The 288,358-nt window shown below is 38.3% G+C and overlaps 1 protein-coding gene across 3 annotated transcripts; it reads right to left on the bottom strand.

Annotated features, from left to right (window-relative positions):
- Nucleotides 1-19,348: 19,348 nt before the first annotated feature.
- Nucleotides 19,349-145,428, bottom strand: ATP11B (ATPase phospholipid transporting 11B (putative)). 3 transcript variants are annotated; one of them, XM_055409805.2, is made up of 30 exons: nt 145,251-145,428; nt 119,606-119,722; nt 107,946-108,035; nt 106,216-106,296; nt 103,545-103,652; nt 103,231-103,359; nt 102,521-102,624; nt 100,163-100,210; nt 97,688-97,752; nt 95,114-95,195; nt 88,405-88,555; nt 87,276-87,473; nt 84,699-84,941; nt 83,925-84,100; nt 82,653-82,721; nt 81,312-81,385; nt 81,123-81,226; nt 78,767-78,948; nt 77,073-77,276; nt 71,957-72,110; nt 66,692-66,794; nt 63,403-63,548; nt 62,142-62,201; nt 60,489-60,616; nt 58,681-58,819; nt 40,916-40,981; nt 40,301-40,404; nt 38,825-38,990; nt 24,961-25,094; nt 19,349-20,787 (listed from the first exon to the last, which is right to left on the bottom strand). In XM_055409805.2, exons 1-30 carry the CDS (start codon nt 145,275-145,277, stop codon nt 20,706-20,708), a joined length of 3,534 nt encoding a protein of 1,177 aa, XP_055265780.2. In that variant the 5' UTR covers nt 145,278-145,428; the 3' UTR covers nt 19,349-20,705. The 3 variants fall into 3 exon arrangements, with proteins under 3 accessions (XP_055265780.2, XP_055265808.2, XP_055265817.2); XM_055409833.2 differs by lacking the exon at nt 145,251-145,428 and adding an exon at nt 124,598-124,687; XM_055409842.2 differs by lacking the exons at nt 119,606-119,722; nt 145,251-145,428 and adding an exon at nt 106,538-106,680.
- Between the last annotated feature and the right edge of the window lie 142,930 nt (nt 145,429-288,358).

A 288,358-nucleotide genomic window follows, 5' to 3' on the forward strand; every position in this document is an offset into this window, starting at 1 on the left:
AGTGTAGCTAAAGACTTGTTAATTTTCTTTATATCTTTTCAGAAAAGCAGCCTCTAGTCTGGTTGATTCTGTTTTCTGGTCTCTCTTTCATTTACTTTCACTCTTTATATTATTTCCTTCTGCTTAATTTGGGCTTGATTTGTTCTTTTTCTAGTATCTTTAGGTTATTTGAGATATTTTTGATTTCTTAATATGTACTTAATGCTTGATATGTTGTATTTCCATTTTCATTGTTTTGATATAATTTTATTTGGCTGTGCCACATGGCTTTTGGATATTAATTTCCCAACCAGGGACTGAACCTGCACACTCATCTGTGAAAGCATAGAGTCCTAACCACTGGACCACCAAGGAATTTCCAAAGATAATTTTTAATTTCCCTTTTGATTTCTTCTTTGACCCATTGTGCTGTTTAGTGTCCACATATTTGTAGATCTTTTTGTTGATTTCTAGTTTCATACCATCTTGGTCAGAAGATAGCTGGTTTGATTTCAGTTTTCTTAAAGTTGGTAAAATCTGTGTTCTGTTTTATGATCTATCCTGGAGAGTGTTCCATGTGCACCTGAAAAGAATGTGTATTCTGCTGCTGTTGCATAGAGTGTTATGTATGTGACTGTCAAGTCCATTTATCCTAATTCCAACATTTTCTTATTGTTTTTCTATCTGGACAATTTATTCATTGCTGATGGTAGGATACTGATCTTCCCTACTATTATTCTACTGTTGTCTACTCCCTTAAGGTGTTAGTATTTGCTTAATACGTTTGGTTACTTGGGTGTTGGGAACATATGTATTAATAATTGCTCTAACTTCTTGATGTATGGGCTCTTTTTATCATTATAGACTAACCTTTGACTTTCATTACCACTTTTGGCTTGAAGTCTCTTGTTTGATACAAGTATGGCTTCACCATCTTTTGGTTTTCATTTGCTTGGAATATGATTTTCCATTCTTTTACCTTGAGCCCTATGTGTGTCTTTAGAGCTGAAATAAGTCTCCTGTAAGCAGCATGTAGTTGTCTTTTCTTTTTAACCCGTCCAGTCCATGCCTCTATTTGATAAGTTCCACCCATTTACATTGAGGGAGATTATTGATACGTAAAGATTTACCAATGCCATTTTTTTGGCCTTCTGGTTGTCTCTTCATTGTTTTCTTTTTCATTTTTAAGTTGGTGATTTTCCATGGTGATTTGTTCACTCTCTTTTATGTTTGTGTGTCTGCTGTAGCTTTTTGTAGTTACCGTGAGATTTACATAAAATATAGAAACAGTAGTCCTTTTTTTTGCTGATAGCAATTTATTTCCATTTGTCTAAATGTGTTCCATCCTTTACTCTTCCCCTTTTATATTTTTGATTTCTCAAATTATCTTTTTTTATGCTGTGACTTTGTTACTAAGTTTTAGTAGCTACAGTAATTTTTAATGTCCTCCTTTTGGTGGTGATGGACAGGGAGACCTGGCGTGCTGTGATTCATGGGGTTGCAAAGAGTCGGACACGACTGAGCGACTGAACTGAATTGTTTAATATACTAAACATTTTAGTTTTTCAATTCTGTCACCTTAATCACTTTTGTGTACTTCTTTGCTTTTTAATTTCATCTTGAATAGCTCTGATCAACATTTCTTTTAAGGCAGGTATAGTGGTGGTAAACTCCTTGAGGTTTTGTTTGTCTGGATAGGGTATTTTCTTTTTATTAGTTGGAGTATAGTTGATTTGCAGTGTTGTTAGGTTCTGCTCTACAGCAGAGGGAATCAAGTTATACATATATTTGACCTTTTTTAAAAAAAATATTAGACTGCGTTGGGTCTTGTTGCATCATGTGGAATCTTTTGTTATGGTGTGTGGATTCTAGTGGGCTCCAGAATTCAAGGGCTCAGTGGTTGTGGTGCACAGGCTTACTTGCTCTGCGGTCTGTGAGATCTTCCCATACTAGGGACTGAGCCCAAGTCCCATGCATCGCATGCCAGGTTCTTAACCACTAGACCACCACGGAAGTCTCATATCCACTCTCTTCTAGATGATTTTCCAAAAGAAGTCATTACAGAGAATTGAGTTCCCTGTGCTATACATTAGATCTTTATGATCTATATATAGCAGTGTATATATGTCATTCTGCATTGGGTTTTCTTGACTGAATTTTTGTCTTTCAGTACTTTGAATACGTCATCTCACTTTCTCCTGGTGTGTAGAATTTGTTGATAAATCTGCTGATTGCATTATATAGGGGTTTCTTTGTAGGTTATGGGTTTTGTTTATTTTTTTTCCAATGGCTGCTTTTAAAATTCTTTATAATTGATGTTTGAGTCTTAATGTATCTTGGAGGTCTTTTTTTCATTGAGAGAAGGTGTTCTATTAGCTTCATGACCAGTATATCCAGTTTCCCAGGTATAGGAAGTTCTCAGCTATATTTTTTTGAACATGTGCTCAGCTCTTTTCTCTCTTCTCCTTATGGTATACCCACTAATGCCATGTTGGCCCTTCTAATGGAGTCTGTAAATTCTCATGTGGTATCTTCATTTCAAAAAAGTATTACTTCTCTCTTCTTTTTCACCTGAAACACTTCTATATTGCTATCCTTGAGCTCATTCTTCCATCTGACCTGCCCTATATCCAATGCTTTCTAATTCATTCTTCATCTCTAAGTTCTTGAACCCTGGAGTTTATTTTTTTTTAGAATTTCAATCCCTTTGGTGTAGTACTCCTTCTACTCATTGACTTTATTCCTGAGATCAGATCACTGTATTACCTTTCTCAGTTTTCTTTTAGCTTGTTGAATTTCTTCGTAACTATTTTGAATTCTTTATCTTTTAGATCACAATATTCTGTGTCTTGGGTTCAGTTCCTGTAAAACTTTTGTGAAACTGTAATACCGTGATTCTTTTCAATAGTATATGATGAAAAGTGCCTTTGCTGCTGCATTTGAAGTAGAGAACACCTTTCTTATTTAGGTAAGACTTTGATTCAACAGGTTGGCAATTAGGAAACTTTTTCAAAATGTTGCACTATAGCACAAGTTTTTTATTTTTCAAAGCTTCACTCATAAGGGGTTGGGAGTGTGCACGTAAAGAAAGAAAAAGTTGGCAGAGAGAAATATAGGGGAGAAAAGGGTAGTGGCAGAGTTGGGTGAGGTATATCATTGGCACTTGGGGCTGCCTAAAGCCTGGTATGAAGTGAAGTTGCACAGTCATATCTGATTCTTTGTGAGCCCATGGACTATAGCCCACCACGCTCCTCCATCCATGGGATTTTCCAGGCAAGAATACTGGAGTGGGTTGCCATTTCGGATCCTTAAATATGTTTGTGGGTGGTCTTCTTGCCAGAATCCTGGGGCAGACAGCAAAAAATACATCCTTTCCGTTGTCTGCTTTCTTATTTTAATATTATTGGTAGTTGATTTACAATGTTTCAGCAGTGATTCAGTTATACATAAATATATGCTCATTCTTTTTCAGATTTTTCGCATATTGGTTATCACAGAATATTGAGTAGAATTCCCTGTGCTATACACGGTAGGTCCATGTTGATCATTTACAGTAGTGTGTGTTATGTTCATCCAAGCTCCTCATTTATCCCACTTCAACATTTCTCCTGTGGTAACCACAGGATTGTTTTTGATATCTGTGAGTCTGCTTCTGTTTTGTAAATGTTCATTTGTATCATTTTACAAAATTAGATTCCACATGTGAGTAATATATTTGTCTTTGTCTGACTTCACTTAGTACAGTAGGTCCATCCATGTTGCTGCAAATGGCATGATTTCATTCTTTTCTAAATGGCTAAATAATATTCCATTGTATGTATGTACCATATCTTCTTTATCTGTTCCTGTGTCAATGAACATTTAGGTTTTTACCTTCTTTTCCCTTTCTCTCCCCTCAGTCATGTAACCTCTACTCAGAGCAGTGGGTCCCTCCAGCACGTGTGACCAGGGAGACCCCCCCACTCACTATCTTTGCTCTCCATCTCCACTGGCAGAATGGCATGCTAGCCCACCATTGCCACTAATGTTCTGGGTCTTCTGCCTCCTTTGAGATCCCAATCCACCCACTTTTGGATGTAAGGTAGATGGATCTCTCTCTCGGGTCACCTGGTGTGCTGTGCAGAGATACTTTTTTCTGGGTTATGGATGTCCAATTAGTTGTAAATCAAAGGGGAGAGGAAATGTTGCTATGAGTCTGAAGCACCCCTCCTGATTTGCTAAAACTCTGATTTTACATCTATATTTACGAGAGATACTGTGGTTTAGTTGCCAAGTTGTGTCTGACTCTACATGACCCCATGGACTGTAGCCCACCAGGCTTCTCTGTTCATGGGGTTTTTCCATGCAAGAATATTGGAGTAGGTTGCCATTTCCTTCTCCAGGGGATCTTCTCCACCCATGAGAGATATTTGGTCTATAGGATTTTTCTATGATGGCTATAATGTCTTTATCTGATATCAGTATTAGGAGTAATGCTAGGCTCAAAGAATGAGTGTAAAATGTATTTCCTCTCCTGTCTTCTAAGAGAATTGGTATAATTACTTCCTTAAAATGTGTGGTAGAATTCATCAGTGAACCCATTTGGCCTTGCCGTTTTGCAAGGTTATTAATGATCCATTCACTTTCTTTAGTAGATAGAGGCCTTTTTAGATGGTTTTTCTCTTCTTGTTTGAGCATTGGACAATTGTGTTTTTAAAGGAATTGGTCAGTTTATTCTAGGCGGTCACATTTGTGGTCATTGAGTTGTTCATAATATTCCTTTATTATCCTTTTAATGTCCTTGGAATCTGTAGTGATGTCCTCTTTCATTTCTGGTATTAGTTATTTGTGTCTTCTTTTTTCCCCTCAGTTATCCTCCATTCCGTTCAGTCGTGTCCGACTCTTTGCGACCCTGTGTACTGTACCCTCCCAGGCTTCTCCGTCCATGGAATTCTCCAGGCAAGAATACTGGAGTGGGTTACCATTTCCTTCTCCAGGGGATCTTCCCTACCCAGGGATCGAACCCGGGTCTCCCGCATTGGAGGCAGATGCTTTAACCTCTGAGCCACCAAGGAAGCCCAGTTATCCTGGCTAGAGATTTATCAATTTTATTGCTCTTTGCAAAGAACCAGAGTTTGCTTTCATTCATTTTCTCTATTAATATCTGTTTTCAACTTCATTAATTTCTGCTCTAGTTCTCATTATCTCTTTTCTTCTGCTGACTTTGGTTTTAACTTGTTCTTCTCTTTCTGGTTTCCTGAGGTGGAAGTTATTCTAGGTTTTTCTGTTTTTTTTTCCCCTAATGTATACACTTAAATGTTATAAATTTCCTTCTAAGCACTACTGCTGCTGCATCCCACCAATTTTGCTAAGTTGTGTTTTCATTTAGTTCAAAATACTCAGTTTAGTTAAAATTTCTCTGGATTTCTTCTTTGACCCATGTGTTATTTAGAAGTGTTGCTTAATCTCCATGTATTTTAGGATTTTCCAGTTATCTTGTAACTTATTTCTAGTTTAATTTCTGTTCTTTTAAAGGGGTGTTTTTTTGTTCCACATATGGTCTATCTTGGTGAATATATATATGCTTGAGAAGATTTTGTATTCTGTTGTTGGATAAAACAGTCTACAGATGTCCATTTTATTCAGTTCATTTTTAATTCAACTATATCCTTAACTGATTTTTGTCTGCTGGATCTGTCCAATTCTGATGAAGGTTGTTAAAATCTCCAACTCTGACAGTGAATTTATCTATTTCCATTAGTTTTTGCCTCATATAGTTTGATGCTGTTTTTAGGCACTTACACATTAAACTAACCCCTTCTTGATGAACTAACTCCTTTATCATTATTTAATGCCCTTATTACTCTGCTGTTCTTGAAAATTATATAGCTGCTCTTTCTTTTGATTAGCCTTAGTGTGGTATATTTTCTTTCTGTCCATTTACTTTTAATCTATATGTCTTTATATTTAAAATGGGTTTCTTGTAGATAACACACTGTTTGTCAGAGTGGATCTAAAACCAAGACCAATTTATTTTTAAACTGGTACGTTCAAATGACATTCAAAGTGATTACTGATACAGTGGTATTATTAATACCTATCATATTCATTACTATTTTCTAATTGTTACCCTTGGTTCTTTTTCTGGCTTTTGTAGTTTTAATAGCATATTCTAAGATTCTGTTTCTCTCCTTAGCCTATTAGTTATACTTTTTCCCCCCAACCTTTTTTAGTGGGGGAATAGAATTTGTATATACTTTTGTAGCTAATCCAAGTCAACTATGAAATAACACATCACAGGCAGTGTACATTATGGTAACAAAATAATCCTAAGTCCTTCTTTGTACTACTGCTGTTATTCACTTCATTTATATATAAGCATATACATTAGCATACATAATCAAATACATTTTTGGTATTTGGAAGAAACTGTTATCCTGTTAGATCAATTAAAAATAAGAAAAAAGTTTTTATTTTACCATCACTTCTGTTCTTCCTTTATACAGATCTGAGTTTTTGACCTATATTACACTCATTCTCTCTAAATGTTTCTCGCATGGTGAATGAATTCCATCAATTTTTGTTTCAGAAAATCTTTATCCTTCACTTTTGAAAGAACAGTTTTGCAGAGTACAGAAATCTAAGTTGGTGATATTTTTTTCTTAATCTCTGGCTTTCTTGAGATTAGATTGGTGATCTCTGAATTTCTTGGATCTATGGTTTGGTCTCTGCCATTAATTTGGGGTAAAATCTGTCATTGTTTCAAATATCTCTTTTATTTCTTCTAGTGATATTACCATGTGTACATATGTTATACCTTTTGTAACTGTCCCAAATGTATTGTTTTTTTTTCAGTCTTTGCTTACCTCTCCAACATTGGGGTAGCAGTTTTCCCTCTATTCTCCAGTCTCTTATGAATCCAAGAAGAGCTATTGATTTTCAATCTGTTCAACTTCTTACTTGCTGTCAGGATGGAGTGGCGACATTCAGCTTTTAAATGTAGAACCAGAAACAAAGTCTTGGATGCGCACATGGAACATTCGCCAAGATATAGCCCATGCTAGCTTTTAATACAGTCCCAAGGTTTGAAATCATACAGAGTATGTTCTTTGACTATAACAGAATTATAAATGAAAAATAATATATACCCCAAGTACTTGGAAATTAAAAATTTCTTATAAATTTAATCACTAAAAGACATAGAAAGCTTAATTAGATTACATAAAGCTTAATTCCTATGTACATAAGTCACTTATAAAGCTAGCATACAGGTTAAAGACTAAAGTAGTAAAAAAGAAAAGTGATACGCAATATAAAAAGTAAAATGTGATATCAAAAACCTGAAATGTAGCTGGAGGAAAGTAAAAAATGTAGTTTTAGAATGTGTTCAAACTTAAGTTGTTATCAATGACAAAGACTTTGTTATAGGTAAACTTCATGGTAACCACACAGGAAAACATCTAATAGATATACAAAAGATAAATAAATCTAAGCACACCACAAAAGAAAACCATCAAATCACACAGGACGAGAAAGGGACAGAAGAACTGCAATAGAGCCTGAAAACAATGCACAAATGGCCAATGAGTATATACCTACCAATATGCAGAGTAGCTGAATGGATGAAAACCAACCCAAGACCAAGCTATATGCTGCCTACAAGTATATGCTGCACTTAAGCTATAACGCCACACACTGACTGGAAGTCAAAGTGAAGATTCCTTGTAAATAGAAATCAAATGGAAGTTGTTTTGGCTATATTTACATGAGACAAACAGGCTATAATAAATGACAAAGAAGGACGTTACATAATGATAAAGGGGTTAATCCCACAAAAGGATATAATATTTGTAAGCATTTATAAACCCAACATAGAAGCACTTAAATATATAAAGCACATATTAAGACTTACAGAAAGAGATAGCAATACAGTAAATATACATTGTTCTCAAGTGAACAGGAACATTCTCCAAGACAGATTTTTAGGCCACAAATCAAGTCTTAATAAATTTGAGAAGAATGAAATCATATCAAGGTTCTTTTTTTGAGTACATGGAATGAAACTAAAAATCAGTTACAGAACAAACCTGGAAAATTTGCAAATATGTAGATTAAACAACATGCCACTGGACAAAAGATCAAAGAAAAAATCAAGAGAAATAAAGGATAAAAAAAGGATACTTTGAGGCAAACAAAATGCAAATAAAACATACCAAAACTTATGGAATACAGTTATTAAAAGGAAGTTCATAGTGAGAAGTGCCTAGAAAGGAACTAGAAAAAGATGAATAAAGAACACTAATTAGCAGATGGAAGGAAATGGATTCAAAAGACAACAGAAAAGATCAAGAGGTGGATCTCTGAAAAGCAAACAAAATTGACAAACCTTTCGTAGACTCATCAAGAAAAAGAAAGGACTCAAAATGAGAAATGTTAGAGATGTTACAAGTGACACCACAAAAATACAAAGGATCATGAGATTATGAATGCTGCTGCTGCTGCCAAGTCGCTTCAGTCATGTCTGACTCTGCGACCCCATAGACGGCAGCCCACCAGGCTCCCCTGTCCCTGGGATTCTCCAGGCAAGAACACTGGAGTGGGTTGCCACATCCTTCTCCATTGCGTGAAAGTGAAGTTGCTCAGTTGTGTCTGACTGTTAGTGACCCCATAGACTGCAGCTTACCAGGCTCCTCTGTCCATGGGATTTTCCAGGCAAGAGTACTGGAGTGGGTTACCATTGCCTTCTCCAGAGATTATGAGTGACTGTATGCCAACAAACTGACTAGCCTAGAAGAAATGGATAAATTCCTAGAAACATAGAAAATCTTAGTAGATCAATGACTAGTAAAGAGATTAAATCAGCAATCCAGAACCTTCCAAAAAAACTCCAGAACCAGATGACTTCACTAGTGAATTCTACCAAAATTTAAAGAATACCAAATCTTACTCATCCAAAAAAATAGGAAAAGAGGAAGTGCTTCCAACTTTACAAGGTTAGCATCACCCTGGTACCAAAACCAGAAAAGGACACTGCAAGAAGAAAAATTACAGGCCAATATCCCTCATGAACGTAGATACAAAATCCCTCAACAAAATATCAGCAAACAATTCAAGAATACATTAAAAGGATCAGAAACCATGATCAAGTAGGATTTATTAAAGGGATCCAAAGATGGTTCAACATCTGCAAATCAGTGAATGTAATAAATTGACAAAATGAGGGATAAAAATCATACAACAGTCTCGATAGAAGGAGAAAAAGTTGTTGACAAAATTCATTTATGGTAAAATTTTCAACAAAGAGGTACAGAGAAAATTCACTGCAGCATAAAAAAGGCCATTTGACATGTCCACAGATAACATAACATGCTCAACACTGAAAAGCTAAAAGCTTTTCCTCTAAGATCAGGAACAAAACAAGAATGTCCCCTCTTACCAAGTTTATTCAACATAGTATTGGAAGTCCTAAGCAGAGCAATTAATTCAGCAAGAAAAAGAAAGAAAAGGCATCCAACTCAGAAATAAGTATACCTTTGCAGATGACATATATACAGAAAACCCTAAATGCCACCAAAGACTATTAAAACTAATAAATTCAGTAAAGTTGCAGGATATAAAATCAATATATAGAAATCTGTTGTTGTTTTTATACATGAATAACAACTGTGAAAAAGGAAAATGAAGAAAGTTCTTTCTGAAAGCGTCACAAAGAATAAAATATCTAGGAATACATTTTAACCAAGGAAGCAAAAGATCTGTATACTGAAAACTATGACTCTGAAGGATACTGAGGATGACACAAATAAATGGAAAGCTGCTTTGTACTCATGAATTAGAAGATTACTGGTAAAATGTCCATACTATCCAAAGCAAACTACAGATATATTGCAACCCTCATAAAAATTTCAACAGAATTTTTAACAGACATAGAAAACAAACAATCCTAAAATGTGTATAGAACCATCAAAACTTCAAATAGCCAAAGCCATCTTAAGACAAAAGAACAAGGCTGGAGGCATCATGCTTCCTAAATTTCAAATACATCACACAAAGCTCTAACAGAACAGTATGGTATTGGCATAAAAACATACATAGATCAATGGAACACAATAGAGAACCCAGAAATAAACCCATACACCTGTGGTCAATTAATTTAAAACAAAGGCATCTTTTAATAAATGGTACTGGGAAAATTGGACCAGAAACAAAAAATAACTCAAAATGATTTAAATGTAAGATTTAAAACCATAAAAGTCCTAGAAAAAAAATAGGTGGTAAACTCCTTGACATCAGTATTGTCATTGATGTTTTAGATTTAAGAAGTAAAAGCAACAAAATAAAAAAGTGTGACTACATCAAGCTAAAAAGTTTCACAGCAAAGGAAGTCATCAACACAATGAAAACACAACTAAATGGGAGAAAATACCTGCAAATCATATTTCTGACAAACGGTTAATTAATAGTGTAAAATTTATAAGGAACTCATATGACTCAATAGCAAGAAAATAAACTATCCAATTAAAAAAAATGGGCAGAGGCTCTGAACAGACATTTTCCCAAACAAGACATAAAAATGGTACATGAAAAGGTATTCAGCATCACTAATCATCGGGAAAATGCAAATCAAAACCAGTGTCCCCTCACACTGGTTGGAAAGGCTATTATCAAAAAAGTACAGGTGAGGATGTGGAGAAAAGGGAACCCTGGTACACTGTTGGTGGGAATGTATACTGGTGTAGCTTCTATGGAAGACAATATAGACATTCTACCTATGATCCAGCAGTTCTACTTCTGGGTATTTAGCCAGAGAAAACAAAAATATTAACTTGGTAAGTCTATAACCATGTTCACTGAAGCATTATTAACAACTTACAAGATGTGGAAACATGTTCAACAATAAATGAATAAAAAATATACATACATACATAAAGGTATATTCAGCCATTAAAAAAAAAAATCCTGCCATTTGAGACAACATGAATGGACTTGGCATTATGCTGCTGCTAAGTCACTTCAGTCGTGTCTGACTCTGTGCGACCCCACAGACGGCAGCCGACCAGGCTCCGCCGTCCCTGGGATTCTCCAGACAAGAACACTGGAGTGGGTTGCCATTATTATGCTAAGTGAAATAAATCTGACAGAGAAAGACAAATGTCATATGAGCCAACTTAAATATATGTAGAATCTTACCAAAAAATAAAAAAAATCCCAAGAAAACTGAACTCATGGAAGATTCAGGTTGGGGCTTAAGAGTTGGGTGAAATGAATGAAGGGGGTCAAAAGGTACAAACTTTCAGTTACAGAGTAAATCATGAGGATGTAATGACAGTATGGTGACTAAATACCATATTGCAAGTTTTAAAGTGCTAAGAGATCTTAAAAGTTCTCATCACAAGAAAAAATTTTGTAACTATCTTTGGTGAGAGATGTTAACTAGGCTTATAACCATTTCACAATGTATACAAATATAAAATGATGTTGTACACCTGAAACTAATGTTATCTGTCAATTATACCTCAGCTTAAAAAAAAAAAGAAACCAAAGAATGTATGGAAAATAACCCAGAAAGGAGAAATTATTTCAGACATATGGAGGTAAAGTCTTAATATTTAGGTAACTAAATTTAGTTAAGTAACTAAATTGAAATGTTTAAAAGGGATAAACTCCTAGAAATATATAAAATGTATAGGAATAATTTGAATAGACTCATCAACTGTAAAAAGTGTATTAGAAATAGCAAAGACCTGTCCTCTCAAAAAACCTCAGGTCTAAGTGTTTTTATTCTATCAAATTCTACCAAACTTTCAATAGCTGTTTTATGCAAGTTGTTTCAGAACCGAGAAAATGAGGAAGTGGGAAGCTTCCCATCTCATAAACAAAAAATCCATACCAAGAGAATAAAAATTATAGGCCCATTTTGTTTATGTACACAGATGGAAAATCCTAAATAAAGCAATAGTTAAATGAATCCAATACAGCACTAAAAATAACAGATGATGAACGTGCCAATAATACAAGGATTACTTAATATCAGAAAAATTCATCAATATACTTTGCTACATGAGTAAAACATTTCATGATAATTTTAACTGAACCAGAACAATCACTTCATGAAGTTCAACATCTGTCTATAATTGTTACGGGTTAACCTTAGATGCATTCCCTTTAAGGTAAGAAACAAGATTAAGATATCCTTATTACCACAAATGTTTTAATACAGAACTGGAAATCCTAACACTATTAAGAAAAAGTGTAGGGAATGGAAGGAAAAAAGTATATCCTCCAAATATTTAAAAATCAAAACATTTCTAAATAATCCAGGGGTCAAAAAAGAGATCGTAAAGGAAATAAAACATTCTGATTTTGAATAACAAAAACATAAAATCTGTGGGATGCATCTAAAGCAGTACATAGAGGGAAACGTATAGTTTTAATGTCTTTATTAAAATCAATTATCTAAACTTCCAAAAAGCCAAAACAGAAGAGCAAATTAAAACCAAAACAGAAAGGAATAATAAAAATGAGAGCATAAAACAATACAAATAAATGGATAAAATTTAAAAAGCCAAAAGTTGGTTCTTTGAAATAAATCAATAAACTTGATTAAATCCCTAGCAAGATTTGTCAGGTAAAAAAAATCAGGAAAGAAACTACCAATATAAAAAAGAAAAGCAGAAACATAATACAGATCCCATAGTCACTAAAAAGATATTAAAAATATTCTGAATTATGTCAGAAATATTGGAAATTACATAAAATGGACAAATTCCTTAAAAGATACAACTTATCAAATTTTTCACAAAGAAACAGAATGAATAATCTTGTATCTGTCATGATCCACAATATCCTCACTGGAATGCCCCCAAACCCCTCTTACTCTCGGTCCAGATGACTTCAGTGGTAAATTCTTCAAAATATTAAGAGTTAAAAATAACATCAACCTTATAAACTCTTCCAACAAAGGGGAGGAAGGGACACTTCCCAGACTGTTGTGAGGCCACTGTAATAACCCTAATACCAAAACCTAACAGGGATGTTTATAAGAAAATGAAATTACAGATCCATATCCTTTTGTAAGTATAGATACAAAAGCCCTTAACACAGTATTACCATATCAAACAGCAATATATAAAAGGGTAATTAATACATCATAACCAAGTGAAAGCAGGATAGTTCACCATATTACCAAACTAAAACATAAAGAATCACATGATCATCTTGAAAAATGGAGGAAAAAAATGGAGAATTTTTGAAATTCAACACCTATTCATGGTTCTCAGCATATCTATTAAACATTGTACAGGAAATTCTAGCCAGTGCAATAAGGTGGTAACAAGAGATAAAAAGACATGAAAATTGAAACAATTCTTAGATGACATAATTGTGTGTATCAAAATAAAAAAGGTTCTACACATAAGTTAGAAAAATTGAATGAATTTAGCGAGGTTGTTAAGTTACAAAGTCAAAGGCACAAAATTAACTGCATTTGTGTAGAACAGTAATGAGTAACTGGAAGATTAATTAAAAAATAGTTCTACTTACCACAGCACCAAAAATCTTAAAAATTTTAGGAGTTTAACAAAAGTTTGCCAGATTTCTACACTGAAGACTACAAAACCTTCCTAAAAGACCTAAGATAAATGGAGAGAGAGAACATGCTCAAGAGTCAATATTAAGGTGTCAGTGCTTTCAAAAATGATCTATAAATTCAGAGCAATCAAAATCATAACAGGATTTTTCTACAATTCATTAGCTGGTTCCAAAATTTATATAGAAATGCAAAGAACCTAGATAGGATAGCCAAACTTACTACCATTTCTCAAAGTCAGGCAGAAAGCTATGGCTATCAAGACTGTGCTACTGGTATGAGGATAAATGAACAGAATAGAGTTCAGAAGTAGACCCATATTTATACAGTTTTATATATTTTTCAGTTTTTTGGCCACAGTTTGCAGGATTTTAGTTCTTAGACCAGAGGTTGAACCCATGCCTCCTGCAGTGGAAGCGTGGAGCTCTAACCACTGGACTGGCAGGGAATTCCCCAGTCAGTTAATTTTAAAGAGGCACCAAATGAATTCAATGGAGATTGAGAACATTTTCAACCAATTCAGCGAAACCAAACATTTTTACGGGGTTAGGAGGAATGAAGATCTTCAATCCTTACATAAATGAATTTAAGATGGATTGTGAATTTAAATATGAGACTGCTTTCAGAAGAAAACATAATTACCTTTATGAACTTGGGGTTGATAAGAATATTTTGGACAAGACACAAAAAACATATAATCAAAAAGGAAAAAAAAAGAACTTCAAAATAAAACACTCCTGGCTCCTCAAATCACCAGTAAGAAAATCTATAGGCAGAGCACAAACTGGAGAAAAATGCAAGTAATACATACATCTGAAAAAGAACTTACATCCTTATGAAAAGGATTCCAACCATTCTGTAATGAGACAAGCAGCCTATTGAAAAAAATGGCCCAAGACGTCAAGAGATATTTCAGAAAAATATAAATTGTTAGTAAACATATAAAAAGCAGTGAAATGTCATTTGTTATGCAAATTAAAATCATGAGCTATAATAAAACTGAAACTCACATTATTGTACACAAATGCACATAAAATGGCACCCACAATCACTTGGGAAAACTTTTTGACAGTTTCTCATAAACAAAGACCTACCTATGGCCCAGCAATTCTACTTGTTATTTAATAGAAATAAAAACATGTACATGAAGAATGTTCATAATAACTTTATTTATGATCACCCCGAACTGGAAATAACTCAAATGTCCATAAACGAGAGAAAGGATAAATTGTGAGATGTTCACAAAAAGGAACACTGCTGAGTAGCCAAAAAAATACTCCAAACTATGGATATATGCAACAAGATGTATGAATATCACTGACATCGTAGACAAAGTAATTTACAAAAGTGAAAATGTACAATTCCACTTATATGAAATTCAAGAACAGGTACAGTTAGTCTATGTGAACAGAAAACAACAACAAAAAATGGTTGCCAAGGGCGGAAAGGGAGAGAAATTTCCTGCACATTTTGAGATGATGGAAAGGTTCTTTATCTGGGTTAGGATTACAGAGATATACACGTTTGTCAAAAGTGATAAAATGTAATCCTAAATTCAACGCACTTCACTGTCCACAGATTTTACTTGAATACAGACCATTCTACCTTAAAATCTACTTCCAAAAACAGCTGTTCACAGATATGTGAACTCACTTCAGTTTACTGAGTTGGCCAAAAAGTTTCCATTTTTCTACATAAAAATAAGACAGATTTTTCATTTTCACCAAGAACTTTATTGAACAACGTAGTCACCATTTCGTTCCATTACCTTCTGTCATTTTTCAGGCACCTTCAAAATTCCATCTTCCCAAAACTTATCTTTTTGAGCAAACAACTGTTCCAGGTGACTTTTACAGTCAGTCTTCCAGAGAGTTAAAATTTTTTCCATTAAGAGAATTTTGTAAAGACGGAAATAAATGGACATCACAGGTACAACATCTGGTGAATACAGCAGATGAATCAGAACTTCCCAGCCGAGCAGTAACAGCTTTTGTCCAGTCATCGAAGTCAGTCAGTCTTGTGTCATCCTGATGGAAGAGTATACATTTTCTGTTGACTGATTCTGGATGCTTTTTGTTGAGGGCTCCTTTCAGTTGGTCTAACTGGGAGCAGTATGTGTTGGAATTGTTCAGCTTTCTGGAAGAAGCTCACAACAGAGGACTTCATTCCAATCCTACCATCACTTTCTCTGGATGAAGACTGGCCTTTGGTGTGGCTGGTGGTGGTTCATCTTGCTTGCCCCACGATCTCTTCTGTTCCACATTATTGTAAAGTATCCACTTTTCACTGCCCATCATAATTTGTTTTAAAAATGAAAAATTTTTGTTATGTCTCAGTAGGGAATTACATGTAGAAATATGGTCAAGAAGGTTTTTATTTTTCACTTGACTTATGTTGAACCCAAACATCAAAGCAATGAACATAACCAAGCTGGTGCAAATGATTTTCAACTCTTGATTTGGATATTTTTAGTATGTTGGTTATCTTCTGCATGGTATATAACGCTGATCACAGTACCTTCTTCATACACCACACTTATCTGTTTTTTTTGCATTTCAGTTGCATTTTTGTCTTTCTTAAAATAATAAAGTATAATAAATAATGAAGCTGAAAATATTGCTTTTTTTTCCATCTTCAATATTAAAACGGTTACACAAAAATCCACCAATTTTGATTTTTTAAAATGCACACTTATATGACAGTTGTCACAGTACAATCTAACAAAATTGTTTCAAATGAAGTTAGACAACTTAGAAAAAAACTGAATGAACCTTTTGGCCAACCCAATATAACAGCTTTGTTTTTGAGTCAAAATACTCTTCAAAATAAAACTTCAATTGTTCTTGAATTCACTACATGTTCTGGTGAAATACTGCTCATAAAATTTTACCTTCTTGCCCTATGTCTTAATAATTAGGAACATGATTCATTATGTTGTACAGTAAACATTAAAGGCTGAATATCCTAAAGATAGTCTGAGTTCTCAACTCCTTTTAAAACCGATGCCTAGATAAATTGACTCATCCAGGATCATGTTCTGTCTCATTTCAGAAATAAAAATATATATACATTGTCTTCCCTTGCAAATACACATGCAAAAAACAATAGCTTACCTTTTTAATAAACACCAATGAAATAATGTGTTTACAATGAGCATCATTAGGACAATGGAATATTTCATATATATACAGTATATTTTAATAAACATTTTACTTTTTAATTTTTAAATTTTTTGGCTACACAATGCAGCACATGGGATATTACATCCCTGACCAGGCATCAAGCCTGTGCTCCCTGCACTGGAAACATTAGAGTGTTAACTGCTGACTGCCAAGGAAGTCCCAGAAAGCACATATTTTCTATTCATTGAAGGCATTTTCAAATTTACACTGGCTGGTTTTTCAATGATGCATTTATAGTTGAAGTGTGTTGGTCTTTACAGTCGGTACATTTCAATCAAGCTTTCAGAAACTGTACTGATAATCTATACAACTTGGGTAACAACTGGATTTCTGAAAACTGCAGTTAAGTGAAAGGCATATAATAACATTTCTTTACTGGAGAATAAATGCAGTAAAATTTAACTAAAAACACTTGGCAGTGCTGGTTTTGATGAGCAGAGAGAGGTTTAAATGCATTTAAATAATGGAAAAAGACTTACTTATATAGGAAAATTTTTATTTAATATAATTTCATAAACTTTAAAAAATTACTGAGAGCTGCACAACAGGTATGCTACATTTACTGACAATGAAGATAACAAGTTCTATTAGATAGCCACAGTGTCTGAGGTCCAGAATTTTAAACTGTTACGATAGTATTTCCAACTATTTATTATTCATAAAAATCTAACAATCACCACTATTACAAACATATCATTAGTTATGATCTTTTGCAGTAATATCATTCAGGTTATCTGACATAAACAGCACTTTAATAATCTTCTGTTTTTATGAAAACAGAAGACATTTTAGATAGAAATAAGAGTATGTCTAAAGGGGGGCCAAAAATAACAAAACATGTTTCATATAACTCTTTGGTGTATTAGTTTTATTAACACCTGCTTACTGGCGTGCTTTGATTCATGGGGTCGCAAAGAGTCGGACACGATTGAGCGACTGAACTGAACACCCTAAATTGATCTTTAAAGGAAAAACACAAACATGAGATGATTTTTCCTTTTTCTCCAGCCCCAATAACTTTTCAGAGTAGTGTATTTTAAAAACTTTTGGTATAAATTGTAAATATTTTAGTGGGTTTGACTCTTGACTATCAGATAGGAGTCTCAAGCTTATCACACAAGGCCAATTTCACAATCTTATGCAGTAGAAATGACCCTGGTTGGAGAAAGGTATTCCCTAACTAGCTGATTTGCCTCTGTTTAACCTCCTACTCAGGACAGTGCCAGAGTCTGGATCAGGTCTGGGAAGCTGCCGGACATCAGAGAGATTAAGACCCAAGGAGGAAGTTAGTTAAAAGAAATTCAAACTTAATTCTCCCCTTTTTCCTTCTCAACTCCACAGCAAGCCTGGGTAGCTACAGTTTCCCTGGCCCACACTCTATTCCTTCCAGTGTGAGCCTAATGCTTGTTGAGAGTCGAGGCAGGATTGCTGAGTCACCTAAAGCAGCTGATGGGCAATTTTGGAAACTGACTTGGTGATTGCTACTATCTTCAGGGCTACAGCCTTCAGGCTAGGCAAACACAAGCAAGCAGGGCAAATAGATTTGAGACCAGTAACTAGCAATAACACGTGTAGCATCGTACCTGGTTCTGGCAGATAAGAGTAAGTTAATTATCAACATCCTACTTTCCAAAGAATTTTAAAGAGATATGCAAGGAGGAAAATTTACAAATACTTATTATGCAGTAACAGTTTTACAAAATGACTATCAAGCACACAGAACTATTGGAAGTTTGCAGACAACACTGTTACTTTCTTAACAGAAAATCCTTTTCTTACAAGAATTCCTTTAAAGGGAGTAGGTTTTGAACAAAGTAGGATAAGCATGTCAGTGTATGCTATTTTTCAGATACAAAGTTCCTAAATAACTTCAAATAGGAATGCAGAAAATTGTATCAATCATACTTTGAGCACCAAATAGGCTGGCTGAGCTCATGCCTTGCTATAGTTGGTCAGAGACTGCCTGATGGCTTTGCAGTCCTTCCCTAGTATTAGTAGTCAGTTAAACTGATAGCAGATAAACACCAAGGTAGATGCAATGCCCGGCTACCAAATGTCACTGTGTTATATGAACATTTTACAAGACATTCTAAGAGCAAGTATGCCATTGTCATCCACTAATACTCTACTGAATATTTTCTGCAATATTTCCTCTTCTGAAACATGAACTGGTGAGGGTACACACTGTAAATTTTTATTATCCCTTTATAGTATTTCCAGATAACAGCATTTTCCTAAACCCAATCTAAGATAAAGATGGGCTCTTTGCAAAAATTAATATTTAGGCTGAAATTTATAACCTAATATATCCTTGCATTATTGAAGCAGACAAATGTTATACTGGCAAGAAAATAGCTTACCAGTGAACAAAGGTAAAGTCTTAATTGTGTGATTCTTTCCCTACCAGCCCAATTCTAGAAGTCTTACATTCATGAAATGGGAAAGGAGTGGAAGAGTTGTGCAAAAAATAAATGCACAGAAGGGAATTACCATATTCAGAAAATTTTGGCAACCATTCCCATACAATTTTAAATGTGTATGTACTCAATCATATGCTCAGGAACAATTCTTAAATAATCATTTCCAAATTATAAAACAACATTACTTTTTATCAAAATAAATGATAGCACTGGATCATGTTAAATTCATGTTAAATTCAGGATGGAAATCAAGTACTGAACTGCAGTGAATTAATGGCAGTCATACAAACCTGATTAATCATTTATAGCACTTAAATTTATTGCAGCCACTTCCCCATATAATTTAGCATTTTAGAATTTATTTCATTTACATTCTATAGCCATACCTTAATGGGACACTGGGCAGACTTGACTTTACTGTGGTAGGCTGCTAACTTAGATAACACACTAACCTAAAAATAACAGGATTCTCATCTGAAATTCTTTATTCTAAGAGCTAGCTTACTGAAAGGCAAGAGCAGTTCTAAGCTAGTCACAAAAAGAGGCTCTTCTCATTTTACTGATTTAATTATCCTAAAATTTTGATTCATATAATTAAAAGTATTTGCAATATTTAAATACTTTCCAAACTTTTTTATTGATATAGTTGGACTTCACAACAGCACTGTAAAATACTATAAACAAAGCCTTCAGATAGACAAGAAAAAGCAAATTGACAATATTAACCAAATTAAAGCATGCAAAAGATCCAATGATAAACACATTAAATAATATGCTAATGTGTCTAATTTACCCCTGATAGGTTCTTTACATTGTCATGAAAATAGTAAACATTAATTTGAAATTTGGTGAATGAACTTGATTTATGTATGATATGGTATACCTTTTGCATGTATATGGTTAACTGGTTTTGTTACAGTACACTGAGAGAAAGTTTGGGACTGATATATATTTATCAATACTACCCATAGTGCAAGTAAATAATAGTTGGAAATGCATTCTCCTAATTTGTTCTGTGAACTTAGAAAGCACTAAAGAATTAACAAACATGGGTCACCGAGGGACCAAAATTCCTTACTATTCACATTAACTTTTCCCATGAAAAGCTTCAAATATAACTCTAATAAAAAAATAGAGTTTTCAAGGCAAACTTTTCAGCATAATTTACAGAAGCAGATTTAAATAGAAGACTCAATAACCAAGCTAATACTAAAAAATACAATTAACTAGGAATTAGCTCCCTTTTCTACCTTGATATTAAAATATAGTGGCCTTAGCAAAAGGCTGAAATGCCATTAAGAGTCCCATAAGCACATGGGGACGACCCAGATAAAGATAAAATTCACAAATTTTAACATGTTTAAATCAAGAGGGTGGCTGACATGGGTGCATGGTAACGCTTTTTGTTTGTTTGCCATTATAACTCTGAGTGGGCATGAACTAGTATCAAAGATTTCAGAAAGTAATTCCACAGAGGTAGTGTGGCCATTACCAGGATGCTCACACTCAATTTTAGGAAAGGAGTTGAAATGGCTCCCACAAAGTACTACTGCCCCTTTAACAAGTAGATGAGTCCATTGTGGAGAGGGTCAAGATGCTCCTGTCGTTGGTATAGAAAGGATCCGATGCACTCCATGATCTAAAGTAACAATAAGAGAAAAATTTGGCTCACCAGGACCTATGTATCAATTGAAAAAAAAATTAACTCTAAAACTTAGGAGCATAATGCAGTTTGAGGATTAAACTAAGCACTGGTTGATTCATTTTTAAAAGCTAAAGAGAAGTTCTTTTTACTAGCACTGAATGATCAAAAATTCTATTTATATTATATAAAAACTTGGGAAAATAATGCTGTAGTCATCATATAAAAATATTAGCTAAAATTCACTAGTATTAAAACAATTTCTATAGGTAGTAAAGCATGAGACACTCTTAAAATCTTAACAATTCAGTAAGAAACAAGTATGTTATTAAGAGTTATGCACATTTGGTTTTACTGAAAAGCAACTAGGCTGTATTTGACATAACAAAAGCAAACAAACAAAAAGCCCAGTTACCAAAAGCTTCAGAATGAAGTAACAGTATGTTCATATTATATTATTATTTCTTTTTAGCTATAAATTCTATTCTAAACATTTTAGCATAATTAGCTTGAACAAAGTAATTATTTTAATTCAACAAGTATCAAAGACACCTGGAAATCACAGAGGATTTTCACTTAACTAAGAACAAATAATCCTCTACTGGTCTGTAAAAAGTTAACTACTGTCTGTCTGTCTGAATGAAAAGACCATAAGCAATTCATTATATAGTAGTTTATTTGAAGCTGTACCAATTTCAGCTAAAAAACAAGACTGAAAATAGCTTGCCAGGCTTAAAATAGCCTAACCTATTTCAGGGACAGTTTAGAATCACCAAGTTAAAGGTGGCTATTCTTGGAAGACTTAAAAGCATTTAACAATAAATACATTTTATGTAACTTTTTCCAGGATTCCCACTTTCCTTAAATAAAGATGTTAGAGGAAGAGAGTAGCATTTAAAATGGCCCAAATTCACTTTTCTCAAAAATCTGTTTCCTAGAGACTCTAAAGTTTGTATGTAGCTCCAGTTTAAATCTATTAAGTGAGCATAATCACAATGAAGTTTAGAATCTAGAAAACTTTACAAAGTTGGTGAAGAGGAAGACAAACAAGCAAAAACTATACCAGTGATTTACAGGTTCTCTAATTTTACTAGTTTCCAGAAAACTTAAACAGTATCTACCCTCCTTTAAGAAGGGCTTGTTCACTACTGTCTCTCTAGTACCCAGAAATATGCCTGGTACATAGTAGGTACTCAGTATTTGTAAAATGAATGAATGAAATGAGACTGTGAACATTTCTTAGTATTCAGGCAAGGAAAAATATGCTCAGACACAGATGACAAAACATAACCATAAACAACACTCCTAAACTGCCAATATTTTATACTAGTTTTTCCTGTTTTTCAACCACTGCTTAAATAGAAAATCCTCTTAGGTAAGCTGTCTTTCATCTTTTATCTTTTCAAAGCACATATGTGCATTTATATTGTTAAATATCATATTTGACAGAACATTAAACACTGAGTTATATATTAACACTGAGTTATATATTAACTATTAACTCCTTTCTACTTAAAAGATAGTTTTGATTAGGATAAGTAACTGTTGGTAAATTACATACAGAAAAGCATTTACTGCTGAAGCACAGCCCTTCAGAGTGCAACATGGTGTATCTTTTACACAGCACCATGCTGCCACCTTTGAAAAGCAGCCTGCAATATGGCATATTTGACAACGTAAATTAATAAAATGTAAGTACAATAAAGGATGGTAAACCTTTATTAGTTTTATTAGAAATCTGTTATATGAAAGCACTAGTTGTATTCCTCAAGTAATTACCATTATCTCTTATGTTTAATGTTAATGGAACAAATATCCAAGGGATTCTACATCTTGTATTAGACATAATCTTATTCTACCTTTTAAATTAGACATGAGAGAGAGATGTAGAATAGAAGCTGTTCCAAAATCAAAACAGAGTGCCAAATGTACTTCACTAAAACAATTACATGTAAAAGCAAAAACCAATGACTTTTCAAAGTTTAAATGCAATGTTAATGGATCTATGGTAATTTTCATATAGCCCTTAGAAAGGCACAAAGTGGTTCTGCATATTATATAATTTTATCCACTAAAAAAAAATAGGACAAATCTCAAAAGATTTTTTGGATTATTCATTTGAAGAAAACAGGGATTTAATGACAGTAGTAACCAATAACATAACTGGAGATGCTGAACAAAAGTGGAAAGCTATTTATAACCTGTCAAATAAGATATTCACTACTGTTCATTTTATTAGCAAAAAAAAACCCCAAAAAACTCTTACAAAAGAAAAAAGTGAGATACAACTTTAAGTGAAAAAAAGTACAGATGAGAACAGACACCTTCAATAGAACATGAAGAAAGAAACCCCATATAATACCTCCGGCAGGTTCAAAAGGGATAATGTAGCAAAAAATGGCTATGTTAAGAGTAATGGGGCACATTACCTTAATAGCTGATATCCAGAAAGTGGGAAAATATGTCAAGCAGAAAAATATTCTGGGCTTATTTAAAACTAATTCTAGTCTGTTTTAGTAGTTAGTGAAGATGTTTATTGTCATTAAACAAATTTCATGCTGAAAAGATATATAAAAAATTCTATACAAGTTCTATAGTAGTCTTTTAGTCTAATTCCCACCTTAGTTCTGTGCAGTAAACCTGTCTTAACAAGTAAAATAATATATATTAGGTCTCTCTGGAACTTCCTTTGGGAGACTCACTGGCCTGGGTACATGACAGAACTATTTCTTATAATGCATTTTATAATACAATTTTGTAAGTCATACAAGTCCCAATAAATTCAGCTGCTCATAGTAATTCTTATATATGGAATAAAATGACTATAAAATAATGTCACAGTGTTATGGAAATGTTCTTGATCACATTATAATCAACAAATGGGGGCTGAAACCATATACATATTAAAAGAATTCTATTTATAAATGCAACTGTACCATAAAGAAATGGCCATAACTAAAGGCAAAGTGAGAGTGAACAAGTTTGCCAGTAAAAGTTACCTGAATTCTAAGGTAAAAGAATAATGTACCTTATAATAATAATATATAATAATTAAGAATAATAATAATAAGAAGAATGTCATGCTCTTCACTTTTAAAACAAAAACCCAAATATTAAAAATTCTTTTATCAACAGATAAAAGCAGTGTTGCCTCCACCCTTGATTTCCTGCTCATGGGGTCTTTCCAAACTTTTCTCCAGCGTGGCACATACAGAAAGTGATACTATTTCATGCGGCACTCTGTGGACAATGGAAATCACTGTCCACAGTGCCACCTCTAATAAATCATGCACACGAGTGCACTGCTACTCTCACTTTGGAACCTTAATATCATTCACTTAAAGAACACCAAAGTGTTAAACAATTTTCTATTTCTTAATATTCCCTAAATAATAGTATGTCTCTTGGGGAAATGTAGAAAGAGCTGAATCAATTTCACTTTTAAATAAGTGGTAAAAATGGTAATTTTGTTATGATTCAAAAGCACAAGTCTAATTCAAGAAATACATTTGGGAAGGGGCAAAAAACAATAAAATTCTTCTAAACCATAGTTTAAAGACCCATTCTAACTTATAAACTTTTAATTAGACCATAAATAGCAGTAAAAACTTAAAACCACAACTTATTTTAAAACCTCATTACACAGATAAAAAGGTGTAGGAGAGCAGAAATACAGCCTTTTTTATGTTTATAAATATCCCAAAGTCTCAAATGACTTACTAGACAATATACATGAAGAATAAGAAAAGCAAAATCTCTTGACTTTCCTATTATGTGCAGATTATGTTATAAATACAAAAAGCAAACAAACAAAACAAATACAGGAAATAAAATAGTATAGGTATAACAAAAAAGAGAAAGTTATAAAAACAAGAGTACCATATACACACTCCTATTCACCACATTTGAGAAAGACTGTAAAGCAAACATCTTTTATTCATTAGATGAAAAGTCTCTTCAAAGGTGCTTTTCTCTTCGTTAGTGAAAGAACCCCCTATCCTAAAGCCACAAAGTGAAATAGCATCAAAGAGTGCTAATAAATAGCACACTTCCTGCTTCAACTGGTAAAAGCAGGGGCTGACTGATTAGGTATCTAGAGATGTAGGTTCAACCTGTTCCAGTTTATAGGATACTCATCTGCAGCAAAGGCTACTTAGAGAAATTTCACACCTGCTGACATGGGATGGACTACATCTTCCTATTACTCGCTCCAGCATTCTTCCAATAGATGCACACGCTGTTTCTCCTTCTGAGAAACAGCACATGGAGTCCAAGCACTTGATACTTGAATTTGTTTCAGTAAGCTGAAGGAGGTGAAGCAGAAAAATATTAGTTACTGAGTAGATTTGGACTTCCAAAAGCATTAAAACAACAACAACAAGCACTTTAAAACTGAAAGTAATGTATACATGTTTTATATAATATGGAAAGGTATGGAAGACTTTAAGAGTGATTAAAAGGCACCATGTCCCAAATTAGAAGTTGAGTAAAATAGTTTTATAAAACAAGTAGCTGAATCTTGTATAAATCAGGAAAGTTTGTGGATTAAAAAAAATTTTTTTTTAATTTATCTTTTGGACCCATCACATGGCATGTGGGATCTTAGCTCCTCAACCAGGGATGGAACCCACGTCCCCTGCACTGAAAGCACAGAGTCTTAACCACTGGACTGCCAGGGAAGTCCCAAGATTGTGGATTTCAGTATCTTAATATATTATGATCAATATGATTTACATCAGCCACTCAGAAACTTAATGAAGTTTAATTCCTCTTTGAACTTTTTAGGTGAAACTGCTCCTGAAACTTCAATTAAAAATGTCCAGTAACTGAGAAAAGCAGAGTTTAAATTATTTTGAAGACTGGGAAATAACCAGGCAGGACTGAATTCCAATCTTCAGCAATAACACCAACAGCAGCAAACACCTTACATAGTGTTTACTATGTGCTAAGTTGTAAACACCATATAGATATATATACATACACCATAAATAATTCTTGGAAAAAAGCATCATTTGCATTAAGTTGCTAAGCAACTATTAAGTGCTAACCATGTCCATAATAAGCTCATCTTGTTTAAAAATTAACTGATGATAAATTATTAAAGTCGATTAAATAAATAGTACTATTTAGATTTAAAACTGAATTAATTTCTGTAAGTATGCAAGCTTTATATTGAGGAGGAATAATCAACCTGGCAAGACTACTTAAAGCAACAATACTAATAATCTCAATCCTGTTAGAATAAGGGGAAAAAAATGGTATAACCACATAGCCCAATGACTCCCAACCTGGTTTGTACCCTAAATTTCTCAAGGGTTATAATTTTAAACAAACTTATTTTCATTTATTTTACATGTATAACATACTGCATAACAAATCTTTCAAACACAGAGGAAAGAAAACAACAAAAATAGATTCACTGGAGTGCTGCAATTCACAAAGGTTGGGAGTCACCAAGTGTCGAGTGCAAGCATGGCAACAGGGTACATTCATGGACAGCACAATGGACAGAAGACACAAGCATGATGGAACATAAATAACCTGGCATTCTGAACCTAAGCAGCTGGTGAAAGAAAGTAAATTAGTTGCTCAGTCGTGTCTGACTCTTTGCGATCCCATGAACTGTAGCCCAGCAGGCTCCTCTGTCCATGGAATTCTCCAGGCAAGAATACTGGAGTGGGTTGCCAATTCCTTCTCCAGGGGATCTTCCTGACCCAGAGATCGAACCTGGGTCTCCTGCATTGCAGGCGGATTCTTTTTTTTTTTTTTGTAGTTAATTTATTTTTTATTGGAGGCAAATTATTTTACAATATTATATTGGTTGGTTTTACCATTTGAACCAACAGGGAAACAACTGGTGAGGTCCAGCAAAAACCTGGCTCGTAATAATCCTGCCAAATACCAGGCAATGTGAGACAACTTGATTCCTTTTTGGCAATGAACTGACTGCATCAATGTCCTAGGATCTGCTGAACACTGACGAATAGCCAAATTTCAACTTGTTCTTTCATTATAATGCTCTTGATTTAGGACTGTTTTCAGTACTATTTCTTAACTGTGTTTTTTGAGATATTTACAGACATCACACGAAAAAAAGTTTCATGTTAAATCTGAGAAACTCTAGTTGAAGGAATGTCTAAACACTTTGTGCGTAAAGGACTGCCAGGAAGTCATGTTTGTATGGTCAGCCTCCAGTGGGAGAGTTAGACATAGTGCAAATTTGGTTTTTTTTTTTGGTGAACTTCCCTTCCTCCCCACCCCCCAGGGAACGTTAATTAATCAATATCAGGAGGAATATTAATATTCAGTGGAAGATTTTAGGAAATCTTGGTTTAGGTAACAGGATTTAACCAGTTTCCTAGTTTCCTTCTTGGGTCACTGGGCTCTAGCCTCCTCTGCCTCAAAACCAGCCTCTGTAGGAAGCAGAACTTTAGAACTCCCACATGCTCAGAGAGAAAATACTACACCTCAAACAGGCCCGTAAAGCCCTTTATAACCTGACCTCAGGCTGCCTTTCCTACTCTACCTTTAAATGCTCCTGTGTCCACACAGCCAACCAGGCAGTGTTCCTTGCCTGAGAACATGGGTCAGGGCCTGTCACCAATTAGGGGCAGCATGCTGACTCCTACCTAACACCGAGATCAGTTTAAATACTGTCATTTCTATAAAATCTTCCCACCTGTCCAACTATCAGTAACCTCTTTCTCTCTAGATTCTACTCCAATGGCTGTTTGTATCATTTAAATGGCAGAAGCACTTAAATTCACCTTGTATTTCACTGAGCAAGGCACTGCACTGGTTTCTACAGGGGACAATCTACTGAGTTAAAGATAAAGAAAAGGGTGGGCGGTAAGTCAGAAACAAGTAATAATGGCAGTTATATTAATAGAATGATTAATGTGTACCAGTTACTAGGTAAGAAGCTTCTCATGGAAGGCACCAGACTTAAACACATTTTACAAGTGAGGAAACAGAGAAGTTAAAAATATATTCAAGCTCACCCAGCTGGGGCTTGAATCTTGGGTTTCTTTGATTCCAGGGCCCAAACCTCTTTACCACACTGTTATACTGCCTTCTTATAACTATGGTGTAAGGCAGACTACAAATATCAAAAAAGGGGAGGAGAGGTGAGGTGAAGTCGCTCAGTCGTGTCCGACTCTTTGTGACCCCATGGACTGTAGCCTACCAGGCTCCTCCATCCATGGGATTTTCCAGGCAAGAGTACTGGAGTGGGTTACCATTTCCTTCTCCAGAGGATCTTCCCCACCCAGTGATCGAACCCGGGTCTCCTGCAGTGTAGGCAGACACTTTACCAGCTGCTGTTGTTGCTGTCAGTGGGAGAGTATTTTGATGAAAAAGATGGCACCTGAAATGCATACTGAAGACTGGAAGGGATTTCAGTAGTTGAAGATGGGAGAGAAAGAGCATTCCAGGCTAAGCAAAAAGAATGAGTAACTATGTGGGCAGAAAAGCATGATGTGCACTCAGCACATATTTAGCCTAAGTGTTGAAGAGCAGCTGCTAGCCGTGCCCCCTGGCAAAAAGACCAGTGTGCCTCAAAGCGTGATCTATGGATCATTGTTGGTCTGAAAACAGTTACTGGCCTATGAGAACACAAATGTAGCTGGTCTGTGAGATTAAGAGATTAGACAATTTTACTGTAATCTGACAAGAATATTTTTGTAACTTGTTCAATCTAATAATTTCAAAATTGGGGCTTATTTTATATATCTTTTGAATTTCATTTCCTAGTAATTCTTTTTTTTTTTTTTTTGTATTTTACAAAAGTATTGGTCTGTGATGAACTGGAAATGAACAACAAAACAAGACAACAATCTGGTCTTTCACCACATTTATCTGGAGAGCACTGAAGTGGACTAGAAACTCGAACAAGGAGTTCGTCTGGTTCTTCTTAACAGTATGTGCTTTACTAACTGCTGGGGCTCAACTAACTGACAGGGATTCACTAAAGATGACATCCATAAGGTCAACAGCATTTGGGTGTCCACATATTGATACATGCAGAACAGTGCTTAGGTCTGGATCTGACTTTAGGTAATTATCTTTCTTTGCACTCATCACCTTTTACTTTAAAACCTGAGGACAGGTATTAAACTATGAGCAACTCAACACAGAAAGTAAACATCTTAAAATGTCAAACATATATAAAGAAATAACTTCTCAGATCACCCTCTGATCACACTAAATAAAATACATTTCTTTTTCTTCCCTAAGGGGGAAAACTCCCACCTGCTTTGAAAATGCTGAATGCTGGTTCACTGCATTTCTGTAAAGATATCTACTGGAAACACTATACTGTTCTCTAGCTAACCTCCAAGCTCTACCACTTTCCCATATATACATCTTTGATCTCATATCATAGCTTCCAGTATAACTGAGAGTGCAGCATTTAGGTCTCATTTCATTCAAAGTAAGGAGAGGGGGTCATTACCTTTAAAAAAAAAAAAAGACTGTTAGTAAATACTAGAAAAGAAATAAAGCAAAGTAATGGGAGTGAGATCCTACTTAGTGGACTAAAAAGTTACCTTTTAACTTATCAGAAATTTTGATTTATTGGTAAGACTCACTCTCCATGACACTTCTCAGAAACACCACATAGCTCAGAGCTGAAAGGGCTGCCAAGCAAAACAGCTATGGAGAGCCAACATGGGTACGTAAAGCTAGTGGAACTTTTCATCTTTATAGAACTTCCCTTCTGAAATAAATTCTAGCTTACTGCTTTTATATCCAACATTTTCACATCAATGATGGCAAACATTTAGAATTTTCTCCTGTTGCTTCTACAGAAATCTTTCTTGAATCTTCTAAGTTTTGGAAAACTGTCATAACATTTCTAAATTTTTTAGTCACTCCCATGATATTTTACCTAGCAAATCAAATAAAGTTTTATCAAACAATTAACCACATTAGTTCTTTTGCTCTTAAAACTGTTTTATATACTTCATAATCAAAGTGAATACCTTGCTAGCCTTGTAGGAGGTATTTGGAAAGAAGCCTTAAACTATAGTGATGGTGAGAAAAAAAGGCTCTTGTTTAGGAAATATTTTTCTTTTAAATGTAAGATCAAGAAAGTCATCAAATATTCAGTTCAGTTCAGTCGCTCAGTCGTGCCCGACTCTCCGCGACCCCATGAATCACAGCACGCCAGGCCTCCCTGTCCATCACCAACTCCCGGAGTTCACTCAAACTCATGTCCACAGAGTCGGTGATATTACCAATTTCCAAATTTGGTTAAGAATAGTAAAACCCCTAAAACCAGTAATAGCTTCAAGTCCTTACTGAGAATTGGAAGAGGTAGCTGTTTAATGATGGTATTTAAATAACTGCTTCTCTTACGCAAGGCCTTTTTCTCCAAAACATGCTGCAAGTTCATATTTACTTCCCTAGACTCCCTTTTTTCCTTCTCCCCAAATAAAATAAATAATTTTGAAAGACAGTTATAGTAAAATACCTCTATACTGACTTTTAGGGATCCTTAGAAAGTAGATTTCCATATGTGTTGCCTAAGTTTAAGTATGAAAATAAACATAATTAGGCAAATTTATTGTAATAAATTTGGCTTATTCCTTGTTTCAAAAAGACTGAGACTCTTTTAATAATGTGATTACCAAAAAAAAAAAAAAAAAAAAACCACAATATCTGACTAGGAATTTGTAGTTTAGATGAATAAGAGTATGAAGTATCTGTGAAAAATGATAAAAATCTCCTATTTTAATGGAGATGGTGAATCTCAATAGCAATTATTAACTAATCAGCAGAGCTGATGTTAAGAAATCAGTTTTCTAAGTATCAATCATACACAGCATATCATTACTATTTGGTATAAATAATATCAGTACTAATATCTTTCTTCATTTTGACCTCCAGATGAAAAAGCTGTTCAGTAAGTCAGCACAGATTTCAAAATAACATTAGTTTTATAAAGTGTCACACTTATTAGATATGCCTTATTATCATTATTATCAGCCTTTTAAATGTTTGATTCTGTTTACAAAATTTTACTCATTCAGAAAAGTGTACCTTTTAGTGGCAAATAACTGAATATAGGCCATTTAGGTTTTCTGTTCTTCTGTAGTTAGCTGCTATGTTAAATGACGTAGTATTTCTATGTTATCTTTGTCACACAAGGAGAGGAAGGTGACCTGTAGTTGGTTGAAACTGCTTAAAATAAAATGGTGGTGGTGGTGGCGCCAGGTCTGGGACTTAAGTACCCTAATCCACAATAAGAAGGTTTGGTAACCCTAGCATCCTGTTGATATCTCTATGGTAGCTACTACGTGCAAGCTGGAAAAGGGCATCCAGAGTAGAGCCAGGAATCCAGAGAGAAAGAAATGACAGAACAATGAAGGCCTAAGAGGCAGGTGACATAGAGGGAGATAACTAGGAGAGTCTACGGCACCTGGTAACATTTAGGGCTCAGCGTAACTTTCTGTCTGATTTGGCAAGGCTAACCAAATTTTGATTAGAGAAACAAATGCCATTTTAAGAAAGAAAATATAGAAAAGAGGGATTATTTAATACTTATTTTTAAAAGTGATTTTTACCTCAAAATATATGCCAAAGACAGAAATACAGGAGAAGAGAAATACTCAACACACATTTTATTCAACCAATTTAAGTTTGGTGATAAGCAGAAAAAAACCTGCAGATTAGGGTAACACCTCCAGCACTTTTACTAAAATCATATCCATGGTCTAAGGGTTCTTCTGCTTTCTTATTTATAGGAAGAATGATGAACACCATATTTCACAGGGTGATAGAATTCACTTATCATTCCTTTGGAAAAGTAATCATAACAAGACCCCTATTATTTAATAGGGGCATTCCATGAACGCAATTCTCAACTATACTGTACATTTTAATGGACATATTAAAGCAAAGCAGCACCAGATACATGTCTTTTGAAATATCCACTTAAGCTTGAACCTTTGGGGAACTTTTATCACAGAAGACATAGTTTCACAGTATTAGCATAGTCAGGACCAAAAAGGATTATCTGCTCTAGGAAATAACCAGGACATAATCTAAATCCCAGCCAGCTTCCCCTCTTTAACCAGTGCGCCCTTCAGCTGAGTTTTCCTTTCAGCCAATGAGTGCATGTTCTAAAAAATTAAAAATCTTTCTATGTTTATCAAAATACAAGATAAATATGCTGTAAAGATAATGACATGAAATATCCCTGAACAAAATAAAAATTCTTAATTCTTTTGGATTTCTTTTCAACTAATAATGACTGACAGTTGACTCATCTTCAGCATTTTCCATTTTGGGCAATTCATTAAAAGAATCTAATTTTAAAAACATTTTTCAATATAATTCACATTTTTTTTTTCAAATTACTGTACCTGTTCCACTGTCTGATTTATAATCTTCAAGTAGCTTTGTTTTAAAGTTTCTCCATTTATGAGGGTTATCTCAGATGACATAATAGCGCCTTCTTGATCAGTAATTACAATATCCAAAGTGGCAAACAGCCCAAGTAAAAATATAATTACTAGTGGTAAGAATTTTTATCTTCCTTGGTTACTACCAATTAAAATATTTTGCATATCCCAATTAGATCTAGAAGTAGTTGGTAGGGTTTATTTCTCAAGAGGGGAGTGAATCAAGTCTTTATTAATTCACACTTTTCTATTACAAAGATGTAACTATGAAAGCTAATGAAAAGTAAGAACTGAGAGTTTGGTGAATATCAGTCAACAGAAAATTATTCAGTACCAGATCTAAGCACTCAGTCATTTGACCATTCAACTCAAGGGGGAGACTTAGATAAGTAATGTGGTGTCTAACTACATTAACAAGGATAAAATGACACACAACTACAAAGTGGGAAAAGTGATTTCAGAAATAAGAGAAACAGCATGACATATTTTCAAAAGAAGTGAAAAGGAATAAATTCTTGACTATAAGACAATAAGACAGAATCTGAAGTAAAGTAAGATTTAACTATAACTCCAAAGGAAGATTAATGAAATATTCGGGTACAGACATATAAAAAATGTAAAGATCACAAAAAAAGAAAAGCAGGTAAACGAAAACAACATATGAGAAACAGTGAAGGAATTAGTAAAGCAAAAACTGAAATGTGAGGCCAGTTCTCCCATAGCATGCCCCAAGCTTGAGAACGTAGCGGATATCCCCAGGAAGGTCCAGCGCAGTACTACCTAGTGCACGCAAGAACTGTCCTGCTGGCTGCAAGCCTCAGCTAGCAGGTGCCTACTGTCCTCCCCTCTGTGCTTGCTTTCAGCAAATTCATATGCTGAGCTGACTGAACCCTTATCTTCTTCCATCTGGAAGGACAGAAAAGCAACAAGTCTCATATTACAGAACAATACTCTCACTGTATATAAGTTTAGAATCAAAACAGCAAGTCAGGGTCCACAATCTGTGAGGCACAATTGAAAGTTCACACAACACCACATTCATTTACTGTCACAAAAGAGAGCTTATAGGAGCTTCTTAAGGAGCATACAACAGAGCACATAAAATAAAGCCATGGTTATCCAGGGCACAAAGTTAAATTAAAACCAGGTTTCCGTCAGTAAAATTCAATTTCTTCTATTAAACAAATTCCTTGCCACCAAGAATTAGGGTTCTTATTGCAAAGGTATGTCTCATTTCATATTTCTCATGCTCCTTATCAGAAGACTTCTCTAACTGGACTTGAGCAGAGTGGAAGGGTCAATCATATAGCCTTTCAAATATTAGACATATGGGAAAGGGGGAAGCTTGACTTGATTTAGTAAACAAAATTAATTTAATCCTTAATTTAAAATATCTTTAGTGAGTATTAACTAACTTAAATCAATTTTTATTCTTTGCTTTTTCTATTTCATAAGGGCCATGCCTCATGGCTTGTGGGATCTTAATTTCCCAACAAGGGATTGAACCCAGGCACTCAGTAGTGAAAGTGCGGAGCCCTAACCATTGCACTGCCAGGGATTCCCTCTACATTTTAAGTGTTAGAGACCTTCTAAGGAATATGTGCCCATAGTCAAGCTAATTTAAAAATTTTAACCTTTCTTAAATTACAACAAAAACAGTCCTCAATAAAACATTTTTCCTCATTTCTATGTGTTTTCTCAGTCTTAGGACTAATCAAGAATTATTTCTATAAAAAATGCTCTAGTAAATTTCTTATATACATAAATAATAAAGTAGAATTTCTTGGTTTCAAGAGTACAGTAAGTTTATTTAAAGATAGCTTATTATTATAGCTTTGCCTTTTATAAGGGAGTGAAAAATATTCAAAATGAGCTTTCTTTTATTTTAAAAAATTATTAACAGCTTTGTGTTAATGGTTCTTAAGAAGTATCAATACTAACCTTATAAAAGATTTGAAAACTCTTAAAGACATTCAATATATGCATAATTTTCCTGTCACAATAGTAAACAAGTTATCATGGACCACACCCAGGAATACTGTTCAACATGGTTCAAAAACAAGATGCATTTAACATTCACAGGGTGAACCAGCAGACAGATATTTGTGGGCACTTTTTCTTCATGAAGCTATGAGCAAATGCCCATCCAGTGGTCATTCACCACTCATGTAAGCAATTGTTATTTCTGCCTGACTTTTGGTCGATTATATTTCTGTTTTTTGCTGATGCTGATAGTAAGTAAATAAGACTATATAGTATGTAAAATGGTCATCTGATAGGTGAAGAACCTTGAAGCTCAGAGTTGAACTAATCTGATTAGAATATAGAGGGTGCAGTGCCAAGGGCATGCTGGGCTAGCACTCAGGCCTACCGACTACACAACAAGGTCCTCTCCCATTGTTACATCATCTGATTGGAGAGTGACTTGTAGGAAATACTACCTGACTAATGTACCCTGCGTCCATTGTATTCTTTCACAGATGAATGAACGTTGAGCTTACTACTTTATTACACTATTAAGGAGTGGGATATCTTTAATTTACAATCTCTGTGTTTCATTCTTTTTTGTCTATCACTGCTCAAAAACTGTTGCTTGATTTGAGTCACCATGATATGTGAAAATATGATTTAATAAAAATATTAATATTATTCACAATGCAAAAGTTAATTCTCACAAAACTGCTTACCAGAGTGTTCTTTTAAATAATGAGCTCTCCTATTGCCTTAAAGTTCATAATTAGATGTTAAAAAATGTGATAAGTACGTACTGTTTTCAGAAGGCACATATAGATAAAAATGATATACATATTTGGCTCAACCAAAGTTGGGAGGTAAATCTTCCAAGTTTGTTTTCATTTTAGTTCTCATTTTAAACATGAAATTTAGTTGACTACCACTTAAACTCCCATTTGTATATCATCTACAATCATACATCTTTGTAATTCCAAGTAGAATATTTCAAAAACCCTCATACTAATAGGAATAACAAAATCAAAAGGTTTGCTAAAATTTTGGAAGAGCTCAGAATTACAGGGTTACATAAGTTATTTAAGCAGGGCTTTGTCAAAGTCATTCATTTGATCAAGTGAACACAGGCAGATTAGAAATCTTCAGAATAAAAAAGAATTTAAAAAATACATATGATTAAAAATCCAGGGTGAGAAGCTGAAGGGTGTCAAAACTAAAAACAAACAAAAAAACTTTAGTTATATTACTTTTCCTCTTCAAACCAGACTGGAATTGAAGTTAATACTTTGGTATCTTAATATGAAAAGTTCTAGGATTTAAACTTTCATTCTGTTTCATCAAAAGCCATATTGGGATTACTAATTATTTTTTTGCAGGAACTGACAGAATGAATCTGTCAGTGGAGATAAAGATGTATATGAGATACAAAATCTATTATTCAATTTATAGATTCACTAAACAGTAGCAAGGATATGAAGTATTTCAGCAGCCATTACAGTGTAAAATGACAAATATGCATGTGTATTTACAACACATATTAAGGCAAGATAAAAAATAGGCAACTCTCACTTCTAAGTAACTGAAACTTAAAACTTTAAATTTTATGATGAATTTCTGTAGCTTAAATTACTCAACATGCAGGAGCATTCTTAAATACAAGTATGACAAGCAGAAGCATTGGAATTGTGTTAGGAAAGGTAGTTAAGGTATAAAACATATAACAAAGTACAGATCTCTGTCCTGTTATGCTGAATTTTCATCTCAAAGAAATGGATATTTTTTAGGTTTTAACATACATAATGGTAAAGGTCAAATTAGAGACAGAGCTGTGCTAACAAAAATGCCCCACTCTTAATTCATGCCTCTGCCCATCTTTTGAATATTTTAAAATTGACCTTTAGCATGCAGAAGAGTTAACGAGGTTCTACTCCTCCTACTCTACCTAAGTTTGCTCAGCTGATTCCTTGCCCTCGACAATGGCTGCAGTGCGATGAACTCGTCACTGAAAGCGACTGTGTTGGAGTACATCTATAAGTGGACAGAAAAGGGATGGGACATAGAACAAGTCAGTGAGCTGTATTTATCATCTAGGAGACAGACACAGGACAAGCTTTGTCAAGACAGTTGTTCCTACAAGAGCAGGAAGTATCATACATGGTACACATATATGACTGACATTTGTAGGGCTGTTGGCTTTGCTATCCCAAGAATTTACTCTTATTACCACATTGTTATTCTGCAGGAAAAACTCAAAATCAATGCTGCCAACTCTTCTTGTGATATAATTTTTCTTGCTACTATTTGGATGATAGAAAAATGAAGTAAGGAACTGACAGCTTTCTAACAATTTTGTCATTTGAAATTAAGAGGTGACAGTACAAGTCTGAAATAAAAATTACTGACTATAGCAAAAGAATAACATCACACATGGGATCTGAAGAGCCATATACTGTCTTAACAAAAACAGAAAAATTCCCATAAGCTAAATCCCTGAGTGAAAGTAGAGATTTCCTCTTTAGATTATTTTTATATATTCATTTTTTACAGAAGTACAATTGATTCACAATGTTGGGCCAATCTCTGCTGTATAGCAAAGGGACACAGTTTTACACATATATATATTGTTCTCTTTAGATCAGACCCCAGTTGAACATCCAGTCAAATCATTTAAAAGACATATAGTGGGGGTAGAAATGGAAGATTATACTGGCTTTCACACATAGAAAAATGATTGATTTCTTAACTCCATTTTTTAAATCAACTAACCCATGGTAAAAGAACCAAAATATAAAGCACTTTTAACTTTTTCTTGTTTAAGGGTCCATCTTAAGGTATCAAATACTTCCTGTTTAATCCTTTAAAAAGAGGCCTATAAAAATAATGACTAACATTATCATCTTGTATTGTCATTAAGAAATCTCTTTGAAAGATGTAAATATGTAAATACTCTGCCTAAAGAAAATTTCCAAGGATAAATGTAAATAATTCTAATTATTTACTTTTATTAAAATTTAAGTTTTTAAGTGATGTCATTAATCTATTTTGGCAAAATATAACTTTAGGCAAGCAAACAAAAGTGTTCTTCATAAAGGTCTAGAAAAAGTATAATAGTCAATGTATTAAAACTAGTATTCTATTATCAAGAATATCTCTGAAACTTAGAAAAAAGGCAAACCTTTCTGATATACATTTAAGTAATATCTTGCACAGTGGAAAAGTTTGTCCATATTCAGATATAGATAAATGCATAGGCAGTCACAGTAATCAGATTATATAAATTTTTTCAGCCCCAGCTGAAGATCAGTATTAGAGCAGCATCCTAATCATTCTTCTAATGATGTTCTTACTGAGGACTTACTACATACAGACCCAGGTGCTTCATATTAACTGTCTCTAACAATCATGTGAGGTAGTGATTATTATTCTGATTTTATATAGGAAGAAACTGAGGCTTAAGGAAGTGACTTGATTAAGAATATACATTCTATGGTTAAAACAGTATTTGATTAAATCTGTCAGGCATCAGATGTCTGCACTGTTTCAACGGTGTTCATACTGGCTAGAATTGAGTGACCAAAGCAAGTAAATGCTAAAGAAATGTTAATATGATCAATTGAAATTAAAATCATATACTATTTAAGAAGCCTAACAAATCACTAAATACTTAGGAAGCACTTATTCTATTTGCAGCATTAACACACAACTAAATTTCCAAAATTTAAACAAAATTTGCTTTGCATACAACAAACATTCAAAAACAACAACCCCCGCCCCCCACCCCCCATCTGCAACAAACGCTCAACCTAGGAAGAATTAAACAATTAATAAACCTGGTGTTTACGGGGGCACAGAAATTGATTAGCATGTGTTCCTGAGGATATATATTCAATGCCATGGTACAGTTAACAGAACAAACTAGTATTTCCAGGTTATGTACAAGTCAAATTACAAAGATAGTATATTCAACTAAATAGCTTTTATTTCTTGAGCATCCACTTTGTCTGAATGATTTCATTTAATCTTCATTACAAATGCAATGAAATAGACATTTCTGTCATAATTTTACCCATGAGGAAACTGAGACTTAAAAGTCAGAGCTACCCAGTGGTAGAATGAGGATTTTGAACCCACCACTATCAGGTCCTTAAGAACATATTCTTAAACACATATGTAAACACTGTTAATACCTATTGTAGTTTAAATACTTTAGTGAGTATTCAATGAGAGAAAATATTTTGTAAAAATCCATTCTGTAGAAGTTATTTAGGTTAAAGAACTATTTCTTTATTCTGTTGACAACAATATAACCTAAAGAAGTACTACTGAAATTCTAATGATTCTAAAGACATGGATATATATCCCAATTATATCTATTTGATAGAATGCCGTGATATTACTTAAGATATATTTATACTATTATTTGGATATAACTTGATAGTTTTATATTTCTAATCTACTTCTATAAAATTTTTAAAATTATAATTTTTCAGGAATCAAAAACTTAATACAACTTTAACAGTATCACATTTAACAACATTTATATTGCAAAACAGTTGATACACGAATAGTTAATCTACTGTTTTCTAAAGGAGCAAATTATAATGACAACTATTCATTAAAGACTCCTAATTAAAAAGGTACTTTATATAAAATGTGGTTACCTGTGCCTTTTCAATATTCGTAGGATGGAACTGTCGGTCATATACTTTTTTCATAATATCAAGAAATAAGCATGTAACCACCATGAGGATTATGGCAAACCAAGCATAACCACTTGATAGGAGCTGAATAAATACAAAGTACATGTTCTGGGAGCTCAAAAATGGCCTGCAAAGAAAGTGGGCTTAATAAAAGAAGAAACTGACAAGACAGATTCTTAAATCAAGACATTAAATAAACCTACTATATTTGAAGGTTACAATTTTAGGTATACAGAGTATTCAAAATTTCAAATCAATGTAATTTAATTAACTAATAAAATGTGATACACTTTCATTGTCAAAAATAAAATCCAATTTAATTCGCTTGAATGACAACCATAGTTTCTATAATTAGGAAAGTGACAAGTAGTTGACTTATTCTATCCCAGTGGTAGGAAATCCAGAGAATTATGTAGTAATACAGACTTAAGAGGTTAAAAAAGCAAGAAAAAGTATGTAAAAAAATGTTTTCTACTAAGCAACTATAAGCTTGATAACCAAAATTTTAGGTTGAAAAGCTCTAGTTAGAGGATCTTCTCTACACACTTATTTTAAAATAAATGTACTAAAAAATATTAGTTCTACATAGTAATAGGTTTTGTCAAGATACTATTTTTGGGGTTTTGTACATATCACTTCAAAGCAACATGGAGAAATACAGGAAAAAATGAAGAAGTAAAGAGGATTAAAAACAAATGATAGTCATGAGCATCCCTTTATAATCCTAATGAAAGTTAATGTTTAGCCAATTCAAGTTTTTTATCTACTTTTTGTAATATTTTGCAGACACAGTAGGCAATGTAATATGAATACTTTAATTCAGAGATTTCACCTGTCCATGACTTATCAAAGAATTTTACGATTCTTTAGGATAAGCACTCATTTTTGATCTATCAGAGAAGCTGAATATCTGATTTTAGCAATGAAGATACAGCACACTATTTACTTTTGAGAGATAAGTTAACTTATTCATGAAACTTGAATGCTTCTATGTGACTTATTTTACATTATTACTAATTTACATTAGTAATAATTTAGAAGTATCAATGTAATTTTACATTATTACTAATTTACATTAGTAATAATTTAGAAGTATCAATACTATGGTTAGCATAAAGAACAATAATTTTCAAGTAAATCCTATTTTTAACCTTTGTGAGCTTAAAGAGTTCAGTTTCCAAATAGAAAAAAAAGGGATAGTAAGATTATTGTGATGAATCAATGTAATATCTCAGTAAAACACTAGAATGCAGTAAATAAAGTAATTGTTAGTTTCTTTTTTCTTCCTTATTAGTAAGATCAAGTGAAAGAACTAAATTTCTTATCAGGATAGGGTCTTAAAACTATTCTGAGCAGAATTTGTTTATAATATAACCTTCATAATAAATATTTATTAGAGTTGAATCAATATAATTAAAATACAATATAGTAACTCACCAGAGAATCCCTCCATAAAATAAAGAAAACACAAAGTAGAATAAAATAGATCCCCATGTAACAAGATGATTGATCCAGGTCCAAAAATGAGTTTCCAAAGCCATCTAAAAAAATAAAAAATCGTTAATGTAAATTAATAAATCTTTAACTTCTCAGATAAAACCCAAGAATAAATGACTAAAAAGTTCCTATGGCAAAGTCCCTCAGAAGACCAATATTAATGAAAGGCTCCTAGTATGAAATTGAACAATTTCAAGTTTATACTGTTTTTCTTCTGTGAGGGAGCAGCATTAAAATTTCATGAGTAATTTATCAACTCCATGGGCTAAACCAGCTTGTATTATCTTGCATTACATAGACAGAAGCATAATTTCACAGGTGGGTATTGAAGAGTTAACCTTCCTTTGACTAGAAAAATCAGCAGAGGCTTTCCAAAATAATGAATTAAAAAATGAATTCATAATGAATTTGAAAAAAATCAAAATGAATTATCAAACTAGCCATCCATGAAATTATTCATGACTGTAAAAAGAAAAACTATATCACTAAAAAAAATGAACAAAAGTAGAACTATATAGACAAAACGTGTCCATGCTTCTAATTTCTGTATCATACCTTTGCTGTGACTGTAATAACCATGACTGTGAAAACCAAGGTGCCAAATGTCCAATTTCCAAACATCTAAAACATAAAGAATAAACATGTTAAAATGATGCTGAAACAGAAGTGATGCAAAGAATAACCACATTCTTTACTGAAAATCACTTGCATCGTTTACTTCAGGTACATTTGAAATCTGACTAGATTAGTAAAGTTAAAAGAGAATGAGAAGAAATACCATAAAGCATTATTACGTTTATTACGTAAATGATCTTTTGGATAACATTATCAGACTGGAAACTCAAAGACAGGTTTGAAGTTGTGTGGAACAGATAGGTTTTAGTGAGAATTATACAGTTGTTAGTAACTACTTTACTCCTGTCACACAGTAAACATGATAATAAACCCTGCTCAATTATAATTATTTTCTGAAACCATTCCAGCCAAAAGTCACAAGAGAATACCTGCCACTGTATTTCTGGACACAGCATAGAAAGATCAAGTAAAAAGAAATTTATACACAAAACCAACACTTGGAAGGAAAGGTAATGGCTAGTGGAATGACTCAAAGGATTCCATGTAAAAATGCAGTTAATGCCAGTCAGGTAGTATTGCCCTGGGCTTTTTAGCCAAAACTGACTAAGATTTATTAAAAATGCAGATTCCCCAAAGAATATCAAGATTTAATTTCCACAAATAAGAGCATAACCAGAACTTTATGTCAATTTAGGTCACCAATTAAGTCATAATCTTTACCATTGATTAGAAAAAAAAACGATTTAAAAGACCAGTCATTTAAGAACAAATGGGTTCCAATGGCAATAAAACTTATCTAAGTAATTCAAAATAAACGACAAACTCAGTGCTTAAGACCCTGAATAGCCAAAATAATCTTGAGAAAACAATAATGGAGCTGGAGGAATCATGCTCCCTGACTTCAGACTATACTACAAAGCTAATGTAATCAAGACAGTATGATACTGGCACAAAAACAGACATATAGATCAGTGGAACAGACACACAGATCAGTGGAACAGGACAGAAAGCCTGGAAATAAACCCACGCACCTATGATCTAATTAATCTATGACAGAGGAGGCAAAAATATACAATGGAGAAAAGACAACCTCTTCAATAAGTGGTGCTGGGAAATTGGACAGTTGCATGTAAAATAATGAAATTAGAACATTCCCTAACACCATAACACCATAAAAAAAAAAAATCTAAAGAAATTGAAGACCTAAACGTAAAATTCCTAGAAGAACATATAGGCAGAACACTCTGACATAAAATGCAGGAATGGATTTTTGGGTCTGTCTCCTAAAGTAATGGAAATAAAACCAAAAATAAACAAATGGGACCTAACTAAACTTAAAAGTTTTTGCCAGCAAAGGAAACCATCCACAAAATAAACAGACAACTAATGAACTGAGAGAAAATATTTGCAAAATGATGCTACAGATGAGGGATTAATTTCCAAAATATACAAACAGCTCATACAGCGTAATTATAAAAAAATAAATAAATGGGCAGAAGACCTAATAGACATTTCTCTAAAGAAAACACACAGATGGTCAACAGGCATATTAAAAATTGTTCAATATTACTAATTATAGGAGAAATGCAAATCAAAATTTCTTACAACAAGGAATCCCCTAAACATTGCCAGACTAGCCATTATTAAAAAGTCTACAAAAGGATTTTCTTAGCGGTCCACTGGTTAAAAACATGCCTTCCAAGGCAGGGGATGTGGGTTCAATCCCTGGTCCAGGAAATAAAATCCCGCATGCCTAGGGGCAACTATGGAGAAGGAAATGGCAACCCACTCCGATGTTCTTGCCTGGAGAATCCCAGGGATGGGGGAGCCTGGTGGGCTGTCATCTATGGGGTCACACAGAGTCAGACACGACTGAAGTGACTTAGCAGGGGCAACTAAGCCTGCATGCTGCAACCACTGAGCCTGGCGATCTAGAGCCCATGCTTTGCCACCAGAGAAAGCCCACACAGTGCAACAAAAAGCCAGCATGCCAGAACTCTCCTACACTGTTGGTGGGAATTTAATTAATGCTACCATTATGCAGAATAATGGTCCTTAAAAAGCTAAAAACAGTTACTATATGATTCTGCAATCCCAATCCAGGGCTTATAACCAGAGAAAACTACTTTGAAAAGACCCATGAACCCCAATGTCCACAGCAGCACTATTTACAATAGCTAAGAACACAGAAGCAACCTAAATGTCCATTGACAGATGAATGAATAAAGCTGTGGTGTATATACACAATGGAATATTACTCAGCCATAAAAAATAATCAAATAACACCATTTTTTGTAACATGGATTCCCCAGAGATAAGTCAGACAAATATCATATGATGTCACTTATACACAGAATATATATATAAAAAAAGATATAAATGAAATTGTTTATAAAACAGAAATGGAGTCACAGACACAGAAAACAAACTTATGTTACCAAAGGGGATAGCAGGGTTGGGTGGGGAGAGAAGATAAATTAGAAGTTTGGGATTAACAAAGATAAATTAGAAGTTTGGGATTAACATATACACCCTACTATATATAAAACAGGTAAACAGTAAGGACCTACTATATAGCACAGGGATCTTGTAATAACCTATAATAGCAATCTGAAAAAGTGTATACATATATATATGTATACACACAGCTGAATCACTATGCTATACATGTGAAACTAACAACACTGTAAGTTAACTGTACTTCAATTAAAAAACAAAATAGCTTAAAAGGTAAAAAAGTAACCAATAAATAATGGTTCTTACAATCAACAATGAAACATTAATATCCCTTTATTTGAGGGTATTCTGCCAACAAAGGTCTGTCTAGTCAAGGCTATGGTTTTTCCAGTGGTCATGTATGGATGTGAGAGTTGGACTGTGAAGAAAGCTGATCACTGAAGAATTGATGCTTTTGAACTGTGGTGTTGGAGAAGACTCTTGAGAGTCCCTTGGACTGCAAGGAGATCCAACCAGTCCATTCTAAAGGAGATCAGTCCTGGGTGTTCATTGGAAGGACTGATGCTAAAGCTGAAGCTCCAATACTTTGGCCAAGTATTTTCCAAGTCTGGAAAAGACTCTGATGCTGGGAGGGGTTGGGGGCAGGAGGAGAAGGGGACGACAGAGAATGAGATGGCTGGATGGCATCACCAACTCCCAGAGTAACTCTGGGAGTTGGTGATGGACAGGGAGGCCTGGCGTGCTGTGATTCATGGGGTCGCAAAGAGTCGGACATGACTGAGCGACTGAACTGAATTGAACTGGGGAGCTTATTTGTCAAGAGGAAAATAATGGAAAAGTCATATTGACTTTTCCTGCTTTTATCATCTCTAGAAATGACTTAGAATACTGAAAAACCATTGTATCTCACTCAATTTGGCTCTTAAGAATGCCAGCTCCTCTTTCAGTGATATGGAAACAGGTAATCAATGCAGTCAGGCCACCTGTGCCTGGAAATGGTAACAACCACACACATATCTACCTCTAAGTATCTGATTTTACTGGGCCCAGATTGGGGCTAATTATGTGTATCTTCCTTTGAAGCAGAGGATGATTTAAAATTCGAGCATTTAAGGACCTAGAGGGAGCTGTAGAAAACAGATTCACATTCTCTTTTTTGGGTAAATTAGCAAAGTAGTTTATTTCAACTGCAGCAATAACTTAAGACTATTTCGCTCTGATTTCCCCTTGAATTTAGTTTAATTGGGGATGAGGTGAGTGGTAGAGAGGATTTGGGGATCTAGTTATAGAGAAGTTGAGTTGGGCTTATTTGGCTTGCATTAAGTAGAACCTATTTATGTCACTCACAATCATTTTCACATATACTTATGTTTGTACTCATAGTTTTATGTTTTTTGAGGGCCTGCCAACATGAGTAAGGTTTAGACTATTCTATTAAACCTGGATCTTCTCCTGCTTGGAAGAGACAAATGCTCAAAACATTTTCTATCACAATGTTCTGGGTTTTTAAAATCACTTCCTTTAACTTAATTTGCTACCTAATTATTTAATAAAGCCAACCATATATTTAGAATTAAAGATGATGATTCATTACTCACTTGTAAAGCCAATAAAGAAACAGTAACAGAGAATCTATTCCATGCCAAGTACCATTCTAGGCCTTGGGGAATGAAGCAGTAATAATGTAACAGTCCTGACCTCATGGAGCTTGCATAGTAGGAAAGGCGGAAAATAAACTTAAAAATATATACTTTCAGGTAGAGGCAGGCACCATGAAGAAAAATAAAAGTAGAGTAAGGGGTCCGGAAGCGACGGAAAGTGAGAGGGACACGATATTACTGGAGTGGTCTAGAAAGTCTGAGTCAAGCCAGTGATAGTTCAGGAGACCTGAAGAAATTAAGGGATTCAGCCACATGACCACATGAGGGAAAAGAATCTAGGCAGAGAAAGAGCAAGTGCAGAAGTACTAATGCAGGAATAAATTAGTCTGAAGGAGCAAGAAAACCAGTGTGGCTGGCATAGAGTGACTAAAAGGGAAGGTGGTAGGAAATACAGTCCAAGAGGTAGTCCAAAATTTTTTTCATTTTTTATAAGATCTCTTGGGCTTCTGTGCGGAGAATGGATAGTAGGAAGGGAAAGAACAGAAGCAGGAAGAAGGAAGCTACTATGGTCCCTGAAAGACTGAAAAGGAATAGTTGGTAATGAAGCCAAAGTAACTTATAGAGACTTAGAGGAGATACTATGGCAGGCAGGAAGGCTTCATAAATTGTACCCAGTGGTTGAGTTCATAAGGGTTGAGGCATGCTCTTGGATTTAGCAATAAAGTGGGTGCTGCTGACCATAAAGAACATGGTTTGGATGGGAGTGCTTTGGAGGAAAGTCCCACAGGAGTACATTCAAGGGAGAAGAGAAGGCCAGGAAGTAGAAATAGTAAAAAATATAACTTCTTTCAATTTTGTAACAGATTTAACTATACATTGATCTATAAGACAATTACCTTCTATAGAGTTAATCAGTTGTTCACTTCTCCAGTACAAACTATCTCTTAATTATTCATTTTAAACATTGAAAAATTGTTGGATGATACCATATGAAGCAATGTATATTTTTGTGTTCTCTGTATACGAATAATTTCCTATTGATTGGAGTATTAGTAGTGCTTTAAATATTCTCATGAATAAGAGAATACGCAGGGAAATTATGCAATAACTAGATAATCAAAGACATTTCAACCATACAAGGTTAAATTAAAATAAATCTATATCTACTGTTAGGAATTAAACTGCATATGTGTCTTTAATGACCTGATTGGTAATTACAGTGGTTAAATAATTTGAATTTAAATAAAGATACTGACTTCTCTGTGGCATACAAATATAAAATAGTATATTTCTATCTTAAAACAGAGCTCTTATCATTTGATGATTAGGTTTCAACAGCCGATGCCATGTATAGTGTGAAAGAGCAATTAACATAATTAACATTAAAAAAAAGTTTTGTAGTAAAAAATACAAAAAGGTTTTTTCTTTCTCAAAATTACAACCTAGGCTCAATCCTGAAGAATAGATAGTCATAAGAGAAAGAGGCAACAGGATTCTAGAGAGGAAACATAGAAATGTCTAGAAATGAATGTTGCATGTTCTGAGAGAGTCAGTAAGGGCAGTTAACTTACATGGTTAAAGAGAGTTTGTGGGAGAAGTAGGCTAGATGGGACGGGTTAGGACAAGGTCTTCAGTAAAAAGACTTGATAGTAATAATAACAAGTAATACTCTGAAGATTGAGTACTTCTGTATGCTAGCCACTATGCCTAATGCACTACATATATCATTTATTCTTCACAGCATACCTATAAGGTAGTAATTAAGCTCCTAATTTTGATGGAGGAAACTGTCTCAGAGAGGTTAACTAACTCATCCCAAATCCCTCAAATGATAACTTCAGGTGCTAGGATGTAAATCCAATCTGACTGACTGTAGCCTCTTTCCCACTGTATCTACTAGTACTGGTGGCAGGGAGTGGTAGATTAATTTCTAGTGGTATATATCTGAGTGATTGAACTAGTAGGCTAAAAGGGGAAGGAAGTTAATGATATACAATTTGAGCCAAAAAAAATGGTAGTTAACAAGTAGTAAAAAGAAAAAAATACTTTTATACCAAAGGGCCAACAACAATTTACCTTTCATTAAGATTTTTTCTTTCATATAAAGCAAGCTCAAGATTTAATTTTAAAAGTCACTAAAAACTAGAAGCAAATCGAAACTGTAATATTCTTAAATAATTTACGCCATGTAATGGGCTCCAAAATCACCGCAGATGGTGACTGCAGCCATGAAAATGAAAGATGCTTACTCTTTGGAAGGAAAGTTATGACAAACCTAGACAGCATATTGAAAAGCAGAGACATTACTTTGTCAACAAAGGTCAATCCAGTCAAGGCTATGGTTTTTCCAGTGGTCATGTATGGATGTCAGAGTTGGACTATAAAGAAAGCTGAACGTCAAAGAATTGATGCCTTTGAACTGTGGTGTTGACGAAGACTCTCGAGAGTCCCTTGGACGGCAAGAAGATCCAACCAGTCCATCCTAAAGGAGACCAGTCCTGGGTGTTCATTGGTAGGACTGATGTTGAAGCTGAAACTCCAATACTTTGGCCACCTCATGTGAAGAGCTGACTCATTTGAAAAGATCCTGATGCTGGGAAAGATTGAGGGCAGGAGGAGAAGGGGACGACAGAGGATGAGATGGTTGGATGGCATCACCGACTCAATGGACATGGATGTGGGTGGACTTCGGGAGTTGGTGATGGACAGGAGGCCTGGCATGTTGCGGTTCATGGGGTCGCAAAGAGTCGGACATGACTGAACAACTGAACTGAACGAATTATTATGTAGCTATGAAAAAAATATTTTTGAAGCATTTTTAACAAGAAAAATCACTGAGGCAATATAAAGGGGAAAATGATGATAAGGTTATTGAGAAATAAGAGGATATAAATTCTGAGGTTAAAGAAAAAATAATAGAAATATGTAAAATGATAGGAATAATTTACACCTGGGTACAAGGAGAACAGGTGGTTTTATTTTTTATTTTTGTATATTTTTCTGACACAGTATTTCAAAATCAGAAGAAAAGTAACTAGCACAAAGGAAATCTCTTTAACTTCCTTTTTATCCAATGACATCTTCCTTTTTTCTTAACTTTTCCCCCTCTTTATTCTGTCCCATTTTTAGCCCAGTATTTTAGGTGAAAATGGGCATGCTCATCCATGTATCTATATATTTGATGACTGAACTTCCCTGGTGATTCATTGGTTAGGAATCTGCCTGCCAATGCAGGTTTGAATCAACACAGGTTTGATTCCCAGTCCAGGAAGATACCACATGCAAAGATGCAACTAAGCTCATGGGCCACAACTGCTAAGACCACACTCTAGAGCCCCTGGCTCCGCAACAAGAGACGCCACCACAATGAGAAGCCTGTGCACTGCAGCTAAAGAAAGCCTGTGAGCAGCAACCAAGACCAAGCACAGGCAAATACATAAAAAAATATATATATATATGTTTGATGGTCCTTGCACAGGTGGTAATACTGCACAGAAATGTACCAGGCCAATTGTTTCTGAACAGAATTTAGGATCATGGCAAAGCATACAGGTTTTGACATTATACAGATTTATACTATATAATATAGATTATTATAAATAGATTATATAATTATGTAGATTATACAACTATATATTTATTATATAATTATATTATAGATTATAGAATATAGAATATATCAATTGTATAATACTGAATTATACTCTTGCAATTTATTTACTATGTGACTTGAGGCAAGTTTCTTAACCTGAGATTACTTTTCTAATATGAAAAAAGTAACATATATTTTCCTCATATAGGATTGTTGTTACAATTTAGTAAGTTAATACATGGAATATAACCGGCACAGAGAAAAAAATTCAATAAAATTCAATTACTTGGGGGAAGTGCTGTAACATTCATGCTACACAAACTAGATTCATACATTTTTCCAAACCTGGCTAACTATATTCTCAAAAGTGTCAATAATATGTATGTTCCTATAAGAAGCACAAGCTGGAATCAAGATTGCTGGGAGAAATATCAATAACCTCAGATATGCAGATGACACCACCCTTATGGCAGAAAGTGAAGAGGAACTCAAAAGCCTCTTGATGAAAGTCAAAGAGGAGAGTGAAAGGTTGGCTTGAAGCTCAACATTCAGAAAACAAAGATCATGGCATCTGGTCCCATCACTTCATGGGAAATAGATGGAAAAACAGTGGAAACAGTGTCAGACTTTATTTTTTTGGGCTCCAAAATCACTGAGGATGCTGACTGCAGCCATGAAATTAAAAGACGCTTACTCCTTGGAAGGAAAGTTGTGACCAATCTAGATAGCATATTAAAAAGCAGAGACGTTACTTTGCCAACCAAGGTTCATCTAGTCAAGGTTATGGTTTTTCCCGTGGTCATGTATGGATGTGAGAGTTGGACTGTGAAGAAAGCTGATCACTGAAGAATTGATGCTTTTGAACTGTGGTGCTGGAGAAGACTCTTGAGAGTCCCTTGGACTGCAAGGAGATCCAACCAGTCCATTCTAAAGGAGATCAGTCCTGGGTGTTCATTGGAAGGACTGATGCTAAAGCTGAAACTGCAATACTTTGGCCACCTCATGCGATGAGTTGACTCACTGGAAAAGACTCTGATGCTGGGAAAGGTTGGGGGCAGGAGGAGAAGGGGACGACAGAGAATGAGATGGCTGTATGGCATCACCGACTCTGTGGACATGAGTTTGAGTGAACTCCGGGAGTTGGTGATAGACAGGGAGGCCTGGCGTGCTGTGATTCATGGGGTTGCAGAGGGTCGGACACAACTGAGCGACTGAACTGAACTGATTCTATATCCTAAAGGGATCTGCATGGTTAAAGCCTCTCTAAAATTGAAATCCATTTCCTTTATGCTCTTGAATGTTGTGTTATTTCAATTGCTCATTTCCAGTATCTCTCACAAGACTCTAAGCTCCATAACCGAGTGTGTTAGTTTCTCTCATAAATCCAGGCACCAGTATAGTACATGGGAATGGCTGGTCCTCAATAAATGTTTGTTGCACAGATAAAACTTCATATTTTTCCAACTGCATATATATTTTGGAGTTCTTAAGTACTGCCAACAGAAAATAGAAACTAAAGGTGGCAAGTACTTTCAGTCTATCACAGGACTGCAGTTGTCATTTCTTTTCTTCCTAACCTATTTAGTCTAGAGAGAGAGGCCTAGTCCTGCAAAGAATCGCTCAACATGAGCATTCCAGTCAGGACACCGAAGCAACATACTGTGTGGTACTCCTTTCCAATTTTACATTTCAGAAATATGGCCATTCTAAGATGGCAGAAAGTGAAGAGTAACTCAAAGGCCTTTTGATGAAAGTGAAAGAGGAGAGTGAAAAGGTTGGCTTGAAGCTCAACATTCAGAAAACGAAGATCATGGCATCTGGTCCCATCACTTCATGGGAAATAGATGGGGAATCAGTGGAAACAGTGTCAGACTTTATGTTTCTGGGCTCCAAAATCACTTCGGATGCTGATTGCAGCCATGAAATTAAAAGACGTTTGCTCCTTGGAAGGAAAGTTATGACCAGTCTAGATAGCATATTGAATAGCAGAGACATTACTTTGCCAACCAAGGTCCGTCTAGTCAAGGCTATGGTTTTTCCTGTGGTCATGTATGGATGTGAGAGTTGGAGTGTGAAGAAAGCTGAGTGCCGAAGAATTGATGCTTTTGAACTGTGGTGCTGGAGAAGACTCTTGAGAGTCCCTTGGACTGCAAGGAAATCCAACCAGTCCATTCTAAAAGAGATCAATCCTGGGTGTTCATTGGAAGGACTTATGCTGAAGCTGAAACTCCAATACTTTGGCCACCTCATGCGACGAGTTGACTCACTGGAAAAGAGTCTGATGCTGGGAGGGATTGGGGGTAGGAGGAGACGGGGACGGCAGAGAATGCGATGGCTGGATGGCATCACCGACTTGACAGACATGAGTTTGAGTGAACTCTGGGAGTTGGTGATGGACAGGGAGGCCTGGCGTGCTGTGGTTCATGGGGTTGCAAAGAGTCGGACACAACTAAGCAACTGAACTGAACTGAAGCTGTAACTCGACATCTTCAGGATTGCTGGTGTGCACTTAAGAGTACATCAGCAGGAAGGAACAAGATGGCGGAGGAATAGGACAGCAAGACCACTCTCTCCCCCACAATTTCATCAAAAGAACATTTGAACACGGAGTAAAGTCCACACAACAACTTCTGAATGCTGGGAGAGGACATCAGGCACCCAGAAAAGTAGCCCATTGTCTTCAAAAGGAGGTAGGAAAAAACATAAAAGATAAAAAGAGAGACAAAAGCAGTAAGGACGGAGCTCCGTCCTGGGAAGGGAGGCTTTAAAAAGAGAGAAGTTTCAAAACACCAGGAAACACTCTCACTGGCGAATCTGTGGCGAGCCTTGGAACCTCAGAGGACTACATAACCCTCTTTTTTTTTTTTAAGATTTTTTTAAAACTCACAGATTACCCACCAAACGGTAACTCCCAGCGGAGAAGCAGCGCAGACGCCTGCATAGGCCATTAGCAAGTGGGGGCTGGGCAGGGAGGAGCCAGCTGAACTGCTTAGAGAGAGGACTGGGTTTGAATGCCACCAGGGCAATCTGAGAGAACTGGGTATAGCAAAGCAGACTGGGATAGCTTCCCCACGAAAAGGGGGAAAGCTGTAACCTAAGACTCCGCAAGCCCCGCTCACAGAACAAAGGACTGAGCAGAGCGAGCAGGCTGCATTCGGCCCATCCCCCATCCCCCGCCGAGACAGGCAAGGGAGGGCAGCCAGAGCCGGAGGGGGCAATCGCGACCCCAGAAAGGCATCCGATACCAAACTGCAGGCAGGCTTCGTTGCTAATCAAGACTTCTTGTGCTCGGGCCGGTCTATATGTGCCTGAGAAGGTGCGCCGGTTGTATACCCAGAAAACCAAGTGGCAGGGACTGGGGAGGCGATAAGTCGCAGCGACCGCGCTTGCCAAACACCTGGTCACCTGAGCTGCTCGGACCAGGGAAGGCACAAAACGCAGGCCCAACCAAGTCTGAGCCTTTGTGGAGTACCCGAGAACCTGAACTTGAGCTGCTCAGACCTGGGAAGTGCATACAACCCAGCACCTGCCTCAGACAGTTCCCAGCAGAGCAACCTAGAGCCTGTGCAGTAGAGTGGGACAGCACACGCGCTGTGAGCGGGGGCAAGCCAGTGTGGCCGAGACACTGCGAGCACTCCCCACAGACGCCAGAGATATTTGTCTGCAGCGTTCCTCCCTTCCCAGAAGAGGACTGAACAACTGAGCCTTTAAAAAGTGTCCACCCACACCCTAGTGTCAGGGCAGAAATTAGACACTGAAGAGACCAGCAAACAGAAGCTAAAACAGAGGGAACCACCTTGGAAATGACAGATAGAGTGGTCTAGAGGCTACTCCAAGAATAAGGCCAAAAACCAGAGGCAAGAGGCTTAAGCCCGAATCCTGAGAACACCAGAGAACTCCTGACTCCAGGGAACATTAATTGATAGGAGCTCATTAAACGTCTCCATACCTACACTAAAACTAAGCACCACCCAAGGGTCAACAAGTTCCAGAGCAAGACATACCACGCAAATTCTCCAGCAACACAGGAAAATAGCCCTGAGCTTCAATATACAGGCTGCTTAAAGTCACTCCAAACCCACTGACATCTCATAACTCATTACTGGACACTACATTGCACTCCAGAGAGAAGAAATCCAGCTCCACCCACCAGAACACAGACACAAGCTTCCATAACCAGGGAACCTTGACAAGTCACCCGTCCAACCTCACACACAGCGAGGAAACCACATAATAAAGAGAACTTCTCAAACGGCCAAAAGAGGGAAAGGCCACCCCAAGCAAAGCAATATAAGCAAGATGAAGAGGCAGAGAAATATCCAGCAACTAAAGGAACAAGATAAATGCCCACCAACACAAACAAAAGAGGAAGATATAGGGAATCTAACTTATAAATAATTTCGAATTTTGGTGGTGAAAATGATTCAAAATCTTGAAAGCAAAATGGAGTTACAGATAAATAACCTGGAGAAAAGGATTGAGAAGATGGAAGAATGGTTTAATAAGGACTTAGAGGAAATAAAAAAGAGTCAATATACAATGAATAATGCAATAGATGAGATCAGAAACACTCTGGAGGGAACAAACAGTAGAATAACAGAGGCAGAAGACAGGATAAGCGAGCTAGAAGATAGAATTGTAGAAATAAATGAAACAAAGAGGAAAAAAGAAAAACAAATTAAAAGAAATGAGGACAATATTAGAGACCTCTGGGACAATGTTAAATGCTCCAACATTCAAATCATAGGAGTCCCAGAAGAAGAAGACAAAAAGAAAGACCATGAGAGAATACTTGAGGAGACAATAGTTGAAAACTTCCCTAAAATGGGGAAAGAAATAATCACCCAAGTCCAAGAAACCCAGAGAGTCCCCAACAGGATAAACCCAAGGCAAAATACTCCAAGACACATATTAATCAAATTAACAAAGATTAAACACAAAGAACAAATATTAAAAGCAGCAAATAACACACAAGGGGATTCCCATAAGGATAACAGCCGATCTTTCAACAGAAACTCTTCAGGCCAGGAGGAAATGGCAAGACATACTTAAAGTGATGAAAGAAAATAACCTACAGCCCAGATTACTGTACCCAGCAAGGATCTCATTCAAATATGAAGGAGAAATCAACAGCTTTACAGACAAGCAAAAGCTGAGAGAATTCAGCATCACCAAACCAGCTCTCCAACAAATGCTAAAGGATCTTCTCTAGACAGGAAATACAGAAAGGGTGTATAAACTCGAACCCAAAGCAATAAAGAAAATGGCAACAGGATCATACTTATCAATAATTACCTTAAACGTAAATGGGTTGAATGCCCCAACCAAAAGACAAAGGCTGGCTGAATGGATAAAAAAATGAGACCCCCATATATGTTGTCTGCAAGAGACCCACCTCAAAACGAGGGACACAAACAGACTGAAAGTGAAGGGCTGGAAAAAGATATTCCATGCAAATAGAGACCAAAAGAAAGCAGGAGTAGCAATACTCATATCAGATAAAATAGACTTTAAAACAAAGGCTGTGAAAAGAGACAAAGAAGGAAACTACATAATGATCAAAGGATCAATCTAAGAAGAAGATATAACAATTATAAATATTTATGCACCAAACATAGGAGCACCACAATATGTAAGACAATTACTAACAAGTATGAAAGGGGAAATGAACAATGCAATAATAGTAGGAGATTTTAATACCCCACTTACATCTATGGATAGATCAACTAAACAGAAAATTAACAAGGAAACACAAACTTTAAATGATACAATAGACCAGTTGGACCTAATAGGTATCTATAGGTCATTTCACCCCAAAACAATGAATTTCACCTTTTTCTCAAGCGCACACGGAACCTTTTCCAGGATAGAGCACATCCTGGGCCATAAATCTAGCCTTGGTAAATTCAAAAAAAATTGAAATCATTCCAAGCATCTTTTCTGACCACAATGCACTAAGATTAGATCTCAATTACGGGAGAAAAACTATTAAAAATGCCAACATATGGAGGCTGAACAACACGCTGCTGAATAATGAACAAATCATAGAAGAAATCAAAAGAGAAATCAAAATATGCATAGAGATGAATGAAAATGAAAACACAGCAACCCAAAACCTCTGGGACACTGTAAAAGCAGTGCTAAGGGGGAAGTTCATAGCAATACAGGCACACCTCAAGAAACAAGAAAAAAGTCAACTAAATAACCTAACTCTACATCTAAAGCAACTAGAAAAGGAAGAAATGAAGAACCCCAGGGTCAGCAGAAGGAAAGAAATCGTAAAAATTAGGGCAGAGATAAATGCAAAAGAAACAAAAGAGACCATAGAAAAAATCAACAAAGCCAAAAGTTGGTTCTTTGAGAAGGTAAATAAAATTGAGAAACCACTAGCCAGACTCATCAAGAAACAAAGGGAGAAGAACCAAATCAATAAAATTAGAAATGGAGAGATCACAACCGACAACACAGAAATACAAAGGATTATTAGAGAATACTATCAGCAATTATATGGCAATAAAATGAATAACCTGGAAGAAATGGACAAATTCCTAGAAAACTACAACTTTCCAAAACTGAACCAGGAAGAAAAAGAAAATCTGAACAGACCCATCACAAGTATGGAACTAGAGACTGTAATCAGAAATCTTCCAGCAAACAAAAGCCCAGGTCCAGATAGCTTCACAGCTGAATTCTACCAAAAATTTAGAGAAGAGCTAACACCTATTCTACTCAAACTCTTCCAGAAAATTGCTGAGGAAGGGAAACTTCCAAACTCGTTCTATGAGGCCACCATCACTCTAATCCCAAAACCTGGTAAATACCCCACAAAAAAAGAAAACTACAGGCCAATATCACTGATGAACACAGATGCAAAAATCCTTAACAAAATTCTAGCAATCAGAATCCAACAACACATTAAGATCATACATCATGACCAAGTGGGCTTTATCCCAGGAATGCAAGGATTCTTCAATATCCGCAAATCAATCAATGTAATACACCACATTAACAAACTGAAAAATAAAAATCATATGATTATCTCAATATATGCAGAGAAAGCCTTCGACAAAATTCAACATCCATTTATGAAAACCCCCCAGAAAGTGGGAATAGAAGGGACATACCTCAACATAATAAAAGCTATATATGACAAACCCACAGCAAACATTATCCTCAATGGTGAAAAACTAAAAGCATTTCTCCTAAAGTCAGGAACAAGACAAGGGTGTCCACTCTCACCACTACTATTCAACATAGTTCTGGAAGTTTTGGCTACAGCAATCAGAGCAGAAAAAGACATAAAAGGAATACAAATTGGAAAAGAATAAGCAAAACTTTCACTGTTTGCTGATGACATGATCCTCTACACAGAAAACCTAAAGACTCTGCCAGAAAACTACTAGAGCTAATCAATGATTACAGTAAAGTTGCAGGATATAAAATCAACACACAGAAATCCCTTGCATTCCTATACACTAATAATGAGAAAATAGAGAAATTAAGGAAACTATTCCACTCACTATTGCAACGGAAAGAATTAAATACTTAGGAATATATCCACCTAAGGAAACAAAAGACTTGTACATAGAAAACTATAAAACACTAGAGAAAGTAATCAAAGAGGACACTAATAGATGGAGAAATATACCGTGTTCGTGGATTGGAAGAATAAATATTGTAAAAATGAGTATACTACCCAAAGTAATTTATACATTCAATGCAATCCCTATCAAGCAGACTTAGCAACCCAAAGTAATTTATACATTCAATGCAATCCCTATCAAGCTACCAACAATATTTTTCACAGAACTAGATCATATAATCTCACAATTTGTATGGAAATACAAAAAACCTCGAATAGCCAAAGCAATCTTGAGGAAGAAGAATGGAACTGGGGGAATTAACCTGCCAGACTTCAGGCTCTACTACAAAGCCACAGTCATCAAGACAGTATGGTACTGGCATAAAGTCAGAAATATAGATCAATGGAACAAAATAGAAAGCTGAGAGATAAATCCACGCACCTATGGACACCTTATCTTTGACAAAGGAGGCAAGAATATAAAATGGAGAAAAGACAGTCTCTTTAACAAGTGGTGCTGGGAAAACTGGTCAGTCACTTGTAAAAGAATGAAACTAGAACACTTCCTAACACCATACACCAAAATAAACTCAAATGGATTAGAGAGCTAAATGTAAGGCCAGATTCTATAAAACTCCCAGAGGAGAATGTAGGCAAAACATTCTCCGACATAAATCACAGCAGAATCCTCCAAGACCCACCTCCCAGAATATTGGAAATAAAAGCAAAAATAAACAAATGGGACCTAATTAAAATCAAAAGCTTATGCACAGCAAAGGAAACTATAAGTAAGGTGAAAACAGCTTTCAGAATGGGAGAAAATAATAGCAAATGAAGCAACTGATAAAGGATTAATCTCCAAAATATACAAGCAGCTCCTGCAGCTCAATTCCAGAAAAATAAATGACCCAATCAAAAAATGGGCCAAAGAACTAAACAGACATTTCTCCAAAGAAGACATAAAGATGGCTAACAAACACATGAAAAAATGTTCAACATCCCTCATAATCAGAGAAATGCAAATCAAAACCACAATGAGATACCATTTCACACCAGTCAGAATGGCTGCTATCCAAAAGTCTACATGCAATAAATGCTGGAGAGGGTGTAGAGAGAAGGGAACCCTCTTACACTGTTGGTGGGAATGCAAACTAGTACAGCCACTATGGAGAACTGTGTGGAGATTCCTCAAAAAACTAGAAATAGAACTGCCATATGCGAATTCATGTCAATGTATGGCAAAACCAACCAATATAATATTGTAAAATAAATAAATAAATAAAAAGAAAATGGAAAAAAAAAAAAAAAGAAGAACTGCCATATGATCCAGCAATCGCACTCCTGGGCATACACACCGAGGAAACCAGAATTGAAAGAGACACGTGTACTCCAATGTTCATTGCAGCACTGTTTATAATAGCCAGGACATGGAAGCAACCTAGATGTCCATCTGAAGACAAATGGATAAGAAAGCTTTGGTACACATACACAATGGAGTATTACTCAGCCATTAAAAAGAATGCATTTGAATCTGTTCTAATGAGGTGGATGAAACTGCAGCCTATTATACAGAGTGAAGTAAACCAGAAAGAAAAACACCAATACAGTATACTAACGCATATATATGGAATTTAGAAAGATGCAAATGATAACCCTGTATACGAGACAGCAATAGAGACATAGATATATAGAACAGTCTTTGGGACTCTGTGGGAGAGGGTGAGGGTGGGATGATTTGGGAGAATGGCATTGAAACATGTATGTTGTCATATGTGAAACGAATCACCAGTTCAGCGTTGATGCATGTTACAGGATGCTCGGGGCTGGTGTGTGGGGATGACCCAGAGGGAGGATAAAGGGAGGAGGGAGGTGGGAGGGGGGTTCAGGACGGGGAACTCATGTACACCCGGGGCAGATTCATGTCAATGTAAGGCAAAACCAACCAATATAATATTGTAAAATAATTAGCCTCCAATTAAAAAAAATTAAAAAAAAAAAAAGAGTACATCAGCACTTTTTAAGCATACCCCAAAAAAATCCATCCATTTAAAAGCAAAACCCTAGACATTGTCTCTATTTCTCATTTGAAAAAGCCAAGTAATAGTATCGTTCCAACAGAATTACTGTGAGGATTAATGGAAATGCAGCATGTAAAGCACTGAGCACAATATTAAGTACTAAATAAACAGTAGCTATTATTAAAACACAATCCTGAAGTGAACAGCATGCAATGGCATGAATATATCCCCTTAAATGAATTAACTTTTGAACCAGCAAAACTAATTATGTAACTTGAGTTTCACATTAAAATTACACTGCATTGCCTTTCTGTTTTAATTTTCATTTGTATGAAATTTGATTAAAAAGTTAAAACCTTTTAATAATTGCATTTTAATTTAATATATACAACTTTATAACTTAAATGTAATTTTACTTTTTTATGACAGAAAGTTATCAAAAGCCAAACTACATTAAATATTAAAAACATTCCGTAAAAAACTGTATATTTTACCTGGCCATTTCCAAGCAGAGATGTATCTTTCCCTATGAGAAAATAGGATCCAAAAAAGAAAATAAAGGCATGACTGAATCCCAGGATGGTCCAATAAAGAAATGTTTTCATGCTTAATTGACGATTTTTACTTATGTCTCTGCAAATTTTAAAAAAAGGAAGAGAAAAAAAAAATACATCAGGACTTATTATTTACCTACTAAATAATTATTTGGAGAAGGAAATGGCAACCCACTCCTGTGTTCTTGCCTGGAGAATCCCAGGGACGGGGGAGCCTGGTGGGCTGCCTTCTATGGGGTCACACAGAGTCGGACACGACTGAAGTGACTCAGCAGCAGCAGCAAATAATTATTACAATTTTATAATTAAAAAAGAAAATGGCTTTTTAATTTAAAATTGTTTACAAATTTTAGCAGAAAGAACAAAACCTAATTTACAAACCACTGCTTGTAAATCATACAGCTGTGTAATAGCTTTTAATTCTTACAACATATTCAAATACAATTTCTCATTTGATAAGGAACTATATGATATAGGCATAATTCTTCATTTTAATTGTGTAAAGTTGCTATTTCTTTGCTATTACTTTTTTGGGGCCACAATGTGTGCCTATGGCATCTTAGTTTACTGACCAGGGTTTGAACCTGGCCCCCTAGTAGTGAAAGCCCAGAATCCTAACCACTGGACCGCCTGGGAATTCCCTCTTTGTCAAATTCTGTTATATTCTGTTATAACTCAGCCATGCTTATTTCTTTATTGTAGAGTCACGTGAGCTAGGTTCAGCACTGAGGTTCCTAACTGAGTTCACGTCTGTCAACAGCTATTATGAGAAGAAAAGTCTGTGCCAATCTTGGGTCAGGGCTTCGGTAGCTCAGCTGCTAAAGAACCTGCCTGCAATGAAGGAGACCCTGGTTCAACTGATGGGCCGGGAAGATATCCCTTGAAGAAGGGATAGGCTACCTACTCCAGTATTCTTGGGCTTCCCTTGTGGCTCAGATGATAAAGAATCCTCCTGCAATGTGGGAGATCTGGGTTCAACCCCTGGGTTGGGAAGATACCCTGGAGGGGGGCATGGCAACCCACTCCTGTATTCTGGCCTGGAGAATCCCCATGGACAGAGGAGCCTGGTGGGCTATAGTCCATGGGGTTGCAAAGAGTCAGACATGACTGAACAACTAAGCACAATCTTGGGTCAAGCCCAGCCCTAGATATCCTGGGAAATCAAGGTAAGTTACTGCCATTTCTGGATAGCTGAATATCTCTATAATTATAAAGGTAACGTTAATGTGGGAATCATAAGTTAGTCCTGAGTTGAGTTCATATGTCTATGATTACTTAGTTCTGAGAAAGGAAGAACCCAGGGGGCCTGGGATGGGATTTAATGGCCTCAACTCTGCATTTTGCATCAATTACTACCCATAAAATCAGCAGGGCTAGAACACTAACTATTTTTTAGGAACTCTAGAGACAACTAAGTAATGAATAACTTTTGTGTGTGCCCATGAAACAGAGTATTATTGGTTTAAAACAGTAAGTGCAAATCACGCAACTGCTCAATGCATTCCTAGGACGAAATTGTTCATTCCTAAAAACATTGGAAAAATCATTCAAATATTCCCTTCAATGTTCAACAACTATAAATCATACAAAAACTTAAGTACTTCTCTTAGTAAGACATTAATCACCAAGAAACTGCCTGATATGCTTGCTTATTTTTAAGATACTTTTAAAAATGGGTAACTATTGAAATATAATGTACTACTTGTTGCAAGAGGTGGTATGGACACTTAACATTGGAAAACACTTACCGATAGAGGGTGGGCTTGTTCTGTAATACATGAGGGTCTATATGCTGTTCCAACAGACTATATATCAGAATAGGCAGGGATGTAAAACAAATATTGTATAAAGTCAGGTACACGCTGTCATATAGTGTCTAGAAAGAGAAATTTGTAGGAATTTGTAGACTCTAGACTACATTACTATTATACTTATTCATATAATTACAAAGAAGCATCATAAAAATTACATATTTTCAGTTTACACTGAATCCATTTTAGTAAGTCTAATTTGTTTCTTATATAGACATAATGTTTCTACATTTATATTCTTTGTGGAAATTGGAATATTTTGTTATGTCAAGTGATTCTGCTATTACAGTGAGATGGATCTATATTTCAAGATATTCTAATTTCATCACTGTCATGTAATTTTACACAATTCTCTTACATGTGTCCTAGGCTTGTTATTATTCCTTTGATATGTGACATATATAGTTTTGCTTTCATAGCTTTGTCTTCCCACCTAAGTCCTACACTTTCTTTAATTCATAATCCATGAAACTTAAAACACTGGCTCAAATTCCTGATGATAGCTGCTTCTTCTGAACAGTTATATGTGATACTGTTGGTACTAAGTGCTTAGCACTTTGCCTATTCTTCACATATAGCTTTTATTAACACTGATACTGACTCTCAGATTATGCTATAAATTCCCTGAAAATCTAATCAAAATAGGTTAAGTCTTCTTGTCACATGCTCTCACAGCATTCTCTACTTCATCCAAGTAAAACATTTTTACTAGCAATCAATGTCCAAGCAGATGTCTCAAATTTAGAGTTCCAGGTTGTAAACAAAGGAGAAAATGGTGATTAAGGGTAGAAAAAACTCATAAAAAAAACCCCCAAAAAGCTAAGATAATTAGAAATTTCAATAAATTAGAACAAATGTCTTGATCAATTTGAGTATGGTATGTGAGAAGGGTGCTCAAGTAGTCAGAAGTGATAGGTCCAAGCATGGTTTAGTTATTAACTATGTAATCTTGGGCAAGTTACTTAATTCCTATGGATTTCAGTTTCCTTCTCTATGTGACATGTGTACAAAGAAAAGACCCATCAAGTGTTCATTATATAGTTATTGTTAACCTATTACAAAGTTTTCCCTCTGAGCATATAGCCATATAGCTTCAGAACCCTTTTCAATATAGCACTCCTGGAACCTCCATTTAATTATTTACCTTCTGAGATGAAAACTATATGTCATCCCTGGACTCAATCACTATGTTTCTTCCAAATCTAAAAAAAATTCTATGAGTCAATAAATAATGATGTAATCTTCCAACAATTATGTGGCCTGGCTTGATATGAATTTTATAGAAATACTATAAGTTGAAAATAGCAAAGTCCTCTCATAAGCTATTAAGAGTAATAATATCTATTTTTTAAAAAAAGCATCCACAGTTAAAATATTTTTTGGTATTCACGTTCACTTCAAACTGAAAATCAGAAAAAAGAAATATTGACACTAAGTTAATTAAATATACTATAAGAAAAGTTATGTCTAGCTAGTTATCTGTAGGACTAGGAAAACTGGAAAAAGTCCCTCCAAGTATTTAACAAAATCTGAAAATACATACTCTACTCTTTATCTAAAAGGATAAAACAAAAGACTCTATTTACTTACTTGTTGAGAAAACAAACAGTAGAACTGATATAAAAATTGGGGTGTGATAAAGCACACATTCTGAAAAACAAGATTAAATGGAAATAATTGAAATATTTAAGTCTAAATGAGAAATGATTTCTAAAAATGACTTTTATTAAAGAGTCCAGAAAATAATCTCAGTTGATATGGTAAGTATATCTGCCCATAAGAACTTTGTCCATACAAAATAGGAAAATAAGAATCCCATTTTATTAAAAAATGCCTAAAAGTAGTCTATGAAGCACTGCAAATGTCAGAATGAAAATACCTTTGACTCCTATCATTGCCAAACAATATGATAATTTTGAATTTATAACTATTATTCAATACTTTTCATACCTAATACATTTAGGAAGGTTTACTTAAACTTTAGGGCTATAATTACTTTAAAATGCAAAAATATTTAAAATACAATAAATAGAGTGATCAAAATCTCTTTCCATTACAAAAGCCTTAGGTCACAGCAAAAGTTGTTATAATAAGCTAAGAAAAAACTGCCAACATCGTTTATTAGCATTATGCAATCTACCTGTGTTCTTTCATTGGGCTGCAGCTACTAATTATAGAAATACATGCAACACAGAATACGCTGATGTAGTAAATGTCCTGGTATTCAGAGGTGCTTAACATTGGTTCCAAATAATCCTATCTTTGCCCAAAGGGTTAAGAAATAGAAGAATACTTCAACATACTTGGCTTCCTTGTAATTCTATGTATTTTATTTTATGCATCTAAAATACTGAGTAGTTTATACTACTAGACTACCAGTCATTCATGGCCCAAAAAAGATTAAGAAATTTTGCTTAAAATCATAATATTGGAGATAAAATTAAAACTTACTACTGGTTCAGGACAAAATAACAATAAAGAAATCAAACCAATCATGTTCTAATTTGCATAGAATAAAATAAGTGTGAATTTTGATGTGTCCTGACAAATTCATACATCCATGTAACTGCCACCACAATCAACTTAAAGAACTTTTCTGTCAGGCAGAGTTCTCTCATACTTTTCTAGTCAACTCTATCACCCATACTTTTGGCCTCAGGCAACCACTGATATGCTTTCTGTGAGTACACATTAGATTTATGATAAAATAACATTATATTCCACAGACTATTATTTTTACTTATAGAAAAAAATTTCAGACTAATTTGTATGGAAATATTAATAACATTCCTTAAACTGAAACCTCAAATACTGTTAGCAATTAACTCTAGAATATCTCCATGAAACTCACCTTATAAAAAAAATACTGTACAAGGGTAGCTATTCTAATGTAATAAAAATGACCATGAACAAAAAGCAATTTGGAGAGAAATTTAAATCTAGCTATTGCATAGTCACTGTTCCTTGCAGCTTGTCTTCCTTCTTTACCCATGATTCCTGTAATACAGGGGACAAAACGGTTAGTTCACTGATAATTGGTAAAGGTAAATTTTAAGATATGCCTGCAAATACCTTAATTATCTGTAGCAGCTGAACCTGGGGTTAGGGGATCACTATATCCTAAATTATAGTAGACAATAGATTCCCAAAAGCTTGCTCTATTTATATCAAATATGTAATTAATACAAAGCTATAACATATACTGGGCATGTAACATCAATTTTCAAAGAATTAGACTAAAATAAAATTGATATAAAATATTAAAAGTTCAGGATCTAAGAACATTTTTTTATTCTAATGAAGAGAATGCCATAAAACAGCTTTCATGTCTCTATTTCCAAGGAACATATAAAAAAAGCTGAGTCAAGTAAAAATAACCATGTTTAACAGTTTTAAAACTCTCACGCAAAACTCAGTGTGCTTTTTAAAAGAAAAATGTACAATATTACTTGAAATCAGTACATAATTGAGCACTTTTTTTCCAGGTTACTATAGTTCATTAGGTTTCAAAAGTTATTGCCAAGTTTGTTTATTCAATGTGAAACCAGCATTGAAAAAAGTATTTTTTCAAAATTAAAATTTTCTATTTTTGTCATAAAAAGATCAAAATGTTCCAAAATGTAAAGACAATCATCTGTATTGACAGTTCCTAGAGAAAACTACTATTTCTGGTCTATATACTCTTAGAAGTTTTTCTTTTGCATATTTCATATATGTTCACTTAACATATATATAAACAAATACATAAAGATGGGATTATTTGTTTTGTAATCTGCTTTCATCACTTTCTACATTATGGACATTGTTTACTTACTACATATCGACATATGTACTTGCTAACATAGTCATTTATTTTCTTCAAAGGAATTCCTGGATGCCTGGTCACTAGGTCAAAGGGCATACATTTTATTTTTGCTATGCACAGGCTTTCACTAGTTGTGGCAAGTGGGAGTTACTGTTTGCTGTGGTGCATAGGCTTCTCATTACAATGGCTTCTCTTGCTGCACAGCACAGGATCTAGGAGCATGGGCTTTAGTAGCTGGAGCATGTGGGCTCAATTAGTTGTGGCTCTCGGGCCCTAGAGCATGAGGGTTTCACTAGTTGTGGCACAAGAGCTCAGCAGTTTTGGTGCACAGGCTTAGTTGTTCTGTATCATGTGGAATCTTCCTGGACTATGGATTGAAACCACATCCCCTGCATTGACAGGCAGATTCTTATCCGCTGTACCACCAGGAAGTCCAAAGGGCACACATTTAAAATTGTTATATTTAATAATGCATGGTGTACCAATTTACATGCCCACTAACATCGTTTAAGGGCATTTGTTAATCTACATGCGTGTATGCTCAGTTGTGTCCAACTCTTTGCGACCCCATGGACTGTAGTCTACCAGGCTCATCTGTCCATGGAGTTTTCCAGGCAAGAAAACTGGAGTGGGTTGCCGTGTCCTACTCCAGGATATCTTCCTGATCCAGGATGAACCCCCATTTTTTGCATCTCCTGCATTGGCAGGGGAGTTCTTTAACCACAGTGCCACCTGGGAAGTCTATACCCTTGTCCATTTCAGGTTTTTTTTGCCAACCTGACAGGCAATTTTAACTTACTTTTTGATTATTAGGGAGATTTCTACTAGAGTATTTTTCTTATTCTCCTTAATTTAAGACCTCACATAATAGGAATACTATGACTATCATCTATTTTACAAATATTCTTTACTAGTTTGTCTTTAAAATTTTTTAATGTAAGTATTTACTTCTGTCACACATGTTGATCATTTTCCCTTTTCAGTTCCTTGCTTTCTTTGGTTTTTATTTAAAAGATCCTTCAATACCTCAAATAACAGAATCATTCACTAAAGTCTAGTATTTTTTATGGCCTTCAAAAATTATTTAAATCCTAATTCATCTGGAATTTGTTCTGCTATAAGCAATGGAAAGGGACTCACTTTTTTCCCCCAAATAACTAGTTATATCAGTGTTTTATTAAATCACATAATTTGTTTCCTTACTTATTTGAAACATCTCCTTCGTTACATACTAAATTTCCAGGTGTTCCAAATTGATTACGTTCACTGGTCTCGCTGTTATCATATTATTGATAAAATCAAACTGTTACAAGTATTGTAGTTTTTTATACTCTTAACATATGATACAGAAAGTTAGCAAACTATCATGAAGATTTCTGGGAAACAACAGTATAAACAATATAAAGAAAGTGAAGTTTTATAAATGAAGAGTTAACTATCCCAAAGAGGAAGGAGCTGATTTGAGGGATACACTGGAAATATGGGACCCAATCAGCACTCATCACACAGGCAACTCCAGAGCAAGGACTACCTTCTTCTCTAACTCTAAAATTTTATCCTTCAACAAAAACCCATACTCCTCTCTTTTGCTTCCTCAATAAAATTACTGAGGAAGACAGGTCAAAATATGGTTTAAGTGGGAAATGACTGGTAATATAAATATAATAAAATGATTTTAGTACTCTGAATTTAATAAAAATTCTAGGCAAAAATAGGAAAAAATTAGCATAAAGGTTATTAAATTAGAAAGTTACTTGAAATTTTATAGTTTGGTATAATTTCCTGTCTCTAAAATTATCTTTAAAATACATTCCAAAATCTTTAGACTAATGGATAAAGTAAATAATAATGATTATATATATAATGAATTTAGAATTTAAAAATGATAAAAATACTGTGTAAAAGTATTTAAAAAGGTACAAAATTGCATATAAAACTAACTTTACTGGGAAGAAAAACTGGTGAAGACAAAATTCACTAGTGGTATTTATTTCCTTAAAAATTTGCAATTAAAACATCCTGCGGCTCCCCTGGTGGTCCAGATGGCTAAGATGCCACATTGCCAAAACAAAGTGCCTGAGTTCAATCCCTGGTCAGGTAACTAGATCCCCCATGCTGCAACTATGACCCAGGGCTGCCAAATAAATATTTTTTAAAAATCCTAAATATTGGGCTTGATAATGACAGGTTTCTGACAGAAATATGATGTGATATATTACACCACGGCATTTAGTTTTCATTCGTATATGTGACATTGTACTTTATTCTACAAAAAGAAGATTCATCATCAAATAATTATAACAACTTTACAAGTTCAAAAAAAAATATCAATCACCTATGCCAACATGTGCTTCTTGTATCATGCTTACATCGTTAGCACCATCACCAATAGCCAATGTTATTGGCTTCTCGGGTGAGATTTTTATCAGTCTTATTACCTGAAAGACATAAAACTCATTAATTACAATAAAATTTCAATTTTATTGTCTTTATATAAAATTACTTATCTGAAATGATCTGTTGTAAGAACAGTAATAAAAAATTAGTTTTATATTGTACAGTAATATGCACTGGGGTTCATTGTTTGAGGGATGTCTCCTTTAAGACGTTAGGAATGTCTTTCAGAAATGACAACAAAACAGACTGCGGTCTTTAGATTTTATGATGAGATGTAAGAATCTGTTAAACACAGCTTAAATTTATAAAAAGCTTAATAATAACTGTGTAAAAAATTAACTACAATTAATTGAACTTTGTCAGACAACTTTTTTCTCTCAAGAAATTATTTTCATTTGATACAGAGGAAAGATAATTATTTTCTCTCATAATCAGGTTTCTTAAAAATTTAAAAAGCCATCAGAATTAAATTCAATGAAATCTAAAGAAAGGTTTCTTTGGAATACTTGAACGTACTTTTCTAAAGAATTTAGGCATTAGGTCTGTTTGGTCTCCAGGTTAATGTCCACAGACTAGGGTATATGGGTTATAATAATAAAATAGGCCCTGTGATAAAACCCCATGAAGTCAAACAAACTGGATATATAGTTTATTAGCTCTATATGTGAAACAATGTTTAGATGTATATTTCAAAGCATATACTTGTAACGGTTTCAGTTACAAAAAATATTTGTATAGGTTTTCACTTGAATCATAACTGAACATTAAACATTTCCTAACTACACACTTTTTCCCGTGGTCATGTATGGATGTGAGAGTTGGACTGTGAAGAAAGCTGATCGCCGAAGAATGGATGCTTTTGAACTGTGGTGCTGGAGAAGACTCTTGAGAGTCCCTTGGACTGCAAGGAGATCCTACCAGTCCATTCTAAAGGAGATCAGTCCTGGATGTTCATTGGAGGGACTGATGCTAAAGCTGAAACTGCAATACTTTGGCCACCTCATGCGACGAGTTGATTCACTGGAAAAGACTCTGATGCTGGGAAAGGTTGGGGGCGGGAGGAGAAGGGGACGATAGAGAATGAGATGGCTGGATGGCATCACCGACTTGATGGACATGAATTTGAGTGAACTCCGGGAGTTGGTGATGGACAGGGAGGCCTGGCGTGCTGTGATTCATGGGGTCGCGGAGAGTCGGACACGACTGAGCAACTGAACTGAACTACAGACCTCGCAGAAGCAAGCCAGAAGGGACGGACTGTGCAGAAGCGCGACGGAGGCATGGCCGAGAGGAGCTACCCCACATCCAAGGAGCAGCGGCTGCGCGGGCGCAAGAGGGCCAAGAGGAGCTACTCCATGTTCAAGGTCAGGAGGGGTGACCTCGTCCAAGGTAAGGAGCAGTGGCTGCGCTTTGCTGGGGGAGCTGTGAAGAGATACCCCACGTCCAAGGTAAGAGAAACCCAAGTAAGGCGGTAGGTGTGGCCAGAAGGCATCAGAGGGCAGACACACTGAAACCATAATCACAGAAAACTAGCCAATCAGATCACAGGGACCACAGCCTTGTCTAACTCAATGAAACTAAGCCATGCTGTGTAGGGCCACCCAATACGGAGAGGTGGTGGTGGAGAGGTCTGACAGAATGTGGTTCACTGGAGAAGGGAATGGCAAACCACTTCAGTATTCTTGCCTTGAAAACCCCATGAACAGTATGAAAAGGCAAAATGATAGGATACTGAAAGAGGAACTCCCCAGGTCAGTAGGTGCCCAATATGCTACAGGAGATCAGTGGAGAAATAACTCCAGAAAGAATGAAGGGATGGAGCCAAAGCAAAAACAATACCCAGTTGTGGATGGGACTGGTGATAGAAGCCAAGGTCCGATGCTGTAAAGAGCAATACTGCATAGGAAAGTGGAATGTCAGGTCCATGAATCAAGGCAAATTGGAAGTGGTCAAACAGGAGAAGGCAAGAGTGAATGTCGACATTCTAGGAATCAGCGAACTAAAATGGACTGGAATGGGTGAATGTAACTCAGATGACCATTATATCTACTACTGTGGGCAGGAATCCTTAGAAGAAATGGAGTAGCCATCATGGTCAACAAAGGGTCCAAAATGCAGTATCTGGATGCAGTCTCAAAAATGACAGAATTATCTCTGTTCGTTTCCAAGGCAAACCATTCAATATTACAGTAATCCAAGTCTATGCCCCAACCATAACGCTGAAGAAGCCGAAGTTGAACGGTTCTATGAAGACCTACAAGTCTTTTTAGAACTAGCATCCGAAAAAGATATCCTTTTCATTATAGGGGACTGGAATGCAAAAGTAGGAAGCCAAGAAACACCTGGAATAACAGGCAAATTTGGCCTTGGGGTACGGAATGAAGCAGGGCAAAGGCTAATAGAATTTTGCCAAGAGAAAGCACTAGTCATAGCAAACACCCTGTTCCAACAACACAAGAGAAGACTCTACACATGGACATCTACAGATGGTCAACACCGAAATCAGACTGATTATATTCTTTGCATCCAAAGATGGAGAAGCTCTATACAGTCAGCAAAAACAAGACCAGGAGCTGACTGTGGCTCAGATCATGAACTCCTTATTGAAAAATTCAGACTTAAATTGAAGAAAGTAGGGAAAACCACTAGACCATTCAGGTATGACCTAAATCAAATCCCTTATGATTATACAGTGGAAGTTACAAAGAGATTTAAGGGACTAGATCTGATAGAGCAACTGATGAACTATGGATGGAGGTTTGGGACATTGTACAGGAGACAGGAACCAAGACCATCCCCATGGAAAAGAAATGCAAAAGAGCAAAATGGCTGTCTCAGGAGGGCTTACAAATAGCTGTGAAAAGAAGAGAAGTGAAAAGCAATGGAGAAAAGGAAAGATATTCCCATTTGAATGCAGAGTTCCAAAGAACAGCAAGGAGAGATATGAAAGCTTTCCTCAGCGATCAATGAAAGGAAATAGAGGAAAACAACAGAATGGGGAAGACTAGAGATCTCTTCAAGAAAATTAGAGATACCAAGGGAATATTTCATGCAAAGATGGGCTCGATAAAGGACAGAAATGGTATGGACCTAACAGAAGCAGAAGATATTAAGAAGAGGTGGCAAGAATACACAGAAGAACTGTACAAAAAAGATCTTCACGACCAAGATAATCACGATGGTGTGATCACTCACCTAGAGCCAGACATCCTGGAATGTGAAGTCAAGTGGGCCTTAGAAAGCATCACTATGAACAAAGCTAGTGGAGATGATGGAATTCCAGTTGAGCTATTTCAAATCTTGAAAGATGATGCTGTGAAAGTGCTGCACTCAATATGCCAGCAACTTTGGAAAACTCAGCAGTGGCCACAAGACTGTAAAAGGTCAGTTTTCACTCCAATCCCAAAGAAAGGCAATGCCAAAGAGTGCTCAAACTACCGCACACTTGCACTCATCTCACATGCTGGTAAAGTAATGCTCAAAATTTTCCAAGCCAGGCTTCAGCAATACGTGAACCGTGAACTTCCAGATGTTCAAGCTGGTTTTTAGAAAAGGCAGAGGAACCAGAGATCAAACTGTCAGCATCCGCTGGATCATGGAAAAAGCAACAGAGTTCCAGGAAAACATCTATTTCTGCTTCATTGACTATGCCAAAGCCTTTGACTGTGTGGATCACAAATAAACTGTGGAAAATTCTGAAAGAGATGGGAATACCAGACCACCTGACCTGCCTCTTGGGAAACCTATATTCAAGTCAGGAAGCAACAGTTAGAACTGGACATGGAACAACAGACTGGTTCCAAATAGGAAAAGGAGTACATCAAGACTATATATTGTCACCCTGCTTATTTAATTTACATGCAGAGTACATCATGAGGAAGGCTGGGCTGGAAGAAGCACAAGCTGGAATCAAGATTGCCGGGAGAAATATCAATAACCTCAGATATGCAGATGACACCACCCTTATGGCAGAAAGTGAAGAGGAACTCAAAAGTCTCTTGATGAAAGTGAAAGAGGAGAGTGAAGAAGTTGGCTTGAAGCTCAACATTCAGAAAAAGAAGATCATGGCATCTGGTCCTATCACTTCATGGGAAATAGATGGGGAAACAGTGGAAACAGTGTCAGACTTTATTTTTTAGGGCTCCAAAATCACTGCAGATGCTGATTGCAGCCATGAAATTAAAAGACGCTTACTCCTTGGAAGGAAAGTTATGACCAACCTAGATAGCATATCAAAAAGCAGAGACATTACTTTGCCAACCAAGGTTCGTCTAGTCAAGGCTATGGTTTTTCCATTAGTCATGTATGGATGTAAGAGTTGGACTGTGAAGAAAGCTGATCGCCGAAGAATTGATGCTTTTGAACTGTGGTGTTGAAGAAGACTCTTGAGAGTCCCTTGGACTGCAAGGAGATCCAACCAGTCCATCCTAAAGGAGATCAGTCCTGGGGGTACATTGGAAGGACTGATGCTGAGGCTGAAACGCCAATACTTTGGCCATCTCATGCAAAGAGTTGACTCATTGGAAAAGACCCTGATGCTGGGAGGAATTGGGAGGAGGAGGAGAAGGGGATGACAGAGGATGAGATGGCTAGATGGCATCACCGGCTCGATGCACATGAGTCTGTGTGAACTCTGGGAGTTGGTGATGGACAGGGAGGGCTGGCGTGCTGCAATTCATGGGGTCGCAAAGAGTCGAACACGACTGAGCGACTGAACTGAACAATTAATTGGCTTTTTAACTCTTTATTAAAGTTCTATTTAGCACTTAAGAGTCATTTTTAACAAAGAGAATTACCAATTTATTGAATGCAAGAATAAGCAAAGATCAACAGAATGACCTAGAGGTGCAGACGAACTGAAGTCTTATAGTCTCCTTCACCAGTTAAGTAATGAACTCGTGAGACTTGTTATCGTAGTTCAAGTTTGTGTCTCAGGAATTTCACAAACTGCTCTCTATCACATGGTCATTTCTAGCTTACAATGATCTATTTCTATGTTATGAATAACTGAAACTTCAATATTTACTGTGAAATTTCCAAAGGCCTAATGTATATGGTTAAAATTCATATTATGGGAAGTGACTAACTCCTGGTTAAGATTCATACACTGTATATCACCAAATGGAATTATGTGAGGCATTAACGTTAAAGAACACTTTTAAATCAAAGTATCTCTATGGGACTTGTTATGAAATAAACATACCTTTGCTTTCTGTAGCGGTGCCATACGACAGCACATTACAGCTGAACAACTTCTACAAACGTCCATAAATAGCTTTTCATGCTCCCTGAGTGCAAGAGACAGACTGGTCCCATCTACCACCAGACCATGCTGAATCACATGATCCTCTCTAATCCTAAAAAAAAGAAAATGATGATATACTCTCTAAGACATGTATAAAGCCATATTACTTACATTCATTTAGTAAACAAAAGATTCTTACTGAAAAATGGATCATTCACCCATAGACTTCACCATTATAAAACTGACATGTACTTAAGATTAAGTAAAACTGAGAGTGGCTGATATGAAGGGCAAAATAGATGATATTCAATTTTACAGTGAACTGATATATATACACACACACAGAAACTATATTTTCTAAAATGTGAATTGTGACACATAATTTGAGAATATTCTCCCAAACTTTATAAAAAAATCTTAGAAAAATAAAAATATAACTAGTTATGTATTTAGCAAGTTCTAATTTTAAAAAGTTAAATGAAATAAAGAATGTTCGGGAAAATTTACAAGCTAGATTCACTGTATATTTAAGTAGCAAGGCAAGGAATGAAGAAACCATCAATTGTGTCTTGATATTTAACCCTACAATGGACTGTAATGCCAGGTATCACAATGGTGGAGTATGGATAACACCTCCCTGTGGGCATACACTACACTGAGGACTATTTCAAAACATGGTCTAAATATTGGCAGTTGAGAGAACTATCTTGTGACAAGAAAGAGAAAACAAGTATGTTATCATAATAAGTATGTTATTGCGTCAGTATGTAAATAAAGTATATTACTGAGCACACTATTTTGTTCAGCTGCTTCACCCCACTCCCCCTTTGGTAATAAGAATTTCTCAGTGAAAGATGCAGTGTATAGATTTACATTCTGGAGCAAGCTTCTTACTCAGTTGAACGTCAGCACTCAGAGTAGCACTGTGTTCAATTCAGCAAAAAGAAAATACTACAGTTCACTACTGGGTTCATAGTATAGCAGGACTGCTACTGAAAAACAGCCATACATTTTCATTTTATTTTTTTTCTCAGCTTTATTGAGATATTATTGATATATATGTAAGTTTAAGGTATACAACATGATCTGATACACATATATACTGCAAAAATGATTACTACAATAAGGTTAATTAACACCTCCATCCTTTCATGTAAAAACATTTTTCTGTCTGTGGTGGTAAGATTTGAGAGGTACTCTCTTTACAATTTTCAAATATATAATATAATACTGTTAATTATAGCCACCATACTGTACATTAGATCCCCAGAACTTATTCATCTTATATATAAAGCTGGAAGTTTGTACCCCAGACTATCACCTCCCCATCTCCCCACAGCCCAGCTCCTGGCAACCACCATTCTATCATTGGTTTTTTTAGATTTCACATGTAAGTATTTGTTTCTCTCTGTCTGACTTATTTTACTCAGCATAATGTTGTCAAGATCCATCCATGTTATCACAAAAAGCAAGATTTCCTTCTTTTTTATGGGTGAATAATATTCCTTCACGTGTGGAAGGAACATCCCATTTTCACTGTCCATACACACATTAATGGATATTTAGGTTGTTGCCATTCTTGGCTGTGGTGAATAACATTGCACTGAACACAAGAGTGTGGCTCTCTCTGAGACAGTGACTTCATTTCTTTTGTATAAATACCTAGGAGTGAAATTGTTGGATTACATGGTAGTTCTATTTAAAATTTTTTCCATACCATTTTCCATAGTGGCTATTCCCTCAATTTTTAAATGACAAGTGAGAAGACTTATTAAATGAGCAACAAGTTATGAAAACTAAACATACTGATGATTTTCAGTCTCCTAATACTTAATTCTGTAAGTTAAAATGATGTCTTCATAACATGCCTAGTAACTATAGTGTTGCACTGTATAATAAGTGGGAAGCAATTAACATTTACAATATAAACTTAAAAAAATGTATACTTTATCAATTCTCCAATACCTGAAATCTGCATCTAAATTGACTATTTTTCCTTTTTTTCCTCTCTGTTGGCTGAACTTACTTAGCAACCCCTGCTATCTATAGGCATTCAGTGTAAGCACTGCCTGAGCACATGGTCTCAGAAGCAGTAGCAGCCAAGAGTAGGACAGATCAGATCAGTTTTCCTTGGGAACATTCCCAAGGCACACTAAGTTAGGTTTTTCTCTGGACAGGGTTCATAAATCAGCATACACAATCCATGGTGTAACATTTATACAATATGGAAAAGCACCTCATAGTTCTGGCACATAGTAAGGTAGCATCTGCTTACTTCTGTGGCCTCATGTTTCAATATTTCCCATGTCCTCTCCCATCTACTCCATTCCCTGGCCATACTTAGCTACTATCAATTGCCTGAATGAGCCTCTCAGCTCTGGGAATTTGCATACATGGGCCACTTTGCTTCTTGATGTTATTTTCTGACAAGTTTACATCTCACAACAGGAGACAACACAGCCATGGGTTCCAATGCACAGCGTTCTAATGTACAGAGCTGTTTCTATGATAAACCTGGGCTAAGCTTCCCTCTTCGGTACACAGACAGCTCTCTGTTCTTGCCTCTGTTACAATTCAGTTGTGATGGTTGTGACAATATATTTACTTCTTTTTTCTGACACATTGTAAGTATTCTGGGAATAAATGACTTATATGACTGTCCCAAATGCCTACATAGGAGACAATCACTGTGTTTTTGAAGGACCAGATACATACACTAAAGCTTTTAAAGGTATGGAATTCTTTTGCTATATCCAAGATTTTTAGAACATATACTTCCTGAAAGCCTGTAAATCAAAATCCTATTGACTTATATGGTTAACTCAGAAAACATATTTCAGGAATTCCCTGGTGGCCCAATGGTTAGGACTCTGTGCTCTCACTGCCGAGATCTGGGTTCAATCTCTGGTTGGGGAACTAATATCCCACAAGCTTTGAGAGTCAGCAAAAGAAAAAAAAAAGGAAGAAAACAGATTCCACTAAGAAGATGGTATCTCTGAAACATACATTTCACATAGCAAGGCTAAAATTAATTTTAAGGTATAATATTCACTTTATAATACAGCTTTTGTACAAAAAGGGAAATGAACAATACCCATGATCTTAACAGACTCACCAAAAGCACATATATAGAAGACTTTAAAATATTTGAAAATACAAATAACAATTATCTTCAGATGGCTGTATTATCTTACTAATCATCATATTTTCAGTGCTTTTAAAATGAGTATTTATTACTTTTATAATCAGGAGTACTATTTAAGAAGTAAATGATTCTGAATAATTAGTCTGTATATTTTAGGGAGTTCTGGACATCATGCCCTTAAATGTTTAAGTAGCCATAAGAGTGTTGGCACTGCTTCAAAACCAGTGTCATTAACCTAGATCAATCACTTTTTTGAGCTCAAGCAAAGACCTTTCTGAAAGTTGTACTGTCTCTTTAAAACATTCCTTAAATAAGCTTTTCTCTGATAAAATCCAGAATTTAGTATCATATCAATCCCTGCATAACAAACATAAATAAAGCACTGAATGTACAGTGACAATTGTGGCACTGTCTTTTCATATTTGTTTTTCTGCATTAATATCACAAGACTGCAAAGACAGATACCAGTAGGACATCTCAGATACAAGCAACCCTCATGCTTACAATGAAGCACTCTTATTTAAGGTTAAAACAAACAAACTGGGGCTCCCCTGGTGGCTTAGTGGTGAGGAATCCGCCTGCCAACGGAGGAGACACGGGGTGTTCGATCAGTGATCTGGGACGATTTCACAGGCTGCAGGGCAACTAAGCCTGTACACCACAACTACTGAGCCTGTGCTCTAAAGTCCAGGAGCCACAACTACTGAAGCTCACACGCCCTTGAGCCCATGCTCCAAAGCAAAGAAGCCACCACAATGAGAAGCCTGCTCACTGCTACAGAAAAGCCTGCACAGCAATGAAGACACCCAGCATGGCCTAAATAAATAAAATTTAAAGAAATTGTGTTAAATGGGGGCTCCTAAAAAAAGCTGATCTACCTAAAGAAGCAGATTTAGAGAAAAACAGAACAAATTAAGAACATATATACTTATGAAAGTATCTCTGAACAGTAAAATGCAGGTGCATTTCCCAGTCTGGTCATGTGAACTATATCACTGGTTGGTAAATGTTTTCTATACAGCCCCAGAAGTATTTATTTCAATTTTAAGCTTTGCATGCCATAAGACTAAATTGAAGATATTATATAGGTTCTTACGTTACAAAAGAAGAAACAAATTTTGACAAAAATTTTTAAGTAAAAAATATAATAATAATAATTAAATATAATTAAAAAAATAATAGAATAGAAATCTTTTTCTTGGTAGGGGAAGAACATTTTAATTGGGGTTCAAAGTTCATGTCCTCTATCAAAGTCTGCTGGCACATGTCCATCTGTTAATGCTGATTTGTAATGAGATTTTAGATTTTATTACAAAAGAACCATCAGTAATGAGATTTTTATTTCATATTTGATTATATCTGAAACAGGCAGTATACTAAAGCATATTGTCACTGAATAATAAACACAATGTTTTGCCATCTAATTTGATAGTAAAATAATCAATACTCTACTGTGCTTTAAGAGTATGATATTAAAAATCCATTTTTCTTTTTATGTTGGACATGACAGTTAAATACTGACAATAAAAATATACCAAAATGCCATACAGCAGTGTGGCACAGAAAACAATGAGCTATAACTGTGTCACTGTGATTTGCAGTGTATCAAGCAGCAATGAGAAATGATAAAAGTGCTCTGTCCCAATTACTCAATTGTGCTGTTATAGCACAAAAGCCTTTGCTGATGTGCAAATGAACCAATGTGGCTCTGTTCCAATAAAATTTATGTACACTAAATTGTTGAGTTCATGTAATTTTCACACCACGAAACAGTTCTCTTCTTTGACTTCTTTTTCACCCATTAAAACATGAAGAAGTTACTGTGAGCACATGGGCTGTGAAAAGGGCAGTGGGCCGGCCGTATTTGGGTCCATCGGGCACCAGCTTCCTAACCCCTGAGCTCCACGATGCAGGCAACTATATTCTTACCTTCTGGCAAGCTGCCCCAATTTTTCAGCACATTCACTGTCTGATTTTTGGTTTAAAAGTTCAAGGATGTTCATGGTTCTGTGAAAATGTCCACATGACAAACTCACACTAACAGCTGTTTCATGTTTATCTCCAGTAAGTACCCATACTTTGATACCAGCCATTCTCAATGCTTCAATAGTTTCTCGAACTTTATCTTGTAGTCTGAAAACAAAAGAAACAAATTAGTAGTAGAGAATAATTTTTTGACCAAATTTTAAGTGTAAACCACAGAGTACAAGTAGGGTAATTCTGAACTCCTTAACCTAGGAATGCTACAGTATAGTAATACAACTGACTTTTCTTCCCACTAGGAAAACCAGAATAACCAGGGAAAGAAGAATAACCCAGATCAGTGATCACCTGGCTAATACAAAATCTACAACTGTGCGCTAGCACATTTGTCACAACTGGCTTTCCAGAGCTGTGGGGCATTTGAGGTGATAGATACCAATCACCTGGGTCAACACTGCCTTGATGAGAACATGTGTGCATTCTCACAATTGTTAAGTTTCCTTCCTTTTCATTTTGGTGACAGATAATACTACTGTAAATGTATTTGTTTTTTTTAAGCTCACAGGGTATTAATACGCTGGAGCACTATGTAAACTTAAATATAAAATCTATAACTTTGTATTTTAAGACTGCACTCTGAAGTTGATTTTTATAGAGCCAACTAACTATACAGTCTTCACAAACTTACTTCTTAAAAGTCTTAAATTTCAAATTAGGAGATTTTCTTTTTTTGATAAGAAAATCTCTTGAATCAGTAGTTTAAAAATCAGACTGCAGACAATAAAGGTCTACATAACCTCAGAGAGTCTCAGAAATCTCACAAGGACCACTGAAAAGTAAATGAAACACTAGATCTTAAAAAAATGCAAACACCCTTAGATCTAGGTGGTAGAAAAAAAGTAACAATAGACTTAATTTGTAGAATTGGATAATTCAAGAAACTGAAAAATACATGGAGAGAGACGCTAGGGAACAAAGGCAACGAATAAATAGACGGCATGGAATTCACAGGCTAACAGAGTGGAAAGTCTTCAAACAAGTAACTATAATATACTGTCACAAGGACAACAGCAGAAACTACCTACAAAACATGAAGGCTTCCCAAAGAAGAGAATTTTTAATACTATTAGGAGTCAGGAAGGATCTTCCTAGAGTGCAGGTAATATATGAACTATAACTTATGAATGGGTATTCATAGATGGATAAGAGAAAAATGATCCAGGCAGAAGGCACAGCTTTGCAAAGGAAAAAAGGCAAAACCAGAAGAGTTTTAGTTAAAACAGTCTTCACTGTTGTTCAGAAAACTAGACAGTTTGGTATTGCTGAAATGTAAAGCAGAAGGTGGCAATGGTAGGTGGTGAGGCTGGAGAATTAAGCAAGAGCTTAAAATCTTTGAATGGCGCACTGAATAGTTGTCTAAAAACTCAAAACTATACATGGCTGGATTCTATCAAGTATTTCAGATAGCTGACTAGGACAAAAATTATATGTATGGACTGGGAAAAATTAAAGCTTTAACTTTTTCTTTTAATATACTGTCGTTATAAAATGTTAAAAATGGAGCTTGTCATATATTAGAAATATTTGGTTAGAAAAATTCTTATGAGAAAAATGACATTGACTATTTATCTGATACTTACTTGTCTTCTACTGCTGTAGCTCCCAGTAATATCAGGTCTTTCTCTATGAACTGGAAGACACCTGCCAATTTTTCTTCCCGTTGCTGCAAGGCAGTCCTGGCTTCAAATAAACGTCTATTTATTTCCTCATACTCTTTAGATGTAAACTGCCTATAGGCCATACACAGAGTTCTTAGCCCTTTCTAAAAGAGAAAAATTAAAGACAAAATTGAACGAAAATAACTAATGGGGAATCAAAAAGTTATTGAAATAAACTGAGGATACCATTACCAAAAATCAACTATCAATAATTTAAAAATTATCACCATCTAGTGATAGGAAACTGTTACAAAACCATAGTCACCTGAATTGTGGGATACATATTATCATAGCTTTCAATTTCTGATGGGTTTTTAAAAAGTTGCTCATAATAATTAAGGTCACTGATCATAAACATGATCTATCTGTAATTTTAAAACTGTTTTTACCAGGAAAGTAAAAAAGTTCTACAAAGGTACCTTCAGGCCAATCAAAAGAGGCAGCACTAAGTTCTACTCTCTTGTTTTAACCACTACAAATTTACTTTTATCTACTTAAAAAAATTTTTTTAAGCAAAGGGGACTATAATTTCCTGAAGCTTCATGGTATGACAAATTCACAATTCAAATAAGACTGTAATGTGGTCATTATCAACCAACCAATACTTTTCTAGAGCCACTGAATGAATGATTTTTAATTGTATCATTGTACCTTCGCTGGTGATTTGGATTACACAAAACTTAGGAATACATGTTTGATTATCTGATTGTACCCAGGGTAAATTTTTCTTATGGTGTTAATATTTGAAAGTTGGTATCTAACTCTGAAAGTTTATAAAAGTTCTTTTTCTTACATTTTCCTCACAAAAACCCAAAATAAAGATTCTAATAAAAGAACTCAGAAAGGAAAGGTTTTAAAATACTATATGACACTACTTAGATTTCTAAATATTGGCTTCCTTGATTTACATATGACCTACATTTATAAACACCCTTTTCTATTAAATAAGTCAAGAGACTATGAGAGTTATAAATAAATGAAATTTATTCATTCCACAACAAGTATTTATTGAGTCCCAGCTTAGTGAAAGCATTGTTCTAGATATTAAAATGACAGAAAAGTAGAATATCTTTGTTCTTACAGATGTTACAGTGTGGTAGATGAACTAGACCATAAACAATTAGAAAATAAGTAATAGGAGAAAAGAAACTGTAAGGAGGTAGATGTATAGATATAAGTATGGAGCAAACATTTACAGAAACGCAGAAATGAGAGATCATGAGGCTCTAAGACTGAGACATAACTGCTTAATAAGTTTCCTCTTCACATGAACTGTGGCACTTTATTTTTGTAAGATTCTCCTACATTTTTTTATTAAGAGGGACATAAGTCACATACCATAATTCACTTTAAAGAGTACAATTAGGTGGTCCTTAGTGTACTCATGAAGTCATGCAGTCATTATGACTATCTGATTCCAGCACATTTTCATTACCTTCGAAAGGAATTCCATACTCATTAGCAGACACTTCCCTTTTCCCCCTTTCTCCAGCTCCTGGCAACTACTAATCTGATTTCTGGCTCTATGAATTGGCTTATTCTGGATATTTCATATAAACAGAACATGTGGCCTTTTGTGACTAGCTTCTTTCACTTAACAAGGAACATCGTTTCTTTTAATGGCCAATTAACATTATACAGATAGGACACTGTTTAATCCTTTCATCAGTTGACAGACATTTGGGTTTTCCCATTTCTTTAGCTATTAGGAATAAAGCTGCTACAAACATTTGTGTCCAAGTTTTTGTTAGATGTATGTTTTCAATTCTATGGATGTATACCTTGACTCATATGGTAACTCCATATTATTCTATGTTGCACGAGGAACTATAAAACTATTTTCAAAGTTGGCCATATCATTTATATTTCCACAGCATGTATGAGGGTTCCAGGTTCTACATATTCTTAAGATTTTTTTGTATAACCCCCTCCTTTTTTTTGGCTGTGCTGTGTGGGATCTTAATTCCCTGACCAAGAATAAAAACCTGTGCCCCTGCAGTGGAAGCAAGAGTCTTAACCACTGGACCACTAGGGAAATCCCTCCTTTTATAATACAGCAATTTGAGGGGTCCTTAAAGCCATAAGTACTCTGGCTGTAACAGGTTCAAACAGAAGATACATGTTTGCAGGTTAAAAGGTCAGTATTTAACCAAAGAATGAGGAACCAACACGTAATGTAACAGAACTACAGAATTACTGTAATTTTTGATAAAATACCAATGCACATCTTTCATATATATTTTTAATGGTGTTTAAAATCAGAGAAATCTGCACTCACCAAAGCAAATTCATCTACATGAATTCTGGTTTTTTCTATTTCTCCACCTATACATTCAGGGAGAACTGATGATTCAGCGCCTTTAACAAATAAAAGCTTCTCACCTAAAAAAAAAAAATGAACATTTAAAAAATTGTATTAGATACAATATTAAGTAAGTACAAATTCATAAAAGTTTAGATTTGTTACCTGAAGGTGCTTGAACAATTACACTCATTCTTCTACGATCTGGATCAAATTCCAAAATATGAAGCAGCTTGTATCTAAGGGAAAAAAATAAGAAAGACAAAATCTTTACTTTTTTGAATAATATTAAGTGACTATTTAGAAAGAAGCCCCATAAGAGATAAAATGGTTAATTCAGAACAAGAAATTAATCTCAGCTATATTTTTCAAGATGATGGATCATGAGTCAATTAACAACACAAGATAGAAAAAGAAGGAACAGACATTTATTAAGTATTGGGTTGGACAAAAAGTTCATTCAGGTTTTGCCAAAAGATCTCATGGGAAAACCTGAATGACCATTTTGGTCAGTCTAATACTTAACCAAATGCCACATACTTTACATACCTTCTATCATTTAGCACCCATGAAAACCAAAGGATGTAGGTCTTATCTCACTTTACAGATGAAGACTATTAAACTCAGAAAGGCATATTCATTTGCCTAAGCCAAATAAGCATATGAATGGCAGAGCAAGGATTGGAATCCAGATCTGCCCAGCTTCATGTTTCCTCACTAAAAAGGGTGACTGATTCTATACCCTTTTTTCTGCCCAAACACATCTGAGAAATATAAGCCCTCACATTAGTAACAGAGGCTCATTATAGCAGTGATTCTAAACCCAGGACAGGGCACATGTGTACAGCTGGGGGGAAAAGATCTCTCTAGGGAGCTGGAGAAGAATTTGGTGTGTGATGGGTCAAGTGTGGAAGTTGATAAAATGAGATAGACAGGGTCCCAGATAAAAGTGGTCAAAGACTGGGCACTATTTAGTTCAGAAAAGCATAGTTTGGATGAGCAGGGCTGGACCTGAGATGTGATCAGAACTGATAAAAACCACAAAAGATATATAGTACTGGAAATGATACAACAGTTCCTTAATGTTTGAAAGATAAAAATCATAGGAAAGATAAAGAAATTTTTGTTTAGTGAGTAGAAACTTAAAAAACTCATTACCCTTACACGTAAAAATAAACACATAAGTAAATTCAAGAACCATTAAGCTAAAGTATAGATGAAAGATTCAATTATATTATTATTGTGATGAGATAGAGTGTAATACTGCCATTATTCTAGAGCAGGCCTTGGTAAACTTTTAAGGTGCCAGATAGTAAATACTTTAGGCTTTGAACATCATATATGATCTCTGTTGCATTTTTGTTTCTGTAAACACTTTAAAAATGTAATTTTGTCTGCAGGCTATACAAAAACAAGCTGTAGGCCAGATCTGGCTTCTGGGTCATTTTACAGATTCCTGTTCTATAGTATTTAATACATAGAAAATTACATATAGAAAAAAATTACCGTTCCAGTTTTCCAAGAGTTTTAACTTCCATAATTTCTCCAGAATTACCAATAAACACGATGCCAAATCTAGGAAATAAAAGAAGAAATAAATATAAGATATAAAGGATGAGAGGTGGACCATAAAGAAGGTACAGTGCCAAAGAATTGATGCTTTCAAACTGGTGCTAGAGAAGACTCTTGAACAGTCCCTTGGACAGCAAGGAGTTCAAACCAGTCAGTCCTAAAGAAAATCAACCCTAAATATTCATTTGAAGGACTGATGCTGAAGCTGAAGCTTCAATAGTTTGGCCGCCTGATGCAAACAGCTACTCACTGGAAAAGGCCCTGATGCTGGGAAAGATTGAAGGCAGAAGGAGAAGAGGGCAACAGAGTATGAGATGGTTGGATGGCATCACTGAGTCATTGGACTTGGACAAACTCCAGAGATGGTGAGGGACAGGGAGGCCTGGCATGCTGAAGTCCATGAGGTTGCAAAGAGTTGGGACACGACTGGGCGACTGAACAACACTTCATATTTTACAATATAACTTGAGTAAAAACATTTAAAATATAAGTTTAAGATGTATTTTAAAGTATTTCCTTTGAGTATATATAGCATTATTTTTAAGAACTTAAAGGATTAGAGTAGGTACAAAACAATACACACACAAGTATTTTTCACAACATATTTCATAGCAATCAGACAGTAGCCAGTGGTGCCTGGACCTACTACACTACTTCTGCTGTCACAGTAAAATTTGCCATCAGAAGACTGAAGGAATTGAAGGACCAGTAGAAGTGCCATTATTTGATAACACTGCTAGCCTATAATAAATGTGTTAATTTACATAACAAAATTACTTTGGCTTGTTGTTAACTTTGGTTATGGGTATTCCACGATGGCTCAGCAGGTAAAGAATCTGCCTGCCAATGCAGGAGATGCAGGTTCGGTCCCTGGGTTGGGAAGATCCCTTGGAGGAGGAAATGGCAAATTACTCAGTATTCTTTCCTGGGAAATCCCACAAACAGAGGAATCTGGCAGGCTATAATCTGTAGGGTCACAAAGTCAGACAGGACTGAGCACACATGCAGAATGCAGTAGACTTTTATAGAGATCTCTTCAAAATATGACTTAAATCAAGCTTGACAACAAAATTAATGACATTTCACATTCTTATTTAAAATAAGAGAATATTTTTTTGTCTGAGAATTTAAAAGTATTTTCTTGTATTTTCACACTTTTATTTAAAAGGTATTTTCCTGAAGATTTGAAAATTATACTTAAACTACCTTGCAGCAGCTTCCACAAGAGCCTTTTCATCTGGTGAAGATGCATAGTACTCCAACTGGGCGGGTGCAAAGCTGGACTGCCAGGGACCATCACCAATGCTATCAGTCTGAACACTGCTAATCTGCACAGTGTGACAGAGACTGACTGCTTTAAAGAAGAGATCATGTTCTTTAATCTGTAGAAACATAATTAATATTCACAATAAAAATACTAATACCAAATAACATGTAGAAAACCGGAAACAAAATTCTAAAAAATGCCAATAAATACAGTTTGTAATTTGATAAAATAAGATGTAGAACAAGAGTGCTATAATCTTGAATTGCATAAGTAATAGCTAGCTGGCTGCTTCTGACTCCAAAGAGTTAAGACGTCATGTTTTCTTATGACCCTTCAATATCTATCTTTTTTTTAGTAGACATAACCAAATTGCAAGTAAAGCTGAAAACTATTTTGTGGCAGAACTGGGATGGAAAAGGTATTAAGTAAATTTAAGCTCTGTTCCTTAACAAAGTCTTATTTACTTCAAGACAGAAAGCACTTTCCTTAACCTAGTCTCATTTAAACACCTAGAGAACTAAAGTAGATAGATAATAAGTGACAATTTAAGCTGGCTCATGACTAAATTCTCAATGCTGAACCAAAGTATAAACAATTCAAATGTATATTTCTTGCCCCACTAACACTTAAAACATTTTCTCCTACAACCCACCAACTACAAAGAATTACTATTTCAAATGAAATTCCTATTTATTAACTTAAAAATTGCTTACTAGTTCAGTTCCATTTTCAGGACTGGTTCTAAAGGAGGAACTGGTTGCAAGATGGGATAAATTGTTAAGATGGGATAAACTAGTAAGATAAGATAAATTTCCTTCTGAAGAGTCTGGTGTTGGTCCTTCGGATACAAGTCTACCATTGATTTCTTGGTATTTTGTACCATTAATTGAACATTCCCGAAACTGCATCTCATTTTCTGTCAGTGTACCAGTTTTATCTGTAAACACATACTCCACCTAGAGACAGAAAAGAAAACAAACATTTCTGTTCAGGGTCTTATATTAGACAAAAAAAAAAAAAAGCTGCCTTCTGTCTCCTGATGTTGTTTACCTATTAATATCGATATACTGATGTTGAGAGTACAAGTAATTAATGATGCCACAGAAACAGGGTAACACAAAACATTTAAAATCTATACACTTTTCTAAGTCTGTGGCATCTTTAGAGTCACGTTCATCTATAGAGGTGACTGGTAGTTTTTGTTGAACAAACAGCAGAAATAGTTCCCTGGTCAGAGAACTATATTCCACATGCCACAACTGAAAGATCTTATCTTGCATGCTCCCACTTGCTGAAACCAAGACCCATCAGCCAAAAAAATAAATTCAAAAAACAAACAAAAAACAGCTGCAATACTTCTGATGGCCACTTCTACAAGTATACTTTAAGTCTTTTTCAAGATAAAGTGCCATATTTATTATAGTACTTATTTATTGTATTTACCATATTTATTGTATTTCTTAATAATTTAGCAAGTACTGTTGTCATTAGGTTCCTCTCTTTTCATTTTAAATGTATTACTGACAAAGTTTTTGTTATACCCCAATCCCATTTTCCTATTAACCTGTGGTTTTTAGTAATTTTGCACAGCACAGTGATTTTTAGGAATGGATATGTCACATTACAGCAGAACTGATGAACTAAGATCCTGCAAACCACAGGGCACGGCCAACCAAACACACTGTTCTGATGTAATATAATATTAGAAATGTAATAATAATAATATTATTATTAATTACTATAATATTAGAAACTTAAAATATTATAATAGAAATATACCAAAAGATAGGTGAAAAGATAAAAGTGCATGACTTCTCCCAGAAACCATATTATAAAAACAAAGAAACAAAAATTCAAAATCAAAGAGAATTAGGAAATCAGGATAAATGGTCTGACACCCAAATTAATAAATTTCAGAAATAAAATTCCACAAAACAGAAAAAGAATTGTTATTAAAGAAAAAAGGAAAATTCCTAGAAGTGAAGGACATGTTTCTAGATTAAGAGGACTCAGAGTTCTTTGCCCAAAGGGAGTAAAAAAAAAAACACCAAGGTGTATCATCATAAAATTTCAGATTCACTGCACAAAGAGAAGATTGTAAACATTAACACTTTCAGAAACAAAACAACACATCACATACAAAAAACTAAGAATCAGTATAGGATTGGATTTCTTATAGAAACACTGGAAGCCAGAAAAAAAAACGGAGAACTGCTTTTGAAAATTTTGAGGAAAAATAATTCCCAACCTGGGATGTGTTACCCAGCTAAATTATTAATCAAGTGTCAGTTCAGTTCAGTTCAGTTCAGTCGCTCAGTCGTGTCCGACTCTCCGCGACCCCATGAATCACAGCACGCCAGGCCTCCCTGTCCATCACCAACTCCCGGAGTTCACTCAAACTCATGTCCAAGTGTAAGAAGGGAATAAAGATATTTTTAGACGTGCAAAAGCTCAAAATATATCCATCTTAAGCATCCTTTTCAAAGAAGTTATTAGAAGATGTGGTCCACCAAAATAAGAGAATAAGCAACAGGTGGGAAGACATGGGAAGCAGAGGGCAGAAAATTTAAAACAGACGGGAGACAAAGGAAGTTCTAGGGTGATGGAAAAGGAAGTCCAGGGTGACAGCTTAGAAGCTGGCCCAGAAAGAAGTCCAAATTCAAGCAGAAAAATGAAAGGTTTTAAAAGAGAAAGCGAGCAACAGAATAAAAAAGAGAAAGGAAATCCTAGATTACCTGCTATGTTTGAATATGTGGAGAGATGGTTCATACACTCATCAGATTTGTTTGTGGTAAATGAAAATTAAGTGAATGGAAAAACAGAACAATTAAGTCTAACAAAACCAAAACACATAAGAAAAATGTAATTATAGTACTACACAGCACACAGAGAGAACTAGGAGTTAATAAACAATAACAAAACAGTTCTAATAATGTCAATAAGTGAGTATTTATTAAATCCCAAATTGTAACTGAACAATATTGGAGAACTATGGAGAGGCAAAGTGGGTATATGTGTAGAAGGAATAGTGTAAGGGGTATACCTTTATATTTCATAGTAAATAATGTCTTAACTTTAAAAATCCAGAAAGAATACCATATAAAAATACAGTGCTAAATAATGAAGAACAGTTTAAGATTTCAAAATGGGAAACAAGAAACAAGGTGTGGAGCAAAGAAAGTGGGGCTATTTTTTAGCATAAGTTTTATAATATTTAGTTTTATTAGTCTTTGCACATTTATTGTTTTGATAAAAATAACAAATTAGAAAAACAAAAGGATCATTTTTACCTGTCCAAGTTCTTCATTCAGATCAGAAGTATTTACTTGCGCTTTCTCATCTGATTCTTCATGATAGAGATCAAGATCCCAGCCAATAAAAAATGATCCAAGAAATTTTTGCAGTTCCACTGTCACGTATAATGAAATTGGAATGATGAAATTGTAGAGTACCAAAAACGCAAGGAAGTCTGAAATAAATTTCAGAATCTGTAGGAAAAAAATGATTTTTGGTAATAAAAAATATGAGAATTTCTTTATCATCACTGAAGAAAATAATCAGTTTCACATTTAAACAGATTATCAACTATATTCTGAAACAGAATAGCCTCATGAGTTGAAATTCATTTATCGAATTGTCCTTTCAACACATTTATTGCTCTTTAGAATCTTAAACAAAGAGAAAGAAAAAAAGGTTAAAACCAAATTACTTAATTTGTTACTTTTTGTGCCTGTGCCCAGCTGCTCAGTCAGGTCTGACTCTTTCCAACACCATGGACTGTAGCCTGCCAAGCTCCTCTGTCCGTGTAATTTTCTAGACAAGAATGGCAGTCAGGGGATCTTCCTGACCCAGGGATTGAACCCGTGTATCCTGCATCGCAGGTGGAGATTCTTAACCGCTGAGCCACCAGGGAAGCCCAGTGAATAACTCTGACAGAAATGAAAATTAATTTACTCTTTAGTTAATCTATAACATACAGTAAATGGAATAAAAATTTCAATATCTAGTACTGCCAATACAGATAATCTAAATTTTTGTGATCTTCTTTAACCATTCAAATCATGCCATAGGGAATTGAACTGCTTATGTCCTAAAATGTAAAAAGCATACCAGTACAAACATGCTGGCTACTCTTCACATGCAATATCCTTTTGATACCCTTCAACAATAGTACTTTTAGGGGATGACACTATCAGAAGTCACTGCTGCTGCTAAGTCGCTTCAGTCGTGTCCGACTCTGTGCGACCCCAGAGACGGCAGCCCACCAGTCTCCCCTGTCCCTGGGATTCTCCAGGCAAGAACACTGAAGTGGGTTGCCATTTCCTTCTCCATCAGAAGTCACTACAAAGCATTAAAAGATATAAAATTTCCAAACAATAAAATTTTCTTTATAACAGAGTCAAGAACACCATAAAATACCTTACTACTATTTCTTTGATGTTCTGTTTTTTGGTTATACCAAGGTTCATCCCATTTTTCTTCAGCTTGCCATGTATATTTCAAGATAGTACTGATAATGGCTTCAGAAATAAGGATTATCAGATAAATTATCAAAAATGTATTCATTGACCTGAAATGGAAAAAGAGAATATAAAATGTATCAATAACACATTAGTATACTCACTTGTTTGGAAATTATTATTGGTATTAAATAAGACATTAAATATATAAGATATTATGATAACTATCTAAATGACAAAATTTATGACCATTCAATTAAATCTATCTACTAGAAATAAAAGAACAGATACATACAATTACAACCATATTTACTATAGGTAAGCTACTGTTCAAAATGCTTATAGTAAATGACAGCTTTGGCCAGTTATTTTGCTGTAAATAATTATCAAAGGATTTTCTACATTTTCAGGACCCATCTTACTTTATGTGCAAACATAACTAATATTTGTATAGCACTGATATTTTATAAAACTTCTGTCACATCCACTAACTTGTCTTATGTTAAACAAAAAAACAAGCTTGTCTAATGTTTATAAAAACCTGTGAGGAAGAGATTGCATCCTTTTTAAAGATGGTGACCAAAACTAAAAATCATTCTGTAGATTTCCCAAAATCATACAAGTCATGAATTGACTTTAAAATCCCTCTACTTTTCACTGGGCAAGCTTAATATTGTATCTCTAAAGTCCTTCATCAACATTTTGTTCTTTTCAGCACACGGATTTTATATGGATTTTGTTAGGTGTACACCTAGGTACTTCTTTGGGGGTGGTGACTGCAAATGGTATAATTTAAATTTCAATTTCTGTCATTGGTGTTTCTTTTTCAATGTCATTATTTCGTGCTTTGATAGTTAATTTTATGTATTGACTTGACCAGGCTAACCAGAGGGCTGGTAAAACATTGTTTCTGGATGTGTTTGTGAGGGTGTCTCTGGAAGATATAGTTGGTTCAGCAGACTTAGTAAAGACATATGCCTTCACCAATATAGGCAGTTAGTCGCTCAGCCATGTCTGACTTTTTGCAAGCCCATGGACTGTAGTCTGCCAGGCTCCTCTGTCCATGGAATTCTCCAGGCAAAAATACTGGAGTGGGTAACCATTCCCTTCTCCAGGGTATCTTCCTGACCTAGTGACTGAACCTGGGTCTCTTGCACTGCAGGCAGACTCTTTACTGTCTGAACCACCAGGGAAGCCCCAATATAGGCAGGCATCATCCAATTCATTGAGGGCTCAAATAGAACAACAACAACATAAAAAGGTGAAGGAAGGACAAATTCTGTCTCTTCTTGATTTTGGACATCAGAGCTGCTGGTTCTTAGGACTTTGGATTTGGGCTAAATTATACCACCAAGTTTCCGGGGTCTCTATCTTGCATTTGGCCAACTGAGACTTCATGGGCTCCATAACCATGTGAGACAATTCCTATAATAAATCTCCCCTTATATGTAACTTAGGTATAAACTACTGGCTTAAGTTTCTCTATAGAATCCTAATACAAGTACTATCAATTTCCTTCTCAGCACTGCTATAGCTACATTCTACAAAATGTGATTGTTGTATTTTCATTAATTTTTAGGTATTTAAAATTTTTTTCTTTGAAATTTCCTATTTGACCCACAGATTACATAGAAGAGCTCCAGCTACTCCCTATCTTTGCCAATACTTGGAACCTTCAGTTGTTTCCACTTTCACCATTTCAATACATGTGTCTTACTATCTCTGTGTAGTTCTACTTTGTATCTCTTATGAATAATGATATACACTTTTTCATGTGCCTATTGGCCACATGTATATTCTCCTTTGTGAAATATCTGTTCATATCTTACCTATTTTTTCACTGGGCTGTTTTTATTATAAATATATAGGAGTTTTTGATATATCATTATATATTCTGAATACAAGTTCTTTGTAAGGTAGATCTTGTGAATATCTTCTCCCAGTTTGTGGCTTATTTGTTCATTTCCTTAATTGTGTAGTCTGATGAGAAGTTTTTAACTTTGAGGAAGTCCAGTTTATCAATTTTTCCTTTTATTTATGCCATTTGTGTCCTAAAAAGTATTTAATTATCTCCAGGTTGTGAAGATATCTTCCTAAGTTTTCTTCTAAAAGTTTCATAGTTTTAGCTTTTCTGTTTAGGTCTATGACCCATCCTAAAATTTTTTTTGGTGTACAGTGTAAGGCAGGAGTTGAAGTTTATTTTTTCTTTCCCATTTGAATATCCAATTGTCGTTACATCATTTGTTGAAAAGACTTTTCCCTCACTGAATTCACTTAATGCTTTGGTTGAAAATCTACTGACTATTTCTCAACTCTCTATATTTTAACCTACTGAACTATCTTTTTATGCTAAAATCATATGAAACTTACTGTAGCTTTATACTGTCTTGAAATGAGGCAACGTAACGCTTTTAAGCTTTACCGCTTCTTTTTCCCTTTGATCCCTTGATCTAGGTATGCTGCTGCTGCTAAGTCTTTTCAGTCATGTCTGATCTAGGTATAGATTTACCTATTTTAATATTTGCAAAGAAGCAACTTTTGGCTCTTAATTTTGTCTATTGCTTGTTTTTTATTCTAATGTTTAAAGCCTGCATTTTAAATATTTCTTGTCTTTATTCTCAGATTGGGTTTAATTGCTTCTTTTTATCCAGTTTAAGGTGGAAACTTAGAAGACTAATTTTAAGCCTTTCTTCTCTCCATAAACATTTAAGGCAAAAAATTTCTCTCTAACCTAGGTTTTGCCTGAGTCTGCAGATTTAATATGCTGGATTTAAAATTACCATTCTGTTTCTTCCTGAAATTTAGAAATTTTCAGTTATTATTTTTTCAAAGATTTTTATTCTTTCCCTTTTGCTCTCTTTTTTTTCTTCAGGGGCAGGGACTCAATTAGATTTATGCTAGATAGCTTGATATTGTTCCACATGGCTCTGAAAAACTCTGTTTTTCTTCAATCTTTTTTCTCTGTTCTTCAGACTGATGTCTATTGCTCTTTCAAGTTCACTGACAACTTCTGTTTCCCTCAATCTGGTATTGAGTCCATCTCATGACATTTACATTCCAGTAATCATGGAGAATCCCAGGGACGAGGGAGCCTGGTGGGCTGCCGTCTATGGGGTCACACAGAGTCGGACACGACTGAAGTGACTTAGCAGCAGCAGCAATCATGTTTTCCAACTCAAGAATTTTCACTGCATTCTTTTGTAGTTTTCATTTAATCTGCTGAGATTTCACATATATTCATTCACACCTTCCTTTAGGCTCCTGAACATATTTATAAAATCTGCTATAAAGTTTTTGTCTACTAATTACAAGGTCTAAATCATTACATAGTTTCTGTTGAGTTCTCTATGAGTTACATTTCCTTCACAGGTCTGCTTTTTTTTTTTTTTAACCAGAACAAAACCCAGGGGAAGTTTAATTTTGCTTTACTAACTCCTTTTTAAAGTAAAACACAATACATAAAAACCATTAGAAAAATGACTGACAATTTCAACTAAATAAAAATTTTGTATGATAACCATATTACAAACTAAGTACAAAGTCAAATAGTAAAATGAAAAGGTATATAATTACAATATACTAGTTATGGTACTTATTTACATTTTTTATTAATACAAGTTTTTTTTAAAACTTTTAATTTTATATTGAGCTATAGCCGATTAACAATGTTTTGACACTTTCAGGTGTACAGTGAAGGGACTCAGCCTTGGATACATATATCCATTGGATATATGTGCATTGGATATATATGCATCCAATGGATACAAATATCCATTCTCCCCCAAACCACTTTCTCATCCAGGCTGCCACATAACATTGAGCACAGTTCCAGGTGCTATACAGTAGGTCCTTATTCATATCTGCTTATTTTTGACTACATATTAGATTTTATAAATAATACATTATAGAGACTGTATTCATGTTTCCTCAGAGGAGTGCTGATTTTTATTTCAGCAGGGAGTTAATCTGACTAGCTTCAAACATCAAATTCTGTTTTCTACTGCTGTTGAAACAGCAAAATTCTCTGTTCGGTTCTTTCATCTTCCTGGTACTGACTTTTTGCCAAGTCCAGTGGAGTCTCCCCTGTACATGCATAGTTCTAACAGTCAGTCAAGGATTTGGGTAGAATTTATGCACTTGTTTTGGAGTTCATTCCCTTAAATGATTTTTCCCTTTTTAGCTGCTCCTTCAGTTTTGAACTTTGTCCTCTAACATCTAAGGCATCACCGACTCGATGGACATGAGTTTGAGTGAACTCCGGGAGTTGGTGATGGACAGGGAGGCCTGGCGTGCTGTGATTCATGGGGTCGCAAAGAGTCAGACATGACTGAGCGACTGAACTGAACATCTACACACGATAAAGCTCAGGCTCTCTCATAGCCTGTGCAGCAGCACAGTAAGTAAAAAGGGCCCTCAGGTAAAAAGCTGCACTCCCCCTTGTTGGTGCTCTCATTTTTCAGGAGTAGACTCCTTGCCAGTTTCTGTTTTTGATCACTTTCCAATGCTTTCAAATACCTGTTTATTAATATTCTGCCCAGATTTTATAATTGTTATCTGCAGGAGGTTTAGTCTGATCAAGTGGTTCCAATTATTATTCAACAGTATTTATTTTAAGATCATTATTTTAGCACCTGCAATATGCCAAATATTGTGCAAAATGCTACACGTATACAGAAATGTTAGAAAGCATCCATTCCTCTTTGACTCTGATCTTAATATCTGGAGGGGTGGTTTCCTGGTGGTCCAGTAGTTAGGACTCTGAGCTTTCAGTGCCGTGAGCCCAGGTTCAATCCCTGGTTGGAGAACTAATATCCCACATGCTGTATGGCATGGCCAAAATATATACATATATATATATATATATATATATTTGCATCTCTTCAGGCAAGGGACACAAAAACAAAAAGGGACTATATCAAACTAAAAAGCTTTTGTATAGTGAAGGAAACTATCAATAAAATGAAAAAGCAGTCTACCGAATGAAAGAAAACTTTACAAATAATATATCTGACAAGAGGTTAATATCCGAAATATATAAAAATTCACACAACCTAACATCAGAAAAACAATCAGATTAAAAAATTGGCAAAAGATCTAACTGGACATTTTCCCAAATTATCAGGGAAATGCAAATCAAAACCACAAAAGATACCACCTCATATCTGTCTGAATGGCTATCATTAAAAATACAATGAATGACAAGTGTTGGTGAGGATGTAGAGAAAAGGGAACTCTAATATACCAATTAGAAAACAGTGAGAGACTTAATTTTGGGGGGCTCCAAAATCACTGCAGATGGTGACTGCAGCCATGAAATTAAAAGACACTTGCTCCTTGGAAAAAAAGCTGTGACCAACCGAGGCATTCCTTTGCCAACAAAGGTCCGTCTAGTCAAAAGCTATGGCTTTTCCAGTAGTCATGCATGGATGTGAGAGTTGGACTATAAAAAAAGCTGAGTGCCGAAGAATTGATGCTTTTGAACTGTGGTGTTGGAGAAGACTCTTGAGAGTCCCCTGGACTGCAAGGAGATCCAACCAGTCCATCCTAAAGGAAATCAGTCCTGAATATTCATTGGAAGGACTGATGCGGAAACTCCAATACTTTGGCCACCTGATAAGAAGAACTGACTCACTGAAAAAGACCCTGATGCTGGGAAATACTGAAGACAGGAGGAGAAGGTGATGACAGAGGATGAGATGGTTGGACAGCATAACTGACTCGATGGACATGAGTTTGAGTAAGTTCTGGGAGTTGGTGATGCACAGGGAAGCCTGGCGTACTGCAGTCCATGGGGTCGCAAAGAGTCAGACAGGACTGAGCGACTAAGCTGAACTGAATACACCAATGGTGAGACTGTAAATTGGCACAGCCACTATGGAAAACAATATGGAGGTTCCTCAAAAAAGGTAAAAATAGAACTGCCATATGGTCCAGAAACTTCACTTTTGTTTATTTACTTAAAGAAAACAAAAACACTAGTTTGAAAAGATACATGCACCCAATGTTCACTGTAGCATTATCTACCACAGCCAAGATGTGGAAGCAACCTCAGTGTCCACCAATAGATGAATGGATAAAAAAGATGTGGTATATATACACAAAGTGGAATATTATTCAGCCATAAAAAATGAAATACTGCCATCAGTGACATGGATGAATCTAAAGGGTACTATGCTAAGTCAGAGAAACAGAAATACCATATGATCTTACTTATATGTGGAATCTAAAAAAAACAAAATGAAAACAGATTCATAGATATAAACACGTGGCTGCCTGACAGGATTGGGGGAATGCGTAAAATTGGTGAAAGGGATTAAGAGGTATACACTTTTGGTTATAAAATAAATGACAAGAGGATGTAATATCTGTATAAGGGATATGGTCAATAATATTGCAATAACTTTGTATGGGGACAGACAATTACTAGTCTCATTATATCATTTCATAATTGATACAAATGTCAAATCACCACATACTACACCTGAAACTAATACTGTTCATCAACTGTATGTCAATAAATCAGAATTAAATGAGAAACTCTCCCTATCCTCAAGGATACCATCTTTTGTTGACTTGAAACATATATTTATACCACATATTTTATATATATATATAATAATATCCATATCAACAGTCATATTTATGTGTGAATAAAATAGTTTTCTTACTTTTCTACTGCAGATCGTTTCTGCGATTTGCTCTTGTAATTTAATGCCATCTTAGTTTCCATTCCGGTATATACAGCAACACCTGAAAAACAAGACACTCTTAAACTAATCCTCCACCATGTTTCACAAAAGGAATGTACTCACTAGCATGAAAGCAACTTAAAAAATGTATCAACCGACACTTGTTATAATTCGGCTTTCAAGTCCCGGAGGTTTTTGGGAAACTCCAGTCATTCAGCCTGCTGACTGAGAAAGGCATATAGATTCTGTTCCTGAATTATAACTGAGATATTTGAATGAAAGTGGTATTACTTGAGTTGGAACTGATGGGGCAAAGAATTTGGAAAGATAAAGATGGCAGAGAATGCCATTACAGATACAGCAAATAGTGCACTAGTTAACTATAGGGCAAAGACAGAAATGGAAAAGCACTTTCTATTAGGTTGCAACAATGGATTGGGGTCAGTTTGAAAGGCCTTGAATGCTAAGATCTGGAGTCTAGACATAATCTCATAAGCACTGGAAAGATAATTTGGAAATCTGTCAGAGTAAATGAAGTAAATACAAGGAAACTGCTATTCTAAAAAGACCCTGAGATGAGAGAGAACGACAGGATTAATGGGACTAAAACTGGGAAGAGCAGTCTTGAAATTAGGTAACAGCAGTCTTATTCAAAAAAAAAAACAACAAACTTTGGAGTTAGAGCTTTGTTTGAATGCTAGCTCTGCAACTTAGTTCTGTAACCTTGAGCAAATTATTTAATCTTTCCGAGTCTCAATTTCTCCATCTTTAAATGGGAAAAAAATACCTCATTAAAACTGTTGCAAGGTTGTGTGATAAATTAGCAAAATGCCTAGAAACAGAAAGATGATCAATAAATGTTTATGCCTATTCCTAAACAGTATGATGTGAGGAACAATATTCATCATGCTGTCTTCCTAAAGATCTGTGCTGGAATTTTCACTATTAGAATTATTCCTTAAAGGCAGAGATTACAACTCAAATGATAAAGGGCACCAAAATTATAGAAAAGTGAGAAATCAGACAGAATGGTACAACACAGAGAGGCAGTGCTTAGGAAAACAGCAGCAAACTCATCTAAAGGGATACACGTTTCCTAAAATTTAAGACTGTGAAAGGTATTATTGCTATAGAGGTGCTAAAATACAGCATTATATGACAGGGTCTAAAAGTCCTGGAGGTTTCTTTGGACTTTTTAAACCATAAAACTTTACTATGGTTTCCTTTCTTAAATACATGGCAGAATACACGTAACATACAATTTACCATGTTAATTCAGAGGTACTTAGTTACATTCACGATGTTGTGCAATTATCCTCACTAATTAAGAATATTTAACCTCCCCCCACCAAAAAAAACCCTGAACCCATTAGGCAATCATTTCCCATTCTGGGGAACCCAGCTCCTGGGAACCACTAATTTAGTTTCTGTCTCTATGAATTTGCTTATTTTGGGCTTTTAAAATAAAATGGAATCATACAATATGTGGCCTTTTCTGTTTGATTTCTTTCACTCAGCATAATGTTTTCAAAGTTTATGTTGTAGCATGTATCAGTACTGCATTTCTTATAGGGGACTAATATTCCATTAGTTGGATAGCCTACATCTTGTTTATCCACTCATTAGTCGATAGACATTTGGGCAGTTCCTACCCTTTGGGCTATTGTGAACAGTGCTGCTATGAACATTCTCATACAAGCCTTTGTTTGAGCACCTGTCTTCAATTCTTTAAGGTATATATCTAGAAGTAGAATTGCCAGGTGATATGTTTATAATTCTATGTTTAACTTATTGAGGAACTGCCAAACTATTTTCCATAGCAGCTGGAACATTCTACTCCTACCAGCAATGTATGAGAGTTCCAATCTCTCCACATTTTTGTCATACTCATTACTCTCCTTTTTAAAAAATTATGGATTTCTTTATCAGAGAGCCTAACATTGAGAGATATAGTATGCTTAACAGAAAACAAAAGAATGAGAAAGGAGCTCAAAAGCTAACGGGCCATTCCTTAAAGGTGAGGAGCTAGCTGACAGCTAAAGGTTACCATTAACTTCACAATTTACCGAGAGTTGACTCAGAGCATAGTTAATTGAGATCTCTAATGTAAGAACACAATTTATTTATCCTTTTGATCCAGTCAGTGTATGTTAAAACAGCATCTGATATACAGTCACAGATCAGTAAGAATTTGCTGAAGGAATAAATGAGCTAGCAGTTTTAACAAACCAATCTAACTATAATGGAATTATACAAGTGGTTTATTGTACCATGGTGCCAGATTATATAGTTCTCAACACCATTAATACAAATGCCAGAATTATCTTCTTAGCACAAAGTATTCACAAAGAAAATATAACAGCAAGGTTTTAATCTATTATTCAAAAGTAGGAATTAAAAAATACAACACAAAATTATATTAACACAATCTTTGAAAGAAAATTATCATCGACAATAAATTATCTAACCAAAATAACACAAATGCTGTGCTTTCAAAAATACTTCATATAAAGCATCAAAACAAATTATTAAAAAATTTCAATATATACAAACCAAAAATTTCTTTTGTGTTTTTTAATCTGGCTCCACGAAGCAAGAGACTCTCTGGCCCCAGAGGTCTAGGGGGAAAAATAACCAAAAGCATCAAATATATTAAAAATTCAAGTAAAATTTAAATGGCATCTTTAGCAGACAGAAGGGACTTAAAGCTATACTTACAACAATGCTTTCACATAAAACCAAAATCTGAGCTAGGATAAAGCTGTCTAGGTCAATCATGATGTTAGTTACTGTAACAACAAATATCTGCTTTAGCATTTCAGTCATTTTAAGGTCAATGACTCAGAAATAAGATTATGCCTGTAGATATAATCAGGAAGCCACTAGTTTCAGCAGTTTAGACAGAAGACGAAATTTTAAAATTTTGACCAAAATCAATAAACAGTTTTCAAAGGGAAAATACAGAATTAAAAGGCAATGTAAACAGGTTGCGTGAAGAAAAAAAGCAATGTAAACATAAATTGTATTATGATTTGTGTATAACTGCATGTTTTCTGCACAATTAAAATTATACTGGGTCACAAAAGATAATATAGTAAGTGAGTTAGTATTTTTTTTAGGCAAGATCAACACTACAACTTGACTACTTGCATTGCATACTTCTTGGAGCATGGGGGTCTTCTTGCTGTTTGAATTTCTCTCCATAAAGGAGATATAAAACGAGAAGAAATAACTAGAAAGGAAAATTGTATTTTCTTAGTGACAGCAAATGATAACTCTGTTATGGATGGATTAAAAAGCTTTAATTTTGTTGATATTCCCTATCATAAGGCTTTTCTGAAATAGACATACAAGGTTATCCAAATTAAACAGAATCTGAACCAATTCTGAAGAGGTCTACAAACCCAAACACTAAAAAAAATCCAATGAATTCAGGGGGTCAGGTGTTTGGCTATGTCTAAAAAGTATGGTTTTATTAGATCATATATTTGGAACACAATGAATGGATATTCCAAAATCAATTATTCAGGAGACTTATTACAGTTCTTTTTCATTTGGTTCCAACAATGAGTAGAAAAACTTCGAGCTCAAGTTGGCATATAAAATTAGGATATAATGGTAGAAAGCGTCAAATTAAAAAATTCATTAGTTCACTCTGGTTGCTTCAACAAAGAACAAGGCTCCCTTAAAAAACAAAAAAAACAAACCATTCTACTTGCTAAGGTAACATAATTGATCTTTTCCTTTACCAGCCACACTATGTGAATGCAAGTTATACTATGTATCCACACAAGCATTCCATTATATCACCATAGAAATAAAAATAAAACCCAGTCACTGTTGTTCAGCATGGGTCCCTAAACTTACAAAGACCTTGTCACAGAGTTCACTGAACGTGCTCCTATGTTAACTTTTATTAAAAATGTGAATCCATCCTGATGCATATTTTTGGTGGCTTGTCTTGAGGATTTTTATTAAAACAAATACTTTATGTTAGTATCTTATTTTATGCAGCCAGTATAAACTGAACATCTCCAGAAAATAGGTGGAATGCTAATTTAATTAGAAGTTCAAGGGTTGACTCCAAGATTTATTCTAAATTCAGCTTTGAGGTCATAAGTAACAATGTTATCTCACCTTATCAGCAAATCTTTGAAATGACAAGAAGTTTTTCATATAGGTACCAGAAATTAACCTGAATATTGAGGGAAAACAAACCAAAAACAACCAACCAACCAAACAGAAGAGTAAAGAAGTTCTAGATTGCCCAATTCTCTAGTTTGTGAGGAATGATTTTGAAGTGAAGAAGACCATAAGACATTTTTTGTATTCTAGACTTAGGTGGTGGTAATTTAGATGTGTAACAATGTGAACAGGAACCACTGTTTCCTTTATGTTACTATTTCATATTATTAATACTACCTAATATTATTAGACAAAGAAATACTAGTACACCAATAAGACTCTTGAGAGTCCCTTGTACCACAAGGAGATCCAACCAGTCCATTCTAAGGGAGATCGATCCTGGGTGTTCATTGGAAGGACTGATGCTAAAGCTGAAACTGCAATACTTTAGCCACCTCATGCGACGAGATGACTCACTGGAAAAGACTCTAATGCTGAGAAGGGTTGGGGGCGGGAGGAGAAGGGGACGACCAAGAATGAGATGGCTGGATGGCATCACCGACTCTGTGGACATGAGTTTGAGTGAACTCCAGGAGTTGGTGATGGACAGGGAGGCCTGGCGTGCTGTGATTCATGGGGTCACGGAGAGTCGGACACGACTAAGCGACTGAACTGAACTGAATAATCTTACTAACTTATTTTAATGTTATTTCACGGCATTTGCTTCATCCTCATCTCATTTGCTGCTGCTGGAAATTTGCTAGAAGATGAAATGTTAAATGTTTTCAACTCTTTCTCATGATCCCACTGCTTACTTATCTAATCTCCCTTTAATTTGATTTTCGTCCCTCCCCCAAACAATTTTCACTTAAAAGTGATTAGATAATGCAAATTTATTCTTACCTTACAATTTCTTCCATTTGTTGAGTTATTGTCATTCGTCCCATAAATCTATCAAAGAATTCATCATGTTACAAAAAAACTAATAATACATTTATGACATCATAGGTGGAAAATTTCAAGAAAGTTTTGGCACTATTCTTATACATGAAACAAAACCAGTCTTTTACATGTATGAATGATCCAATATTCATACTAGAAACTACAAAGGTAAATCAGGCACTAAGCTTTAAAAAAATTAGTATTCTTAGATGCTCAGGGAGTGATCAGTGGTGCTGTTTTCCTTCTCATGCTCTTCTGCTTCATCCCGTTCCATTTGTGGAGGAGCAGTGTAAAGCCTTCCCCCACCATGCAGTGCGCTCCCTGCCATCCCCTGTATGATTTTCCTGGGCTTTGCAGATGATGTACAAATATGTGCTGGTGCCATAAGCTGTTGCTGTTGCCCACAGCTGTCTCACTAGCTCTCCTCATGGTTTATTTCACCCACTTTTGCGATCAAAATTGTAGCAGGAATTAATGGCCTAGAGGCTGGCCAGTTGCTAGTCATGTCTGCTTCCATTGTCTTCAACCTCCTAGTGGAGCTGGAAAGTGATTACTGGGATGAGCATGTCTTTTCGTTCTACTTCATACATTTTTTTTTTTTTTACCACCATGGGACTGCTCTACCATAACTAGTAGCAGAGAGCCTCTGGCTAGTGACAGTGCACCAGATTGAGAATGAGGACAGTACTTTCATGGAGTGTAACAACATGCACCTCATCCACTTGCTACTTAAAGTCTTTGGGCCCATGAGTGAGAGAAACCTCGCCCTGCTTCTGCTGCTGCTGCTACAGGTCATGGGCGGTGCTGTCACCTTCTCCATTCTGACCAGCTGTCCAGCTCTTCCGTGTCAGAGTCCCCTGATCCACTGCACTTTGATTCACAGCCTCCAGGGTTTCTAACTCTGGCTGACCCCCTTCTGGACAAAGACTGCTTCCCAGCCCAGGCCTCTCCCACCCTTCATTCTCCTCCAGATTGTGACCTCAGCATCTCGTTCCCCTTGTGACTACTGACATCCTGGGCCTTTTTTGCCCTCTAAAAACTACTGCTTGGACTCTGCCTATGGCTTTCTTGAATTTGCTACTCTCCTTCTCCATTCTGTTTTGCAGCCTCCTAAGGCAGAATACTGTAGTTTTTATGCAATTATCCACAACTGACACTCAAGGAGTATATTAGGCCTGACAGTAGAACCCTGGTTGGGGATAGGGATACAAGTTCAAAGATGACTTGACATTTGGCTATAAATCATGTATTCTGATTAAGAGCAGACCAGGGGGTCAGGTGCTCCCAGTGGTGACAATAAAATGTTGTATTTCTTATTTTAAAAAGCTTTTTTAAACTTTCTCCCCATTTTTCAAATAAGGCAATCACTCAAAGCATTAGTCATAGTTGATCTCATTATTAATCTTATGCTTTCTTAATGCTGCATCATTTTCTAGTTTTCAACAATCTTTTTATAATTCATCCTTTTCTGAGACTTAGAAATAACAGCAATATAGAACTCAAAGCACTGAATTCTTCACAGTTAAGTCTATCTTATAATTTAAATGCACAGAACTTCAAATTTTTATAGTTAAGCGGAAAATTCCACATGGTTTTTGTTTTTGATGAAAATTTAAGCTTTTTATATCACACAGAGAAAATTCCATTATAAATATATGGATCCAGAACAAAGATATATAAGAGATCTAAAAAAGCCAATGACTAATGATAACATCTTAAGCCAATAAATGCAGAGAATGACAAAAAGCTGAGGTCAGTTTTTACAATGTGTTTGTGATTTATATTCTTACCCGTTTTTGAGTAAAAATGAGTAGTTTTCTCATGGAAGTTTTTAATAATGAAAGTTGTTTCCATTTCATAGATGGCAATAATTAGCATATAGCTCTCTGAAAGATGGCTTACAGTGTTAAAATGAGTTAGTTCCTAACGAACACAAAGACATGGCCCTTTATGGAGCACATATACACATGTGCCTGAGTGCATACATATACACACACACCATTATTTTCTTCTAAAGAAATAACTTTATTTCCCTCATAACTACTATTATAGTTATAATGTTTACTGATATTGTTAAAAAGCCAGTTCATACCAAAATAGAAGATAATAGGGAGGAACATGTGAATAAAAGCACAGCTTTTAATACTTCAGCTTAGAATTCTGCCAAATTTTGCTTTTAGCTTTGCCCCCAAATTGATCTCCCGCCTTGCTCCCCCAATGATGTCTTCAAACAGCTATTTCACTGCATGTTTATGACTGTAAAAAATGAGATCTGTAAACAGACTCATTAAAATGAATATGGTGACCATCACATCATACCTGTACAAGTCTGCTTCTGGTTGCTGACATTCTACCACAGCTATAAGAGTGTCCAAATTGGCAACTGTCTGTAATACTGCTGTTTCTGGAACTGCCACATGTGTCTGAAAAAAAGAAAAGTTAAAGCCCATAGTTTTGAGATCTAAATGGGACCTTGCTGCTAGACATCATTTATTTCAATCTCTTTTACAAATGAAATCATAGCATTCTGTACTTGAGATCACTAAGCTAGATGGCAGAAGAGAAGAGAAAGAAGATGTAAAGTAACAAGCAGTAATAGGAGCCACTGTGACTACCTGTCTACAAAGGGCATTTGCATACAATAAAATTAAGTCTGTGTGTTAATTAATAGTCATCACTGCTCAAAGTTTATTGCAATAAATTTAAAAGGGAGAAAAAAGTGAATCAAGTAAAATCTGATTGTACTTTGAAAATTGAGAAAAATTTAAATGTGCCCCCTATTTAAAAAAGCACCAGTATATTAAAAGATTAGTTTCTCCAAAGCACATTTTACTTTTCTTAACTTGACTAAACCAGGTGAGGCTAACCTTGAAGTAAAATGTATACTTTCATGAAGTAATTAACAGTAATTTAAAACATTTCTCCTTTATCAGGTCAAACTTTATTACCTTAACCAAAGGAAAATATCACTATAATCCAGAGATGTTTTGTGCATCAAGAGCCACACTCAAACATACACACGTACAAACCTTCAGGTTAGTTTCTCCATCCAAACTAGCAGTTGTAACATGACAAGAACCACCAAGTCGATCTGAGGACAGAAGCACCAAATCTGCAGGGAAAATTTCATTTTTGGCTACTCGAACAATATCACCCACCTATGAAGAATTTTTGGGAAACGTGAATATACAGATTTTAAAAGGCAGGACTTATTTTTATTGGGTTCTAAACAAGTGGTCTACAATATTTTAATGTAGGAAAGCAGGCTTTAACTAAAATATAATCAGATTAGAATTTTTGCTTTTAAAATGTAATTGATTTCTATTATTTATTAAATGCATACCCGAATGTTTTTTGATCTAGTTGTTACAAGGCCACCACTTCGAACAACATAAACAGGAGCTCCATTTACTTCATTATCTGAGATATGTCTTAACCAATCTTCATAACCCTGTAAGCATCAAAAGAATAAAAAGAGCCCCTCTTAGTATAATTAGAAGATGTGTGTGTGTGTTAGTTGTTCAGTTGTGTCCGACTCGCCCACCAGGCATCTCTGTCCATGGAATTCTCTAGGCAAGAATACTGGAGTGGATTGCCATTCCCTTCCCCAGAGATACTTTTTATCAAATTAGAAATGGAAACATAATTTCCACCAAACATTTCATTCATTAAGACCATGTTAGATTGCTTTGGCATTCATTACTACTAGAAACACTCTCTTCACTTGGTTTTCATCACACACATGTTCCTGGTTTTCACAGTACCTCTCGAGTTACTTCTCAGTTTACTATGGGAGGCTCCTTCTGTATCATCTTAATGGGCCCTTTTCTCATCCTTCTCTTACTTCTTACTACATGATTTCTTTATCCCTGTGTCTTCAAAAAATCCTGAAATTTCTATCTCCAGCCTGTATCTCCGGACTCTAATAAACTTGAATATCCAACTGCATTCTTAGTATTTCCATTTTGATGTCTCATAAATAACATTAAACATTTAAACTGATGATGTTATCCTTAAAATCTGCTGCATTTCCAATGTCTCCCATCTTGACAAATGACTCATTTTGGAAAGAGACAGGTTGTAAGTCATTATTATTATATTAAACTCACTCCTTTGGCAGATATATTATAAATTCACCAACATCTTTTCAACTTAGTTACAGCATCATATTCCAACTAAATCCACTCTTTATTTGGCTAAATTTATACTGGGAAACCAAGGAAAGAAGTATTGCAACATTTAACACTTTCTTAAAAATATTCAAGAGGTTCATTCATTCATCTATTCGTCTATCAAATATTTATTTCATGTCAAATACGTGCATAACCTTGTTCTGGTCACTGGTAACAAACTGATAATATAAAACAAAGTCTCTGCCCTCAGAGAACTAAACATTCAAATGAAGGTGACAAACTAATAAACAAGCATTTATTCAACAGAATAGGTAGTGAATGAGAAATGATATAAGCAAAAAGACCAGAGCAGGGAATGAGACAGTGACACAGAGGTCAGGAAACGCTTAAGGTGTCCAAGAGGAAATAGTTTTATTTGTAAGCACAAATTGTTATATATGTATGTCTGGAGTTCAGAGCATAGTTTCAGGATACATGTAAATTTAGACCCACTAGACTTGAGAAAATCACCAAGGAAGAAATTATATACAAAAAAGAAGTCCAAGGGACAAATATTTGTTACTTTGATGCAATAAATGACATCTACAAAACCAAATGAATATGTAATTGTATCAAGTGATCTGGACGCTTACTGACTTACATAAATCCTAGTCTCCAACAGAGCAGTGAATAAAGGGAAATCAAACTTACAGAAGTAGCATGCTATTCAGACACACTAGATTAACTGTTAATTTATAGACTTCCCTTACCTTTATCAAATAAGTAATAAATACACTACATCTCAGAATTATAAAACATTTGCCAATTTTGTTTCTATGTCAATGTAAGCCTTATTTCTACATCTTACAAAATGAAAACTTATCAAACTGGCACATGAAAATTCAAATTAACTCTTTCAAGAGGAAGGGAGCAGTTCTGAACAGTTGAGCTTCTGTCAAGATATTTTGAGAAGTGGTAGCTATATAAACATGACGCTTCTAGGGATTTTTTAATTTTCTTGTCATGTTTATCCAATAATACTGTTTTTCTATACCTAGATTTTAATATCAAATCAGATCTAGTTGAAGCTATTCCCTTAGAGTACAACTTTACATAAAAATCAATTTCACAGAGAAAGCTGTAAAAAGTAGGAAAGCACTATACAATTTTTATTCAAAAATGTTCATGTCAGAAGTACATGCTTCACTCCTAAACATATCCCCTTTCTTTGAATTATATATCCTTTAAATAATACCAAACTCTACAAAGATGATTATAACCATCTGTTTCACAAATAACTTGGTTTGAACATACAAAATGCTTGCTTTTGGATACTTCTTAGGTATGTTAAAGCAACAACATACTTTAATAATTGTAATCATCCCATCAGTCACCAAGTACCTGATAAGAGTGGCTTACTTCAGTTTAATTTTTACCATATGCAGAATCAAACCAATTTGCTGCTTTTTTCTTTACATAATTTAATTTATTTTAAAATAATAAAACTGCTTTCAGTGCTGTGCGGGCTTTTCTCTAGTTGCAGGGAGCAGGGGTTGCTCTAGGTGTATGGGCTTCTCACTGCAGTGGCTTCTCCCATTGCAGAGCACAAGCTCAGGGCACTCAGGCTTCAGTAGTCATGATTCCTGGGCTCTAGACTAGAGCACAGGCTCAGAATTTGTGATACACAGGCTTAGCTGCCCCCTGGCATGTGGAACCTTCCCGGATCAGGGATTGACCCCATGTCTCCTGATTTGGCAGGTGGATTCTTTATCTCTGAGCCATCAGGAAAGCCCTAAATTTGCTTTCTTAGGAAAATTACTTTCGGAACAATAAATCTTACTTTGGAGGAGAAAACTTCTGAATGACTTGGGAAGAAAGCAAGCAACAGAAAATATTTCATACCTGCTTTATGGCAGTAACTGTTATTACAAAGAACAATGGAAGTCCACTGGTAACTGGACTGGTAGGTGTATCAATCATAAGCTGCATTAAAAAAGAAAGAATGCAGAGTATTATATTTTATATTGTACATATCACTATTAACATCTAGAATCTTATAATTATTGGGAAATCTGAAAACATTATACAAAATATATATCATAGTTCAGATGAAAAAGTAACTTAAGAGCGATTACGCAGTGAATGCAGTTTACTTCACAGTTTCACAAGTACACTTTGTTAGCTATTATATGGGGTTAGTAGACTATCTAAATCTATTGCATACCCACAAATATTGCTAGAGTGGACTCAGTTTCTCTGCTTTCTTAACACATAGAGTACTTAAGGTCTTCCTCAGTATTTGTCTTGGAGGGGAGCTACAGCTATTCAGAATTTCAATTCACATTTCTTTGCCCATCCAGAGAAATGCTAAAAAAAAAAAAAATCTGTCAATTTTTATTCTGGGATCCAGAATAAACTCACACTGGAGAGAAAACAAGAAATGGGACTAGGGAAACGGTTTCTTTCTACAAGTGATTTTGTTACAGCTAGTAGAGCCAGAGGGGTACAACTCGGAAAACAAACCATGCTGCAATTATCTAAATCATGCAACTGATGTTTCAATAAACTGCTTTAGAAGAAATATTTGCAGTAATTATATTTGGTTATTTAGAACATGGGTCTAATAATTTATTAATATTGCTTTACTCTGGTTAGGCCAATTTAGTTCCACAGACAGGCTGAATTCCTGATCTTAGGCAGTTATTTCACAAATGCATGTTACTTGTATGGAATAAGTATAAATTTCTCGTTTTTTTCTGACTAAACAAGCTGATGGTCTACTGATTAAAACAAAACAAAAAAACCCAGAAGTTCCTTTTCTGTTCACAAAGGGAAGCAATTAAAGAAAAGCTTCCTCAAGCTTTAAGCTGACTACTTCACAAGTTTTTTTTCTTTTGAAGGTCCAGGTTCTATGGAGAGAAAAGTTCAGAGTTTATAAATAAAATTCAGTGCCACACTGAAAGAGACTGCTAACATATCAAGAAAAAACCTCTTTGAAGGAAAACGACAATCACTAATTCTAAATCTTGGTTTATACTCAAGTTTCATACTGTTCTCTTGATATTCTGATACTAGGGGAAAAAAAGCACAATGTGAAAAACTAAAAAGCTTACAATGAATATAGATTTAAGTTAAGAAAATGGCCTCCTGGATAAAAATCTATATTCATGGAGATTCTTAGAAGTTATAATAAAAACTTTTAAAATAAAAGTAAAATCTATAAATTAAAAACAAAAGAAAAACCAAAGGAAGATTAATTTTGTACAAAGATGGTTCCACAGGCAGAAATGTGCCAAAAACAAGTGCTGTATATTAAAAGCCAAAGTATTTATGTTCTGAGGCAGAACATTTGAAAGGATGATGCTGTTTTCTTGGCTTTAATTATGATTATCAGCACTATAACACGCTAAGTGATAAAATACAACGGATCTTAAAATTCACTGGCTATTTTTCAGACATCTAGATGTGATTTACATTACTGTATTCACTGAATACAATGGGGCACCTCTGCAGAAAAAAAAAATGGGTCCCATAGTCACATGGTTTAGAATGCAATGTTAACTTTTCCTTGAAGATATATGCTTAGCATTCATGTCTATCAACTTAACAATTTATGGAGTGAAAAAGCTTACCTGAACCAAAAATATAATAAGAAAATAAAAGTTTGCCACTCTTCTGAATTGTTCAAATAAATTTTTTGGAACAAAATTCCACACAGTATACTAAAAAAAAACAAAAAGATAAGTTAATATTTTAAAATATTATGTATTATATACAAATAATAAGAAAACTTGTACATATCAGATATACCAAGCCCTTACACAAATTCATGTAACTTGATGATACAAAAACTATCTGGTTTTTAGAGTTTCAGGGCTTTTATTCTACTTTTTACCTTTTACTATTTATTGGCAATTTTAGTATAACTTTAAAAGATAGATAAAGGAACCTATCAATTTTGCTATTAAATTCCTAGTTTTTTTAGAAGTTGGAGATGGCAGATCTAAAATAATATTTTAATAATTTATTTTGGATTTTGACTACACAAAACTAAACCTAATGTTAAAAGATGAATTAAGGGACTTCCCTGGTGGTCCAGTGGCTAATACTCCACGTTTTCAATGCAAGAGACCTGTGTTCGATTTCTGGTCAGGGAATTAGAACCTATATGCTGCAACTAAGAGTTCATGTGCCACAACTAGGACCCAGGGCAGCCAAATAAATAAAAATAAATTTAAAGATGAATTAAGAGTTGATAAAAATGCTAACACTGGATTCAGTTTATTTTATAAATATTTTCTTTAGGTTTCGTCAGAAACAAAGGAGACAGTATAATTCTTCAAGTACTCCTTGGTAAGCATGGGATATGAAATGTGAAAAAGATTAAAAATTACTTTAGTTAAGTGATCACTAGTATAACCATGAAGAAAATCTCATAAGGGACATGAAAATCTGTCATAGTGCCTATTTTTACAGTGAGATAATAGACTATAATAGTTATAAACACTCATGGTAAAAGGTTAACAACTGCTGTGATCTAAATCCTAATTCACGGTCACCGAAGGACCCTGGATCTTATCTCTGTACCTCTTTCTATGCTCTATAAAATGAGGACAATCATACTGTATAGGTTGTTACAAAGATTAAATGAGCTGATATATTTATACAGTGCTAAGGAAAGAACCAAGCTCATACTAATCACTGTGTATCTGTTGCTATATTATTAATCAGTTTATAAGCCCACAATGCTACATTATGGGGGCAGGGTAACACCATATAGAATGAAGGGATGGAGCCAAAGCGAAACATATACCCAGTTGAGGATGTGACTGGTGACAGAAGTAAGGTCCGATGCTATAAAGAGCAATATTGCATAGGAACCTGGAATGTCAGGTCCATGAATCAAGGCAAACTGGAAGAGGTCAAACAGGAGATGGCAAGAGTGAACATAGACATTCTAGGAATCAGTGAACTAAAATGGACTGGAATGGGTGAATTTAACTCAAATGACCATTATATCTACTACTGTGGGCAGGAATCCCTTAGAAGAAATGGAGTAGCCATCATGGTCAACAAAAGAGTCTGAAATGCAGTACCTGGATGCAATCTCAAAAACGACAGAATGATCTCTGTTCGTTTCCAAGGCAAACCAGTCAATATTACAGTAATCCAAGTCTATGCCCCAACCAGTAATGCTTAAGAAGCCAAAATTGAACAGAAAGTTCTATGAAGACCTACAAGACCTTTTAGAACTAACACCCAAAAAAGATGTCCTTTTCATTATAGGGGACTGGAATGCAAAAGTAGGAAGTCAAGAAACACCTGGAGTAACAGGCAAATTTGGCCTTGGAGCACGGAATGAAGCAGGACAAAGGCTAATAGAGTTTTGTCAAGAGAATGCACTGGTCATAGCAAACACCCTCTTTCAACAACACAAGAGAAGACTCTACACATAGACATCACCAGATGGTCAATACCGAAATCAGATTGATTATATTCTTTGCAGCCAAAGATGGAGAAGCTCTATACAGTCAGCAAAAACAAGACCAGGAGCTGACTGTGGCTCAGATCATGAACTCCTTATTGCCAAATTCAGACTGAAATTGAAGTAGGGAAAACCACCAGACCATTCAGATATGACCTCAATCAAATCCCTTATGATTATACAGTGGAAGTAAGAAATAGATTTAAGGGACTAGATCTGATAGACAGAGTGCCTGATGAACTCTGGACGGAGGTTCGTGACATTGTACAGGAGACAGGGACCAAGACCATCCCCATGGAAAAGAAATGCAAAAAAGCAAAATGGCTGTCTGAGGAGGCCTTACAAAAGGCTGTGAAGAGAAGCGAAAAGCAAAGGAGAAAAGGAAAGATATAAGCATCTGAATGCAGAGTTCCAAAGAACAGCAAGGAGAGATAAGAAAGCATTCCTCAGTGATCAATGCAAAGAAATAGAGGAAAACAACAGAATAGGAAAATCAAGAGATCTTTTCAAGAAAATTAAAGATATCAAGGGAACATTTCATGCAAAGATGGGCTCGAAAAAGGACAGAAATGGTATGGACCTAACAGAAGCAGAAGATATTAAGAAGAGGTGGCAAGAATACACAGAAGAACTGTACAAAAAAGATCTTCACAATGAAGATAATCACGATGGCATGATCACTCACCTGGAGCCAAACATCTTGGAATGTGAAGTCAAGTGGGCCTTAGAGAACATCACTACGAACAAAGCTAGTGGAGGTGATGGAATTCCAGTTGAGCTATTTCAAATCCTGAAAGATGATGCTGTGAAAGTGCTGCACTCAATATGCCAGCAAATTTGGAAAACTCAGCAGTGGCCACAGGACTGGAAAAGGTCAGTCTTCATTCCAATCCCAAAGAAAGGCAATGCCAAAGAATGCTCAAACTACTGTACAACTGCACTCATCTCACACGCTAGTAAAGTCATGCTCAAAATTCTCCAAGCCAGGCTTCAGCAATATGTGAACCGTGAACTCCCAGATGTTCAAGCAGGTTTTAGAAAAGGCAGAGGAACCAGAGATCAAATTGCCAACATCCGCTGGATCATGGAGAAAGCAAGGGAGTTCCAGAAAAACAACTATTTCTGCTTCATTGACTATGCTAAAGCCTTTGACTGTGTGGATCACAATAAACTGTGGAACATTCTGAAAGAGATGGGAATCCCAGACCACCTGACCTGCCTCTTGAGAAACCTGTATGCAGGTCAGGAAGCAATAGTTAGAACTGGACATAGAACAACAGACTGGTTCCAAATAGGAAAAGGAGTACGTCAAGATTGTATATTGTAACCCTGCTTATTTAGCTTATATGCAGAGTACATCATGAGGAACGCTGGGCTGGAAGAAGCACAAGCTGGAATCAAGATTGCCGGGAGAAATATCAATAACCTCAGATATGCAGATGACACCACCCTTATGGCAGAAAGTGAAGAGGAACTCAAAAGCCTCTTGATGAAAGGGAAAAAGGAGAGTGAAAAGACTGGCTTGAAGCTCAACATTCAGAAAACAAAGATCATGGCATCTGGTCCCATCACTTCATGGGAAATAAATGGGGAAACAGTGTCAGACTTTATTTTTTTGGGCTCCAAAATCACTGCAGATGTTGACTGTAGCCATGAAATTTAAAGACGCTTACTACTTGGAAGGAAAGTTATGACCAACCTAGATAGCATATCAAAAAGCAGAGACATTACTTTGCCAACCAAGGTTCGTCTAGTCAAGGCTATGGTTTTTCCATTGGTCATGTATGGATGTGAGAGTTGGACTGTGAAGAAAGCTGATCACCGAAGAATTGATGCTTTTGAACTGTGGTGTTGAAGAAGACTCTTGAGAGTCCCTTGGAGTGCAAGGAGGTCCAACCAGTCCATTCTAAAGGAGATCAGTCCTGGGTGTTCATTGGAAGGACTGATGCTAAAGCTGAAACTCCAATACTTTGGCCACCTCATGCGAAGAGTTGACTCATTGGAAAAGACCCTGATGCTGGGAGGGATTGGGAGGAGGAGGAGAAGGGGACGACAGAGAATGAGATGGCTGGATGGCATCACCGACTCGATGGACATGAGTTTGAGTGAACTCCGGGAGTTGGTGATGGACAGGGAGGCCTGGCGTGCTGTGATTCATGGGGTCGCAAAGAGTCGGACACGACTGAGCGACTGAACTGAACACCATATAAATTTTACTTGTGCCACCAACTATGCACAACACAATTACGAATAAAACAGGGAAACACTTTACAGCATTGTTACTTTACCCAATGTCCATTCACTTAACAGAATATAAGATCCCTGGGGCTAGGAACATTGTTTTATTTACTGCTCTATCTTCAGCACTTACACTATAGCACACAGATATCAAAACGCTAGGAGAATAAATAAACGAGCAAACAAACACTGATGGAAAAAAACTTTTTCTTCCATAACTCTCCTGGTGTCAGGTAATGAATGAAGCCTTACTGCTTATTGACTAATTCAAGATTTTCTGTGGTACAATGGAAGATGGTTCTAATTTCCGTAGGTCAGAAGTACACTTCTTCATCAATTTTTTCTTCTGTTTTTTCTGGCCATGCTGTATGGCTTACAGGATCTTGGTTTTCCAACCAGGGGTTGAACCTTTGTTCTCGGCAGTGAAAGTGAGAAGTCCTAACTATTGGACTGTCAGGGAATTCCCTTAATCAGTTTTTTGAGACCTGAAACATTCACATATGAACAATTTCATAAATATGCCTAGGTTCCCAGAAGAGCCCACGAAAGCCTATTTGACTCAAGGGTATATAAAGAATAGGACAATACCTAACAGCCTTTCTTAGGTGAATTATATTTTCAGTCCTAATCTGGGATACCTGAAACATTTTCCTGTGGTCGCAGTGTCACCAGTGGTTCTAGAATCTGAGATTGGGAACTATGTTCAAGACTCTAGAGAGAAGACAGGCAGATACTTCCTGGAACCAAAAGAGGTCACTGCTCAATGTGTGTACGTAAGACAATTAATTCTGGGTCAAACCACCGCCAGCTGATCTTAACTGGAGTAAAAAGACAGTTGTCCCTACAAGAGTCATAGTATTTCCACACAACTTTCTTAGTCACCAGATCAACTGTATAAAACTTTGTAAGAACTAACTTGCAATGTTCTAAGCTTACATCAATCTGTTTGAATCATAATAGTGATAATACATTTTATCTCTCAGAATTTTGAAAAGAGCAACTATATAAGTTGGTAATAAGATAATTAATTTCAGGATGTTTTCTTTGGCTAGTTCAATAATACAACGGAAAAAGTGAGAAGAAACAAAAACTTCTCATGAGCTAGCTTATAAATGTTGGGAATTGTTTTTCTCAGGTAAACATTAGTAGATTGAGTATAAATTCTGTGCTGGTCCTGTCATACACAGAGGAGGCACTCAAGTAGAATAATATTTAAACACATGAAAATCTTCTAAGGAAAATAATAATTCATTATGCTTTAAAATTATTTTAATTATTATGTAATAACAGTCAAGAAAAATGAACTAGAAGCATATCTTCTCTACAGTTACCTACATGACTTTATCACTGCCTTCTAAGGTCTGACATTAGTAAAAAAATGAAACCATGGTTATAAAATTAAATCTTTTGGAAGAAAATTTAAATTTATGATAAGACATTACTACATAGTGAATTAAATTGAACAGAGGCATATTTTCCATCTACAATGTGCAAGGCACTTACATAATAAGAGGAACAAAGATAACAAGTTTAAATAGAGAGGATTAAGAACAATATTTAGATCAATAGCTATATTCAAGATAAAGTAAAAGAAGGAATATACAAAGAATTCAACAAGAAAGAAAAATTTAATGAAGGAGGTCACATTCAACATGGGCTTTAAGAGATGAACACTCACAAGCTAAAAACAGGGGGCAAACAAAGGGAGAACATTTCAGGAAGGAAAGAAAGAGTGAATAAAGGCAGAGAGTAGGGAAGTTCATCGTGGCTTTGTGGGATAGAAGATAATGCAGTCTCAAAAGAGTCTAGGGAAATAACAGGAGAGCAGAAAGGTAGTAAAAGGCAACACTGAGAAGCCAGGCTCAACTATGATCAAAAAAACCCCCAGACACTGCCTATATAAATATCTGGGCTTCCCTGATGGCTCAGTGGTAAAGAATCTGCTTGCCACAGCAGGAGATGAGGATTCAATCCCTGGGTCGGGAAGATCCCCTGGAGGAGAGCATGGCAACACACTCCAGTATTCTTGACTGGAAAAATCTCATGGGCAGAGAAGCCTGGCGGGCTATAGTCCATAGGGTCACAAAGAATCGGACATGACTGAACATGCACACACACATATAAATGTCTACATTCTTGAAATATGGTTAAAAAACATGAAATCTATATTCTCTGCAAAAATATACAACCTATATTCTTAAAAACTGAGCTTATCAAAACAAAATCATAGCAAAGGCAGGGTGGTAGGGAAGTTAAACATGAGTTTATGGAATAGCAGGTAACCTGGTTTGGAAGTTTAAAAAAGCAGCAGAGGAATAATAATAGAGGAGTAATGAGAAAGACAGTCTTCCTGTATGTGAAAAAAGGCAACATTTATTTAAAAATCTCCATTTTTGAAACCTGGTCAAAAACACTAAACCTAATACTACTACATTTGACTGAATATCAAAACTTTCATATAAACATATTTAATCTCAAAAGTTTTCCAGGACACTCAGTTTCAAGTATCAGCAGACTGTGAACTCAATTCAGTTCAGTTGCTCAGTCGTGTCTGACTCTTTGTGACCCTGTGGACTGCAGCATGCCAGGCCTCCCTGTCCATCACCAACTCCCAGAGTCTACTCAAATTCATGTCCATTGAGTCGGTGATGACATCCAACCATCTCATCCTCTGTCATCCCCTTCTCCTCCTGCCTTCCATCTTTCCCAGCATCAGGGTCTTTTCAAATGAGACAGTTCTTCCCATCAGGTGGCCAAAGTATTGGAGTTTCAGCTTCAACATCAGTCCTTCCAATGAATATTCAGGACTGATTTCCTTAAGGATGGACTGGTTGGATCTCCTTGCAGTCCAAGGGACTCTCAAGAGTCTTCTCCAACACCACAATTCAAAAGCATCAATTCTTTGGTGCTCAGCTTTCTTTATAGTCCAACTCTCACATCCATACATGACCACTGGAAAAAACCACAGCCTTGACTAGATGGACCTTTGTTGGCAAAGTAATGTCTCTACTTCTTAATATGCTCTCTAGGTTGGTCCTAACTTTTCTTCTAAGGAATAAGCGTCTTTTAATTTCATGGCTGCAGTTACCTTCTGCAGTGATTTTGGAGCCCAAAAAATAAAGTCTACCACTGTTTCCCCATCTATTTGCCATGAAGTGATGGGACTGGATGCCATCTTAGCGCTCTGCATGTTGAGTTTTAAGCCAACTCCTTTCACTCTCCTCTTTCACTTTCATCAAGAGGCTCTTTAATTCTTCTTCACTTTCTGCCATAAGGGTGGTGTCATCTGAATATCTGAGGTTATTGATATTTCTCCCAGTAATCTTGATTCCAGCTTGTTCTTCATCCAGCCCAACGTTTCTCATGATGTTCTCTGCATTTAAGTTGAATAAGCCTGAACTGTGGTGCTGGAGAAGACTCTTGAGAGTCCCTTGGACTGCAAGGAGATCCAACCAGTCCATTCTAAAGAGGATCAATCATGGGTGTTCATTGGAAGGACTGATGCTAAAGCTGAAACTCCAATACTTTGGCCACCTCATGCGAAGAGTTGACTCACTGGAAAAGACTCTGATGCTGGGAAGGATTGGGGGCAGGAGGAGAAGGGGACGACAGAGGATGAGATGGCTGGATGGCATCACCGACTTGATGGACATGAGTTTGAGTGAACTCTGGGAGTTGGTGATGGACAGGGAGGCCTGGCGTGCTGTGATTCATGGGGTCGCAAAGAGTCGGACACGACTGAGTGACTGAACTGAACTGAAGCCGGGTGACAATATACAGCCTTGATGTACTCCTTTTCCTATTTGGAACCAGTCTGTTGTTCCATGTCCAGTTCTAACTGTTGCTTCTTGACCTGCGTACAGATATCTCAAGAGGCAAGTCAGGTGGTCTGGTATTCCCATCTCTTTCAGAATTTTCCACAGTTTGTTGTGATCCACACAATCAAAGGCTTTGGCATAGTCAATAAATCACAAACAGATGCTTTTCTGGAACTCTCTTGCTTTTTCGGTGATCCAGTGGATGTTGGCAATTTGATCTCTGGTTCCTTTGCCTTTTCTAAAACCAGCTTGAACATCTGGAAGTTCATGGTGCAAGTATTGTTGAAGCCTGACTTGGAGAATTTTGAGCACCACTTTGCTAGCGTGTGAGATGAGTGCAACTGTGTGGTAGTTTGAGTATTCTTTGGCATTGCCTCTCTCTGGGACTGGAATGAAGACTGACCTTTTCCAGTACTGTGGCCACTGCTGAGTTTTCCAATTTTGCTGGTATATTGAGTATAGCACTTTCACAGCATTATCTTTTAGGATTTGATAATAGCTCAACTGGAATACTATCACCTCCACTAGCTTTCTTCATAGTGATGCTTCCTAAGGCCCACTTGACTTCACACTCCAGGATGCCTGGTTCTAGGTGAGTGATCACACCATTATGATTATCTGGGTCATGAAGCACTTTTTGTATAGTTCTGCTGTGTATTCTGGCTACCTCTTCTTAATATTTTCTGCTTCTGTTAGGTCCAAACCATTCCTGTCCTTTATTGTCCCCATCTTTGCATGAGATGTTCCCTTGGTATCTCTAATTTTCTTGAAGAGATCTCTAATCTTTCCTATTCTATTATTTTCCTCTATTTCTTTGCATTGATCACTGAGGAAGACTTTCTTATCTCTCCTTGCTATTCTTGGGAACTCTGCATTCAAATGGGTATCTTTCCTTTTCTCCTTTGCTTTTCTCTTCTCTTCTTTTCACAGCTATTTGTAAGGTTTCCTCAGACAGCCATTTTGCTTTTTTGCATTTCTTTTTCTTGGGGATGGTCTTGATCACTGCCTCCCGTACAGTGTCTTGAGCTCTCTGTCCATAGTTCATCAGGCACTCTGTCTATCAGATCTAGTCCCTTATCTGTTTCTCACTTCCACTGCATAATTGTTAGGTATTTCATTTAGGTCATACCTGAATGGTCTAGTGGTTTTCCTTCCTTTCTTCAATTTAAGTGAACTCCTAGCAGATAATAATTATGAAAATGAGATTAAAACGAACTATTTAAAAATCTTGGGAAATGTCCAAAATATAGATAGAAACACGAAGAAAGTTTAATTAAAAAAAATTACAATGGAAGGTGTATGAATTATAAGCAACGGCTTCTTAGCCTGGAGATACTATCCAACTCACACAGATATGGCAGCCAAAGAGTAGGGGAAAATACTCCATTATCAACAAAATACAACAAAGATTTAGAGCTCAGGGCTAGAAAAGCAACTGGAAACTTAAGGGGAAAATACTAGTAGTGAAACCATCCAAGGAAAATGACAAAAATTCAGAACATAAACTATCCAAACCTATGGTGACAACTGAAATATGCACTAAAAAGGAAAGGAACACAGATTCTGACACTTGCAACAACAAAGACTGATCTCAACAGTACTGTGTTAAGTGAAAAGAAATCAGACACAAGACTCCTACTGTATGCATTGTTTATATGACATTCTGCTGCTGCTGCTGTGTCACTTCAGTCGTGTCCGACTCTGTGTGACCCCATAGACGGCAACCAACCAGGCTCCCCCGTCCCTGGGATTCTCCAGGCAAGAACACTGGAATGGGTTGCCATTTCCTTCTCCAATGCATAAAAGTGAAAAGTGAAAGTGAAGTCGCTTAGTCGTGTCCGACTCTTAGCGACCCCATGGACTGCAGCCCACCAGGCTCCTCCATCCATGGGATTTTCCAGGCAAGAGTACTGGAGTGGGGCGCCAATGCCTTCTCCATATGACATTCTAGAAAAGACAAAACTATAGCTACAGAAAGCAGATCAGTTGCTATTGTTGGAGGTGAAGAGAAGGGAGAATGGCCACTAATTTTTTGGAGTGACAAATGTATTCTGTGTCTTAATGATGGTGGTCATATGCTATACATTTGCCAAAATTCATCAAATTAGTAAATTTTATTGTATATAAATTATACCTAGTGTTTAAAAAAATTTTTTTTCAAGAAGGACTTTTATTTCTTACATCACTTACTAAGAACTATGTCATTAATCTAAAGCTCCTCTATGATCGTGACTTCCCTGGTAGCTCATATGGTAAAGAATTTGCTTGCAATGCAGGAGACTTGGGTTTGATCCCTGGGTCGGGAAGATCCCCTGGAAAGGAAATGGCAACCCACTCCAGCATTTTTGCCTAGGAAATTCCATGGACAGAGGAGTCTGGCAGGCTACAGTCCATGGCTCGCAAAGAGTAGACATGACTGACTAACAAAAGCACACATGCTCAAAGATGCCTTTGAACTGTGGTGCTGGAGGACTCCTGAGAGTCCCTTGAACAGCAAGGAGATCAAGCCAGTCAATCTTAAGGGAAATAAACCCTGTTGATTTGGAAGGACTGATGCTGAAGCCGAAACTCCAGTATTTTGGGCATCTGATGTGAACAGCTGACTCACTGGAAAAGTCCCTGATGCTTTGAAAGATTGAGGGCAGAAGGCAAAGAGGGTGTCAGAGGATGAGACAGCGGGATGGCATCACCAATGCAATGGACATGAACTTGGGCAAACTTTGGGAGATGGTGAGGGACAGAGAGGCCTAGAGGGCTACATTCCATGGGATAGCGAAGAGTCGACACGACTGGGTGACTGAACAATAACAATGCTTAAAGAACTTTACCCTCAGTTTCTGACTCACATCCTCTATAACTGCACTGTCCAATAAAGTAGCCACTAGTCACATGTGGCTATTGAATTTAAAATAAATTAAAATCAAAGATTAACTTCCTTAATTACATACTATATTTCAAGGCCTAAACAGCCCTATGTGACTAATGGTTATCATATTAGACAGCAAGGAAAACATATCCATCATGACAGATGATAGCAGTATTCTATAATCTTCAGCTTCAAAATAGACTAAGACAGCTTCAAAATGCCACAGGAAAAAAATGAAACAAGAAAGAATATGTAAGAATGAGTAGGTTCTTTTGTACTATAAAATGTTTATAGAAGAATCATAAATTTGGAGGAAGTCAGGCTTTAAAGTCACACAAAACTGAGTTCAAACTTCAAACTCATCCCTGGGTAAATTATTTTCCAGCACTTCAGTTGGAGAAACTGATATAAAATGAGTATAACAACACTCATTAAACATATCTTAAAGTTGTTGTAAGGATTAAATAATATGAGAAGTACCTTAATATAGTGCCTGGCATATGGTATAAATATAAGAAATGGCAGCCCACTCCAGTACTCTTGCCTAGAAAATCCCATGGACGGAGGAGCCTGGTGTTCATGGGATTGCAAAGAGTCAGACACCACTGAGTGACTTCACTTTCACTTTTCTAAGTTCCTTAGTTTAATTCCTTCCTCAATTAGTCCTTAGTTTAAACTAAGGGTACCTTTTGGAATGTTGGCTATCTGACATTAGGAACCAGCAACTCTTTTTATTTTACAGTTCACAATTTTGGTTAAGATACATCTACCAGCCACCATTTCCCTGAATTTTTAAGGATATAAATGTATACTACCCAAACAGATCAATTTTAAAGGAAAATAGTACATAACCACAGTTTTAATAACAGAAGTGTTAATTCTTACCTTAGATGAAATGATCCGGTTATCTATAAATTTCTGAGGTGTATAATGGCCATACTGAGGAAACCTGTTGGCTATGTAAATAGTTCTTGTGTCACTTTGATGTGGTGGGTCAAAACCCTGAGGCAAAGCAAAAGAAAAATAATTGTCAGCAAAGTTAGTTATGATTCTTTCCTGGTGGTACTTTTAAATTGATCATATTATACCTATTACTTGCCTTGAACTGCATATAGGGTTAATCTATTTAAGCCATTTCTTTTTCTTTCAAAGTAAGTGAAAGTTGCTCAGTCATGTCCGACTCTTTGCGACCCCATGGACTATACAGTCCATGGAATTCTCCAGGCCAGAATACTGGAGTGGGTAGTCTTTCCCTTCTCCAGGGGATCTTTCCAACCCAGGGGATCAACCCAGGTCTCCTGCATTGCAGGAGGATTTTTTTACCAGCTGGGCCAACAGAGAAGCCCCTTTCAAAGTAAACAGGTATATTTTCTTTAGATATAAACTAACTAGGTAATAACCTCTAGTAATGAAAAATAGTCCATTCTTTGTCAGAGATGCAACCACAAGAAAAGAACAATCATACAGAAGATCTACAGAAGTCCGTGAAGGCTTCTTTCCTCTCTTTCATTTCTGGGGTTCCTTGCTTTTCTCTTTTCCTAGTCTTTTTCTGATTCCTAGTCAGTGATGTGGAAGCCCAGCGTAGCTAAGGCCTAGTCAGCACCTACCATGTCTGATGACAAAGGCTTACATTTTATTTTACACCCAGTTCAACTTGGTTTCAAAGAGCTTTGTTCCCAGAGAACTGTATAGCCCAGATTCATTCCATACAAGCATTTCGTCATGCTAGTTACATTATCAATCGACTCTCTCACATGTGGATATAATATGTTATAATTCTGGCTTCAAATTTAGAAGACATTCAATTAAGGTACATTTAGTAATCATCTCCAGTGGAAAGGTTTGCCTTGGTGACAAGAATACTGATACTTCATTCCTACAATATTACACTCTTTTCCAAAGTGGCAAGTAAATCTTTTTATTTTTAAAAACTTTATTTTTTAATTGAAGGATAATTGCTTTACAGAATTTTGTTTCTGTCAGACCTCAACATGAATCAGCCATAGGCATACATATGGCCCCTCCCTCTTGAACCTACCTCCCATCTCCCTTCCCATCTCACCCCTCTAAGTTGATACAGAGCCCCTGTCTGAGTTCCCCGAGACATATGGCAAATTCCCATCAGCTATCTATTCTACATATGGTAATGTAAGTGTCCACATTGTTCAGTCGCTCAGTCGTGTCCGACTCTCCGCGACCCCATGAATCACAGCACGCCAGGCCTCCCTGTCCATCACCAACTCCCGGAGTTCACTCAAACTCATGTCCACAGAGTCGGTGATGCCATCCAGCCATCTCATTCTCCGTCGTCCCCTTCTCCTCCCGCCCCCAACCTGTCACGAACCTCCGTCCAGAGTTCATCAGGCACTCTATCTATCAGATCTAGTCCCTTAAATCTATTTCTCACTTCCACTGTATAATCATAAGGGATTTGATTGAGGTCATATCTGAATGGTCTAGTGGTTTTCCCTACTTTCTTCAATTTCAGTCTGAATTTCGCAATAAGGAGTTCATGATCTGAGCCACAGTCAGCTCCTGGTCTTGTTTTCGCTAACTGTATACAGCTTCTCCATCTTTGGCTGCAAAGAATATAATCAATCTGATTTCGGTGTTGACCATCTGGTGATGTCCATGTGTAGAGTCTTCTCTTGTGTTGTTGGAAGAGGGTGTTTGCTATGACCAGTGCATTCTCTTGACAAAACTCTATTAGCCTTTGTCCTGCTTCATTCCGTGCTCCAAGGCCAAATTTGCCTGTTACTCCAGATGTTTCTTGACTTCGGACGTTCACTCTTGCCATCTCCTGTTTGACCACTTCCAATTTGCCTTGATACTGTCTCCATATATCTCACCTTCTTCTCCCCTCTACCCATGTCCATAAGTCTGGTCTCTGTTACTAAACTGACACCCTGAAAACAAATTATTTGGTACCATCTTTCTAGATTCTGAATATATGTGTTAGGATATGAAATTTATCTTTCTCTGACTTACTTCACCCTGTATAATAGGCTCCAGGTTTGTCCACCTCTTTAGAATTGACTCAAATGCATTCCTTTTTATGGCTGAGTAATATTCCACTGTATATGTACAACAACTTCTTTATCCATTCATCTGTTGATGGACATCTAGATTGCTTCCATGTTCTAGCTACTGTAAATAGTGCTGCAATGAACAATGGGACACATGTGTCTTTCTCAATTTTGGCTTCCTCAGGGTATATGCCTACAAGTGGGATTGCTGGGTCATATGGTGGTTTTATTCCTAGTTTTTTAAGGAATCTCCATACCATCCTTCCATAGTAGCTGTATCAATTTACATTCCCACCAACAGTGCAAGATGGTTCCCTTTTCTCCACACCCTCTTCAGCATTTATGGTTTGTAGACTTTTTTATGAGGGCCATTGTGACTGGCAGAGAAGGCAATGGCAAGCCACTCCAGTACTCTTGCCTGGAAAATCCCATGGATGGAGGAGCCTGGAGGGCTGCAGTCCGTGGGGTCGCTAAGGGTCGGACACGACTGAGCGACTTCACTTTCACTTTCACACGTTGGAGAAGGAAATGGCAACCCACTCCAGTGTTCTTGCCTGGAGAATCCCAGGGACGGGGGAGCCTGGTGGGCTTCCGTCTACGGGGTCACACAGAGTCGGACACGACTGAAGTGACTTAGCAGCAGCAGCAACAGCAGCAGCAGCATTGTGACTGGTGTGAGGTGAGATCTCATTGTAGCTTTGATTTGCATTTCTCTAATAATGAGTGATACTGAGCATCTTTTCATGTATTTGTTAGCCATCTGCATGTCTTCTTTGGAGAAATGTCTGTTTAGGTCTTTTTTCCCACTTTTTGATTGGGCTGTTTGTTTTTCTGCTATTGAGTTGTATGAGCTGCTTGTATATTTTGGAAATTAATCCTTTGTCAGTTGTTTCGCTTGCTATTATTTTCTCCCATTCTGAGGACTGTCTTTTCACCTTGCTTATAGTTTCCTTTGCTGTGCAAAAGCTTTTCAGTTTAATCAGGTCCCACTTGTTTACTTTTGTTTTTATTTCCATTACTCTAGAAGGTGGGTTATAGAGCGTCTTGATTTATGTCATCGAGTGTTCTGCCTAAGAATTTTACAGTTTCTGGTCTTACACTTAGGTCTTTATTCCATTTTGATTTTATCTTTGTGTATGGTGTTAGGAAGTGTTCTAATTTCATTCTTTTACATGTAGCTGTCCAGTTTTCCCAGCACCACTTATTGAAGAGGCTGTCTTTGCCCCATTGTAAAGACAATGCTTCCTTTGTCAAAAATAAGGTACCCAATAAACATGGGTTTATTTCTGGGTTTTCTATTTTGTTCCATTGATCTATATTTCCGTTTTTTTCAGAATGGCAAGTAAATCTTCAAAATTCCTTTGATCGGGGAACCCTTGACAGGTTGAAGTAAAAGTCACTCAGTCATGTCTAACTCTTTGCAACCCCATGGACTGTAGCCCACCAGGCTCCTCTGTCCATGGAATTTTCCAGGCAAGAACACTGGAGGGTTGCCATTTCCTTCTCCAGGGATCTTCCCAACCCAGGTCTCCTAGCATTGCAGGCAGTCTTTACTGTCTGAGACACAGTGAAGCGCTCACAGGTTGAAATCAATCACCAAATGCAAGACCTTTTTTGGTTCTAACAAGCAATGATTCAAATTTTCTTAGATTTACATGTTTTTCATGATGGTCAAGAGCTATTTACTAGTACTATGAAGTTATTAAGAGATTAATTAAACTTGGTATTCATAAACTACAATGATCCACTTTTATAAATTAAGTGCTCTTAAGCTAGTAATCTACTAAGTAATGTGGCTGCCTTTCCATGCTTGGCATCCCCGTAAAATTCCCATTAAGTACAGACATACATAGGATAGTGGAGATTCCCATATTACCTAAAGGGATATTTTATTTAGCACATTAAATATTAGCAGTGCTATGTTTGGGTTTCAATGACTGTTGTTCATGGTTTTAAACAATTTACTTTGTGATCTTAGAAACAGCTAGCACACAATGGTGCAAATTAAATGTATTTGTATGCACCATTAAAAAATGAAGTTTTATTTGTTATGCTATTCAACTGATGACCACATTTTGTGGATGTGAATGTGCCATTATGTATCTGATTTCAAAATCAGTTTAAGGATAAAATGTGGCACATATTTATTTTCCTCATTAATTTTCTTTTAAACATTTCATAATTGTGCCCTGTAATAATTCATGGGAGAAAAAGGCAGGTTTCAAAATCAGAGCTGGAACTCACTGCTCTATCTGGAATATCGCGATCATTTAAAAGATGTATACCATTTATTCAGTCAACAACTATCTACTGAGTTTAAGCACTATGTTAAGCCATGAAGGATAATATGATTTATTAAATATGCAAGCAAATCATAATATGCTCCAACTCAATAAACAGATGAACAGTCTGAATGCTAATGCTGTAGTCTATGACTGTGTTTCTCAAAGAGGGCCCACCAGAAGTTTGTCTATACAGTACATAAAACAAGAAGAGACACACAGGTAACTGAAGCAGTAGACTCCATGGAACACACTTATTCTGTATTCACTCTATAATCATGTTAACGTAAACCCTAAGTTATACACCGTGCGTGTAAAGCTTCTGAAATAAAAGAAAAGAGCAAATCTGAGCAAATTTATATGAAGATATAAATCTTTAAGATGTCAAGACAACTGAGACTGAGAACCATGGATACAAAATTCTTTTTGCTAAATCCCAAGATTATTACTACGTACATCTAAAGTCAAACAAAAAAAGAAACCAAGACCTTACCCCAAAATATATTATGACGTTAGTACTACAACCTCTCATATTTCATAGTATGAATATACAATATATAAATGCATACACTTTACAGGAAGCAAATGGTCATCATTCTCCATCCCTCTCTACTGAATGAACCAGTGATCACACACAAATGCTGGAACTCCTGAGATTCCTACAATTATTTCAAGAAGATATATTGAAATGTTCCAAAAATCAGTTTTAAATTAAACTGAATTTTAAATTCAGTATCACCATATTCCAGGAAATCATATAAGATGACAATACGAAAAGGGAAATAATGATAGTACGTCTTTCCTTATTCCCAAAGATGCTATAACACCCACTTAAGCATTCTGAATTGTTTTTTCAGCGATTAATTCAAATGACCTTATTTTGAGAGAGGGATAACTTAGGTATGGTATTGGGTTTTTTTTTTCTTTTTGCAGCCTGAGGCAGTTGTAAAATAACTTAATGTAGCTTTTTACAACTGTGTATTCTATAGTATTTTTTCATTTGGTGAAATTTTAACTGTTAATGTTTTTGGCATTGTGCTTTGTACCATTTATTAAATTAAAAAAAAAAAAGACCTTATCCAATCTTGTTATAATCAATGGCATGTATATACATGTGGGTGTATTTTTTTACATACACCAAATAGTTAGAACTTATATTTGCAACTGTAGTATAAGGATAGCTAAGTGTTCCTCATGGAAATTAAACCTATAACTTCAATACGTGAACATCATCTTCTCCGCCACAAATTCAAGTAGCCATGAACAAAATAAAAAAATAAATAAAACTGTCTAAAAATGAGAAAGGTGACTTAGAGCAGGGCTTCACGTCTGTGTCTCTGAAATTGTATGTAAATTAGCGTAAACATGGATTTTTTTTTTTTTAATTCTGGCCGTACCACAGGATCTCAGTTTCCTGACCAGGGAGTGAACCTGGTTCACAGCAGTGAAAGCGTAGAATCCTAACCACTAGACCACCAGGGAACAAGTATTCTTCTGATGACAGAATAGTTTTCAACAGATTTTGAAGACATAAAGAAAGCTAGAACCACTTTAAGGTCTTGTTTTTATACTCAGTTGCCCATCTCAATATTCCATATTTTAAAAATGACACAGAGGATCTTTATTTCAATAACACCTCTACTTTCTTTAACAGAAATCAAAACAAATACCATTCATCAGAATTAATTATATAACTATACTGTTAGTGTTTTCTTGCCACCTCAATACACAGAAGAACTGTACAAAAAAGATCTTCACAATGAAGATAATCACGATGGCGTGATCACTCACCTGGAGCCAAACATCTTGGAATGTGAAGTCAAGGGGGCCTTAGAAGGCATCACTATGAACAAAGGTAGTGGAGGTGATGGAATTCCAATTGAGCTATTTCAAATCCCGAAAGATGATGCTGTGAAAGTGCTGCACTCAATATACCAGCAAATTTGGAAAACTCAGCAGTGGCCACAGGACTGGAAAAGGTCAGTCTTCATTCCAATCCCAAAGAAAGGCAATGCCAAAGAATGCTCAAACTACCGCACAATTGCACTCATCTCACACACTAGTAAAGTCATGCTCAAAATTCTCCAAGCCAGGCTTTAGCAATATGTGAACCGTGAACTCCCAGATGTTCAAGCAGGTTTTAGAAAAGGCAGAGGAACCAGAGATCAAATTGCCAACATCCGCTGGATCATGGAGAAAGCAAGGGAGTTCCAGAAAAACATCTATTTCTGCTTCAATGACTATGCCAAAGCCTTTGACTGTGTGGATCACAATAAACTGTGGAACATTCTGAAAGAGATGGGAATCCCAGACCACCTGACCTGCCTCTTGAGAAACCTGTATGCAGGTCAGGAAGCAACAGTTAGAACTGGACATGGAACAACCGACTGGTTCCAAATAGGAAAAGGAGTACGTCAAGGTTGTATATTGTAACCCTGCTTATTTAGCTTACATGCAGAGTACATCATGAGGAACGCTGGGCTGGAAGAAGCACAAGCTGGAATCAAGATTGCTGGGAGAAATATCAATAACCTCAGATATGCAGATGACACCATCCTTATGGCAAAAAGAGAAGAGGAACTAGAAAGCCACGTGATGAAAGTGAAAGAGGAGAGTGAAAAGACTGGCTTGAAGCTCAACATTCAGAAAACAAAGATCATGGCATCTGGTCCCATCACTTCATGGGAAATAGATGGGGAAACAGTGGAAACAGTGTCAGACTTTATTTTTTGGGGCTCCAAAATCACTGCGGATGCTGATTGCAGCCATGAAATTAAAAGACGCTTACTCCTTGGAAGGAAAGTTATGACCAACCTAGACAGCGTATCAAAAAGCAGAGACATTACTTTGCCAACCAAGGTCCGTCTAGTCAAGGCTATGGTTTTTCCCGTGGTCATGTATGGATGTTGAGAGTTGGACTGTGAAGAAAGCTGATCGCCGAAGAATTGATGCTTTTGAACTGTGGTGCTGGAGAAGACTCTTGAGAGTCCCTTGTACCGCAAGGAGATCCAACCAGTCCATTCTAAAGGAGATCAGTCCTGGGGGTTCATTGGAAGGACTGATGCTAAAGCTGAAACTCCAATACTTTGGCCACCTCATGCAACGAGTTAACTCAATGGAAGAGAGTCTGATGCTGGGAGGGATTGGGGGCGGGAGGAGACGGGGATGACAGAGAATGAGACAGCTGGATGGCATCACCGACTCGATGGACATGAGTTTGAGTGAACTCCGGGAGTTGGTGATGGACAGGGAGGCCTGGCGTGCTGTGATTCATGGGGTCGCAAAGAGTCGGACATGACTGAGCGACTGAACTGAACTGAACTGATACTGTTGGTGTGAAGTTCAAGCATAGTTTCATACTATTTCTAGCAAGCATTATCAGCAATTCTATGGTACTGCACAATCTGAACTCCCTAATCACTAGGTTAAGGCCACACATCAGGGTCCAGAAGCCTCTGGCATATTACACTTTCTGCCGTCCACCCAGACTATCCATTCACACCCTGAATCTTGGATGGCGTGCTCCTTTCTTCTCTGACTTCATCTTGTCCTGCGTAAAGGAAATGAGATACAGTAATGCTATTCTAGCCATCCTGATATTTGCACCTGCTAAAAAGTAGAGTACAGTTGACTCCTGAACAACTCAGCTGTTAGGGGAGCCAACCCTCCATGCAGTCAAAACTGAGTATAACTTCAGAATTGGCCTTCTGCATGCTCAGAATTAGCCCTACATTACTGTAGTATTTACTGTTGAAAAAATCCACATATAAGGGGACCTGAACAGTTCAAACCCATGTTGTTCAAGAGTCAACTGTATAGGATTTTGGAAGCACACTAATTTTTATTTAAAAATTAAAACTCTCATATTCTAAGAAAGTATAAATTAAAGACCTTTTTTTGGTCTGGATTTGTGAGCATATGTAAAAACCACAAGTTTTTTTTAAGTGGATGAATATTTAAGATGGAAAAAAAGCCCCACAATGGCATTCAAGGAAAAAACAGAAAACACATGGGACTGATTTGAAAGAGATTCCTTTTGTAACAGCAAACTCATGAAGTCTAGAAAAACCAAACCAGAAAACAGCTTATAATTTTTAGAAGCTAGTCTTTGGCAAAAAGTGGTACTTGGAAATGAATCATATTTTCATACCAAATATACCAACCTCTGTACTATTCTTAAAAATCTCAAAGATTTTATAAAAAATACAAGCATTACAAATAAGAGCTAAGAAAAAGCTAAAACTATAGTCCTGTAATTAAATGTCACACTTCCTTAACAAAACTAAGGGAACATTTTTAGAGCTTAGTGATCAAATCTGTACATGTAATCATTCTTATATGTGATCTATCTCCTCCAAAATAAAAAGCTACAAAACAAATTTAAAAATCCATGAAAAATAACATAAAAAGCAGCTTCAGAATCAAAACTTCAATTGCATTGGTTATTAAAAGAAATGATCGAAAGCTTTATTTCAGTCACACATTTCGTATGACAGAAAGTGATTTCTGTTGCCTACATGTTCCAGTGTAATGATGCTTCTGGGGAAGAATGATTTAATGTACTCTACCAAATCTACAAAATTAATAGTGAATTACTGTTTCCTAGACATGGATTTAAATAAAAAACATCTATGCTGTGTTGTGCTCAGTTGTCAGTAGTGTCCAACTCTTCCGAACCCATGGACTGCAGCCCACCAGGTTTCTCTGTTCATGGGATTTCCTGGGCAAGAATACTGGAGTGTCTTGCCATTTTCTTCTCCGGGGGATCTTTCTAACTCAGGGATCGAATCTGTGTCTCCTGCATTGACAGTTGGATTCTGTACCACTGAGCCACCTGGGAAGCCCAAAATACATCTATATGAAGGTATTATAATTTTACACTGTTAACAGCCCAAAGTAAGGCGAGAGGAAATAACTTAAAATGCCTATGATGTAAACACAATAAGTTAATTTCAACTTTTTGAATCATGTTACATAATTTTCATTTTACGATTTAAGGTAGTCTGCCATCTATCAGACCAGTCTGGGCTTCCAAGAACTGCTCCTACTGCAGAGGTAGGTTGGAACTGGTTTTCCAGCTACAGGATTCAAAATATAGAGTAATCTTGGGAATCATTGACATGATGGACATGGAGTTTGAGTAAGCTCTGGGAGTTAGTGATGCACAGGGAAGCCTGGTATACTGTAGTCCATGGGGTCGCAAAGAATCGGACATGACTGAGTGACTGAATTGAGCTTAACTCTAAAATTCTTAAATCATTTGCAAATACTTTACCATAAGAAGTTCATCTCTTACAGGAAGCTTATCTCTTCTGTTACTCCCCAACCCTAATTTCCCACTCCAACATATACCTGTAGCAGCCCCTGTGGCAATAACATAGCAACTCCTCAGAAAAGTGAACACAGACTATCCACATGATCCGACAATTCTACTTCTGTGTAAAAACTCAAATAGATATTTGTAAACTCATGTTCATGGCAACATTATTCACAATAGCTAAAAGGTGGAAGCAACCAAGTGCCCATTGACAAGAATGAATAAACAAAATGCGGTATGTACAATGGGATATTATTAAGCCTTAAAAAGGAAGGCGATTTTGACACATGCTATAACATGGAAGAACTTTGAAGACATTATGCTAAGTGAAATTAAGCCTGTGACAAAAGGACAAAATTGTATGATTTCTCTTACATAAGGAATAAGAGTTGACAAATTCATATTTTGTCAGGCATTTATTCAAGGTGCGGAGGGGAGAGTAAAAGGACATTAGTGTTTAATGGGTATAAAGTTTCAGTTTGCAAAGATGAAACAGTTCAGGAGACAGACAGTGGCAATGGCTGCATAACAATGTCACTGTACTTAATGCCACAGAACTGTACATTTAAAAATGGATAAAATGGCAAATTTTATGTTAAGTATATTTACTACAATAAAAAATGTATCAATTTCACCCATTTGGGACTTTACCATAGATTTTCTGGATTAGAAGTTTCCTATTTAGCCATAATTTAACTGTTACAGTCTCTTACTTGCTAAACTGGTGATTTCTGTGTATAGAATCACAGAGACATTTATGATAAAAATAAATCTGTGAAGTAGCTTTAGCTTAGATCAAATTTTAAAATTACAGATTTCACTAAGAGAGAATTTAAGGTTTCTGTAACCAAGAACCCTAAATTAATTTTCTTGATCTACCTATATCTATACCTACAATTGAACACTGGCTGGATAACAAGTGAAACTAGTAAATCTAACTGTAGTGTCCAAATTGGAGATAGATGAATGAACAAATTTCTACTAAGATTTCTCAAACACTTTTCAGGCTCCTCTTTCTCTACTTACAATCATAAACAACAATGACAATGAAGACGGCCTCCTGGGTCCTCCTCAGTACATCAGAAGCAGTGGGTTTACAATTCTGAGGCCACAGACAAGAATCCTTAATGCAGAAAACATATTCTTTACAAAGTACCTTCAAAATTTAATATCTTAAAATACGTACCAATCTACAAGAACGACCATAAAATTCTAAACAATAACAACATTAAAAAGAACGGCATCTGTCAAAAAAGAACGAAATTTTTTTAAATCCACAGATGGGTTTTAAGAGCATTATGCTCAGTGCAAAAAGTCAGTCAGAAAAGACAAAATATTGTATGATCTCACTTCTATGTGGAATGTAAAACCAAAAAACAAAAAAGCCCAAGCTCATAAATATAGAAATAACAGAAAACAGACGAGTGGTTGCCAGGGTGGGGCTTGGGAAGTGGGTAAAATGGGTGAAGGAAGTAAAAGGTACAAACTTCTACTTATAAAATAAGTTACAGGATGTAATGTGCAGCATGGAACTATAGTTAATAATGTTGTATACACAAAAGTTGCTAAGAGTGTAGATATTAAAAGTTCTCATAAGGAAAAATTCTGTTAACTCTTGTGTGGTGATGGATGTTAACTAGACTTCCTGTGGTAATTATTTCACCATGTACAAAAATTAGCAATAAAGTATGGGGTTTAATTAATAGCAATGTATCAATACTGGTTTATTAGTGTAACAAATGTAGCATAGTAATGTAAGATGTTAACAATAAGAGAAACTGGGTGAGAAAAATGTATAGGAATTCTTTATTATTTTTGTAAACTTTCTGAAAATCTAAAACTATTTTAAAATAAAAAGCTATTTTTTTAAGAAGTTAAAAGCACAGTCCTCAAAAACAAGGACATATATAAGTTAGAGCAAAAACGCAGAAACAGACATGTGCATGATACACTGACCTGGTATTTCTCATTTTGCCACAGATCACTGAAAACTTTATCTACAGGAAACATTATGAGGGAACTCATAATGGTCTAAGACATTATATAAAGACTGAAATAGTATCTCTAATTATTTAAGACTTGACTTTCACTGTCTCATAATAAATTCCTAGGCTGGTTTTTTCTTTTAATTCTGCAAATATATGCTGGAAAAATAGTTGATCAAACACTGGTAGGTAAGCACTGCCTCCCTTTAATGCTGCATAGAGTTGGATCCACAAAGTCTCCTGTAAATCTAAGTTAAGAGGCCAGTTCCTCTACAATATTTAAATTTCAAGAGAAAAACCCAAAATTAGAGAACAACTTCCCAGTCTTTCATCAAATTCACCCTCAATCTTTGTTAGAGTTTTCTAAACTAATAAAGAGCATAATGGAGAAGTGAGATAAGGAAGGATATCTACATTCCCTTTGTAGCTCAGGAGATGCAATAGTGAAGAAACAATTTCCTAGGTAAAATGTGATTAAGACTTGAACTGACTGTATACAATTCAAGCTTTAACGTTCAATTGCACTCACTGCAAAAAATCTTACAAGACCAATATGTACCCAAGTATCTATTGAGGGGAAAATGCTTGATATTATGCTAGGCACTGCACTCAGTTGTCAAATTGCCAAATTCAGGCTTAAATTTAAGAAAATAGGGAAAACCACCCAGAGAAGGCAAAGGCAAGCCACTCCAGTACTCTTGCCTAGAAAATCCCATGCCGGAGAAGCCTGGTAGGCTGCAGTCCATGGGGTCACCAAGAGTCGGACACGACTGAGAGACTTCACTTTCACTTTCACACACTGGAGAAGGCAATGGCAACCCACTCCAGTGTTCTTGCCTGGAGAATCCCAGGGATGGGGGAGCCTGGTGGACTGCCATCTATGGGGTCGCACAGAGTCGGACACAACTGAAGCGACTTAGCAGCAGCAGCAGGGAAAACCACCAGACCATTCAGGTATGACCTAAATCAAATCCCTTACGATTACAGTGGAAGTGACAAGTAGAGTCAAGGGATTAGATCTGATTGACAAGAGTGCCTGAAGAACTATGGATAGAGGTTCATGACATTGTACAGGAGGCAGTGATCAAGACCATCCCCAAGAAAAGGAATGCAAAGAGGGAAAATGGTTGTATGAGGAGGCCTTACAAATAGCTGTGAAAAGAAGGGAAGCAAAAGGCAAAGGAGAAAAGGAAAGATATACCCATTTGAATGCACATTTCCAAAGAACAGCAAGGAGAGATAACAAAGCCTTCCTCAGTGATCAATGCAAAGAAATAGAGGAAAACCAGAGATCTCTTCAAGAAAATAAGAGCTACCAAGGGAACATTTCATGCAAAGATGGGCTCAATAAAGGAAAGAAATGCTATGGACCTAACAGAAGCAGAAAATATTTTTTTTTTTAGAAGCAGAAAATATTAAGAAGAGGTGTCAGGAATACACAGAAGAACTATACAAAAAAGATCTTCACGACCCAGATAATCATGATGGTGGGATCACTCACCTAGAGACAGACATCCTGGAGTGTGAAGTCAAGTGGGCCTTAGGAAGCATCACTATGAACAAAGCTAGTGGAGGTGATGGAATTCCAGTTGAGCTATTACCAAATCCTAAAAGATGATGCTGTGAAAGAGCTACACTCAATATGCCAGCAAATTTGGAAAACTCAGCACTGGCCACAGGATTGGAAAAGGTCAGTTTTCATTTAATCCTAAAGAGAGGCAAAGCCAAACAATGCTCAAACTACCGCACAGTTGCACTCAACTCACACACTAGCAAAGTGATGCTCAAAATTCTCCAAGCCAGGCTTCAATAGTACATGAACCGTGAACTTCCAGATGTACAAGCTGGTTTTAGAAAAGGCAGAGGAACCAGATATTAAATTGCCAACATCCGCTGGATCATCAAAAAAGCAAGAGAGTTCCAGAAAACCATCTACTTCTGATTTACTGACTATGCCAAAGCCTTTGACTGTGTGGATCACAACATAACTCTGGAAAATTCTTAAAGACATGGGAATACCAGACCACCTGACCTGCCTCTTCAGAAATCTGTATGTAGATCAAGAAGCAACAGTTAGAACTGGACATGGAACAACAGACTGGTTCCAAATAGGAAAAGAAGTACATCAAGGCTGTATATTATCACCCGGCTTATTCAACTTATATGCAGAGAACATCATGAGAAACGCTGGGCTGGAGGAAGCATAAGCTGGAATCAAGACTGCCCAGAGAAATATCAACAACCTCAGATATGCAGATGATACCACCCTTATGGCAGAAAGTGAAGAAGAACTAAAAAGTCTCTTGATGAAAGTGAAAGAGGAGAGTGAAAAAGTTGGCTTGAAGCTCATCATTTAGAAAACTAAGATCACAGCATCCAGTCCCATCATTTCATGGCAAATAGATGGGGAAACGGTGAAACGGTGACAGATTATTTTTTGGGGCTCCAAAATCACTGCAGATGGTGACTGCAGCCATGAATTAAAGTTGCTTGCTCCCGGGAAGAAAAGTTAGGACCAACCTAGACAGCATATTAAAAAGCAGAGACATTACTTTGCCAACAAAGGTCCGTCCCTGGTGGCTCAGAGGTTAACGCGTCTGCCTCCAATGCGGGAGACCCGGGTTTGATCCCTGGGTTGGGAAGATCCCCTGGAGAAGGAAATGGTAACCCACTCCAGTATTCTTGCCTGGAGAATCCCATGGATGGAGAAGCCTGGTAGGCTACAGTCCACGGGGTCGCAAAGAGTCGAACACGACTGAGCGACTGAACAGAACAGTCAAGGCTATAGTTTTTCCACTGGTCATGTATGGATGTGAGAGTTGGACTGTGAAGAAAGCTGATCGCCAAAGAATTGATGCTTTTGAACTGTGGTGCTGGAGAAGACTCTTGAGAGTCCCTTGGACAGCAAGGAGATCCAACCAGTCCATCCTGAAGGAAATCAGTCCTGAATATTCATTGGAAGGACTGATCCTGAAGCTGAAATTCCAATCCTTTGGCCCCCTGATGCGAAGAACTGACTCACTTGAAAAGACCCTGATGCTGGGAAAGATTGAAGGCGGGAGGAGAAGTGGAAGACAGGATGAGATGGTGATGTCATCACCGACTCAATGGACATGAGTTTGAGTAGACTCTGGGAGTTGGTGATAGACAGGGAGGCCTGGCGTGCTGCAGTCCACGGGGTCACAAACAGTCGAACACAACTGAATGACTGGACTGACTGATTTGACCATTCTAAAATATCAAGCAACTTAGTATTTCATTTGTTAAGTGACCCTATAATTTAATTTTAAAAATTCATTAAAAATACTATGAGCATCGACTATGTGCTAGGTAATATGCTTGGTATTGTGAAAATACCAAAATGAGAAGTCGGGACCCTTGCCCTGAATAAAACGTCATTATAAAGAAAATGCCTTTAATAAGCACAAAAAGTGAAATGAAAATCAAATAAAATGAGTAAAATTTTTACTGAAATAGCAGTAAGTCACTAGATGACTTGCTTTTTTCCTACAGAAAATTATCAAACACATTCTTCTGAATAGTTAAATGACAACTTTAAATATAATAAAAACAAAGTATGGCATATTTTCATTACAAATGTAATAAAAGTTACTAATAAAAAAGGACAACTATCCTATCTCTTTTCAGCATTTCCAATTTCTATTTCAACATCATGAGGTTCTCAAATATCAAAACAATTTTGTGGTTCCTAAGGTGTAAAATGAAAAAAAACATTTAAAACTGAAAACCTTTCTAAAAAATTTGCCACAATGTTCAAAATCAATTAAAATATACTGCATTTGATATTAGATAACATATTCAAGAGGAGATATATAGTAGGGTACAAGCAAGGCCTAGCTTATTCTAGTACCTAGAATATTATGTCAATTTGAAAATGGCCACACTGGCTAACTACAGGAACTCTTGATCACTTCTCTCCTTTTCCTCTCAGATCTGTCACCTCCATCTCCAGAGTGCCACTGCTACCTACAAATTTTTTTCCTCAACTCATTCTCTCTTCTTGCCTCACTCTTGGTTAGATTTTAAAACAGCAGGAATGGGAAGGAGATATACAGGGAAAACTGCTGCTCCAGCTAATTCTCTTCCACATTCGTATATGCTCGGCAAAAAGTCTGGGTTACGTCCTGCCTCTAGCACTAAGTAGTTAGTAACCTTGGAAAAGTACATACTTTGAACTCTTCCTTCTATTTCACAAGATAGATTAAAAAAATTTTTTTTTTCTTCCTTTAAGACGACTTAGCTAGGCTTAAAATAAGGTAATCTTTTCTGTAATCAGGGGCTGAGCCTTTGGTACTCTGGCTCTGGAAACAGGCAGTCTGAAGTTCAATCCCCTTTTGTACCAGGGTCCAAGAGTCAGGTTCAACTGAAAGGAGGCTAAAAACAGCTGTGTACTTTTAAATACGTGTAAAATCTCCAAAGAGGTAACAGAATAATACTTTTTTTTAAGAACAAAACATTACAAGACAAATCAGACAAATATGCATCAAGAACAAATGGAAATGAAAGAGGTCCAATAATAAATTTGGGGCGGGGGGGGGGTAGTCATTTAAATTAAAAAATTCAGAAGACAAGGATGAACTCTAGACTGGAGTGCAGCCCATGGCCTTTCCTTCCTGGCTCTGGATCCTTCCTTCCTGCTAGGAGATGCTGCTGAGGCCTGGGGTGGGAAGGCAGGTGAGGGGAAGGGGGAGGTGACAGGAGAGAAGTGAGGCAGGCCAGGCAGGAGGTCAGAGGCCTAGCCCACGGACACGGGAGAAAATTGGTGACTACAAACTAGAACTGAGAATTCACACTGAAAGCAGCACAGAGAGAAAACATATGAGAAATATGAACAAGAAGTAAGAGCCACAGAGTAGAGATGAAGATCAAGCAAGAGTCTGAGAATGAGAAAACTGAAGTCGGAGAAGCAACATTTAAAGGGGAAAAAAAGCTGTAAAATTTTCTGTAGAAACGACAGTTTCAAATTGAAAGCACACAAGAGAGAAGAGCAGGAGAAACAAAAATCCTATGAAACAATGTGAGTACAGCATAGTAAAACTGCAAAATAGAGGACAACGAGACAACCTTAAAAACAATGTTACAGAGACTATCAGCAAAGTAGTGACTATTACAGTAAAAGCATCTTTTACACCACCAATAAATGTCTGAAAGCAAAGGAATAAGTAGTATCTTCAATATGCTGAGTGGTGGGTTAGATCCCTGGTTGAGGAAGTTCTGCATGCTGCACAGTGTGGCCAAAAATAACAATAACAACTATATGTTGTGTGAAAGTAACTGTTAATCTAGAATTCTGAATCTACCTAAATTAGTATTCAATAATAATTAGGAATAAAGACATTTTAAGCCATAAAAACTAAGGATGTTTACCACACATGAAGCATTGCTTAAAAATAACTAAAGAATGTATGTCAGCAAGAATAAAAGTAAATACATAGGGAAGAGGTGGTATTCAAGAAATAACGGTGGGTTTCCCTGGTGGTTCAGTGGTAAAGAATCCACCTGCCAAGGCAGGAGACTTGGGTGGGATCCCTGGTCTGTGATGATCCCACCACATGCCACGAAGCAACTAAGCAAGCCAGAGTGCCACAACTAATGAGCCTGTGCTCCAGAGCCGGGGAGCCACAGCTACTGAAGCCTGCACTCCACAACAAGAGCAGCCACCACAATGAGAAGCCTGTGCACTGCAACTAGACAGCGGCCCCTGCTCGCCACAACTAGAAGACCCAGCACAGACAATACGTAAGTAAATAAAATTTAAATTAAAAGAAATAATGGTGAATAAAAAATCACTGTAGTAAATCAAAATGAGTAACAGGTAAAAAGCTAGAGAATGTTTTGAGTTTCCACAAACTTTATGGAGAAAAGTATTTGTGAATCACGTATCTGGTAAGGGTCTTATATCCAAAACATATGTATATAACTCTTATAACTAAAAGAAAAACTTAAAAATGTGTTAAAAGATCTGAATAAGCATTTCATCAAGAAAAGCCTCACAAAATACAAACAAATCAGTTAACAGAGACATGAAAATATGTTTGAAATCATCAGTCATTAGGCAAATATAAATCAAAACCATGAGTTAAACTTACATTCATGACCACAGCTAGAATCAAAGACAAATACAAGTATTGGTAATGATATAAAGACATTGGAACTCGTATATTATACATGCCTGGTAGGAATGTAAAACAGTGCAATCACTTTGGAAAAGTTTGGCAATTCCTCACAAAGTTAAAAACAGAGTTACCACATGACCCAGTAATTCCACTCTTTACATATTTACCCAAGAGAAATGAAAATATACATCCACAAAAAACTTGCACATGAATGGAAAAGGAAGCATTACTTCTAACAGCCAAAAGGCAGAAACAAACTAAATGTCCATTAATTGATGAATGAATACAATCTCTGGTATATCTATACAATGGAATTTTAGCAATAAAAAGAAATGAAGTATGAATACATGCTGCAACACAGATGAACCTTGAACACATTATGCTAGGTGAAAAGACCATCACAAAATACCACATGCTGTATGATGCCATTTACACAAAATGTCTAGAGGTGGCAAATCTACAGAGGCAGAAAGCAGATTGTGACTGATCACAGCTGGGGGCTAGTGGAGCTAGTGGCTTGCGGGGGCAATGGAGAAAGAGAGTGGATAGGGAATTCCTTTTAGGGAGTATAAAAATGTTCTAAAATCAGAGTGTGGTGGGGCTGCACAACTCTATGCACATACTGAAAAACTGAACTGTGCACTTTAATGAGAAAATTATATGCGGTTATCTCTCAATAAAGCTGGTAAAAGGAAAAAAACAGTCAAACTATTAAGTAATAGTAATGTGGAAGGTAAGAGGGAACACAAGTCAAAATCTTGTATATCCCTATATTATTTGTAGGCAGAGATAAAAGGATCAAATGGAAAAAAAAATTAATAGAACTTAACGAATTCAATGCAAAGCCAATCAAAATCCTAGAAAGATTTTCCATAGAATTAGACAAACTGATGACACAAATGAAAAATAGCATATGGAAGAGTACAGAACCAAAACAATTCTAGGGGCGAAAAAAGGATTGGGGGTTTTGCCTGGTCAGATATCATAAAACACTACGTTAAGACAATGTATTATATTATTCATGCACCACCAGATCAACAGATGAATGAAACAAAATAGAGAACCTAAAAAGAGAACACAATACAAAGAGAATACTGGTATATGACAGAGAAGGCAAACAACAAAGATTAGTGGGGAAAAGATGGCCCATTCAGTAAACACAATTGGGACAAATAACTTTCTATATGGGAGAAAATAAATTCTCTACTTTATTCCATATACAAAAATAAAGCCCAGGCATATTCAAGACCTAAACGTTGTAAAACTAGATTTTTAGACACCTCTAAGAAAATGACAGAAAGACAGCTTTATGACCCTAGGAAGAAATTCCTAAACAATTAATAAGTAGAAATCATTCACCTAAGTTTACCTACAAATAAATTTAAAATATCAAAAAAGACATCATTAAGTTAAATACAAAGTGCAGGCTAGAAGATACTCACAACATACACAACAAAGAATTGGCATCCAGACTACAAAGGAAACTAATAAGGAGAAAACAAACCACTCAACAGAAAAACGGGTAATCTATTCATATGAATGAAATAAAGGGGGCTTCCTTGGTGGTTCAGTGTTCAAGACTCTGCCTGCCAGTGCAGGAGACACGGTTCAATCCCTGATCTGGGAAGATCCGACATGGAGCGGAGCAACTAAGCCGGTGTGTCATAACTATTAAGCCTGCGTTCTAGAGCCCAGGAGCTGAAATTACTGAGCCCACATGCTGCAGCCTCTGAAACCTGCACCCCAGAGCCTATGCCCCACAAGAGAAGCCACTGCAATGAGATGCCTGAACATTACAACGAACAGTAGCCCCCCAGCTTGGCTCAACTAGAGAAAAAGCCCACACAGCAACAAAGACCCAGAACAGCCAAAAGTAAATAAATTTTTTAAAAAAGAAAAGAAATACAGGACATCTTAATCTCACTAGCAATCAGAAAAATACAAATTAAGCAAAATGAGATACTTTTCACACTCACCAGATTGGTAAGTTTTTTTCAAGTCTGACAGTACAAAGTATTGACCAAGATGTAGGGAAAGGGGAACATGGTTTTGGAAAATAATTTAGCAATATTTAGTAACAGTCATAAAGTGCACACCCCATGTCCCAGCAATTCCACTTCTAGGTATGCCAATTTAAAAAAAAACAGACAAGCAAGAATGGCCATTGCAACATTTTTTTTTAAACAGGAAAAAACTGACAGAAATTCAAATATCCATTAGTCCTTGAAGAATGGATAGGGCAGGGGCTGCTTCATTTTGGTAGTTCCAGAGATCACAGAGTACATGTTCAGAAAATGTTTGAGTGAATGAATAAATGAGAAAGAAATAGTATGGATGCAGAGTTGAGAAACAGTTTTTGTTACATGGAGAACTAAAACAAAATAGGCAAAAATCCTTCCCTTCATGATATAAATGAGACAAGTAAAGTACAGTTCAGTTCAGTCGCTCAGTCGTGTCCGACTCTCCGCGACCCCATGAATCACAGCACGCCAGGCCTCCCTGTCCATCACCAACTCCCGGAGTTCACTCAAACTCATGTCCACAGAGTCGGTGATGCCATCCAGCCATCTCATTCTCCTTTGTCCCCTTCTCCAGAATAAGTTAAATAGTGATAAGTGCTAAGAGAAACACATACAAAAAAAGGCAGGGAAGGGGACTAGGGAAGTATGGAGGTGGCGATTTACAATTTAATACTGAAAAGGCCTCAATGATAACATTTAAACAAAGACTTGAAGGGAATGAAGGTGCCAACAAATTAACTGGGGGGAAGTACATTCGAGCCAGAGGTGACAGCCAGGGCAACAATCTTAAGACTGAATGAAATCCATCCTGCACTTCTGATGAACAGCAAGGTGTATGTGGATAAAGCAAAGTGGGTGAAGAATGATGGGAGATGAGAAGTGGTCTGGGCAGGGACTTGGATACAGATCTAGCAGAAACTTTGGCTGTTACTTTGAGCAAGAAGGCAAGTTCTTAGAAGGTTTTAAACACAGGAATTACATGACAGGTTAGCTGTGTCTTAATAAGATCACTCTGGCTGCTATGTTGAAAACAGACTGTAGGGATAAAGGGGATAGTTAATGATGATAGTGGCAATCACAAGGTTCTTTGGAGCATTTGGGCAAGGCCCCTACTTTAGTACAGCTAGGATACCTGGGATTCCACTAATGCTTGACCAGGCTTCCCTGCTAGCTCAGCTGGTAAAGAATCAGCCTGCAATGTGGGAGACCCCAGTTTGATCCCTGGGTTGGGAAGATACCCTGGAGAAGGGAAAGACTATCCACTCCAGTATTCTGGCCTGGAGAATTCCATGGACTGTATATTCCATGAACCCACAGGGTTGCAACGAGTCAGACATGACTGAGCGACTTTCACATTACTTTACTAATGCTTGACCTCTTTAACCAAATGAAAAATTAAGTATATGAGGATATATGTCTGAACACAGAGATAAAATAAGCAAATATTCTAAGATTTAGGATCTTAAACATTAATATTTTTTTGGCTGCACTTTGCAGCATGCAGAACTTCCCAGAGATTGAACTGCAGTCCCTGCAGTGGAAGGATGCAGTCTTAACCACTGGACCACCAGGGAAGCCCCAAAACATTAACTTTTGAGGTTAAAATTTACTTAGCCACACCAAAATAATACCACCATAGGCCTTGCTTCCTTGGCCTACTCCTCATTCATTCCTCGAGAGAAAGGCAAAGAACACAGGTACTTCCAAACTGAAGTGGAAAGAAACCTGATATTCAGTCAACTAACATTTGGTGGGTGGGTACCTCCAATGGGCCAGCTGCTGTCTTGAGTGCAAGGGCTCTAAAGATAAAATATAGCCCATCCCAAGATATTTACAGCCTAGTCTACTGCATAAGATATCTAGACTTACATAATGTGCTATAAGGAAAAATGAGCTCACTTTTAATGTTATATGGCATTACATTTACGTAGTTTTTAAATTTCCAGTAACCATTTTTTAAAACGTAAAAAGGAACATGCAAAATGAACTGCGGCATTTTACTTTACCAAATAAACCCAAATATATTATTCAACATGTAACCACTATAAAAAGTTGAGATGTTTTACATGCTTTTTTTAACACTGTTTTTAAAATCCTATGTGTATTTTATACTTAAGCATATTTCAGTCTGAACTAGCCACAATTCAAAGAGTACTGGACAGCATAGTTATATAGGAAAGACCTATTTTTTAGAAAACTGAAAACATTTTGACACAAGTACAGGGCAAAGTAAATTAGTAGAGGGAGGCATGAATGTGTTCACAGCTTAAACAAAAAGTAAGAGTAAACAGACTACAGATAATTGATGCGGAGAGCAGGATAAAAGAACACAAATGGACTGGTTAGTCTGGAAAAGAGGACAGTCATACCTTTCTCTGTGACAAGTGTAAAGAGAAGAACAGAGGAATAAACAAGTTTGGCGAATGTGAATAGGCTGAGTTTAGGCTAAGAGCTTACCATTTTTCTCAGTGAATCAGAAGACAATCTTACTAGCCTCCTTCTGCCACTGTAGATATAAACCTGAAGGGACTACATTGATAGAACAATTTAAGAAACTGTATCCTTGTACGACAACATTAAGTCGTATTTTTTAAAATTACAGTGATTTTCCAGCTTTCCTTTGGACTGGTCAATCTTGAATTTCGTCACTTTATCTCAAAACACAGAAGCAATAATATGGATTCTTTATCTTCTCACCTATTCATTTATTCAAAAAACATGTACCCAGTGTCTATTCTTATATCAAGTCCTGTGTGAGACATGAAATAGAGATAAATAAGGCCCTCACTGACTGACATCTGTGTCCCCAGTATTTAGATTATGTATGCACACAGTAAGTGCTTTAAAAATGTAGCATTACATTGTACTGTAAAGAAATATTACATGTCAATTAAAATATGAATTGACAAAGACTTTCATTTAAATCTAACGTAGGGCTGTACAATAGAATTTTCTGTGATAATGAATATGTTCTACTCTGAACTGTCCAATATAGTAGCTAATAGCCACGTGGAATTTTAATTAAAATTTTAATAGCCAATGTGGTTAATGGCTACCAAAAATCTAAATATGAGACTACAACGAGTTAATGGTATTTGTTATCATAATTGAGGTGCTGCCATCTTTTAACACATGTGATGCTAGAATAATATCCATGTACCAGAAAGACATCATGAGAAAATTTTCTTAGTGTAAAATAACTAGGACTGTGAACTCAAAAACGAAGAATGAAAAAGGAAAGGATAGTTCAATCTTTTCAGTCTACTTTCCCAAAGAAAAACATCAACTTTCTGACAACCTCCTCTATTTTTCTCATTGTGTCAAGAAGTGAAAATAGTTTGTGGAGATAAGCAGTCAAGTTGTGTTTAATTTAACAAGGAATTAATAGAACATACAAGTTGTTTCTGTAACAAAATGACAATAAACTTTTTAGGAGGTTGGAAATCAGGATTCATACAATAAATAAAGTGTTTATTATTTTAAAAATCCTGTCTTTGTGATCTGCTTATTAACCTCTCCAAATCTGTCCTATTTATCTGAATTTTCTTTGTGTGTATGTCCTACTCTTGCGACCCTATGAACTGCAGCCGGACAGGTTCCTCTGAACATTGGATTATCCAGGCAAGAGTACTGGAGCAGGTTGCTGTGCCCTTCTAGTGACTCTATTGCTGAAAGACTAAACCCATTGAGCAAATCGAAGTATACTTTAAACTAGCCTATGAACTGAACAATTTCTGGGGCAGTAACTAGAAAGGCAGTTTATGACTGGGATAGTAAAATATACTTATTACTCTGTGTATTCACTATCCTTTACATGCAATTTAAGTGACTGTACAAACTTAATCAAAGAGACAAAGTCCTACATAGGCACAGGTCTGATTACATACTTGGAAGATCTGATAACTCAAAAGTAAAACCAGTGAAGTGAGTGACTAATGTCAGAGATAGCATTTTTTATGCACAGCAACTTGTTCAACTTGTTAATCACCCCATAAGGCATTTCTTGTAAATTAACCACACAAGACTTTTTGCCCCTCCTGTTAGCTGTGTTTGGCTGAAGCCATTTAAAAAAAAAAATTGTAACAGATTGCCTATTCTGAATATGAGAATACAATCAGGATTTTATACAGGTTAACAAAAAATGCCTAACACTGAGAAGTGGTGTCTTAATCTACTAGGAAAATCTAGAAAAAAACCACTAGCACACAAAAACACCATCAGGTAAACAAAATTTCTATACATGAACATGGGCAAATCAAAAGCATGAAGTCAGACCGGAAATAATTAGCTTCTGGAGAATCCCAGGGACGGGGGAGCCTGGTGGGCTTCTGTCTATGGGGTCACACAGAGTCAGACGCGACTGAAGTGACTTAGCCAGCCAGCCAGAGTCAAGTTACCCAGCTGAGGCTGACTGCAACAAAGCCAAACTATTATAACAATTTGGTATTATAATGACATCATTAGCTTGGTTGTCTAATAAGGAGTATATCTGGGATATCTGAATTCACAATTACCTAAAAATAGAGAGCTAACATGTGCTTGAGGGAGTGGCAGGCAGTTCTAGTTTTATTTTTATAAGGTATTTTTTTGAGACTGATGCCCACTGCCAAATGAATTAACAGAAGGCTGGCTCTGAAACAGCATACTTCTTAAACATAAAAATGCTCTTCTAGAGTAGGGAAAAGGTAGCAATGTTTCTAGCCCCCAAAAATCTTCACAGTCCCACAAAAACCGTTTTGGCTTCACTGTCTTTTAAATTAGTAAATGAAAACACCGAATTGTAGCAGCATTTAATTACGAATGCGACTTAGAAATTAATCAGCAACCAGGAACAGACATCATGGAGGTAAGGGTAGACTTCTTCAGCCTGGAGCAATTTCACTCCTAATTGTCAACGTTGCCTCAGCGTTGTATTCTGGGGGCTGTAGTTACCAGCAAGCAAGAAAGTTTTCTCTGTGAATTAATTCGGAGAAAGGTGGCGCTTTTTATATGCCTTAAATCACACTTTTCTAAAAATTCTTTTTTTCTCCAGATGTTCCAGTAAAACTGAAAAGTTAACCATTGGTTCCAAATCGGTCTCGTTCACAGTGCCTCAAGAACGGAAAAAAAGGTAAGGTTCCCATTCCAAAAGTTTCACCTGGGGTCGGGTGAGGAAGGCAGGAAGAAAACCGTCCTTCATAACTATCTCACTGAGCTTCGCAACTAGGCGGGGTGTTAGAATATTCTTTCTCACCCAGGCCTCGGGTAAAATTTCTCTGAGAGGAGTTAGACTAGACAAGTTACCCTTCTCCTTGATAATCCACGCAACCGTGAAAACAGCGAGGAGAGGGGGCTGGAGACAGATCCTCGGTCCCCTTCACTCAAACCAGTCCCAAACTGTTAAAGGCAGGAAATACGAGCCTCTTTTCTCTCCCCAACACCTACTCTCTGTCCGTCCCCCCGCCCGAGTTCCTCAGACGAGACGCCCACCCCGCTCCGCACCCACTTTTGGTCTCGCAGCGGCGAGGAGGAGGGAGTACCCGAGAAGCGCGACCAGGAAGCGGCAGCCTCCCGCCGCCGACCTCGGGGGCCCGGGCTCGGCGGTGAGACGTGTGCCGGTCTGCGCGGGGCACTGCCGGCTCCGGGACCCGCCTCCAATGCGGCCTAGCCCGGAGCTCGCGCTCCGGCCTCGCGGCTCCGCGCCGCCGGCCCTGCCCCGCCACCCGGGCCCGAGAAGCCGCGCGAGAGCGAGGGTCCGAGAGGTGAGAGGCGGAGGCACCTACCAGCTGCTGCCGGACCCAGCGCCACATGCCCCTTCCGTCGCCGTTCCCGTCCCGCAAGACGCGGGGGCCGAGGGGCTCCAGGTGGAGGCTGACGAGCCAGAGGGGGAAGCGGCAGAGCCCCTCCGGCTGAAGTTCCGCTCGCCGCGGACGCCTCACTCCCCGCGCTGGGGCCCCATCGCCCGCGCCGGCTCCGAGGTCCTACTGGCGCGGTCCCGGCGCCGCCCCCACCCGGCGCAGCTGAGTCTGCTGCCGCGCCGCAGCCACCTTCATTATTGACCGTGGTCACCCGCAATACCGCCACAACTCCGCCCCCGGCCCCCGGCTCCCGGCCCCACCTGGGCCGGCCGCGGCGCCACGGCCCGCCCCCGGACGTGACGACAGAGGCTGCGCGGACCCAGGGCCGGGGCTCAGCAGTGTGGGAGGGGAGGCGGCGCGCGTGGAGCGGGGCGGGCTCTCGGTCGCCGCGTCTGCGCCCCCCCTCCCTTCAATTAGCGGGTTGGATTAAGTTAAACGGCTGTGTCTTGCACACGGAGGCCGCAGCTTTTGGCAGACTCCTCTGTTTCTACCTCCTGTTGCAGGTCTGCTTCTGGCTCTGTACTTTCTTTGGTTCCTTCAGCCGCCCAACACGCACACATCAGGAGTGTAGTGACTGAAAGTTCATCCCCAGAGGTCTGCAGTTTCGGTTCAATTAAATTGTCCAAAGTGTTTGTCTCAACACATCGCAGCTCTCGTTAGCAAACGAGCGAGCTGGGGCTAGGGGAATCTTGATCACTTAAGTAATGTTGAAAGGGGATGCAACTCCCCTGTGCCTGGTCGGGTGTAGACCAGTGTTTCCGGAGGAATAGACAAGATACGCTGTTTGCAGTGCTAAATTGAACAGGTTGGGGGAAAACACTTTCTGTGGGAACGTAGTTGTTTACTGTTAACTGCCGAACTGCGGTTAAGAATACCGCGTAAGTGGGCAAGACCTAAGTAAGATGAGGGTATGGAAGAATAGAAGTAAGAAGGAATATATTGTAAAGACAACTGGAATAAAAATTTGACTTGGAAGGCTGAGATGAAGCGCCGGGTCTCGCTTTATTCAAAGCAAGCTCCTATACATCTTGAGTGTTATGTATGTGTATCGTGTGCAGTATTTTGCTGAATTAGAGCACACTTAAACACACAAGAGTTAAAAAGAATTTTTTTTTCATTAAGCAAAAACAAATTTAAATGAAATTAGCAAAGCTGGGCAGTTATTTCGTATATATACAAAGTTTTTTAGTTTCAGTTGTTGTTTATCCTCTAAGTTGTATCCGACCGTTTTGCGATCCCATCGGCTGTCTCCATGGGATTTACTAGGCAAGATTACTGGAGTGGGTTGCCATTTCCTTCTGCAGGGGATCTTCCCAGTCCAGGAATCCAACCCGCAGCTCAGGCCTTGTCTCCTGAATTGCAGGCGGGTCCTTTACCCCTGAGCAACCCGGGAAGCCTCAATTTCAGTAGACATTCCTTATTATATGATTATCCAGCACCACAAATAGAGCCTTTTCTTAGGGTTATTAATGATCTGTAAAACCAGAAGTGCAATTTTACATTATATGTATAGTCTGACTACAAAGAGAAAACGTAATCTCACTTATGTTCTTATGACTAAATCTTTCTTTGTGACCCTAAAAGGAAGTTTGCAATACGTTTACTTGTTTGTTACAGTGATCAAACATTACTACCATTCATGGAACACTTGTGTGTCCCAAGCCCTGTAATAACCTCTTTACTTGCATGGTCTGTTTTAACCCTCATCTATCCTTTGAAGTTGATACTATTATTTCCATTGTGTGGATGCAGAAATGGAGGTTCAGCTTAAGTAACTTGCTCAGGTTAAGTCAGCAGAACTGGGATTCAAATTCCCCGAGGCAACAAAAACTCATGCTGTTATGATATTGTAAAGAAACAAAAATATGAGTGTATCTACTTTTATCATCTGCAAGTGGTCTGATTAAAATTAGGCCTGGAAATTTTTATTTATATGCCACTGAAGTTTGTCAAGACAAGAAATAGAAAGCTAAAGGACATTTTGTGTGTTATTAATTAACGGTGTCCCAATTTTCAAAAGGCCGAGTGGGAGGAGTTGAAGCTGATTCTAAATTCTGTGGTGGAATATGGTAAGATGTTATTTCAAGATAACTGTGTAAACATAATAATTGTAGCTCAAACTGTCAGTAACAATGAGTACTCATGGCAGTGTTTTGGTCTAAGGATTTTTCAAGAGCAATATTATACACCTCATATTGATCCAAAAAGTATTAAGTTTTTATACTGTAGATTATAACTCAATGAAATCAATGTGTCATGATTAGTATCTTTAAAAAATAGAATATAAAACATTGGAATATATTGCTTAGTGTAGATAACATGTATTGTTTTGTGAAATTTTGTTTCAGGTGTGTATGTGTATGTACATACACACCAGATCACATTATAAAAGAATGTCTTCCTATTGGTTGTGGTTGGAAAGTTTTGAAAACATTGAGATTGGAATACATAGGACTTAAAGCAAGCACCAGCTGCAAAGGAAAGAAAAAAAGATGTATTTGCAGTCAGTGGTAATTCATTCATTCCATAGCTATTTCCTCAATGTATTGGACACCAAATGTATGCATAACAATTGCCTAATATTAGGAGGAGACACAAGTGCATACAACTTTTAAGACGAGCCCTTTCTCTCTGGGAAACAGTTTACAATCCCCTTGGAAAGAGAAGTTGCAGAGAAGAATCAGTTAAATAACAGTCCAAGGCAGTATGAGATTACGTTCTAAAGAACTATACCAATAATAGTCACTAATTTCAGAAAATTGATGTGGGCAATATCAATTGAAGAGAGTTCATAAGAACAGAGATGAATTTGAACTGAACTTGAAATGGGAGGATGAAGGTGGGAGAGAAAGGCTTCCCAGCAGCAAGAATCACGGAAAACTAAAGATATTTGAGGTACAACTACTGTGGAGTAGTAAGAGGTGGGGTTGAATAAGTAGGGAAGGCATGATCTCAGGAGAGTTTCTGGCTAGTCACAGTTTACCAGAAATTGGGCAATCACTGGGGTTTTCTGAACAATGAAATAACAGAATGAAATCAGAGAGTTATGTGCATAGACATTATATGTGATAGGATGAAGAGAGAAAAAAACATCAGGAAATTATTGCTAGAATGAAGCATCAAGTTCACAAATGCTGGACTGGCAGAGAGTCATATTATAGGAAGTTGTGCTCTGGTGTCAGACAAAGAAACTTGAACTTAAGCCATTGCAAGTGAGGTGACAGGCCTTTCAAGGGAATAATAGCATCACACAACAGTCAGTGAATTAATGGTAAGCATGGTTCCTTTTTTGGAGTAAACCTGTTTGTATAATTCTGCATCAAATATACCTGTGAGATGCGTTTATTCCCAGGGAGTAAAAAAATCTCCTGGTTTTCTGTAATAGAATTTCTTAGGTATAATAAGGACAAAGAGGGATGTTTTTCTTGATCAGAACATCTTGGACCATCAGTAGGAAGCACAGACTGTGAGCTTGTTAAGGTCATAATTCCTGGCTCATTCGTTTTGGAACGCATAGTATGTAAGAGGTACTCAATAGGTGTTTGTCAAATTAATTAATACCAATAACTGAGTAGTTAGGGAAGAAAACATCTGGTTCCAAAATATCAAAGTGAAAGAAAGTAAAGTATACTGAATGATTTCAGTATATCCAGTAAGAGTACCGGTTACCATCCTTTAGACTCAGGGCACTCTGTTGTGTACCTCTCAGAACCCTTCAAGGTTCAGTCTGATTGGAGGAAAGTGAGCCTTGACAATCTGTTGCTTTAATTATTTTTCCAGAGATGAAACCATCAGTTGGGCTCTAAAATCTGCTCTCATTTTTAAAAGGACAGCTTTCTATTTTCTCAAAATTATAAATCTAGTATATTATAAATTATTATGCTTAAAAAGCAGTTTCCTTCTGGTTAACTATCATTCTAGAATTTCCAGACCAGACTTCAGGGAAACTTTTTCCAGAAGTGACCAGGCTTGTATATTTTATCAGCTGGTAAAGAAATTCATCAGGAACAATTTTACATTACATAGATGTCAGGACTAAGTTGTATGAACACAGTTTAATTTCTGGTTATTTATGCTTACAAATAACTCAAAAGCCACTGAAACTCAGAGCCATTGTGAGAGTCAGGGTCTATAAAAATCCCTTCTTGAGAAGTCAAAGTATGTAAAGCATAAATATATTCTGAACTATACCCTTAAAATGGTTCAGATAATAAATTTAAATGTGTATTTTACCATGATTAAAAAAAAAAACTGGGGGAAAAAAGACTGTATAGGGAGATGTTTGTTAACAGTTACCTCATTGATTTTTCTAGGTTAAACCATCACGGTTGTGTTCAATGGCAAAATCTTGGCATTTGCCCTTTTATCTATATTAGAATAAATCCAAAATTCTTTTCTGAGGAAAATCTTGGCTTAGCCCACATATGTTTCCTCAGTTCCCATCTGTTTCCTTAACTTTTATAAAACCACGTGAAACCCATCCCCAGTTCTGCTGAGTACTAATGGAAGTGAATATACCCTAAATTGCCAACATTCCTTTCTGATTTGCAAATTTATCAGAAATGCTCAGCTGGGAGAAGAAATGTTAATGGAGGATTTCGTGAGGACTATGTACTTTCTTCTGGTGATGTCTATTTTATCTTCAGATAAAAGAAAAATGATCAGAAATCTGTCTTTAGATAGTCTTATTTTGGCTCCTGCTATGGTGCTGGAGAAGACTCTTGAGAGTCCCTTGGACTGCAAGGAGATCCAACCAGTCCATTCTAAAGGAGATCAGTCCTGGGTGTTCATTGGAAGGACTGATGCTGAAGCTGAAGCTCCAATACTTTGGCCACCTCATGCGACAAGTTGACTCACTGGAAAAGAGTCTGATGCTGGGAGGGATTGGGGGGTGGGAGGAGACGGGGATGACAGAGAATGAGATGGCTGGATGGCATCACCAACTTGATGGACATGAGTTTGGGTGAGCTCCGGGAGTTGGTGATGGACAGGGAGGCCTGGTGTGCTGTGATTCATGGGGTCGCAAAGAGTCGGACACGACTGAGCGACTGAACTGAACTGATGGTGACTTTTACTGAACTGCATGTGAACAGCCTAAGTCCAGAGAAGGTAGGAGAAGCAGCCTCAGGAACCCCATGACTGCTTTTGCTGTGGAGGTGCAGCTGGGAACACCGCTCACTCATCACACTGTTCTGTTGGACGAGAGCCTGCAGAAACTCCTCACCACAGATGACTCTGCTTCTCTTGAGCAACTAGTTTGTTTTGTAAGCTTCTGAGCATTTTGAATTATGTAATTGAATGAGCTTCCTTCTGTCATTTTGTTGCTATTTTAAAATTTCAGAGAATTATTTATGGCAAGTGCCTAGATTCTACAGCACACATTTCGTGAATTACTCTTACCCTGGATTTCTTGTTTTATCTAGTTTTAGTTTCCCTTTGGCTAGTTATTTCACCTCCTTTGTATCTTATTATACCTTCTATATTTTGTTAAGATATATTATACCTTCTATATTTTGAAGATGTTCAATTGTTTCTGAATAGAAGGAATAAAAGAAAATAAGATAGTCATTCATATTATAAATCATAAAGATTAGTTTTAAGATAACAATAAGCCCCAAATAATCTAATTTTAAGATTGTGATTTCCTTTACTGCAACTACAATTACGTACATTTTCACTACTTTACAGTGAGTAGAGATGTTAATTTGTGTGAGTCGGTGATTAACTATAAAGAAACAAACCAATGAGTAAATTTTGAAGTTAGGTTTGGTAGTATGTGAAACGGGAAAAAATGTCATCAGGAAGAAAACATGCTGAGTCAAACAAAGAACTGTGTTTGTTAAGGTTGAAAGAAGTAGAATGGATTGAAAGTTAAGTATTAAGAAATACTACTCCAAGAGATTTCTGTATGGGAAACAGAAAGTGGCTGCTTATTTGAAGGGTTTTTGGTAATATTAATAGCTTACTATTAAGGAAGGGTCTGGGCTTCCCAGGTGGCACTAGTGGTAAAGAACCTGCCTGCCAATGCAGGAGACTCAAGAGAAGCAGGTTCGATCCCTGGGTTGTGAAGATCCCCTGGAGAAGGAAATGACAACCCACTCTAGTATTCTTGCCTGGAAAATTCCATGGACAGAGGAGCCTGGCAGGCTACAGTCCATAGGGCCAGAAAGAGTTGGATAACTGAGTACATACATACACACACAAGGAAGGGTCTGGTTGATTTCACAGAAATAATAGCAAGGGAATAGCAGAGAGCAGGTGAGCGTGGAGTGGGGCATAATCCTGGATAACATACAAAGCCTGTTACTGCCTTAGTGCTCAGGGAAAAAGGGCTCTGGGACGGACTGAAGACAGCGGCTGGGTTGGTTTGGATCAGGGGAGATAGGACAATGGGGCAGAAACAGAATACAACCAGTAGAAGTCACACCTCTCTGGGCGTCAGGTGAGAAGAAGATCTCAAATGAAGACAGCTGAGATCAGGCAGTGGCCCTGTAAGAACCCAGAGTAGGAAATTCTCTGGTAACCTAGGGCCTGGCACATATTATGTGTTCAGAATGTTTTTGTTACAATAAATATGCATGTGTACTCAGTCGCATACAACTCGTTGTGACCCTGCCAGGCTTCTCTGTCCATGGAATTTTCTAGGCAAGAATACTAGAGTATATTGCCATTTCCTCCTCCAGGGAACTTCCTGACCCAGGTTTCAAACCCATGTCTCCTGTGTCTCCTGCATTAGCAGGCATCTTCTTTACCACTGTACCACCTGGGAAGCCCCAGTTACATAAATAAAGCTGTACCAAATTGAACTGTGTGTCTGTGTTACCGTGTTTGCCCACTTGCCTGTGGTTAATATTCTGACGTGGCTCTCACAGCGAGGCCATTTGTTGTGCACATATGACAGGATCTGGATGCATCAGCCTTTCACAGTGACTCCTACAGAGAAGAGGAAAGAGATGAATGGGGCTGTGGTCTCAGCCAGTTTTGGGTGGTTTCACAGGATCCATGTACTTCTGTTTGGAAGTCTCTTCTGATATCCTGAAGAGAAGAAAGCTGCTTACTTGACTAATTCTTCTTCATCATTTAAGTCTCAGTTTAAAAGTTAGTTTTCAGAGAAGCTCAGGTTCCATTACAGAGCTGGGTTAAGACATTTACAAGCACTCAAAAGATCCCAGTGGCTGCCACCCCCCACCCAAGCTAAATACAAACTCAAACACACACACAAAAGTGTGAAACATTTACCTGTTTTGGAAATAACATACAACAAAATGTACACATATCCTGAATAACTTCTTTCCAGATTTTCTTCTGTTTGAAACTTCCCTCCTCTGTCTCTCTTTCATACATGCTGCCCTATTCTCTCTTGTCTCCTTTTTTTTCCCCCTTGAGTCTCTCCTTGTGCCCCAAACAAATGCTGAGTCAACCATCAAGGTAATTCTGCACTCTTCTCATTAAGCATTTCCAGTGTCCTATACCTTCCCAAATATTTTGCACACTGGTAATCATGTAATTTTTTGCTGAAATCGCTTTAATGTCTGTCTTCCCTATGACACTATTCTTCTGTGGGGGAGGGTCGCAGTTTGTTCTAACATTTGGTTACTCGACCAACGATCTTGCCAAATGTAAACAATTTTGGGGCTTCCCGGGTGGCTGAGCAGTAAAGAATCTGCCTATAATGCAGGAGATGCGGCAGGAACCCCAGGTTTGATCCCTGGTTCAAGAAGATCCCCTAGAGAAGGAAATGGCAACCCACTCCAATTTTCTTGCCTGGAGAATCCCATGGACAGAGGAGGAGGAGGAAACTACAGTCCATAGCGTCCCAAAGAGTCAGACATGACTGAAGCGACTTAACACACACACACACACACACACATGCAGTCATTGTGCTAGATATCTGGGTTAACGTTCTCAGACACCTTACACTTTTTGAGTTCATTGTTTAAGTCCTGGTTAAGTCCTGTTAAGTCCATCTTAAAATTAAGTTATTAAAGTAACAATTTTATACCTGTCATCTTAAATATAGTAAAAATATTATATGTGAAAGTATTAAAAGTTACTGGTACATAGAGTAAAAAGGTCTATAAGAAGATAAAATTTAAAAATTTCTTAGTTCTGTCACCTCCAACTTCAGACTTACTTTTTCACTGATCAGATCCTCAAAGTTTCATCTGGGATGTGGTAACTTTTTTAGATGGAGCAATGTTTTATGCATATGTATCATATGCATACTTAGGGACTTTGCATGAAGAAGCATTCTCTCTGTTGAAAATGAGACTGCACTTCTGCACAATTCAGGGCTGATGGGTTTGTCAGTGTGAATGTGTATTTATGCATGTATATATGTCCACACAGTCAAAGGCTTTGGCATAGTCAATGAAGCAGAAATAGATGTTTTTCTGGAACTCCCTTGCTTTCTCCATGATCCAGCGGATGTTGGCAATTTGATCTCTGGTGCCTCTGCCTTTTCTAAAACCTGCTTAAACATCTGGGAGTTCACGGTTCACATATTGCTGAAGCCTGGCTTGGAGAATTTTGAGCATGACTTTACTAGCGTGTGAGATGAGTGCAATTGTGCGGTAGTTTGAGCATTCTTTGGCATTGCCTTTCTTTGGGATTGGAATGAAGACTGACCTTTTCCAGTCCTGTGGCCACTGCTGAGTTTTCCAAATTTGCTGGCACATTGAGTGCAGCACTTTCACAGCATCATCTTTCAAGACTTGAAATAGCTCAACTGGAATTCCATCACCTCCACTAGCTTTGTTCGTAGTGATGCTTTCTAAGGCCCACTTGACTTCACATTCCACGATGTCTGGCTCTAGGTCAGTGATCACGTTATCGTGACTATCTTGGTCGTGAAGATCTTTTTTGTACAGTTCTTCTGTGTATTCTTGCCACCTTTTCTTAATATCTTCTGCTTCTGTTAGGTCCATACCATTTATCTTTGCATGAAATGTTCCCTTGGAATCTCTAATTTTCTTGAAGAGGTCTCTTGTTTTTCCCATTCTGTTGTTTTCTTCTATTTCTTTGCATTGATCACTGAGGAAGGCTTTCTTATCTCTCCTTGCTATTCTTTGGAACTCTGCATTCAGATGCTTATATCTTTCCTTTTCTCCTTTGCTTTTCACTTCTCTTCTTTTCACAGCTATTTGTAAGGCCTCCTCAGACAGCCATTTTGCTTTTTTGCATTTCTTTTCCATGGGGATGGTCTTGGTCCCTGTCTCCTGTACAATGTCACGAACCTCCATCCAGAGTTCATTAGGCACTCTATCTATCAGATCTAGTCCCTTAAATCTATTTCTCACTTCCACTGTGTAATCATAAGGGATTTGATTTAGGTCATATCTGAATGGTCTAGTGGTTTTCCCTACTTTCTTCAATTTAAGTCTGAATTTGGCAATAAGGAATTCATGATCTGAGCCACAGTCAGCTCCTGGTGTTGTTTTTGCTAACTATATACAGCTTCTCCATCTTTGGTTGCAAAGAATATAATCAATCTGATTTCGGTATTGACCATCTGGTGATGTCCACGTGTAGAGTCTTCTCTTGTGTTGTTGGAAGAGGGTGTTTGCTATGACCAGTGCGTTCTCTTGACAAAACTCTATTAGCCTTTGCCCTGCTTCATTCCGTGCTCCAAGGCCAAATTTGCCTGTTACTCCAGGTGTTTCTTGACTTCCTACTTTTGCATTCCAGTCCCCTATAATGAAAAGGACATCTTTTTTGGGTGTTAGTTCTAAAAGGTCTTGTAGGTCTTCATAGAACCGTTCAACTTCGGCTTCTTCAGCGTTACTGGTTGGGGCATAGGCCTGGATTACTGTAATATTGAATGGTTTGCCTTGGAAATGAACAGAAATCATTCTGTCGTTTTTGAGATTGCATCCAAGTACTGCATTTCGGACTCTTTTGTTGACCATGATGGCTACTCCATTTCTTCTAAGGGATTCCTGCCCACAGTAGTAGATATAATGGTCATCCGAGTTAAATTCACCCATTCCAGTCCATTTTAATTCACTGATTCCTAGAATGTCTATGTTCACTCTTGCCATCTCCTGTTTGACCACTTCCAATTTGCCTTGATTCATGGACCTAACATTCCAGGTTCCTATGCAATATTGCTCTTTACAGCACCGGACCTTGCTTCCATCATCGGTCACATCCACAACTGTGTATTGGTTTTGCTTTTGCTCCATCCCTTTATTCCTTCTAGAGTTATTTCTCCACTGAGCTCCAGTAGCATACTGGGCACCTACCGACCTGGGGAATTCCTCATTCAGTAGCCTATCATTTTGCCCTTTGATACTGTTCGTGGGGTTCTCAAGTATACTGAAGTGGTTTGCCATTCCCTTCTCCAGTGGACCACATTCGGCTGTGGTCCATGTGATCAGATCGACTAGTTTCCTGTGATTATGATTTCAGTGTGTCTGCCCTCTGATGCCCCCTCACAATACCTACCGTCTTAGTTGGGTTTCTCTTACCTTGGGCGTGGGATATCTCTTCACAGCTGCTCCAAGAAAGCGCAGCTGGGGCAGCTTACCTTGGATGAGGGGTATCTCCTCAAGGTCGCCCCTCCTGACCTTGAACGTGGAGTAGCTCCTCTCGGCCCTCCTGCGCCCGCGCTGCCACCGCCTATTGGACTTGGGGTAGCTCCTCTCGGCCGCCGGCCCTGGCCTCTGGCGTGGGGTAGCTCCTCACAGCCGCGCTTCTTTGGGTGGTCGGTTGCACCGGGGCTGGTGTCTCTCGGGTCTGCGCTGTGTGGATCACAATAAACTGTGGAACATTCTGAAAGAGATGGGAATACCAGACCACCTGACCTGCCTCTTGAGAAACCTGTATGCAGGTCAGGAAGCAACAGTCAGAACTGTACATGGAACAGCAGACTGGTTCCAAACAGGAAAAGGAGTACGTCAAGGCTGTATATTGTCACCTTGCTTATTTAACTTATATGCAGAGTACATCATGAGGAATGCTGGGCTGGAAGAAGCACAAGCTGGAATCAAGATTGCTGGGAGAAATATCAATAACCTCAGATATGCAGATGACACCACCCTTATGGCAGAAAGTGAAGAGGAACTCAAAAGCCTCTTGATGAAAGTGAAAGAGGAGAGTGAAAAGGTTGGCTTGAAGCTCAACATTCAGAAAACAAAGATCATGGCATCTGGTCCCATCACTTCATGGGAAATAGATGGGGAAACAGTGGAAACAGTGTCAGACTTTATTTTTTTGGGCTCCAAAATCACTGCGGATGCTGACTGCAGCCATGAAATTAAAAGATGCTTACTCCTTGGAAGGAAAGTTATGACCAACCTTGATAGTGTAATAAAAAGGAGAGACATTACTTTGCCAACAAGGCTATAGTTTTTCCTGTGATCATGTATGGATGTGAGAGTTGGACTGTGAAGAAAGCTGATTGCTGAAGAATTGATGCTTTTGAACTGTGGTGCTGGAGAAGACTCTTGAGAGTCCCTTGGACTGCAAGGAGATCCAACCAGTCCATTCTAAAGGAGATCAATCCTGGGTGTTCATTGGAAGGACTGATGCTAAAGCTGAAACTGCAATACTTTGGCCACCTCGTGCGACGAGTTGACTCACTGGAAAAGACTCTGATGCTAGGAAAGGTTGGGGGCGGGAGGAGACGGGGATGACAGAGAATGAGATGGCTGGATGGCATCACCGACTCTGTGGACATGAGTTTGAGTGAACTCCGGGAGTTGGTGATGGACAGGGAGGCCTGGCGTGCTGTGATTCGTGGGGTCGCGGAGAGTCGGACACGACTGAGTGACTGAACTGAACTGATATGTGCATCTGGGTGCCAGGAGGGGAGGAGATAAAGAGGTGATGTGGGCATGTGTTATTACTTAGCTCATTTAATTTTTATCCAGTTACTGATGAGTGTAAAGTCATAGATTCAACCCTCAGAGGTGGTTGTTAGCTTTACCGAAAGAAAAGTTTATCTCAGGACTATAGCTTATATTTCCAGCCCCCAAAATAGGACAGGAGAGAGCAGATAACTCAGTGAAATCACCGACATGACCATAAATTCAATTCATATAATGGCAAATCAATAATATCATTTCTTTTTTGAGGTCAGATCATCATTGTAAAGGGAGATTACTGTTAGATGTATCACACTGTGACTTTCCACTGTCCTATGAAAAAAAGAGGAACCACAGTAGGAAAGGTAAACAACTTTTAAACACATACATGTATATGTTTTCTTCTGTATTATTGTATGTCTTTTTATTAATGTACCTGTACAGAAAGATATAAATCTAATTTAATCTTGAATAATATAATAATGCATGTGAATTCTAATGAATAAGTGTTAGTCCAACTCCGTAATTAATGATAGCTTTAAAGAATGTGAGTGCTCCAGCAAGGTTTTGTTAGAATTCTGAATGACATTTTATTTTTACTTTATTGTTTTCAAATGCCAGACAATAAAATGCAACTTTTCTCCTGTGTTAATTAATTAAATAGTAAATTGGGAGAGATGCCAGCTTTTAGATTGCATCCATCAGTTTTAGCTCCCTCTGTTGTGTTTAATCAAGTTGCTATTTAAATGCTGGTACAGTACTGCATTTGTAGTTTCGATATAGTCCCCATTATCTTTCCTAGAGCGAATACTTCATTACTGACCCCTACACATGCTCTCATGCACCTCAGCAGGGTAGGTGTCCTGGCCCAGTACCAGAAAGAACCTCTTCTTTTTTGAGGTCGAATCATGGACACATGAGCATCTGAGGGTCTTAATTGTTCTCCTATGGGCTCTTTGTAGAACATATAGATGGAATTTGTCTCCAGTTGGAACCTGGGAGTCTCTTCTTCCTGGATTTTCCTTCTTCCTTTTGCCCTATCGGCTCTTTCCCAGAATCTCCATTCTCAGCCTCTCCCTGCCCCTTGAGTCAGAGTCTAAGAAGATGCATCACCGAATCCAACCTAGGAGAAGGACAGAAAGTACTTGCATTCTTCAAAGTTGGGGATTTGCCGCTATTGCTCATTGGTTTTAATATAACTTTAATGCTTTATTGATTTTACTGTTAATATTTATTTAATATTATTAATAATAATAATAACCACAAGTGAGCAAATACAACCTACTTTGTAATTCTTCTTTATTCATCTGTCTCAAATTTCTGTTGATTAGATGTTAAACTGAGAGTAACAGTATGCTTATTTAGAGTAAAATTGGCTCCTTATAGGCAGATGCAGTTTAACTGCAATGCAGTAATCATACTATTTAACAGTTTACATTCTTGTAACTAATAGAGAAGTTTTCTTCATAACATATTTAATTATTACTAAGGGGGGAGATCTCAATATGGTACTCAGAGAAAATAACTGTGGAGTAAAAGACACCTTTTGTGAGTGTACTCTGCTGAGAGTCTCAATGTCTACGTTATAATACTTCTTTGTATTTCTTTCTCCAACAATATCATCTCTGTGGATAAGAGATATTCCATATCTTGCTCTCATCTCTTTCTCCCCAATTAGTTTCAGCTTCCTTCTTGCAAGCAATTGCCTTTATTTCATCATTCAGATAGAGCGAGGCCTTTGAAAGCTAGTGAATCAACGGAAGTCAGAAAATTATATATCATACCTTTAATAATATCATTTATTTAATAATTGTGTACAATCTGATTACTGTGAGTACAGTTTTTATTTATTTATTTGTGGCTGTGCTAGGTGTTTGTTGCATGCATGAGCTTTCTCTAGTTGTGGTGATCAGGGGCTACTTTCTATCTGCGGTGCTCAGGCTTCTCTTGTTGCAGAGCACGGGCTCTAGAGTATGCAGGCTTCAGTATTTGCAACACATGGGCTCAGCAGTTGCAGCTTGCAGGCTGTAGAGTATGGGCTCAGTAGTTGTGGCGCGTGGACTTAGTTGCTCAGAGGCATGTGGTATCTTCCTGGACCAGGGATCAAACCTATGTCCCCTGCACTGGCAGGCGAATTCTTAACCACTAGACCACCAGGGAAGTCCTGTAAGTACAATTCTGTTTAAAAAGAGTACATGACTGCAACCTTTATTCTCTCAGGATTATTTGAGTGGAAAAATCCCTTGAAGGGAATAAAAGAACTCATGGTATAATTTTGATTTATCAGTAATGCAAATTAGCTTTGATCCTACCATCAAAATGTCAGGGAGAATTGACTCAAAATTGGAAGTAAGATTCTCAGTTCTGGTCCTTGGCTGCTTAGGTGGTTGATGCCCTCGGATAGTTCCCTTATAGCAATAGTGAAGATTGCCATCTTATGGAGTAAAAAAATTAATCTGGCCTTTACTTTCATACCTGAAATAAAACTAAGAGGAAAATTATGTCAGTTTTAGTTGTAGCTAAGTTCAATAGAATTTCATTTCACCTCACCTACATTTTCCAAACCACTAGACCACTAAATGTTCACTGAAGATTTAAGGTCATTGTAAAATGAGATGGCATTTTGGTAATTAGCTGATTTAATGTTGAGTGCCAAGACACAATTGAGGCTCAAAATCCACAAACCTCAAATCCATTAAATTATCCGGTTTTGAAAGTCTACCTTAGGAAAAATAAGCAGATGGTTTTAAAATAGCTATTTCATTTTGTATAACCACAGTCTGAAGAAATGATAAATTGTGTAGTCTGAGAAAGCTTTCAGAAGGCTCTCAAGATGTGAGCTGATATATTTCATTAGGGAAAGAGCATTACCTGGTTGTTAATTTAGCAAAAAATATGATTTATCTCTAATATAAACTCCCATATATGAAAAAATATGCCATTAGATTTTAAATTATCAATAACTGTTAATCAAGATTCAAGTTGCTTCAAGGATGCTTAGATTTGATTTGACTATTTTCTCACTTTATGTTGTTTCTTCTCTGGGTTTATAGACATTAATTTTTCAGATGCAATTATATTTAAAATTTTAATTTTCTTTTGCATTATTTGACAGACTAGGTGTATTCCCAGATTATGAAATGTTTTATAGGAATTATTGGGATTCCCAGGTAGTGCAATGGTAAAGAATCTGCCTGCCAATACAGGAAATGCTGGAGACCTGGATTTGGTCCCTGGGTTGGGAAGACCCCCTGGAGTAGGAAATGGCAACCCACTCCAGTATTCTTGCCTGGAAAATTCCGTGGTTGGAGGAGCCTGACAGATTACAGTCCATGAGGTCACAAAGAGTCAAACACAACTGAACATGCACCTCACAGCTACTGCATATGAGTTATTGTTTTTCTTAAATTGTTCACTATTTTTCCTATTATTTCCCACAATCTTACAACATGAGTACAGTAATCATTTAGTAGCTAGAAAAGCTGTGATTATGCAATATTTGCTTGACCCTGATTGACCTTTTAATCCACTGTATCCAATTTAATTCACACAACTTGGTATTTAACCTAATTAAAAATTTTCAGTTACAAAAGTCACATTTGATATACTTTAAACTGTCTACTTTTATATATAATTTTAATATCCAAAATCCAAATACCAATTGTTGAAAACCCTGGGCATCATATTTTACTTCTCTACCTGTGTGTCTCATCTATTATGTCTTTCTATTTCTGACAAAAACCAAGTCTCCAATTTAGCATACATAAATGTCCAGGTCATTATCCAACCTCATCCTTAGTATCAAAGGAAATTCCAATGCTATTATTACAGTGCTATGTATCTTTCAGTGGGCTTCCCTCTCAGCTTCAGTAGGTAAAGAATCTGCCTGGATTCAATCCCTGGGTTGGGAAGATCCCCTGGAGAAGGAAATGGCAACCCACTTCAGTATTCTTGCCTAGAGAATCCCCATGGACAGAGGAGCCTGGCAGGCTACAGTTCATGGGTTGCAAAGACACGACTGAAGCGACTTAGCACATGTTATATTTTAAAGACTGTTACTTAGCACCTACATGTGGATCAGCAAATCTGCCAGGAAAACTGACTAGGGGGAACCAGAAATCCTCTGGACATGGTGAGAGAAGCAGTAAACTTTATCCATATGCAGCATTTGGAGAGAGAATAAGTGGTAATACCTTTGGAAGGTATGCATATGTGGCATCTGGGCAGGGCCAAGGTTTCTTGCTGAGGTCCCAGTCTGGCTCTTTTTCTGGGACAGCAGCCTTTGCCTATCTCTTCCTGGTCTGTTCAAGTTTGCAGTGGGACTTCTGGCACTGTCTGAACCCCATGGGACCAATGGAGGTGTCAGCCTGCAGCAGCACTAAGCAACCTCTTCCCAAAGCAGCAGCAGGGGTGAGATACCTGCCCGTGCTCTTCACTGGGCTCTGAGCAACACCTGGGGCCCACACAGCTCTCTGGTGACAGTTAACCCTGGGACTTATATTAGCATTTATGAAGGGATGCAACCTGCCCCATGATCACCTCTTCACAGGTTCAAGATGGCTGCAGGCAGGATCTGAGCTCAGAGAGTTATAGAAACACACCTGAAGCCAGAGCTAGTCCTCACTGTTCCACACAGGGAGGTCAGAATTGGTGAGGAGCAGTGATAGTAGGAGCTACTGTGGTTGCTGAGGACTGGAGCAAGGAGTGGTGGGAATCCTCTGGGACCCTGCTGGAAGGCAGAAGGGACTTGGCAAGGGAGGGCTGAATCACTAGCAAGTACCCCGGAGAGGCCTGGACGGAGCTGGTGATGATTGTATGACCCTCATTTCTTTGCCTCATTTTTTTCCCCTGGGAACCTGAGAAGTATCTGTTAAAACAAAAAGTCTCCCAAGTTTTGGGAAGTTCTGCTGTTTTTAGGATTACACTCTGAGACTAAATCATCCCAGTCATACACAGTCATAAAAATACTCCCACAATGGTGAGTTGCTTCCTTATCCTTTGTGAGAGACCATCAAATATGCACAAGAGCAGCCATCATTTCAGCATATATAAACTGAAGGCCTACTATGTGCTAGGAGCTGTATTTGCTATAGAGATCAAGGGAGGTGGGGCAAGTGAGGCCTGTTTCAACTGAAGACAGAAAAGAAAGGTAACTTCTGGATGTCATTCCTGTGCATCCACCATTCTGTTTACATCCTGTAGCTGACCTGGAGTGCACTGTGCTCACTAGTAAGGGTGCAGATAGGAACAGAAAAGGTTTGTTTGACACTTTACCAAGGCAGAGGGGATTACCTGGGGAAGCCTTGGAGAGTTTAACTGTTCGATAGAGTCTGCTCAAAATGTCACAGATTAGAAAATGTTTCATCAGTAGTTTCAAGTTGATCGGACTGGGGATGTTCAATTTAGCAAACCTCCCAAAAGACTGATATATGAGATCAGAAAGGTACTTTTATTAATTTACAATGAAAAATAATACCTTTAGGGATTGGGGAGCCCATTGTTTAATTTTTCTTCCTCTTGTTATCCTCCCCTGTAAGAAGCCAAACAATCAACAGAAATCTTGAGGAGCAAAGGCTTAGGAGAGGAGGCTTAGGGGAGGAGGTATTTGTGAGAGACTTATGGCATTATGTTAAGATGGCCCAGTGTGTGCATTTCTGCTCTAAGAAAATACCTACCAGGCAGATCAGATACTATGAAGAAGCTGGCTGGATTTTCTTTCCTCAAAACACAAATTGCCTGGGCTCGGTCAATGTTTATACTGTGAATTTCCTTTTCCTCTATTTTTTGGGCAGACCTGGTCTCACTACCATTCTTACATTTATTAATTAGGTAGCAGGCTGTTTTGTTTCTTTAAGGTGCATCTCAGCGTAGATCTTTGTTTTAAAACCCAGAGGGCAATATTATTTCTCATTCTTAAAGAGTATCTCCTTATGGAATGTACTACTACTTGTGAGTGATTACTAAACTTTTAGCTATTAACTATTTTGACATCATTTCCAGTTTTACATTAGTTTCAGAAATGGGAGAAATAGCATAGAAATAGAGTGTATCATTAACAAGCTAGGTTTAAAATTAGGGTTTCCTAATGTCTAATCTGGCTTCCCTGGTAGCTCAGAGATAAAGAATCCACCTGCCGATACAGGAGACCCAGGTTCGATCCTTGGGTTGAGAAAATCCTCTGGAGAAGGAAATGACAATCCACTCCAGTATTCTTGCCTGGGAAATCCCATGAACATAATGACCTAGGGGGCTACAGTCTATGGGGTGGTGAAGAAAGAGTTGGACACGATTTAGCAACTAAATAACAACAATGCCTAATCTCTTGATAAATTCACTAGTTTTTGAAAGCTAATTACATGTTATTATTAATTTTTAATTGGCATGCTTATTATTTAACTGGGCACTAAGGTGCCAATTAAAGAAAGAAAAGTCTATTGTAACTAAGGAATACAGTTTATCAAATTTCCTAGAAGTAATTGTGCATTCTACAGCTAGGAGATTAAGTAGGTGGCTCGGTGGGTAAAGAATCCGCCTGCATTGCAGGAGACACAGGAGACCTGGGTTTGATCCCTGGGGCAGGAAGATCCCTTGGAGGAAGAAATGGTGACCCATCCTAGTATTTTTGCTGGGATAATCCCATGGACAGAGGAACGGCTACAGTTGATGGGGTCACAAAGAGTTGGACACCACTGAACATGCACACACTCACAAAATCAGTTTGGGAGATATAAAATGTTCTGTAAAATCATCTTTTGTTCTGTAAAATCATTTTTTGTTCTGTAAAATCATGTCAACTGGACATTCTCTCACTGTGATTGTGTCTCTCTGGGTTAAGATGATTGCTAAGACCAGCATACTATTCAAAACGAATAAGAAAAATACTTGTCAGTTTTAAGTCAGCTCAAGCCAGTTTGGTGGCTTGACACTGAGAAATGTGGTCTAGCTGCGAGCCAGGTCCTGGCAGCTACTCTGTAAATGTTCTCTCTGGAGCTGCTTCTCTTCATGCTTGCTTCTGCAGATTAGGCCAGAGCCACTGTTTGGCTTGGAAAGTCACCTTCCTAGGGGAGCAGGCAGTACACTGACTTGTAACTGGATGGCCACAGGGCTGGCTGTTAAATCCACTGGATTTTCCAATGGAAAAACAAAATGGGAAGAAATGTTATGATATATTCAAACACTCAGGGAATCTTCCTTCCTGAGACAGCACTCTGCTCCCATTACAAAAAAGGAAATTGAAACCAGAAATATTTATATCCACTCCTAGTAAGCCAATTTATGAAAACTGAGAAAATTCACCAGATTCTGAAATCCTCTGCTCCCATTACGTAGTTATGTTGTTCAGGCATGCCTTTTAATAGTTTAAGAAAAATCTCTCTTCTACCCTAGGAAACATAGTTAATATACAAATAGACAGGCAAAAAATGTTATTCCTTGATAGTAATCCAAAGAATGCAAGTGAAAGCAATGTTAAAATAACATTTTACATTTACTAAAATAGCAAAATAAAAGCATGACCATTGTTAATGTTGAAGTGAAAGTATGTACTCATTCTTGATGGCACTATAAAGTTAAATAGATGGAAAAACAGTGGAAACAGTGTCACACTTTGTTTTTTTGGGCTCCAAAATCACTGCAGATGCTGACTGCAGCCATGAAATTAAAAGACGCTTGCTCCTTGGAAGGAAAGTTATGGCCAACCTTGATAGTATATTAAAAAGCAGAGACATTACTTTGCCAACCAAGGTCCGTCTAGTCAAGGCAATGGTTTTTCCCGTGGTCATGTATGGATGTGAGAGTTGGACTGTGAAGAAGGCTGATCGCCGAAGAATTGATGCTTTTGAACTGTGGTGTTGGAGAAGACTCTTGAGAGTCCCTTATACTGCAAGGAGATCCAACCAGTCCATTCTAAAGGAAATCAATCCTGGATGTTCATTGGAGGGACTGATGCTAAAGCTGAAACTGCAATACTTTGGCCACCTCATGCGACGAGTTGACTCACTGGAAAAGACTCTGATGCTGGGAAAGGTTGGGGGCGGGAGGAGAAGGGGACGACAGAGAATGAGATGGCTGGATGGCATCACCGACTCTGTGGACATCCGGGAGTTGGTGATGGACAGGGAGGCCTGGCGTGCTGTGATTCATGGGGTCGCGGAGAGTCGGACACGACTGAGCGACTGAACTGAACTGATCCTTTTGGAAAGGAATATGGAAACAAAGAACAACAAACATAAATATAATCACATCCTTTGTTCTATCAATTATACTTTGAGGAATTTTATCACAAACTAATTCAAAAGAAATGAAAAAGGTTTATACATGAATACATTCATTACGTCTTTATCCATAATAATAAGACATTGATGCAGGATAAATAATCAACATTAGGGGTATAGATTAAAATTTTTGTTTATCACTTTCACAAACTAGGTATCACATTCCTTCATCTATCATAGTTGAAAATGAGCACCTCTTTCATGATACAAATGTATGCTACAGACACTGCTGCCACAGTCCAGCAGCTGACAGTGGCAAGAAATGATGGATTCTGCAATATAATGTCAAACATAAAATTTAGTTACTAAAATTTTAATGAAAGTACAGTTTCAATAGTCAAGGATACTATTATGATGTGTACCTCAAAATAACCTAATACTTGTGAGGGAAAGTTTCTTTTTTATAGTATCACAGCCAGTAAACTAGGAAGAAATCAGAGTATCACTATGTACATATTGCTCAACAATGGCTATATGTATCTCAAGAAGACAACCAGACATGTACCTTCTGATGGAAATTTATAAACATCTGTGAGGTGGTTTTGTCCTTCACCAAAAAAAAAAAAAAAAACCTCTAAATATCATCAAGTCTCAGATTTTAGTTTATAGAAGATAAAATGTGGCAGATGGCAGTATGACTAGAAGAATATGTTTAAAAGAGTCCATGGATATTCACTCAGCAAAATCTAGACAGTGAGGACTTCTGTAGGACTATGACCTTTTCCTTCAACAATAAAATTGCAAGTTTTTTTCTTTCTTTTTTTTTTTAAAGAGAGAGATCCAGGGGAAACATAGATTAAAGTAAAAAGTTCTCAAAATATATATCAATCCATAACAATATATGGACCCTTGGTATCAAGATTTGAACAAGCTGTTTTTTTAAAAAGTTTTCATAGTGAAATAAGGGAAACGTGAACATTGGGTATTAGTAGTATTAAGGAATTTTTCCTGAGTTTGGAGAGAGTGAAGTATTGTAGCTTTTTAAAAAGAGAAGTCCTAAAAATATGAAAATGAAAAAGAAAGTCTTTTAAAAATGATGCAATATTGAAATATATAGAGAATGAATGATATCTTGAATTTGCCTCAGAACAACCTGGAGTTTCTTCAAATAGAGCTCATATCATTTTTTAAAATGCAACTAAAGCCTACAGAGTGTTGCATATGTGCTCCAGACCTTTCCATGTACAAATTTATTTAATCCTTTGAGGAACTTATCTTTTTTCACCAGAGCCTATTTAGAGCTTATTTCTGCTTCACAGATTTTTGCCTAGCTTCTGACACTACTTCAATACTATATGAACTATTTGCCACCATTTGCTTCTTAAAAAAAAACACACAAATTCCACTATTAAAATGTTTTCTTACCCGTTTGCATCTCATCATAAAACAAAAGTCATAGAATCTGAGGCAGATTAAACCCATAAGTACTTAACAGATGCACATGATGGATTATGCATGGAGCGTGATGGAAACAGGTTAAAAATAAATTCTCTGTCTTGAGAAATTAGACCATCTAAAAGGGGAGAAAGTTATATGGAAATAATTATAAAAACCAATAACATTTATTACTATGTCTTACTATGGGCATCGTACTAGCTAAGCGTTTTATGTGCATTTGATTTTAATCCTCACAATGACTCTATGAAGTAGGTATTATTATTATCCCTAAAATACAAATTTAAAAACCAAAATGTACAAAGTTTATGTAACTTGCTCAGTGTCATACAGATAGTAGAAGGGCCTGGAACTCACGTCTCTGTGAAGCAAAAGCCTACACTAGCACAGTCACACAAAACTATCTGTAATCTACTCAGTTGTCTACTTCAGTAGACTCTGGTAGCTGTAGTCTACTCAGCTGAGATTTACTCCAAACCTTCATCGTACACAGTGGTATACAGTGAACAGCCCTATCTGCTATCTGCCACATGAATATGATGATGGTTAATTTTATGTGTCAACTTGACTGGGTCATAGGATGACCAGATATTTGGTCAAATTTTGTTCTGGGTGTTTTTGTAAGGGTGTTTTTAGATGAGATTAACATTTTGATTGGTAATCAGATTGCCCTTCACAATGTGGGTGGGCCTCATCCAACCAGCTGAAGGCCTGAATGGAACAAAAAACAGTGATCCTCCTCCAGAGAGGACTTCCCTGGTGGCTCAGATGGTAAAGCATCTGCCTACAACGTTGGAGACCCGGGTTCAATCCCTGGGTTGGGTAGATCTCCTGGAGAAGGAAATGGCAACCCATTCCAATATTCTTGCCTGGAAAATCCCATGGACGGAGGAGCCTGTTAGGCCACAGTATGGGGTTGCAAAGAGTTGAACATGACTGAGCAACTTCAGTTTCACTTTCCTCCAGAGAAGAGGGAGTTCTCCAGCAGATGGCCTTTGGATTTCATCTGCACAGTCAGATGACCCAGTCATCTCCTGGGTCTCTGCCTGCCGGCCCACCCTGTAGATTTGGACTTGCCAGTCTCCATAATCACATGAGCCAATTACTTATAATAAATTTCTTTCTCTTCTTTTCTCTATGTATATATTTAGTTCTGTTTCTCTGGAGAAGACTGACTAATGCAAATATATTTCAAAGAAGCAGTGTTTAAATTACCACTAAATTGTGCAACACTGACAGAGTAATTTTATAGGAGAATGGCCTTTTCTTCCCATGAATCATATTCCTGAAAAAAAATGTGCTTCTAAAAGTCATAAACAGATGATCCTACCTGCTATATTTGATTCTATCTTAGAGAAAAGACCAAAGGAAACAAGTTTTAGTTGTCATCACCAATCTATTTCCAAATCATTCTATTGATAGAAATGTTGAACTTATATCTGTATTATGCAACTACTTTATGGAAAAAAATGATTAACCAGTTCAATACATTTTGGCACTGCCTTGCTAGGCACTGAGAAACCACAGAAAAAATTGTCCCTGACTTCAAATAACTAACAATCTTAGTTTGAGCCAGATAAGCTAAAGTCTAGGCTCCAAAATCACTGCAGATGGTGACTGCAGCCATGAAATAAAAATGTGCTTGCTCCTTGGAAGAAAAACTATGACAAAACTAGACAGCATATTAAAAAGCAGAGATATTACTTTGCCAATAAAGGTCTGTAGAGTCAAAGCTATGGTTTTTCCAGTAGTCATGTATGGATGTGATAGTTGGACCATAAAGAAAGTTGTGTGCTGAAGAATTGATGCTTTTGAACTATGGTGTTGGAGAAGACTCTTGAGAGTCCCTTGGACTGCAAGGAGATCAAACCAGTCAATCCTAAGGAAATCAACCCTGAATATTATTTGGAAGGACTGATGCTGAAGCTGAAGCTCAATTCTTTGGCAACCTGATGAGAAGAACTGACTCATTGGAAAAAACTCTGATGCTGGGAAAGACTGAAGGCAGAAGGATAAGGGGACAGCAGAGGATGAGATGGTTGGATGGCATCACTGACTCAATGGACATGAATTTGAACAAGCTCTGGGAGTTGGTGATGGACAGGGAAGCATGGCGTACTGCAGTCCATGGGGTCACAAAGAGTCGGACATAACTGATCAACTGACTTGAACTGATCTGAAGCTAAAGTCATTGGGCTTCCCTGATGGCTCAGTGGTAAAGAATTTGCCTGCAATGAAGAAGATACAGAAGACCCGGGTTCAATCTGTGGGTTGAGAAGATCCCCTGGAGGAAGGCATGGCAACCCACTCCACTATTCTTGCCAGGGGAATCCTATGGACAGAGGAGCCTGGTGGTCTACAGTCCATGTGGTTGCAAAGAGCTGGACACAACTGAAGTGACTGAGCACAAGCTAAAGCCATTACAATATCATGATACCTGCTGTATTGGAGGCATGTGCCAACTGCAATGGGTACAAGGAAGTACTGTCTAATCTCCAAGACAGTCAGGAAGACACCCCAGAATAATAGTTTTAATATTTAAAAAATGTTTTGTGATGATTTTCCTTTCAGATCTTCATTTAAGACAAGCTCCACACTATATCAACACAAAAGGAATCCTGATTATATTTTTTTCTTGTTTATTGACCTCTGTACCTAGTTCTATAGTTAATAAGGAAGCTACCTTAAAACCCAGAAGGAGCTCATGGTTTTCTAGGCAATTCCATTTTTCTTTCTGTCTTTTACAGAGTCCTGGAGGATGGGTTTCAGAGCAACCCATGTATATATGTAATGAATTTACGCATATCCAAAATGGAGTCACTTCCCTTTCTCTCTTATAAACTCCAGATCAACAATGTCAGCCTCTGACTTCAGACCTACAGATGGAGAAAGAATGATTCATTTCCCTATTGGTTTTCATACTCAAATGCAATTAAGGAATTTGAAATTGTTTAAAATAATTAACAATAAGCTCTCCTACTTTTCTCCCATCCTTGGATTAGTTTTCCTTATGAGCCAGCCCTGGGAACTCATATTTAAGAACTTGATCTTCCTTGACATTAATGGGACTAATGTTACCTTATAAGCAGTCCCTTTATGTTTATTTGCTCAATCAAAACCAAAGTTAATCACTCCATTGCATGCTGTGTTTTAGATAATGCTCTCAAATCAAACTCTTTGCCAACTTATGTCTCCTAGTAACTTTCTTGATCTAAATAGAACCTTGACATTACAATAGATTTTCACATCTACTGACTGCTGCTGCTGCTGCTAAGTAGCTTCAGTCGTGTCTGACTCTGTGTGACCCCAGAGATGGCAGCCCACCAGGCTCCCCCATCCCTGGGATTCTCCAGGCAAGAACGCTGGAGTGGGTTGCCATTTCCTTCTCCAATGCATGAAAGTGAAAAGTGAAAGTAAAGTCGCTCAGTCGTGTCCGACTCTTAGCGACCCCACGGACTGCAGCCTACCAGGCTCCTCCGTCCATGGGATTTTCCAAGCAAGAGTACTGGAGTGGGGTGCCATTGTGAATAGGAAATAATGGTCAGATTTTAGACATACTTTCTGTGATTTTAAATTGGCCTAGTTTTATATATGTTTTAAATCAAGAGAGATTAGGTTATCTTTCATTATTATGAAAGGGTTTCTGCCCCCTGGACTCCTCCCTTCCTTCACAAAATGGCATATTGAACCATAAAACTAAGAAAGGAGGAAACATTTTGAGTGGAGGCAGATTTGTGACTTACTGTCCAGGAACATGTTGGCTGGGATGTACAACTCCAGTGGCATTTTGTGTATTGGAAGGTCTAACAGCTCACTAATGTCTTGCTGAGAGTGGTGGAATGGGATGTAACAAAATTCAGTTTGTTTTAAGCAAGTGTCAGTGACCAAAGGGATCAGATTGGGAGGGACAGAGCAGGCAGCACTAGTTCTGGATATTCTGGGGCCTAAAACTGTAGAGCAAGAAGTGTGTTTATGATACGGTGAGGCGTACCATGGGCCAACTTGCTGGGGTTCAGAGCTGAGCACCATGTTCAGATGTTCAGGAGGGAGGTGCAACCAGGTGCCGAGGACCAGCTGTGAACCCTGGTCAGTTTTAGTGAAGTTAGAAAGGAACAGTGGCTCATTGGTGCTCATGTGGCACCTGGGATTCACTTTTCATCATGGGGAGCTCAGAGGAACAGATGAGTATCATCTCGAGGAGGAGTTAGAAATTGTGCTGGGACTTGGGAAGGGTGAAATTTTAGTTAATTGTGAAGGAGTTCACATTTGAAGTCCAGCCCTACTGGAAGTGGCCTGAGAACTCAGAATCAGGCACTCAGAAAGGGGTGGGGGTGGGGCAATGAGTCAGGCCAACCATACACAGGAGTGTGTGTGCTCAGTCACTCAGTTGTGTCCAACTCTTTATGACCCCATGGACTGTGGTCCGTTTGGCTCCTCTGTCCATGGGACTTTCCAGGCAAGAATACTGACGTTGGCTCCCATTTCCTCCTTCAGGGGATTTTTCCGACCCAGGGGATCATACCCAGATCTCCTGTGTCTTGTGCACTGCAGGCGGATTCTTTACCACTGAGCCACCAGGAAAGACCAGAAGAGATAGCTGTTAATACTTCCCACATCCCTACTGTGAAGAAATTACTAATTCAGATCCAAACTGGTATCTTCCTGAAGGATGCCTTAAAAACAGTTAAGTGTATCATCTTGAAAACAAAATGAAGTTTAGAGTTTATTATGAAAAACAGTTGTATTTTTTTGTGTCTGCCCTAGGTGAAGTCCACAGTTTATGGAGCCTAAGCATTGAAATCGGATAAGGCAATGGCAAGCCACTCCAGTACTATTGCCTAGAAAATCCCATGGATGGAGGAGCCTGGTAGGCTGTAGTCCATGGGGTCGCTAAGGGTCGGACACGACTGAGCGACTTCACTTTCACTTTTCACTTTCACACATTGGAGAAGGAAATCTCAACCCACTCCAGTGTTCTTGACTGGAGAATCCCAGGGACGGGGGAGCCTGGTGGGCTTATGTCTATGAGGTCACACAGAGTTGGACACGACTGAAGTGACTTAGCAGCACCAGCAGCAAGCATTGAAATGTTTGCTGCCTTACAGTAAGACATTTATGCGGCAACATGTTTTTCTTGTCATATGATTGTCACCTGTTAGACCTTATTGTAATCATTGGTTCATACCTTTGGCTCCAGCTCTTGTTTGCTAGGGCAATATTAAACTTAGATTAGATATAAACTCTCTGCGAAACTAAGTGGGTGAAAAAGTGCCTTCAGAAGTGCAATACTGATTGTCCTCCTTCTGACCTTCTCTGTGCATTTTCTTTCTTATCTCAGTAACCGGAGAAATAACTAGGAGAGGTGAAGTTGGCTAAAATCCACTCCTTCACTGCCTGGAAGGTGACAGCTGCACTAGTTCTTTGCCAGTAATGATTTGACCAAAGAGGTGAAGGGATGGACCTTGAACAGTAGCTATTCTGGCTTCTGAAGGAGTATGGGCAAAAGAGGGAGCGTGAAGGGCTCACTGCCCCTGCACTCTTCTCTCTCACTCTTAAATGCACCCCTATATTCCCCGAGCCCCTTCATTTTTCCCTCTGCAGATCACTGATGCCCTCCCATACTTGGTCCTTCTCTCCCACTGAGACTCATTACCTCCTTCTGTTGATCTGTCACACCCTGTGTCCTCTGTCAAGGTATAAGGTGAGTGTGAGCTTTGGAATGACAAGGATCTGCTCTGAGCTAGTGTACCTGATCCTCAATTTCCTGTTCTAGGAAATGGTAATAAAAGCTACTTCACACAATTATTTTGAGGATTAAAAAAAGTATTTTTAAAATGTATTTTTGTATATATTTCTAGGCATGCAATACACATTCTGTAAATGCTGGTATATTTTCCTGACTATTAATCTTTATCATTTGACATTTCCATGTTCTTTTTACCTCTAAAACTTTACTATTCCAAGTGTGGTCTGGGACCAGCAACATCTGAGACCCAGCACAGACAGAATATACATTTTAGCATCTCCCTGTTGTTAGTACTGCACGTTAGTGCTGACATGTTTCACATACATGTTAAAGCTTGAGGAGCACTGCTGTTAAGACAGAGACTGCGTCTCTCACTCTCCTTTTCCTAAAGGGGAAAGGATAATGAACATCACCGATCACCTGCCTGCTCTGTGTCAGGTGCTGGTTTCTTGACCGCCGTTTCCCTCCTCCTCACTCTGTGAGGTTGGCACTGCCATCTCCCTTTACCTGTGAAGAAACAGAAATGAAGGGGTTCACTCCCCAACCCAAGAGCAAGTAGAGATTTGAACTCAACTCTTTTTTGCCTACAAACTTTATGCTACTTCAAAACTACATAAGTCTACTGGCTTTCGCTTCTGGAGAAGAAGACAAAAGTGGGGGGGAAAAGAAAATGAAAATAGAACAAAACAAAAAGAGAGGCATGGAAGCAATAAAGGTAACCTTGAGTTTCAATTAAAGCAATAAAGGACCACTTTTTTTAGACCTATAAGAAACATTTTCATATCAATTTTAAGTTAGAAAGAGGCATACTTTTTGTGTTTTAAAAATTTATTGGGAAAAAGAAAAAAAAAGTTGAAAATCACTGTTACATAGCAAACACTAGTTTCCAATAAAATTTTACATATTTTTGTAGTAATCCATGTAAAATTTTTTTAACATTCCATTTTAAATCATTTCACATATAAGATGAACCATCTCATTGTCTTATGGGTGAGATACTACTGCATTATCTCTTTGGAATTGGAAACCTGTATATTGAACTGAGTTCCCTGTGCTATATAGTAGGTCCTTGTTGGTTATCTTTAAATATAGCAGTGTGTACCTGTAATCCCAAACTCCCAGTCTGTCCCTTCCTTTACCCTTCCCATCTGGTAACCACAAGCTCATTCTCTAAGTCTGTGAGTCTGTTTCTGTTTTGTAAATAAGAAGAACCATTTGCTTGATGCCTGATTCCAGCTGTCCTCAATTCTTTTCTGGGTTCCTTGCCCTTTATTTGATATTGACATACATTTTGGCAGTTCAGTTCAGTTCAGTCGCTCAGTCGTATCCGACTCTCTGCGACCCCATGAATCACAGCACGCCAGGCCTCCCTGTCCATCACCAACTCCCGGAGTTCACTCAAACTCACGTCCATCGAGTCGGTGATGCCATCTAGCCATCTCATTCTCTGTTGTCCCCTTCTCCTCCTGCCCCCAACCTTTCCCAGCATCAGAGTCTTTTCCAGTGAGTCAACTCGTCACATGAGGTGGCCAAAGTATTGGAGTTTCAGCTTTAGCATCAGTCCTTCCAATGAACACCCAGGACTGATCTCCTTTAGAATGGACTGGTTGGATCTCCTTGCAGTCCAAGGGACTCTCAAGAGTCTTCTCCAGCACCACAGTTCAGTAAACAGTAATAAAATATTCCACAAACATGAAGTGATTGTTCAGTTTTTATCCTGTTCAGTGAAGCAAAGTTTCAACTGATCGTGGCACCTAATTCAGCATGTGATTGTTTCCTTTGTGAGTTTTTTTAAATGAATTTTTTCCTCCTGACTAGATTGTAATATTGTAACTATCAAAGTTAATAAACCACTCCAATTTACCAAACCTTTCCTCTATTATCATTTTTCCATACTTTGAAGCTTAACTCACTAGATAATATTCCCTAACTTGCCAGAAATGGGATAACTGTTCCCAATAAGTAATTTTTTGAAACCTCTCCACCCCACTTACTCATGTAAACATAAAACATCATTCTGTAAGAGGGGATGATTATCTGAATTTATCCCCTTTGGACACCCAAACTGGCAGAGTCAGGTTGTAGTAGTCTTCCATCCCAGATACCTATCTGTTGTGGGAATGAATTTCAGTTCACAAACAGCCATGGAGGAAGTATCATATTTCTTTATTTTCCTTAAATCACTGAAATCTGACTCGGAGCCCCCATCCTGCAGAACAGGAACAGCATTCACTCACTGTCTTGATGGGGTCTTGCCACAGAACCGTGCTGAGATTCTGGGGAGAGATGGACCACTCTGGCACTGACCAACGGGCCAACCTGGCTTTTGTTGCCAGGCCTGTGTCTCATCAGTGTGGACTGAGGGCTCAGCTGCTTCTGGACCATGCCTGAGGAAGGAGAACTCTGGGACAGCCAGGTTCTGTCCTGCTTTGGAGCACTATAAACCTTCCTCTCGGAGGCCTTGCCTCATCCTGTAGCTCTGCTGTTAAGCAGTGCTGCTAGTCCCTGGTGCTCTGCAGAACCTGCTGACTTCAGGCCGCTGTCCAGTCTCCCAGAATCTTCTCTCTATCTTCTGATTTAAAAAAATGCTTTCCTAGGACTTCCCTGGGTGGTGATTTAGAATCCGCCTTCCAATGCAGGGACTCAGGGTTTGATCCCTGGTAGAGGAACTAAGACCTCACGTGTGCAGGGCAACTAAGCCCATGAGCACAACGAGAGAGGTGTCTGCACGCTGCAAGGAAAATTCCCACATGTTGCAATGAAGATCCCGTGTGCTACAACTAAGACCTGCCACAGCAAATTAATAAATAAATATTGAAAAATTAAAACTCTTTCCTTTCTCCTCTTCCCATGTAGTTCAGTTCAGTTCAGTCGCTCAGTTGTGTCCGACTCTTTGCGACCCCATGAATCGCAGCACGCCAGGCCTCCCTGTCCATCATCAACTCCCGGAGTTCACCCAAACTCATGTGCATCGAGTCGATGCCATCCAGCCATCTCATCCTCTGTCGTCCCCTTCTCCTCCTGCCCCCAGTCCCTCCCAGCATCAGGGTCTTTTCCAGTGAGTTAACTCTTCGCATGAGGTGGCTGAAGTATTGCAGTTTCAGCCTCAGCATCAGATTTTGTTATTTTAACCTCTGAGTTGGTTTTTTAAAGTGAATTTTTAAAAAGCCCTTTTTTAAAGAAAGAAAAACCCCCCCAGGCTTTATAATGAAGCCCACTTTGTCATGAAATGTGTTGAATGAGACTGTGAAAATAATAAAAATGGGACCCTGCATTTGTCTAGTGGTTCATTTTAAAAATGTTTCATAGGTGTTAGATTCACTATTACAGGAGAAGCACATCTTTACTTTGCAAAAAAGATCCAGCATCTTCTAAGAATTACATTATCACATTCACTTGACTAATGAACTCCTTAAAGCTTTATGAATAATAGCCATTGTCCTTAAAAAAAGGTCACTGAGTTACTGGCCTCAAGAATGTTGGTTTGATGAGGGAACATTTACTCTGTCTTTAATTTCAAGGAGCTTCTAAAAATAGTGATTGGACATTACCTATTCATTTATACAGGCATCAACTTTATCTTTTGCTTCATTAATAAAAACTCCATTTGGTGGAAAACTGTCCTGTGAAGCTCAAGTTCTGATGAAAAGTCTCCAAGGCACTCACTTTTATCTCAAGTCATCTGGGTAAATTTTGAAGTGGGGCTTGGTATTAGGTTACTGGGAAAAATATCCTTGATCTGCAAACTTATAAGATGCTTGCATTCTCCTTATAACTGTCATTTTCAGAAGTCTGTTCCTGCCTTTTCTAGAATAGCCCCTCAGACACGTGGGGACTCAAGACAATGCCCGACTCCTTCCACTGTTCTTCCCTTCCTCCCTTGTGCTCTCCTTCCCTCCCTTTCTTCCTTTTAACCAGTGTCTTCCACTTACTGTTTTTTATCTTTCCTACAGGGCCACTCAAAATAGATTCACTCCCTCCCCCAGACTTACAGTCAAGGAGATCCAACCAGTCCATTCTAAAGGAGATAAATCCTGGGTGTTCATTGGAAGAACTGATGCTAAAGCTGAAACTCCAATACTTTGGTCACCTCATGCGACGAGTTGACTCACTGGAAAAGAGTCTGATGCTGGGAGGGATTGGGGGTCGGAGGAGACGGGGACGACAGAGAATGAGATGGCTGGATGGCATCATCGACTTGATGGACATGAGTTTGAGTGAACTCCAGGAGTCGGTGATGGACAGGGAAGCCTGGTGTGCTGTGATTCATGGGGTCGCAAAGAGTCAGACACAACTGAGTGACTGAACTGAACTGAACTGAATTATTATCTTCATTCATATCCCTCCATCTAAGAGTAAATGATCACTCTCTATTAAAGGGGATAAGTTGTTTCAAGCTTTCTTTACAAACTAGTTATAGCCAGTATCTATTGAGCACCTACTATGTGCCAGGCAGTATACCTACACCGTTTCTAATCCTTACAACCTTGCTAGATGAGTTAATGATGCCTAACTCATCTATGACAGCCTTTATCATCATAGCATCTAAGATATGGTAGATACAACTAAAGCCCTTAATAGTGGCTGACACACAGTAACATTCAATAAGTGTTAACTGTTTAATCTTGTACTTTTGCAAGCATCTGGAAAAATTTTTGACTCAACGACAGTATTCTACATTTCTTTGTTTTTTTTAAAAAAATTTCAACATAATAGAATTAACCTGAGGAAAACTTTTGGCTCCTCTTATTAGTTCACTGTTTCTCCTAGCTTTGTACTAATCCATATTTTTGGTCTTTAAAGTCATTCAAAAGAATGATAAAAGATCAAGCATGGAGGCCTGCAGTTTTCAAAAACCTTCAGGTTATTCTGGAGCAGGCCTGCCTTGTACAGTTCTCTGAGGTTTATTTCTTTTGTGGAAAAGCACTACCCTGCACAACACAGGGAATGGCACCTGAAAGTGGACTTTCAGCTCTAACAGAACACTAAAAACATAGCTCTGTGTGTTTCCATGTATTAAAATTCAGTTTGAAAAGATGCAATTTTTTCAAAGCTCAGTTAAAGAGAAGGAGAAAGAGTACAAGGCTGTGATGATCATGGGTAGGGTGGCTGATTCAGCTGGGTCAGCTGCAATTCCAGCCTGGGAACTGGTATACGAAGGCATTTACTATTTGGGGAACATCATTTAATGAACAGGCATTAGAATTTTTCCATTGGCTATGTAGGATACTGTATCTTAACTCAGCATCGCATTTTTGCCCACACATAGCTTGGATTTTTGGCCAGTTGCCAGTGGCTCAGTGGTAAAGCTGCTGCTGCTGCTGCTGCTAAGTCGCTTCAGTTGTGTCCGACTCTGTGCGACCCCAAAGACGGCAGCCCACCAGGTTCCCCCGTCCCTGGGATTCTCCAGGCAAGAACACTGGAGTGGGTTGCCATTTCCTTCTCCAATGCGTGAAAGTGAAAAGTGAAAGTGAGGTCTCTCAGTCGGGTCCGACTGAGTGACCCCATGGACTCAGCCTACCAGGCTCCTCCATCCATGGGATTTTCTAGGCAAGAGTACTGGAGTGGCTTGCCAGTGCCTTCTCCGCAGTGGTAAAGCATCCACCTGCAATGCAGGAAATGCAGGAGACCGGGGTTAGCTCCCTTGGTAGGGAAGATCCCCTGGAGGAGGGCGTGGCAACTCACTCCAGTATTCTTGCCTGGAGAATCCCATGGACAGAGAAGCCTGGCAGACGACAGTCTGTAGATCACAAAGAGACATGACTAAAGCGACTTAGCATGCATGCACTTGAGTTCATACTTCTTTGAACTGGGAAGGACTTACAGAACTAGTCTAGATGGTTAGAGAAACTTCAGCGGTGGGACAGCGCTGGCTGTTGATCTGGGATGCTCCCCTTTGGGGAAGGAAGTGCTCTGGAGTATAGAGTGCTTGGTCAGATTAGGGAACATGAGAAGTTTGCCGGAAGGAAATCTGGGATTTGATTTCTGTGTGCTACACCGAATCTTAAGTGGTACTGGGAGTGTTCTTGCCCTGAAGATGACTGTATCAGCTCCCCCCCACATCTTTTCTGTTTTCCCACAGTATAACTTCAGCCTGACATAATGAGGGTTAAGCTGCCTTCCAAAGCACAGAAGGTCACCCCTATTCACAAAATGTCAAGGACAGAAGCGGAGATTTTAGTAAAATATATTTATATGGTTCACTGTTACTTCCACAGATAACGCTGTTGCCAGTCATTCCAGTGTAGGAAATGGAATGGCTTCTAAGAACCTTTCTACCAATCTCTGTGCTGACTCACATGTCATTCTCTACCCAAGAGCTCAGGGTCACTTTCTGATCATGAGATGTATATGTTCCACAGAGACCTGTACCCGTGGCAGTGTGTTACGGAGGAACACCAAGGTTTAAAATACCAGGAGCCAGAAACTAGTCTAAAATTTTTTTTTTCTAAATCTGATAAATCATAAATAGAAAAAAAAAATCTGAGGATAGAGCTTCTCCCAAATTTGACAGCATCCTAAGTATTTACATGACATTCAGTTCAGTTCAGTTCAGTTCAGTCATCAGTCGTGTCCGACTCTCCGCGACCCCATGAACCACAGCACGCCAGGCCTCCCTGTCCATCACCAACTCCCGGAGTACACTCAAACTCATGTCCACAGAGTCGGTGATGCCATCCAGCCATCTCATCCTCTGCCGTCCCCTTCTCCTCCCGCCCCCAACCTTTCCCAGCATCAGAGTCTTTTCCAGTGAGTCAACTCGTCGCATGAGGTGGCCAAAGTATTGCAGTTTCAGCTTCAGCATAAGTCCCTCCAATGAACACCCAGGATTATGAAGCTAAAGTGTGTCAATAATATATCAATAATAAAGAGCAAAAAGCTTCAAACACTGAATTATCTATTTTCTTTATAGAAAATATTACAAAATAATTGTCAACAGAAGATCTGATGAAAGAATATACAGACAAAAATGTTCCCAACAAGGATTATAATGATAAAGCGGTGCCAGGCAGATAATCAATAAAGATATGGTTGCTTTCTTGGATCTTGTGATTTTGTGACATGTCAACTTTTCAAGATTTGTAATTGGTTGTAATTTATTGTATCATTCCAAATAAATATTCATTTCCATACCAGCTTTTTCTATTGTTAACTGATCTTTTGGCTACATGCCCACAATCTGACAACAGATACTGTCTTCTGCTTTTGACTTTTGAGTTGTACTCTGTTTGACCCAGCTCACAGTCAATAAATGTTAATCTATGGAATAAAGGCACAAATCATTGCAGTCTGGAGGGTTAGGTGGACCTCAAAGAGAGTGGACTACTCTTGGATTTGGAGGATGGGTAGAATTTGAAGAGGTGACAGGGGTAGTGACATCAGCAAAGACGTAGAGATAGGAAGACCATGGAGAGATCAGAGGATAACAAATAGTTAATTCAGTTCAGTTCAGTTCAGTTGCTCAGTCGTGTCCGACTCTTTGCGACCCCATGAATCGCAGCACGCCAGGCCTCCCTGTCCATCACTAACTCCCGGAGTTCATCCAACCTCATGTCCATCGAGTCGATGATGCCATCCAGCCATCTCATCCTCTGTCGTCCCCGTCTCCTCCCGCCCCCAATCCCTCCCAGCATCAGAGTCTTTTCCAGTGAGTCAACTCTTCACATGAGGTGGCCAAAGTATTGGAGTTTCAGCTTTAGCATCAGTCCTTCCAATGAACACCCAGGACTGATCTCCTTTAGAATGGACTGGTTGGATCTCCTTGCAGTCCAAGGGACTCTCAAGAGTCTTCTCCAACACCACAGTTCAAAAGCATCAATTCTTTGGTGTAAATAGATGCGGAAACAGTGAAGAAAGCTGAACAAATATTTAAGATTCAGTTCAGTTCAGTTCAGTCCAGTCGCTCAGTCGTGTCCGACTCTCCACAACCCCATGAATCACAGCATGCCAGGCTTCCCTATCCATCACCAACTCCCGGAGTTCACTCAAACCCATGTCCACAGAGTTGGTGATGCCATCCAGCCATCTCATTCTTGGTCGTCCCCTTTTCCTCCCGCCCCCAACCCCTCCTAGCATCAGAGTCTTTTCCAGTGAGTCAACTCGTCGCAATTGAAACTCTGTGAGGTGGTGGAGATGTTAACTAACTTTATTGTAGTAATCATTTTTTCAATATGTACTTATATAAAATCACTATGTTATGCACTTTAAACTCACACAATGTTATTCATCAATTATATCTCAATAAAGCCGGGAGAAAAAAGATTGATTCCAATGAGAGGCTTGTGTTGTATAAGGGATGAGCAAATAGGAAAGGAAGTTTTAAGCCACATTAAGGTAAAATAATCTATTATAGATTGTCAGATTAAGGGAATTTAACTGTATTGTACAGTCAAGGGAGAGTGTATTGGCCATCTGTTGCCTGTGCCTACAGATAAGCCCATCCTCTCATCTTGTAATAGCACCCTTATTTTCTATGGGAACCATGCTTTTTCTCCTTTGCTCTATGTTGATTGGATGGGTTCACATCACCCCAGGCTCTAGGGATGGGCCCATGACTCAGGTCTTACATGTCAGACTCAGCATTAGGACTTCTGCCGGACTATTGGGAAAGAGTCCTCTCTTTCTGCTAATGATGTTGCATTTCTCTAGTATGAATCTGCTGATAGTGGTGGCTGAAAATGGTGGCTAAATGTGTGGTGGCACACAGGAAGAGTGTGCCTGCGAGTGAAGCCGACCCATAGCCAAGAGATGGAGGGAGAGAGACTCCCAGTGATGTTGCTTAAGCGCTAGACACTTGGGCAACCATGCTTGAAGAGAGATATCCTTGGCCTTTTCAGTTAGGTGTGAGCCAGTATATTTCTTTTTAAATTTGTCAGTACGAACTGGGTTCTTTTATTTGCAACTGAAAGACTTCTGATTACCATAGGCTATAAAAAGAGTAGGTTTTATGAAGATTAAACTAGTAGCAAATCAAGAATAGAGAAATCAAGATGCTGGTAGTGGAAATAAGAAGGAAAGAAAAGTAAAGAGGAAGAATTAAGAGGGCTGGTTTCTAGAATAGGAAGAGGAAGCAAAAATGACTGGTATTTGGAGACTAAGTGAATTACAAAGAATACCATGTTCCCCGCCTACCCCTCCCCAACCATTCTCTCAGGGGTAAGTACATTTATTCTTAGGCTTTCAGTCTGAGGTGATGACAGGAAAATCAAGTGGAAATATTTAGCAGTTAGTTAAAGTGTAGAATTAAACCTCAGGAGAAAACTCAGGATCCAAGATATAATAAGTACACGTGTTGGCAACATAGAACAATGTCATGATCCGAGCGGAAAGCTAAGTCTCTGACAGAAGACTGAGAAATGGGCTGATGGACAGGAGACACAGGGCTTGGAATGAATCAGCTTCTTTTCCTCTGCCAGACATCTAGTCTCCACCCGCTGCAATTCAGGAAGCAAAGTCCGTGAAATGAGGACATGTGGCTTGGGTGGACACAACTGCTTAAAAGTGCCTTGCAAGGCGAGAACCGAGCGTGTGTGGGTGAGATTTCTGAAGGAGTGGTTGTGAAGAGAGTGATGAAGAGCAGAAGAAACAGAGACGGGAAGGCTGATTAGAAAGCTCTCTTGGAATTCAAAGAAAGAGAGCCTCTCAAAAAGCGGATACTCAGCTGCAGAGAGAGGAGAGGAACTGCCTGGGAGACTGCAGATTCACTGGGCTCTAAATGTGGAACTAGATTCAAGAGAGTAGTTAATATAAAAGCGGAAGCAGTGGGTGGAGACCAGAAGTTTGGCAGAGAAAGGAAGTAGAAGGGGCAGGTAGTTTACTAGTGGAGCAGCTTACTCGAGGCTTTTTGTTTGCTTTGTTTTATATCTAGGACAGAGGAGGCTTGTTTCAGAGGGTAGACAGAAGAAAGGGCAAGTGAATTAGTAGGGAGTGAAAAAGATAGCAATGGCAAGCCACTCCAGTACTCTTGCCTAGAAAATCCCATGAACGGAGGAGCCTGGTAGGCTGCAGTCCGTGGGGTCGCTACGAGTCAGACATGACTGAGCGACTTCAGTTTCACGTTTCACTTTCACACATTGGAGAAGGAAATGGCAACCCACTCCAGTGTTCTTGCCTGGAGAATCCCAGGGACGGGGGAGCCTGGTGGGCTGCCGTCTATGGGGTCACACAGAGTCGGACACGACTGAAGTGACTTAGCAGCAGCAGCAGCAGCAGAAAAAGATAGGATTCAACTGAACAGAGGACACAAGGCAGACAGCGGTGGAGAGAGCAGATGGGAAGGGAAGCAATACATCCCCCATCAGAGATCAGTGGGGAGGATGAGAGAAAGGGTGTAAAGAGAGATGCTTGGAGGCAGAATGGAGAGAAGATGAGGCATCTATCATGTGTTTCCAGGATCGATAAGACAGTAACATGAGGTGTCTGATGCATTCAACAGAGTCTGTGAATCAAGTTACAGTGGGGACCTCCAAATTGCTTTTCTCCCCAGGAGACCTTGCAGAAGATTATATTACTGTAAACTGATGTTTAAGCGAGGAAAAAGAAAGAAAACTAAAGGGATACATAGTCTGTTGCACACCTTAGCTTTGTAGCTCCCAGTGAAAATGGGGTGACTGTTTTGTCATGACAAGAAGTAGATTATGCAAACCACATTATGACATGATGCAGACAACTGGTCATCACTTAAATGAAGTAAAAGTACAGATGTAATTGGAGGTGACATACATTTCATAATTGTGCTGTGGGACTTTCTTTGGGAGGATCCTGGAGAAGCCAAATATCAAGTCTGGTGGCTGTGGCTTACTTTTATGAGTAATAAACTCATCAAAAGAAGAAGAAAAACTTGCTATGAATCAGAGGCAGAGCCAGGAGGTAGTCTATCTTTGGTTCCTACTATCAGATCAAGCCACTCAATGCCAGAAGAACTGGGGAAACCTGTAGGAAAGGAGTGAGTCATTGTGCCTTGTTTGATAAAATCTGTTGCACTCTGTCAGTCTGACTGTCTCTCTCTGACAAAATGGTACTATTGTTCAAGGCAATGGTTTTCACCCTGAAAAGGCAGCTTGTGCCAATGTGGTGATGGTGATTATGGCCCTCAGTCAGATCTTCCCTTTTTGAATCAGTCATGTGGCATGCAAGAGACTCTAACCAAGCCCCTTCTTGGCAACTTTTGTGCTCCTGGACACACGCCTCCTTGGGTCTATATAATGAAATAAAAAGCACAAAGAGTGGCAGGACTGGGTGGCATGTTAATGAAGGAGGGCTGCTGCTGCTGCTGCTAAGTCGCATCAGTCGTGCCGACTCTGTGCGGCCCCATAGATGTCAGCCCAACAGGCTCCCCCGTCCCTGGGATTCTCCAGGCAAGAACACAGGAGTGGGTTGCCATTTCCTTCTCCAATGCATGAAAGTGAAAAGTGAAAGGGAAGTCTCTCAGTCGTGTCCGACTCTTAGCGACCCCATGGACCCACCAGGGTCCCACCAGGCTCCTCCGTCCATGGGATTTTCCAGGCAAGAGTACTGGAGTGGGTTGCCATTGCTTTCTCTGTGAAGGAGGGCAGGGCTCTCTTATTAAGACCTTTTACTTAATGACAACTACTTCAAAGAAGTGCGAGGCCAAGAGAATTGGCCAAAAAATCCAAGCAGACGCTTGTAGGGGAAAAGAGTGTGGGAAAACATAACTATTTCTTGCAAAGTAGGTAGAATCATGTCATTATCATGGATTCATGATAATATAATTGAATTAGTGATTACGACTATAACAGTTTCCTGTAAAAAAAAAAATTCAGTCGCTAACTGGTGATGGACAGGGAGGCCTGGCGTGCTGCGATTCATGGGGTTGCAAAGAGTCGGACACGACTGAGCGACTGAACTGAACTGAAGTTGTGTTCAGCTCTTTGCGACTCCATGGACTGCAGCATGCCAGGCTTCCCTGTCCCTTACTATCCTGAGTCAAGGGATCCTAATAAATGTGAAATTTGTGTATTTCTGCTGAGATGGGTCAACACTCCCAAGGAGTATTTGGAAATGTGAGGGGGTGTTTTAGATTGTCACAATGACTAGGATGAGGCTGGTATTTAGTGGGGATGGGGTGCGGTGATGCTTAATGTCCTGAACTGGCTGCCTAAAGAGAACAGCACAGGAAAGAATGGTCCCACCAAACATGCTAATATCACCCTGATGAAAAATACCAATTCACAGACACCTCCCTCATGGGACAGACTTCATAGCTTTTGATTTATGAATAAGATTCTTTGAGAACAAAAATCCAAGTAAGTTGGATGTTCTAACACTGATTACTTTCAATATCATTTTCAAATATGAAGGATAAGTACCTCGGGATGGAGCCTCAGTTTGGGGAGAAAGAATAAACTTGTTTGGATCTATGTTCAAAATACAGCATAAATGGGAGAGGGAGGTAGGGAATTACTGTTTAATGGGTTCAGTTCAGTTCAGTCACTCAGTCGTGTCCGACTGTCCGTGACCCCATGAATCACAGCACGCCAGGCCTCCCTGTCCATCACCAACTCCCGGAGTTCACTCAAACTCATGTCCACAGAGTCGGTGATGCCATCCAGCCATCTCATTCTCTGTCGTCCCCTTCTCCTCCCGCCCCCAACCTTTCCCAGCATCAGAGTCTTTTCCAGTGAATCAACTCATCGCATGAGGTGGCCAAAGTATTGCAGTTTCAGCTTTAGCATCAGTCCTTCCAATGAACACCCAGGATCGATCTCCTTTAGAATGGACTGGTTGGATCTCCTTGCAGTCCAAGGGACTCTCAAGAGTCTTCTCCAACACCACAGTTCAAAAGCATCAATTCTTTGGCGATCAGCTTTCTTCACAGTCCAACTCTCACATCCATACATGACCACAGGAAAAACCATAGCCTTGACTAGACGGACCTTTGTTGGCAAAGTAATGTCTCTGCTTTTTAATATATTATCAAGGTTGGTCATAACTTTCCTTCCAAGGAGTAAGCGTTTTTTAATTTCATGGCTGCAATCAGCATCCGCAGTGATTTTGGAGCCCAAAAAAATAAAGTCTGACACTGTTTCCACTGTTTTTCCATCTATTTCCCATGAAGTGATGGGACCAGATGCCATGATCTTTGTTTTCTGAATGTTGAGCTTCAAGCCAACCTTTTCACTCTCCTCTTTCACTTTCATCAAGAGGCTTTTGAGTTCCTCTTCACTTTCTGCCATAAGGGTAGTGTCATCAGCATATCTGAGATTATTGATATTTCTCCCAGCAATCTTGATTCCGGCTTGTGCTTCTTCCAGCCCAGCATTCCTCATGATGTACTCTGCATATAAGTTAAATAAGCAAGGTGACAATATACAGCCTTGACGCACTCCTTTTCCTATTTGGAACCAGTCTGCTGTTCCATGTCCAGTTCTGACTGTTGCTTCCTGACCTGCATACAGGTTTCTCAAGAGGCAGGTCAGGTGGTCTGGGATTCCCATCTCTTTAAGAATTTTCCATAGTTTATTGTGATCCACACAGTCAAAGGCTTTGGCATAGTCATTGAAGCAGAAATAGATGTTTTTCTGGAACTCTCTTGCTTTCTCCATGATCCAGCGAATCTTGGCAATTTGATTTCTGGTGCCTCTGCCTTTTCTAAAACCTGCTTGAACATCTGGGAGTTCACGGTTCACATATTGCTGAAGCCTGGCTTGGAGAATTTTGAGCATGACTTTACTAGCGTGTGAGATGAGTGCAATTGTGTGGTAGTTTGAGCATTCTTTGGCATTGCCTTTCTTTGGGATTGGAATGAAGACTGACCTTTTCCAGTTCTGTGGCCACTGCTGAGTTTTCCAAATTTGCTGGCTTATGAGTGCAGCACTTTCACAGCATCATCTTTCAATATTTGAAATAGCTCAACTGGAATTCCATCACCACCACTAGCTTTGTTTGTAGTGACGCTTTCTAAGGCCCACTTGACTTCACATTCCACGATGTCTGGCTCTAGGTCAGTGATCACGTTATCGTGATTATCTTGGTCGTGAAGATCTTTTTTGTACAGTTCTTCTGTGTATTCTTGCCACCTCTTCTTAATATCTTCTGCTTCTGTTAGGTCCATACCATTTCTGTCCTTTATCGAGCCCATCTTTGCATGAAATGTTCCCTTGGAATCTCTAATTTTCTTGAAGAGATCTCTTGTTTTTCCTATCCTGTTGTTTTCCTCTATTTCTTTGTATTGATCGCTGAGGAAGGCTTTCTTATCTCTCCTTGCTGTTCTTTGGAACTCTGCATTCAGTTTCTTATATCTTTCCTTTTCTCCATTGCTTTTCACTTCTCTTCTTTTCACAGCTAATTGTAAGGCCTTCTCTGACAGCCATTTTTCTTTTTTGCATTTCTTTTCCATGGGGATAGTCTTGGTCCCTGTCTCCTGTACAGTGTCACGAACCTCCGTCCAGAGTTCATCAGGCACTCTTATCTATCAGATCTAGTCCCTTTAATCTATTCCTCACTTCCACTGTATAATCATAAGGGATTTGATTTAGGTCATATCTGAAGGGTTAGTTTTGCAAGATGAAAAACTTCTAAAGATCTGCAGATACAACAATATGAATATACTTATCACTATTGAAATGTACACGTAAAAATGGTTAAAATGGTACCCACAAACATAGAAAACAAACTTTCAGTTATCAAAGGGGAAAGGGGAAGAAAGGGATAAATCAGGAATTTGGGACCAATATATACACATTCAGTTCAGTTCAGTCGCTCAGTCATGTCCGACTCTTTGTGACCCCATGAATCACAGCACGCCAGGCCTCCCTGTCTATCACCGACTCCCGGAGTTCACTCAAAGTCACGTCCATCAAGGTGGTGATGCCGTTCAGCCATCTCATTCTCTGTCATCCCCTTCTCCTCCCGCCACCAATCCCTTCCAGCATCAGAGTCTTTTCCAGTGAGTCAACTCTTCACATGAGGTAGCCAAAGTATTGGAGTTTCAGCTTTAGCATCAGTCCTTCCAATGAACACCCAGGACTGATCCCCTTTAGGCTGGACTTGTTGGATCTCCTTGCAGTCCAAGGGACTCTCAAGAGTCTTCTCCAACACCACAGTTCAAAAGCGTCAATTCTTCGGTGATCAGCTTTCTTCACAGTCCAACTCTCACATCCATACATCACCACTGGCAAAACCATAGCCTTGACTAGACGGACCTTGGTTGGCAAAGTAATGTCTCTGCTTTTTAATATGCTATCTAGGTTGGTCATAACTTTCCTTCCAAGGAGTAAGCGTCTTTTAATTTCATGGCTGCAATCAGCATCCACAGTGATTTTGGAGCCCAAAAAAATAAAGTCTGACACTGTTTCCACTGTTTCCCCATCTATTTCCCATGAAGTGATAGGAATGATCTTAGATGGGAATGATCCAGATGCCATGATCTTAGTTTTCTGAATGTTGAGCTTCAAGCCACATTACCATATATAAAATAAAGAGGGAAGTATATTTGATATTTTGTAATAGCCTATAATGGAAAATAACCTGAAAGAGGAACTTCCCTGGTGGTACAGTGGATAAGAATCCACCTGCCGAGGCAGGGTCATGGATTCAATCCCTGATCTAGAAAGATCTCACATGGCAATGGAGCAACCACAGCCTGTGTGCCGTGACTACTGAACCCAAGTTCTAGAGTCCACAAGCCCCAACTACTGAGTCCGCATGCTGCAACTCTTGAAGCCTGTGCACCAAGGGCCTGTGTTCCACAATAAGAGAAGCCACTACGATGAGAAGCCGAGCACCCCAATGATGAGTAGCCCCTGCACACTACAACTAGAGAAAGCCTATGTGCCGCAACCAAGACCCAGGGCAACCAAAAATAAATAATGTTAACAAATAAAATGTATACACTGCCAGGGACTTCCCAGGTGGCACTACTGGTAAAGAACCTGCCTCCCAATGCAATGGAAGAGATGTAGGTCTGATCCCTGGGTCGGGAAGATCCCCTAGAGGAGGGCATGGCAACCCATTCCAGTATTGTTGCCTGGAGAATGCCACAGACAGAGGAGCCTGGTGAGCAATGGTCCACAGGGTTGCAAAGAGTCAGACATGACTGAAGCGACTTAGCATGCACACATACATTACTAAGCTTATAAAAAGGGAAATAATAAAAAAAGAATATATATAATAAATATATATATATAAAAATCACTTTTCTGCACACCTGAAACTAACACATTTTAATTAAAAAATGGTTAATATGGTAAATTTAATCTGTATTTTATCATTAAAAATCAACAAAATAATAAAATTTTAAAAATATATAAATGGCTTGAGAATTGGATGCACCCCTCATTTCAAACTTTTGAAGCAGAATTTCCACATAGCAGGGACAGACCTAGGGTAATCAAAAAGCTTGTATTTAGGGTTCCTGGTCATCAATCTCAGTGTTCCTGTATCTCTTTCCCAGCAGGAGTCCTCTCTGCCACCCCTCAGGATGCCACAATCTACTGATAATTCCTTAGCTTGGTGCAGTTGAGCAATCCATTTGCTGTCCTTGATCCCTTTCTTTCCCTTGTCTCTCCCATGTCTCTGCCCCAATCCAGCCTCTCCCAGGCTCTTCTGTCTCTCCACTGGGCTCCAGCAGTAGCCTACGACCTAGCCTCCTGCATCCCTACTACTCCTTGCCACTGCCCCCAATCCATTTCCCTCGCACACCAGCCATAAAGATGTCTTTTGCACATTATTCAGATCATGCCATTCCTTAGCTTCAAATTCTTTAAATACCCTCCCTTTGCACTGAAAATGAAATCAACCCCTTTCATGCCTCTCTCCTTCCTTGTCTGAGCCTCCTGCCCTGTGCTCACTGTGCTCTAGCCACACTGGCCTTCCTTCCCTTCCTCATGTGTGTGCAGCTCAAGGCCACCTTGGGAACTTTGCGCTTGTTCCCTCTTCCTGGAATGCTCTCTAAATAGCTAGCTGTTTCTTAGGCTTTAGGAACGGCTGACAATGTCATCTTTTCTAGATTCCTTCTTGGTCCTCCCCGACCCCTACCCTCATTTCTGTCCTCTTATAAAGTTGCCCGCCTCCTCATAATCACTGTTTACTGCAATTACAATACTTATCTCAATCTGAAATCATCTTGTTTATTTGTTCACATTTTCATTGTTTGTTTGTTTTCCTCTATTAGAAAATAAGCTCCATGAGGACGAGGCCTGCCCTTTTTGTTCAGCATTTTATTACCAGCACCCAGGACAACACCTTTCACATATTAACCGTACAACAAATACTTGTTCAATAAAAGAACAAGTGAAATGTGAATCTGATTTTCATAAGAGTCCTGTGAGACAGAGAAAATATTCTCAGTCCTAGTTTACCAACATATTTTACAGAGTATCTGTGCTTACCAAAACCACATAAGTGATTTTTTTCTTCTAAGTCCTTTATGCTGCATTCTATTTGCTGGTTCGTAAACAGGTACTCTTGCCTGGGAAATCCCATTGATGGAGGAGCCTGGTAGGCTGCAGTCCATGGGGTCGCTAAGAGTCGGACACGACTGAGAGACTTCACTTTCACTTTTCACTTTCATGCATTGGAGAAGGAAATGGCAACCCACTCCAGCGTTCTTGCCTGGAGAATCCCAGGAACGGGGGAGCCTGGTGGGCTGTCGTCTATGGGGTCGCACAGAGTCGGACACGACTGAAGTGACTTAGCAGCAGCAGCAGACTTACTAACAGGTAATCTTAGCCCTCTTCGAAGATGGAAGAAGCAGGAAGTGGGGCACTTGAAGAGACTACAAGTCATACTATATACACTTTCTTATTCATAAAACTGTAGTCACAGACAGTGAAGTGTGGGGGGAGGGGCCCATCTCCTCCATGTCTCTATTGAAATCACTCGTAGCATGGCTGGACGGGCAGGAGAGCACTGTGGGTCACTGCAGGGGCTTTGTAGGAAGACAGGTCTGGGTTCCACTTTTAATTCTACTACTTACTGGCTGTGTCTTCAGACAAGTTAGTTATCTTTTCTGATATTTGTTCTCCTTTCTTGTAAAATGAGAATAACACCACGATCTTTTAAAGTTATTTGGGTGGGTGGGGGGAATTCCTTGGTGGCCTAATGGCTAAGGTGCTGCACTCCCAGCGCAGGGGGGCTGGGTTTGATTCCTGGTCAGGAAATTCAATCCCACATGCCACAACTAAGAGCATGCTGCAACTAAAGATTGTGCATGCCACAACTAAGACTTGGCACAGCCAAAGAAATAATGAATAAAAATAAATATTTAAAGATTTTTTTGGGATTATTAAACAAGAGGAGAGCTGATGTTTGGTATACAGTTGGGCTTCCCAGGTGGTGCTAGTGGTAAAGAACCTGCCTGCCAATGCAGGAGAAGTAAGAGATGTCAGTTCGGTCCCTGGGTTGGAAAGATCCCCTGGAGGAGGGCATGCCACCCACTCCAGTATTCTTGCCTGGAGAAGACCATGAACAGAGGAGCCTGGCAGGCCACAGTCCATAGGGCTGCAAAGAATCAGACACGACTAGAGTGACTTAGCACACAGCACAGGTGCTGTATAAAGAATACGGTGTCAGACTGTTATGGGATTGAACAGGCTTACCAGAAGTTCAGCTTTCCAACACCTCCCTCTTCCACCTATAGACGTGGAAGGGAAGTTAATTTCTAGCTCGTAGAACTGACAAGCTCTGATAATCATCAAGGCAAGCTACTTAATTTGTACTCCAGAGAAACTCATGACCAGAGAAGGTGATGACTTGACTGAGCACCTTGGGACAGTAGCAATGGGACTGGAGATGGAAGAGGAACCTGAATGAACTACGCCTGCTTGCGACTCTCTACTCACTGTAGATACCACAAGGCATGGACATCTGTTGTAAGAGGAAAATATAGTTTTGCTCATATAATACAATATGTAATATATAATAATTTATTACTAACCTTGGAAAAATATAAAATATGTAGTTCTAAAGAAATATATTGATTACCACTGAATATTGGTGACTAGAAGAGAATAAAGCATCACAAACTGACTGATAAATTAAGTCACTTACTATACATGCCATATTGTAAAATCAAATAATGAGACTGCATTTTGTTTGTACCAATAAGTAAGTTATAATATGAAGTATATTAGGATAAATTTCTGCATAGTCTATAGAGTTGCTGCTGCTAAATCACTTCAGTCGTGTCTGACTCTGTGTGACCCCATAGACGGCAGCCCACCAGGCTCCCCCATCCCTGGGATTCTCCAGGCAAGAACACTGGAGTGGGTTGCCATTTCCTTCTCCAATGTGTGAAAGTGAAAAGTGAAAGCAAAGTCGCTCAGTCATGTCTGACTCGTAGTGACCCCATGGACTGCAGCCTACCAGGCCCCTCCATCCATGGGATTTTCCAGGCAAGAGTACTGGAGTGGCTTGCCATTGCCTTCTCTGAGTCTATAGAGTAAATATATCAATAAAAATGAGCAAAAAGCAAGCAGCAATATAAAATAAACTTGAATGAATTGCTATATAGGGAGTTGCAGCACATGTAGCTAAACAAATATTTCACTAAAAACTAGCAAAAAATATAGGAGCATATTATTGCATTGGCAGGAATGTCAATATTATGCAGGCAGTTAAATCAAGTTGTTCACAGAAAGTTGGTGCAAAAAGCAACAAAGAAACAAATCGAATTTCAACAGAAATCTCATCTGATACCCCACAACAATGGGCAGAAACGAAAAAGTAACAAACAGTGACCAAAAAGGCTTCTTAGCAGTTTACTTTTTATCCTCAGAACTCAGGAAGCCTTCTCCTTTAACTCCCACCAAAAAAACCCTCTGCCTCATCATTAAGTGTCACTGCATTAAAAACAAAGCCAACACTCCTTCAAATCAGCAAATCCATGTTTTTAGACTGATTTCATCACTATCTTTTGCTTTGTAAGAGTGTGTTTACTATCAACCCTAGGCTTCTCGTTTAGTTTTCAAAGCTTTGTAATTTTTTTGGCTGTTTCAAGATTTGAATAGTATCTGGCAACTTTATTATGGACTTTCTCGGTCTTAAAAAAGCCTAAGACTGATGCTCATGTTAGAAAATAGCTGATACTGATTTTGAGTCAATAACTTATATAATAAATAATTTAATTTTTTAAAAAGAGAGAAGTATAATGTGAAATAGAAATCATTACAGGAATAATGTAAATTCTACACCCATTGATTTGGGAACTTATAATATTTTAAGATAACTCCTAAAGTGTGCTGCACCTCACCAGTAGGAGGGAATAATAATTGCCATTGCTTGATCATCCATTACATCCCTTCTCTCTTAGTTTTGAACTTTCTACTGGTAACACTTAAGTCAACATGGAATGATTTTCAGATACCTCTTTCAGTGGAAAAATACATAGTATACATTAACTAGTATGATCATTTAAATCATTTATGCACAAACATAGCATCACTGAGGATGGTGACTGCAGCCATGAAATTAAGAGATGCTAGTTCCTTGGAAGAAAAGCTATGACAAACCTAGATGGCATATTACAAGGCAGGAACACCACTTTGCCAACAATAATCAAAGCTATAGTTTTTCTAGTAGTCATGTACGGATGTGAGAGTTGGACCATCTGGAAAGTTGAGCACTGAAGATTGATGCTTTTGAACTGTGGTGCTGGAGAAGACTCTTGACAGTCCCTTGGACAGCAAGGAGATCAAAACAGTCAGCCCTAAAGAAATCAACCTTGAATATTCATTGGAAGGACTGATGCTGAAGCTGGAGCTCCAATACTTTGGCCACCTGATGCAAAGAGCTGACTCATTGGAAAAGACCTCGATGTTGGGAAAGATTGAGTGCAGGAGGAGAAGGGGGCGACAGAGGATGAGATGGTTGGATGGCATCAACAACTCAGTGGACATGAATTTGAGCAAACTCAGGGAGACAGTGAAGGACAGGGAAGCCTGGCATGCTGCAGTCCATAGGGTCACAAAGAATCGGACACGACTTAGTGACTAAACAACAACAACAACACTGCACATATACATCATTTAAAGCTCAGAAAACTATGTTTCCAATGGTAGCCTAAACATAGCTATAACTTATTTCAGTGCTTCTTAAAATGTGATCCATGGAACACCTGTATCAGAATCCATTGGAGGTGTTTGTTAAAAATGGAGGTTCATAGTCTCCATCCCCTTTTCTCCTCCAAAGTCTACTGAATTAGATTGTCATTTTTAACAAAGTCCCCAAGTGATCTTGGCTCCAGTAGAGTTTGCCAGTCAGGACATATCACGTTGGTCTTCCTCCCTCCATATCTCAGTGAGCAGGTGAGTCAGCTGAGTGGAACAGCCCTCCTCTCAGGTAGTCACCCAGGTGGCAGTTTTTGCTTTGCTAGAATTCACAGGTTCTTTAAGATTGCATTTGAACTTTGAATTGTGATATTTACTGCAGACCCTTCTCTTCGATTACTTCCTTGAACAGATCTCTAGATAATCACCATTTCCCTCTCCAATTCCCTCATCAAGACCACACACACAGCATGGGCTGCTTTGCCCAGTATATCGGGTTCATTCTGACCCATCTGTGGTCCAGGATAAAGAAATCCCTGTGAGAGGGGTCATGCTACCAGGACAGCCTCTCTCCTTGGCTCAGACAAGCCATGGACAAGGGGAAATTTACAAAGACATTATAGAGAGCCACCTCACTCAAAGAGGAGGGCTTTAGACATCCAAGGGAAAGACAAACTCAAAGATACTTGTTTTTGACAGAAAACATAAAACTTAATGAGGCAGGGAGTTGGATGCTCTTTGTGACTGACTGATTTCCTGTAAATTCAGGGTACCCATCCCAAATTCAGGGCAAGCTCTATATAACCAAAATCTAAGGAAAAGTCTGAGTTTCTATGGTATATTCTTTAGGGCCACTTTTGAATGCATTAACTATGGGAATCAGAACATTTAGGGAGCAGCTAGGCAAATATTCCCTGGGTGCCAGAATGCCACTTAGGCACTAAAAGATATGGGAGGTTTCTATTTGGCCATGTGGAAGATGCTGTAGAATGACCTGAGTTTGTTCTGTTTTTTTTTTTTTTTTTTTTGCCACAGAAGCAGTAATCTTCATTATAGGCCATTTTAATCATTGCTGAGGTTTTCGTAAATGTCTATAACTGAGTCTGGGTATACAGCAGTGGGTCTGTAGCTCAACAGTAGCTGCACATGACAGTGGCCTTCCAGGGGGACTGTTCCTACAGTGATGATGCAAGCTGACTCATTCAAATATGGAAAGAAAATATTAGAACTTCTAATTGTAAAATACTGCATTATAGATGTTTACTTCTGTGTGTGTGTTTTTTTTTTTTTTTTTTTTTATTGCACTGTGGAGCTTGCAGGATCTTAGTTCCCCAACCAGGGATTGAAGCCAGGCTCTTGGTAGTAGAAGTGCAGAGTCCTAACCAATGGACCACCAGGGAATTCCCTGTGGGCTTTTTATATGTCTAGTGCCTGTATATAGATTATAAAAATAAATAGCCATTTATTGAGGGTGTGTGCTCAATAATTTTTTACTGACTAGGATGCATAATTAAAGAAATTGGAGATTACTGTCCCATTAGATAAGGGATTAAGTGAAAGCAGAATAATAATTCAATTTTAGTTTGCTGAGTGATTTCTCAATTGTGTGCTGTTTACTTGTCATTTAGCCACTGGTTTGGTAGCTAGGATTGTAAAACTGTAACTAGGGGATAATCTGATGCTGGTAATTAAGGAACTCCAAGACAAACCACTGAGTCATGGCTGTGATCAGATGCTTTCTATTTCTCTTCCTCTTAGGTGGAGGGGTAGTGGAAAAATTTTAGGAGTCAGACACACCCATGTCTGACTAGGATGAACTCTAAACTCTGCCTTTTATTTTTACTTTATGATTTTGAGAAAGTAAATTAACCTTTAAGCTAGCTGAGCCCCCAACTTTCTCACCTGCATGATGTGCTGGTTATAAAAACAGAATGGAAAAATGATATAAGCTAGCAGAGTGCCTGGTGCATAGTAAGCTCTCAACAAATGTTGGCTCCTATGCTTCTCAAATCTCTTGCTTGTAGACCAATCATCTATACTGAGAGAATTGCCAAGACTATAAGCTAGGGCCAAGTGAAGTACGTGAGAACCACATGGCCTGGGAATTATTACATAAGACTTGCCGAACTGAAGAAAAAACAACCCTGCCAATAATAATGACAGGGACTCATGCCAGATGCCGCTATCTAAAAAGGAACTCTTAAATAAAAAATAAAAGAGCTCTTTATTTACACAGAGAGCCTGGTACCACACCACTGCATGGAGGGAGACAAGAGTGCGCAGTTCCAACCTCTGGTGCTGGTCTTGGCTGGCCTCCAGGTCTGGGAGGAAAGACCTCCCATGGGAAGGAACACCTCCCACACCTCTGCTGGAGTTCTGCTGCCTGCCTGCATACTCGGTATCTGCAGAGTCCCAGCTGAGCAGGTAAGCCACAGGTGACAGAGCAACACTTGCAGAGATTCTGCTGGGTCAGCCGACTTTCCTAGGCTTTTTTATGACAGGGTGGATGATGAAGCTTTCTTTCTTGATTTCTTGAAGGCAGGATAGGTGCTAGGATGCTCAGTCATCTCTGACTCTTTGCAACCCAATGGACTGTATGTAGCCTGTCAGGCTCCTCTGTCCATGGGACTTCCCAGAAAGAATACTGGGGGGCAGGGGGTGGGGTTGGGTTTTGCCATTTCCTCCTCCACAGGATCTTTCCTAACTCAGGGATGGAACTGCGTTTCCTGTGTCAGAAGGTGTATTCTTTACCACTGAGCCACCTGGGAAGCCCAGCCAGGGTAGGGTTATCTTCCTATTCAGTTGGTTGTAGCCCAGGGTGAAATAGGCTATGGGAGAGCCTGGGTGGCAGGGACAATTCATTTTCAATAATAGACTTGATGAGTTTAAAAGTCACAGGACTCTCCTATTCCTCCAAAGCATAATTTGTAGATAAAACCTAAATAATGACCCCCAAAGATATCCTAATCTCTGGACTGTGCAAATGTTATCTTATAATGGCAAGAAAGACTTTGTAGGTATGAATAAAAGATACTGAGACAGGAAATTATCCAGGTGAGCCCTGAATGGAATCACAGGTGTCTCTTCTCTCTCTCTCTCTCTATATATATATATATATTTTTTTAAATTTTTATTTATTTATTTTTGTATGTGCTGGGTCTTTGTTGCAGCTCTCGGAGGCTACTCTTCCTTACAGTGCAGGGGCTTCTCATTGTGGTGGCTTCTCTTGTTGCAGAGCATGTGCTCCAGAGCGAGGAGGGCTCAGTAGTTGTGGCACACAGGTGGCATGTGAAATCTTCCCAGACAGGGACCAAACCCGTGTCCCTTGCAGTGACAGGAGGATTCCTAACCACTATATCACCAGGGAAGTCTGCAAGTTACAATTTTTAAAGGTTCACAGGTGTCTTTTTAAGAAAGAGGCAGAGGGGGACTTCTCTGGTTGTCCAGTGGGTAAGACTGTGCACTCCCAAAGAAGGGAACCTGGGTTTGATCCCTGGTCGGGGAACTAGATTCCACGTGTCGCAACTAAGACCTGGCACAGCCAAATAAATAGATATTTTTAAAAAAAGAATAGGCAGAGGAAACAAAGTTCTACTATACAGCACAGAGAACTATATTCAATATCCTGTAACAAACCATAATGGAAATGAATATGACAAAGAATATATATATAATACATATATTATATATATATGAGACACTTTGCTGTAAAGATGAAGTTAACACAACATGGTAAATCAACTATACTTCAATACAATCTTTTTTTAAAAAGAGCAAAGAAGCCATAGGAGATCGGACATAGAAGAAGAAGGCAAGTAGATATCGAAGCAAAACAGGTTTTGAAAATGGTGGAAGGGACCATGAAACAGGGAATGCAGCCCAAAAGTTTGTGGCATTTTGTAACAGCAGCCAAAGGAAGCAAATACAGCACCTTAAATGTAATGAAGGTTTGTTTTCCCTGGAAGCTTTCCTATTCATATAATCTCATTGAATCCATACCATGATTCTGTGCCGTAAAGCCATAGGTCTGTAGATGGGGAAACTGAGGTTCAGAGAGCTTAAGTAACGAATGGCCCAAGTTCACTGAGCTAATAATAAGTAGGGAAGTATAGGGATTTGAACCTGTTTACTTTCATGTTAGAATTATTCTCATATTAGAAATTCTGTTAACGACTGTGCACTTTTGAATTTGTTGTTGTTCAGTTGCTCAGTTGTGTCCGACTCTTTGTGACCTCACGGACTGCACCACACCAGAATTCCCTGTCCTTCACTATCTCCCGGAGCTTGCGCAAACTCAAGTCCATTGAGTCAGTGATGCGGTCCAACCGTCTTATCCTCTGTCATCCCCTTCTCCTGCCTTCAATCTTTCCAAGCATCAGGGTCTTTTCCAGTGAGTTGACTCTTCGCATCAGGTGGCCAAAGTAGTATTGGAACTACAGCTTCAGCATCAGTCCTTCCATGAATATTCAGAGTTGATTTCCTTTAGGAATGATTGGTTTGATCTTCTTGCTGTCCAAGGGACTCTCAAGAGTCTTCTCAGCACAGTTCAAAAGCATCAGTTCTTTGGCACTCAGCCTTCTTTATGGTCCAACTGTCACGTCCATACCTGACTACTGGAAAGACCATAGCTTTGACTGTACAGACCTTTGTCGGCAAAGTAATGTCTCTGCTTTTTAATATGTAGCCTAGGTTAGTAATTGCTTTTCATCCAAGGAGCAAGTGTCTTTTAATTTCATGGTTGCAGTCACTGTCTGCAGTGATTTTGGAGCCCAAGAAAAGAAAGTCTGTCACTGTTCCATTGTTTCATCATCTATTTGCCATGAAGTGATGGAACTGGATGCCATGATCTTGGTTTTTTGAATGTTGAGTTTTAAACCAGCTTTTTCACTCTCCTCTTTCACCTTCATTAAGAAGCTCTTTAGCTCTTCTTCACTTTCTGCCATTAGGATGGTGTCATCCACATATCTGAGGTTATTGATATTTCCCCTGGCAATCTTGATTCCAGCTTGTGCTTCATCCAACCCAGCATTTCACATGATGTACTCTGCATATAAGTTAAGTAATCAGGGTGACAATATACAGCCTTGACGTACTCCTTTCCCAATTTTGAACCAGTCCATTTTCTGTGTCTGGTTCTAACTGTTGCTTCTTTATCTGCATACAAGTTTCTCAGAAGGCAGGTGAGATGGTCTGATATTCCCATCTCTTTAAGAAGAGATGAGCTCCTTAATGCAAAATTCAAACTTCAATTGAAGAAAGCAGGGAAAATCTCTAGGCCATTCAGGTATGACCTAAATCAAATACAGTGGAAGTGAGAAATAGATTCAAGGGATTAGATTTGAGACAGAGTGCCTGAAGAACTATGGATGGAGGTTCATAACACTGTATAGGAGGTGGTGACCAAAACCATCCCCAAGAAAAAGAAATGCAAAAAGACAAAATGGTTGTCTGAGGGGGCCTTACATATAGCTGAGAAAAGAAGAGAAGTGAAAGGCAGGGAGAAAGGGAAAGATATACGCATCTGAATACAGAGTTTCAAAGAATATCAAGGATAAGAAAGTCTTCTTAAGTGAACAATGTAAAGAAATAGAGGAAAACAATCGAATGGGAAAGACTAGAGATCTCTTCAAGGAAATTAGAGATACCAAGAGAACATTTCAAGCAAAGATGGGCACCCTAAACAACAGAAATGGTAAGGATCTAACAGAAGCAGAAGATATTAGGAAGAGGTGGCAAGAATACACAGAAGCACCATACAAAAAAAGGTCTTAATAACCCTGATAACTACAATGGTGTGGTCACTCACCTAGAGCCAGACATCCTGGAGTGTGAAGTCAAGTGGGCCGTAGGAAGCACTACTACGAACAAAGCTAGTGGAGGTGATGGAATTCCAGCTGAGCTATGTCTAATCCTAAAAGATGGTGCTGTTAAAGTGCTTTACTCAATATACCAGTAAATTTGGAAAACACAGCAGTGTCCATAGGACTGGGAAGGTCAGTTTTCATTTCCCAAAGAAGCGCAATGCCAAAGAATGTTCAGACTACTGCACAGTGGTGCTCGTTTCACATGAGAGCAAAGTAATGCTCAAAATCCTTCAAGATAGGCTTCAACAGTACGTGAACTGAGAACTTCCAGATGTACAAGCTAGATTTAGAAAAGGCAGAGGAACTAGAGATCAAATTGCCAGCATCCATTGGATCACAGAAAAAGCAAGAGAATTCCAGAAAAACATCTACTTCTGCCTCACTGCCTACGCTAAAGCCTTTGATCTACTTTGTGGATCAAGACAGACGGTGGAAAATCCTTAAAGGGATGGGAATACCAGAACACCTACCTGCCTCCCAGTCATTAAATGGAAGAAAAATTTTACTACCCTTCTGCTGATGTGAATAAGCACTACAATAGTCCTAGTTTGACCTCCTAGGGTTGGACATTCTCCTGCCTGATATGAAGGCAGAGCTAGTGATATAAGCCTGATGTATACTTGAAGAATGAGGAAGAAGCCGATCTTTTCCTCTCTCCCCCATTTTCCTTTGATTATAAAATTGGAGCTCACCTAATGCCGGGAGCCAGCGAGGGAAATCCTACCCGTGGCAAAGGTCAACTGGGGAAGAGGCCTGACGGGCAAAGGCTAATCAGGACTCGAGGAGCCCCCTGGACTTACCTGAGCATCTACCCCAAAGAAAACCGGAATCTGACTGCTTTACTATCTTACGCCTCTTACCAAGTCCTCTAATACTTACGGGGGTTTCCCCCCAACCACCTTTCTCTGAAAACATTAATTTAGAGCTGTAGTTTAAAAGTTCTCCTCGGCTTAATAGGAGTGTTCCAATCCAAGCCCCTCTGATAGCTTTCTAACTTGCATGACAAGTTTGTCCGGGCTCCTAAAATACAGGAATTTGTTGAAGAAGTTAAAATCACTAGAATAGTACTAGAAAAGATTTCATTGTTAAATCAATGCTTGCTGCAGTTTCCTCTATCTATTGTATCCTTGGAAATATATTAATCCTTTGACTTAACCACATCAGATCTTAAGTTAATAAGTTCCTTTCTTGCAGCTCACTACACCGGTGCCTTATAGGAATGTAACTTTGTTATGTGTCTAGCACCTAACTTTAGGAAAGTCACCTTAAAAGAAAAGTCTTTTACTTGCTAACTAACCTATTGTTAGGAGAGAGGGCCATAAACTGTTAGCAGGCCCCCTGGCCAGAAGATGATGTAAACCACCTAAAAACTTTTATCACGAGATATACAAAAATAAGCCCTGATCCTGATAAGGGTCAAGACTGCTGACCCCACGTGATTTTGGTGTGAATCTATACCTCCCTTTCTTTGTTTCTTATGCGCATAACTTAGGGTATAAAAGCAACACTGGAAAATAAAGTTTTGGGCCTTGCTCACTGAAGCTTGGTCTCCCCGTGTCGTTCTTTCTCCATCCTTTTCTCTATTCTCCTTTTTCTGGTTGAGATCCTTGGAGCGCTGGGCCCTCTGAGTTTACTTATCTGCCTGGGCTTCTAAGACCCACTTGAGGGGGTGCCCTGGTGGGGTGCCTCAAGTGATTCGAGAGGGCGCCTGCGGCCTACGTAAACAGAGCAAGCCCCGTGCTGGGGTTTTATTGGTTTCCAGCGTAAACCAAGGAATCATCAGCCCCTGTCTCTCTCTCTCTCTCTCTGACGCTGACGCCGTTCATCCCGAGGATACCCTGGGTCATATCGGGGCTGGACCCCGATAACCTAACCCCCCTTGCCTGCCTCCTTGTATCTCTCATAGCATCCTAAATTAATAAATTTACTTCTTGCCTATTACTTTGCCTCTCACTGAATTCCTTCTACACTGAGACACAAAGAACCTGAGCCTCAGTACATCCAGACACAAGGTGAGTGATTGTAATTAAAAGACCATGAGTTTAAGTCCTAGTCTGGGTTTGGGCTGCGTTCCAGTTCTGGCACGTGGATTCAATTCCCAATCAGAGGAGCACAGTTTCAGTTCTGCAGCACACGTTGGCTTATTCTCCTTGGGATCCCCTTTGTCTACTTAAAATTGCACAACATGAGAGTTGTGTTAAGTTTTATTTGGGGCAAAAATGAGGACTGCAGCCTGGGAGACAATACCCCAGGTAACTGAGAAGCTGCTCCAAAGAGGCGAGGGGGGAGGTCAATATATGAGGAATTTTGGTGGAGGGGGAGTGCGTGCAGTCAAATACTTATCTTTGCAAAAGTTTTCTGCTAGTGATGAGGAGCCGATGCCACCATGAAGGGGTTAAGTGCTTTTCTAGATATGAGGAGATGCAAGAACTGGGCACATGATATCAGCTCCTGGAAATATCTATCTGAAGACCCGTTCCGCCAGTTTTCCAGAGCACAGAACGCCTCACTCTTGATCTCCACCCTGAACTCCCTTCAGGGGGTGTTGAAGGTCACAGCAGCTGTAGCAACACAAGATTTAATTCTTGTAGACGTAGACGGCAAGTGCTCATGGCAAGTGAAAATTTGTAGCTGACACCTTCTACAGTTTTCATAGCTTTCTCCCCTTTGCTAATGAGACGGAGTTCCCCTAGAACCGAGGTCCCCTGACAAGTTTATGATTAACCTCTCTATCCACAGCTTTATTCCCTTTCTCGTCCTGCATCTGTTTCCCTCAGGATTGAGGGGTATCATAGAAAAAGGGTGGGGGAGGTTTGAAACAGCAGGACCCAGTGGGGCCTTCCTGGGTACAAAAGCCTCTCTGTGTTCCTTACTTCTCGTGTGTAGAAAAATATTTCAGTCCTTTAGGTCTTCCCTAAGTTCCAAAGCACAGACCCATGCAGTTACTAATTAGGGGAGTGAGGGAGTACAGAAACAAAGGAAAAATAGTTAAACAAGAAAAGTAATAACAGTTCAGTGATAAAGCAGAGTCCTGGTTCCTCCTCAAGGGATACACGTAACATTTGGACAGGTATCTCTGAAGTTGATCTTTAGGAAATATGATCCCGACATGAGGGGAGGATGCTGACTACCACTGCTGAATATAAGCACTAGACCCATACTGGATGGAACCAGGAGGCTCATGATTGAGATCTCTGAAATGTCACCCTGTTGCCTCACTACTGCCCCATCAGAAGCCCTTGCCCCCAAAGGTTGTCCTTAAAGACACTCCCCTGAAAACCATCAGGGATTTTGGATCTTTTGAGCATGAACCATCCACATTCTTTGCTCGAACCTGCAATGAGGGCTGTACTTTCCTTCACTGCAACTGGTTTCAGTAAACCAGCTTTGCTGTGGGTGGGTGAGCAGACCCAAGTTTGGTTTGGCAGCAATAAGACAATTTACTTTCTGAGTTGTAAAATTTTGTTACATCGACTCCTATTCTCTTATGACAGATTTATACCTTTCTCTCACTGATGTTTAGGTTAGGACTTGAATTGAAAAGAGATAAATGTATGTGATCAATCTGTTTAATTAGAAATCAGCCTTTACGCTGAGTGATTCAGTTTGTCTTTAACTGTGTTTTTTCAGGGCAACAAATAAGGGAATTAAAAATTCTCCCCCACCCCTCCTAAAATTTTTTTCCATGATCTTTTAAATTTTAAAAAGGAAGTTTAGTTCTTTTAAAGTTTTGATTGGTATATTTATACATTGTATTTGATTGACTCCTTTTTATTACTGCCATTGTTATAGCACATTTTAAAATCTTCACTTAATTCCATGTAGATGTTACTGAACACAAGTTCGTGTGCCTGACACAAAGGGAGGCCAAATGAACAAAAACATTCAAGTTTGGAGCAGAGAAAGGTATATTGCAGGGGCAAATAAGAACAGGTGGCTTGTGCTCAAAAACCTCAAACTCCAGGGAGTTTTTATAGGCAAAATGTGGGATGAGGGCTTCAGGGTGTTTGGCTTTCTTCTGACTAGGTGTTGGTGAAATAACAGGGCAGTGTTTCAGGAATCTTGTGCTCAGTCTGAAGTTACCATCCTTCACCTGAGCAGGAGCTTTAGTTCCTACAAAAGAACTAAAATATATTGCTATGTATATTCCTTTTCCAAATAGGAAAAGGAGTACGTCAAGGCTGTATGCTGCTGCTAAGTCACTTCAGTCGTGTCCGACTCTGTGTGACCCCATAGACGGCAGCCCACCAGACTCCCCCGTCCCTGGGATTCTCCAGGCAAGAACACTGGAGTGGGTTGCCATTTCCTTCTCCAATGTGTGAAAGTGAAAAGGGAAAGTGAAGTTGCTCAGTCGTGTCCTGTATATTGTCACCCTACTTATTTAACTGATATGCAGAGTACATCATGAGAAACACTGGGCTGGAGGAAGCACAAGCTGGAATCAAGATTGCTGGGAGAAATATCAATAACCTCAGATATGCAGATGACACCACCTTTATGGCAGAAAGTGAAGAACTAAAGAGCCTCTTGATGAAAATGAAAGAGGAGAGTGAAAAAGTTGGCTTAAAGCTCAACATTCAGAAAACTAAGATCGTGGCATCTGGTCCCATCACTTCATGGCAAATAGATGGGGATATAGTGGAAACAGTGTCAGACTTTATTTTTTTGGGCTCCAAAATCACTGCAGATGGTGACTGCAGCCATGAAATTAAAAGACCTTTACTCCTTGGAAGGAACGTTATGACTAACCTAGACAGCATATTAAAAAGCAGAGACATACATTACTTTGTCAACAAAGGTCTGTCTAGTTGAGGCTATGGTTTTTCCCTTGGTCATGTCTGGATGTGAGACATGGATTATAATGAAAGTTGAGCACCGAAGAATTGATGCTTTTGAACTGTGGTGTTGGAGAAGACTCTTGAGAGTTCCGTGGACTGCAAGGAGATGCAACCAGTCCATCCTAAAGGAAATCAGTCCTGGGTGTTCATTGGAAGGACTGATGCTGAAGCTGAAACTCCAATACTTTGGTCACCTGATGTGAGGAGCTGACTCATTTGAAAAGACCCTGATGCTGGGAAAGATTGAGGGCAGGAGGAGAAGAAGACGACAGAGGAAGAGATGGTTGGATGGCATCACTGACTCAATGGACATAGGTTTGGGTGGACTCTGGGAGTTGGTGATGGACAGTGAGGCCTGGTGTGCTGCGGTTCATGGGGTTGCAAAGAGTCAGTCATGACTGAGTGACTGAACTGAACTGAACTGAATATTCCTTGAGGAATATTAAAAAGTGTATTAAAAAGCAAAGATATCACTTTGCTGATAAAGGTCTGTATAGTCAAAGCTAAGGTCTTCCGGTAGTCAGGTATGGGTGTGACAGTTGGATTATAAAAAAAGCTGAGTGCCAAAGAATCGATGCTTTTGAACTGTGCTGGAGAAGACTCTTGAGCATCCCTTGGACTGCAAGGAGAGCAAAACAGTCAATCCTAAAGGAAATCAGTCCTGATTACTCATTGGCGGGATTGATGCTGAAGCTGAAGCTCCAATACTTTGACTAACTGATGTGAAGAGCCAACTCATTTGAAAAGACCCTGGTGCTGGGAAAAATTGAAGGCAGGAGGAGAAGGGGATGACAGACGATGAGATGGCATCACTGACTCAGCGTACATGACTTTGAGCAAACTCAAGGAGATAGTGAAGGACGGGGAAGCCTGGCAAGCTGTAGTCCATGGGGTCTCAAAGAGTTGGACTGAGTGATTGAATAACAACAACATATTCCATAGGGAGGAACCAGGACCCTGCACTGTGGCCCTGCCTTTGTTTCTCGACTATTCCTTCCTTGTTTATGCATTCCCTCCCTTCCCTGGTTAGTAACTATTTGAATCTGCCCTTTGGAACTCATGGAAGGTCAAGGAGGCTGAATGCAGCCTGTTTCCTACAAAGAAGAAATGGAGGACACAGAAAGGATTTATACCCAGGAGAAATCCACAGGCTCTTTGCTCCATTTAATAGATGACTATCAAGCCACTCCAGTACTCTTGCCTAGAAAATCCCATAGATGGAGGAGCCTGGTAGGCTGCAGTCTGTGGGGTCGCTAACGGTCAGTCACGACTGAGTGACTTCACTTTCATACATTGGAGAAGGAAATGGCAACCCACTCCAGTGTTCTTGCATGGAGAATCCCAGGGACGGGGGAGCCTGGTGGGCTTCTGTCTATGGGGTCACACAGAGTTGGACACGATTGAAGTGACACAGCAGCAGCAGCAGCATCAAATGTTTTAAATACAGTTCTTTAGTTTTAGTCTTCTAAATACTTTTATTCCATAGCCTTGAATTTCAATTAATTATCTTTAAGCCATCCGTAGAGGGTCTGTCAATATTTCCCAGCTGGAAATGAATATGAAAATGAATTTTCATTTTATCCTTCGTAACAAAAACAGTAATAATATCTATCTGAAAGTTTACTGTTTTGAAAGTATCTTCATGTATACCATACCATTTTCTTCTCCCATCACTGTAAGGAAGGCAGTAAGGATATTTTCCAAATCAACAACAGGGGAATAACCAGGGGTTGAGAGGGGTGACTCACCTAAGTCCACGTAGCTAGTGGAGTCAAAGCCAGGCCCAAGTCACCCGGTTGTTTAAGGTGCTCTTTCCAGTTATAAACCTGCTGACATTTGTTTCTCAATAAACTAATCTCTCACGCATTATTCCTTACTGTACCACCCCACAAGTCAAACCCTTGAAACCTCAAGTTTAGTTTACCGAGTCTGTTTCTTCTTCCTGACTTCCCCCCACCCCTACCCCATTTGAACACACTGACCTTCTGTTGTGCTTTTCCTTTTGTCCTACCTTCCTGAGTCTATCTCTGTGTTACTTACTGTTTAAATTTCTCAGACTGATTTTCAAAGCCTTCCAAAATCTAATAGCTACCAGTTATCTGGTGTTTTCTGCATGTCAAGTGCTATACTAAAAGCTTCACATATACTAATTCATTTAATTTACTTACCTACTCAGTGAGATAAGCACTACTATTATATTACCATTCTCACTTTGGAAAGGGGGATAGTGGGGCAACATAAAGATGAAGTAGCTTCCCTGGTAGGTCAGTGGTAAAGAGTCTGCCTGCCAATGCCAGAGACATGGGTTTGATCCCTGGGTCGGGAAGATCCCCTGGAGGAGGGCATGGCAACCCACTCCAGTATTCTCACCTGGAAAATCCCATGGACAGAGGAACTAGCTGGGCTACAGTCCACAGGATCACAAAAACTCAGACACAACTTGGCAACTAAACAACAACAATTTGCAAAGCTAGCCACGTACCAAATGAGTGCCAGAGCTCAGGGTTTGAAACCAGGTAGGGGAGCCTGGTGGGCTGCTGTCTATGGGGTCGCACAGAGTCGGACACGACTGACGCGACTTAGCAGCAGCTGCAGCAGTGGATCTCTGGAGCTTTGCAGATCCCATAGTCTCACTTCCAGCTGTTAAAATGTGTCACACAAAAACCCCATCTCCACTCCAGCCTGAAATCTGACCAGAAATTGCAAAAAGCAACTAGTTCACTTTTCATTTTCACACATCTTAGATATCCAATAATTCTTGTGGGTAACAAAGACTAACCTAGGATTCTCCACTTTTTGCTCACCATCTGACTTCCTAAAGAAGTGCTCAGGGTCACTTGACCTGCGGTCAAATTGTTGCAAAAGTTGAGATTGAGGTTGAAAGTCTACTCTTACCTTCTCCATCTATTTTGCCCTCTCGTTATCCATAGCATTAGGCATGTTGTGTTTCTTGGAGCACACACCTAGTGAGTCCCAAAGTCACAGGTTTTTATTTCCTTAGCGTGAGCTTTACTGGTTAATTTTGTGTGTGTTTGCGTGTGCATGTGCACTCCGTTGTGTCAGACTCTTTGCAACCCCATGGGCTGTAGCCTGCTTTAGACTCTGTCCATGGGATTTTCTAGGCAAGAATACTGGAGTGGATTGCCATGTTCTCCTTCAGGGGATATTCCCAAACCAGGGACTGAACTCACATTATTCTGTGTCTCCTGCATTGTTGGCAGATGGGGCAACTGCCTCTCTGTACTGCTGCTAAGTCACTTCAGTCGTGTCCGACTCTGTGTGACCCCATAGACGGAAGCCCACCAGGCTCCCCCGTCCCTGGGATTCTCCTGGCAAGAACACTGGAGTGGGTTGCCATTTCCTTCTCCAATGTGTGAAAGTGAAAAGTAGAAGTGAACTCACTCAGTCTATACTAGTGGACTTCTTAAATTAATCTGAAGTAAACACATCAAAGGGCTTCGTGGTGGATCAGATGGTAAAGAATCTGCCTGCAGTGCGGGAGACCTGGGTTTGATCCCTGGGTTGGGAAGATCCCTTGGAGGAAGGCATGGCAACCCACTCCAGTATCCTTGCCTGGAGAATCCCCATGGACAGAGAAGCCTGGCGGGCTACAGTCCATGGGTTGGCAGAGTTAGACATGACTGAGTGACTAAGCACAAACACGTCAAAATGTTGACAGTTAAATATATTTTTTAAAAAATTAAACAATTTAATTGTAGTAAAAAGCATATAACATAATATTAACCATCTTAACCATTTTTAAGTGTACATTTCAGTAGTGCTAAGTATATTCACATTTTTGTGCAACAGATCAACAGAGCAAACATTTCTAAAACAATAAAGTTCTAAGTGGATATTATTATTTTTGTTAGGGAAGAATGAAATATCTCAAATATTGTGAAAACATTGGTACATGACAGAAATAGGGAATTTGGGAGGCTGAAATTGTGGGAGGCATTAATACTTATTTCTGGGTTGTGGTATTATGCATGATCATTTTCTTCTTAGTATCTTAAATTTGATGACTTCCCTACATTGTGCATGTGTCACTTTTTGTTGTTTTTGTTACTTTTTTTCATGAATGAAATAAAGGGAAAACAGGATAGCTTCCTGGCAGGTGTCAAGCTTGTATGCCCCGGTTTCGTATCAGTAGATTGGAAGGTTACTTTTAGGCATACTTTTGTAAGGGAGCTTTTCTGGTCTTATCCAAGATGAAACGATTTCAGAAGTTTGGGCATAGAAGGGTGAAGGAAGCTGCTGACAGCTGGAGCTCCTTGGAATGCTCAAATTAACTTGGAAGTTCTTGTTGTATTCTTAGACTTTCTGATTAGACGGGAACATTTTGTCCAGGGCATAAAACCACAGATTAAAACATCATTTGGCGCCACCTAGTGTTAAAGTGAACAAATTGCACCTATTTATATTGGTTTCTCTTGTAACGTCTCAGTAGTTAGACTTGCGGTGAACTGGAGAAATAAGAAACTTATTTTTGCAGCTATAAAGTTTTTCCAAATTTACTCTTATGTGACATGATACTTAAATTGTTTGATACTAGGATCCATGATTCAATTAAGCATTTTTTGAACAAATATTTGTGTGGAATTTATACACATTTCTATCAGGTTCTCCTGTTTATATCACAGAGATGTCCTAAGACTCTCTTGGGATGATGTTCCTGAGAACACTTTGTATATGATATGATTGCCAGGGGAGGACAGAGCTAGGAGGTCATGGATAAATTGAAGGAGAGAAGTGCTTTTTAATTATGGCAAGATCAGTCATTAATTGGAGAAGGCAATAGAAACCCACTCCAGTGTTCTTGCCTGGAGAATCCCAGGGATGGCTGAGCCTGGTGGGCTGCCGTCTATGGGGTTGCACAGAGTCGGACACGAGTGAAGTGACTTAGCAGCAGTCATTAATAATGACAGTCAATACTTTTATGGTACTTATGGTGCCAGGTCATGATCTAAACACTTTTTATGTATAAACTCAATCTTCCCAACAACCCTATGAAGTAGGTCCAATGACTGTCTCCATTTTAAAGGCCAAGAAATGGGGGCACACAGAAATTTAGTAACTTACTCAAGGTCACACAACTAAGTAAGTAGCCAAGCCAATATATGACCTTTGAAGTTATGCATTTTGGCTACGGAATCCACAGTCATTATGAAGGAGGAAACAGACAGAGCTGGACTCCGTCTTAGGCCAGGCCGCAAACATTGGGCTACACGCATGGTCACCCTCCCAGTGGATTCTGAACTTTGTGCCCGGTGTCTATAGAAATGGCATACGAATGGAAAACCAGACCTCTGGATAAAAGAACCTCAGGACTTGTACTTGGACTTTCCATTGCCTAAAAGAATATGCTAATTATCTCTGTAACAGAACAAAGTGGTAAATTCCATTATGTTTATTGGGATATGACCACAGGCCTATTGATAAATATCCACTGTTTATCTAGTCTTGTGACACATGAATCATGGGTTAACTTTGATCATATCTCTCTTTTACTTTGTCCAGACTAGTTTCAAGGAATTTGGGGAGGTGGGTTTGAGCAAGTACACTTAGGGTATATAAGGTTTTCACAAAAACTGGTCGGGGTCCTTGGTTAAGAGGAGACTCTGCCTTGGGCCCGTGGGTATAATAAACTGCACTCCACTATCTGCATTGTCCTTCTGAGTGAGTTTGTTTCCCGGAATGCGTGGCTACAAGAATTAGGCAACATTGCCTTAAACATTAACATGCTAGCAGTTATAGCTCCCACTATAGAGCAACTACTGAAGCTGAGCAGGACCATGTGGGGCTCCTGGGCACAGAAGCCTTTTTGTCCCCCAATTCTTGTTTTTAGGGAACAGACTCCAGCCTCCATGATCTTCCTTGAGTCCCAAAGGGCAGATTCAAACAGTTGCTAATCAGGGAAGGGGAGATGCAGAGACAAGGGTGAGTGCGTGCGTGAGTGCGTGCTTGCTCAGTCACTTCAGTTGCGTTCGACTCTTGCAACCCCATGGACTGTAGCCTGCCAGGCTCCTCTGTCCATGGGGATTCTCCAGGCGGGAATACTGGAGTGGGTTGCTGTGCCCTCCTCTAGGGGATCTTTCTGACCCGGGGACTGAACTGTGTTTCCTGCATTGGCAGGTGGGTTCTTTACCACTAGCGCCACCTGGGAAGCCCAGAGACAAAGGAGGAGCAGTCAAGAAACAACAGTGCAGCTTTGGGGCTGAGTCCTGGTTCCACCTCAAGGGATACACAGAATGATATCTTTGAGCTCTTTACAGAACTGAACTCCACCCACCAGCCCCCCCCACCCCACTTGTCTCTTACCAAATGGAAGAAGTTAGTATTCTTAATTCCAGAGATTAAAGTTTGATAACCTCAAATAGTTCATCAAGAGACCACCAGGTGGTCCAGTGGTTAAGATTATGCCTTCCAAAGCAGGGAACATGGGTTCAATCCCTGGTTGGAGAACAAAGATCCTACATGCTGCGGGGGAACTAAGCCCGCATGCCTCAACAGAAGACCCTGTGTGCCACAGCTAAGATCTGACACAGCCAAAACAACAAACAAAAAAAGAGACCATATGAGGCCAGATTAAAGGAACCAGAGAAGCTCATTAGGAGACCACCTGAGACCAGAATAAAGGAGTACAGACCCTGTGCACTCTCTAATCCTTATTAGCAACCACACTGTTGCTACAAAACTCCTCAGCAGATCTCCCTGGGTAGGGGCACACAGTTTTGAGGGCATGAGCCTGCAGTATCCCCATTTGCCTGGCAAAGCAATAGAGCTATTCTTTTTTACTTCACCTAAAACTCTTGTCTTTGAGATTTGATTCTGCATCAGTGCACATAAGCTGAGCTTTCGGCATCACCACTGAGTAGACTCACCTGCTTGATCTCATTTCATCCTCACACTGACCCCAAGAGAGAGATACTAATAATCTCATTTTAGAGATTCGGAACCTAGGTTTTGGGTAGGTAAGTAACTTGCCCTAAGTCATATAGCTGTTATAGAGCTGAATCAAGATCTACCTGACTTCAGAGCCCAATTAGTAACCACATAGTCATATGTCCTTAGAGTGTTATCCACAGGATGGCCCATCTCTCCACTCTACTATCACTATGCTGCATACAACTAAGAGAAAAAAGGACAAACATAAAAGCAAACTGAGGAAAATATGAATAAACTAAAAGAAAAAAAGCCCAGCAAAACCTAGAGTGCAAGGGGCTCTCCTGTGAGTAAAAGATATGGGTCTTAGTGAACAATTTTATTAAATCTTATTTGCATTCTTTGGATAATTTTTTTTTTTTTTTTTGCTTACTACTTTTCTTAACTGTATTCTGGGTAGCTGAAATATCTAGGTAGCTGGATTCTGAAGAGATGAAATGTTACCATATATGGAAATCAAATGACTGTTTAGACTTTGTGGCCCACATTGAGATATGTCATATTTAACATATGTTCACACAGTTTAGGAAAGAGAAATCATTTTTTTTTACTCTTAGTTTTTACCATGAGCACTTGCCTTCTTATTTATGCTGTATCTTTACTCCTACTTCATTTTTCAAGAGTGCCCAGCAACCTGCTTCAGGAAGCTTTGCGCCAGTCTACTAAGCGTACTGTTTCACAGCAGTAAGATCGAGCAGGTGTCCAACTGCTACTCAGGGGTTATCTATTTTGTGCAACCTGTAACTGTTTTTATCCTTGTTTATCCTTATGCCTGGAGAAGGCAATGGCAAACCACTCCAGTACTCTTGCCTAGAAAATCCCATGGATGGAGGAGCCTGGTAGGCTGCAGTCCGTGGGGTCGCTATGGGTCGGACACGACTGAGCGACTTCACTTTCACACATTGGAGAAGGAAATGGCAACCCACTCCAATGTTCTTGCCTGGAGAATCCCAGGGATGGGGGAGCCTGGTGGGCTTCCGTCTATGGGGTCACACAGAGTCGGACATGACTGAAGTGACTTAGCAGCAGCAGCAGCATCCTTATGCCATGATCTCTTTCAATTCTGAGAACATCTCAGGTGACAGCAGTGACCTCAACTGAAGTAGTGGGTTGTAGAGGACACCAAAGTCCCTCTGGGGATGAAGGAAGGAGAAATCAGGACTGGTGATCCAGGTTGAAAACAGGACCTTGATTGTTTTAGGGGAGGGGCCGATTCCTAGAATAGCCTGGCCTCTGCTGTAGGTGTGGCCGTATCAAATAAGGAGCAGCCAGCTTGGGAGGTCAGACCCAAGAGAACATGGCTGAGTCCTACATACCAAGGGTCAATAGTTTCCCAGTCTGAAATATGAATTCATTGTCTTTTATCACTTCTAATAAAATACCTCAAATTTCTCTGCAGTCCCCTCTTTGGTCACACTATTTAAGATTTTTATTTGTCTGTTCTACAACTATCGGAGAAGGCAATGGCACCCCACTCCAGTACTCTTGCCTGGAAAATCCCATAGACGGAGGAACCTGGTAGGCTGCAGTCTGTGGGGTCGCTAAGAGTTGGACACGACTGAGTGACTTCACTTTCACTTTTCACTTTCATGCTTTGGAGAAGGAAATGACAACCCACTCCAGTGTTCTTGCCTGGAGAATCCCAGGGACAGGGGAGCCTGGTGGGCTGCCATCTCTGGGGTCTATCGCTAACTTAGGATGGAAAGGGATTTACTGGAATGTGTTAAATCAGGATCAGAGAAAAGGTCTACAGACTATTTTCTATAAGGCTGCTAGAGCAATTTAATACAAATACAAGTCGTTCAAGTCTCTCTGTTGCATACCAAGAGTTTTTCATTACATGCTAGAATAAAACTCTACCAGGCCCTACACCATCTGGCCCTGGCTCTGTTACCTCATCTCTGCTTCCCCACCTACCCCCATCAGTTCTAGGTAGTCCACCCTCCCTCCTCTCCCCTGCCTCAGGACCTTTGAACTTGTTTCACCAGCTGAAGAAACCTTCCACCAGAGTTTTATGTAGTTCACTTCTTTATTCAGATATGTTCACTTGTTTATCACCTCTTTTCTCCAACTTGAATGTCAACTCTATGACAGCAGGGCTTTATTGCTAAGCTTTCTGAGCTTAGAACAGGGCCAGGCACATAGTAGGCTCCAATAAGTACTGACTAAATGAGAAACCAGGTTAAAAGCAGTTCCAGGGACCTCACTGGAGTTGAGGGGTAATCTGTAAAGAACTGGAATGAAAAAGCAAAATGGAATATACTAAAAGTTTTCTGAAAAAACACCTAAAGGTTATGGTGACTAATTCTGATTTGCATGTATATGGGGGTGGGGTGGGCAGGAAGCAGGGCTGGTTCCCACACCAGCAAGCAATTCTTCACTGGTGGGTGTCCTACAATTCAACTCAATTCTGACACTATCTACCTGGAGATAGTGAAACCAAGCAGGACCCTGAGGGTCTCCTGGGCATGGAAGCCTTTCTATGTCCCCTGTTTCTTGTTTGTAGGGAATAGGCTTCCGCCTCTATGACCTTTCCTGAGTTTCAAAGGGAAGATTTAAACAGGGATGGGAGGGGATGCAGAAGTAAGGAAGTAGTCAAGGAACAATAGTGCAGCCTTGGGTCAGGATCTGGGTTCCACCTCAATGGATACACATAATAATATCTTTGAGCTCTTCTGCAGAACCAAACCCCCAACAAATGAAAGATGTTAACTACCTGATGAAGCAGTTTTCATTCCAGAGAGAAAGTCATAGTTTGATAACCTCTAGAACCAGAGAAGCTCATCAGGAGACCACCTGAGGTCACCTTAAAGGAATGCAAGCCTTGTATACTCAATATGCACTCAATATGCCAGCAAATTTGGAAAACTCAGCAGTGGCCACAGGACTGGAAAAGGTCAGTTTTCATTCCAATCCCAAAGAAAAGCAATGCCAAAGAATGCTCAAACTACCACACAATTGCACTCATCTCACACGCTAGTAAAATCATGCTCAAAATTCTCCAAGCCAGGCTTCAGCAACACGTGAACCATGAACTTCCAGATGTTCAAGCTGGTTTCAGAAAAGGCAGAGGAACCAGAGGTCAAACTGTCAACATCTGCTGGATCATGGAAAAAGCAAGAGAGTTCCAGAAAAAATCAATTTCTGCTTTATTGACTATGCCAAAGCCTTTGACTGTGTGGATCATAATGAACTGTGGAAAATTCTTCAAGAGATGGGAATACCAGACCACCTGACCTGTCTCTTGAGAAACCTGTATGCAGGTCAGGAAGCAACAGTTAGAACTGGACATGGAACAAGACTGGTTCCAAATCAGGAAAGGAGTATGTCAAGGCTGTATATTGTCACCCTACTTATTTAACTTATATGCAGAGTACATCACGAGAAATGTTGGACTGGATGAAGCACAGGATGGAATCAAGATTGCTGGGAGAAATATCAATAACCTCAGATATGCAGATGACACCACCCTTATGGCAGAAAGTGAAGAGGAACTAAAGAGTCTCTTGATGAAAGTGAAAGAGGAGAGTGAAAAAGCTGGCTTAAAGCTCAACATTCAGAAAACTAAGATCATGGCATCTGGTCCCATCACTTCATGGCAAATATATGGGGAGTCAGTAGAAACAGTCACAGACTTTATCTTTTTGGGCTCCAAAATCACTGCAGATGGTGACTGCAGCCATGAAATTAAAAGACACTTGTTCCTTGGAAGAAAAGTTATGACCAAGCTAGACAGCATATTAAGAAGCAGAGACATTACTTTGTCAACAAAGGTCTGTCTAGTCAAAGCTACGGTTTTTCCAGTAGTCATGTATGGATGTGAGAGTTGGACTATAAAGAAAGCTGAGAGCCAAAGAACTGATGTTTTTGAACTGTGGTGTTGGAGAAGACTCTTGAGAGTCCCTTGGACAGCAAGGAGATCCAACCAGTCCATCCTGAAGGAAATTGGTCCTGAATGTTCACTGGAAGGACTGATGTTGAAGCTGAAACTCCAATACTTTGGCCACCTGATGGGAAGAACTGACTCATTTGAAAGACCCTGATGCTGGGAAAGATTGAAGGGGGGAATAAACGGGGACAACAGAGGATGAGATGGTTGGATGGCATCACTGACTCAATGGACATGAGTTTGAGTAAACTCCGGGAGTTGGTGATGGACAGGGAGGCCTGGTTTGCTGCAGTCCATGGGGTTACAAAGAGTTGAACACGACTGAGTGATTGAACTGAACTGAACCGAACTGATCCTTATTAGTAACCCCACTCTTGAACCATTGCTATAAATCTCCTCACCAAATCCTCCCAGGTAGGGACAAACAGTTTTGAGAGCATGAGCCTTCTCTGTTCCCCTTTGCCTGGAAAAGCAATAAAGCTATTCTTTTCTATTTAACTCAAAACTCAGTCTCTGAGATTCAATTTGGTACTGGTGCACAGAGGCTGAGCTTTCAGCATCATTGGTTTATATATAATTCAGGAAGAGCCAGATGGAAGAAAGGCATAGGGAACAGTATGGGGAAGTGTGCAGAGCTTCCAGGTCCTCTCTGAAGCCACTTTTATAGCACCTCCACTTGTTCACCAACCCAGATGCTCTCTAAACAATGTCCTTTGGGGGTTTTGTGGAGGCTTCACTACATATGGAGGATTGATTAAATCACTGGTCACTGGCAATTGATTCAACCTCCAACCCTCCCCTGGGAGGTCAGGGTTAAAAATTTCAACCCCTCTAATCATTTGGTTGATTCCCCTGGCAATCAGCCTCCATCCTTAGGTGCGTTCCAAAAGTCACCTCATCAACCTAAAAGAAAACAGCTTTGTTGCTCTCGTCACTTAGGAAATTCCAAAAGTTTTAGGAACTCTGTGCCAGAAATGGGGATGTGGAACAAATTATATTATAAATGTATTATTTTTATAATATATTGTATTACAAATCATATTAGTTATATATATTATAAATATATTTGTATTTTTAATAAGTTACTATATTATATATAATATTATATTATAAATCACAATATCGTAGCGTCAAAGAACAAACAACATAATCAACTATTACTGGACTGAGATCTGGCAGAGGATGGGAGCTCAAACTGTGAATGCACTGCTACTGAACTGAACTTGGGTTGGCTCGCTCATTAGCAGCAAAGCCAATCTACTGACACTGGTCTGTAGTGAAAGAAAGTACAGTGTTTATTGCTGGGTGCCAAGCAAGGGAAAGGAAGACAAGACTCAGATTCTTTCTAACTTGGTCTTCGAATGAGAATATTTTTTTTAAGGGGAAGAACAAAAAGGCTGGAATTAATCATAGTCTTCTGCCATTTATGTGCCATTTCTTAATTGTAGTTTAGGGAGTCAGGATGTCTCTGGTTTATAATTCTCTGGCCTAGTGGTCCATGGCTCAGGGGTCTGTTAGCCTATCTTGCCCTGGGGAAGCAACCTGAGTTTGTATGTTGGTGATGATATATACAACAGCAACTGTAGTCATCTAACTCTAGTGGATTAGTGTTCAGTTAGCACAGGATTGAGGTCATGGAAGATGAGAAAGGGAATAAAGTTTTGGATAGAGATATTAATCATAAACTTGGGAAAGGAACTAGGTTTTAGTAGGACTTGGTTTCAATATTACTTGATGACTTTTGCTGCTGACTCAGTGGAGGCAGCCATGAGTCTGAGCTGAGATCTCACTGAGCTAGGAGTTGTCAGAATTAGAATCCAGGGCATGCAAAGAGTGTTGTGACCTTATTACTGTAGCCCTCAAGGTTCCTCTGTCCATGGGATTCTCCTGGTAAGAATACTGGAGTGAGTTGCCATGCCCTCCTCCATGGGATAGTCCTGATCCAGGGATCAAACCCAAGTGTCTTACATCTCCTGCATTGGCAGGCAGGTTCTTTACAAATAGTGCCACCTGGGAAGCCCCCTGATAAATAACACTCCTTGGACTGGGAATATAGCAATAAAAATTAACTGGAAGTAAATCAGATCTTGTATGGTCTATACCTTTCTAGTCATATGGAAAACCCCCCAAATCCCAAGGAAAGTGATCCTGATTGCTACTGTGTCCAGGTGTCTGAAGGAAAACAAATAAAAATAATACTGAGGAGAGTAAAATCCTACAGTTGGCGTTAAATTATTTCTACACATATTTTTATAAGTCTAATCCGTTTTGTAATTTCTAGGGTAATTACTAAAAACAAAACAAAACTAAAAAGAGTGTATATCTTTCAAAATAATAGGTAAGTGGCACGTGCAAAAAAAATATATATATATCACTACCCTAGAAGGCAGGAGATAGGAGAGAAAAAGGAAAGAGTTTGTAGACAAATAGAAAGCACATAGTAAGATGGTAAATATATTCTCCAAAACAACATTATTATGTCAACTATAAATGGGTTAAATGCTCCAGTTAGAAAGTTGTATATATAATGTATAACTGGAGATATATTTCTATATGTAGATATATATCTCATTGCACCTGGCAACTTGAGGGATTTTAGTTCCATGACCAGGGATTTAACCTGGGGCTCTCGGCAGTGAAAGCACAGAGTTAATCACTGGACGACCATGTAATTCCATATATATATAATTTATTTTTAAGCAATATACCTAAATGAGGAAGATGATAAGGATACAGAAAGATGAGAGAGTGAAATATTAACTTCCTGTCAAATTTATTTTAAAATTGGAGCAGTTACTTTAATGTCAGACAAAATAGAATTTAGGGAAGAAGCACTACTAGAATTAAAGGGCTTTACTTCATAATGATAAAAGATTAAACTCATCAAGAAGATATGGAAATTCTATATTTGCATGCTTTTAATACGATAATTGGAAGGACTGATGTTGAAGCTGAAACTCTAATACTTTGGCCACCTGACGCGAAGAGCTGACTCATTTGAAAAGACCCTGGATGCTGGGAAAGATTGAGGGCAGGAGGAGAAGGGGACGACAGAGGATGAGATGGTTTAATGGCATCACCAACTCATGGACATGAATTTGGGTAAACTCCAGGAGTTGATGATGGACAGGGAGGCCTGGCGTGCTGCGGTTCATGGGGTCGCGGAGAGTCGGACACGACTGAGTGACTGAACTGAACTGCATGTGATAACAGCAACATATATAGAGCAAACTTCAGGCAGAATTGCCTGGAGAAACAAATTCACCCTAATAGTGAAGAATGAGTATTGCACCAATAGCAGCATATTGTATACTTTTCAAAGTCATGAAGAATATTTACAGAAATTGATGCTATACTGAGCTATAAAGTCTTAACAAGTTTAAAGAACTGAAATCATATAGACTATGTTATCTAACAAAGTATATTTATTCTAACAAAATCAATAGTAAATAGATAAATAAAAAAATCTCTACATGTTTAGAATTTAATCAGCATGCATCGAAACAAATCATGTCTAAGAAAAAAATCACAATGAAAATTAGAAAATATTTTTATTTGTAAAATAGTGAAAATGCTACAAATTAAATCTCTTCAGATAGGATTAGACCAGTGCTTAGGAGAAAATTTACTATCTTAAATGCATATACTAAGAAGGAAAAACAGGCTGAAACAAGGAAAAACAATTAAGCCATACATCAAATCTCAAGAAATTAGAGGAAATTTCCTGGCAATCCAGTGGTTAGGACTTGGCATTTTCATGGTGGTAGCCTGGATTCAAGCCCGAGTGGAGAGCTAAGATCCAGCAAGCTGGGGTGTGGCCAAAAAAAAAAAAAAGAGAGAAAAAACAGAAAAGTTAATCCATAGAAATTAGAAGGCAGGAAATAAAACAGATGAGAACATGAACTAATAAAATAGAAAACAAACAGTCAATAAAAAAGATGAACAAAAACCAAAATGTAGTTATTTGAAAAGATCAATAAAATCAATTAACTTCTGATGAATATACCAAAGAAAAGAAAGAGAAGGAACACATAATCAACATATGAAAAGATAAGAGGATACTATGAACAACTTTTTATCCCCAAACTGAAGATTTAAATGAATATTTTGACTCCTGAAAAAATAGCAAACTTACCAAAACTGACATAAGAAAACACAGAAAACCTAAATACTTCTATAACTATTACAGAAATAAAGTCTCTTATTAAAGAGCATCCTGCAAAGAAAATTTATGCTTTGATTGGCTTAAGTGGAGGATTCTACCAAACAAAGAGGAAATGTCAACAATCCTATGGTCTTTTTCTTCAGCTAATTTCAGAAGATGAGCATAATCTTGTACTAATATGACAGATACTGCGCATATACAAAGAAAAATACAGATGAATTTCATTTACAAATACAGCTGCCAAAACTCTAACAAAATGTTAACAAACTGAATTCAACAATGTATAAAATAAAACATCATGATCAAATTGAGCTTATTCTTGGAAATAAAAATACAGATTGACATCACAAGCTCAGTGTGAAAGTGTTAGTCACTCAATCGTGTCTGACTCTTTGCAGTCCCATGAACTGTGGTCCACCAGGCTCTTCTGTCGATGGAATTCTCCAAGCAAAAATACTGGAGTGGGATCTCCAGGGGATCTTCCAATCCAGGGATCGAACCTGGGTTTCCTGCCTTGCAGGCAGATTCTTTACTGTCTGAGCCACCAGGGAAGTGGAGTTCAATAAATGTAAATGAGAATATTGACAGATTATATGAGGAAAGTCGTATAATCATCTTAATTGATTAAGGAAAAATATTTGATAAAATTCAGTATCTGTTTATAACTAGGAAAAAGTACTGTTGACAAACTAGAATTGAAGATATCTTTTTAAGGATAAAGGACGTCTAAAAAAAAACCAAAATGGAACTAATGAAATGTGGGAAACTTTCTCTTTGAGATCAGTATATTAACCATGTCTTATTTTTTTATATCTTATGATATTTTGGCATCTTAAAAATCTTAATGGTGGAGGAGAGGCTGGCTTCCTCGGGCTAGTAATTCCTGAAATTGGTAAATACTTTACCTGGGAGCATGCCTCTCATGTGCAAGCCAATCACCTCCTGTATCTAATGCTTACACACTAAGCAAATATTTCCCCTGGCCTAAGTCATCCTAAGGCCAGGAAACAAGTAGCTAGAAAGGACCCCATAGCCCAAAGCCCACAATTTATTACTAATAATAACTAATCCTAAACTGTCTTACTCTGCCCTGCCTTTCTCAAACAAACTCCAATATCGGTTCTGGGTTTAAGCTTTTCCCTCTCTCCTGTCTGTCTCCTGACCACTCATGTGGTCTGAATGATGTGGCCTCTTCTCTCAGGAAATGTAAGTAATTCTTATTTCAATGGCATTAGCTTTCATGTCATCATTTAGTCACCTCAATAAATTAAAATCCCACAGTTACAAATCACACAATCAGGAAAAATACAAGGATGCCCATTATAACTATTTCCATTTAGAACTGTAGCAGAGTCCCAATCCGAGCCATTACATAAGAAAAAGAAATAAGAATTATAAGGATTGGAAAGGAAGAAACAAACTGTCATTTTTTAAAGATGATATGATTATGATAAAACCCAGAATAATCTATGAATACAATATTAGTTTATAGCCAAATTGAGCAGTGAATACAAAGTCAATATAAAAATTAACTGTATTTCTATATACCAGCAGCCAGTAGTTTAAAAAGGAAACAAAAAAGAGATAACCATTCAAAATAGCTTAAGAAATCAAGTCCCAAGGTATAAATAAAAAAAGTGCAAACGCTTTGTGAAGAAAACTATAAAACTTAATGAAAGAAGATAAAGGCAACTGACATGTACCATGTTTATGGATCTGATGACTCAACACCAACAAAAAGAAAAAGGAGGAGGAGGAGAGGAAGAGAAAGAAAAAAAGCAGAGATTTTGAACCCATGATCAATCAGCACCATGACAAGTCAGTTTTGGATAGAAAGTAGATCTCAACGTCAAATACAAAGAATAAAGATTTTTGAAGATAATCTAGGAGAATATCTTTATGATCACTGGCCAGGGAAAGATATTTTAAAACAAGCCACAGAAAATAATGATTGCTGAATTTCACTGTACAAGTCAGAAGACACATTAAGACTCATCAAGAGAAGGAAAAAAAGTCACAGGGAAGAGAAAAAACATTTGTGACACACCTAACAAAAAGCTCACATCCAAATATAAAAAGAACTCCTACAGTGCAATAAAAGACATATAACAAATAACAACAACAAAAAACGAAGACAAAAGACAAAAGACCAAATAACTGGACAGCCCAATAGAAAAATGCAAAAGACATGGATTGACAGTTCACAAAAGAGGATGCCTAAATGGTCAGTAAACATGTGTAAAGATATCCAAACTCACTGGTAATCAAGATCATGCAAATTAAAACTACAGTGAGGTACAACTACCTACCAACTGGGTAAAGCTTAAATTCTAACTATAGGAAGTGTTAGCAAAGATGTGGAACCACAGAAAAGTTCATATACTGCTGGTTGGGTGGCAGGTGGTAAACTATTTCAACCATTTCAGGAAACTGACATTATCCAGTAAAGTTGTAGATTTGCATATCCTTTGACACAAATTCCTCTCCTAAGTATATACCCTAAAAAACGTGTGCTTATGTTCACCAGGATACTTGTACAAGACTATTTAGAGAAGGATCCATTAAAATAGCCCCAAACTGGAGAACTATAAAGTAAAGCAGTGGGATGATGACTATAAAATTCAAGAGAGTTGTTAGGGGAGGGGTAAGTGACTGGGTCACTCACCTATAGCCAGATATCCTGTAGTGTGAAGTCAAGGTGACCTTAGGAAGCATCACTACGAACAAAGCTGGTGAAGTTGATGGAATTTCAAATCCTAAAAGAAGAGTCTCTTGATGACAGTAAAAGAGGAGAGTGAAAAGCTGACTTAAAACTCAACATTCAGAAAACTACCATCATGGCATCCAGTCCCACCACTGCATGGCAAATAGATGGGGAAACAATGAAAATAGTGACAGATTTTATTTTTTTGGGCTTCAAAACCACTGCAGACAGTGACTGCAGCCACGGAATTAAAAGACACTTGCTTTTTGGAAGGAAAGCTATGACAAACATAGACAGCATATTAAAAAACAGACATATCACTTTGCAAAAAGCTATGGTTTTTCCAGTAGTTATGTATGAATGGGAGAGTTGGTCCATAAAGAAGGCTGGGTTCTGAAGAATAGATGCTTTTGAATTGTGGTGCTGGAGAAGACTCTTGAGAGCTCCTTGGACAGCAAGGAGATCAAACCAGTCAATCCTAAAGGAAAGCAGCCCTGAATATTCACTGGAAGAACTGATGCTAAAGCTGAAGCTCTAATGCATTGGCCACCTGATACAAAGAGCCAACTCACTGGAAAAAACCCTGATGCTGGGAAAGATTGAGGGCAGGAGGAGAAGCGGGTGACAGAGGATGAGATGGTTGAATGGCATCACCGATTCAATGGACAGGAGTCTGAGGCAAACTCAGGGAGACAGTGAAGGACACAGAAGCCTAGCATGCTATAGTCCATGGTGTCGCAAAGAGGTGAACATGACTGAGCCACTGAACAAGTGATTGGGTCACGGCATTCCTAGGGTTTGACCAGGAATCCTAGGTAGTTAGCTCTAAATATATTTGCATTCACACCTATGTTGATGATTACAACAGTGTGACAACTCTTAAGGGTTATGGAATGGAATTCTCCTTTACAATACAGACTTATGTAAAGCCATGAGGCAATGAGATTCAGGGCAGGCAGGCAGGCAAAGAAGGATAAGTGGAAATAAACTGGAACACACAAAGATCCCTCTTGGGAGCCAAAGGGAAGCTTAAGGAGAGGCTCTAGTCAGAGGGTCTTGAAGATATAAAAAAGGGAGGCATGGTATTGGTTCTGAGTAAAAGATATGCTGCTAAAACTGAAACTCCAATACTTTGACCACCTCATGCGATGAGTTGACTCACTGGAAAAGACTCTGATGCTGGGAGTGATTGGGGGCGGGAGGAGACGGGGACGACAGAGAATGAGATGGCTGGATGGCATCACCGACTCGATGGACATGAGTTTGAGTGAACTCCGGGAGTTGGTGATGGACAGGGAGGCCTGGCGTGCTGTGATTCATGGGGTCGCAAAGAGTCGGACACGACTGAGCGACTGAACTGAACTGAAAACATATGCATCCCATATTTTCTCCGCAGACTCATCTTACACTATTAATGTAAATGTACCATCTTACTCCATGGTACCATTACTTCCTGTGTAAGATGAGTCTGCGGAGAAAATATGAGATGCATACGTTTTACTCAGAACCAATACCATGCCTCCCTTTTTTTGTATCCCTTCTAGATACTTTAGGATACTGTAGATTCTAAGTGTTCTTATGTTACTGAAACAGATATATTACTCACTGAACTGTATAGTTATCTTGTATTTCTCTTCATATAATTTATAGTAAAAATGAGTCATTAAATGTACATATAAATGACACTTATTTGTATATTTTGAATAATTTCCATGTAAATAAATTAACATTTGAGAGAAAAATCTTTGCTAGATCAGGGCATCGTGATTGTTGGATCAGGGACTTTGACCAGCCATCACCACAGCCCTGAGTGTCACGGCTCTGGTCTCTTCAGGCGGAACAATTTCCTCAGCTCCCATGGAGCTGGAGCACAGTATGAGGTCTTCTAGCCACAAGAGAGGGCAGAAGTCATACACATGAAATTTTTGAACCTGCACCTGTGCTGTCCATAACCTAAGACTTAGTGAAATGGTTAAATCAAAGCCAAGGGCAACATGTATGGTAAATTATTTTAATTTTGTTGGCCACATGGTTTGCAGGATTTTAGTTACATGACCAGGGACTGACCCCGAACCGTGGCAGTGAAAGCACCAAGTCCTAACCACTGGACTGACAGGGAGTTTCTGGTAAGTGACTATTTAAAAGAACTTTTTGGTTATAAGTTTTGAAGAAGATACCTCATCAATGTTGCTAAAATAACAAGCATTTTCTTTTCTATTGGTTTATCTCCTTAGTTTGCCTATAATATCCTGTGGGCTTCAGAAATATTAAGAAACAATTTGGTGCTGCTTGTGTGGGTTGGGATTTGATGGTGTGGATGTGATAAGGGAGAAGAAAAACACTTACCTGGATATGGCTGTTGCTGCAGCTCAACTCAGAAATGATGACAGAAATAATGAGGAAAATAATAGTGACTTTACAAATGATTTGGCAGTAATTTTATTTGTTGTGCAATAAAATGACTGGCCTGTGGCTGTATATGTAGATTCAGGAGTAAACTTTCAAAGCATGCTCAGGAGGCATGCATGGTAATCCTATTATCAGATAACAGGATTTGTGCACATACCTCCCACATGCAGCATCAGTAACCCACCCTTTTAGCATTGCTGTGAAATGCAATTTGTGTGCAGATGAAAAGTTTACAGAACATGGGCCTGTGCCATGAAGCTCAACAAAGCCAGCGCACTGTGTGGCAAGGTTTCTGAACCCAACCCCTGTTGTTCCTACTGTCTCCCTCCTTATTGATTTCTGTCCCTTGGCCAAGCTGGCTTTGTAATGGTCTGTATCCACCCAGAAACTTGCAAAATGAGCTAATCAAATAGTGTAGCAGAAACCAATCCTGAATTTCTAGGAGGTTTTGGAGTCATGCCATTAGGGAGGTGAAGAGATGACTGGGTCAAACAAATGGTGGCTGAATGTATGGTGTGAGGTGGTCAAATGGCATGAATTTTGGATAATCATGTTTTACAGAAATATCCAGAGAAGTAGGCAAAGCAAAAATTAGAGCAAAAACTGGACTAAGTCTTAGTCTGCTAGAGCTGTCATAACAAAATACGACAGACTGGGTATTAAGCAACAGGAATTTATTTTCTCACAGTTCTGGAGGCTGGAAGTTCAAGATCAAGCTGTCAGCAAATTTGGTTTCTCCTGAGACTTCTGTCCTTGGCTTGCAGACAGATGCCTTCTAGCTGTGTCCTCACATGGCCTTTTCACCAGACCCCTTGGTGTCTTTTACTCTTCTTTTTTAAGATTTATTTTTATTTATTTATTTGGCTGCACTGGGCCTTAGTTGTGGCATGCTAGATCTTTGATCTTTGTTGTGGCCTGTGGGATCTTCTAGCTGTGGCATTCGAACTCTTAATTTCAGGATTCGGGATCTAGTTCCCTGACCAGGGATCGAATCTGGGCCACCTGCATTGGCAGTGTGGAGTCTCAGCCACTGGACTACCAGGGATGTCCCTCCTCCTCTTCTTATGAGGATCCAGGCCCCACCTTCATGACCTCATTTAAACTTAATTACCTTTTAAAGACCCTATCTCCAAATATAGTCACAGGGAGGGTTTCAACATATGAATTTTGAGAGAACACAGTTCAGAAAATGACATGAGTAGTGCTTTTAAAATAAGGTCTTGCCATACATCCAGCCAATATGTGTGTGCTCAGTCACACTCTTTGTAACCCCATGGACTATAGCCTGCCAGGCTACTCTGTCCAGGAATTCTCCAGGCAAGAATACTGGAGCGGGTTGCCATTTCCTACTCCAGGGTACATACAGCCAAGAGGCACGTTAAAAGATGTTCAACATTGCCAATTATTAGAAAAATTCAAATCAAGCTACAATGAGGTACTACCTTATACTGGTCAGAATGGCCATCATTCAGTTCAGTTCAGTTCAGTCGCTCAATCGTGTCCGACTCTCTGCGACCCCATGAATCACAAATGCTGGAGAAACTGTGGAGAAAAGGGAACTCTTCTATACTGTTTGTGGGAATGTAAATTGGTGTAGACACTATGGAAAACAGTATGGAGGTTCCTCAAAAAACTAAAAGCAGAGTTGCCAAATGACCTAACAATCCCACTCTTAGGCATATATACAGAGAAAACTCCAATTTGTCAAGATATGTACACTGCAGTGTTCAAAAGCATCATTACTTACAATAGCCAACACATGGAAGGAACCTAAATGCCCATCAACAGATGACAGGATATGAAAGGTGTGGTATACATGGAATACTGCTACGCAGCCATAAAAAGAATGAAGTGCCATTTGCAGCAACATGGATGGACTTAGAGACTACCACACTAAATGAAGTAAGAAAGAGAAAGACAAATAACAGATGCTATCATTTATATGCAGAATCTAAGATATGACACAAATGAACTTTTTACAAAACAGAAAAAGACTCACAGGCATAGAAAACAAATATACAGTTACCAAAGGGGAATGGGGTAGGGGTATAGATTAGGAGTTTGAGATTAGTAGATACAAACAACTACATAGAAAATACTGTACATAAAGAACAAGGTCCTACTATATAGCAAAGGGAATTATATTCTACTACTGTAGGGATGTGTTGAATCTATAGATCCCAAAGGAAAAAAGGTCCTGCTATTCACATGTTAAGGTTTTTGTTCAACCTGTTCTATTTATTTTCTTTTGATAAAGCTTACAATAACTGGTATATATTTTCACATGAACATCATAAAGAGCAGCAGATGTTAGTAACAAAAGCTGCTGTGAAAAATATGGAAAAGAATACATTCATTATTTCTATTGCTTATGAGTGTGAAAATACAGATTTATACTTTTATTTTCTTGAAAAATGAATGTGTGGGAGAAAAATGAAAGAATCAATTTCTTGATTCTTTCCAACAAGCTAATCAAGATAGGAAAGTTATTTTAATAAAATGTATTTATGATTGCAGCCATGAAATTAAAAGACGCTTACTCCTTGGAAGGAAAGTTATGACCAACCTTGATAATATATTAAAAAGCAGAGACATTACTTTGCCAACCAAGGTCCGTCTAGTCAAGGCTATGGTTTTTCCCGTGGTCATGTATGGATGTGAGAGTTGGACTGTGAAGAAAGCTGATCACCGAAGAATTGACGCTTTTGAACTGTGGTGTTGGAGAAGACTCTTGAGAGTCCCTTGTACCGCAAGGAGATCCAACCAGTCCATTCTAAGGGAGATTGATCCTGGGTGTTCATTGGAAGGACTGATGCTGAAGCTGAAACTGCAATACTTTGGCCACCGCATGCGACAAGTTGACTCACTGGAAAAGGCTCTGATGCTGGGAAAGGTTGGGGGGGGGAGGAGAAGGGGACAACCGAGAATGAGATGGCTGGATGGCATCACCGACTCTGTTGACATGAGTTTGAGTGAACTCCGGGAGTTGGTGATGGACAGGGAGGCCTGGCGTGCTATGAGTCATGGGGTCGCGGAGAGTCGGACACGACTGAGCGACTGAACTGAACTGAACTGAAGGTTAATCATTGCTTTTAAGACAATGTGATTGCATATGGTTTAAAGAATGGATAATCATTCAATGTACAATAGATTAAGCAATGAGTACAAATAAGACAAACAGATTTAGTTCGGAGAAAGTTCTAAACCATGAGATATATACGAAATTTGGATATTGGGATTATGTTGGTGGATGATGAGGAAATAGGTTGTTCTAGCTTTTTTTTCCTGGTAAAACTTGGAATCAGCTTATCTATTTCTACAAAAAAAGCCTGCTGGGATATTTGTTGGGAATGTGTTGAATCTATAGATCCATTTGACAAGAACTGATATCATAATAATACTGTATATTCTGACCTTTGAGCTCTGTACATTTATTTAGTTCTTTAATTTTTCTTAGGACTGTTTTATACTTTCCAGAGTCTATGGCTCTTGTACTATTTTGCTAGATTTGCTCCTAAGCATTTCATGTTTTTTGATGCTATTGTCAATAATTCTGCTTTAAAATTTCAATTTTCAATTGTCTTCTACTGGTATACAGAATTACATTCGATATTTTTTCCCTAAGTACTTAAAATTCATTTCATCCTTAATAGATACAGTGAAATACTCTTATGATTAAATGATGCTCTTAACATTATTATCAAGTACTTGATTTTGAATCAACATTTCTAACACATATCTGCTTATCTTTGGGATTTACTATGTTATGCTTTTATGTAGTTTTAAAAAAATTTAATTAATTTATTTTAATTGGAGGCTAATTACTTTACAATATTGTGGTGATTTTCACCATATATCAGCATGAATTAGCCATGGGAGTACAGGCATCCCCCCATCCTGAACTCCCCTCCGACCTCCCTCTCCACCCCATCCCTCTGGGTTGTCCCAGAGCACCAATTTGAGGGCTGTGCTTCATGCATCAAACTTGCACTGGTCATCTATTTTACAAACGGCAGTATACATGTTTCAGTGCTATTCTTTCATATCGTCCCACCCTTGCCTTCTCCCACGGAGTCCAGAAGTCTGTTCTTTACATCTATGTCTCTTTTGCTGTCCTGCATACAGGGCCATTGTTACTGTCTTTCTAAATTCATACGTATGGGTTAATATACTGCATTGGTGCTTCTCCTTTTGACCTTACTTCACTCTGTATAATAGGTTCCAGTTTTGTCTACCTCATTAGAACTGACTCAAACGCATCCTTTTTCCTATAGCTTTGGAGTAATATTCCGTTGTGTATATGTACCACAACTTTCTTATCCATTCGTCTGCAGATGGACATCTAGGTTGCTTCCATGTCCTCGCTATTGTAAACAGTGCTGCAATGAACATTGGGGTACATGTGTCTCTTTCACTTCTGGTTTCCTCGGTGTGTGTGCCCAGTGGTGGGATTGCTGGGTCGTATGGCAGTTCTATTTGCAGTTTTTTAAGGAATCTCCACACTGTTCTCCATAGTGGCTGTACTAGTTTGCATTCCCACCAACAGTGTAAGAGGGTTCCCTTTTCTCCACACCCTCTCCAGCATTTACTGTTTGTAGACTTTTTGATGACAGCTTTTTTGACCGGTATGAGATAGTACCTCATTGTGGTTTTGATTTACATTTCTCTGATAGTGAGTGATGTTGAGCATCTTTTCATGTATTTGTTAGCCACCTGTATGTCTTATTTGGAGAAATGTTACAACTAATTTTTTTTAATATTGAACCTATGTCTTGAAGTCTTACAAAACTCATACTTTATAGTCATTTTTTCTTTTTTTTTTGGTATATTATTTAGAATTTACTCCATAGAAAATCATTTCTTCTGCAAATAAGGGGAGGCTTATTTCCAATATGCATGTCTTTTATTTCTTTTTCTTGCTTTAGTCCTTTGGATCTCCATTATGATGCAAAATAGCAGAAATGAGAGTGGACATCCTTCTCTCATTTCTGATCTGAAGGGGAAATCATTGTCTTTTATCAGTAATGATGATATTAAAAGTAAGCTTTTTTGTGGATGTCCTTTATCAGCTTCAACCTTAAGAAATCAGAAAAAGAAGAGAAAATCAAGCCCAAAGTAAGCAGAATAAGGGGTGGGGAGGGAATAAACATAGCAGAAATCAGTGAAACAGAAAACAACAGGGAAAACGGATCAGTGAAATAAAAATCTGGTTATTTGAGGAGATCAGTAAAATTGATAAATCTCCAATAAGACTGAGAAAAGAACATTGTCTTCTGACTTTTACGGTTTCTGTTGAGATGACTGTTCATCTTATTGTTCCTCCTTTGAAGATAATGTCTTTTGTTTTGCCTGATTTTAAAATTTCCTCCTTTTCTTTTGTTTTTAGCTCTTTTGCTCTGATATCCTGGTTATGCTTTTCTTTGTAGCTATTCTGATTAGGATTCGTAGGACTTCTTGAATGTGTGATTTGAAGTCTTCCATCAAATTTGTATTATTGTCCCTTATCTTTTCAACTGTATTGCTGCCAGAGAATATGGTCTTCATGATGCTGATTCTTTGAGGTGTGTTGAGACTTGTGTTATGGCTGAGTTGAGTGTGGATTTTAAGAAATACTGCTTGTGAGGTTGAGAAGAATGTGTGTTCTCTACTTGTTAGACATCTAACTTAAAATACATTAATTATAGCAATTTTGTTATATTTGTTCTTCAAGCATTCTTTATTCAAATTAATATGCTGTCTTCTAGACCACCAATAATTACCAGAGGTATGCTAACATATGCTATGATGATTTTGAGGCAATTTTATTCTGTGCATTCAAATTTAAAGTTGTAATTACATAGTGAACTGCAAACTTTTACCATTATATAGTAACCTTCTCTATTCCCAATAATGCTCTTTGTTTTATATTTTATCTAATACCAGTGTAGTGATCTCTGCATTGTTCTGGCATTGTCTGGAATTTCATCTTTAACCTTTTGACATTTTTATATTTTAGGTGTGACTATTATAAACAGTTTAGCTAAAGAAAAAAGATTAAATAAATTTTTCCTTTTAACTTGTAATTAATTCATTTATATTTATTGTCATTATTCATATAATTGGACTTGTTTCTATCAATGTAAATTTCTCCTTAGGGGCCTTCCTGGTGGTCCAGTGGCTAATACTCTGCCCTCCCAAGGCAGGGGACTCAGGTTTGATCCCTGGTCAGGGAACTAGATCCCACATGCCTCAAGGAAAAGATGCTGCATGCTACAATTAAGACTTGGCACAGCCAAGTAAATAAATAAATAAACATTACAAAAATTTTTTCTCCTTTCTGTTTCACTTGCTTCTTTCCTTCCTTTTCCTTTTTAAGATTAATTCAATTTTTTAGTTTAAAAATTTTCTTGACAAATTTCCCCCTCATCCAGTTAAGATTAAATATTCTTTTAGTAATTACTATTGAAATTTTATCATACATATTATATTTAAGAAAGTCTAAAGTAAGTTAATATGTTAAATGTGCTCCTGAACGATGCAAAGATCTTAGAACACTTTTCCATCAGCTACTTAACTTCTCATTGGTGAGTGAAAACCAAAATCTGGAGACTGAAGAATTTCCAAATGCTACTTAAGTCTAGAACTTTAGTTCTGTATTTTATTACTTAAACACTATAAATTAGAACCCCACCTCTCTTTCCTTCTTTCTTTCTAATATTCTTCCTCCTTGAATGAGGTCATTTAAAATTAAAGATGCAAAAATTATATCTTTACCAATTTATTCACTAATAATTTGCATTTTAGACTTTTCTTTAACAATAGCTTTCTTTCTTACTAATGCACATTCTTTACAAGTTCCTAAAAGTGTTGATGGCAAACTCTAGATTTTTGTTCAACTGCAAATGTCTTCATTTTTTCATTATTTCTGAAAAGATAATTTTGCAGAATACATAATTATAAGCTGACAGTTAATTTCTCTCCTTGTTCAGTTTCTAAGTTGTATCTGACTCTTTGCAACCCCATCGACTGCAGCACACCAGGCTCCTCTATTCTCCACTACCTCTGGGAGTTTGTTCAAATTCATGTCCATTGAGTTTGTGATGATTTCAAACGGTCTAATCCTCTGCTTTTGCCCCCAGCATCAGAGTCTTTTCTAAAGAGCTGGCTCTTCGCATCAGGGTGCCAAAGCATTGGAGCTTCAGCTTTACCATCAGTCCTTCCAATGAATATTCAGGGTTGAATTCCCTTAGGATTGACTGGTTTGATCTCCGTGCAGTCCAAAGTACTCTCAAGAGTTTTCTCCAGCACCAATTCGAAAGCATCAATTTTTCAGTGCTCAACCTTCTTTATGGACCAATTCTCATATCCATACATGACTACTGGAAAAACTACAGCTTTGACTATATGGACTTTTCTTGGCAAGGTGATGTCTCTGCCTTTTAATATGCTCTCTAGGTTTGTCATAGCTTTCCTTTCAAAAAGCAAGCGTCTTTTAATTTCATGGCTGCAGTCACCATCCGCAGTGATTTTGTCACTATTTGTCATGATCTTAGTTTTCTGAATTTGAGTTTTAAGCCAGTTTTTTCACTCTCCTCTTTCACATTTATCACGAGGTTCTTTAGTTCCTCTTCACTTTCTGCCATTAGGGTGATGTCATCTTCATATCTGAGATTATTGATATTTCTCCTGGCAACCTGGATTTCAGCTTGTGATTCATCCAGCCCAGCATTCACATGATGTACTCCACATAAAAGTTAAATAAGCCAGGTGACAGTATATAACCTTGATGTACTCCTTTCTCAATTTTGAATCAGTCAGTTATTAGATGTCTTGTTCTAACTGTTATTTTCTTGACCCACATACAGATTTCTTAGGAGACAGGTAAGGTGGTCTGGTATTCCCATCTCTTTAAGAATTTTCCATGGTTTGTTGTGATCCACACAGTCAAAGGCTTTAGCATAGTCAATGAAGCAGATGTTTTTCTGAAACCCCCTTGCTTTCTCCATGATTCAGCCATCCTGTCTTTGCTTTCTATTGATATGGTTGAGAGGAAAACATCATTCTTTCTCTATCAGGTTGCTTTTAAAGTCTTTTTGTCTTTTGTGATCTGCAATTTCACTACAATGTATCTTTGTGGGTTTCTTATTTATCTTGCTTATTATGTATCGGCTTTCTTTACTGATATTTCTGAGTTTATGTATCTTATCAGTTTTGGAAATTTCTTGATCATTTTCTCTCCAAATCTTGCAGTTCCTCCATTCTATTTTATTCTTTAGGATTCTGAATGGATGTATTTTAAAGTCTTTCATTTTATTCTCTATAACTTTCAATCTCTATATTAAATTTTATCTTCTTTTTTCTCTATATGGGATCCTGGGTATTCTTTCAGATATATCTTCCAGTTCACCAATTCTCTTTCCACTTACATTCAATCTGCAGTCTATTCCCAAAAGTTCTTTTCATTTTCATTTTTTTCAAGTTGGCAGATATTTTTGATAATCCCTTAACAATTACTTGTTCTGTGAAAGCATATTTATTTGAACAATTTATATATATAAATGTTATATTCTGTATCTGACAATTTCCAAAATGTGAATTCCTTAGGGACTGGAATCTATTTGTAGTTACCGATGACTTGCAATATGGTGTCTTCTTTACATGTGTATTTTCTGATTTTGGCTTTGAGCCCATATTTGCTTTCTCTTAATCTGGATCTTTTGGTAATACAATGGGAATAGTTTTCTTAAGAGAACATTTATTTGTGATTGTGCTAGGAAACAGGGAGACCATTGAGCTGGAATGTTTCAGTTTCCTTTGAGAAGATCAGCTTAATGTGGGATTCTCAAGTTCAACTCTTATAGTAGTTTCTAGCCCAAGACTTAGTCCAGCTATCACAACTCTATTATTGGCTTGTGCCTTTAGGCCACTCTACCTTTCCCTTCTTAATACTGTACATCATTCTGCATTCTTGAAATTTATATTTGGAGAGAGTATCCTGAAAAATTACCTTTTTTTCTTACAACTATAGACATGCAATAAAGGATGGCTTATCAGGATCTACTTGTTTTTTGGTGGGAGGCCCTCTCAGAATATTAGCTCCTCTTACTTCCAGAAAAGGGAATCTGAAGCCTTTTTTCTTAAGTGTCTGTTTAATAAGATTAAAAAAATTACAACTAGATCTTCAGCTGAATTTTAAAAAGGTAATTCAGACAACAAAACCTATCTTATTCACCATGATTAAGCAGTGTTCCTCACAGCCCCAGTTTTATGATCTTCCCATTCACTTTATCTTGCATATGGAATGCAAACTTACCATGGAGGGTTAGATTTAGAATGTTCAAATGAGCAAGTATCTTTTAACACAAGCACAAGTTATGTATACAATTTGGCAGATTGAAGATTACACATAGAAAAGACTTGGAGTTTCTTACAAAGCAAATAGAAGTGTGAGAACATTACTGAATGAAGGCCAATGAGCTCCATCTCTCTAAAAAGTTAAATAAAAAAGCAAAGAGATTAACAACTTGGCATTAATGAGATTGACAGTATTTAAAAATTTACAACATTTTTCTCTTAAATCTTCATACACACCCAGAGCATGTGTTTGTGCTCAGTTGCTTCAGTTGTGCCCAGCTCTTTGTGACCCCATGGACTGTAGCCTGCTAGGCTGCTCTGTCTATGGGATTCTCCAGGCAAGAATACTATAGTGGGTTGCCATGTCTTCCTCCAGGGGACCTTCCCAACCCAGGGATTGAACTACTGTCTCCTGTGTCTCCTGCATTGCAGATGGATTCTTTACTGCTGAGCCACCAGGGAAACCCATATCCAAAGCAGTCAAAGTTTTTTTTCTGTGAATACAGCAGTGTGTAAATTTGACTATTTTCAAGTTTTGCAAGTATCTCTGAATTGTATACTTAAAGTTAAAAATGTGCTGTGTAAGGTAGAACACGACTGATATATCAACTATAGTCTTCTTATGAACAATAATCGTCATGAAATCAATAGCTTGAAATACCAGCTATATTTTTCTACAATATACAATGTATTCTTTGATGTATGTGTATCTCAGTTCAGAAAATACTATTTTAAGCTAAGAAGAAGCTGTGAGTAGCAGATTGAAGTGAGATTACTTTCTGAAATTGCACCACAGAGTCTTCATGGAGGGCGTGGCAAATTGGTCTGGACTGGTTGAATCTCTAGGTAAGACTGATTTTCAGGTGCTATTTGTTGACAGATAAACACATGTGGTTATGCAGAGGCTTGATCCTCATTCACATTTTATTAGAAAAATGTTATTTGTTTATTTTTGGCTGTGCTGGGTCTTCATTGCTGTTTGGGTTTTTCTCTAGTTAGTTGTGGTGAGTAGGGGCTACTCTCTAGTTGCAGTGGTTGGGGTTCTCATTACAGTGGCTTCTCTTGTTGTAGAACACAGGCTTCAGGGCACGTGGGCTTCAACAGTTGTGGCACGTGAGCTCAGCAGTTGTGGCTCACGGCTTAGTTGCACTGTGGCACGTGGGATCTTCCCAGACCAGGGATTGAACCCAAGTCTCCTGCATTGACAGGCAGATTCTTTATCACTGAGCCATCAGGGAAGCCCCCTTGTTCACATTTTAAGGTTTCTCTTCAGTTCTCATAAAATGAACTTTATGTTTACTCCCCATCTCTGGGTCTTAGTTAGTTTCCTAGTGCACCAAAGATGCAAGACCAAGTGTTCTCTAAGGTTTCTCCTAGCACTATCAGTCTGGTGTAATATATGAAGGTAGGGTATATTTTAGTATTCATCACAACCTTCTCTCACCACCACATTAAACAGTGTACAGTAGAAAAAGGGAGGATACTAGTCACAGACAAGAAATCCAGATAAGGAAAATTAAAAAAAGGTATTTAAACTGGAATGGAAGAGATAAAACTGTCACTAATGGCAGATGACATGATGCTCTATACCAAGAACTCTGAAGTCACCACACAAAAACTATTAGAACTAATAAATGAATTCAACAAGGCAGCAAAATACAAGATTAATATATGGAAATATGTTGCATTTCTTAACAATGAAATATCAGAACAAAATCCCATTAAATATCATGCCAAAGGACTTCCCTGGTGGTACTGTGGATGGGAATCTGCCTGCTAACGCAGGGGACATAGGTTCGATCTCTGGTCAGGGAAGATTCCACATGCCTCAGGGCAGCGAAGCCTGTGTGCTACAGCAATTGAGATTGTGCTCTAGAGCCTGTGAGCTGCAACTGCTGAAGCCCATGAACCTAGAGACTGTGCTCCGCAACAAGAGAAGCCACTGCAACGAGAAGCCTGTGTACTGCAACTAGAGAAAGCCTGTGCACAGCAACAAAGACCCAACGCAACCAAAAAAAAAAAAAAAGTGTAAAATTAAAAAAAAATACCCCACCAACATAGGAATCAACTTAATCAAGTAGGTGAAAGACCTATACATTGAAAACCACAAAACATTGATAAAGGAAGTTGATAACTCAAAGAAATGGAAAGACACTCCATGCTATTGTTTTGAAAGAAATACCATTGTTAAAATGGCCACACTGTCCAAAACAGTCTACAGATTTAATGTGAGTCCTATCAAAATACTCTTGACTAGTTTTTCACAGAACTAGTACAAATAATCCTAAAATCTATATGTAACCATAAAAGACTCAGAATTGCCAAAGTAATTCAGAGGAAAAAGAATAAAGCTGGAAGTATAACTCTTTCTGACCTCAGACAATATTGCAAAGTGACAGTAACCAAAACAGCGTGGTGCTGGCAGAAAAACAGGCACATAGATCAATGAAACAGAATAAAAAGCCCAGAAATAAACTCACACACCTATTGTCAATTAATCTTCAACAAAGGAGGCAAAGGTGTACAATGGAGAAAAGACAGTCTCTTCAACACATGGCATTGGGAAAGCTGGACACCTACATATAAATCAATGAAATTAGGACAGTCCCTCATACTGTATAGAAAAATAAACTCAAAATGGTTTAAAGACCAAAATATAAGACATGACACCATAAAATTCCCAGAAGAGAACATAGACACTACTTTCTTGGACATAAATCATATCAATATATTCTTAGGTCAGCCTCCCAAGGCAAAAGAATTAAAAACAAAAATAACAAAAGGGACTAAATCAAACTTAAAATCTTTTGCACATAAAAGGAAACCATCAACAAAACTAAAAGATGATATACAGAGTGGGAGAAAATATTTGTAAATGAAGTGACTGACAAGGGGTTAATATCCAAAATATACAAACAGCTCTTATGACTCAATTAAGAAATAAACAAACAAACAAACCACAAATAACCCAATCAAAAAATGGGCAGAAGACCTAAATAGACATTTGCCCAAAGAAGACATAGTGAAAGTGAAAGTCTCTCAGTAGTGTCCAACTCTTTGCAACCTCATGGACTATACAGTCCATGGAATTCTCCAGGCCAGAATACTGGAGTGGGTAGCTTTTCCCTTCTCCAGGGGATCTTCCCAACCCAAGGATTGAACCCAGGTCTTCTGCATTGCAGGCAGATTCTTTACTGATTGAGCTATGAGGGAAGCCCAAAGAAGACATACAGATGGACAATATGAAAAGATGGACAACATGAAAAGATGCTTAGCATCACTAATTATTCAGTTCAGTTCAGTTCAGTCGCTCAGTCGTGTCTGACTCTTTGCGACCCCATGAATCATAGCACGCCAGGCCTCCCTGTCCATCACCAACTCCCGGAGCTCACTCAAACTCATGTCCATTGAGTCGGTGATGCCATCCAGCCATCTCATTCTCTGTCGTCCCCGTCTCCTCCCACCCCCAATCTCTCCCAGCATCAGACTCTTTTCCAGTGAGTCAACTTGTCACACGAGGTGGCCAAAGTATTGGAGTTTCAGCTTTAGCATCAGTCCTTCCAATGAACACCCAGGATTGATCTCCTTTAGAATGGACTGGGTGGATCTCCTTGCAGTCCAAGGGACTCTCAAGAGTCTTCTCCAGCACCACAGTTCAAAAGCATCAGTTCTTCGGCGATCAGCTTTCTTCACAGTCCAACTCTCACATCCATACATGACCACGGGAAAAACCATATATATATAATCATAATTATATAGTGATCTAATAATCACTAATTATTAGAGAAATGCAAATTGTAATGAAATTAAAAGACGCTTACTCCTTGGAAGGAAAGTTATGACCAACCTAGATAGTATATTAAAAGCAGAGACATTACTTTGCCAACAAAGGTCTGTCTAGTCAAGGCTATGGTTTTTCCCGTGGTCATATATGGGTGTGAGAGTTGGACTGTGAAGAAAGCTGATCACCGAAGAATTGATGCTTTTGAACTGTGGTGCTGGAGAAGACTCTTGAGAGTCCCTTGTACTGCAAAGAGATCCAACCAGTCCATTCTAAAGGAGATCAATCCTGGGTGTTCATTGGAAGGACTGATGCTAAAGCTGAAACTCCAATACTTTGGCCACCTCATGCGACGAGTTGACTCACTGGAAAAGACTCTGATGCTGGGAGGGATTGGGGGCGGGAGGAGAAGGGGACGACAGAGAATGAGATGGCTGTATGGCATCACCGACTCGATGGACATGACTTCGAGTGAACTCCGGAGTTGGTGATGGACAGGGAGGCCTGGCGTGCTGTGATTCATGGGGTTGCGGAGAGTCGGACACGACTGAGCGACTGAACTGAACTGAATGAGGTATTGCCTCACACCAGTTAGAATGGCTATCATTAAAAAGTCTACAAATAATAAATGCTGGAGAGGGTGTGGAGAAAAGGGAACTCTCTTACACTGTTGTTGGAAATATAAATTGGTGCAGCCACTAAGGAAAAAAGTATGGAAATTCCTTAAAAAACTAAAACTAGAGCTAATATATGATCTTGCAATCCCACTCCTGGCCATATATCCAGAAAAGACAAAAGATAATGCACCCAGTGTTCATAGTAGCACTACTTACAATAGCCAAGATATGGAAACAACTTAAATGCCCAACAACTGTTGATTGGTTTAAGAAGATGTTGTTTGTGTGTGTATATATATATACAACATGGGATATTATTTGGCCATAAAAAGGAATGAAATAATGTCATTTGCAACAACATGGATGGACCTAGAGATTATCATACTAAGTGAAGTAAGTCAGAGAAAGACAAATAATATATGATATCACTTATATGTGAAATAAAAAATAATACAAATGAATCCATATACAAAATAGAAACAAACTTATAGGCATAGAAAATAAACTTATAGTTACCAAAGAGGAAGTGGGAGGGAAAAATTAGGAACATGAGATTAACAGATACAAACTGTTAAAAGTAGATAAGCAACAAAGATTTAGTGTATAGGACAGGGAATTATATTCAGTATATTGTAATAACCTATAATGGAAAATAATCTGAAAAAAAAAACCTGAATTACTTTAGTGTATACCTGGAACTAAACTAATACAATATTGCAAATCAACTATATTTCAATTAAAGAAAAAGATAAAGGGAGGACAGTTTCCTCCATCATGGGCCTCAACAGGCTCGCAACAAATTTTTTTTCCTTAAATGACTTAATCTATAGATTATTTCATGAAAAAAATATCTTGATTCAAACAACTTTGTTACTTTATCTGTTATTCCTTCTTAGAGAACATAGAGTGGCCTCCTTCATACAGTAATGATAATGGTGGTGATTTCATTAATCCACCTTTAGGGTGAAGACAGTACCTGGGAAGATAAAGCAGAAAAATGGAAAGAAACTAACATTTTGGTGACACTATTGGAGCCCCTAGATCAACTCTTGCTTAAAGCTTGAACTGGAATTTTCAGTTACATGAGCCAATGCATCACCTTTATTATATAACACAGATGTGGATTTTGTTTACTTGCAGTCAAAAGCATCCTAATGATAATATTTCTATTTAGAGTATAACTTGAACATATGATTTCTAGCCAATAATTGTTCCAAGAAGTTGTGTCTGACACTTTGTGACCCTCTTGACTGTAGCCCTCCAGACTCCTCTGTCCATGGGATTCTCCAGGCAAGAATATGGGAGTGGGTTGCCATGCCCTTCTCCAGGGGACCTTCCCTACCCAGGAATTGAACCCATGTCTCTTATGTCTTCTGTACTGGTAGGTGGGTTCTTTACCACTAGTGCCACCTGGAAAGCCCCTTTTAATTTATTATCACATAAATTAAGTGGAGTTTATTATTTGGTCGGGTAAACAGTAAATGCACTATTTTGCTTTTGAGATGAAAACAAAGACTGAAATGCATTAAATAAATTCAGTGACAATTAACCAATGACTAGAAATGTTATATATCAATAAGACAGGTTTCAGCTCCTAGGGCACAGAGTGATTAACTTCTTTTTTGCATCCTGCTCACTCATGACATCACCCTTCCTTCTGAGCTAACACTTGGCCACAGTCTCCCTCTGTGGCAGCCACTGCCAATTTCTGAGACCTGGGACATGAGATAACACCTATTTGTGCTTCTTGTCATTTCATTCTATCTGCTCCTAACTGTCAGAATGGGGACTACCATGGCTATGGGTTTTGCAAGAAAATAAATGCAAAACTTTTGAAAGAGAGACAAAAGGATTCATTCATTCATTCATTCTTTTCAACAAATATTTATGTTTCATGGAAGAAAAGGAGTGAGACTAAACTCACAGATTTTAACAGTAAAGTAACATCTGCCCTCATGTGTGCAGAAGTGAAGAACTACAAGGTTTCCAAGTCAGCAGCACCACAAACTCACCAATTGAGAGATATTGTAGTGCTCCTCTCCTTCCACAGAGGGGCACTCCAAGCTCATCACTGAAAATGCCCGCAGGGTCACTTCTGTGAGCCGCTGGAGAACAAGTGCTTCTCATCTCTCCATCAGTTCAGTTCAGTCGCTCAGTCGATTGAGTAAAATTAAAAGTACATTTAGCAGGGCTCTTTGTGAATGATGCGAAGCTATTTTAACATCAACCCCTATGGTTCCAGCAACTTCTAAATTAATTCATGTTTAAAAGAATTAACAGAAATGTGTTAAATTTGAGAACAAACTGGACTTCAGATCTGTTTGGGTCTCCATTATACACAGATGAAATAATCATACAAAACAAAGAATACATTGCATGCAAAATATTTCTCATTCAAAGCTTTATCAGAAAACTAGTCAGCTCTGCCTCAAACACTCATGCCTTCATCAGAATGGGCAGTATAGAATTCAAAAATACATCTTGGATAAACAGAATTTTAGATAAATATGAGTCAGATCTCAACACTTATTCATTATCTTTATCCCTGTGTCTGGGAGAAAAATCTTTCAGTATTTCCAAAGGCTTGATAGCATTTCCAAATCAGCAGTGGATGAAGGTGAGACCGTGCAGCTTTGATGAATCAAATACGAGTGTATAGGATGGGCCTTAAAGTTTGTTTCTCACAATACAAAATGAAACCATCAAAGGGGAGACTCTTGTATTTCCTAGTATATTAAATAAGACTTTGAGGACCAAATCCTGGAAGGCTGGCGTCAACGCCGCCAGGCGTGCCGACTCCCTCCTGAGCCCGGGAGCGCCGCCGAGGGAGCCTTGCGTTTCCGCTGGTGAGGGGCGCTCCGAGAGCTCCCACCGCTCGCCAGGGCAAATGGAAGGGACTAATTGGCTTGCAGCTGAACAGCACATTTAAAAGGCAGCATAAAAAGCCCAGAAGAGCAGCAGCCCAGACTGTGGAGCCGGCAGGGCTGCGGGCTTTGAGGGTTCCTGGGGCGAAAGGGGAAGGGGCGGCGCGCCCGGCCTCGGACAGATGGATCCCGGGCTCCCGCGGCCCGCGCGCTGGGGGCGACCGCACCAACTTCTTCCCACTTGCTTTAAGTTTATTCTGGGCCTCCAGGAGCTGGAACAGGAAATGTTCAGTCTTTCATGTCCGCTGGCCGGCTGCAGTTTTGCACCTCCCGGCGAGCTCTGATGAGCTGGTTGATTCTGCTGCGTTTGAAGTTCACCATTCATTATTAAAGAGAAGTGGCAGTGATTAGTTCGGAGTTCTCAGAGAGCTAAATAAATATTTACCAAATAACAAGGTTCAGCCCTACAAGAAACGGCTCGATCAGGTTTCTGAAATCCCTGCGAGGGCCCGAAGAGCCGCCCCCAGGCAGGAAGTGGAGTCGCGGGCTTCCCTTCGGGGGTATGCCATCTGCAGACGGCGGGGCGCTGGGGACTTTTGTGAGTCAGGGCTAAACGGAGAAAATCCCGGTCCTGAGTCCAAGTCGGTGGTCTGCGGTTTTAAATGGTGCTATAGGCCGTGTTTCTTGTATAAAGGCAGAGGTGACTGTCAAGCTAAACTTTGAACTTTCTTTTTAAAACAATTTAAACAATGATGCATTTTATTGCTCAGACAGCTAAGAGGGTTGATTTGTATTGCTTCTAACGTTAGGATTTTCTTAGCCTCTGTATGCTCCAAAATAGATTCAAATTGTGAACACTGAAAAGAGTATATTTAGACAGTTTATTTGGCAAACAACTTATAAGATGGCATCCTTGTCAAAAGGATTTATGTTGGTTATTTTAAAAACCTTTTCCCTTTAATATTAGACTAAGACTTTAACTTTAGAAAATGTAGAATATGGATATATTCGTATATCAATATTATGCTATCGGTATTCCAGTTTTGTATGTTTTTTTTTCAGCCACACTTTTTTTGTGAGAATTTTTTAATGACATAAAAATTTTCCAGAAAACATTACCAATCGTTGAACATTAAGGTGGATCCCAGAATAGCACAATTAACATAGTTACACATAAGTCTGCATCTTTCTGATTATTCCCTTAGGAAAAATGCCCAGGTATGGAATTAGCAAGACAAGCATATGAAAAAATTTAAACTACTTAGTGTATCTTGCTGAACTTATAGAATGTAAATTGAAGGAGTTAATGGGTAAGACACCATTTTAATTTGAATTTCTTTGATTATGAATTGGGTTTAATATACTAGGAGTTCTTTCAAAACAGGGCCAGTTTTTGCTCATCAGTCAATTTGGTATCTTGTGTAATACCAAGTACATATTTGGTACTCAATAAATATTTGTTGATTGATTAAGGAAAATATGAATAAATGTTAGCAGGGCATTTGAATTTCTTGTTGTATCAGTTGCTTTTTTCATATTGTTCAGTTATCAATTATTGTGAGAGTTGTCTTTTTCTAATTAATTTAAACTGTGTTTTACATAAGAATTTAATCTTTTGTCACTTATGTGGCAAATCATATGTGCCCTCTCCAAATCAAAAATGTATTTGTGAGTACTTTTTGATTTCCAGAAGTTAAAAAAAATAATTTCATAAGTATTTTTAAACACTTTATCACATACACAAATTAATTAGCTATAGCTGTGCAGTCTAAGATTTGATGCAGTTTTATATATTTTAGACATAAAATATATGTTTACCAAGTTGATCCCTGGAGTTTTTTTCTAGGACATAATATGTCAAGTAAAAAGGCATTGCAATTTTAGTCTTAGTCTGACAAACACTAGGCTCAAGACGTGTTGTCATACCAGAGATCTGCCAAGTCCTTAGTTCCCAAACATCTAATAAACGCTTCTTGCTGCTCTTCCATTTGCCCTTTTCTTTTCTTGCATATTATTATTAATGAATAGAAAAAGGATCTTAATTTCTTAAGGGGTTTTCTGCACATATCTCATTCCAAATGAACATGCAGTCCCCTTTGGTATCCCACCTGGTTGTGGTTGAAATGACAGACTGTTAGGGACCATGGGATGAAAACGGGGTGCAATTATTCTCAGTAGTGATAATTTAAAACTTTGCGAGTATGGATATCTAATGGTGAGAGACATTAAGCCTTAGATTTCTTTTCTTTGCTAAGTAAACATTCCCAGAAATAAAGCATGACCCAGGAGCCAAAAACTTATCTAAGGCAAACAGTACAGCATTTAAGTCACAAAATTTGACGAGACTGCATATTGTATGTATTTTTGTAGAGTTAGGCTTGAGAGTTAGAGATGGGAAAGGAGCTCACTTGGAGTGTATTTCTTTTTCTTGTTATAGCAACACCAGTTTGGGTTACCTGTAGCTCTGCTTCATTTTGTCCTTACTCTCGACTTAGAGCAGGCTCTATCTGGGATGCTGCTTTCCTGAACTAGAAACACCTCTGTGAACCCAATACCAGTCTGCTGTTCAAGTGATACATACCACGTGGGATTGTTCAAAAATAGCTGTTCAATTCAATAAGCATTTGGCACGTGCTTTCTGGGTTAGTTTGGCTTTTTCAGATGCTGAGGGATATAGGCTTTAGTGGGAAAGAGTGAAGGAGAGTTAACCTGATCAGATTCTGAGCAGTTTACCATGCTCTGTCTTTCAAGGCCCATTGAATTCTTGGAGTCTTCTTGGACAACTTTATAGTCAACACTAACATGCTCCTTTCTGTCTGCCTTCCATTCAAAAATATTTATTGAAGCCAAGTATATGTGGTAAGTAACAACACAGGCATGGTTTGTGTTTTCATACAGTTGACTTTCTAGTAGGAGGAAACAAGCAATAAATAAGGACACAAGTACATCTGACAGTTTCAGATGGTGAAAAGCGCTGTGAAGAAAATGCACGTCAGAGAGTGTGGCAAGTGGGATGAGCGGCTGGCTTATGCTGCATGGTTAGAGAAGGCTTTTTCAGGAGGCAACACAGGATCTAAGAGCCCACTGAAAACCAGCAGCCAGCTGTGTCAGGGGAGGGACTGGTCAGTACAAAGGCCCAAAGGTAGGTAAGAGCTTGGATGACGGAGGAATAGAAAGAAGACCAGTCAGTCTGAGGCTAGTGAAAGTGAAGATGTGTGGTAGGAGATGAGGTCTCAGAAGTTGGCAGGTCTCGGACATCTAAGCCTTTGTGAGGACTGTATTTTTCTTTTTTTCCTGGTAAGTGAAACTGGAAGCTATGACAAGATTTTCAGTTTCACAGTACAAGCTCTGATTTAGGTTTTTAAGCAATCATTCAGATTGCTGTATGCTGTCTGGTAAATGGATAGAGAGCAGTGAGAAGTGAAGGCAGAGGGACCACCTGAGAATTTGGCACTTGCTCATTTTCAAACTAACATTCTGAGGGGTTCCCCAGTGCATTACAAGCTCCTTTAGGACAAGAACATGCTGCTTCTCTTCTTTCTATTTCCCTTCTTCCTTTCTCTTTTTGTCTGTTACTCCTAGAGGCTCTAACAGTGTTAGCAACATAATGGGCTCAGTTAAAACTTGCAGTGATCTATGATGAATATTGGGGTACACGTGTCTCTTTTGATTCTGATTTCCTCAGTGTGCCCAGCAATGGGATTGCTGGGTTGAATGGCAGTTCTATTTCCAGTTTTTTAAGGAATCTTCACACTGTTCTCCATAGTGGCTGTACTAGTTTGCATTGCCACCAACAGTGTAAAAGGGTTCCCTCTTCTCCACACCCTCTCCAGCATTTATTGCTTGTATACTTTTGGATGGCAACCATTCTGACTGGCGTGAAATGGTACCTCATTGTGGTTTTGATTTGCTTTTCTCTGATTATGAGGGATGTTGAGCATCTTTTCATGTGTTTGTTAGCCATCTGTATGTCTTCTTTGGAGAAATGTCTGTTTAGTTCTTTGGCCCGCTTTTTGATTGGGTCATTTATTTTTCTGGAATTGAGCTGCAGGAGTTGCTTGTATATTTTCGAGATTAATTCTTTGTCCATTGCTTTGTTTGCTATTATTTTCTCCCATTCTGAAGTCTGTCTTTTCACTTTGCTTATAGTTTCCTTTGTTGTGCAGAAGTTTTTAATTTTCATTAGGTCCCATTTGTTTATTTTTGCTTGTATTTCAAATATTCTGGGAGGTGGGTCATGGAGGATCCTGCTGTGGTTTATGTCGGAGAGTGTTTTGCCTATGGAAACAACCTAGATATCCATCTGCAGACGAATGGATAAGAAAGCTGTGATATATACACAATGGAATATTACTCAGCCATTGAAAAGAATACATTTGAATCAGTTCTAATGAGGTGGATGAAACTGGAGCCTATTATACAGAGTGAAGTAAGCCAGAAAGAAAAACACCAATACAGTATACTAACACATATATATGGTATTTAGAAAGAAGGTAACGATAATGCTGTATGCAAGACAGCAAAAGAGACACAGATGTATAGAACAGTCTTTTGGACTCTGTGGGAGAGGGCAAGGGCGGGATTATATGGGAGAATGGCATTGAAACATGTAAAATATCATATGTGAAATGAATCGCCAGTCCAGGTTTGATGCATGATACAGGGTGCTCAGGGCTGGTGCACAGGGATGACCCAGAGGGATGGGATGGGGAGGGAGGTGGGAGGGTGGTTCAGGATGGGGAACACATGTACACTCATGGCGGATTCAAGTCAATGTATGGCAAAACCAATACAATATTGTAAGGTAAAATAAATTAATAAAAAAAGTAAAACTTACAGTGATCCTAATAACTTTTCTGTGAATTATTGCTATAACTTTTTGGATGGAGAATTGGCCCAGTGTATTTGCCATTTGCTTCAATGTGTGGAATCAAGTGACTTCAGCTCCTTGGAAGAGGGTGACTGCATAATGAAGATGTGATGTTTTCTTTTTTTCTTCAGTTCTATTGAGGTGTTTTGTTGTTGTTCAGTCGCTAAGTCGTGTCCAACTCTTTTGCCACCCCACGGACTGTAGCCCATTAGGCTCCTCTGTCCATGGAATTCTCTGGACGAGAATACTGGTGTGGGTTGCCATTTCCTTCTCCAGGGATCTTCCTGACCCATGGATCAAACCTGTGTCTCCTGCATTGGCAGGTGCATTCTTTACCACTGAGCCACCAGGGAAGCCCCCTATTGAGGTATAATTAACAAAAAAGATTGTAATGTATTTAAAGTATACATGATGAATTGACAGAGATATACATTGTGAAAGGATTCCCACCTCACATGTTTATTTATCTTTCTTTTTTTGATGAGAACACTTAAATTCTACTCTCTTCACAAATTTTAATTATACAGTACAGTATTATCAACTATAGACACCATGTTATACATTAGTCCCTCAGACCTTAATCATCTTTAAACTGAAATTTTGTACACTTTTATCAGACTCTATTTCCCCAACCCCCCAGACCCTGGAAATCATCATTCAATTTTGTTTCTATGAATTTAACTTAACAAATTCACATATAAATGATATTGTGCAGTATGTATCTTTCTCTGTTTGGCTTATTTCACTTAGCATAAAGTCCTCCAAGTTCACCCTTGTTGTCATGTATGGAGGATTTTCTTCTTTGTATAAGACTGAATAATATTTTTTCAATCCGTTCTCTGTATCCATTCATTCATCGATGGGTACATAGGCTATTCTCAATAATACTGCAATGAATATGGAAGTACAGACATCTTTTTTAGATGGTGATTTTATTTCCTTTGGATATATATGCAGAAGTGGAATTGATGGATTATATGGTAGTTCTAGTTTTAGTTTCCTGAGGAAGCTTCATGGGAGCTGTACCTATTTTACATTTCCACCAAGTATGTACAGAAGTTTCCCTTTCTTCATATCCTTGCCAGCATTTGTTATCTCTTATCTTTTATTTATTTAAAATTTTAATTAATTTTGACTGCCCTGGGTCTTTGTTGCTGCACCTGGGCTTCAGTAGTTGAGGTGCGTGGGCTTAGTTGCTCTGCAGCATGTGGAATATTCCTGGAACGGGGCTCAAATCCATGTCCTCTGGATCGGACCACCAGGGAAGTCTGTCTTCTCTTTTCAATAATAGATATCTCCTCACATCCTAATATGTATGAGGTCATGTCTCCTTGTGATTTTGACTTGTATTTTGATGATGATTGGTGATGTTGTGCTTCTTTTCACTTCCTACTTGATCACGGTGTATGACCCTTTCAAAGTACTACTGAATTTGGTTTGCTGATATCTTGTTGAGGATTTTTGCATATGTGTTCATCAGGGCCATTGGCCTATAATTTTCTTTTCTTAACAGTGTCTTTCCCTGGTTTTTTATAGCAGACTAATACTGTTCTTGTAAAATGAGATTGGGAAATGTTCCCTTCTCTTCTGTTTTCTTGGAAGAGTTTGGGAAGGGTTAGTATTAATTCTTCTTGAAATGTTTTGTAGAATTCACTAGTGCAGTCATCTGCTTTTTTATGTGTTGGAGAAGGTTTTGAACACTGATTTAATCTATTAGTAATTGGTCATTTCAGATTTTCTGTTTCTTCATGAGTCAGTTGTGGTAGGTTATATGTATTTAGGAATTTATTCACTTTCTAGGTTAGCTAATTGTTGACATATAATTGTTTATAGTAGCTTCTTATGATCCTTACTGTTTCTGTGTTATTAGTTGTAATATCTTCTGTGTCATTTCAACTTTATCTATTTGAGTCTTTTTTTCTGTTTTTCTTAGTCTAGCTACACTATGTCTATTTCATTTATCTTGTCAAAGAACTTGATCTTATTTTCAAGGATTTTTTCTTTTAGTCTTTTTAGCCTCTTTTTCATTTATTTCTATTCTGATCTTTGCTACTTCCTTTCCTCTACTAACTTTGGGTTAGTTTGTTTGTTTTCAGTTTTTGAGGTGTAAAGTTAAGTTGTTTATTTGAGATCTTTATTTCTTCTTAGTATGGGAATTTATTGCTATAAACTTCCCTCTTAAAATTGCTTTTGCTACACCCTTTAAGTTTTGGTATGTTTTTTGCTTCCATTTTCATTTGTCTTAAGATATTTTCTAATTTTCCTTTTGACTTCTTCTTTGTCCTGTTGGTTGCTCAGGAGCATGTTGTTTAATCTTCACATATTTGTGAATTTTTCAGTTTTTTTCTTTTAATTGATTTCCAGTTTTGTACCATTGTGGTTGGAAAAGATGCTTGATATGATTTCAGTCTTCTTAACTATATTAACACACATTTTGTGTCCTAACACATGATCTATCCTAGAAAATGTTCCATGTGCTCTTGAGAAGAATGTGTATTTTGCTGCTGTTAGATGGAATGTTCTATATGTCTGTTAGCTTAGTGTGTAGTTTAAGTCCAGGGTTTCCTTACTGATATTCCATCTGGGTAATCTATCCATTGACAAAAATGGGGTATTGAAGTTCCCTATATTATTGTATCACGTTCTATTTCTCCTTTCAGATCTGTTAAATATTTGCTTTATACATTTAGGTGCTTTGATGTACCTAAATGTACATTATGCATTATTTATAATTGTTATATCTTCTGATGAATTGGTCCTTTTACAATTATATAGTGATCTTCTTTGCTTCTTGTTACAGTTTTTTGTTTAAAGTGTATTTTGTCAGATGTAAAGGTAACTAACCCTCCTCTCTTTCTATTTTTATTTTCATGGAATGTATTTTTCCATCCCTTCACTTTCAGTTTATGTGTGTCTATAAAGTAGAAGTGAATCTTTTGTAGGCAGGATATAGTTGGATTTTTAAAGAAATTTCATTCAGTTACTCTTTGTCTTTTGATTGGAGAATCTAGTCTATTTAGATTAAAAAAAAATTATATATTTATTTAATTTTATTGAGGCATAATTGACTTATAATATTACATTAGTTTCAGATATACAATATTTGATTCAAAAATTTTATAGATTATATTCTCTTTATAGTCATTAAAATATTGGCTATATTCTAGTCCATTTATATTTAACTTAATTATGGAGTAAATATTGCCATTTTATAACTTATTTTCTGGCTGTTTGTGATTCCTTTTTTCTTCTCTTACTCTCTTCCTTTGTACTTTGGTGTATTTCTGTAGTGGTATGTTTTGATTCCTTACTTTTTATCTTGTATCTCTGCTGTAGTTTTTTGCTTTGTGGTTACCAAGAGGCTTGCATAAAACATCTTACAGTTAAAATGGTTAATTTAAAATTGATAATGACTTAAATTCGAATGCATACAAAAGCTCTATATTTTCATATCTCTCCCACCTTTCATGTTTTTGATGTTATAGCTTACATCTTTTTATATTGTGTGTCTATGAAGAAATTATTGTAGTTATGGTTATTTTTAATGCTTTTGTCTTTTAATGTTTATACTAGAGTTATAAGTGACTTACGCATAACTGTTACAATCTTAGCATATTCTGAATTTATACATTTACCTTTACTAGTACATCTTTACATTTTATAGATTTGTGTGTTTTCATGTTATTAGTATGCTTTTATTTAAACTTGATAAACTTCCTTTAACATTTCTTGTAAGACTGGTCTAGTGTTGAACTCCTTCAGCTTTTGTTTGTCTGAAAACTCTTTATCTCTCCTTCAATTCTAAGGTATTGCCAGATAGAGTATTCTTGGTTTTTAATTTCAGCACTTTAAATAATCATCCTACCCTCTCTAGCCAGCAAGGTCTCTGCTGAAAATATGCTCATAGTCTTAAGAGAATTCCTTTGTATATAACGAATTGTTTTTCCATTGCTGCTTTTAAGATTCTTTTTTTATCCTCAAAATATTTTTTTAATTTATTTTTTAATTGAAGGATAATTGCTTTACAGAATTTTGTTGTCTTCTGTCAAACCTCAACATGAATCATATATCCCCTCTCTTTTGAATCTCCATTCCCAACCAATCCCTCTAGGTTGAAATAGAGCCCCTATTTGACTTTTCTGAGGCATACAGCAAATTCCCCTTGGCTCTCTATTTTACGTATGGTAATGTAAGTTTCCATGTTACTCTTTCCATACATCTCACCCTCTCCTCCCCCCTCCCCATGTCCATAAGCCTATTCTCTATGTCTGTTTCTCCATTGCTGCCCTATAAATAAATTCTTCAGAACCATTTTTCTAGATTTCATATATGTGCGTTAGAATATGATATTTCTCTTTCTCTTTCTGACTTACTTTACTCTGTATAATAGGTTCTACCTCATTAGAACTGACTCAAATGCATAAATGACTTATTCATTTATGCTAAGTAATATTCCAACTCACTGGTCATAGCAAACACCCTCTTCCAACAAAATAAGAGAAGATTCTACACATGGACATCACCAGATGGTCAACAGCAAAATCAGATTGATTATATTCTTTGCAGCCAAAGATGGAGAAGCTGTATACAGTTAGCAAAAACAAGACCAGGAGCTGACTGTGGCTCAGATCATGAACTCCTTATTGCCAAATTCAGACTGAAATTGAAGAAAGTAGGGAAAACCACTAGGCCATTCAGTTCAGTTCAGTTCAGTTCAGTCGCTCAGTCGTGTCCGACTCTCCGCGACCCCATGAATCACAGCATGCTAGGCCTCCCTGTCCATCACCAACTCCCGGAGTTCACTCAAACTCACGTCCACAGAGTCGGTGATGCCATCCAGCCATGTCATTCTCGGTCGTCCCCTTCTCCTCCCGCCCCCAACCCTTCCCAGCATCAGAGTCTTTTCCAGTGAGTCAACTCGTCGCATGAGGTGGCCAAAGTATTGCAGTTTCAGCTTTAGCATCAGTCCTTCCAATGAACACCCAAGATCAATCTCCCTTAGAATGAACTGGTTGGATCTCCTTGTGGTACAAGGGACTCTCAAAAGTCTTCTCCAGCACCACAGTTCAAAAGCATCAATTCTTCGGCGATCAGCTTTCTTCACAGTCCAACTCTCACATCCATACATGACCACGGGAAAAACCATGGCCTTGACTAGACGGACCTTTGTTGGCAAAGTAATGTCTCTGCTTTTTAATATATTATCAAGGTTGATCATAACTTTCCTTTCAAGGAGTAAGTGTCTTTTAATTTCATGGCTGCAATCAGCATCTGCAGTGATTTTGGAGCCCCCAAAAAATAAAGTCTGACACTGTTTCCACTGTTTTTCCATCTATTTCCCATGAAGTGATGGGACCAGATGCCATGATCTTAGTTTTCTGAATGTTGAGCTTCAAGCCAACCTTTTCACTCTCCTCTTTTACTTTCATCAAGAGGCTTTTGAGGTATGACCTAAATCAAATTCCTTATGATTATATAGTGGAAGTGAGAAATAGATTTAAGGGACTAGATCTGATAGATAGAGTGCCTGATGAACTATAGACAGAGGTTTGTGACACTGTACAGGAGACAGGGACCAGGACCATTCCCATGGAAAAGAAATACAAAAAAGCAAAATGGCTGTCTGAGGAGGCCTTACAAATAGCTGTGAAAAGAAGAGAAGCGAAAAGCAAAGGAGAAAAGGAAAGATATAAGCATCTGAATGCAGAGTTCCAAAGAATAGCAAGGAGAGATAAGAAAGCCTTCCTCAGTGATCAAGCAAAGAAATAGAGGAAAACAACAGAAAAGGAAAAACAAGAGATCACTTCAAGAAAATTAGAGATTCCAAGGGAACATTTCATGCAAAGATGGGCTTGATAAAGGACAGAAATGGTATGGACCTAACAGAAGCAGAAGATATTAAGAAGAGGTGGCAAGAATACACAGAAGAACTGTACAAAAAAGATCTTCACGACCAAGATAATCACGATGGTGTGATCACTGACCTAGAGACAGACATCCTGGAATGTGAACTCAAGTGGGCCTTAGAGAGCATCACTACGAACAAAGCTAGTGGAGGTGATGGAATTCCAGTTGAGCTATTTCAAATCCTGAAAGATGATGCTGTGAAAGTGCTGCATTCAGTATGCCAGCAAATTTGGAAAACTCAGCAGTGGCCACAGACTGGAAAAGGTCAGTCTTCATTCCAATTCCAGAGAAAGGCAATGCCAAAGAATGCTCAAACTACCACACAGTTGCACTCATCTCACACGCTAGTAAAGTCATGCTCAAAATTCTCCAAGTCAGGCTTCAGCAATACGTGAACCATGAACTTCCAGATGTTCAAGCTGGTTTTAGAAAAGGCAGAGGAACCAGAGATCAAAATGCCAACATCTGCTGGATCATCGAAAAAGCAAGAGAATTCCAGATAAACATCTATTTCTGCTTCATTGACTATGCCAAAGTCTTTGATTGTGTGGATCACAATAAACTGTGGAAAATTCTGAAAGAGATGGGAATCCCAGACCACCTGACCTGCCTCTTGAGAAACCTGTATGCAGGTCATGAAGCAATAGATAGAACTGTACATGGAACAACAGACTGGTTCCAAATAGGAAAAGGAGTACGTCAAGGTTGTATATTGTCACTCTGCTTATTTAACTTATAAGCAGAGTACATCATGAGGAACGCTGGGCTGGAAGAAGCACAAGCTGGAATCAAGATTGCCAGGAGAAATATCAATAACCTCAAATATGCAGATGATACCACCCTTATGGCAGAAAGTGAAGAGGAACTCAAAAGCCTCTTGATGAAAGTGAAAGAGGAGAGTGAAAAAGTTGTCTTGAAGCTCAACATTCAGAAAACGAAGATCATGGCATCTGGTCCCATCACTTCATGGGAAATAGATGGGGAAACAGTGGAAGCAGTGTCAGACTTTATTTTTTTGGGCTCCAAAATCACTGCGGATGCTGATTGCAGCCATGAAATTAAAAGACACTTACTCCTTGGAAGGGAAGTTATGACCAACCTAGATAGCATTTTAAAAAGCAGAGACATTTCTTTGCCAACAAAGGTCCATCTAGTCAAGGCTATGGTTTTTCCAGTGGTCATGTATGGATGTGAAAGTTGGACTGTGAAGAAACGTGATTGCTGAAGAATTGATGGTTTTGAACTGTGGTGTTGGATAAGACTCTTGAGAGTCCCCTTAGACTGCAAGGAGATCCAACCAGTCCATTCTAAGGGAGATTGATCCTGGGTGTTCATTGGAAGGACTGATGCTAAAGCTGAAGCTCCAATACTTTGGCCACCTCATGTGACGAGCTGACTCACTGGAAAAGACTCTGATGCTGGGAGGGATTGGGGACAGGAGGAGAAGGGGATGACAGAGAATGAGATGGCTGGATGGCATCACCGACTGGATGGAGGTGAGTTTGAGTGAACTCCGGGAGTTGGTGATGGACAGGGATGCCTGGCTTGCCATGATTCATGGGGTTGCAAAGAGTCAGACACGACTGAGTCACTGAACTGAACTGAACTGAACTGAATATTCCATTGCGTATATGGACCACAACTTCTTTATCCATTTATCTGTTGATGGACATCTAGATTGCTTCCATGTTCTAGCTATTGTAAATAGTGCTGCAGTGAACAATGGGATACTTGTGTCTTTTTCATTTTTGGGTTTCTCAGGGTATATGCCTACGAGTGGGATTGCTGGGTCATATGGTGGTTTTATTCCTAGTTTTTTTAAAAGGAATCTCCATACTGTCTTCCATTGTGACTGTATCAATTTACATTCCCACCAACAGTGCAAGAGTGTTCCCTTTTCTCCACACCCTCTCCAGCATGTATTGTTTGTAGACATTTTGATGATGGCCATTCTGACTGGTATGAGGTGATATGTGATTGTAGTTTTGATACTGCAAGGAGATCCAACCAGTCCATTCTAAAGGAGATCAATCCTGGGTGTTCATTGGAAGGACTGATGCTAAAGCTGAAACTCCAATACTTTGGCCACCTCATGCGACGAGTTGACTCACTGGGAAAGACTCTGATGCTGGGAAAGGTTGGGGGCGGGAGGAGAAGGGGACGACAGAGAATGAGATGGCTGGGTGGCATCACCGACTCTGTGGACATGAGTTTGAGTGAACTCCGGGAGTTGGTGATGGACAGGGAGGCCTGGCGTGCTGTGATTCATGGGGTCGCAGAGAGTTGGATACGACTGAGCGACTTAACTGAACTGAACTGAACTGAATAAAGAGCGATGATGAGCATCTTTTCATGTGTTTGTTAGCCATCTGTATGTTTTCTTTGGAGCAATGTCTGTTTAGGTCTTTTTCCCACTTTTTGATTGGGTTGTTTGTTTTTCTGGTATTGAGCTGTATGAGCTGCTTGTATATTTTGGAAATTAATGCTTTGTCAGTGGTTTCACTTGCTATTATTTTCTCCCATTCTCAGGGTTGCCTTTTCACCTTGCTTATAGTTTCTTTTGCTGTACAAAAACTTTTAAGTTTAATCAGGTCCAACTTGTTTACTTTGGTTTTTATTTCCATTACTCTAGGAAGTGGGTCATAGAGGACCTTGCTTTGATTCATGTCATTGAGTGTTCTGCCTATGATTTCCTGCAAGAGTTTTATAGTTTCTTATCCTATGTTTAAGTCTTTAATCCATTTTGATTTTATCTTTGTGTATGGTGTTAGGAAGTGTTCTAACTTCATTCTTTTACATGTAATTGTCCAGTTTTCCCAGCACCATTTATTGAAGAGGTTGTCTTTGCCCCATTTGTCTTCAACTTTTGATGATTTAATTATAGTGTATTGTCATGTGGGTCTGTTTAGGTTCATTCATCCTATTTAGTATTCTTTAAGCCATTATTTCTCTGAATAAGTGTTGTGCTCCTTTTCTCTCTCACATCTCTGTAATTCATATATAGGTCTTTTTGGTGTTATTCCAAAAAGTCCCTTGAATTATCTTCACTCTTTTTCTTTCTCTTTCCTTTTGCTATTCTGATTGAATGAATTCCACTTCCCTGTTTTCAAGTTCACTGATCCTTTCTTCTGATTGATTTAGTCTGACATTGAGCGAGTAATATCAATAATCTCTGATACACAGATGACACCACCCTTATGGCAGAAAGCGAAGAAGAACTAAAGAGCCTCTTGATGAAGGTAAAAGAGGAGAGTGAAAAAGTTGGCTTAAAACTCAACATTCAGAAAACTAAGATCATGGTTAAATTAAAAGATGCTTGCTCCTTGAAAGAAAAGCTATGACCAACCTGGACAACATATTAAAAGGCAGAGACATTACTTTACCAACAAAGGTCCATCGAGTCAAAGCTATGGTTTTTCCAGTAGTCATGTATGGATGTGAGAGCTGGACTATAAAGAAAGCTGAATGCCGATGAATTGATGCTTTTGAACTGTGGTGTTGGGGAAGACTCATGAGTCCCTTGGACTGTAAGGAGATCCAACCAGTCTATCCTAAAGGAGATCAGTCCTGGGTGTTCATTGGAAGGACTGATGCTTAAGCTGAAGCTCCAATACTTTGGCTACCTGATGCGAAGAACTGATTCATTTGAAAAGACCCTGATGCTGGGAGGGATTGAAGGTGGGAGAAGAAGGGGCTGACAGAGAATGAGATGGTTGGATGGCATCACCAACTTGATGGACATGAGTTTGAGCAAGCTTTGGGAGTTGGTGGACAGGGAAGCCTGGTGTGCTGTAGTCCACGGGGTTGCAAGAGTCGGACATGACTGAGCGACTGAACTGAACTGATTGATTTTTTTCAGTTTAGTTACTGTATTCTTCAGCTTTATGATTTCTGTTTGGTACTTTGAAATATTTTCTATCTCTTCGTTGTTCATGAATTGATCTTATGATCCTTGTGAGCATTTTCTTAGCAATTATTTTGTACTGTCAGGATTTATCTCCATTTTAATAGGTTCAGTTTCTGGAGATTTATCTTGTTCTTTTGTCTGGAACACATTTCTCTGTTCCTTCTTTTTCCTTGACTCTCTGGGTTGGTTTTCCTACATTAAATAAAAGAGCCACCTTCCCCAGTCATAATAGACCGGTCTCATGTAGGACATGAACCTTGTGAATCAGCCTGGTCCAAGTTCCTGGTTGTTTCTCGAACTTCTGTGATTGTCCAACAACCATCCTTATTCTTTGAGGGTGTGCCAAGACCCATCAATGTCCCAAAGAATACTGAGGAATACTGTAGTCATCACCTTAATGCAGGCTGGCCAGCATACAGACTCTAAGCAGTAACTAGTAAAGTATGTATTTAAGCCAGGAAAAAATGTCCAGAGAAAAACTAGGTAATGGACTGTTTTGCCTGCTTCCCTGCACTGAGCCCTAGTGAGAATACCTGTGGTGAGTGCTAATGCTCCTGCTAAGAACTGCTTTTTTGTTTGTTATAGCTTTGTGGGTCCTGTGAACCCAAGCTCTATTGGCTTTCAGAGATATGTGTTTTTGGACCCATCCCTCTGATATGATCTTTAAAAGGTAGAGCAATAGATGCACAGTTCAAGTTCTTTGTTCCTCAGGGAGAAACTGTGAGTTTAGGGTTCCCTCCTGATTGTATAGTTCTGTGCCTGGGGTGGAGTTTGTGGCAAGGATATGTCTTAGCCTATCTCACTTATTTTGTTGTAGCTATTCTCTCATTTTCCCTGTGTTGTAGAAGTCACTCAGTTAGTTTCTGGAATTCTCTCAGAGGGAATTGCATTGCGTGAGGTTGTACACTTGGTGTGTCCATGGAAGGAGGGAAGTTTAGGAGCCTCCTATGTTACCATCTTGGTCCCTCCCTCGAGGTAGTGTTTTTTTTGACATGCATTAACTACAATGGATATTTTCTCCTTCTTAAAACTAGCCATTGTTTCATATTTAATATAGTATGAAAAGGTTGGAGGTCTTTTGTAGCTATATAGAAATAGATTATTTCACTTACCATGCACTCTTCAGTAGGAATGATTAACCCTTGGTCTTAAACCTGTCACCCACATTTGCTATCTTACTTGGTAGTGATAGAGATCTCACAAAAAGTGAATTTTTAGTTTATATGCTATAAATACTCTTCACATTTGCATATTCTATTTATATGGTTGTAATTCTGGAGTCTCCTAATTCATTGGCCCTAGTCACAAAGGTGATTATGTAGGTCCTGAGATGTTTACAGTAATCATTTGTGATATTCTTTCCCAGCTTACACCAAGTGAAGACTAGGGGCTGATGTTGAAGTCACATCACTCCAAATTCATCTGTTGAACTTATCCCCAATATAATAGTATTTGGAGGTGGGGCATTTCGGAGGTGATGAACCCATGAAGGTTGGGATTCATGTCATTAAAAAAGGGACCCCCAGAGAGATCTCCCTCCCTTTCAGCCATGTGAGAACACAGTGAGAAGTTGGTGTCTATGAACCAGGAGGAAGGCTATCATCAGACATCAGATACATGCTTTGATCTTGGACTTCCCAGACTCCAGAACTGTGAAAAATAAATTTCTATTCTTTATAAGCCATCCAATCTATTCTATTTTTGATACAGCAGTCCAAACTAATACAATACTTCATAATGTCTCTTTGAGAATTAAACGAGATGGCATATATAAGTATTTGGTATATTGTTTATTAACTTGCCATTAAGTCATTTTTTTACTATAGTGGATGAAGTGCAAGCTGGAATTAAGATTGCCCGGAGAAATATCAATAACCTCAGATACACAGATGACACCACTCTTATGGTAGAAATCGAAGAAGAACTAAAGAGCTTCTTGATGAAAGTGAAAGAGGAGAGTAAAAAAGTTGGCTTAAAATTCAACATTCAGAAAACTAAGATCATGGCATCTGGTCCCATCACTTCATGGCAAATAGATGAGGAAACAATGGAAACAGTGACAGACTTTTTTTTGGGCTCCCAAATCACTGCAGATGGTGACTGCAGCCATGAAATTAAAAGATGCCTGGTCCTTGGAAGGAAAGCTATGACCAACCTAGATAGCGTATTAAAAAGCAAAGACATTACTTTGCCAACAAAGGTCCATCTAGTCAAAGCTATGGTTTTTCCAGTAGTCATGTGTGGATGTGAGAGTTGGACTAGAAAGAAAGCTGAGTGCCAAAGAATTGATGGTTTTGAACTGTGGTGTTGGATAAGACTCTTGAGAGTCCCTTGGACAGCAAGGAGATACAACCAGTCCATCCTAAGGGAAATCAGTCCTGACTATTCATTGGAAGGACTAATGCTGAAGCTGAAACTCCATCCAATACTTTGGCCACCTGATGCAAGAACCAATTCATTTGAAAAGATCCTGATGCTGGGAAAGATTGAAGGCGGGAGAAGGGGACGACAGAGGATGAGATGGTTGGATGGCATCACCGATGAGATGGACATGAGTTTGAGTAGGCTCCAGGAGTTGGTGATAGATAGGGAAGCCTGGTGTGCTGTAGTCCATGGGGTTGCAAAGAGTCGGACATGACTGAGCAACTGAACTGAACTGAACCTATTCATTATAGCCAGTTAAGAAGATAAAGACAAACACACCCTCTTACACTGTTGGTAGGAATGTAAATTGGTGCAGTCACTATGGAAAACAACAGTATGAAGGTTCCTCAATAAACTTAAAAGAGAACTGTCATATGTCCAGGAATCCCACTCCTGGGCATATATTTGGGGAAAACTCTAATTTTAAAAGATACATGCTCCCCAATATTCATAGCAGCACTATTTAAAATAGCCAAGACATAGAAACAACTTAAGTGTCCATCAAGAGATGAACAGGTAAAGATGTGGTATATATACATAATGGAATACTACTATGCCATAAAAAGAATGAAATAATGCAATTTGCAGCAACATGGATGGACCTAGAGATTATCATGCTAAGTGAAGTAAGTCAAAAGAGCAAGGCAAACACCATATGATATCACTTATATGTTGAATTTAATTTGTGACACAAACTTATTTGTGAAACAGATTAACAGATACAGGAAACAAACTTACAGTTACCAAAGGGGAAAGGCAGTGTGAGAGGGATAAATGAGGAGTTTGAGATTAGCAGATACAAACTACTATATATAAAATAAATAAACAGAGACTTCCCAGGTGATCCAGTGACTAAGATTCTGTGCTACCAATGCAGGGGCCCCAGGTTCAATCCCTGGTTAGGGAACTAGATCCACATGCTGCAACTAAGAGTTCACATCCCACAACTAAAAAAAAGATTCCACATGCTACAACTAAAGATCCTGCATGCACAGCCAAATAAATAAATACTAAAAAAAAAACTAAATACTTAAAAAACAGATAAACTTCAAGGTCCTACTGTATTGCACAGGGTACTATATTCAGTATTCTATAATGAATTATAATGGAAAAGAATATGAAAAATATATATATTGGCTTGGCCAAAACATTTGTTTGGATTTTTCTGTAACATCTTACAGGAAAACTAGAACACTGGGGCTTCCCTGGTGGTCCAGTGGTTAAAGAGTCTGCCTTGCAGTTCAAGGGACATTGGTTCGATCCCTGGTCTGGAAAGATTCCACATGCCTTGGTGCAACTAAGCCCCTGAGCCACAGCTGTTGAGCCTGTGCTTTAGCACCCCTGAGCAGCAACTGTTGAACCCACATGCAGCAATTACTGAAACCCACAGCTAGAGTCCCTGCTCTGAAATAAGAGAAGCCACCACGATGAGAAGCCCACATACTGCCATGAAGAATAGCCCCCTTTTGTTGCAACTAGAGAAAGCCACGTGCAGCAATGAAGACTCACTATAGCCAAAACATAAAAATAAATACATAAATCTTTAAAAAAACTCCAGCAACATTTTTTGGTCAACCCAGTGTATATCTGAATCACTTTGCTATGTACCAGAATCTCACACAACATTGTAAGTCAACTGTACTTCAATAGGAGAAATAAAATATAGACAAACAAAAGGAAATAAAACTATATATAATCCCATAATCCAGATATAAACAGAGATATCTACTCCCAATCATTTTCTCTGTATATATTTTTATCTCACAAAATTTGATTTTATTATATTGTACCTATTGTTAACAGTTTTGCACATCATTGTATGATCTTCTAAAATTTAATCAAGACTAAAATTTAATCAAGATTTAATCGAATCAAATTTTAATCAATAAAATTCCACCATACAAGTGTACTGTACTCTAGTTTATCCTCCCAAATCTCTTTTGTTTGATTTTTATGATTATTTCCATTTTTTTGCTATTGCAAAGTCCTGCAATAGGCTTTATTATACAAACTTTCCTCACAAATATCCATGAGAATTTTCTTGGTTCAATCATAAAAGTGTAGTTGCTGAGCTGAATAGTATCTGTATTAAGATTTTAGTATTAGGATTTTGGATCCTTAGTGGCTAATTGGCCACCAGAAAGTTGTTGAAATTTATATTTTAATCAGCAGAATATGACAGTAACTTTTGTCCTGTACCCGCATCAACATCAGGCATTAACTTTTAAAACAAACTTTCATTCATTTCCCTAATACTATTTAAGGGACTATTCTATGCATGAAGGTACAGTGTACAAAACAGACAAAAATCTCCCTGACCTCATGAAGCTTACACAGAGTATGTTAAATGATGTAGTTACTATAGTGGGAAATGAAGCAGAGCAGGAAAACAGTGTCTGGTTTGTGGAAATGGGGAAGTATAAATTCATGCAGGGAACCAGGGAAGTTCTCACTGAGAAGTGAATTTGGGCTAAGATCTGAAGGTGAGAAAGCATCTAGGATATTAGGATATTTATAGGGGGTGAGCTTTCCACGCAGAGGGAAGAGCAAGTGCGAAGATCCTGAGGCAGAAGCATTCTTGGCATGTTTAAGAAATACTAGCAGACCAGTATAGCTGGAGTGAAATGCATAAGGAGAATAGAAGGTGATGAGGTCAGAAAGGTAACTGAAGCTTAGGTCATGTAGGGAATATTACACCATTATAAGGACTCTGAATGTCACTCTGCATGAGATGGGGAGTCACTGCAGAATTTTGAGCAGAGGCGAGACATCATCTAACTTACATTTAAAGGGTTACTCTGTCTGCTCTGTTGGCAAAATATTGAAAGATAAAAGTAGTAGGGAGGTTGATTTAGAAAATGAAGGTTGGTAGCTTGCACCAGGGTAGTAGCAGTACAGTGGATGAAGTCCAGAAGTAACTGCAGTGAAAGGACAAGAGATTTGAGACAAAGAGAGGAGGCAAGGTTTTTGATTTGAGCAGCTGGAAGGATGGAGTTATCATTCACTGAGATGATGAAGACTGCAAAAGGAACAGGCATGGGGGTAGATTAGGAGTTCAGTTTTGCTATGCTACTTTTGAGATTCCTTTTAGATGTCTATGTGGAGGTGTTACATGAAGAGTTGAATACATGAATCTAAAGTCCAGAGGAAAAGTTTGATGTTGAGGGAACAGCGGTTTAGGGAGGTGAATAGGTTAGGTTTAGGGAGAATATTTTTTTAAAATGGAGTGATAGATTATAGTGTTTATTTGTTGATGGAGATGATCCAACAGAGAAGGATTAACTGATGATTCTGGAGAGAAGAGAATCACTGGAGCAATGTCACCAAGAAGGTAAGAATGAATGAGATCTTCCAGACAAGATGGTTGTCTTTAGATAGCAACTGAAACAATTCATCTGGAGTAACAGGTGGGAAGGCAGAATGGTGAGTGTGTACATAGGTATGTGGTTAGATGTGGTGGCAGAACTTTGTGGAATTTCTGTTTAATTTGCTTCTGTTTTCTCAGTGAAATAAGTAGTAAAATGGTCAACTGATAATGAAGGGGCTTGGACAGAACCACTGAGATCTATTGAAAATACATCACTGTTGTAGCAGTCTGAGGGGTAGGCTGCATGAGGCAATGCCCACCTGAAGAGACCATTGCAGTTGTTCTCAGCAGGAGATATGAGTACCTGGTTAGGCAGGTGGTCCTAAACATGGAGAGAATACATACATCCTAGCTATGTTTTGGAGATAGGACATGCAGGACTCACTGATGGATTGGAAGTGGCTGTGAGGGAAAGGAGGATACCAAGCATAATTCTATTTTGAAAAGCATTTTAAAAAGTCAATAAATTAGAATGACTTAAGCTACATGGAAATGAAGGCCTGGGAGCTCTTAGTATTTTGAGTTAACTGGAGCACAATGCAGATCTTTTCTTTTCTAAAAATCCTTCCTAACATGGTAAAAATCTTAACATAGTGTGGTTAAAAACAGAGCAGACATAATTTAGAGAAGTTGTTGGTAATCACTGGGCTCTCTGAGTGGGTAGCACAGTCTCACTTTGCAGATGAAGAAATTGGGAGTCAGAAAGGTCAATGAAGCTAATCACAAATGTTGAGGGGGAGAATTAAACAAAAACATTAATTTAGAATTATGAAAAGCAATTGTATCTTAAGTTGCAGATATTAACTACATGCTTATTTTGTTTTGTATAATGCCTAGGATAGAATTCCATGCAAATAGATGCTTAAGAAATGTACTTGATAATGATTCTGCATGATGCATTAATTGCTATTAATTGTTTAAAAACCTTTCTAAATATGTATAAAGGAATTCACAATATTGACAGCCTCTTACATTAAGGTTACATGATTCTGTAGCTCTTCCTGCAAGCAAGAGAGATGGTAACTTAGATGTCCCACAGGTAAAATACTGTTTATTAGATAAAAATGTGAAACTGAAACTGAGCAACCTATGTAGAGGCCTTCTTGGTGAGAAAACTCCCAGTGTGTCCCTTGCTTCTTAGTGATTAAGAAAAAGACTGTGGAAATATACTGTGACCTTCTAGGCCCTCCATGATTAGAAAGAGAAAGAAACAAGCCCAAGCGGGATGATTGGAAAAGCTAAGGAATGTAGAAATAAAGATAAAGGGCAGTCAGGCAGAGAAATAGCCATAACTTAAAATAATAAATCAGCCTCAAAGATTCTTAGTTTTGTCTCAAAAGTAAAGTCTAATGCACTTTTCTCAGTTGTTTTACAGAAACCAGACCCCAGCCAGATGGAGAATGATGACCATGAGCATGTAGTCCCTGAACTGGCTGGAGCCTGAGGATTGATAATGTGATCAGTCTTTGTGATCTCATCTGGTTACCTCCCACCAATCAGAAAATTGCATGAACTGATTATATTCCCTATGACCCTCATTCTCATTTTGTCTTTAAAAACCCACCCTTAAAGGCCATCAGGAAATTCAGGTCTTTTGAGTATTAGCTGCCCATTTTCCTTGCTTGAGAACTTGCAATAAATGCTACACTTTTCTTCATCACCTGGTATCAACAGATTGGTTTTGCTATGTGTCTGGGAAGTGGACTCAAGTTTGATTTGGTAACAAAATTGAATATTTTTTATGTCCTGAGTCTCTGCTTTCAGCAGAAAAGTAAAAAATAGACGATACTTTAAAATATTGATTTATTAAAGGTTCACACAGGATCTTATATTTTTTGGTTTATACCTAACTCAAAATTTGAGTGGCTGATACTAGAGTTTCAATTCTATGCTTTAAAAGAACTTTTGGTATGCCAGTCACCCTTGTTGCTGGTATTTGGTAATTTCCCCTAAAAAAGCAAACATTGGCAAAGTAATATGGTATAATATAGTTCATATTTTTTATTCATTGCCTTAGAACTTGTTCCTTCATTAACTTAAAAATTTTTTTATGAAGCACTTTATAAATATCCAGATTTTTTTTTAAGCAAGGCATTCTGTTTCTAACTTGAATATCAAGCCCTTTGAGGGTAGGAAAGCTCCTCTATCTCTGAGCCTGCTAGCATGCTTCACAACAACACAATACATAGTAGCTATTCACGAATGTTTCTTCAAAAAAAATGTTGAAATTCTTAAACTTCAGTTTTTCATTTAGTAGATATGCTTTAAAATGTCACATTTCCCTCTGTGTACATCCAAACATGGATGTACAGAACCACATTATCTTTGGATTCATCTACCTTTGACAATTAACTATCTAATTAATTAATCATCTGATAATTAAAATGACCTCCTTTGGCTGATATTTTATCCGAAGAAAGGTTCAAAAGAAACTCGACACATCTTGTTGTGTCATGTTCCATTCATTGTGAGACACCCCTGCTGTTTCTCACATTATGTCATATATCACATGGTGGTAACGTCAAGTTGAACAAAACGTGGTGACATACCAGAAAACAACCCAGTACATTCGATTTATATGAAATCACTCATTCTTCACTCCTTCAAAATGGTACAGTTACTAGGCAAAGTTTGCAAATTTAGCATGTCTTAACCATCAACAAATTTAGGACTGCTATTCATCAAGAAATTCACAGACTGGACTTAGCCCTTTCCTCAATTTTGAGTTCAAGGTTTTGATTGTGGCACTTTGGACAACATATGAGCTTATGCATCTTACAGTTCTTGCATGATCCTGTATTTCTGTCAACAGAAATCTTAAGTTAGTTCTCACAGTGGAAGATATTTAGAACATAGAGTGTTTTGTGGAGTTGGGACATACCATTTTTCTCCCTCTGTCTCAAAAAAAGTGATTAATGAGAATTAGACTTGAAATAGTAACTCTGCAAGAAAATTCTAATTTTATAGTCTTCATTTGGTATTCTATACTCATGGCAGTCTCAGTTATGGCAGTATTATTGCCTTTATATTCATGGAAACATTTTTGGTTCCAGGATGGTGTACTGATTTCCAAAATGAAACTAGGATTCCATGGTCTGTGGAATACAAGGAGTCCACAGAAACATAATACATTTTTAAACATTTTAACAAACAGTATCCATGAGCCTTAACTTAAAACCCTAATTTTCACTTACTGTGATTAACTTATTATGTTCCGTTCCGTCGCTCAGTCTGGTCCGACTCTATGCGACCCCGTGGACTGTAGTCTACCAGGCTTCTCCGTCGATGGGATTCTCCAGGCAAGAATACTGGAGTGGGTTACCGTTTCCTTCTCCAGGGGATCTTCCCGACCCAGGGATCGAACCCGGGTCTCCCGCATTGGAGGCAGACGCTTTAACCTCTGAGCCACCAGGGAAGCCCAATTTATTACGTTATTGTGGTGTAATATGGAATTTAGAGAGAACCTAGAGTCAGACATGACTGAGCGACTAAGCTGAACTGAAGTGAAACAGTAAAAGTGACCTATGGCTGACACTAGTCTGCACATTACATGTATTGAAGTGTTTCTTCATCTGATACTGTATCTTTAATAAGCTACAGATGACATGGGTCTCTTCTCAAAGGGGATATTGGCTTTCTGTATATAATTAATAACAAGAAAACTGTATCCTGACTTTAAGATCTGCAGTAGCATCCTGGAACAAAAAGGGCCATAAATTAACATCAATTATGCATTAAAGTTCCAATTAACCCGGCTGACACTGATATACTTTAACAAGGTACATTTAGATAAAAGAGGAAACTCTCTAATTACTTGAAACAGGACCTTATGACCCATTCTGCTCTTTTATCCCAATTCCAACCTAATGAAAAATGAAGAAAGAGGGAAAAAGTTCTGCAGAAGGTGACAGTGTATCAACTAAAAGATATCCTCTAGGATCCCCCTTGCCATCTAAAACTCTTCATCATGAATATTTTACTGTACTTGTATTCTTAAAAACAAACACCTCCATTGAAGAAGAAAAAGAGCATTTTAAGGTTGAAAAATGGTGTCCTCCTTTGAGATTTTCCACTTGAACATGTTGTTCAGTTCAGCACAGTTCAGCTGCTTAGTCGTGTTTGACTCTCTGCAACCCCATGGAACCTGTTGAGCAAATTATGAACAGGAAATGGAAGCCCCTTCATTCTGTCTGCACCTGCTTTAGATTCATTTTCTTTGAGAAAAGCTCATTGGTTACTATTCCCTCTGCATTGCTCATTCTCCCTGTCCCTCAAATCTTTGGACAGCCTTTCTGTTTCTGTTTCATTTGGGAAGAGCATTCTGGTCCCTGGTCCCCATCTGTTCTCCAGGTGGCTCTTTGGATTTTGTTCAGTTTTGTCTACTGTCCACTGCCTGGGCATCTTGCCCACTTCGTTCTCTACATTTTGTGTACCTCCTGGTATCCTTCGGTCAGCTAGCTTCATCCAAAATTGTATATGTACCTTCTAAACTGCACATTACATGGACTGAAGTCTTCCTTCCTCTGAAAACACAGAAATAGCAGTCAAATATGTGTACAGAATGGGTGAAAGAAAATGTGGTGACTGTGGGCTACAGGGAGAGAGTGGAAGCAGGATATATCCCAATAACCTGAGGAGTCAGAGAGGAAAGGACACACAGAATAAATTAAGGAGATACTTGTCTTTATTGCCCTTTTGTCTTTCTGGGTGTCATTATCAAATGTTATCCTTTACTTTCCTGCCGTGATCTCCTATATAATATTTCTTGATTTTCCTGGAGCCCCTGCTCTGACTCACCCTCCACAGTAGATGGAGGAGCCTTGTCTCACTTACCCTGTATTCAATCAGGCTTTCCTACTCATCCCCTTTTTTCCTCCCACCAAATAGCCCGAAGCATAAATACTTTCCTTCAGGCTCTTCCTTGTGTATATCCAAAACGAGACTGACTTTTTATAGATATGAACTCAGCTTTTAGCCAAAAAAGAAATTTAAAAAAATCAAGAAATGCATCTAAATAAAGCAGAATTTCTACTTATACATTTGAATAAATATATCCAAGTTCTTTCAGGGCCACAGATATATGTGAATAGATTCTTAGATCTAAGTATGAAGTAAGTATCTAGAACAAATGCTTATGAATAGAGATGAAAGTAGGCATGTAGAAATTATGTGTCAACAACATATGTGGCCAGTGAAATTGTTTTGGAATATGATTCTGACCCTGTTTTTGTGTCTTTTGTTTTGTTGACAAAGGAAAGTGATAGTAAAAGCATAGGGCGAAGGATGTTCATCCAGCTTGGAGGTTGGGATCTAAGGTTAATTGATTTGAGCTGAGGCTGGTGGGGGAAGGGCAGTCATCCTGCAGCAGACAAAGAAGGCCCCAGGAACGACTTTATTTGAAAGTTGATTTTCTGCCCTTAACCCATTCACCTGTGTGCTCAGGCCCAGGGCTTCCAAGAGTTTTCCCATCCCTAAGTTTGTGTTTTTCTGACCTTGATTTGACAATCCAACTCTGTCCTGTGGCACTCCACTTAATATGTCTTTAACCTGCTTCAAGGATGATGAAAAAATTCTTCAGTTCAGTTCAGTTGCTCAGTTGTGACCGACTCTTTGCGACCCCATGAATGACAGCACGCCAGGCCTCCCTGTCCATCACCAACTCCTGGAGTTCACTTAAACTCATGTCCATCGAGTCGGTGATGCCATCCAGCCATCTCATTCTCTGTCGTCTCCTTCTCCTCCTGCCCACAATCCTTCCCAGCATCAGAGTCTTTTCCAGTGAGTCAACTCTTCGCATGAGGTGGCCAAAGTATTGGAGTTTCAGCTTCAGCATCAGTCCTTCCAATGAACACCCAGGATTGATCTCCTTTAGAATGGACTGGTTAGATCTCCTTGCAGTCCAAGGGACTCTCAAGAGTCTTCTCCAGCACCACAGTTCAAAAGCATCAATTCTTCAGCGATCAGTTTTCTTCACAGTCCAACTCTCACATCCATACATGACCACTGGAAAAACCAAAAAATTCTTACAAGCTTCCAAATAGAAGAAGTTATGCAAAAAGGTAAAAAGACTCAGACTGCCTTGTTCCTTTCCTTTGAAACATTAAATTCAGAAGACTGTGGAAAATATAGCATCTACAGAAGACTGCAATAAAATTATTGTAATCCAAGTCGTGTGAGAGGAAAAAAGAAACAAACCGGTAAACCTTTGATCAAACAACTGGTCCCGGCCACCCAGACCTGTTTCCTGGATTACTGCAGTAGCCGACTCACGAGTCTGTTCTCCACATAACATCCTGAACGATTCTTTTGAAAGATTGCTCAGATCACACCACTTCTGCTCACAAACTCCTTAAGTGGTTCCGAAAGCAGCCTTTCCCTTCCTTCTCTCACTCCATCTTCGACTCACCATTCTGTTCACGCCTCTCCAGTCACAACAGCCTTCTTGCTGTCAGCCTGGGATTCACTGTACCTGATTCTCACATGGTTCCTTCCCTTCCTTCAGTTCTTCTTTCTATTACTGTTTGATCAAGGAAAACTCCGTGTGTTTTAATAAAATGGCAATCCCCTACCCCAACTCTCAGTCATTCCCCATCTTCCTAATTCTGCTTTATTTCCTACCTAGCACTTGTCACCTGCTTTCCTGTGTATTTGTTTATTGTATGTTTTCTTCTTTTAGAATACGTGTGTCATGAAGATGGGATTCTTGTGTTCATTGTTACAACCTAGAACAAGGCCTAACAAGCTCCCAACATTTGTGTAATGAAGGGAAAAGGTGCAAGAAATTCTTCATGGAGAAAATAAAAAGACATTTGTTAATATGCAGGGACTCAGAGGCCAGATTATCCCAAAACACCAATTTTTGAGAAAGATCTTGGAATCACCCAGAAGGCTTATTAAAAAAGAGTATATTTTAAGGTCCCAGATCATCAGAATCATTCTTTCCTTAAGAAAAATCTAGAATTTGAGTATTTGAAGCTATTAACTGAATATTTCTAAAGGGCCTTATGTAATTGATAATAAAGAATATAGCAGAAGTTTGGAAATCTCTGTGAATCTATCTTAAAACAAATGATCTGAATATACCTCAGTAGCTGTAAACTTTGCAGAGTTGAAATAGAACAGACTTTTTTTTTCTCACCCATTCTTTACATTGCTCAGTTTTCAATATCATTTATATTAGTTAGCCCAGCTGTAGTGTTTCAGTTTCTCAGTTCCTTTTATCAAACGATAGATATAGCTGGAAAGATACTCGTACTTGTTAAGATGAGACCATTTGCCCATCTTAATATGGGGAGAAAAAAAAGAATTAGAGCAAGTCTCACTGTTAATACTTAATTTAAGACACACTAGGATTCTGTGTCTGATGTTTGAAATAAGGACAAATTCTTCTACTCCCCAATCTTCTCTGAGAGCATCACTATGTTATAACACTAAATCATAACTGATACTTACATTGATAATCAAATCTCTTATGATTATAAGTGGAAGTGACAAATAAATTGAAGGGATTGGATCTGATAGACAAAGTGCCAGAAGAACTGTGAACAAAGGTTTGTAACATTGTACAGGAGGCGGTGATCAAAACCATCACAAGAAAAAGAAATGCAAAAAGGCAAAATGGTTGTCTGAGGAGACCTTACAAATAGCTGAGAAAAGAAGAAAGTGAAAAGCCTAGGAGAAAAGGTAATATACGCATTTGAATTCAGAGTTCCAAAGAATAGCAAGAAGTAATAAGAAAGCCTTCTTAAGTGAACAATGCAAAGAAATAGAGGAAAACAATCGAAGGGGAAAGACTAGAGATCTCTTCAAGAAAATTAGAGATACCAAAGGAACATTTCATGCAAAGATGGTCACAATAAAGGACAGAAAGGGTAGAAACAGATCTAACAGAAGCAGAAGATATTAAGAAGAGGTGGCAAGAATACACCTTGCTGCTGCTGCTAAGTCACTTCAGTCATGTCCGACTCTGTGTGACCCCATAGACGGAAGCCCACCAGGCTACCCCGCCTCTGGGATTCTCCAGGCAAGAACACTGGAGTGGGTTGCCATTTCCTTCTCCAATGTGTGAAAGTGAAAAGTGAAAGTTAAGTCACTCAGTCATGTCCGACCCTTAGCGACCCCATGGACTGCAGCCTACCAGGCTCCTCCATCCATGGAATTTTCTAGGCAAGAGTACTGGAGTGGCTTGCCATTGCCTTCATGAACCAGATAACCATGGTGGTATGATCACTCACCTAGAGCCAGACATCCTAGAGTGCGAAATCAAGTGGGCCTTAGGAAGCATCACTAAGAACAAAGCTAGTGGAGGTGATGGAATCCCAGTTGAGCTATTTCAAATCCTAAAAGATAATGCTGTGAAAGCGTTGCACTCACTATGTCAGCAAATTTGGAAAACTCATCAGTGGCCACAGGACTGGAAAAGGTCAGTTTTCATTCCAATCCCAAAGAAGGGTAATGCCAAAGAATGTTCAAACTACTGCACAATTGTGCTCATTTCACATGCCAGCAAGGTAATGCTCAAAATCCTTCAAACTAGACTTGAACAATATGTGAACTGAGAACTTCCAGATGTTCAAACTGGGTATAGAAAAGGTAGAGGAACCACAGATCAAATTGCCAACATCCACTGGATCATTGAAAAAGTAAGAGAATTCAAGAAAAAGATATACTTTTGTTTCATTGAATATGCTAAAGCCTCTGACTGTGTGGATCACAACAAACTGTGGAAAATTATTACAGATGGGAAAACCAGGCCACCTTACCTTCCTCCTGAGAAATCTGAATGCAGATCAAGAAGCAACAGTTAGAACCATACATGGAACAACTGACTGGTTCCAAACTGGGAAAGGAGTGCATCAAGGCTGTATATTGTCACCCTGCTTATTTAACTTATATGCAGAGTATATCACGTGAAATGCTGGGCTAGATGAAGCACAAGCTAGAATCAAGATTGTCGGGAGAAATATCAATAACCTCAGGCATGCAGATGACACTACCCTTATGGCAGAAAGCAAAGAAGAACTAAAGAGCCTCTTGATGAAAGTGAAAGAGGAGAGTGAAAAAGTTGGCTTAAAGCTCAACATTCAAAATCTAAGATCATGACATCTGGTCCCATCACTTCATGGGAAATAGATGGGGAAACAGTGGCAGACTTTATTTTTTTGGGCTCCAAAATCATGGCAGATGGTGACTGCAGTCATGAAATTTAAGACACTTGCTCCTTGGAAGGAAAGCTATGACCAACCTAGACAGCATGTTAAAAAGCAGAAACATTACTTTACCAAAAAAGGTCTGTCTAGTCAAGGCTATGGTTTTTCCAGTAGTCATGTATGGATGTAAGAGTTGGACTATAAAGAAAGCTGAGCGCCCAAGAATTGATGCTTTTGAACTGTGGTGTTGGAGAAGGCTCTTAAGAGTCCCTTGGACTGCAAGGAGATCCAACAAGTCAATCCTTAAATCAGTCCTAAATATTCATTGGAAGGACTGATGCTGAAGCTGAAACTCCAAGACTTTGGCCACCTGATGGGAAGAACTGACTCATTTGAAAGACCCTGATGCTGGGAAAGATTGAAGGTGGGAGGAGAAGGGGACGACAGAGGATGAGATGGTTGGATGGCATCACAGACTCAGTGGACATGAGTTTGTGTAACATCAGGGAGTTTGTGATGGACAGGGAAGCCTGGCCTGCTACAGTCCATGGGGTTGAAAAGAGTCAGACATGACTGAGCAGTTGAACTGAAGTTAAGAGGAACTAAAGAGCCTCTTGATGAAGGTGGAAGAAGAGAGTGAAAAAGCTGGTTTAAAACTCAACATTCAAAAAACTAAGATCAAGGCATCCGGTCCTATCTCTTCATGGGAAATAGATGGGGAAACAATGGAAACAGTGATAGACTTTATTTTCTTGGGGTCCAAAATCACTCTGGATGGAGACTGCAGCCAGGAAATTGAAAGACAGTTGTTTGTTGGGAGAATAGCTATGACTTCCTAGACAGCATATTAAAAAGCAGATACATCACTTTGCCCACAAAAGTTCATCTAATCAAAGCTATTGCTTTTCCAGTAGTCATGTATGAATGTGAGAGTTGGACCATAAAGAAGGCTGAATGCCAAAGAATTGATACTTTCAAACTGTGGTGTTGGAGAAGACTCTTGAGAGTCCCTTGGACTGCAAGGAGATCATATCAGTCAATCCTAAAGGGAATCAACCCTGAATATTCATTGGAAGGACTGATGCTGAAGCTGACCTGATTCAAAGTGCAGACTCATTGGAAAAGACCCTGAAAGACTGAAGGAAAGATTGAAGGCAGGAGGAGAAGGGGACAATAGAAGATGAGATGATTGAATGGCATAACCGATTCAATGGACATGAGTTTGAGCAGACTCTGGGAGGTGGTGGGGGACAGGGAAGCCTGGCATGCTGCAGTCCATGACGTCGCAGAGTCAGACACGGCTGAGCAACTGAAAACAACAAATATTTATATACATCTTAGAAAAAAAGTTAATTATGTCCACAATACTCAATTTAAGTAGGCGGGGAATAGTTAAAATGACCAAACATGGTTAACACAAAATGCTGTTTGATATTTAAAGCAAACAATTTTTTTGAAAATGTAATTATGGAAAAAATAGGATATTGGATAAGCAGGGTTCAGTTCAATTCAGTTCAGTCGCTCAGTCGTGTCCGACTCTCCGCGACCCCATGAATCACAGCACACCAGGCCTCCCTGTCCATCACCAACTCCCGGAGTTCACTCAAACTCATGTCCACAGAGTCGGTGATGCCATCCAGCTATCTCATTCTCTGTCGTCCCCTTCTCCTCCCGCCCTCAACCTTTCCCAGCATCAGAGTCTTTTCCAGTGAGTCAACTCGTCGCATGAGGTGGCCAAAATATTGCAGTTTCAGCTTCAGCATCAGTCCTTCCAATGAACACCCAGGATTGATCTCCTCTAGAATGGACTGGTTAGATCTCCTTGCAGTACAAGGGACTCTCAAGAGTCTTTTCCAACACCACAATTCAAAAGCATCAATTCTTCGGCGATCAGCTTTCTTCACAGTCCAACTCTCACATCCATACATGACCACGGGAAAATACTATAGCATAAAATAAGATCTTTGAACACAAAATGCCTATAATCTTGGTGGAGAGACAAAGCAGTAAAACATGAAATAGTAACAGTAAAGAAACAGTGTTATTGTACACGCTACCTGTTCACTCTTTGCACACAGTAGCCTCATCAATGAAATGGGTATAATAATGAAGCCCTAGGGAGGTTTGAAGATTAAAGGAGATAACTGATGTTCTCGATAAGTGGCATATAATGCCACTGAGGAATGACAAAGGTTTGAAGGTAAAAGTAATGGCTGAAGATCAGCATAGACAGGGAGATGGAGAGATTGAAACTTGCTCTTGAAGAAAAAGGAGAATTCTAGGTAGGCAGATCAGTGAAGGAGGAAAAAAATCAAGGCAGTTTGGAGAGATGATGAGGAGACCATCTAGACTGAAGTGTGGATCATAAAAGTCAAGGTTAACTAAGTAGATGTACTTCTTTAAAGTGGAAAATGGATATAAACAATGAGAAACTGAACAATATCCTGTGATTCTACCACTTAGAGATAACTACATTGCTGTATATACTTGCTTCTAGTTTTTTTCCCTATACAAATATTTACTTTTATATTTAAAACATACAATACTATATATACAGTCTTACAACTTACATTTAACACTGCATCCTCAGCTATTTGCATGCCATTACCTATCTCTTGGAAACATGTTTTCTGTGGCCACATAATACCAAATTTTGTGATCTTGCTATGAGTTAATCAGCCTATTTTTTTTTTTTTGAATTTTAGTTTGCTGTATTTTTTTTCTCTTCTAATATAACTGATCACTGAACAATTGATGCTTTTGAACTGTGGTGCTGGAGAAGACTCTTGAGAGTCCCTTGGACTGCAAGGAGATCCAACCAGTCCAGCCTAAAGGAGATCAGTCCTGGGTGTTCATTGGAAGGACTGATGCTAAAGCTGAAGTTCCAATACTTTGGCCACCTCATGTGAAGAGTTGACTCACTAGAAAATGATGCTGGGAGGGACTGGGGGCGGGAGGAGAAGGAGACGACAGAGGATGAGATGGCTGGATAGCATCACCGACTCTGTGGACATGAGTTTGAGTGAACTCCGGGAGTTGGTGATGGACAGGGAGGCCTGGTGTGCTGTGATTCGTGGAGTCACAAAGAGTTGGACATGACTGAGCGACTGAAATGAACTGAATATATAATACTACCATGAGAAGAATTTTTTAAAAAGCTGATTTTTTCCTCCATAAAATGAATTACTAGAAAGGACACATCTTGGTCCAAAATATATGAATATTTTATAAGTTATTTATTGATATATTTTGTTTAATATTCTGAAAGTTTGTGTCAGTGTACATTTCTTTATTTCTTTCTATTTTCAGTATACATTTCTACTACCAGGATATGAGCGTGTTAATTTCTTTTCACTCTTGGCAGAGAAATTTGTAATCTGTGATATTCTTGATTAGAGGAAGAGCAATCTCTCAGCAGTAAGTGGACGGATAAGGGGAAGAGATGCTGGAGCCATAAAGCAATGCTGGGGTATTATGAACAAGCATGGAGCTTCAGTGGTCCAAGTAAGAATAGAGAGGAAGGAGTAAATCTATGAAATTTTCCCTGCTTTCTCTTGTCCTTTTCTCCCTCTTTCTCTTTCTCATTTTCTGCCTTCCTAATAACTTGCTTTCCCCCTTTATTAAAAAAATATATATATATATATATATCATAATGGAATATTTATAAAATACAGAAATATAAAAGTTAATGTTTCATTATGTTTTCCCAATCTTTTTCAATATGTCAATCAATATATTTAAGAAATATTTTCCCAATTAAACATTCTTTGCAAACATGAAAGCATTTCCTTTCATGGATGTAACAATCTATATATTCATTTGCCATTGATGGATATATATGCCATAGATTTTCTATCTTTGTTCAGATTATGTTTATTTTTGATTTTACTGTAGTAGAAAGGAATTACCGAGTAAATGGTATGGATAGATTTTAGATTTAAAAAGCATTTTAAAGCATCGTTAACAGGTTTCATTACAAGCACACACACACACATACCTACAACTAGAACAAATAAAAAATGATCCCTCTGTTTCTAAACTTCAAGAATGAATCAAAACAGAAATTCTAAGTAAGAACTGGGTTTGGAGGGAAGTTGGCAAGTTCCGTTTTTGAACCTAAACTGAACAAATAAACATATACAAATGAAACTGAAAATGAGGATAAAAGTGGTTTAAAAAAGAGTTCAATAAATCTTATTTTCAATTTTGACATTTTATATTGTAATATATTAATCAAAATCATAAGAAAAATATAGATATCTAAGACTCTGTATTATATCTTAAACACTGAAACATTATTTCTGTAAATAATCCCAGTGGAAAAGTTGAAGAAAAATATGTGAGATGTTATCGTCTTTAAAGTTTTATGCTTACTCTATCTTCAGCCCTTCTTGTATGCAAATGCTACTTAAAGGAAATGGCAACCCACTCCACTGTTCTTACCTGGAGAATCCCAGGGACGGGGGAGCCTGGTGGGCTTCCATCTATGGGGTTGCACATAGTCGGACACAACTGAAGCGACTTAGCAGCAGCAGCAGCAGCAGCAAGGAACATTAGTATATATCACTGTGATTCCTTTTTATTTGTGAATGGAAGAATAACTATCTTTTTCTATATGAAGTGGGCTTCCCAGGTGACTCAGTGGTAAAGAATCCTCCTACTACTGTAGGAGACACGGGTTCGATCCCTGGGTTGGGAAGATCCCCAGAGCAGGAAATGGCAACCCACTCTAGTATTCTAGAGTGGAAAATTCCATGGACAGAGGAGCCTGGAGGGCTGCAGTACATGGGGTCACAGAATCAAACAGGACTGAGCATATTTGCACATATGCATTTATGTGAGGTAGCCAGTTAGGAAGACTTTTCCCAACCAAGAATAGCACATGAAACTGATCCATTTGGTCCAAAGCTACCCAAGTGAGTTGGTGTAAAATTCAGTTAACTCCATCTTCTAGTAGCTCAACTGACCCTATCTTGTTTAAAGCTGTCTTGACTTCCCCAGCAAGACCCCTTGCTCTTTTTTCCCTTCCTGTATTTTTACTAGAAAAATAAATACTTCCTTTTGGAGTAAAAAAGAATAAAAATTTTAACATTTCTCAGTAGAATCTTAGATTACAGAGAGTCAACTTACCAAATTAGATTTGTGTTGTCACTGATTGGTTGCCACAACAAATCTGATAAATAGATTGGCCTACTCATTAAGACCTGTACCTTTTTGAAGGACTAAGTTTGAGTCAAAGAATGGACTAGAGCTTTGCTAAAATATGGTATCTCTGTTGTCTCCAGTGCTTTCTCTTTCTGCTGCAATAGAAAGTGTCTCAGTATTTTTATTCTAATGTACTTTAAAGGAATACATATTTTTTCCTTTCTTCATTACTGAATTGATGGTGCAGTCATTTTGTCTCATGGTTTTGAAACAAAGCTTGAATTGATGATCATTTTCAGGTGTAGTGTAAATTTTTAGTTAGTTAGTAGGAGCTGAGCTTCTTTGTCTCTCATTTGCTCTGAATGCTATGGATATATTCATCAAGAAACATTCATTGGATGCCTTTCACATGCCAGACACTCTGTTAAGTACATGAGGCATCTGTTCAGTTCAGTTCAGTTCAGTTCAGTTCAGTCTCTCAGTTGTGTCCGACTCTCCGCGACCCCATGAATCACAGCACGCCAGGCCTCCCTGTCCATCACTAACTCCCGGAGTTCACTCAAACTCATGTCAACAGAGTCGGTGATGCCATCCAGCCATCTCATTCTCGGTCGTCCCCTTCTCCTCCCGCCCCCAACCTTTCCCAGCATCAGACTGTTTTCCAGTGAGTCAACTCGTCTCATGAGGTGGCCAAAGTATTGGAGTTTCAGCTTTAGCATCAGTCCTTCCAATGAACACCCAGGATCGATCTCCCTTAGAATGGACTGGTTGGATCTCCTTGTAGTCCAAGGGACTCTCAAGAGTCTTCAACACCACAGTTCAAAAGCATCAATTCTTCGGCGATCAGCTTTCTTCACAGTCCAACTCTCACATCCATACATGACCACGGGAAAAACCATAGCCTTGACTAGACGGACCTTGGTTGGCAAAGTAATGTCTCTGCTTTTTAATATACTATCAAGGTTGGTCATAACTTTCCTTCCAAGGAGTAAGTGTCTTTTAATTTCATGGCTTCAATCACCATCTGCAGTGATTTTGCAGCCCAGAAAAATAAAGTCTGAAACTGTTTCCACTGTTTTTCCATCTATTTCCCATGAAGTGATGGGACCAGATGCCATGATCTTTGTTTTCTGAATGTTGAGCTTCAAGCCAACCTTTTCACTCTCCTCTTTCACTTTCATCAAGAGGCTTTTGAGTTCCTCTTCACTTTCTGCCATAAGGGTAGTGTCATCTGCATATCTGAGATTATTGATATTTCTCCTGGCAATCTTGATTCCAGCTTGTGCTTCTTCCAGCCCAGCATTCCTCATGATGTACTCGGCATATAAGTTAAATAAGCAAGGTGACAATATACAGCCTTGACGTACTCCTTTTCCTATTTGGAACCAGTCGGTTGTTCCATGTCCAGTTCTGACTGTTGCTTCCTGACCTGCATACAGGTTTCTCAAGAGGCAGGTCAGGTGGTCTGGTATTCCCATCTCTTTCAGAATTTTCCATAGTTTATTGTGATCCACACAGTCAAAGGCTTTGGCATAGTCAATGAAGCAGAAATAGATGCTCTTCTGGAACTCTCTTGCTTTCTCTGCTAGGTAGGTGATATTGAAAAAAAATTGACTTGGTCCTGGTCCTTATGAATCTTAAAGTTTATGGGAAAGAATAAAGTAATGAGCACAGAAATCAACATATAATTATAAAAAATGTTATAAAAGATAACAGGATGCTTTCTGAAGTCCTGAATGATAGATCAAGAGTGAGAGACATGAGGAGTACAATTAGGATGCTACATCAGCATTCCAGGTTAGTCATCAAAACTGCCACTGAAAATTATCTTTCAACCAAGATATTTACTTACAAGATGGAGTAGATCATTCATATTTTAAAATTTTATCTCAATTTTGGGTGTGTTTTGGCACTTGGTATCCCACTTCTCTGACATCCTATATAGCTATATGATAGTGAGCCAGTGTAAGTTATCTTCTCCAGAGCAACTAATTATTGAGTTGGCCAAAAAGTTCATATGAATTTTGCCATATATCTTATGGAAAACCTCAATGAACGTTTTGGCCAACCCGATATATTGACCATTTGCATAGGGCAGTTTTTTTAAAAAACAGAATCTCTTGAATTGGCAATAATTTCTGAATATACATGTGCTACGTCACTTCAGTCATGTCCGATTCTTTGCAACCCCATGGACTGTAACCCGCCAGGCTCCTCTGTCCATGGGACTTTCCAGGCAAGAATACTGGAGTGGGTTGCATTTCCTTCTTCAGGGATCTTCCTGATCTAGGGATTGAACCTGCTTCTCTTACACCTCCTGCATTGGCAGGGGGTTCTTTATCACTAGCGCCACCTGTGAATATACAAGGATTTGTTAATTTCTCCTTGTAGTTTATAAAAAAATTAATTTATTTTTGGTTGTGCTGGGTCTTCAGTGCTGAGTGAGGGCTTCTCATTGCAGTGTCTTCTATTGTTGTGAGAACAGGCTCTATGCTTTTGGACTTCAGTAGTTGCAGCACATGTAACTCCCTGAAGTTTTATCAGTATTTGCTTATATATTTAGTTGTTTGAGTATATATATATTTAAAATTGTTATATAATTCTGAACAATTGAGCATTTTATTGTGTGTGTGTGTGTGTGTGTGTTAACTTGCTTCGGTCATGTCTGACTCTTTGAGACTCTATGGACTGTAGCCTGCCAGGCCCTTCTGTCCATGGGATTCTCCAGGCAAGAATACTGGAGTGGGTTGCCGTATACTCCTCCAAGGGATCTTCCCAACTCAGAGACTGACCCCACGTTTCTTATGTCTCTTGCATTGGCAGGCAGGTCTTTACCACTAGCGCCAGAGCATTTTATCTTTGTGTAGTAAACTCTAATTTCTAATTATGCTTGTCAAATTCTATTTTGGCTGATAATAGAGAAACTCCAGATTTTTGTTTTCCAGGAAGAATTGATTTCTACTTTATTTTAGTGAATCTCTTGTAAACCACATATATCTGGATCTTTGCATTTTTTTCTAGTATGTTACATTCTGATTTTTCGTCTTTAAATTGGTAAGTTTAGTCTACTGAAGTTTTTCTTTTAAAGTTATTGATATTTTTGGGCTTTCTACCATCTTTCTTTTGTTTTCCTCCCTCTCCTGCTTTTGTCCCGTTTACCACTCTATACATGCAATCTTACTATTTTATCCCAGTAATCTTCAATCCTCTATTAACCAGAATCACCTGGGAGATTTTTTAAAAATATTAATATTCAGGGTCCACCTCTAGGGTTTTTATGTGAGATCTGGAGTAGGGCCTGGACATTGGTATTTTTGAAAAGTTCCCTAGGTGATATATGTTTATCAATATTATAGGTATTTTTGGATATTCAGATCTCCTTCCAAAGTCACATCATAACCAGCTCCAATACCTGGAGAAGCTATCTTTCTTTAGCTGTTCTAATGAAATTCTTGAAATAATCTGTCTTGGGATTGGTATTCACACTATTTCCACTCTATTCTCTTGGAACTGTCTCTGTGACTTGATTCCCATTCCTACTGCTTCGCAGCTGCTGGACTCCCACACTCATATCTTGACAGAGTCAGGTATTTCAGGTATTTCGAGTTAGGTATTGTTTAGATCTGATCTTTTGCCTGTTAGATCCTCTAATGGAGTTCAGAGTTGGGGGCAGCTTAAACTTAAGTTCACTTGATCCTCTTAGTTTCTGTTAGACTCCTTCTTCTATTCCTTGGGAAATACCAATTTCTACTCCTTAACCCCTCAGCAGGTTTGCTTTTTGCTAGGCTCTGGTCTACCAACTTATTGTTGAAGATGTTGATAATAACATCATTGAAATATTTACTGGAAAGCCACAGAATCTGGTAGCTCTGGAATGTGGAGTTTATTCTATCTGTTAAAGCTAATAGTAAACAATAATGTTCACTAATCCTGTAGTTCTCAAAGTGATACTGATGCTGGAGCAGCAGCATCAGTATCAACTGAGAACTTATTAGAAATAAACATTCTCTGGTCCTCTTTCAGAACTACTGAATCAGAAATACTGGAAGGTGGGTCCAGCAATCTTTGTTTTAATAATCTGCCAGCTGATTTAACACTCAGTCAAGTTTGAGAGCCTTACTGTAATCCAAGAGGTTTTCAATGTTCAATTTAATTAAGGACACAGGAAAATTTACAGTGGAAACTGGTTAATTAACTAGTAAATCAAGAATAGTACAACCGAGACTCAAAAATGGAATACACTATTCAGTGGGTATTACTGTATTTCTAGTTTGGTATTTTAATTCACTTTGAACACTACCCCACTATTTAGGCTAATCTTCACATGAATCTCCTTTTCTTAAAAGTTAGTATATGTATTTAGTCAAGTGGGAGAGTCAAAGCAAGAATTGTAAACACATTATCTAAGTGGAATGTGGACTTGTACTAAATTATTCACAGCCAAACCCTCCTGTACAGAAACAATTACCATGGTCTTTTAAAATTAATAGCACAGGGAATGTAGCCAACATTTTATAATACTTTTATATGGAATATAATCTATAAAAATATTGACTCAGTATGTTGTACACCTGGGACTAACATAATATTGTAAGTCAACTGTGCTTCAATAAAAAATAAAGTTTAATATGGAGTCAGATTTTTCTTCTGCTTCTACTATCCATGGTTTCCAAAACAGGAATTAAAAAAACTCTGTTAGCACTTGCTAAGCATGCAACAGTACACAAAACTCTACGTTATAACAAATATGTACAGCAAAACCTTCTCTTTGTAAAATTTGGTTCTTCTCTTTGGAAAAATTAATTTGGGGCTGGAAAAACTATGACATCTAGAATCTGAGATATCACATACTTGCTTTGCTGCTAAGTCACTTCAGTCGTGTCCGACTCTGTGTGACCCCATAGACGGAAGCCCACCAGGCTCCCCCGTCCCTGGGATTCTCCAGGCAAGAACACTGCTCTAAATTTATTTTAAAAGTTCACTTTCATTCTTTTTACTAGTTGTTACACTCATTTTGCTTAGAGTACATTTTAGCTATCCAAATAACTTTTAATGGAAATATTTTTTTTTTTTTCTCACCAGTTCATTGGAAGGACTGATGCTAAAGCTGAAACTCCAATACTTTGGCCACCTCATGGGAAGAGTTGACTCACTGGAAAAGACTCATGCTGGGAAGGATTGGGGGCGGGAGGAGAAGGGAATGAGATGGCTGGATGGCATCACCGACTCGATGGACATGAGTTTGAGTGAACTCCGGGAGTTGGTAATGGACAGGGAGGCCTGGCGTGCTGTGATTCATGGGGTCCCAAAGAGTCGGACACGACTGAGTGACTGAACTGAACTGAACTGAAACTGAAGAAAAAGAAGGTAATTCAGTCACTGATTTTTTTTCACCAAAATCTATCTTCATACATGCAATATTTTCTCTTAAGAAGAAATAACTCAGGTTTTGTATTTATATTAATGAGCCTTAACAGGGTCATTAGGGTTGTTGGTGGGACTGTGGGCCACATGCAGGAAGTGTCATGAACTCTACAGCCACAGTGTAATGGGAGGTGGGAGGCGGGGAGGGAGACACACACATGTGATTTCATAGCATGGTGGATCATACATTTAGGAGATCATAGAGTGAGAACAAGCATTGTAGAGCCATGTAAACAAGCATTTGGACATTTCTGGGACATTTAAGTGTTATTGGGGGCTTCCCCGGTGGCTCAGCGGTGAAGAATCTACCTGCTAATGCAGGAGACGTGGGTTCGATCCCTGGGTGGGGAAGATCCCCTAGAAAAGGAAATGGCAACCCACTCGAGTATTCTTGCCTGGGAAATCCCATGGACAGAGGAGCCTGGTGGGCTACAGTCCATAGGGTTGCAAGATACTCAGATACAACTTTGTGACTAAACAAAAATAACACTTTCTTGTGGAGGGTATTATGCACGTATTATTGGGGAAAGTAAACATTTCTTTAGAGATGCATTGGACTACAGCTCTGTAACTAAACACTAGATTAAAGGAACAAGGGGCCCCCATGTGTGACAGTCATCTCACTGCTAGAGCTTCTTTGGATATGGAATGACCTTCCAGTTCAGACCTTGTAACTCCTTGCTCCTGGCAGTTTGATTTTCCTAGGGTCCCAGGAGTTCAAGCTACATGATCTAGTTTCTTATTTTCCTCCCTACCCCCAATATGTATAAGTGAAAACAAAACATGAGTTATTGTTCTTCAAGGAGGGGACCAAGCTTATAAAATTGCAAAATACTCCTAAATTCTCAAATGTATCTGCAGGTTAACTAGGAATCCAGTAGATGTTCTCTATAGGGTCAGACCAACCTCTTCACATCTCAGGATTCAATCCCTTCCATGTATGGCCTGCTCTGCTTTCTCTCGTCTGCTTCTGCTTCCCTGTAGCCTCAGACCCTCAGGCCTCCCAAGCAAATGCATTTAGTAACCTGTCAAATCATCTCAATCTCACCCCGAGAAGTCTCTTAGGCTATTATTTCTTGTTTACACTGCCTTCACCACACATGTTCATCAAACCACCCTGAAGTCTGGGTCTGCTGGAATTCCCAATACTGCCATGATATCATCCTGAATAGACCTGCAACAGGTCACAAGCTCTTTCAGGCTCCAAGCTGTCTGCATAAAGAAACTCCATGACTTTTCTCCCTGCTGCTACCACTTGCACTGTGCTGTAAGTGGAATTAATGGAGATGTGTTCATTTCTTTGGTTTATATGTAGCTAATTGTTCCTATGACACTTAATTTTGTTGTGTTAGAGCTGTCACTGATTTTAAGAGCTTGGAATTTAGATGTGTGTTCTACCTTGTCTGACTGGTGCTCATCTACACATGCAGCTGAGCACTTCATAGTGATGATAGAATGAACATTCTACCTTTGAGTCTGACGTGCATTGTCCTGAAAGGCTGAAGTCCAGCTCCTCAGAGTAGCTGGTTGTTAAATCCCTTTCTACAATCTATAGAATTTGTATATTGGTTTATGTTTCTAACATTCAATTTTGGGTTTGAAAATGGTATCCTTCCATTACAAAATCCTGTACCAAGGGTAATATTCTGTTTTGTCTGATGACAAAATCTACCATAGCCACTCAAAGATATTTAAAATGAGAAAGGAAAATGCTTCCTTTATATAATAAGAATTTTAGCTTAGGATGGAAAGTAGGCATTGGGATAGCATCTTTTCTCTCTAAATATATCCTTGGCTTTCAATTATTCTTTCTACTTCACCAGAATGGTTTTAAAAATTCTTCCATCTTCACAATGTTTTCTTTTATGTTGGATTGGCAGGACCACCTTGAGCCCATCCCTCAGCAAACATTACCATATCAAGAGAAACATAACTGGGGCAGTCTGAATGCAAAGGAGTCTCTCTGAGAAACTATTATGATGCCACAGGAATGTGGCTTAAAATTAAAGCACGTCTCAGATAACAGGTGGCCACTGTTAACTCTATAACTTCCACAGGAAATAGAAGCCTAAAATAAAAGGTAAGGACATTCCTTTGAGGGTGAAGGATCAGGCCCTTCTCCAGGAAACACCAGCAAGATGTTGGAAGCACCATGGTTAGACTACCAGATACTTGTGACTTTGGAAAATCCTTTTGCTCCTGTGGGTTTCAATACCCAACTCTGTTTTGTCTGGAGATTTTCTAAGGTTTTAAACTTATTTGTCAACATATATTTATGAGAACCTACAGAGTTTCAGGCACTTGAGATGAAATGTTAAATAATGGAGATGGAGTTTCCATTCTCCCAGAACTCAGGGATCAATTCAGGTCAGTTCAGTCTCTCAGTCATGTCTGACTCTTTGTGACCCCATGGACTGCAGCATGCCAGACTTCCCTGTGCATCAACAACTCCTGGAGCTTACTCAAACTCATGTCCATCGAGTCATTTATGGCTTCCAATCATCTCATCCTCTGTCATCCCCTTTTCCTCCCACCTTCAATCTTTCCCAGCATCAGGATCTTTTCCAATGAGTCAGTCTTTGTATCACGTGGCCAAAATATTGGAGTTTCAGCTTCAGCATCAGTTCTTCCAATGAGTCTTCAGGACTGATTTCCTTTAGGATGGATTGGTTGGATCCCCTTGCAGTCCAAGGGATTCTCAAGAGTTTTCTCCAACACCACAGTTAAAAAGCATCAATTCTTCAGTGCTCAACTTTCTTTATAGTTCAACTCTCACATCTATACATGACTATTGGAAAAAGCATAGTTTGACTAGATGGACCTTTGTTGGTAATGTAATGTCTCTGCTTTTTAATGTGCTGTCTAGCTCCAGTATTCTTGCCTGGAGAATCCTAGGGACAGAGGAGCCTAGTGGGCTGCTGTCTATGGGGTCACACAGAGTTGGACACGACTGAAGTGACTTAGCAGCAGCAGCAGCAGCAGGTCGGTCATAACTTTTCTTCCAAGGAGCAAGCGTCTTTTAATTTCATGGCTGCAATCACCAACTGCAGTGATTTTGGAGACCCCAAAATAAAGTCTGTCACTGTTTCCATTGTTTCCCCATTTATTTGCCATGATGTGATGGGACCAGATGCCATGATCTTAGATTTCTGAATGTTGAGCTTAAAGCCAACTTTTTTACTCTCTTTCACTTTCATCAAGAGGCTCTTTAGTTCTTATTCACTTTCTGCCATAAGGGTGGTGTCATTTGCATACCTGAGGTTATTGATACTTTCCCCAGCAATCTTGATTCCGGCTTGTGCTTCATCTAGCCCAGCATTTCTTATGACGAACTCTGCATATAAGTTAAATAAGCAGGATGACAATATACAGCCTTGACGCACTCCCTTCCCAATTTGGAACCAGTTTGTTTTTCAATGTCCAGTTCTAACTGTTGCTTCTTGACCTGCATACAGATTTCTCAGGAGGCAGGTAAGGTAGTCTGGTATTCTCATCTCTTTCAGAATTTTCCACAGTTTGTTGTGATCCACACAGTCAGAGGCTTTGGCATAGTCAATAAAGAAGAAATATATGTTTTTCTGGAACTCTCTTGCTTTTTCAATGATCAAAAGGATGTTGACAATTTGATCTCTGGTTCCTCTGCCTTTTCTAAATCCAGCTTGAACATCGGGAAGTTCATGGTTCGCATACTGTTGAAGCCTGGCTTGGAGAATTTTGAACAATACTTTGCTAGCGTGTGAGATGAGTGCAATTGTGCAGTGGTTTGAACATTCTTTGGCATTACCTTTTTTCGGGATTGGAATGCAAATTGATCTTTTCCAGTCCTGTGGCCATTCCAGGATGTCTGGCTCTAGGTGAGTGATCACACCATCATGGTTATCTGGGTCATAAAGATCTTTTTTGTATAGCTCTTCTGTGTATTGTTGCCACCTCTTCTTAATATCTTCTGCTTCTGTTAGGTCCATACCATTTCTGTCCTTTATTGTGCTCATCTTTGCATGAAATGTTCCCTGGGTATCTCTAATTTTCTTGAAGAGATCTCTAGTCTTTCCCTTTCTATTGTTTTCCTCTATTTCTTTGCATTGATCACTGAGGAAGGCTTTCTTATCTCTCCTTGCCATTCTTTGGAACTCTGCATTCAGATGGGTATATCTTTCTTTTTCTCCTTTGCCTTTCATTTTTCTTCTTTTCTTATCTATTTGTAAGGCCTTCTCAGGCAACCATTTTGCTTTTTTGCATTTCTTTTTCTTGGGGATGGTCTTGATCCTTGCCTCCTGTACAGTGTCACTACTCCATCCATAGTTCTTCAGGCACTCTGTCTATCAGATCTAATCCCTTGAATCTATTTATCACTTGTGCCATATAGTTATAAGGGATTTGATTTAGGTCATACCTCGATGGTCTAGCGGTTTTCCCTACTTTCTTCAATTTAAGTATGAATTTGGCAATAAGGAGATCATGATTTGAGCCACAGTCAGCTCCTGGTCTTGTTTTTGCTGACTGTATATAGCTTCTCCATCTTTGGCTACAAAGAATATCATCAATCTGATTTCAGTATTGACTATCTGGTGATGTCCATGTATAGAGTCTTCTCTTGTGTTGGAAGAGGGTGTTTGCTGTGACCAGTGCGTTCTCTTGGCAAAACTCTATTAGCCTTTGCCCTGCTTCATTCTGTACTCCATGGCCAAATTTGCCTGTTACTCCAGTTATTTCTTGGCTTCCTACTTTAGCATTCCAGTCCCTTATAATGAAAAGGACATCTTTTGTGGGTGTTAGTTCTAGAAGGTCTTGTAGGTCTTCATAGAACCATTCAACTTCAGCTTCTTCAGCATTATTGGTCAGGGCATAGACTTGGATTACTGTGATATTGAATGCTTTGCCTTTGAAACGAACAGAGATCATTCTGTCATTTTTGAGACTGCATCCAAGTTCTGCATTTTGGACTTGATGGCTACTGCATTTCTTCTAAGGGATTCTTGCCCACAGCAGTAGATATAATGATCATCTGAGTTAAATTCACCCATTCCAGTCCATTTTAGTTCACTGATTCCTAAAATGTCAATATTCACTCTTGCCATCTCCTGTTTGGCCACTTCCAATTTGCCTTGATTCATGGACCTAACATTCCAGGTTCCTATGCAATATTGCTCTTTACAGCATTGGAATTTATTTCCATCACCAGTCGTATCCACAACTGAGTGTTGTTTTTGCTTTGGCTCCATCCCTTCATTCTTTCTGGAGTTATTTCTTCACTGATCTCCAGTAGCATATTGGGCACCTACCAACCTAGGGAGTTCATCTTCCAGTGTCCTATCTTTTTGCCTTTTCATACTGTTCATGGGGTTTCTCAAGGCGAGAATACTGAAGTGGTTTGCTGTTCCCTTCTCCAGTGGACCACGTTTTGTCAGACCTCTCCACCATGACCTTTCTGTCTTGGGTGGCCCTACACGGCATGGGTTATAGTTTCATTGAGTTAGACAAGGCTGTGGTCCACATGATCAGATTGTGATAGTTTGCATTTAATAGTCTGTCTATGGAAGATTACCAATTACATTTAATAAGGGTTTTGGTTTAATGGTAGCCTTTGGATCGTACAGTCTTATTCCAAGTCATACTTCTTTTGTCCTTTTTCTACTTGCTGGTCTTCTTCAACCATTCCCAGAGAGATATGACATAGCACCAAATTAAACACTTGTCTAATATGATGTGTTGAGAAAATACCAAGTGTATTTTATTATAATTTGTTTTGATGAATTGTGGCCAATATTGTCTGCATTCATGGGTGTGATTCAGGGAGGGAGAACAGATATTGGTGACCACATTTGGATCTTACAGCTGTGTCATAGTTATAAAGCTGTATGGATAAAATACAGGTCAAAATAAATCACAGTTAAAATTTCTTCTCAGACGTATAAAAAATCAGTCTACATAAATATATCTATTGCATTTAAGCAGTGGGTTTTTTATTTTTGAGAGCCAATATGTGCTATTTCTCTACAAAAACAGCTATGTTTAAAGCTTAATGAAGTAGGAAAGGCATTCAGGAAGAGCTAGAGCCAACATCTTGTATATTTGAACCTGTCTGTTCTGCCAGTGACCCATAGAGTGAAGAGCTGTGTCAGCTAATCATTTAGCTGACCATTGCTGACAGACAAATACCTCATGCTGAGCTGGGAGGGAATGTCACAAAAGCACCAGAAGTCAACAAGGTGACATAATTCCTGTGGGGTCCTGTGCTTATTTTTGCCTTGGCTTGGAGCTGAGCAACTGCACATAAAAATGCATCTTATCTGCAAATAACATACACATTTTAAGACTTTAAATTAGTTTGTTTTCAGAGGTGGTTTTGAAACTACTTGGACACGTATTTTTCCAATGATGGTAATTAGCTGATTAATAATATCACAGTCATCAAAAGAATAGCATGTTTTCAAAATCATGCAACAATAGATGAGCCTTTACATGGCTTTAATTGGAACACCTAATAATTATAACCTTGTAGCTACAAGGGAAGATATATTTTCAACAGTAAACACCAACACAGAAAAACAAAACAAAAATTTGTCAACAGAAGACCGCCCTGCTCATAAGACTGCTAAGCCAGATGGCAGCTGTTTATTTAATGTATTGTTTCAAAGGACATAGTACTCTAATGATACCACAGAGGTAGTGGTTCCAACACTGTCAATAGCAAAAGTCCTGTCATCCACCTGCCCCATCATCTGCAAATTGAAAGAGACTTTCCCCCATAAATTTGTATTCTGTAAATAATTATGGGTTCCCCCCCATTCTTGTAGCATGCAGGATCTTAGTTCCCCAACCAAAGATTGAACCCATGGCCCCTGAAGTGGAAGCACAGACTCAACCACTAGACCACCAGGAAAGGTCCTTGGGTTTTTCCATTTTAATAAGCAAAGACAATTTTAACTACTAGTTAACGATTATGATGAAGGTGAAACATACATATTCAACACTGAATTTCTATAATTCCTATCCAAACCAAGGAAACCTGTCGTAGTTTTGCAGATTCCCATATGGTGACCAAATATGTGATTCTTTTAGACATTTAAAAATCTTGAAAATGGTACATGAAACCCATTGGTAGTTTTTAGGAAGTTTTAGAGTTTGAGAGCTCTCTTACAAAGAAACTCAATGATGCATAAAAATTATAGTGTGAATTTAGCTGTGTTGGATGCATTTAA

This window comes from Moschus berezovskii, chromosome 1, assembly GCF_049115385.1.
Source record: "Moschus berezovskii isolate FMDL1 chromosome 1, NW_MosBer_1.0, whole genome shotgun sequence".
Classification (NCBI taxonomy): Eukaryota; Metazoa; Chordata; class Mammalia; order Artiodactyla; family Moschidae; genus Moschus; species Moschus berezovskii.

Coding starts and splice junctions, on each gene's coding strand:
- ATP11B (XM_055409805.2), bottom strand. CDS start 145,277: ATGTGGCGCTGGGTCCGGCAGCAGCTG. Junction 108,036..119,605: donor ACCGGATCATTTCATCTAAG/GTAAGAATTAAC, acceptor GTTTTTTTTTAG/TATACTGTGTGGAATTTTGT. Junction 20,788..24,960: donor AGTCCATCCCATGTCAGCAG/GTGTGAAATTTC, acceptor TTGTTACTTTAG/ATCATGGAGTGCATCGGATC.